The 288,358-nt window shown below is 40.1% G+C and overlaps 3 protein-coding genes, 1 long non-coding RNA gene and 1 pseudogene across 7 annotated transcripts; 2 read left to right on the top strand and 3 right to left on the bottom strand.

The window, feature by feature from the left end:
* Positions 1-8,103: 8,103 nt before the first annotated feature.
* LOC136749051 (uncharacterized) lies at positions 8,104-13,807 on the top strand (annotated as a pseudogene).
* A 5,416-nt stretch (positions 13,808-19,223) lies between these two features.
* LOC136750453 (uncharacterized) lies at positions 19,224-33,502 on the bottom strand. Its single transcript, XR_010816872.1, has 3 exons — positions 31,991-33,502; positions 27,686-27,749; positions 19,224-19,644 (listed from the first exon to the last, which is right to left on the bottom strand). It is a non-coding gene; the product is annotated as an uncharacterized LOC136750453 (long non-coding RNA).
* A 4,069-nt stretch (positions 33,503-37,571) lies between these two features.
* appl2 (adaptor protein, phosphotyrosine interaction, PH domain and leucine zipper containing 2) lies at positions 37,572-89,401 on the top strand. Of its 2 annotated transcripts, none has more exons than XM_066705562.1 (21): positions 37,572-37,632; positions 52,325-52,423; positions 52,688-52,747; positions 53,135-53,206; positions 54,024-54,111; positions 58,666-58,707; positions 59,242-59,300; positions 59,796-59,942; positions 62,203-62,285; positions 63,849-64,007; positions 64,657-64,845; positions 73,654-73,696; positions 74,173-74,229; positions 76,713-76,804; positions 77,800-77,964; positions 78,379-78,431; positions 80,019-80,193; positions 80,498-80,534; positions 85,132-85,278; positions 85,570-85,617; positions 89,087-89,401. In XM_066705562.1, the coding sequence occupies exons 2-21, from the start codon at positions 52,400-52,402 to the stop codon at positions 89,201-89,203; spliced, it is 1,857 nt and encodes a 618-aa protein (XP_066561659.1). In that variant the 5' UTR covers positions 37,572-37,632; positions 52,325-52,399; the 3' UTR covers positions 89,204-89,401. The 2 variants fall into 2 exon arrangements, with proteins under 2 accessions (XP_066561659.1, XP_066561658.1); XM_066705561.1 differs by lacking the exon at positions 37,572-37,632 and adding an exon at positions 37,735-38,100.
* Positions 89,402-117,918: 28,517 nt separating this feature from the next.
* tubgcp6 (tubulin gamma complex component 6) lies at positions 117,919-150,114 on the bottom strand. Of its 3 annotated transcripts, XM_066705559.1 has the most exons (26): positions 149,666-150,114; positions 149,001-149,157; positions 147,564-148,410; positions 147,286-147,449; positions 146,771-146,975; positions 146,461-146,622; positions 144,013-144,134; positions 143,734-143,821; positions 143,037-143,146; positions 142,606-142,697; positions 142,226-142,365; positions 141,660-141,809; positions 138,544-138,625; positions 138,179-138,267; positions 136,837-136,952; positions 131,904-132,042; positions 130,806-130,919; positions 129,082-130,723; positions 127,766-127,927; positions 127,426-127,594; positions 123,944-124,085; positions 123,338-123,532; positions 123,091-123,223; positions 122,143-122,356; positions 120,644-120,837; positions 117,919-118,658 (listed from the first exon to the last, which is right to left on the bottom strand). In XM_066705559.1, exons 3-26 carry the CDS (start codon positions 148,338-148,340, stop codon positions 118,567-118,569), a joined length of 5,493 nt encoding a protein of 1,830 aa, XP_066561656.1. In that variant the 5' UTR covers positions 148,341-148,410; positions 149,001-149,157; positions 149,666-150,114; the 3' UTR covers positions 117,919-118,566. The 3 variants fall into 3 exon arrangements, with proteins under 3 accessions (XP_066561656.1, XP_066561655.1, XP_066561657.1); XM_066705558.1 differs by lacking the exon at positions 149,001-149,157; XM_066705560.1 differs by lacking the exons at positions 149,001-149,157; positions 149,666-150,114 and adding an exon at positions 149,402-149,587.
* A 4,761-nt stretch (positions 150,115-154,875) lies between these two features.
* Positions 154,876-287,434, bottom strand: plxnb2b (plexin b2b). Its single transcript, XM_066705557.1, has 36 exons — positions 287,033-287,434; positions 201,130-202,253; positions 200,735-200,920; positions 200,324-200,443; positions 200,010-200,110; positions 199,489-199,615; positions 199,038-199,197; positions 198,412-198,520; positions 198,063-198,174; positions 197,366-197,467; positions 192,785-192,877; positions 190,691-190,778; positions 190,028-190,188; positions 189,667-189,815; positions 186,650-186,755; positions 186,367-186,503; positions 185,425-185,610; positions 183,127-183,241; positions 182,536-182,760; positions 182,047-182,223; positions 180,648-180,784; positions 180,116-180,216; positions 179,656-179,885; positions 179,358-179,539; positions 179,095-179,161; positions 178,785-178,931; positions 176,897-177,053; positions 176,525-176,625; positions 175,523-175,607; positions 175,085-175,236; positions 164,147-164,307; positions 163,552-163,699; positions 163,062-163,126; positions 162,623-162,698; positions 162,245-162,319; positions 154,876-160,672 (listed from the first exon to the last, which is right to left on the bottom strand). Exons 2-36 carry the CDS (start codon positions 202,249-202,251, stop codon positions 160,568-160,570), a joined length of 5,565 nt encoding a protein of 1,854 aa, XP_066561654.1. The 5' UTR covers positions 202,252-202,253; positions 287,033-287,434; the 3' UTR covers positions 154,876-160,567.
* Between the last annotated feature and the right edge of the window lie 924 nt (positions 287,435-288,358).

The following is a 288,358-nucleotide window of genomic DNA, read 5'->3' as shown; positions in this document are numbered from 1 at the left end:
TAGTAGTAGAGCAGCAATATCCTTCTTGAAGTGTGGTGCCCAGAACTGCACACAGTATTCCAGATGAGGTCTAACTAGCGCATTGTACAGTCTTAACATTACTTCCCTTGTTTTAAATTCTACACTTTTGACAATATACCCTATTCTGTTTGCTTTTTTATTGCTTCCCCACATTGCTTGGATAGAGAAAGTGAGGAGTCCACATAGACTCCTAGGTCTTTCTCATGCGTTACTTCATCTAGATCTGTACCTCCTATAGTGTAATTATAATGGACATTTTTGTTACCTGCATGTATTACCTTGCACTTGTCCACATTGAATTTCATCTGCCAAGTGTCGGCCCACAACTGAATATTATCTAAGTCCCTCTGAATAGCCTGTGCTGTCAAGATTGTATCTGCTGAGCCACCTATTTTAGTATCATCTGCAAATTTGACAAGTTTGCTAACTATCCCAGAGTCCAGATCATGAATATAGATTAGAAAAAGCAAAGGCCCTAGTACTGATCCCTGTGGAACACCACTAACAACCTCACTCCAGTTAGAAGCGACTCCTCTAATCGACACCCTCTGTTTCCTATACATCAACCAGTTCATAATCCATCTACTTACATTACCCTGAATGCCTACAGCTTCCAATTTGAGGATCAGTCTTTGGTGTGGAACCTTATCGAAAGCTTTCTGAAAATCTAAGTATATCATATCATATGCTTTCACGTGATCTACAGCTGCAGTTGCATGTTCAAAACATTCTAATAAATTAGTAAGACATGATCTGCCTCGTCTAAACCTATGCTGACTATCTCCAAGAATATGGTTTTCATTAAGATGCTCCTCTATTTTCTGTCTATTAATTTTTTCCAACACTTTACAAGTGATGCAGGTGAGACTGATTGGTCTGTAATTTCCTGGCTCAGTTTAGTCCCATTTCTTGTGGATTGGTATGATATTTGCTGTCTTCCAGTCAGTGGGCACATCCCCTGTTCTAAGTGTCATTTGGAATAATTGAGTTAGCGGCCTATAAATAATTTCCCTCATTTCTTTAAGTACTGTTGGAAATATCCCATCTGGCCCAGGTGATTTGTTGGTTTTTAATTCTGCTAGTTCCTTTAGTACCTCCTCCTCATTTATCCTGATCTCTCTTAGGGTTTGACTGGACTGATTGTCAACCTGTGGCATGTCATCTGGTTTTTCTTTTGTATAAACCTATGTGAAATACTCATTTAGAACATTTGCCACATCTTGTTCGTTTTCCAAGATACCTCCATTTTTGCCCTTTATCTGTTTCCCTTCCTCCTTTATTGACCGCTTGCTGTTGTAATTTTGATTTTAACTCCAAGAGCTATGTTTCTTTCTATTTCCCTCTTTGCTTTCCTGATCCCTTTCTTAAGATATCTTTGCAGCGCAACATATTCTATGTATTTTGTTTCGTCACCATCCCTTTTGTATGCGCTATACAACATTTTCTTTCTCTTGATATTTTTTTGCATACCTCTATTAAACCATTTTGGCCAGTGTTTTTTGGTCCTCAATTTGCTAAGTTTTGGTACAAATTGCTCCTGAGTCTCAAGTAGTATATTCTTAAAATATACCCATCCATTTTCAACTGACTCTGTATCCAATGTGCTCCAGTCTACCTCTTCTAGGTGCCGTCTCATACCTTCAAGGTTTGCTTTTCTAAAATTGTAGACCATTGTTTTAGACTTGGACCTTGTTTTTTGAAAGAATGCCTCAAAGCTAACCATATTGTGATCACAATTTGCCATTGGTTCTCTAACTACTGTCCCCCTGACTCTATCTTGGTCATTTGAAAAGTCAATACATGCACTCTCTCTGGTTGGTACCCTGACAAATTGAGTTAGAAAGCAGTCATTTAACATCTCAACCATTTCTATTTCTGCTTCTGTAGTCCCCACTGGGCTTTCCCAGTCTAAGTTTGGGAAATTGAAATCCCCCATTATAACAGCCACATCCTTGCTACATGCAGTCCTGATTACACTATACAATGCAGCATCTTTCTGAATATCTGAGTTTGGTGGCCTGTAACACACTCCTACCGCTAATCCTCCAGATCTTTTGTTCAAAAGTTTCACCCACAAAGATTCTGTTCCGTTACTGGGATCTAATACAAGTTCTACTGCCTCAATGTCATTTTTCACATATAATGCTACCCCACCCCCTCTTCGATTTTGCCTGTCTCTCCTAAACTGTGTGTATTCTTCCAACTTGTATTCATCCCCATCATTTTCTGTAAGCCATGTTTCTGTCACTCCTACAACATCGTAGTCACATGCTAGCACTGTGGCTTCCAAGTCTAACATCTTGTTCCTTATACTCCTGGCATTGAGGTACAAACATTTCAGGACTTTCCTACTAGCAGTTTCCCTTGGTTTTCTTTCCTTAGAAGAACATCTCCCATTGTCAGAGCTCCGTGCCCTCCTGGTCCCTAGTTAAAATGATTCTCAATTTCACTGCACATACACTCTCCCAATGCATTAGCCCCCCTTCTGTTTAGATGTAGACCGTCTGGTTTGTACAGGTCCCATCTATCCCAGAAGAAAGACCAATGCTCCATAAACCTAAACCCCTCTTCCCTACTCCAAGCTTTCAACCACGTGTTAAACTTTCTAATCTCTGCCTGTCTCCCTGGCCTGGCACGTGGTACCAGAAGTATTTCAGGGAAAACTACCGTAGAGGTTCTGCTCTTTAGTTTTGTTCCTAACTCTTTAAATTTGTCTTGCAGAACCTCTGTCCTACCTTTTCCTATGTCATTGGTTCCAATGTGGACCATGACCAGTGGATTCCCCCCGGCTTTGGCCAGTAGCCCGTCTACTAGTTTAGGGAGATACCATGCGGCTCTCCTTGTCACTAGAACACACTGTGTGATCTACACCTCTAAGAATTGAGTCTCCTACTATAACTACTTCCTTCTTCTGGGGGGGAGTGGGTACCATGGTGCTCTGGTGCTCAACTGCCCCCCCATCACCCTCTGAGCTGTCACTGTCCAACTCAGTGTCCAGCAGTTGGAACCTGTTTGGCAATTCAAGCTCTTGGGGTGTCTCTAGGGGTTGTGCACGCCCTTTTCTGCGGTTACGACCTACTGTAACCCAGCAGTTCTCTACACTGTCCTGCTCTAAGGTCTCAACTCTCCTAGGTTTTGGCGTGCACACCATCTCTCTCATGGGCTGATTGACCAATTCTTCTATATCCCTAATACAGCGCAGATCGACAAGCTGAGCATGAACCTTGATCTCTAGGATTTCAACCTGCCGACAACATTCACAAATGAAGCCTTCTTGGATGAGTTCATACAGGAAGGCAATCATTCTGCAAGCCTGAAACTGTAGTGGCCACATTCTTGTAAATGTTACTTTTTTTTTTTTTACACGTCTCTTGGTTCCTGCTGCTAGTCAACTGCCTAACTTTTGTCAGCGAGAAACAGCGCAGCTTTCTCAACAGCTGCTTTAAGTAGCTTTTGTCTACCTACCCCTAATTCACACCTAACTGGCCCCACCTGGCTCCTCCTGCAACAGAATTCCTGCTAGTCCTAGACAAAATCTCCCTTCTACAACCTGTTTACTTTTACCAACTCAGCAGCTGAACTGAATTGACTTCAATTTAGGCAAACTACAGACAATGCTAACGTCAATTAAGGCAAACTTAAAACAAAATGAGCAATGCTAAGACTGGTCTGAAACTAGTCAAACAACAAGATGGATACCTCTCACCTGTACTCTCCTGTCTCTCTCTGTGGCAACTTGTAAATACTTCTGTTCTCATGCCTTTGGTATATCATAGAATAAAGCAAAGAAGCTGTGAAAAGATATTCTAAAATGGCCTGGACACCTTTGTTGGTACCCCTTAGAAAAGATAATACATAATTGGATTATAGTGATATTCCAAACTAATTAGTTTCTTTAATTAGTATCACACATGTCTCCAATCTTGCAATCGGTCATTCAGCCTATTTAAATGGAGGACAGTAGTCACTGTGCCGTATGGTATCATTGTGTCCACCACACTGAACATGGACCAGAGAAAGCAAAGGAGAGAGTTGTCTGAGGAGATCAGAAAGAAAATAATAGACAAGCATGGTAAAGGTAAAGGCTACAAGCAGCTTGATGTTCCTGTGACAACAGCTGCAAATATTATTAAGAAGTTCAAGGTCCATGGAACAGTAGCCAACCTCCCTGGGCGTGGCCGCAAGAGGAAAATCGACCCCAGATTGAACAGAAGGATAGTGCGAATGGCAGAAAAAGAACCAAGGATAACTGCCAAAGAGATACAAGCTGAACTCCAAGGTGAATGTATGTCAGTTTCTGTTCATACCATCCATTGCTTTTTGAAGTGGCCTCCATGTAAGAAGACCCAGGAGGACTCCACTTTTGAAAGAAAAACATAAAAAAGCCAGTCTGGAATTTGCTAAAATGCATATTGACAAGCCACAATCCTTCTGGGAGAATGTCCTTTGGACAGATGAGTCAAAACTGGAGCTTTTTGGCAAGTCACATCAGCTCTATGTTCGCAGAAGAAAAAATGAAGTTTTCAAAGAAAAAACACCATATCTACAGTAAAACATGGAGGCTCGGTTTTGGGGCTGCTTTGCTGTGCCTTGCACTGGGTGCCTTGAATCTGTGCAGGGCACAATGAAATCTCAAGACTATCAAGGCATTCTGGAGTGAAATGTACTGCCCAGTGTCAGAAAGCTCTGTCTCAGTAACAGGTCATGGGTCCTCCAACAGGATAATGACCCAAAACACACAGCTAAAAGCACCCAAGAATGGATAAGAACAAAACATTGGAATGTTCAGAAGTGGCCTGCTATGAGTCCTGATCTGAATCCTATCGAACATCTATGGAAAGAGCTGAAACTTGCAGTCACCCACTTGGAGAAGGCACCCATCAAACATGAGACAGCTGGAGCAGTTTACTCAGGAAGTTTGGGCCAAACTATCTGTTAACAGGTTTAGAAGTCTCATTGAGAGCTACAGAAAATATTTGATTGCAGTGATTGCCTCTAAAGGTTGTGCAACAAAATATTTGGTTTAGGGTCCCATCATTTTTGTCCATGCCCTTTTCATTTGTTTTATTATTTACAATATTATGTTGCAAAAGCAAAGTCTGATTTATATTAAATATGGAATAAACAATGGTGGATTCCAATTACTTTAGTCAGTTTCAAGTTATTCCAGAGGAAATTGTGCATTCTTCATCTTTTGTGGCGGGGTACCAACAAATTTGTGCACGTCTGTATATTTATGTATTTATTAATTATGTTATTCAGTGTTTACGGTGTTCAGCAAAACAGCCCTTGGTATTTTGAAGCTTACAGAGGCAAGAATCTGAAAGAAATCCTAAGCCACAATCCTTCTGGGAGTCGAAACTGGACCAGTCAGCCTACATGAGGCTGGGGGTGGAAAGGGGAGAAGAAATATAGAGCTTTGTCTATTCAGTTGTTCTTAATGACCCTGCCAGAGTGTGCCCTGCTGTGTCATCACGGCCTTGATCTGTTAGGCAAATATAGGGAGAGAGGGTAGGGCGAGAGTCAGTGTGAGCAAGTGATAAGAACAGGGGCAGGATTAAATCAAATGTCTGCGAAAGGAAATCGCGCTGCTAAACTATCGTGGTATTAAGGGCCGAATTAAATCAAAACTTTGACCCACCCGCTAATAGCAAACTACAAACCTGTACATAATAGCGGTTACATTTATTATTAGAAGAAAGTGGCATGTAACTGAAAATGAAGCCGCAACTGAGTACAGTTCTGTAGTTTGCTACTGGGTGGGTCAAAGTTTTGATTTAATCCGGCCCTAAATCTAACCCGATTTGCGCAGCAAAACAACCTTCTCGAAGCTCATTTCTTGCGTAACGCGAGAGAATAAAACACAGCTTTCACACAACTGCTACTAGAAAACTGCACAACTGTACTCAGTCGCGCTTTCATGTTTAGTTATATGCTACTCTCTTCTATTTTTTAAAGTACATCCCATGATGTACAGTTGTGTAGTTGCTATTAGCAGCTTATCCCGCCCAACAATACAGTGGGAGTGGTTACATTTTCGCTGCATCAAATCAAGAAAATATCTGCAAGAAAACACCCTGAAAATGCTCTCGCAGCTCCTCTAGTTTTAGACAACTCCGGAGTTGTCTAAAGCCTCTCGCGGTTAAGGCACAGTGGAAAGAACGGCACAGGTTTGCGCAGCCTATTTCAAATTTCAGCCTATTTTATTCACAGCCTCCACGGCTCTGTGTGTTCAGTGGAAATAACTGATTATTGCTACAGTAACTACAATACAGGTTGTACAGTGCTGGTGACAAATTACATGTTGCGCCCAACATTCACACCAACGAAATGTTGCCTATTGTTCGTGCACAGCGAGAAAATATGTTGTTATTGAATGTCATTTTATATTTTGTTCATCATTGTGTCGGTGTTCGTTTCGATTTTTTGTATATTTTTTAATTACTTGTTTAATTCACTCGTTCGTTTATTCTGCTGTTGCTTTGTTTGTTGTGGAAACTATTTGATGTCTTATAAATTGTTTCCTTCTTACATTTTTCGTGGCAGTAGTGCCTACTATCGCGTAAACATTAAACCTCATTCGTACTCACTACACAACGTTATGTATATTCAGCCTAGTATATCATATATAAGGGGGTTATTTCCATGCATGATACATTTGGCATTAGTTTAAAGTTATACACATAACAGAAAGGTGGGCTGCATGTGTTCAATTTTAAAATGAGAAAATGCACTCAGTGACAAACGGCTTATTCCTGACGGGTATATCCAACAGAAGGGTAAAGGTAATGTCGGGCAGTATCCGTTTATATTAGGTTAGCATACATATTGTTCTTAAAATATATCAGCCAGCAGTTGATGAGTTGAACATTCACTGTCACTCACATCCAGATACCGCCTAGAAATCCGTGTACGGATTAGTGATGAGAGGTTCGACTCTTTTTACCGACTGATCTTTTCGAATCGTTCAGTAAAAAAGAACAAATCTTTCGAGTCATTTCGTTCATTTTGAGTCAGCAATGCCAAGAACCGCTCCCACCCGCGGCGAACGACTGCTCATTGTTCAATTGAACGATAAAAATAAACATTGTCTTTTGAATGCTACTGTAATATGTAATATGTAATTGTAATATGTTGTATGCCTTGAACTGCATTGTATTTTTTGCACTTTGTATTGCGTTTATATTTTGTAAGTCGCCCTGGATAAGGGCGTCTGCTAATACATACATACATACATACATACATACATACATACATACATACATACATACATACATACATAAATCTGTCTTGATCTATTTTTCTTTGCAAACGTAAAGCTAACAGCTGTTGGACGGACTATGCTGGAGGACTGCATATTCAGTCATATTGAGTGTAACTCCGCTGCCAGCCTTTCAAATGACCGAAATAATAAAAAGGAATGACCCAGTCGTTCACGAGTCTTTTTTACGCAAATTATACGCACGCTGTATAATTTGATGTGTTTATCGTGACAATCAATACTCAACTTCTATATTCATTATTGTAACGTAACAAATTATCAATTACAAAACATGTTTTTATAATGCTGCCGGCTCGATCTATTTTTTTTTTTTTTTTAACTTTTTGAAAACTAACAGCTGTTGGAGGGAGTACTGAGCTGCAGGACAGCGCATTCAGTCATGTTGGGTTTATACTGGGTATAACTCCGTTGCCGTTCAAATGAACGAAACAATAGTTCAATTGAACGATAAAACTGAACGAGTCAGTCGTTCACGAGTCTTTTTTACTTAATCAAACGCTCGGTGCATGTTTTCATGTGTGTTTATCATGAAATCAATAATCAACTAACTATATTCATTATTGTAGCCTGCATGCAATTATTAGTTATAAACATGTCTTTATAATGTTCCAGGCTTGATCTTTTTTTTTCTCTGCGAATGTACACAGAGGCACAGAGCTGGAGGACCGCGTATGAAGCAAATGATCATGTTGTAGAAATCTGCTGCCAACTGTTCGAATGCCAGATACAATTGAACGAGTCACTAAAAAAAGTACTCATGAGTTCAAAAAGAACGACTGCACATCTCTACTGCAGAGACAATGGCGATCTGCAACGTAAAGCATGTGGATGGATTTAGATGTTCTCGTTAACTTAACAGATTGGCATTTAGTACGTTTATTTTTATGCAAAACAACAATCTCAACCATCTCCGTTTTTATCGTAAAATGTTTGTAACTGGGACTAAAACAAACACAATAAAACCCATGTAAATGACTAGCGCTGATCCCCGATCAGTGATCGCTGACCCCGGCAGCACAGCGAAGCGCCGCTGTAATAGCTGTAAACAGACTGAACTCCGGAAAAAACACTCAAAAATGGAGGGCGCGACTCTTATTTTCACGCTTATAGCAAAAATACCTCCGATGTTTGGCTATAAACAACTGTAAATATGTAATATAGACAAACACACGAGTCTACGACGTAAGTGTCGTCTCGAAGCTGATTGATTTACCTTTTGAGAACATGGTGTAAAGGGAATACTTGTGATTTGTTTATATTTCTATTGCACGCTTCCTCAAGCGTGAAATTCTGCCGAAAAGAACCATGTGCGCTTTGTTTACATCGCGTCTTTCCTGGCTGCTGCATTCCACTGCACAACTGCAGAACATGGGGATGGTATTGACCAATGAAAAGGACGTTACTATGGGCTATCATCGGCCTAGCGATCTGATATTTTTTTTACCCAATCATAGACCGTGACTCTACGAATATCTAGCCAATTCAATGACACTCTTAAAGCCCTGTTATCTCAGTCGTCAGATAACACGCTGCTGCAGAGAGAAGTGTCCAGAGCCTAGAGGAGAAAGCTAAGCAGCCTTTAACATTTAACATTTTGTGTTTAATGTCCATGTTTTCTGTATGTATTGTGAAGATCACATTTTTAGCTTGACCATTTAACTATAGTTTGTGATTTTATTTATTTGAAAAGGAGAGCCTGGCATATTCCATTTAACTGTCTTTGCAGTTAGGCTAACATTAGTGGTGAGAGTGGGGTTAGAACAGCATCTTCATCTGTTAAGTTAAAAAGGAACTGTGCTGTTGACAGTGTTTGGTTGACTACTTATGATTCTTATTATTCCATGTGCAATCAAAATGTTTTCCTGCCAGTTTTGTGCTCATGTATGCAGCACCATAATAGCATATATGAGGCACATGAAAATTCACAGAAATACTCCCAACTCAGTTTTTAAGTGTGGCATGCCTGATAGGGCTGCAGCAAACGATTATTTTGATAATCAACTAATCTAACGATTATTAGAACGATTGGTCGATTTAATCATCTGTTTTTTCACTGATTAATCAGTAGGATTTGAACGATTATTCAGCTTTTGCAATTTGTTAAAACATTGAGTTATACTTATTCTAACTAATAAATAAAAAAGGAAATCACTTCAGCTTTTGAAAATAATCTTTTTATTGCACTTTGAGCCAACTGAACTGGCCAATCTCTTTTTGTCCAATTTTGTCCAACTCTCTAAGCATTGTTTCAATCATTTTGTTGCTTTAAATCTAAATAAGCTTCATTTGTAGACAACAGGGTTCTGTTCAATGAAAAACAGTATTTTGTTCAAATAAGCAAATTAAAATGAAGAAAGGTCAGCATATCAACATGCTCACGTGACAAGCTTGCTCTTTTTTGTGAGCAAATGTTTCCTGCAGCAGAGAAGATCCGTTCTACTGTAGTGGATGTGGCGGGAATGCAAAGAAAAGATCTCGCAAGCTTTGATAGGTTAGGGAAACTCCCCCATTTTCCTTCTACCAACCATGGGGATCTACTTTTTTGGGTATTTGTGATTCTGAGAAGTACATCTGTACTTCTTTTCTCACCACCTGAATCTCTTCATCATGGTGAGAGTTCTCTTCACTGAGGCTGTCTGTCAGACTGAAGGAGGTTTTCTAGCATTGACTGGCAGATCGAGTTCAGCCCGGCGATGAGAGCGGGGCACAATGTATGCGCTTATGCATTAAAGTGTCTTTTGGTTATTCTGTGTCAGTTTACTCTCCTCCATGTCTGTCTGTGTTTCTGATGCATTTTTCTATCGTCATATCGCACAGTCCTAAATACCACGTAATGCTTTTTTCTCAACTGGTGTCACTAACTGGCCATCTTGCTTAGTTCCAGCTGGAGCACACTCCCCTCTCACCATTTCCATCTCCTCTGGTGCCGTGATGTTGCTGCATGCGCATTGTGCTCCCATGGAAAGCAAGTTCCGCCCTGCACACGTTACAGATGACAGCATTACAGTCTAGCGCTACAGCGCCGCACTGGTCAAATCACGTTATTGCAGGCACTTAAAATAGGTCCTATGAGATCAAACGACTTGTCGACAATTTTTATTGTCGACGTTGTCGATAATGTCGATTTAATCGTTTCAGCCCTAATGCCTGATTGTAATAGGACCTTCCAAAAATGTGCAACTTTCAAATCCCACACATACAGGTACCATAAGCAAGGCACTTCGGTTAGGCCTAGAGTGTGCAATGTTGTGGATCTGAAATGTCATGTTGATTTTTACAATGACAGATATGAGGATTTGACCACATTTTTCTCTCATCTTAAAACTCATCTGAAAGAGGGCAAAACAATATCTTGTCTATTCAGACAGTGTGATAAGCAATTTGCCATATTATCTACATTCAATTCACATTTGTCTAGGAAACATAAAAACTGTACAGAGGAAAGTCTTGTTGACTCAATTGTGTCAACCGTTGTAAGTCCTGGCAGCTCCTGTGATATCACTGTAAGGGACCAGCAGTCAGATATGCTATTTAATCTATAATCTGCATTGAAAATGCAGATGATACATTGTTTGTCAGGAATTTAGCCCTGTTTTATCTGAAGCTGCAGGCAAAGTTACTGCTTCCATCCTCTGTTATTCAGACTATTCAGAAATACATGATATTAGCTAGTCACATTTGCTTTATAAACTGAATGACAAACTGACTACACTTGGGGTTCCTGCAGCTGACATTAAGACTGTGATTAATGTCCTGAAGACAGAAGATCTGTTTAGATCTTGCAATATGCATAAATTGAAAATGGACCAGAGAAGAAAAACAGTGTTCAAGGATAGCTTTAATTATGTGGAGCCAGTTCCCATTTACCTTGGATAGAATGAAGCAGGCAAAGAGTGTTTTGCACAGTATGTCCCTGTCAAGCAAACTATAGAGTCTCTCTTCAAATGTGAGTCAGTGATGTGACATGCAATTACATGACCGTGTCCGGTCTGAGGATCTTATTCGAGATGTTTGGGATGGCACAAATATTGCAGAGAATGTGCTGTTCAAATCGGAGGCAACATCAGTAGGTTTGATCCTTTATCAGGATTCTTTTGAAGTGGCAAATCCACTGGGGTCTGGGAAGAAAAAGCACAAAATATTTGCAGTATATGCCACCCTTACAGACCTTTTGCCCCACAATCGATCTAGCATAGATCAAATGCAACTTGTCCTTCTTTGCAAAGAACAAGACTTTTGGGCAAGTATTTTGGGCAAGACTTTGTTATGGGCTCCCTGGTAAAAGCACTGAAAGATATCGAGGAACATGGCATTGCATTGCATGATGGGCAGGTGTATAAAGGAACATTTTTTGCCATTGCTTGAGATAATCTAGGTTCACATAACATTGGTAGCTTTGTTGAGAATTTCAGCAAGAGTATGTATTTCTGTAGATACTGTGACATCAACAGGCAGACATTTGAGTCAGCTCCTCTCTCTAGGGGCACTTACAGGACAGTACAGTCATACAAAGATCATGTACAAAATAATGATGGGCATTTGGTTTCTAGTGGAGGTATCAAATTTGACTCTGTATTTAATGACCTTATATACTTCCATGTCTGTCTGCCTGGGTTACCTCCCTGCCTCCCTAAGTTAACCCAGGAAATGAGAAGCTTGGTGGGCATGCTGTCCATAAATGGTGTTTGCTGAGATTTTTATGAGTCTTAATTGGGGAGAAACTATAAAGTCCAGATGACGATCAGTCCAGTGTGGCAACTTCTTTTACAACTTTGACAGATGGAGCTTATTTGTGCAGCAGCCATCTCCACTGGGCCTATTTAAGAGTTCTGATTGATGAATATTTGTATTTTTGAATGCAGCTCTTTCCTGGTCAACCTCTTAAGCCAAAGCATCATTACCTCTGTCATTATCCAGAGCTCATTGTCCACTTTGGGCCACTCATTTGTCTGTGGACTCTAAGGTTTGAGAGCAAACATACATATTTCAAATGGTGTGCAAGGAAATTGCATAACTTTAAGCATTTCTAAGTGCTGGCAAATTCTTTCCACCAGTTGTGCAACTAGAAAAGGGAATAGAGTTTTTCTCTCAGGACTACAATGATGATATCAAACAGTCAGTTGCACATCATAACTTTGAGCCTTTAAACACACTCATTGCTCATGAAGTGACTGTGAAGGGTACATAATATAGAAAGAACATGTTTGTACCATTAAGTGTAAGTGAAAAGGGACTTATATTTGGGAAAATCCAGCTGATTCTTATTCATAGGGATTCAGAGGTATATTTTGTCACTGAAAAATATCAGTCTATGCGTCTTGGTTATGTAGACCGTGTTCATTGTCTTGGGTCTACACCTATGGAGAAGAAATACAGTTGTGTTAATCAAGAGAACCTGCTTGATTACTACCCATTGCCTGTCTATAACATTTGTGTCATGGCACTAATTGTTCTTCACCACTCTCTTCCTTCACTGTAGAACAATGTCCACCTTGGGTGGATAGATCAGGGAAGTTATCCTTAAAGCTTTGCCAAATCTTACTGCAGAGAGCCAAGAGCAGCTACTGGAGAAGCTACAGTGCTGTGGAGTAGAGACAAAAGAAGACCTTAAGTTTGTGAAGCAGGAAGATGTCGGTGACCTGTTATGGCCCATTCAATGCCGAAAACTACTGGATGCATTCAAATCAGGTTATGTAAGCCCTATGTAAAATTACTTTAGGGTGGTTTGTAACAGGAATAGTACATTTTGATATTTAATTCTAATATATATATATATATATATATTTTCCCCTTCTGTTTCAGCGGTCGAGACTAGCATTGATGATGCCCAAGCCCTATCAAGCTCCTCATCACATTCAAGTCCCTCTTCACTTTCCAGCCGCTCATGACTTTCTAGTCCCTCAGCTACAAGCTGCCGAGGAAGCAGTGGTTCTTCAATACACATAACCTGGCCAGAAACCTTCCAAGTGCCTTGGGACCAGGTTCCAGCAGGAATACGCTTATGGAGGTTCAGCCTACAGCGGCGCCACATTAATGCAACACCTGCCCCACCCATTGAGAACCTGAGAACCAATTGGCCTTTCCTTTTCCTTCAGAACTGCTTATATGGTAATTTTGAGCTGCTCACAGACATAAACATCCTTTGTGTCTTGGAACTTGCATGGAAGAGTGTAGGAGAGCCATCAGAGTACTTCAGGAGCAAACCCACAAACAAAGATGTACAAGCAGTCCTCTCTCAGGGTGAAGACTGTGAAATAGCACTCTGTGTTGTCCAGCTGCTGATGGCACACTTCAGAGAACACGGATGAACTGATTCTTCATGCAGATGTAACTTCATGGCTTACTTATATTCACATAAATTTCTCCCCAACTGAAACAGGTATTCATGTTTCATCATTGTTTGTGCCTTGCAAGGTGACTGCGACAGCAGCTGATGGTGAAAGGAGCCTCTCCCTTCCCAGAACTCCTCGTCTGATACTACTTGGTATGTTTGGATTTAATTAATTGAATTGAATGTTATATTGTAGAATCGCTTTATAAATTATTTGATCATATTTCAGTGGAAAAAAGTGTTATGTCGAGTAAATTATCCTTGTAGGTGAACCGGAAAAGGCTTACAGATGTTTTTCAGGGCACATGGAAAAAGGGTTCTTTAAAGTGGTCTAGCTTGAATTACTTTAATATGATGTATATTTGAGTTTCAGGCGAAATAGAACGATCCACCAATGACCAATGGATGCTGAGCCTTGAAGGGCAGGTGATTTACAGAGGCAACCCAGCAAACCTTCCTGACAGGGCTTCCTGCAGTATTCGCTGTATATTACACCTTCAACCTGCAGTACTAAGCAGAGTCTGCCTTTTTTTTGTCTGATGGGGTAGGGGGGGGGTTACATGGGCCCCAAACCTTGAATATGACCCTACCTACAGAACAGATTGCACAGAACAGATTGAACAAATTGCTTGACACTTTTACTCTTGGGCATACTTATTTAGGCCAGGAAGCCTTTTATCCCCAAGTAATTTTATTTTGGAATATTTCATAACCTTATTAATGTTATGTTGGTCACAGTTCACTGTTATTAAAAACAAATAATTGTTTATATTTAGGATTCTTTAATACTGTTATATATTGCAGACAATTTACATTTAGCCATTTTGGAGCATTGTGTAAAACTGTTGCTTAAAGTGGTCTACAACACTACTTAGGTTGTGGAGTCATTTTCCATATTAGTTACAGTTTTGTGTTCTTTAAAACAACAAATTGCTGATGTTTAGTATGTTTTATAAACCAGAACAACACTGCACTTTAAATTGCATTCTGTGAGATTGAACATTCTGCAGTTGTGCAGCATTGTCTTAAACATACACTTTTTGTTCCCCAAGCTCTTAGCCTAAACTAATCTTTATTTATGTAAATAAATAAATACATAAATATTTGTTCTCAACAAGCTTTTATTTTATTTTAACGGAGTACTGTATTGTGCTCAAATGGTATAAGGAAATTGACAACATGGTGCCAATATGTCAGCTGTTCAGCATCAGCCTAATTTGAAGGAGGCACAAATTAGGGAATTGGAGTGAATGGTTGACATAATTGTGTTGAGATGTTTTATAAGGCATTCTTCCTGACAACTTTTGTTAAGTGCACTGTCTAAATGGTATAGTGCAAAAGAACTGCACCTGTTAAGATGGAAAAGAACTGTAATAAATTATATATCATTTGAAAACATGAATTCTGCTTATTTAGATTACAGTAAACTATACAGTAATTGGCTGTCACCAACAGCTAGAAATCTACTACAGTGAGGGGAAAAAGTATTTGATCCCCTGCTGATTTTGTACGTTTTCCCACTGACAAAGAAATGATCAGTCTATAATTTTAATGGTAGGTGTATTTTAACAGTGAGAGACAGAATAACAACAAAAAAATCCAGAAAAACGCATTTCAAAAAAGTTATACATTGATTTGCATGTTAATGAGGGAAATAAGTATTTGATCCCCTATCAATCAGCAAGATTTCTGGCTCCCAGGTGTCTTTCATACAGGTAACGAGCTGAGATTAGGAGCACTCCCTTTAAGAGAGTGCTCCTAATCTCAGCTCGTTACCTGTATAAAAGACACCTGTCCACAGAAGGAATCAAACAAGCAGATTCCAAACTGTCCACCATGGCCAAGACTAAAGAGCTGTCCAAGGATGTCAGGGACAAGATTGTAGACCTACACAAGGCTGGAATGGGCTACAAGACCATCGCCAAGCAGCTTGGTGAGAAGGTGACAACAGTTGGAGCGATTATTCGCAAATGGAAGAAACACAAAATAACTGTCAGTCTCCCTCGGTCTGGGGCTCCATGCAAGATCTCACCTCATGGAGTTTCAATGATCATGAGAACGGTGAGGAATCAGCCCAGAACTACACGGGAGGATCTTGTTAATGATCTCAAGTCAGCTGGGACCATAGTCACAAAGAAAACAATTGGTAACACACTACACCGTGAAGGACTGAAATCCTGCAGCGCCCGCAAGGGGCCCCTGCTCAAGAAAGCACATGTACAGGCCCGTCTGAAGTTTGCCAACATCTGAATGATTCAGAGGAGAACTAGGTGAAAGTGTTGTGGTCAGATGAGACCAAAATCGAGCTCTTTGGCATTAACTCAACTCACCGTGTTTGGAGGAGGAGGAATGACCCCAAGAACACCATCCCCACTGTCAAACATGGAGGTGGAAACATTATGCTTTGGGGGTATTTTTCAGCTAAGGGGACAGGACAACTGCACCGCATCAAAGGGACGATGGACGGGGCCATGTACCGTCAAATCTTGGGTGAGAACCTCCTTCCCTCAGCCAGGGCATTGAAAATGGGTCGTGGATGGTATTCCAGCATGACAATAACCCAAAACACACAGCCAAGGCAACAAAGGAGTGGCTCAAGGAGAAGCACATTAAGGTCCTGGAGTGGCCTAGCCAGTCTCCAGACCTTAATCCCATAGAAAATCTGTGGAGGGAGCTGAAGGTTCGAGTTGCCAAATGTCAGCCTCGAAACCTTAATGACTTGGAGAGGATCTGCAAAGAGGAGAGGGACCCTCCTGAGATGTGTGCAAACCTGGTGGCCAAATACAAGAAACGTCTGACCTCTGTGATTGCCAACAAGGGTTTTGCCACCAAATACTAAGTCGAAGGGGTCAAATACTTATTTCCCTCATTAACATGCAAATCAATGTATAATTTTTTTGAAATGCATTTTTCTGGATTTTTTTGTTGTTATTCTGTCTCTCACTGTTAAAATACACCTACCACTAAAATTATAGACTGATAATTTCTTTGTCAGTGGGCAAACGTACAAAATCAACAGGGGATCAAATACTTTTTTCCCCCACTGTATATTTACTAAAATGACAAGATACTGTATTTATGGTTACAATAAGATTCTGCTTAGCTTACAGTAAGGATGCAGTAATACAGCAAAACAGTATTATGCTGGCAACCCTGCTGCCAGTTAGTTACTGTAAATTTAAATACAGTAACATTGTATTTTAATATTACAGTAACATCCTGTAAAGTTACCAACAGTACTATTACTGTAACATTTACAGTGTCTTGCTGGCATTTGTGCTGACAGTATTTTACAGTAAATTTAACAATTTTCTTTTTAGGGTGGCTCAGTAGCGTGGCCACAGAGGGTCTGCTTCTGCGGCACTGTCAATGAATGAGGGCGGGTGGCATTACTGATAATAAATCAACTATATATTGTATTGGATAATACAAATTTTAGAAATACTCTGTCAAGCTTCCCGCATTCATACCTCACCAGGGAAAGCATTGATAGTGTGATTGTAGTTCTGCTCTTCTGCATTATATTTCTACAAGATCAAGAACGGGTTCTGAAAACACTGAGGGCTACAAGACAAGGACAGTGAAGGAATGAGTAACAGTGGATACAGAATAAGAGCAAAGGATAGAAAAGGGCCGTTATAGTTTTGAACATCGGGCAAACGTAGGCACTATGACATGGGAGCAAAAAGGTGACGGCCCTGACATTGTCTTCCAATATCAGTCCAACCACTCATGAACGCTGCTGTGCCATCTGGGTGCAGATCTGTATTGTCTTAATATAGTTTGCTAGAGACTTAACACTAGAACATACATGCACATCTCTGCGTATGTGAATTTCTCCTTCATATCCGTTCTTATGTTACTAAATATTTGAATTAAATATGGCATTTTCAGCTCCTCAACATGAATGAGCTATAATACGTTCTTCTCCAACCAGGCTAGCCTACTGAATATAATAAATACAGCTGACAATATCAGCTTTGTAATCAAATTAGTAATTGTGAAAGATTTATAATCATGTTTTCTACACATTATATATTCATTATTGTATTAGATTTTTTTGTATTAGATGTCTGATCGGCTCAGCAAGTTTCTAACTTTACTTTGGAATTTAATCTTGATCATTTTGCAAACCCAGGTCTCTGGATCAATGCTTTGATCAGTCACTGGTTTGATCTTGAATGCTAATTGTTCATTCCATCCATGGATAGCAAAGTACATTTTAACTTTCGTCCAAAATTGCCAAGCAACAAATACGTGGGAATTTTTTGGGATAAAATGTGAATTATGTTCACAAAATGTGAATTCTATTAATTAAATTTGCGGTTCGGGGGACAAAATACTCATTATGTGGACAAATGCGTTTCGTGGATGAGGAGATGCATTTTAAGTACTTTTACATGTCACTATGAGGCACTGTTAGGGACATAATTCACCTCGTGGTACATACACTATACTTAGATGCATATACTGCTTACGAAGATGTGCATACACTACATACTGAGACGTGTACATTATATCCTGAAATGCATACACTATACACTGATCAGCCATAACATTATGACCACCTGCCTAATATTGTGTAGGTCCCCCTTTTGCCAAAACAGCCCTGACCCGTCGAGACATGGACTCCACTAGACCTCTGAAGGTGTGCTGTGGTATCTGACACCAAGACGTTAGCAGCAGATCCTTTAAGTCCTGTAAGTTGCGATGTGGGGCCTCCATGGATCGGACTTGTTTGTCCAGCACATCCCACAGATGCTCGATTGGATTGAGATCTGAGGAATTTGGAGGCCAAGTCAACACCTTGAACTCGTGATTCATCAGACCAGGCCACCTTCTTCCATTGCTCTGTGGTCCAGTTGCTCACTTGCCCAATTTAGGTTCTTTCAGCAGTGGACAGGGGTCAGCATGGGCACCCTGTCTGGTCTGCGGTTAAGCAGCCCCATACGCAACAAACTGCGATGCACTGTGTTCTGACACCTTTCTAATCAGAACCAGCATTAACTTTTTCAGCAATTTGAGCTGCAGTAGCTCATCTGTTGGATCGGACCACACGGGCCAGCCTTCGCTCCCCAGGTGGATCAGTGAGCCTTGGCCCCCGCCTGACCCTGTCGCCTGTTCACTGCTTTTCCTTCCTTGGACCACTTTTGATAGGTACTGACCACTGCAGACCGGGAACACCCCACAAGAGCTGCAATTTTGGAGATGCTCTGACCCAGTCATCTAGCCATCACAATTTGGCCCTTGTCAAAGTTGCTAAGATCCTTACGCTTGCCCATTTTTCCTGCTTCTAATACATCAACTTGGAGGACAAAATGTTCACTTGCTGCCTAATATATCCCACCCACTGACAGGTGCCATGATAACGAGATTATCAGTGTTATTCACTTCACCTGTCAGTGGTCATAATGTTATGGCTGATCGGTGTATACTGAAATGCATATGTGGCACTGGCAGCAAGAGGCAACCACCAGTAACTATGACTACACCACTCCCAGTTTACTTTAAAGTGATGGGGGAGGGACTCACTAAACCCCTCTCTCACCCCACGGCAGACAATCCCAAGACACACAGCACGAACACCAATTCACAGTTATGAAACAGTTTATTGTGCACAGTCCACAGATCCAGAGGGATGGGGCACAAAGTCCACGCCCTCTGCTAATTACAGGTTTTAGATACCCCCTTAAAACTGCCTTTAATAAAATGGGCAATACACAAATGAAAAGAAAAGGGAAAGGAAAAACTATAGGCCCACCCAACCACTAACCTAAAACTAATAAAACCTAATTAAAACCCACTAAAATCTAAAATAATCCTATACCTATGGGTGGCTTATATAAAAACAGGGGTCTAATCTACCCTGTCCAGAAAAAGAACAAAGCTTGTACGGTCCAGTTTTCTGTGCTCAGGCTGACAAGTCCTCGGGTTCTGTTGTCTGTGTACCTCCCGGGCCGGTGGAGTGGGTCCCTGCCGCGATGTAGGTCCACAACGGTGGCACCACGACCTTCAAAGAAAGGGAGAGAGAAGCCAATCAGTGCATTCAGAATAAGTTGAGTATTCAGACTGATTTCTAACTTATATGCTCCCTTCCACTTCAGTCTCTCCGCTGATCCTGCATGTTTGGGCTTTGCTGCAGGATCCTGGTCTCTCATTCACAATGCAGGATGGCTACCTTTAAGCCAAGCTCATAGTCTGGAGCAGGGATGTGATTGGTTGCAGAGTGTTCGGCTGATTGCTCAGGAGGGAATCGTCCAATGAGGAGAGGTGTGCTGGAACACGCGCATGCCACAGAGTTGAATGTTCATAGTGAATGCAAACATGCTCATTGAAGGTAAAATAATGTAAAATACAAGAAATAAAGATACAATCAAGTGAACACAACTAATAAGTGAAAGGAAAGTAAAATAATAATAAACCAAACCTGGGGTGGTGGCAGGGTATGGCTTGGTCAGGCTACAGCCTCACCAAGAATCGTGTTAGCCCCACCTTAGCTCCACCATGGAACAACCAAGAATATCACCGAGAAGAATAAGCGCCAGCCAGTTCCATTTGCATCACTGCGTCATTGCTGCGTGAAATTGCGGGCGTTAGCACGCAGTGTAGTCTGAGCCAAATTAGTTAACGTTAGCTAACGCTAGCTAGCAAAGCAATTTGGGAAATTGTAACATTGCTAACATTATTATGGATCAATCCAACCACAACAACCGGCGGATTATGCTCCTTTGAAAAAGTAAATGGTGAGTTTGAATATATTTTAAATAATAGGGTCGATTTGGAAACTGTGCTGACTTTGAAATCGTATGAATAGCATTGCCTAAACTCAGTAGTAGTGACCGTCCACTTCTGTGCAAACATCTAACCCAGCATCGGTTTTCAAACTGTGGTACAGGTATCCAAAAATGCCAAAATCTGGGCGCCAAGGGGGTCCCTGGGGTCAAAAAGTTTGGGAACCCCTGATCTAACCCATAGCAGCCTAATGCGTGGTATTTCTAGCTCTGGGAAGGGTATTATTCCATTGTGTGTGTACTCACAAATTGATTTGATTTGAGCCCCACCACTGTATGGATTAGCCCCACCGTAGTTTAGCCAAAAAAATACTCTGCTGCCGCCAATGATCCAAACCAATAAATTAAATAACCAATATAAAAGAAGAAAAAAAACACACACACCTAATATTACACACAGCCACACTGCCCCGCACCCCCTGCAACACATACAGTGAGATACTTATGTATACAGTGAGATTTGACTTCCGCATACAGTGAGATTACACATCCGTTTACTCTGAGATTTGAGTTCCGCATACAGTGAGATCGGTCATCAGTCATGTGCCCGCTCAGGTCCACCCATTAGCTCACACAAAAGCAATTTTTAAGATATATCGTGAGGTGTAGCCAGAGGAGGGTTTTATTTCTTTAAAAATCAATTCTTGTCTGGCAATGCGTCCAACTGGAATTAGCTCTGTCTGAATAAAACAGCTGTCTGCCGCAATGAGTATGTTGTGGTAAAATTGCCCCTATGCATTATATATACCCACTGTATAACTGTTAGAAAATATAATAAACTTTCCAGTAAGTTACTAGTTAAAACTTGTTCTTATTAGGATTTCTCTTATCTGTGTGGCAGATAATTTCTGCTGCGGTGTCAAATTCTTCGAGTAGCGAGCTGAAACTATACATAACATGTTTGTCTCCGCAGAGTGCGTACTGCGTCCTTGATATCAATGCTTCCCTTTCTGGACTAATTACAAAGAATACTTTATGAAATATTGTTTCCCGTGCTGTGTACTGTGTCCTTGATATCAATGCCTCCCTTTCTGGACTAATTACAAAGAATACTTTATGAAATATTGTTTCCCGTGTCTCGGAACTGCCCCGGGACATATGCCAATAAATTATCATCCAGTTTCGGGATGATAAACGAAGATAAACGAACAGACTTTTTTTCTTCCCGGGCGCTCATCTCCTGCAGAAAAGTCTCCTCTGTTACTGGAAGCACTCACTGGGGTGCCTGATTCAACTGAAGCTTTGTACCTTAACAATTGGGGGCTCGTCTGGGATACAATCAGGTGAGTGGTCTCTTTATTGCCTTTGTGCTGTACCCTAAGAACTCCTCACTGGTTGTGAATTCGAGGCTGAACATATCAAAGTACGATACTGGATCTTACGCGTAACTGTTGATGTATTGAAATAAGATACTGGATCTTACGCGTAACTGTTGGTGTGTCGAATTACGATACTATATCTTGCGCGTAACAGCTGAGACTTGATGCAGGAGAAACAAAGTGTCTAAAGTTGTGTCCAGTGGAGGATCCACCATCCTGCACTGTCAGTGTTTGTACAACAAATGTTACAATTAGGTGAACAGACTCTAAATGTGTTAGTGCTGTAACCAAGAGCTGCTGAATAATTATATCCAAAACATGATGGACTACAGGGCTGTACTTCGAAAATATTTCGCTGTGCTGATGTGTGGCATCTGAAGCAGGAAAGTCTTTTGAAGAGGACCTCGCTAACGCTGTCTGCGTATCCCGGCTCCAAGTCTTTTGAAGAGGACTTGGGGAGCGGACTGGATCATGGACTGGCACTCTCTACTTGGCATTTTCTAGTCCTAACACTGCCGAACTTTTCCTTTGTCTGTACTCCACGGATCAAAACCCACTTTCTCGTATCTCTATTTAGAAGTTTAATTCTTAATTTTCTTCTCTTTTATTAGGCTTATTTCCCTATTATACTTTACATTAATACTATATCTGTAGTTTGTTTATCCTCTGGTACGTCCTGTCTGTGTGTGGATGTTTCTGCTTTGTGTGTGTGTGTGTTTGTTATAGGGCCTACACATTATAGGCTTGGTCTGCTATCTTCACCCCACTGTTCTCTGGAGTTCGCTGTTCTTGTAATTGTCAATTTTCTGCAGGTGCACTTGTGCTGTCTCTCTCTCACACACACACATCTCCACACACACACTATCATACATCTCTCTCTCTCTCTCTCTCTCTCTCTCTCTCTCTCATTCCCTATTTGTGCTTTAAACTTAGGTTGAGCTCAACCAGGGGAGGGAATTAATAATACATCATACCGTATTTGGAAAGTGACATTGAATGTTTTGTTTTGTGTGTTTTCATGTGATCTTTCTTTCTTTGTCTTTTCTTACTCTCGCTTCCTGTTTCCTAAGATTTCACTATACCTGTGTCCTGGTGATGTTCCACGATTTCTTACTTACACTGTACTATCTGTCTTTTCTGATGTGCTTTTATCACACCTGGCGCCCAACTTAGTGAGACCGTCACAAATGAAAGACTAGAAGCTAAGTGTCTATCTCTCATAGTACACTGTATCCGTTAAAATGAAAATAAATAATCTGTGTATAGGACACAAACGAAAGCTTCAAAACTGTATGTAATATACGGTGGTAAGAAATGAGAAACTAAAGCTAACTAACTTAGATCATTCATTAGAAAAAAGAAAAAGGCAAAATACAAAGCCGAAGCCCCGAAGACAAATTAAAAAATACGTCTTCAGTATTAATGAAAGTCCTCAAGATACTGTGGGAAATTAATAAATAATGATACATAAGTGTAGTTTGAGATACTGCAGGTCAACAAAACATGCCCAACAAAACTAGTATCCAAATTTACTTGGGATATAAATTAGTGTGTTTATTTGTATGTTTGTATTGCATGATACAGAATAAGATTAATAGAGTCATAAATAATGAATAATAGAATAAAAGTGTTACTTTATACAGAATGCTATTTAAAAAAAAGGTCTTACAAATAAATAAAATAATGTATGTATAAAATGGTTATAATACAAATCGATCAATGTAACAGCTGTTAGGATGCAGAGCGATGTTTTAGAGGGTCTGAGTAAGTCGAAGAGGGTCTGAGGACGTTGACAAGGTTTTGAGAGTTTGTTTTGAAAATAAATTATAATGTGCTGCTGTTTTCAGCACACGAGGTTCTGAAGGTAATTGACAGAGAATACAAAGCAAAATAAGGAATTTACTTGGTGTAAATGAATGCGATGTTTTAGAAATAATTCAATGAGAAAGTCATAGTAAGATCAAAGTTACGAAACTGTTTGGCAGTTATCAGGTTAAGAAAGTATCAAGCAGACAGAAGAAATAAGAAACCCCCCGAATAGGAGAGAAAGGGGGGGGGGGTGATATGCACATTGCGAATCATATCCAAATTAAACTAATATTGGACCCCTTATGACTCGGACAGGATAAAAACAATCTGGGATGCACTGTAAAAAGCTCCAGGAAATTGCAACTCGCCACTGCACCTTCCATAAGAGAGCTCAAATATCTTCTAAGGCAAGGTTGCCACATGGGCACTCCTTCCCTGGCTTGCCCGTGTGGTGCATGTTGGCATCCAGGTTCGGGACGGCCCCAGAAACTCCTGTGAAATACCGCTTTTAAATGTATAAATGTCTGCTAATAAATAAATAACAGTAATATATAGTAATACTGAAATGTAATCATGGTCCACTAGAACGCAACATGTGCAGCTCGATCCTTCATAAAACACCTTTGAAACGAAAATTAAAAACAGTTGGATAAAAATAATGTAACACTTTGTGAGTTTTCAATGTATTTTATTTGTAGCATTAGAAAATGTCACTTGTAAACATACAGATTGGTTATGTTAATGTACATTAAGCTATATTAAATGGTTAGGTAAGGTGGCAAGGTCACTATAATGCTGTGCCAGGGTTCTGGGTTCAAGTCTCTGCCCTGGCCAGAGAGCTTTCAAAGTGTGACAATATTGTTTTTATTTACGTGAATGACAAGGCAAAGGGTGGTCACACCAGATATGGATTTGATTTAGATTTTTCTTCTGTTCACTCACTTTGCGTTTATTATTATTCAATTTCTTAGCAGACACCCTTATCCAGGGTGACTTACAAGATATCACATTATTTTTTACATTTACCCATTTATATAGCATTTACTGGAGCAATCTAGGTATAGTACCTTGCCCAACAGCAAGGGTATATTGACAAATATAATCTATTCCAGTTTTTCCCAATTGTTTGCACACTAAAAGTGGAACATGAAACGCAGTCGCCGAAACCTGAAACTCGTGTACAAAATCCTTAAACCAAGTCTGCAGAATTGCAAGCACAATTCCTGCTTTATACTCAGTTTCCAATTCTATATCACACTTTTTGCAAAACACTACACACAGTTTTCTACATTAGGCACAACAAAATTAAAATCTCTGTAGTCCGTTTGGAAAGTAACGGCAATCACAATACCAAGCTCTATACACCAATTGGCTACACCCAGTCATCACAGCTGTAAACACTAGTTGTTGAATTGTTCACTTAGAAATCAGAGCTTTAGCACTATAAAAGGCCACAGATGAGTTCTCCTGTTTTGGAGGAAAATTGAAGTCAATGGTGAAGCAAGAGCTAGAGGTCAAGAAGTGAGAGGACAATGAGGACGAGGAAGGACAGTTGTCTCAGATGAGATCAGGGCCACATTGGTTGACTATGTGTTCAACCATGGATTCAGTATGAGGGAGGCTGGGCAGAGAGTTCAGCCCAACCTGAGCCGCTACACGGTTGCATCTATCATACGTACATTCAGAAATGAGAACCGGTAGGTTAACTACCATCTACACTATGCTCTTTATGAATGTATACTGTAGTATACTGCAGTGTGACATATCATTAGGCCTATGTTACTCAGTGATTGTTGGCCAATGTTACAGTAATGTAATTTAATATTGAAAGAAAAGAGATTTTAGCTTACTGTAACCAATCATATCATATTTGTGGATCTTCTACAGAACTGAGAGACGGCCAGGCCATGGTGGAAGACACTAGCTGTTCACACTAGAACAGGAGACCGCTATTGTGAACATGGTGATGGCAAACAATACCATTAGACTACGAGAAATCCAGAACCACATAATTGCTGACGACACAATATTCAATAACATTCACCAGGTGGGCTTGTCTACATTGGACCGTGTATTACAGCACAACCGTTTCTGGATGACACAGGTCTACAGGGTGCCATTTGAGCGAAACTCAGAGAGGGTTAAAGAACAGTGCTATGAATATGTGCAGGTAAGTACTATACTGTGAATTTATTATCCTATCAGCACTGTATAGACACATTACAGTATTGTAATCCACTGTATTGTGCCTCACAATATTGACTGCTCTAGGTCTATTTCACATATTTTCTTGTTGTCTGTTTCAAAGAGCTGGATGCCACTGCAATTCAGCACGTTTATATTTACATTGATGAGGCTGGCTTCAACCTAGTCAAATGAAGGGGACAGGGACGGACCAGTATTGGCCACCGTGCCATTGTGAATGGCCCTGGACTGTGTGGAGGGAATTTCACCATGTGCACAGGCAACCTCCATCACCATGCCAACCTTGGTCCCTACAACACGCCCTTCTCATTGCATTCCTGGACATGCTCCATGGCATCCTCATTCCAACCGAGCAGAGGGGTGGACCAGAGTAGCCCAGGTATGTTGTCATCCGGGACAACGTGAGTTTCCACCGGGCTGCTCTGGTCCACGGCTGGTTCATCGACCACCTACAATTTATTGTTCTATACCTCCCACAACATTCCCCATTCCTAAACCCAATTGAAGAGTTTTTTCGGCATGGATATATGACCACTATCCCCTCGCACGCATGCCTCTTCTCCAGGCAATGAAGGATGCATGTTGTGAAGTTGATGTGGGGGCTTTCTGCAGCTGGATCCATCACTCCAGAACATTCTTTCCCCACTGTTTAGCCAGGGAGAACATTGTTTGTGATGTAGATGAGGTGCTGTGGCCAGACCAAAATGCAAAATGCAGGATGCAATTTCTTTAATCTTACATTTTGCGTGTGTTTTTCTGTTTACAGTTTTGAAAGAATGAGACACTTTCATTTTTTATTTTTGTACAGAAAGCCCTTTTGGAAAGAGATAAAACAGTTTTGAATGCAGTGTTTGCTTTTGCTAGAGATTTGTAGAGTTTTGCATTTTGTGTTTGTGGTTTTGTGTTTAGAGTTTTGGGAAAATGAGCCAAAGATTCAGCAAACGTGTGTAAACAATTGGGAAAAACTGTAATGTCTATTTTTGAAAGCATGCTTACTTTACAGCATTTTTTCACACCTGCCTAAAACTTTTGCACACTACTGTGTGTGTATATATATATATATACACACACACCATTCTGCAAATAATTAACGATTTCAGTTCTTGTTATATATGAAACGTGCATTGGCTAACACTAACTTTTATGTCATGTATCGGTAATGGTTTATGTATAGTGGAATTTTATTCGTAAAACACACAATACGTTTTTAACAATACAGAAGAAAGTAGATTCGTAAAAAAAATAATGAAAACATGGATGGATTCAGGGCAGTAGCATATTGCGTCACTGCAGAGGTGGAGTTACAGGTGGAGTTAGTGTGTAGGAGCTGCGGTGCATCAGGCCTGGTGTAGAAGACACGGTGCCTCCGTCCTGCAAGTATATCCTTCTCACTGGCAGAGGAGCCGATGCGCACTCCACCGAAATCTCAACAGCACGTTGCACATCTCTGAGGTACCATGCGTGAAACAAGGGCTGATTGGTTGATCCGGGAGATTCTGACAACCACGGCCAATCCCTCAGTGCTGGGGTATGGGGGGCCAAACACGCCATAATACATCGGTTTGTGTGTGTACTATATTGGTTTGTGTTTGTACTTGTGCATACTATATTGGTTTGTGTCTACTAGATGGTTTGCGTGTGTACTATATTGGTTTGTGTGTGTACTAGATCAGTTTGCGTGCATACTATATTGGTTTGTGTGTGTTCTGTATCGGTTTGCATGCACACTATATTGGTTTGTGTACGTACTATATTGGTTTGTGTGTGTAGGAGCTGGGGTGCATCAGGCCTGGTGTAGGAGAAGCAGTGCCCTGCAAGTATTCCCTGTTGGAGCCTCTGAGGACTACGCTTAACCAGAAATCCCTGTCCTGCATCACTACGCAGTGACACATACACATACCTACGCAGAAGTATAAATCAGCCTTACCTTGTTGTTGTTCCAGGAGGGTTGCTGGGTCTTCGACTACAAGATGTGGAGCCTGCGCCGCCACCTGGAGGGAAGAGAGTGAAGATTTACTTTTTGGTCTATTAGATAAAATTGTGTGAATGCTTAGTGAGATTGTATGTTGTATCTTAATTAGAATAATTTCCTCAAGTCTGTGTATTGAAATTGTGCAGTCTTCGTGCCCTGCCCATATTTGTAATTTCTACAGTGTTAATAAATATTATTGTTGCAATTTACCAGTCTGTGTCGTGGTGCCCTGTGGTCCTGAACTGAACCTGTGTAGGGAAGAGTTGGGTGTGCCGAGCCCCTCACTTGTAAAACTCGAGGTGGTGTAGTCGATTTGAAAGAGTGTCTAGCTTTGCACCCATAGTCTGACAGTCTGACTTAAGCTAACGAGCTAATTAAATCCAAGGTAAGTGCTGGAAGAACCGAAAATCCTGGATATCGCGTTAGCTCAATCCAAGATAAGTAAATTTAGCCTGACTTTGTTCAACCACGTACGAAGAACAGACCCCAGGGTGTGTGTTTTATCAGTTTGAAGCTTGTAACGGTATGAGAGTTTTGATCTGACTCTACTTTTCTTGAATTGTTTTGGTAGTCACTCATTAATTATGCCGTCATATCCCATTGAAACATCTGAAGTTACCTGCTACACAACCTGAATTTGTTGGACCTTTATCCGACTGAACGCAATCAAGAAATGTGTTGATCTGTCAGTACCGAAGTCAGTACCCATGTTTACAGTACACCGATGGGCAAGTTGGTGATCTTTTGGGAAGGGGATTAATTTTACTTCCTCCTCATAGTCTTCATAATCACTGACTTTTTGACGGTGTCCACTGTGTTATGTGCAGCCAAAAGACATACAGTGTGGCATGTCTGTAACACAGCCGGTAAGTGCCGCTGCCCCAGCAACTGTCATTGTCAGACAGACATCCAGCCTCACCGCACTGTGGGGCCACACTGACGTCACTGAATTTCAGCTAGAGAGAAAAATGGTGGCTACCTATGCATTCATAAATCACTGTTTACTTAAATATACACTCACCTAAAGGATTATTAGGAACACCTGTTCAATTTCTCATTAATGCAATTATCTAACCAACCAATCACATGGCAGTTGCTTCAATGCATTTAGGGGTGTGGTCCTGGTCAAGACAATCTTCTGAACTCCAAACTGAATGTCTGAATGGGAAAGAAAGGTGATTTAAGCAATTTTGAGCGTGGCATGGTTGTTGGTGCCAGATGGGCCAGTATTTCTGAGTATTTCACAATCTGCTCAGTTACTGGGATTTTCACGCACAACCATTTCTAGGGTTTACAAAGAATGGTGTGAAAAGGGAAAAACATCCAGTATGCGGCAGTCCTGTGGGCGAAAATGCCTTGTTGATGCTAGAGGTCAGAGGAGAATGGGCCGACTGATTCAAGCTGATAGAAGAGCAACTTTGACTGAAATAACCACTTGTTACAACCGAGGTATGCAGCAAAGCATTTGTGAAGCTACAACACGTACAACCTTGAGGCGGATGGGCTACAACAGCAGAAGACCCCACCGGGTACCACTCATCTCCACTACAAATAGGAAAAAGAGGCTACAATTTGCACAAGCTCACCAAAATTGGACCGTTGAAGACTGGAAAAATGTTGCCTGGTCTGATGAGTCTCGATTTCTGTCGAGACATTCAGATGGTAGAGTCAGAATTTGGCGTAAACAGAATGAGAACATGGATCCATCTTGCCTTGTTACCACTGTGCAGGCTGCTGGTGGCGGTGTAATGGTGTGGGGGATGTTTTCTTGGCACACTTTAGGCCCCTTAGTGCCAATTGGGCATCGTTTAAATGCCACGGCCTACCTGAGCATTGTTTCTGACCATGTCCATCCCTTTATGACCACCATGTACCCATCCTCTGATGGCTACTTCCAGCAGGATAATGCACCATGTCACAAAGGTCGAATCATTTCAAATTGGTTTCTTGAACATGACAATGAGTTCACTGTACTAAACTGGCCCCCACAGTCATCAGATCTCAACCCAATAGAGCATCTTTGGGATGTGGTGGAACGGGAGCTTCGTGCCCTGGATGTGCATCCCACAAATCTCCATCAACTGCAAGATGCTATCCAATCAATATGGGCCAACATTTCTAAAGAATGCTTTCAGCACCTTGTTGAATCAATGCCACGTAGAATTAAGGCAGTTCTGAAGGCGAAAGGGGGTCAAACACAGTATTAGTATGGTGTTCCTAATAATCCTTTAGGTGAGTGTATATTACAACGCTGTGGTAGGTGTAGGTTAATATGCTGCTGATCTGACTATTGCACTCTCGGGTTTCTCCAATTGTTATATTTATAATATTGTATTTTATAATATAAACAAAGGGGTTATTGCTTGTTTTTAATTGGTTGTGATTTATTAATATTTTAAGCCGACAAAAGGGTTTGTTTACAGCTGTGGGGTTGGGTGTAGTTCAGGGGGGTCTCGATATATTTTATGGTATATTTATTTGGTGTTTCTTTGTGTATTTGTTTTTGTGATTTATTGGAATTGCTGTGGAGTTTTTTGGTTTACAGTTGTGGTTTTTCCCTTTATGGTTTGTAGGGTATTTTGGAGCTTTTATTTGTTAGTTGGGGTCGGAGACTGACTTTTCCCCCATAACCCTATTTTAACCTGAAGCACTCTGGTTTTTATACATTTTATGAATAAATTGTAATTTGTTATAAATGGTTCCCTGGTGTTTGTAATGGCTGCTAACATTGGCTTCCCTTTTGTAGTTTTAATTGTGCAATACTGGACCTTACCAGGGTTAAAGGTGGTGACTGAATTGGTTAACACCGATGTAGGTCCTAAAACAGGATCAGTTGTCTGTGAGGTTAAATATGCTTCATGTAGGTCTTCCTGATAAAGCTTTAAATGCTCTTGCCTGTCTTTAAATACCCATGGTCTGTGGGGATGGAGGGGAAGTTTGGGGTGTGTCAACCTGGTCAGAATGTGGAAGGGGGCGTGTGGCCTAAAAAGTTTGGGAACCACTGTCCTAGAACAACTTGCAGCTGATCTAGTTTCAAGGCCAGGCCGGAGGATTATGTATACTTTCTCCTCCCTTTGTTTACTCTTGTGGGTGTGGTGAGAGCTGCGTTCATTCAAAGGCCTCGCATGACTGTACTGGCAGTTCAGTCCTAATGGCAGAAACTGACACGAGCTACAGCTGTTATAGGCAGAAGATTCCTGATAAGCATCTTCACAAGAGATTGGGTGTGTGGAGGGTGAAAGGATCAGACCAGACTACATACAGTTCATGCAGGTCAAAGACTACATGGAAACATCTGAAATTTTGTAAATGCATTATATAATGTATAGAGCTCAGGGGTGTGTGGGGCTGTTAGCTGAGAAACAGCACTGAACAGTGCACAGTGTTTAGGAGCTCCACAACAGTTATAGGTGTTTGATTTATTTGAAATATCCATCTGTGATGGGAGGCATAATGCATCTGTGCTGTTAGCATTGTGCTAAACATGGTAACATAATTAGGAGGGCCAACAGCTCTTTGTTAGTCTGTTTCATATACAGCTCTGCGAAAAAAAAAAAAAAAAAGAGACCATTGCAAAATGATCAGTTTTTCTGGTTTGTGTTTGGGTAAAGTTAACATTTGTTTTATTCTATAAACTACTGACAACATTTCTCCCAAATAAAATGGTCATTTAGAGCATTTATTTGCAGAAAATGACAAATGGCCAAAATTACAAAAAAGATCCAGTGTTGTCAGACCTGGAATAATGCAAAAACAAACAAAAAAAAAAAGTTCATTAATTTTTAAACGCAATGTTTTAACTTGGGAAGAGTTCAGTGTAACTGCCCTTGGCTTGGATAAGCAAGACGCAGACGCAGAGAGTTCCAAACGGATGCCTTCGGTTTTAATAGTTTTCATCACGCTGACCAAAAACACCATCTTGAATACCTTGAAAGCTATAGGAAGATATACTAAAAAAAAATAAGAGCATAATATTTGCCTATAGTCTCACAAAGTTACACTAAACAATTACATAACAGCATTTGACAACGAAGTGCATTATACATTCACAAAGCAATTTGCTTCTAATAAACAATGTCAGTAAAACGTATATTAAACATACATTTATTTTACATATACACTGAAATAATTCATTGCTGGTCAAATAAACTAGCTAGCAGTGTTGCCGCTATAAACAAAATAAGAGTATTAAAACTTTCCCTTTACAAATTCACTCGTGACAGTTTCTGTAATAAAAGTAAATAATCAATATGAACATACCTCATTCCGCTTACCAAGGACGTTAACTTTAGGTATTTTAAATATCAATAAAGTGCGTTTCTTTCTCTAGGCGCATAATTCTCGTTCATAACTCAAATCATAATAAACAAACCACACGAACCAGGAAGGGCTAGCTGACCGTAAACAGGGTTTCCTACCGATATTTGCATGGATTGATAATCGCAGTAACAAATTAGTAGAGGGCAGCATCCATTGTAAAATACTATAAACCTACACATAGCCAAATTGTAAAAAAAAATAGATACTCTGTATAGTGTTCCCGATAAAATGAATACAAGAGATTTATAAAGTAAACCGTAAAACATCAAATAATGATTTGGAATCTTTGGGCACTGCAACATGTGTTAACATTTCTTTATGAACAAAAGTTATATGAAAATAATTTGCCAAGATGTATATAAAACAAAAGCATATCAAAGCAAACAAGTGGTCCTTTACATTTAGAAATTAATATTTGGTGGAATAACCCTGATTTTTCAATCGCAGCTTTCATGCATCCTAGCATGTTCTCCACTAGTCCTTCACATTGATGTTGGGTGAATTTATACCACTCCTGGCACAAAAATGGAAGCAGTTTGGCTTTGTTTGATGGCTTGTGACCATCCATCTTCCTTTTGATCACATTTCAGAGGTTTTTAATGGGGTTCAGGGCTGGAGATTGGGCTGGCCATGACTGGGTCTTGATCTGGTGGTCCTCCATCAACACCTTGATCGACCTGGCTGTGTGGTATGGAGCATTGTCCTACTGGAAAAACAATCCTCAGAGTTGGGGAACATTGTCACAGCAGAAGGAAGCAAGTTTTCTTCCAGGACAACCTTGTACGTGGCTTGATTCATGCATCCATCACAAAGCCAAATCTACCTGATTCCAGCCTTGCTGAAGCACCCCAAGATCATCACCAATCCTCCACCAAATTTCACAGTGGGTGCGAGACACTGTGGCTTTTAGGCCTCTCCAGGTCTGCGTCTAACCATTATACAGTCAGGTGTTGGGCAAAGCTGAAAATTGTACTCCAAGAAGATGACCTTACTCCAGTTCTCTATGGTCCAATCCTTATGGTCTTTTGCAAACCTCAGCCTAGCTCTTTGCTTCTCATTGATGAAGGGCTTTTTTCTAGCTTTGCACGACTTCAGTCCAGCCCCAAGGAACCTTTTTCAAATAGTCTTCGCCGTGCACTTCACCCCAGCTGCCATTTGCCATTCTTTTTGTAGTTCACTTGATGTAATCCTACAGTTGTTGAGTTGGTGATCATCCCGGTCAGTGGAGAGTCGTTGTCGCCCTCTGCTGGTCTGTAGCTTTGTTGTCCCCAATGTCTGCTGCTTGACCTTGTTCTTATGAACTGCTGTCTTTTTAAACATGTAAGTTGTGAGGACACGAACGGCGATCTGCCAGGAGCTTCGTTGCTAATTATCTGCATTGAAAAAATGCAGATCTTGTTATTACTCTGGTTTTCTTTTTCTTGACCACTGAAAAGTAAACGCTGAAAAACTGTAGGAGGAGATGCTATCAAAATGACACTCTGTACTCTTTGCACTATATCTGAAAATGGTTGCTATTACTTTTGGTGTAGGTCTGTGGTCTACCTTCGGCCCTACATGCCACATGCCACCTTTGACCTTTCTGGAGCCAGATACTGATCATGTAATCTGATGCAAGGTGCTCTCCGATATTGAACATCTCATTACTGCTTGAAGGAAGCTGTTCCGAGAAATGTTAATACGGAGCATAGCTAGGAAACTGTATATGAGGTTTCCAAAACTGCTAACAGTTTTCCGATCGGAGCTATGGATCATGGTGATATCGCTAAAAACATTCTTGATCTTTCAAGGCTTATAACTCCTTACGGGTGGCAGATACGATGATGGTCACTATAGAACATGTATAGGAAACCATATGGGCTGTATCCATGCATGACCTTGAACTTGACCTCTGACCTCTCCTTCAAGGTCAAATAATATTTTCTTGCATTTCAGGGTTACAGCATGCAAAATCCACCAAAATCACCATGAATCATGTCATAGGGGCCCAAATATGTTATTTTGAAAAAAATAGTTTGAATTTTAACCTTTACTTCAAGGTCAAATTCACAAAATTACAAAATTAAAAAAAAAAAAAAAACTTTTTGAAGAATTTTGTCCTAGACGCAAGGCTGAAAACTCATCTGACTTCAGATTTGTACATAGCCCAAGCACCTTCATTTTGACCTTTGACCTCCCCTTAGTGGTCAATCAATGCCTAAAACTGCTAATATTGCCCTAAAGAATGTATATGGGCTGTAGCGTTAAGGGGGGTGTATTTTGATCCTGAGCTGGAGCTCTGATCTAAAGAAGACTTCTCCCCAGAAGGTGTTACCAGAATTCCTGAGCTCATCGGCCCATGAACTGTTCTATGTCAAAGTGGCAGTCTTGGGAGGATGGCACCGTGAATGGGCCAAATGACTTGGAATCCCTGTTGTGAAATGTCTGGGGAATAGGGCCTGGAGGTAATAAAAACCCTTTGAAGCACGAGAGAGCCGAAATCCTGAAACCGAGCTATGAACCCAGGCCAACCAGCATTTCCAAAAGATATGTCCTCCAATAGGACACTGGGGGCTGAAACCGAAATCCAATCTCACAAACTCAAGAACCAATCGTCTATTGATCTGATAAAAAGTAGCGCACAGCACTTTCTCTCTCTCTCTCTCACCTGAACCAGTAACTCGCTGCCACAGCTCAACCTGTAGCTCTGTCACCAGAAACGGAACCGGAAACCAACTAAGTCTTTGCTGGCAACAGAAGAGTTGGACTTTACTTGATAAAGAACTTTAGAAACTGTGCATGCCCGCCTGTACCCATCTGATCAGTGGAGTTTTACAGCTGGACAATTGACTAAGTCAACTGCAATATGAAAGTGTTCAGTCATTTAAATAGCTATTGAGTCTTAAGGAACTTGACCCTTGGAAACAAACAGGGCCCTGCTTTCCTCAAAGACTTTGTCTTCAAGTAACTATGGTGGAACAACCTGCTTGCAAAGAAGATCCTGTGCACAACCTTGGAGCCTTCAAACCAGTGGAAAATCTGTTTGGAAAAGACTCTACTTTCGCAAAACCCCAACTTCCAGGTGCATCGACTGAGTGGAAGTTATTGGACAAAGCCGAACCGGACTGCCTTTTTTCCAAACCACATGGACCTCATGTCGTGTGTTTTTATTTGAGCCCGAAGGCAGAGAGGCCTCTGCGACGAAGTTCAGATAAGTTAACAGTTTAGAGTTTATTATTCATGACATTTGAGAAATCAATTAGAAATGTTATTCTGTGAGTTATAGACTTTAGAATGTGTAATATAATTTAGTATTTTCTTAAATATAAATGGGTGCTGCATTAAACTGTTTTGTTTGACAATTTTAGAAATAAAATCTGTCAACGCCGAGAAATATCTTCTCATTCCTGTTTAACTGTTTAGTCTGAAATTGACACAAGTTAAATAGACACTAGATTATATGTCGCCCTGCCTATCCTTAATCATTGAACAGTAATCAATTAGGGAGAATTGTGGTAACAAGAAATTATAGGATCTTTCTCGGCACCCAAACGTAAATGAGACCGTTATATATATATATATATATATATATATATATATATATAAATGAAGTTATTTGACATAAATACTCACCTGCATTAGTTATTTAATGTCCGACTAAGTGATTTGTCTTTGATTTGTTGATCTTGAGTGAATTTTAATTAGTTTTTCCCTTTTTGTATAACTAGTGTAGTGCTACATTTTGTCTTTGTTTTAATACATTTGAGAATTTATATCTTTGGAATTGGTGTCTGCGTCCAATTATTGCAGAAATTGAGTTCTACAAGATTCTAGGATTCTTGATAAGCTATTCTTGATAGCTAATAATTGCTATAGAACTCAGATAGGAACTCATATGTGGTCTATTTGAAAATGTCCAAAATGTTGACCTTTGACCTCTCCTTAAGGTCAAACTGAGATTGGGCTCATAACTGCTTACAGATTGCAGTTACGCTCATACTTGTTATGGAACACATAGATTATACATGGTTTCCTATATCTGAAAATGCCCTATATGATGACCTTTGAACTTATTGTTAGGTCAAATAAAATGCCCTATTATAAATCCTTCCACAGAAGAGCTATGAAGCTGGTTTAAAGCTAAAATTCTTTCAAACATATTTAACATGCTGAACTGCTTATATTAATCAGACTCTCCTCTAAACAGTCTTAAAACAGCAGTAGATGAACGTAGATGAAGTTTCCAGAAACTTTACATTTAGTCTACATCAGTTGCGATGAACCACGGGAAGCGCTCGAAAATGTGGCTACACTTTTTCAGTCAGAAGCCGAAAAAGCTAAGTGTAATATTTGTAATAAGCAAATATGTTGCAAGAGATGTGTCACCACCAACATGACAAAGCATCTGCGGTTGGTTCACAGTATAGATTTACAAGAGTGCACCGTGTTTGATGCCTTGCATTGCCCGAGTACCTCATCTGCTCCATCATTTTTTTACATTTTCTTTAGTTGATTGCAGTCAACAAGTGTTGTGTATGAAAAACACTTAAATTTAACAGTTTTGCACACATACAGCTCTTAAACGAGTCCTCAGTTTTTGTGTAGCCTGCTGATTATTGTTCATGGTATTCAGCTGCAACTAAATGTTGTGTAAAATAAGACGCGGAATATGAAGTCAAACGTTTTGATATCATTTGTTTTTACCACATTGGTAATCGATAAGAATCGGAATCTATTTAAAATTAAAACGACACCCAACCCTGCTGGTATCCCTCTGCCAGTAAAGATAGAATTTAACCCTTTTCCTCACTCAAAACTTTCCTTTTCAACTCTTTTGGTATGGTCAATAGTTATGTTTTAATTCCAATTACTTTGGAGGTACTACTAGCACTGATTTTGCCATCCAGCTTGTCCTATTGCAAGAGGAAAGTGATGATCACAGCAGTGGTTTTTATACCTCTCTTCGTTAAATAAGATTTGGTTCAGGTGATCACCTAATCAGTACATCATTCAGTAGAATTAGGTGTGCCTGTGTTGGACAACAGACACTGGAATGGAATGGCTGCCATACATGTAGAGATGCTGATTTAAGAAAAAATTGCAATGGTGTCTATTTTTTTTTTCCAAAGCTGTATATTTATTGATTGTCTCCATGGTGCACGGAGTCCTTTGCTGGAAGTGGCACTGTTAGAATGAAGACAAATTTTTTTAAAGCAACCAGACCATTTCAACTGGGGGTCCTGGCTGGGGACAGTTGTAATACTAGGGTGGCCATCAACTTCTCAGCGTTGCTGGAGTATGGGCGTGTATTGTGCGGTTTTTTTTTTTAAGGCGGGGTGGGGTTGACGGTTTTCTTTGCTATTTTAGCGGGGGTTGCTGGCGGGGTTTTCTACGCGGTGCTGGGGGTGTTGACAGTGTAATGTCCGCAGTGCTAGTTAGGGGGGGCAAGCTTGCTATCACGGGGGCAGTGCCCCCCACCGCCCCCCTCAGTACCGCCACTGAGCCATATCATACATATTACTACCGTGTATTCTGGCATTCTTGTTCTGCTGTGTAGTACAATTTTAGAAGAGAGAAACCGGTTCAACCACAGCAGAGAGAAGGTGATTAATGTAATTAACAGCACTTGAATGTGTTGTGTCAACAAACCCACACAGCCTTACCGTCTATGCAGCAAGTCTGTTGAAACGTTTGAAACGGCACATCGCACAGAAGTGAAAATATCAAAGAACAACGCCTCGAAATAAATGTGTCAACTTAAAAAAAGCCTATCCGATCGTTTCCCATTTTTAACATTTAATTAAATTTGGCTGTTCTCTGTTTTGTCTGTATGCAGTGCCAGGCGTTTAACTTTGTTGTTTGCAGACAGGCAGGTTGGTCCTGTATAGGCGCTTATCACAGCCTGCAGTGACTAACTCCTAACAATACGTGTCACCCACTGCAACACGCAGCTTGCGGGGAAAACCGGATCGGAATCCTAAATAATTCACACCGTATCCTCTCTCTCTCTGAACAAGATGCCGGCCGTCCACAGATTAATCCTAGAAGAGGCTTTGCAGGACAGTCCACAGGTAACTCCGCGGAGTTTTTATTTTCGGGATTGTATTCCTCTCGGATAACACACGTACACAAATCAGAAGCCGTCAAAACAAAAAATAAAACGGATGGTGGAAAAAGTTAGTGACCCGTCTGCAATAAGCTGTGACCATTATGCTGCCAGCTGTCTTGTGTTAGATGTTTTGGTTTCGTATTTTTTCCTAATCGCGTATTAATACTATTTGTTTTAACTCGATTAAGATTTTAATTATGTGCCTTGGATTTGCATAGGGTTTGGAAAACTGTTTTTGCTCCTTGTGTAACCGTGACGTAAGCTTGCAGTACTGAGCGCAGATAGAGCAACAGATCTGGAGTCGGCGGCCGTGGTTGCTTTATTCTATTGTTTCATGTCATGCCTGCTATTTTTGTATTATGTATACGTTTCATATGCATTGCATCGTAGACCATTTGAGTGATACAATATTAAGAACGTGAAAATAAAGCATCATGTATTTCGGTGCAATTCCATTATGAGGGATAAAATGGTTCTGGGAGCAAGGCCTGCCCGAGGAAGTGGGGGGGGGATCAGTGTTGATAATATTGAGGGAAGCTGGGGAAAAGGAGCTACGCCATGGCGGAGCAGCGTCCCAGGATGCCAGTCACGGGGAGAGGGGCTTGTTTACCGGTTATACTGGCCAAACCCCGAGAGATGCGACGATAGCGCTTGTCATTTCTATCCAACCGATTCTTCTTTATATCGCAGAAGGTGTAAAAGTGGCAGACGCACGCCTATACACAGACACCTATGATAGTTATTTCCGTGCACCTTATATTTCTCTCTCTCTCTCTCTCTCTCTCTCTCTCTCTCTCTCTCTCTCTCTCTCACACACACACACAATTAAAATAATATAGATAGATAGATAACTTCTCCACCCTCCGGTATCTAAGTAACGAAAATACCAATTTGGGAACGTATAAATTAATTGTTTCTGGCATCGTTTACACTAAACTTAAACAGTGTAACAAAAAAGTAAACATTTAACAGAGTAAACTTGGATCTCATTCCTTATAGAGAGTTTCAGAACTTCATGTATTTCTTAATAAGTGGAAGGAAAAAAAAAATCAAATGTCAATGTATTATGATTACTATTAAGTATTATGATTCGTCATTCGTATTGGCAATACCTTATGTGGTGAATAGAGGTTTCCTTCTCTTTTCAATAAGCAACTATAGTAGCATCCCTTATTACTTTCATTTTTAATATTTGTCATTACATTTGGCTTCTAGTACAATACAAACCTTTCATAAAACTAATGGAGTTGAAGAAACATTTAAAACAGCAACATAATTTATCTATCAATTTGGAAAGAACCAGAATAAAAATGTTAGTACAATTAATCCATATCAGGTTATCCCAACCTGATAATTTGATTTTATATCAGTGTTTCTAATTAACAATGTAGTTGTTCAAAGTTGGGGAATTGGGACAATGTATTAAGACCACAGTCATTGATATATTTGTAAATTTAAGATTATGAACATACTATTGTAGTAAACTGAATATGTGGGCATAACTCCCTATGTACAGCTCTGGAAAAAATTAGCCACTGCATATTTCTTAAATCAGCATCTCTACATGTATGGCAGCCATTCCATTCCATTCCTTTCATATGTTTATTTGGAATTTGGGAGAAATGTTGTACATAGTTTATAGAATAAAACAAAAATGTTAATTTTACCCAAACACATACCTATAAATAGTAAAACCAGAGAAACTGATAATTTTGCAGTGGTCTCTTAATTATTTTTTTCCAGAGCTGTAGTTTTAAATGATTTTAGCTCTGCCAGGTTAATAAATTGTTACTACAGGCTTATCAAAGTTTTTTTTTTTTTTTTTTTTTTTCCAACCACACTTCCAAAGACAACTGTCACTTATTGTACTGTACCCTTACCCCGGCTGAGACATGCTTAGTCAGGAATCTCAAAATGTACACACACAATGAAACACACAGATTTACAGAAACAATACAAACCCCTTCCCAGAGGTTCATAAGAAACTAGTGAGCAGACGCGCACTATTAGGCACTCTGTCACTGATGACCTGGGACACTCCCACACACACTGACTCACACTGACACATACACACACACACACACACACACATATATGCATGCTGTTACAGAAAAACACTGACACTCTATTCAGACTGACATAGAAATACACCAACGCGCACAGATTGAGCCTAAACCAAGACATTTTCTGAAATATTACTTATGTATGTCTGGAACAAATAATCAAACAGACACAAGCTGCACTATGCTGAACTTGGCAAGTTATTGTGATTCCTCAGGTGTGTTCTTCTCACTGTCTTTGAGATATACTGTATGTTAGCTCATCTTTGTAGTTCCACAGATAATTAATTACGCTCTTAAGTTCTACTGCCTTCCAGGCTTTTTGTGATGTGCAGTGTTATGCCAATTAAGATAGAATGCAATTTTTCCTGGCTTCCAGCTTGTGCACTGTGGAGAGTCTGTGCATCATACAGAATTACTCTATACCATAAGGTTTGTCTGTGGAATTTCCACATGCAAATCCTTGGCTGGTTGCTGTGCTTAAGCTCTCAGTGTGGATATGCAAGCCTCTTGCGAAATAGGAAAACTGAAGCCCCGTTTCCACTGGCGGACGGTGTTTTGTGGACGGTTAAATATCTGGTGCTAGACGTGTCCGTAAGCGTCCGTCCCGCCCACTGAGGAAATGAATCGCTTTCAGGAGCGGAGGTGTGTGCTTGACTTGTAGACAGACAGGGAAGAGATCCTGTGCCCTGTGTGATCACGAAGAAATTGCAGTTTTGTTAGCAGTGTAGCGTAAGGTACACTTATAAATTTCAATTAAAGAAGTGAATTTATAGTATCACCTTATCACGAATCCTGGAATCTTGTAGAACTCAATTTCTGTAATAATTGAACGCAGACACCAATTCCAAAGATATAAATTGTCAAATTTATTCAAAACAAAGACTAAATGTAGCACTACACTAATTATACAAAAAACTAATTAAAATTCAACTCTAGATCAACAAATCAAAGACAAATCACTTCCGTGACCAAATCAAAGACCATGGGATCGCATATGATAACACAAATCGTTAAACAAAAAAGGTTATAAACACATTGACTACAATACCGATTAGTAAGACGAAGGGGAGTCTCTCGTTAGTATTATTAGTCAGACATTAAATAACTACGCAGGTTAGTATTTATGTCAGGTAACTTCTCGTTATATATATATCAGTCTCATTTACGTTTAGGGGCCGAGAAAGATCCTATCATTACTTGTTACCACAATTTCCCTTAACTGATTATTATTCAATGATTAAGGATAGGCAGGGCCACCAATAATCTAATGTCTATTAACTTGTGTCAATTTCAGACTAAACAGTTAAACAGGAATGAGAAGATATTTCTCGGCGTTGACAGATTTTATTTCTAAAATTATCAACAAAACAGTTTAATGCAACACACATTTATATTTAAGAAAACTAAATGATATTACACATTCTAGAGTTATGAATCACAGATTAACATTTCTAATTGATTTCTCAAATGTCATGAATCATGAACTCCAAACTGTTAAACTTATCTGAACTTCGTCGCAGAGAGGCCTCTCTGGCTTCGGGCTCAGATAACAGCACACGGCACGAGGAACAAAGGCAGTCCGGTTCGGCTTTGTCCAAGAACTTCCACTCAGTCGATACACCTGGAAGTTGGGGTTTCGCGAAAGTAGAGTCGTTTCCAAACAGATTTTCCACTGGTTTGAAGGCTCCAAGGTTGTGCACAAAATCTTCTTGGCAAGCAGGGTCTCTCACCGTACTTATTTGAAGACAAAGTCTTTGAGGAAAGCAGGGCCCTGTTCGTTCCAAGGGTCAAGTTTCTTAAGACTCAAATAGCTATTTAAATGACAGACACTTTCGTATACAGTCGACTTAGTCAATTGTCCAGCTGTAAAACTCCACTGATCAGGTGGGCACAGGCGGGCAGCGCAGTCTGTAAAGTTCTTTATTTAATAAAGTCCTTTAAAAGAATTCTTCGTACGGCTCAATCTCCTTCTCCCAGTTTAACTCTTCTGTTGCCGGCAAAGACTTAGTTGGTTTCTGGTTCCGGTTCTGGCAACAGAGCTACAGGTTGAGCTGTGGCAGCGAGTTACTGGTTCAGGTGAGAGAGAGAGAGAGACTGACTGTCCGCTGTTCCTTATAGTCTGTCAGATCAATAGGTGATTGGTTCCTGAGTTCTTGAGATTGGATTTCGGTTTCAGCCCCCAGTGTCCTATTGGAGGGGGGCTTGATTTATGACTGATGTCAATCCATGCCATCTTTTGGAAATGCCGGTTGGCTTGGGTTCGTAGCTCTATGTCGGGATTTCGGCTCTCATCCACTTCAAAGAGTTTTTATCACCTACAGGCCCCTTTCTCCAGACATTTCACAGCAGGACTCTAAACCATTCGGCCCATTCTCGGTGCCATCCTCCCCAAAACTGTCACTTTGATGCAAACCAGTTCCAAGCTGATGAGCTAAGGAAATCTGATAACTTTGGGGGGGAGAGGTTTTCTTTAGATCAGTGCTTCAGCTCCGAGCCCAGATGCTCTTATCCAAATACACCCAACATAACGCTACAGCAGCATGGAGTGAAATCCACGTATAGAGACAATTACTGCTTACAGTTAATATCCGAGTGGATTTCACAGGATACAGGTGCAGTTCCCCGGCTAGTTACAAATAAACTGAAGGATAATAATCGGATCATAGCAGCTGATTTTATTAATAGTTTATGAATAAATGGACGGTGTTTCAGGCTGTCGTTTTGAGAATGGTGTGCAGGACAATCCGTAGAGACAATCAGTATGAAGGCGAACACGATTCAGTTAACGTGTGTCCATTTACAAGTTAAATTGAATGAATAAATAAATACAGCAGATCTGGGTTTCCCTCTAAAACATTAAGGACTGGTTTAATAAATGCGTCCATAAGTACATTGTATATTGTATGTGGATGATTGATCGTGAAACGTGTATTTTGTTTTAAATGTAAAGACAATTTAAGGACCCCGACCAATTCAGGTTTTTTTGGTCTGATACCGATTCTGATAATTGGGGAGCAACATTATTATATATCTGCCAATTATTTACTTATTTTGTTAGCATGCAAAACAGACATTTTCTAGCATGGATTCCTCAAATTTTGCTCTCAAAGAGACAAAGATATGCACTGAAGGTAGGATTTTTACATTTGAACAATAAACAGAACTTTATTAACATTAATTATCATAAATAACCACAATCAAACATTGCAAAAATAAATTGTAATATAAAGGACATTTTGCATGTTTTATAAATTAGAACACAGAACACATTATATGAACAATTTCACACATCAATAGAAAAAATCTCCTCAGTCCTCAATACTGCCAATTCAGCAGAGGCAGGTTATAGTGCAGAAAGCACTGCTTCTTTGCATTTTCTCCTGAAAGAGAGCACCGTCAGTCCTCATAAATGTTCCCATTTTCCCATTTTACTTGGGAAGGTGGGGAGCAGAGGTATCTCCTTCCCAGCAGAGTCCCTTAAAGCAGCCACTGTTTTGGCTCCACCACTCAAGAGGGTTGCCTTTCTCCCTGTCAGTCACAGGTTCTGTAAGGTAACACTCTAGCCCTTCATTTATGCCCTCTGATACCTCTGGATAAGTCCATGAAGTTAGCATGCTGTTGTAGAGAGTATCTAGAAGACTGTTCACCCTCCTCAGTGTTGTTATTACTTGATTTCTTAGCAGATGGTGTTGGTGTTCTGTCTGGTGGTGTTGTAGCTTAATTTACAGTCTTGTTTGACGGGGTGCTTTTGTAGCTTGGGTCGAGTATGCATGCCAGCACAACCTCTTTTGAGTCCTTCATCTTGTAAAACCTTTTCTCCAGGCTCTCCAGTATGGTCTACCTTAAGCTCTGGATTCCTCTACTGGTGGATTCCTATGACTCCAGAAGACGCTTCAGCACTAACGCATAGGGTATGAGGCATGAGACAGAGGAGTCCGCTTTGCTCATTTCCAGCGTTACCTCCTCGATTGGGGTCAGGGTGTCCACCAGGTTTGAGGTTAAATCCCACTCTTCTGCACTTAGACATGTAAAATGTACATGGTCACTGGAGTACATAGTGAGTGCTCTCTTCTGTTCGGCCATCTCCACCAGTCTCATCCCTTTAACTATGTTGGCACCACTGTCTCGTAGCACCAGCAACACACGTTCCTTTTCAATATACCATTTTTCAAGCATGCTCATGAACATCTGCCTGATGTACTCTCCTGTGTGGGACCCAGACATGGCCTTTACATTCAGGATGATTTGAAGTCTCTTCTGTTGTGGTTTTTTGTAAGTCCCAGGATACACCGATGAAGAAGTAACAAGTTTATTACAGAAAACATAAACAGGTTAACCCGGAGCTCTCCTCTCACATGAAGTGAAGAAAATAACTAAGGGTGTGAGTTTGGAGAAGCCTTTTTGTATCTTCAGAGACAATGGGTTACAGTCTTCTCTGTCAGAAATGATTCCATCTCATTAAGTTTACCACATACATAATAATTAACACAGACCTAAGTTTGTTACTGTTGTTGAAGTGTTTGAGTTGATTGGTGCTGCTCAGCATTCGTAGGCAACAGATGTTTATCAAAGACATTGTTGTGAGTCCTTAACCAAATACCTGTGCCCTAAAACACACAATCTCTATACTGTTTGACTGTTTCAGCTGGTTGAATATCCAGAAGACAGTGGCTGAATGAAATCATGAAAAGACAATGCTTGACTGAAGTAACCTCTCGGACAGAGTAAATACAAACTAATGATTGCTTCATAGATAAACTGAAACAATGTATACTATTACAACATTAAACAATTAATAATATATACAGAATATAAAGTAAATGTACATTTTCCCACTATACTTCCAATTCTGGTTAATAAAATTAACAGTCAAGCTCACCAGGGCTTCAGTTGAGCCTGACCAACAATCGGATGTGAATGCAATGCTGCTTCCTGCATTTTCAAAAGAGACAAGTTGCTTTTACCTTTGCAACAACTTAGTTGTAAAGGTGGCCCATCATCTCTGTGCGGATAAACATTTCACTCAAAGTGTATCTGGGCTCTGCTTTTGACATGAGCCTTTTAAATCCAGTACCCTCTACCATGGTGCATTGTTGGATGTCTGTAGTGATCATCTCCATAATTAACTTGTCTATCTCTTTTGTTCTTGGGTTAGTTGAGGACCATTTTGCTGTCCTGTCAAATACTTGAAAAAGAGTTGGCTGCATTGACTTGAATAGGTGTCTGTGCCCCTTTCTATTCTTTTTGAGTCTTATCATATTCTTTGTTTCACGCTCAGGTGTGCCCACAAATTACTCGTATTTTTTAGGCTAGCTTTGTTTGATACCTGGCTGACTTTCAATGTGCAAACCATTGCACCAAAAGGGTCTTTGGTAAACGAGTCCCACACCTTGCTTTTGCTGCTAGCCTTAGCCATTTATATAAATAGAAATGAGACAGGGAGATTAATAAAATATTTTTTAGAGCTATATTGAAGTCAACAGTCATGATTTAGTTAGTAAATTGTAAATTACACACTGATAGATAAATAGACAGCATTAAGTAATCTATATTTGCATAAGAAGCACCACAGTTTTGTCTTTTTTTAAATGGATAATCTGCTTGATCCTACACTATACTTATGGGAAATAAATTACCTTGCACACAGCACCAAAAACAGACAAACAAAAAAATATTCTAACTCTTTCAGGCAGTGAGAATTCTGTTTTAAGTATGGATGCGCATGACAAATATTTTGACTCGATAATTCCACGGCTGTTGTTCATGAATATTCGAATAGTCACCCCCCTCCATCCCATTCAAAATGCGACATGCATTAATTGCAAAAAGTTTGCAATTGCAAAAAGTTCTGAACTTTATTTTAAAATACTTATCTAACACAACTTTGTTAAACTTGAGTCTATGTAAAAATCCCTTCCTATTAGAAAACATAGAAATGCCATAATCACAGAAATAAGCAGACCTGTCAACTCTTGTGTATCTCGTATTATTATTGTTTCCTCGAGTGAGTATGTCAATTTGTCCCTGACAATTCGTCCCCGTCAATTCGCCCTGGCGACAATACATCCCTGCGATTAATTCGTCCCCATGACAGCTGGCAGTGATAGCTGCAGGCTACTTTAAAATAGGTTTCATTTTAAAGTCACACATCATTGCAGTGGTTAGGGAACAGCACTGTGAACCTAGTGATCTCGGTTTGATTCCCAGTTAGTGCTTGTTTTCTTATGTGTACATTTATTATTATTTTTTAAATATAATTTCCTGGAGTTAAACTATCAGAGTAGAACGAACAATTAGAAGGCGATTTAATAAGGATTTTAAATTCTCCTAATTAGAATTGCGCTTCAATAACACGGTTCAGGGAACATGAACTAATAACAAATCAGACCGCAAGGCAAATTCACTCATTAATATCAAGTTAGAGTGGATCATTATTCGAATTCAGCAAAACTTAATGTAAGAAATCAGTAATAATAATAATAATAATAATAAGGCATCCACATATGCACTGAATTTAACACTTAATGAAAAAATAACTAATAAATGACATTTGTCAGAAAGACTGGCGGGAGAGGACCAGTGACTGGATGAGCAGCTGAGTCGAGTAGTTGGTGAAGAAGGGTCTGATTTGGCGTATATTGCTCAGGAAGAATCTGCTGGTGCATGTCAGCGTGGTGATGTGCTCAGTGTAGGAGAGCGCAGGATTGAGGGTGACTACTAGGTTCTTAGCGGAAGAAGGAGGAGAGAGTCAAAGTTTCCAAGGGGATTGAGATGGAGACATCAGCAGAAGGTGAGGAAGGGGGGTGGAAATAAGAGATCCGATTTGGAGAGGTTGAGCTTGAGGTGGTGCGAGTGCATCCAGACGGAGGAAGGAAGGAAGAGATGTGAGAGGGGATGAGAGGGTCAGAAGAGGGAAAAGACTGGAAGATCTGGGCATCCTCTGCATTGAAGTGGTAGGAGAAGCCATGGGATGTGATGAGGGGGCCCAGGGAGCGAGTGTAGAAAGATAACAGGTGGGGGCCAAGGATGGAGCCTTGGGGTACGCCTGTAAGGAGAGGTTGGGGGGTGGATGAGGAACCTCACCATGTCACTTGATAGGTCCGGTCGTTGAGGTAGGAGGAGAACTGGGTGAGAGCAGTTCCTGAGATTCCATGGTCAGCGAGGGAGGAGACGAGGATGGAGTGATTGACAAATGCTGCGGAGAGATCAAGTAGGATGAGGACTGAGGAGAGGGAGGCTGCCCGAACACAGCTGAGGGAGTCATTGACTGCCAGGAGGGCAGTCTCAGTGGAGTGAGCTGTGCGGAAGCTGGATTGCAGAGGATCCAGGAATGAGTGATGGGAAAGAAATGCAGAGAGCTGACAGTGGACCACACGCTCAAGGGTCTTTGAGAGGAAGGGGAGTAAGGAGACATGGTGGTAGTTCTGAGGAGAGGTGGCGTCGAGGGTAGGTTTCTTGAGCAGTGGAATGACAGCAGCTTGTTTAAATGCAGAGGGGAAACAACCAGAGAGGATGGAGGAGATGAAGGGGAGTAGATCAGGAGCAGTCACTTGGAGGAGGTGAGTGGGGAGAGGGACCAGGGCACATGTTGTAGGTTTGTGACCTAGGAGGAGAGAGGAAATTCAGAGTCCGAGAGAGGTGAGAATGAAGACTTGGTTGGTAGGAGACTTGGGTGTGATGGGAGAGGAGGGGGGACTGTTGAAGACCTTGCGGATGTCTGTGATCTTGGAGGAGAAGATGGAGGCAAAATCATCTGCAGGGAGAGGGGGCAAAGAGGAAGGAGAAGGTGGAGTAGAGTTTGCGGGGGTTGTTGACTGAGGATTCAAAGAGTGCATCACATAGTTATTAATGGACACCAAACAAGCATGATGGGTTGAATGGCCTCCTCTCGTTTGTAAACTTTGTTCTTGTGAGTGATTGGAAGTATGACTTCTTGGCTGAGGTGAGTGAGGAGGAGACTGTGCACAGTAGAGAGCGGTAGAGTTTGAGGGCAGCTGGGAGTTTGGACCTCTTCCACTTCTGTTCAGCGGCGCGTAGACTGGATCGGGTTGAGCAGAGAACAGCACAGATCCAAGGCTGGGGGACGGACAGATTGAGACATGAGAGGACCGAGAATTCAAGGGATGAGGTGAGGGAGGAGAACAAAGAGGCAGTAGCGCAGTTGATGGATAGATGGGAAAAACAGTCAATGGAAGGTAAGAGAGTGAGAGCAGTAGAGGCAAGGGTGGAGGGGGAGATGGAGCGGAGATTATGGCGGAAGGTGACGGAGAGGGTGGGGTGGGGAGGGAGGGGAGGGGAGGGAAGTCCATGGGTGTCATGGAGAGTGTTGAAGGGGAGCAGCCTCTAGAGAAGATGAGGTGTAGCTGCCCTGTGAGTAGGGGGAGACGGGGAGAGAGAAGTTGAAGGTGTGAAGGAGAGGAAGAAATCCGGCAGAGTGGGAGGGGTTGGAGAGGTGGATGTTGAAGTCTCCCAGGAGGATAGTAGGTGAGGACAGCAAGGGGAGGGAGGAGAGAAGGAAGTCTAGTTCATCCAGGAAGGAGGTGAGTGGACCGGGAGGACAGTAGAGAACTAGAAGGGGGAGGCAAGTTCCACTGTGTGGAATTCAAAGCTGTTAGTTGTGATAGAGGAGAGAAAGGGTGGGACAGAGAAGAGGAGAGAAGGGGAGAGCAGGAGCCCCGTTACTCCTCCCCACCCAGTAAGACTGGGGAAGTGGGACAGGACAAACAGACGATAGGGCAGCAGGGGTGGTTGAGTTCTCAGGGCAGATCCATCTCTCGCCGAGAGCGAGGAAATCCAGAGAGTGGTGGGAGGTGAAGGCGGAGATGAAGTTGGCCTTGTTGGAAGCTGAGTGGCAGTTCCACAGGCCTCCAGAGAGTGGAATAGAGGGGAGGGAGGAGGAGGGGAGACGCAGAGAGATGATCTTAGAGGGATTAGGGAGGCAATGACGTGCAGGTGCACGGCGAGAGAAAGGAGAGAGTAGGACAGGGATTGGAGAGATCGTCATGGTTGCTTGCTATTGCTGTGCGGTGTCTCCTCGTAGTCTTCTCCTCGGTGGAGTCCCACAGCCAGAGTCCCTAACCTTTTGTAAGCGTGGCCCTTCAGAAGGGGGCACTGAGGCTGCTGGCGTTGACTGCTGGGGCAGAGGTCCAGGGGGCTGTTAAATATTTTACCTGTAGCTAATTAGGACAGTACACACCTGCATTGTGTTGAATGACATAAGGCTGTCGTGATGACACAATCCCTCCCAGGCAGGACTGCTAATAGTACACTTAATGGCCGCTTTCGCTTTGAATCTGAATACAGATGAAGACCATGCCAGACACACAGTTACACTGAACAATAGCTCGCAACAATACTAAATAATAACAGCCTACAATGTAACCCTTCTGATTTACAGAAACTGCGTGTCAATCTAAGGACAGTGCGTTAAATCAGTTGCTACTTTACTAACAAACAGTCGCTGTTGTTACTACAATACAGGTGCAAAATATAGCTAACTCTTTGCTAAACAAGTAACCATGTAAACAATCAATGTATCTCCTAGCTAAACTAGGAGATATGCAAATAAAAATGATACTTAACTGGGCTGATCTAGGTGACTCCTCTGCTGGCTTGCCTGAGTGTTTATTATATAATTTATTATTAGGCTTCCATGCATGAAGTGCTGGAAGGTTATTATTTTTGTTAGGATTTTTAGGGGGCCAAGCAACAAAGTTGCTGGAACCCTATTGTAATTTTTAGGATTATTAGGCTTCCATGCACAAAGTGCTGGAAGCCTATTGTAATTGTTAGGATAATTGTTATTTATAATTATTAGGGGGGCCAAGCCATGAACTTACTGGAACCCTATTATAATTGTTAGGATTTATTATTTATTATTATTATTATTATTATTATTATAATTATTATTATTAGGGGGCCAAGCAACGAAGTTGATGGAACCCTATTGTAATTAAGATTATTCTTATTGGGCTTCCATGCATGAAGTGCTGGAAGCGTATTTTTTTTTTTTTTTTTTTCTTCCACCAGAAATTTCAAATGCCCCTAAAACGCTCATACATTCATGAAAACTCACAAAACGTAAGTGTTGTAGAAACCACTAATACCTGCAAATGCTGTGAAAACTGCACGTGCCAGTCACATGGTACTGCTGCCATAATGCGTATTGTGAAAAAGTTTGAAATCCTACGATCTCCAAAACCAACTGACACATGCACATGCCACTTCATACTCATGCATACCTTATGCCACACTATTACGCTTGTTCATCAGAAGTCACTCGGACGCACACTTTGTCTGCCATGTTGCGTTTCTGATTCAAGCTCTCTTGCCTTCTGCTCCAAACTGCAATTCCCACTGTGCCACTAAATGGTATGCATGACACTGGTACAGAGTCCTACCAAGGTTGTTAAAAGCGAATTGCCCCAGTGAAAAACATGGGTGCTGTAGGCCATTGAAAAAAAAAAGTGCCACTTCAGACAAGTTACACATTTCCAGCACACTGGAATGCACTACACACGTGAAACTCTGCACCTATGTCTATGCCTGTGTGTTGAACATAAAACCAGAGAATTAAGTTTGTGCGGTACACAGTTAACCCGCAATGTTGGATTTAACGTGTCCGCGTGCGAACTGCTACTGCTTCGGAACTCTAAAGTCCAGTGCCCTGAAACTTTGCATATCTTGCATAGATACTGCTATCTATCAGATGTGCAAGAGGCAAGTGACTGTGTGCAAAAACATGGGAGCCACAAGCAAATGATTGTGCACGTATGCAAAATACATGTATTTATAAAAGCATGAAATTTGACCCCAGAAATGGCATAAGCCAAATTAAAAAACTCACCGAACTTGGTACAATAATAAATGGCAATGTTATGCTGGATTGTGGTGAATTTCGTCACCAATGGTGACACAACATGGTGGCAAATTGCTTGACAAGATGTAACTTGGCAGCAAATATCTTCAGAACTATAAAGCCTAATGTACTTTTCAGTAATTCACACCAGTCCAAAGATCTGTCAAAGTTGATGTAACTAAGTTGTTAGGACACAAAACACTGCTGTTGACAGCTTCACATGTCAGCCACATCATGACATTCCTTATTTAGACCTCTACCTCCAAGTTTGGACATTGCATTCTGCATGTTGAATGACACAAGAATGAAAACTAGAATTAAGTGAAAAATAAAATTCAACCTTAAATAATTGAAGCATGCAATTGAGATGTTAAATTAGTGAAATTGTAATGCATACCTCAAATGGCACAAGCCTGAAAACTGTAAATGTATTATATACTCCATTGAAAATTAAATGCACACATTCAACAACACCATTTAAACTACAAATGCCTGCTAAAATCTGAATCTACTAATACAGCTTGGAAGCCTTAAAAGTTGCATGCAACTTCTAGTATTACTTTTGTTGTGGTTGTATAGGTTTGTCATATGATTTGAATTTTGGATACTTGGGTATTACAGTCAGTCTGAAGAAGGTAAAAATAAAATAAAAAATGTTCTGGTCTTTGGGGTAGAGTAGTTCAGTGCTCTGACCTTCCATGACCTTACCAGCCCACTCACCTCTGCTTTGCTCTGGAGGTTAGTCAGCTCAGCTCCAGTTCAGGTCTACATGCCCATAGCGCACACGCATTATAAGACTCTGGCAAGAAGCCAGACGTATGATGGGCATCTTCTCTGGCCTGTCTAATCAGGGGGTTGTAGACAGTGCAATACAGGTTAAGAGAATGTGTGGTATCCCTCATGGGAATTTAATTACCTGGAGTCATGGAGAGCACAGCTCTTTAAGCTCCGTTTAACTATCATTTCATGTCCTTAGTTTTTGAAAAGAGCACAGGCCAGTGTTTTCTCGTGTTTGTTTTTCCCCCCTCCATGTTGTGTTTTCCTCCTCTGCTGTTGAAAGCAAATTGCTAGTCATCTTTTTGATTTCTGCCTGGATAAATACCTGTCTATCTGACTGTGTGTGTGTGTGTGTGTGTGTAATAGGAAGTGTTGGACATTGTGTATAATATACTGTCTCTGACTGTTTGTAAATATGGGGCAATGTTCTTTACTAACTGACTTGTGGGTATGTGATGTACATTTGTGCATACACGTCTCCCCAACAGACACGCTCCCTGCTCAGTGTGTTTGAAGAGGATGCAGGAACTTTGACTGATTACACCAACCAACTGCTACAGTCCATGCAGAGAGTGTTCGGTGCCCAGGTGAGTGGACAGCAGCTTGACATTCCCTGTGGACTGTTTGCACTGAATCTCACTGATCAGCTGCTCTCAGCTTAGATGTTTTTTACTTCAGGTGTGACATCTGAAATTATTGATAAGTATTCATAGCAGTCTGCTCAGTTGTGGGTGCTGTGTCCTGAAACTCCTCCATAGGGGTTCTGGAATCATCTGAAGCTGCTGATGAGCTTTCTGATGCTCTAATGTTCTGCTTCCTGTTGTCCCACCTGTTGTGTGTTTGTGTTGCAGAATGAGATGAGTTTGGCCACACAGCAGCTATCCAAGCAGCTTCTGGAGTATGAGAAGCAGGTGAGCACTGGGCCTTAGGTGGGCTGTTTTGTATAACGGCACTGGCTCTGTATCATCTAACAACATCTGAGTGCAGTATAATCCATTACAGTTCAGTCCTCTCCCATCTAGTCACTGGCTCACTGATGTGCTGTGGGATAGTTCCACTGCATAATAGATTTCTCCATTACAACACATACTATACCGACATTATTTCTGGTTAGATTTGCACCTATAACCCTTGGTCAAATGTCAGGTTTTGTAATGTAAAGTGATGTGTTAAAAGGAACTGGCTGTTGACAGTTTTCAGGTGAGTCAACTTACAGGTTAAGATTTGATTTGTTGTATGCATGAATATAAACATTGTATGCATAAACCTAAATGTCTATATATGCTTTATTTTTCTAGAATTTTGCACTAGGTAAAGATGATGAGGAAGTTATCAGCACCCTGCAGAACTTTGCTAAGGTGGTGGATGAGGTAAAGCTCTGATGTGTCTATGGGGCAGGGAAGCATATGTCAGGTGTAGCCACCCTAGTCCTGTAGAGCAGCAGTGTAGAAGGTCTATGGGTGGACCTAAATTTTAGGTCCACACATTGCCCTGGTTTCCCTGGACCTGACCCAATCCAATTCATTTTAATGCTCACCCCTAGAGCATCAGTTTCACAAGATTGGGAATGCCCATGTTCGTGATCAACTACGCAAGTCAAACCACTGGAATCCTTTCATTTATATTATTTTAGAGACATGAACAGTATAAGTCAGATATTAAAGTCTCATTAGGAAAATTTCTGTCCAGAGAATGCAAGAAAAAGACCAAAGTAACTAATTGACAGAAACGCATACTAGTTAAAGTACATGACACACTACTAGTCTTTGCTGGTGTCACATACAGCGAAACACTGATTGCTCTTTAAAACTTAATGATAGTATTCTGACAAGCTGCTAGACCACTTTATTTTCAGGCATTGTCACCAATGCACACAGTTTGGAATGGTTTTGTGTAGCATACACAGTATATTCCAACTGCAAGTAGGACATTAAAAGGATAAAGATTCAACCTAAGCAATGATCTGTCTTTTACAGTCACATCAGTAATCCCTTTAGATTGTTTTATCTGAGGATTCAGGCTGATCATTTTCTAATTTGCATTCTGAATGTGGCTTCTCTGTACAAGAAAAAGAACTATTGTTCCTGTTTAATGTAAAAAGTGTCCTTTGATAACCTTTGTAATTCGTGATCAAATTGCACATATGTTTCTTGTGGGTGTAATTTGTTTTTGTTTTGTTCCGCCTAGCTCAACAGTCTACACACACATCTGGCCAACCAGCTAGCTGACAGCATGGTGTATCCTATGATTCAGTTTAGAGAGAAGGACCTGACAGGTAATATAAGATATTTAATAATATCCGCCCATACAGCTGTGCTTTTCTAAGTGACTGAAGTAATGATTTTTTAATTAAAGTATTAGTAAGATTAGTTATCTTACATTTCAATACAAGTTTTAAGTAATTCAGAGCTCAGATGCAACAAACTCCAGAACATTGGATCTGCAGGTCCAGGGATAGGAAAGTCTATCCACTTGTGGTTGTGTTCAGTTTCCTTTCTTACTTGTCCGTAACACTCTTGTTTTCGTTCTCTTCCTTCCTTTACTTAATTTCTTATTTTTCTTATTGTCTTATGTGTTATGAGCAATTTCCTCCTTTTCGTAACCCTGTTTTTAGATAATATTTTTATTTTTATTTTTTAATCAAGCTATTGGGTCCTGCTAGCAAATGTTCCGAGAACTACTCTCTCCTATTGAAACTTGTAGTGGGGCTGCAGACAGTGACACTGAACCATGCAGCTGGCATTCATTACTAGAGTTACTCACTGATCCCCATCATCCAAACCCTCAATATTTAATTACCATTTCATTAATTACTGTTTACTATTTATTTATATGCACGCATGTATGTATGTATGTATGTATGTATGTATGTATATAATATAATCCAAAAGGTGAAGCTTATAACCTTTTTTCTTATGTTCTTTGAGCTGGAGTTCAGATTTTTTTATTTTTTTTATTTGATGAAAGTGTTTTTAGTGTTCTCAGTTAATTGTCTTTTCTTCTCTCTCTCTCTCGACATTACATCGAAGCAAAGACCACAATGACATCACCACCCATCCTATTAAAGTGTGGACAATAACAGTGAATGCCATTTACAGTAAAGTGCTATAACCATGTGTAGTATTACAGGATAGGCGAAAAAAGCGAATGCCATATACAGCACAGTGGATGTTATATTGGAATGCACACATTGTTAGCTGGTTTTCATGATTATACTTTAACCATTCTAAATATAAAAGTAAATAAACTAATAACTGCTGAAACAAACCTATCTGAGGATCAGCTTGCATTTGCATTTCACTCTGCTAAGACAATGAACAATATAGGAACTTTTGATGCATTTAATTCAATTTATTCATTTGATTTACAAAACCTACTCAACACTTTGTAGGGTTGCGCCAGACCTAACGCTTTTTTATTTAGGTCAGATAGTTCTATTTCAGTTTCATCAGACCACAGAATATTTTGCAACATCTTTTCAGAGCTTTTTTTCAGAAATGGCTTCCTTCTTGCCACTCTTCCATATAGGCCAGATTTGTGGAGTACCTGAGCTATTGACACAATGGACAGTTTCTCCCATCTCAACCATGGATCACTGTAGGTCTTGTCATTGGTCTCTTGGTGGCTGCTCTGACCAATGCCCTTCTTTAACCGGCTGCTCTGTTTGGGAGGCTGGTGTGCTCTAAGTAGATTGTGGGTGGTCTGGTATACTTTCCACTTATTAATGATCGACTTGACTATCCTCCAAGGGATATTCAATACCTATTAAATCTTTTTATACCCCTCCCCTGATTTGTGCCTTTCCACAAATTTATCCTATTTTGAACGCTCCTTGGTCTTCATGGTAGTATCTTTGCCTTAAATGCATTGCCCAACTGTGGAACGTAAGAGACCGATTTAATCTGAAATTGTGAACCACTTTAATTGCACACAGATGGGCTCCATTCAACTTACTGTGTGAATTCCAATACTTTTTCCACATTTTTGTTGTCTCCGATTCAGCCATGAGCACCATGTCAAATCAAAAGAAATATTATTTCTTTCAAGAATTTACTTAAAATTAAAAATGGGAAAAGTATGAATTCCCTTTGTAATTGCAAACCTAAATTTGATCAGCTGCAATATATTACCTCAATGAGTCACTAAGTGAATGCTAAGCTGTATGTGTGGCACAAATCAAACAGGGCCAGGTAACACCATCCCCACCGTAAGGTATAGCATCATGTTATGGGGATGCTTTTCAGCAGCGGTGACTGGTAAAATTGTCAGGATTGATGGGAAGATGGGAATCTCCTACTCGGACGCATCATGAAGGGCATTGGCCACATCAAACCAGAGGAGCTTTTCCAGATCTGCAGGGATACGGACCTGGGGACACAAATGGAAATTGGGCTTCAAGGCATTCAATACCGAAAACAGGAGCCACTTCTTCACACAGAGTTGCCACAATCCCATTTAAAATTTGTGGAAAGACCTCACAATATCTCTCTATCACTGTTCCCCATTTGCTCGGTGCAAATATTGATCCATCACAGTGTGCATAATTGATAGCTTAATAGAGACTTATTTGAATGGACTACAGGCTGTAATGGGTGCCAGAGGTGGTTCAACCAATTATTGACTTGGGAGATGAATACTTAAATTATGACATTTCATTCTTAAAAATGTAATTTTATTGTTTACTATAATCTTTATTTTTTTTTTGGGGGGGGGCTATAAAAAAATACCCAATCTAATGCATCAATATCCCAGGCTGTGTGACTCTTAAATGTGGGGAAAAATGTAGGGGAGCTGAACACTTTTTCATGTCACTGTATACTTGCTTGCTTATGGTAGTCCATTGTGTCCCATGATGACTTCCACTTCTACGTTTATAGGTGTGTTCATTGGAGACTATGAAGTCCAATTCGTGATCCACAGATTTATTGCATGTGGGGCAAGTGTAACAAGGGTTAGTGGAGGCAGACATGATAGTGTGTCTCCTGGATCGTTTCTGTATTCTCTTCAGTCTAGTCTCCTCTCCTCCTCAGCCAACCGCATGTCTTCATGGCAGAGCTGCCGCCAGGTGGAGTGGTCGGCAGCGATGCTCTCCAAATGTTTTGGGTCCATCCTGCACTTCTTTAGAGATGTTTTTAGTTGATCCTTGTAGCACTTTTTCTGCCCTCCCGCAGAACATCAGCTATGGTGGAGCTGGCCGTAGAGGACATGCGCTGCAGGCATCCTATATGGAACCTCTCTAGCAGCTTGATGTGGCAACTGTAGTTGACCCAGGCATGACCACTGTAGAGAAGTTTAGTAACACAGACCGCCTGATAAATATTAACTTTGGTGTAGAGGTGGAGATCCTTGTTTTGAAAGACCCTGCGTCTGTTTCCCAATGGCAGGTGAGGCTTGCTTGATCCAGTTTTGAATTTTGTTATTGAGGTTGCAGTCTTCAGAGAGGATGCTGCCCAAATATTTGAAGGATTGGACTATTGTTAGTGGTTTATGATCAATGGTGAAGACAGAAATTGTGGGTGGTGGGTTGTTGCTTCATTGGCAGACCACCTCTTTCTTGGTGGTGTTGACAGTCAGACCCATCCTGCTGTAGGCCTTCACAGCCACAGTCAGGATGGCTGAAAGGTTATCAGGAGTGTGGGCCAGGAGAGCACAGTCCTCTGCATACTGTAGCTCAAAGACCCGCTGCATCGAGACCTGCCTGGAGCCTCCTGAAGTTAAAGAGTTTCCCATCTAACCTGAAGTCCACCGCAACTCCGCTACTGTCCTCAAGCTCCTTGTAGAGAAGCTAGGTAACACACATGATGAAGATGTTGAAGAGTACAGGTGCTAGCACACTGCCCTGCCCCCCTCTGTTTTGTACTGTTTTGTGCAGACTCCTGCCCCCCCATGGTTATCCAGCCCATCATTCCATCAGGAAACTGGCAGAGGATGTTGACAGCCAAATTTGAGTAGAACATCCCATAGAAGTTGTGCTGTGATGATCATGTTGACCGTGCTCCTGTTCTTCCTGAAGCCACAGTTATTCTGGCAGCAGTTTCTTTGTTATCCACCAGCCTGTGGAGCATCACCCTGGCCAGGACCTTGCCAGCAACTGCAGGGGATATCCCCATGCTGCAGATGGACTTATCACCTTTGTTTTTGTAAATGGTGACCATATTTGCTTCCCGCAATTGTTGTAGGATAATCTTCCTGTGCCACACCTCTGTGATGTACTGGTTTAGTGTTCTGGAGCAGAAATAAGCTCCCTGCTTGAGGAGTTCTGCCAGGATACTGTCAGGGCCTGGGCATTTATTGTTCTTCATGGAACCAATGGCTGATAGCACTTCTTGAAAAGTTGGCAGACTATTGAGGTCTTGAATGGTTGGATGGACAGACAGTTCCAAGATGGTCTGTGGGTGAGTGCTGGTTGAGTAGGGCTTCAAAGTGCTCAGCCCACCTCAATAGGATCAGGCTTTGGTCCTTCAGAAAAGTTGGACCCTCAGCTGTTTTCAAAGGGGTAGTGGAGCAGCTTCTGGAGCCATAAATAGATTTAACAGTTATGGAAATTGTGCATGTCATTTTTGCACACATATACAACACAAGACCAGACTGTTAAGCCACTCTGTTGTCATTAAATTGCCTAATTGTTACATTAATACAGTAATAAGGAAAACACAATTAAAAAACACATTATTTAGCCATATCAATTTAAAAGATGTGACTCTACAAGCATGACTTTTTGCCAGCATGTGAACACAGCCATTGTTCAGTGTTAGTGTTTGAGGAAAGCATTTTGTAATTGAGCTATTGCAGCTAACATGCAGCCTGTTGGTGTGTATTTGTGTTGCAGAAATCAGCACGCTAAAAGATATATTTGGCATCGCCAGCAATGGTATGTATTGTACGATGTGTTTGGCATACATCAACTTTCTGTAAGTCCTCTTAAATGTTTTCATTTGTCGTATTTTTTTTTTTTCATATTTTATTGTACCTGAGAATTCAAAGGAAAAAAACAACTTTGCTATAGTTTAGCAATAGTTTTTATACAGAGCTTAAACACTTATTACATATTTTAGCATCATTCAAAGACAAAATAGATATTAAAGAAGAATGTTATATGCAGTGAGTAAAGGGGAATGTATATGTATTGGATGTGATCATCTTACTAGGATGCTTTAAATTCAATTTACCATTTGCAAGTTAAATAATTCAGGTCCTGATTGTAATGGCCAGAACACAATTTAAGAGCTCGTAACATTTAATTTACGTAGGAAATTCTTGCACCCTCTGCTGAGATGGGACTGAAAGCAGAACCTGCTGTACAACAGTCAAATGTAAAACTGTATTGTGGCCAGTTAAGTGTCAAGCAGAAATTGAGTTGTAGTGGAAGTGAATGCATCTATAAAAACATTGCTTTCCTCTGCAGAGCATGATGCTTCCATGGCAAAGTACAGCCGATTACCCAAGAGGAGGGAGAATGAGAAGGTAGGACCTACTCAGGAGCTGTTAAGACACCCGTGCATTTAAGCAGCCTGCTCCCATTCTCATTGTGTAAGGGTTAAAATGGATGGATGCATAAAGATCTTATGTGTACAGATCTTCTATTGTGAGCTAGCTTTGGCTTCTCATTTGCAGTAAGGTTTGTTTTGATGTTTATAATGGGGTGGGTGGGCAGGCAGGCATGCAAGGCAAGTTTGGGTGGGGTTGGATGGTAGGTGGTGGCAGGGGATGGGTGGTAGTTGTTGAAGTTAAGCAGGGGGCATCATTAGGATGTTAAAAGGTTGGTGTATCTGACACTATGTCCTGGTTGACATAACTGTGAAACCTCCTCCTAACTCCCTACATCAGTTTAGCACTTGCTCTTCAATGTTTCTTTTGTGGGGTTGGGAGAAGGATAACAAAGTTAACTGTGTCAGCAGTAGTCAACAGTGTCCTGCAGTGAGGTGTTCTTATCGACTCTGCTCTGCTTTGTCTCTACAGTTAAAGGCAGATGTGGTGGCAGAGGTGGCCTATGCCCGGAGGAAGCAGCACCAGGCCTCTATGCAATACTACTGTGCCCTGAATGCCCTCCAGTACAGGAAGAGGGTGGCCATGCTGGAGCCCATGCTGGGGTACACACAGGCCCAGGTCCGGACAGCTACACTTATCGTGGCACAGTGCACATACACACACTCATACCCCTTTTCCACTGGCATATCTGACCAACCCAGAACCAGGCTGGCGTGGTGAAGCACATTACCCACTGGGAATTTTGTCGACCTTGAACCAAGCTGTGAATTTTTGACCCTGCTCCTTACCTACAGGCTTATGGGGAGGAGTTAACTGAACTTGTCATCACATAGTGTCAGTCTACCCTATTAGTAGGTTTAAATACATTACACTTAATACATTAATAAAATGCATTATACATTCTTAAATGATTACTGCTATTTATATACTGGTAAAATAAATAAAAAAGGTAATTTTTTTTTTCTCTCATCTCTCTCGAAAGTTAATCTATAACAGTAAATGCTGATAGCTTTTAATTACAAATTAAACCATGGTAACAAGGATTAATCATTGCTTTTGAAATAGGTAAGCTTGTAACATCATGTACCTCAGCCCTGGTAGTGCTGTGGAAATACCCGATCCGCACCAGGCCAGCTCAGCTAGGTTCCGGCTTGGTTCAGGGTTGGGTTGGATGTGCCAGTAGAAAAGGAGCAACAGACTCCCACTGCCTCCAAGTCAGGTGTGACAAGTTGGGGGACTGGGTTTAAATGTGTTTGCATACCCCTCAAAAATAACTTTTTAAAGGAGTAAATTTGAATAATGTTTAATCTGTGATATTAAAATCTTTGCTTACTTGTCCACATCTCTGAACATCTCAGAATTTCATGCAATCATTTTTCCAGCAATGTGCATTCTGAAGGAAGACTTCTAAAGGGTTTATAAATGTAAACACTGCCACCAGCATTTGCATAATGGGACAAAGGAATGCTGGGAGTGCCCCCCACTGGGAAGCAGACCCTGGTGGACAGTACTGGGGAAGTGGTCAGCCTGTAAATGGTTGTATAGACATTATTATGTGTTGTAAGTTGTCATCCCGTGTGAACCTTAGTCTCACATAGTCAGAAGGAGCCTGTCCTGCCATTCCCTTCAGTCTGAGTTCTCTCTGTATACAGCCGTGTATGCTCTTGTAAGAGCATGTACAGTCACTGAATTAAAGGTTGACATCTCTGTTCTAATGTCAGTGTTCTTTTGCTATGAGCCTACAGCCCAGAGAATACAGCTACAGTATTTAATGTTACAGGTTATAGGTTAAGAATCCTATAAAAATCTCCATTACCTTATATATAGAACACAGACAAACCCTTGCCAGACCCCATTTGTTTTTTCATGTGGTCAATGGCCCACAAGCTCAGCTTTAGCACAGATGTGTGGGCTGACATCCAGGGTTGTAGTGGAGGGTAAACGCATGTAAATGCCATTTGCGCACCTTTTTATTTGTGAAATAGCGTTTACTCACATTTTCATTTAATTATAGTTTACCTACTTATTTCTGCATTCCCAGCATTGCTCAGGCACATGAAGTATGCTTGTTATGTTAGCCTATGCATGCTCGATTTGCCTTGCAAGCGTGCACTGATTAATCTCTCCAATCTCTCACTGACGGTGCAGAACTGCCCAGCCTCGGCTTAGAACCAGCAAGCGCTGGCGGCAACAATCGCTCTCACTCAGACATGACAGACATATGAAACTTTTTAAAATGTCCATTTAACTCCTGCGACTTCCTTGTCTTCACCTCCCCCGAAAAAAACAAAACAAAACAAAAAAACATGTTCTTGGATAAGGAGGTATCAAATGGTAAATAAAATACTGTAGTTTTTGATATTCTGATAAACTGCAAATATTAGTTGTCACTGGTTTCATGTGTAACAGTTATGTATTGTACATGAATACATTGCTTATCACATTGTATCCACACTAGTGCCCTTTAGTGCTTCAAAATACTTACTGTATTTGCAGTGTAGCGCATATCAAATAATTATTAATGTTAATACAAATATTGTAATATCAACATTTGCAAATGTTTGGTGGAATGTGTGTTCAGTCCAGATTTTTTTTTTTAGATAACCCGATTACCTACACTAGGCCTTCCTTTTTAGTAGACTTGCATCAAATGCAATTAATTGATACTGTTTAAAAAATGTAATATGTTTTCGATTTTATATGAATGATTTTGTCGTATCAAAATTAAAAAAAGTTTAACCACTTTTTTTTTTTAACCACTACATCACTGCTGACATCGTATGAGGACTGTGCTTTAGTGCATTGTCTGTGGGGAGGGTTAAACGTGGTTAAGACAAGTATTGCAATAACTCACATTTACAATTCTTTCTCCTGCCAGGTGAACTTTTTCAAGAAGGGGATGGATTTGGTTTCCAAGAAAATGGACAGTTTCCTCGCATCAGTTTCAAACATGACACAAAGGTAAAGCGCTAGAAGCGCCAAGCCAGACAGTTTGACAGATCTGGTTATTCAAATTTGAATTAAAAATCAAATATAATGCATAATCCTGCCTGCCCTTTACAATACAGTCAGTCTCGCACTCAAGTGGTGATCTCTACCTGTCTACAGTCTTTCTGTGCTTCAAAAACACAGGCATTGTGTAGCATTACAGGGGTATGCTTTCAACTGTACTCAGATTGAGTGGATACTGACAGTGATTATGCCTCAAATAAACATGGATCTATTTATGGACATTATCGGTGGAGGAGCACGTATTGCAATGCTATATATTCACCTGCAGAGGGCTGTCAAAATGCAGTGAGTTACATCCATTATTTTCCATTCTATTTTCCAAATATTCCATTTGTGCTATGTAAATGTTGGATTTGATGTTCATGAATAAAACTTTTGAGTTTTATATGATTGTTTGCCTTTCTGTTACATCTGCTCTCCATACTTCCCCTTCACTCCACACTTCCCCAGTTCACCTCCAGAGGTCATCTCCAGAATACTAATCCTGTCTTGTACCTTTCCCAGCTCCAAGAGCAATTATCCAATTAACATTCCTCATCACCATGTGCACAGCCATCATCTACTCTGCTCCCATTTGACAATCACTAAACATCCATGTCCCCTGCTTCTCTGCTTTGTATTTAAACCCCCTGTTACTTACCTTCAATGTTAAGTCTCGTTAGTTTCTATACTGCATCTCTAAGCTATATTCTTGGTTCCTGATTGCCTTATCGTGTTTCGCTTCCTGGATTTCCCTTTTCTGTCTTGTACGCTCTATCGACTGACCTTCTGTTTTGTGACCCTGACCACATCTCTTGCCTTGACTTTATTGCATTGTTTGCCTGTTCCCGACCCCAAGCCTTTTACGACCAAGTCTCTTCCTGCACCCGAGTTCTATACCGTACTGGCTCTGTGGAGTCAAGTCTGACACTTTCATTAAAATACCACAGCTGTTAAAGAGCTATTGGTTAAAATGACCTGTTTTGTCTCTTATAGGTTGTTTGAAATGTCGGCACTTAGTGTTAAATCTATATTTATAACTCCATTCCAAAAATGAAATAGAAATCGAACCTTTGCTAAACAGGTGTTAGACCTGGGGTGCTGTGATCAGTCACCTGTGTAACATGCAGCCCTGAAGATTGCAGGATACTGGCTGTAGAAACCCAAAACTCCCCAAAAATCACAAAAGAGAAGTTCAGCAATTCATTGAGGCAGATGTTACTAATTTATGATTCTGAACAATTACACTTTTCTTACTGATGGCTTTTCTCTCTCCTTCCCCCTCTCACCTTCCTTCTGTCTTCCTCGCCTTCTCCCCTTGTCTCTCCCTCTCCACCATCTTACACTTTCTCTCTCTTCCCAACTGTTCCTTTCTCCTCCACTCCCCCTCTTCCTCTCTCTCTGTGCTCAACTCCACTGTATCTTCTGTTCTGTTCCTTTTCCATCTCTCTATGCCCCATCACCCCTCCCTCTCTCCTACACATTCTCTCCATCTCCCTCCCGGTTTCCCCTCTCTCTGTCTCTCTCTCACAGTATCCAGTCCCAGCTGGATTCAGAGACGGAAGCTATGCGCATGTCTCAGAGAGAACTGCTCTCAGTGGAGGACACCATGTACATGCCTGACCAGCACTCTGCCCACCCACCTGTCAGTCGCACTCTAATACAAAGGGCCGGCTACCTCAACCTGCGCAAGTGAGGGGCTTTCATTTTGACACTGAGCTACTGGGGCCAGCTGTTGTTTTTTTTCTTTCATTTGATCTCAGAAGGCATAGTATGTTGTCCAGTTAATACGGACATTTTAATGCAGTAGACAACCTTGAAGTGTAGGGCAATGAAACTGAGTTTTGAAAGACTTCAAAGACAGTGGTATTGAAATGTCTGTCTGTGCTGTGACTGGATAAACACCATAAAAAGTGCACTTTATTCTAATGACTAATACATTGTTCATGATTCTTCATGGCAAGAATTAAATGCAGGGAGGTGGTTACTACTGGTTAAATAGTAGTATTGATATTGAGGTTTGTTTAATTTTTCTTTTGCAAGATATAAAGTGAAGGCTTCTTTCAAGAACACCAACACTGATTTTGTCCTCAAATTGTGATTTCATTGCTTTGTGAAAAACTTTGTGTAATCAAAGCCACCAACGTAAGCCAGATAGCTTATTAATTAAAATCCACTTTTCTTGGTGTCCAAACCAGAACATAAGAAAGACCTAATAAAATAACATGCGGTAAAGTAATAGCTCCAAAGTTTCACTTTCAGGAATGTTTTGCATCTTGCACAGGATGAGAGAATCTTCCCAAAATTAAATGTCTTTGTTTCCCCCTTCCCCATTATCTAGTAAAACAGGCCTAGTGACCACAGCCTGGGAACGACTTTACTTCTTCACCCAGGGAGGAAACCTAATGTGCCAGCCACGGGGAGCAGTAGCAGGGGGCCTGGTCCTGGACCTCGACAACAGCTCAGTGATGGCAGTGGAGTGTGAGGACCGCAGATACTGCTTCCAGATCACGTCCCCAACCGGTAAAACGTACGGTAAACCACTACTGTCTCTATACATAAAAAGGCACACAAGGTTACTTGGAAAAATGGGCAGTAGGGGAAGGATTTCAGATAGCATTTGTGTTGCAAATTATTTTTTGACTGAAACCAAAGGACATTTGTAAGTTGGAGGTGCATTCCCGTATTGAGCTGTTGGATTTTATTTGTGTGTGTGTATATATATATATATATATATATATATATATCACACATACTGTAATGAGGTGCGGGGTTTGGCTATTGCAGCCAATGGATTTTAGGCGGGGAATAATGTCAAAACACAAGACAAACCAAGGAAGAGGATAATACAGCCCAGGCTGTTGGTTTATTTAAGTTCTATCCTGGATATTGAAACTTGAAAACAAAAACCTAGCTCTTTGTACAGAGCACTTTCTGTAGCAGGAATGGTCTGCTACACAAAAACAAAATCCCTGACTAGCCTGGACAGCTAAGCTGTCTTGAGGGGGTTAGGCAGTCTCGTGGTCAAAAAGGGTTTCAGGGGTCTTCACCAGGATCGTAGTCTTCCAAAACAATCCAAACGCCATTCGAGGTCCTCAGCCAGTCCAAGTTGTCATCTAGTTTCCAATCCAGTTACTTTGTCCTTTCTTTGCTCCTCTAGTCGCCCTCCTTGTCTTACTGTCCACCCCCCACCTCTAAGACAAAGAAGAAACCACAGGGTGAGTTTAAATAGTCTGTACTGATCAGCCATACCTGCTTGCAGTCTGGGTGATTTGTAATCACAGGCAGGTGCGGCTGTTCTGCTGCCTTGCCAGTGTTTTTCCACTGGGCTGTCCATGGTCCTGATCCATGGAGGGTCTGGCTCTGCTGTCCATGGTCCTGTCTACGGCAAAAGAGAGCATTAGGGCAGGCACATAGCTGTGATCGAAGACCCGGCCCCTCAACTCATTACATACCTTTCCCCCCAGCGCCGGCCTCGCGGGCAAAGCGGAAGAATAAAAAGAGTGCAGGCGGGACAGGGCATCAGCGTTCCCATGCTGGGAACTGCAGCGGTGCACCACCTGGAAGTGGAATGCCTGGAGACTCAAGAACCATCGCGTAATTCGGGGGTTAACATCTTTGTTCCGTTTCATCCAAGTCAGAGGAGCATGATCAGTCATCAACACAAACTGGCGTCCCAGCAAATAATACCTCATGGACTCCAATGCCCACTTGATGGCCAAACACTCCTTTTCCACCGTGGAGTATGAGGCCTCACAGGGCACCAATTTCCGACTAAGGAACAATATGGGGTGTTCCTCACCTGCAACGACCTTTGACAACACAGTCCCCAGTCCTGTGTCCGATGCATCGGTCTGGACCAGGAACGGTGCCGAGAAGTCCGCTGAGTGGAGCATGGGAGCCGAGGAGAGAGCCTTCTTCAACCCGGCGAAGGCTGACTCTGCTTCCGGAGACCATCTGACCATGGTGGGCTGGCTGTTGCGTGTCAGGTCACAAAGGGGGCCCGTAATGGTAGCGTAATCCGGAATGAAGTGCCTGTAATAGCCAGTGAGCCCAAGAAACGCACGTACCTGGCCAACGTTGAATAGCTGCTACTTTGTTCTCCTGGGGTTTGATAAGACCTCTGCCTATGGTGTAGCCTAAATATTGTGCTTCACTGACTGCAAGAGTACATTTTTTTGGGGGTTAGCTGTGAGGCCAGGTGAGACAGGTGACCAGGGGGACCTTGCAGGCGCTGCAGGATTTCAGTCCTTCACGGCGTAGTGCGTTACCAATTGTTTTCTTGGTGACTATGGTCCCAGCTGCCTTGAGATGATTAACAAGATCCTCCCGTGTAGTTCTGGGCTGATTCCTCACCGTTCTCATGATCATTGAAACTCCACGAGGTGAGATCTTGCATGGAGCCCCAGACCGAGGGAGACTGACAGTTATTTTGTGTTTTTTCCATTTGCGAATAATCGCACCAACTGTTGTCACCTTCTCACCAAGCTGCTTGGCGATGGTCTTGTAGCCCATTCCAGCCTTGTGTAAGTCTACAATCTTGTCCCTGACATCCTTGGACAGCTCTTTGGTCTTGGCCATGGTGGAGAGTTTGGAATCTGATTGATTGATAGCTTCTGTGGACAGGTGTCTTTTATACAGGTAACGAGCGGAGATTAGGAGCACTCCCTTTGAGAGAGTGCTCCTAATCTCAGCTCGTTACCTGTACAAAAGACACCTGGGAGCCAGAAATCTTGCTGATTGATAGGGGATCAAATACTTATTTCCCTCATTAACATGCAAATCAATTTATAACTTTTTTGAAATGCATTTTTCTGGATTTTTTTGTTGTTATTCTGTATCTCACTGTTAAACTACACCTACCATTAAAATTATAGACTGATCATTTCTTTGTCAGTGGGAAAACGTACAAAATCAGCAGGGGATCAAATACTTTTTTCCCCTCACTGTAAGTACATTAGGCTATAGTTCTGAAGATATTTGCACTTATAAGTGACATATTGTAACACAATTTGGTGAGTTTTTTAATTTTGCTTATAGGTTTTTCTGAGGTCAATTTCATGCTTTAATAAATACGCGTATTTTGCATTCGTCCACAGTAATTGTTTGTGGCTGCCATGTTTTTGCACACAGTCACTTGCCTCTTGCACATTTGATAGATAGCAGTGTCTATGTAAGATATGCAAAGCTTCAGGACACTGGGCTTTAGAGTTCTGGAGTAGTAGCCATTTTCATATTTGCATGCGGATTCATGTTATTTCCAACATTACGGCTTAACCGTGTACCCCAAAAACATCATTTTCTAGTTGTATGTTCAAGGTATATACTTAAACATATGTGCAGAGTTTCATGTGTGTACTACATTCCAGTGTAGAGGTAATGTGTAACTTGTCTGAAGCGGCTTCGTGCATGGAAGCCTAATAAAAATCCTAACAGAAACAATAGGCTTCCAGCACTTCGTGAATGGAAGCCCAATAATAACTAGAAGTTGCAGGCAACTTTTGAGGCTTCCAGGTGCTTGCAGTCGAGAAATGTATTGTTTCAGACTCATAACAATATTAATCAAATGAAGACACATTTTGACAATTTTTTGCTTAAATGTTTTGGTAAGCAGAGTATTCATGGTCAAGTTCCCCCTTCTTGTGGTCAAATATTTTAAGGAACAAGCCAGTTACAATCTCAAGAAACCAACTACACTTATTTGATTTAAATATATCAATTGAATTACATTAGTAATACCATCAATACATCTAATATCATAATATATTAGTAAACACTTGATTCTCTAAGTTTAATTTTGTTTACTTTAAAACACAATCTAACAATTTAAGTAGCTTAAGATTGCTGCTGCTCTTCAATTTGCAGTTACCTTCTTAAGCTTATTTAGTTGCATACCTGGTGTTTCATTTAGTTATCACGTTGATTTCTGACGTGTGCGTTATATATATTTACAGCTGGATAAGCAAAGTATATCTCTAAGGAGCAAATAGCAGCAATTCGTTTTTACTATTGCACCTGACCGAGTAGCTCCTATTTTTACTATTGCGCCTGTAGCTCGCACAGTAAATGTTCACTCTACTTTATAGAGCCAGCGATTCTGCACAGTTGAGTATATAACATGTTACCATAAGTTATGATTTCACTGAGAGAGAAGAGCATGAAGGTATGCCCCCCGTGTTGCATCCTTAACATTAAACAGGAAGTCATGCACGAGAAAGGGCATCAGCAAGGATGTTATCACACCCTTTAATGTGGCGCACAACCAGAGGAAAATTCTATAAGAAGAGACTCCACCGCAGCTGTCTTTGGTTGGTATGGCTTTGCAAAAATGTTAAAGGATTATGATCAGTATAAATCGAGATAGAACTACACCCACTCAAATAGATTTCAAAATGCTTAATAGCAAAAACCAGAGCGAGAGCTTCTTTTTCTATAACCTAGTAATTTCTCTGATGCTTATCAAACATCTTAGAAAAGAAGCAGACAGGATGCTCAACCCCACATGGGTCATCTTGCAGCAAAACCACTCCAGCACCAGCATCACTTGCATCCACTGTCAGTTTAAAAGGCTTGGAAAAATCTGGCGCAGCTAGAACTGGTGCATATATTAAAAGAGCCTTGGCCCCCTCAAAAGCCTGCTAACACCTTTGGGTCCAAACAAACAAAGCACTTTAAAGATCATTAAAAGCGTTACAACATTGGATAAATTGTTACAAAAGGCCCTATAGTACCCTACCATCCCTAAAAACCTCCTTAAATATTTACGACTGGTAGGGATGGGAAAATTGTCAATTGCCTCCACCTTAGCCCTTACTGGCCTCACTTATCTATCTTGGAAAAGTGGTGGGACAAGGACAACAGTAGCTTTCCCAACCTCACATTTTGCCAAATTCACAGTAAGATTTGCATTGATCAAGCGTTCTAAAAGTTCAGTTAGTTGAACAACATGCTCACTTGAAAACACCTTTTTCTCAACCAATGCAGAGACAATTGCAGCTTTAACATCAGCCTTTCGGCTGCCCTTAATAACTTCAGTTTCATAGTAAGTAGCAAGTTCCAAAAGATCCGCCTTGGTGCAGCGATCTAACTGCTCCACCGTCGGTGCTTCAGAAAACTGCCCTACATTAACCTCAATAACGGCAATATATACACAATACACACATTATATATCAAAATATATATACACATACACACACACCAAATAAACAACAACAAGAAAAAAAACGCTAATAAAACAGCACAAACTTACTATAAGAGATTCAACTCTAATCCGAAACAGCGGCTAAAAAAACAATGCGGCAAAAGCATGCGCGACACAAAGAAGCAACACCACTCCCACCAATCAATCGGAGCAAAAAGCTCCTGGATGAGCCCCCATTTTATGTCACAACCACAAAAGCCTCACCAGCAAGAACGCAGCGCCGCACACATCGTAAACATAAACAAACCCCCAAAACAGATGAAAGCAGAGTCGCTTCTACCAATCAAAAAGGGTAGATCACTACACATTTTATTACACAACATACATCAGGATAACAAAAATATAAAGGCTAATACAATACAAGGCATTCCCTCTAACTAACAAGATGGTCTAAGCTATGGCAGGGCGGAAAAAACACAAAAATAACATATAAAGGGTTACATTACTCACCGACCTGCCAGGGAAGCTGGAAAAAAAAGACAAATATATTTCATAAAAACAAGGAAACAAAGAAAAGAAAACTCCAAACAAAACAAAACAAAAACAAACAAACCAAGCGTTTTAGAGGGAGATTCTCTTGAAACTTCATAGGTCCGGTGACATCTCTTCCATCAAACGTAGTGCACCAGAACCTCCACCCACACCAATCATCTTAAAGCAATAATGAGCGGGGCATAACATATGTTACTGTAAATTACGATTTCTCAGAGAGAAGAGCTCAAAGTCGTGCCCACCCTGTTGCGTAGTTATTATAACATTATATAAACAGGAAGTCATGCACTCGTTATGATATCAGTTTGAAATGACGTTCAAATGAAAGCAATAACCCACCACTACAGATCCAGCAACGCCATTGCTCTTGTTCCACTGTCCATTTTCATGTATTTATTTTATAAGATGTGTATTCATGTTCTTGAGAATCACATTTAATCCTATATTTTAGTTTAACTTTCGTTTTCTCTTGCTTTTCTTCACGGATTCTCTACAGCTGAAATAATCCCTCACTAGTTTGTGTACTTGTTATAAAAACAATCAAACGAAAAAGGAAACAAAAACAAGCTTTAAGCAGCTTAAAACTGCTGCAGCTTTTAAAATCGTAGTTACCATCTCAACCTTATTTAGTTGCTTACTTGATGTTTCATTTGGTTGTCACATTAACTACCGATGTGTTGTGTTATTTATAATCCCAGTTTGTAAAAGCTATGTTTTTCATTAAGGCTCCAAATAGCTCCAATTATTAATCTGAAGCCCCTGAGCGAGTATGTCCGTTTTTTCGGGTCTAGCTCACACAGTACACGTATTATGTTCACCCTTTCAACTCTATTGAATAGACCAAGCGATTCTGCACAGTTTGGTATATAACACGTCACCATAAATTACGATTTCACTGAGAGAGAAGAGGACAAAGTCGTGCCCCCGTGTTGCATCGGTAACATTAAACACGAAGTCATGCACTCGCGGTGGCACTCGGTCTCAGTTTGAAATGACTTTGAAATTAAAGCAATAACCCACCGCTACAGATTCAGCAATGTCATTGCTGTTGTACCACTGTTCACAGTCATGTATTTATTTTAATAACTTGTATAATCGTGTTTTGTGAATCACATTTAATTGTATGTTTTAGTTTCACTTTCGGTTTGTCTCGCTTTTCTCCACGGCTTCTCTATTGGTGGAACAATCCCTTACTATAACAAATCTCAGTTTACACTATTTGTATTTGCTTGCAGAAGTGTCTGTGTGTTTAAACAGATACTTTCCATTGTAATACTATTGCAAGTGACTGATAGTTCTTAGTTTTGACGATGTGCATGCCTAAAATGGCGCCTGAATCTTGTTTTCTCAGTGAAAAATACGATATATGCTTCTACAAGTGGTGACAGTGCGTCATTACAGTCAGAAAATTTGACAAAATTGACTTTTTGTCTAAAACATTTGTTCATTGCTCCCATACTTCTTCATGTAGGAACTTTTGTTATAGTATATTTGTAGAGAACAGTCCACAGATGCTGTATACCAAAGCACACATCAGCCAGTCAAATGGTCTATGAGGAGTTGAGGCTGAAGTGTTTTCAGCATAATCGAACATTGTGGGCACACCATGTGACTTATCAATTTTCTGTTATATCCAAACCAAGTATTAACATAAGCGCACTATGTAGAAAAAGTTTCATGACTCAGCTCTTTACCATTCCTGATAAAACGATGTTTGAAAACAGTCCATTTTGTTGGACTACAGTCAAGGTGGCTGCCAAACCATGTGACTTTAGGCCACCATATTGCATTCGAGTGACCATACCATAGACCCCTACACTCATACCAAGTTTGGTGAGTTTTCACCAAGCGGTTCAAAAGTTATAGGCATTTGAAAATATTCTGGCGGAAGAAAAGAAAAATAATAATAAAAATCCTTACAACAACAATAGGCTTCCAGGCATCCTGGACCTGGAAGCCTAATAATAATACAAATCCTTACAACAACAATAGGCTTCCAGCATATTCTCGCCATTTCTTAATAGTGGACTTTACTGTGCTCCGGGGGATATTCAGTGCGTTGGAAATATTCTTATATCCTACCCCTTTGGTTGGTGCTTTTGAAGAACCTTATTCCAGATTTGCATTGAATATTCCTTAGTCTTCATTATGTAGTTTTTGTTAGTAATTGTACTAACCAACTGGGTACTAAGTGACCTCCCAGAGATGTATTTAACCTGAAATCATGTGACACACCTTAATCGCACAGAAGTGGACTCCATTCAACAAATTACGTGACTTCTAAAGACAATTGTTTCACCACAGCTCAATCAAGTGTGTCATAGCCAAGGAGGTGATTACTTATGCATTCAAGTATTTTCTGTTTTGTATTTGTAATTAATTTAGAACAATTTGCAGGTTATATTTTTCACTTTGACATTAAGGTCATTTTCTGTGTTGATCAGTGGCAAAAACTGCTGATTTAAACCCATTCTGATTTCATGTTGTAACACAATGAAATGTTGAAAAGTCCAAGGGGAGTGAATACTTTTGAGACCCACTGTATATAGTTATTTGAGGCATACCACTCTTCCTGGACAGCAAATGTATTTATCCATGCACATTAATGAAGTATTAATGTACAGTAGGTTTTCATCAGCTGTGTTGTTGTCCAGATGAATTTCCTAATATATACAGCCTCAGTTAAGTCAGCAGCTGTGCTCTCATGTTAGTAATTATATTTTACCTGTTGGAGAAATAAATCATACACTTCTTTAGCTCTTTTAATAAAACCTTGCACAAACATGTTCCTGTTCTGCAACAAAATCAAAAGCTGTTGAAGGACTCCAGGAGTTTAGACTAGATACTCTACTCTAATGTCCCCTTTAAGCCATTTAGGGTTTGAAGCTTATGAAGGTACATAAAAAACAGGGAATACACCTGAAGAGAGCTGTATCCTTTTGATCTTTTTGTTTTTAACTACTACTACTAGAAGGTTAGTATTTTGCTAACTGTATACTTTCGGTGTAAAACTAGGTGTCCCTGCAGCTGTCTGCACTGTATTTGACTAGCTTCTGTGACCTTGCAGAGATGCAGATTGATTGTTGTTGGAAGATTGAATGATGTCATGTAAATGCTTTGAATCTCATTCAAGCCTGGGTCACGCCTTCCAACCTCTGTGCTTGTAATCACAATAAGGGGGGACAAAAAGTTACTATCTCATATAGTGCAGTAGCTGAAGTCAAATGAAGGTTAGCTGATATTCAGATTGCTTAGGTAAGATAATTGAATGGTTGGATGTGGAGAGATGGGGACTGCAGGAACACTGTTGCTGCCAGTTGAGTTGTTTTTGGGGATGTTCATTGGTCAGGTCAGAAGAATGCATTATGGAGAAAATGGGTTAGAGTTCAAGTTACAGTTTAAGACAGCATTGTGTTCAATAGCTCAGTGTTAGTTTAGCTGCTCTGTGCAGATTTTATCTCCCATATTTATACTGGTTTGATTTACATTCCTTACAAACCAACCTTAGTGCATCATGAACAAGCTAAACTCTATTTGTGCCTCATATTTAATGAATGTATCTTATTGATATCGCATCTTCATAATTATAGTTAAACATTAATCACATTTTTTTATTTTTTCAATTTCTTTTTTATTTTGTTTTAGGTCTCTAATTCTTCAAGCAGAAAGCAAAAAAGAATATGAAGAGGTATTCTCTTTATCTTGATACTACTGATATGCAACACTATACAGCAGACAATTCAACATTTAATTTATTAAATTATATGCAATGACAATGGAAGGAAAATGTTTACACTAACTTTTTGCATAGGAAATTAAAAGTATTCAATTACTTTATACAGAGTCTAATATGTTACTTTTCAATAATGAATAATAATTACATATTAGTTATTTTTCAATAATTAATAATAATTAACCTCGATGCTCATGTATTGTGAACTGAATAAATTAAAAGGGTTTGATCACAAGCAGGAATGCAAGTACATTCTAGATGGGAACATTCTATAATTGTATACAGTTGTGGACAGTCCCTGGTGTCTGGAAATCAGTTCTGTATGGAGAGCTGGAGAGAGACTGTGGATATTGTCTGTGTGGATTATTGTGACTGTACAGCTCTGCAGAGTGTTTTTTGCTGACTTGTGTTGTGTTCTTGTTTCCCTGCAGTGGATATGCACTCTCAACAACATATCAAGACAGATCTACCTGACAGACAACCCAGAGGTACGTATTCTCTCACTGCCACAGTTAGACATTGTATTGCAGTTTGACACATTTCAGCATTTACCAGCTGCATGGTGAAATGTACCATCTATCCCACTGCTAACTACTCAAGTTCTTTTTCCTCACTTTGAATACATTTGCATAGACACACTTGTGGAGTTAAAATAATCATTTTAACATGTGAGCAGCACATTTTTTTGTGAGATTTTTGTTGATTGATTGAATTTCACGCTTTTCTGAAATTCATGTTTGCAAAGACAGCTTCAGCACCTCCTAGTTCTTAGCACAAATACATCTGCTGTTGATGCACATACATTTAAAGGTAGGGTGTGCAATCTTTTCCAGAAACATTTTTTGTTATACTGTTTGAAAGTCTCTTCACATCCTGATAGCAACCAATAATTTAATTTGGTCTAAATGTAAAAAAATATATATACATCTTCTGTGGAAGGGACAGGACTAAAAAAGATTTGACCAATCATTGCATTCGGTCCGAATGTAATGATAGGTTGTCCTTCCTGTCTGTCAATCTATATTTGCATACCGTTTGCATGTTTGCACAGATAATCACACGTCATCAGCGCGGGAACCTTGACGCTGTGCAGAGCAAGCGCGAGAATGGAAGGCAGCTACTATTTTTAAAAACATAATAACCATAAATAAGTTGTTTATGCTCGTTATTATTGTAATGTCTAACCTGTGAATGAGACATGAGGTAATCTGAAAGCGTTGCGATCGATTCCACACACACGTCTCTCCTCCCGGCGCTGAGACTCTGCTCTGTGTGTGAGACGCCTCTGAAGCGAGGGCGGGCTCTATGCTTTCAAAACAAGTTTGCTAACTGCTGGCTTCATACCCTAGCTTTAAGTACCAATGTACATTTGCTTTTGCTTTGGGTTTGGGATTATGTTAAGAGTTTCTAACTTCAACAAACTGCTCCTTGATCCCGTTAACTTTGTAGCAGTGAATGAAATAGTGGTCTTAGCAGAAGCATCTTTCAAAATTGTTCTTATTGTCAATATAGCCAAGTTTAGAGTGACCTACATCAACCTATCACTTGTCACCAGCTTCCAGATGACTCAAAACTTGCATTGCATTTGTGATACAGCACCAGTACCACTATCTGCAGAATTGCAGTTTATGAGATTGAGATTATGGATCTAAAATATTTAAATTTAAACCATACATATAAAGTGCGGATTTGTGCTACACTAGCGGTCCCACCTCAATTTTTCCAGTTTTTATTGAAATGTATACAGTTTGTCTCAATGTACTCTGAAATTAAAGCGTAGAGCAAATAAACAATTGGAGATAAAGAAATCATGCAGTCGTTGTAACACAATTTAAGCAAGGTGTTTATTGTTAGTGTGTTTATTTGGCTTTAGTATGTATTGTTTAATTTATTTTCATGTGCACATACTTAAAAAAAATACAGTACATTATCCGACTTAAAGTAATTAGCTCATATTGCAATGATTTGCAATGGGTAAAGTTTAAAACCAAAATCTTTCTGTATGAACACATGTAGTGTGTACAGTTAAATAAATAAATAAATGCATATGTGTGCCAACAAGGTGTAAAGAGAAGCCACCCTAATATAATGTCAAGCCTCAGCCCCCCACTGAGAAGAGGCTGGCACAGCCCCTGCGATCAAGGATGCAATCTATTTTGAAATAAATATAATCCATTGATGCTCGTCCTTCTATCTCATGGAGTAAAGACTACAAGTGCGATTTTAGCCAGGTGGATTTCTGATGGATGATTTGGATTCATAGCGCAGATTTTCTAATCAAGTAAAAAAAAATAAAAAAAGAAAAAAAAATGTGAGAGATAGTAACGCCCTTTCAAGTAAACTGCAATATTATTGGGCGAAACAGTTTTACGGGAGCCTGGAGTTTTATTGATTAAAATAGGCGCGTCTGCTCCGATTGGCTAGAAGGACTGAAGTGAGTTTGGCACAGTGCATGATTGACAGTTGGTCTGTTCATCTGGAAGTTCATTGGGTTGTCTGGAAGTTCATTGGGTTGTCTGTAAGTTTGCATGGAAGTTGGTCTGTTAGTCTATTTGTCTATTACTACTGTATGGCCAAATTGATGAATTTCCGAACGAATTCCAAATTGACGGACAAACACTTTTGGCACAAACGGCGCTCCATACCCCGGGCTCTTAATGATGGTGCACGACACGGAAATTGTAAATCGGATGTGTTTGACAATTAAATGCCCTGGTAGCCAAGAGAATAAGCTTTCAAATGTTGTATTGTAGGAATACAGTGTAACCTCTATGCACAGGAGTTGCTCTAAAAATGTTGTTTAGTGTAGATAAAAACTTTGAACAAAACAGGCTACTGTACTGTTGTCTATTCCCTGTAAGTAATTCTTATCCTCTAAGCATTATTTACTACTATTACTAATTACTATTAGTAATAGTTATGTAAATAAATGGCAAGCAAGGATAAGCTTGCTTTAACCCTCATCTTGCAGGCTGTCGCCATCAGGCTGAACCAGACGGCCATTCAGGCGGTTACCCCCATAACCAGCTATGAGAAGAGACATGACAGTGTCCATACCGACAGGTCAGACCCACAACATGTCCCTGTTTCGTAACTGCCCACTGCAGCACAACAGTTTGAATTAAGAACTGCTTTTGGGGCAGTAGTGTGGAGTAGTGGTTAGGGCTCTGGACTCTGGAGCACAGGTTCATGGGCTCAATCCCAGGTGGGAGCACTGCTGCTGTACCCTTGAGCAAGGTACTTTACCTAGATTGCTCCAGTAAATGCCCAGCTATATAAATGGGTAATATGTAAAAAAATAATGTGATATATTATAACATTTTAAGTCATCCTGTATAAGGGTGTCTGCTATGAAATTGAGTAATAATAATTTTAATTGTAGTGTGTATCGACTCTGTCTTGAGTTGCAGTTGCTTTCAGAAAATGGGGGAGCAAATCTTGTAACTTACTAAGTTCACAGGAAATAAAACCAGTTTTATGTCAGAGAAAATGAAAGGATTTCTAGAAATTATCAAATGTGTGAAATATATGTGTGAAGTGATTACATCCTTTTTGTTTTACCTATATAACATCCAGCTTTGCACATTCACCTGCCTTTCCTTTACAGGAAGGATAAAGATTTTTTTTAATTACTGGTTAATTTCCAATTTCTGGACATCTCACTGCATTGATCAGAGAGACTGTTCCTTTTGGGTCACTTTTCTTTAACCTTCATAAGGCAGCACACTTCTCTTCCCTTCACACACTTCACTCATTCCGTGTGCCTCTTAATTTGCAGAAGAGGCAATTAATAGAAACCTGTCACTAAGCAGAGAACAGAACATTTCCCCTCCTGCCTCTTGTAGAAAAACTTGCCACAGATGTTTTATGTTGAAATTCTTGTTACTTGATACTCTGTAAAACCTATAATATATCCAGGATTTTGTCATTCTCCAGGGAACAGAGTTGGCCACTACCATGTAACTCCTCACTTATTATCTGTCTCACCTTACCTGTATCTCCTTTGCGCTCTCTCGCGCTCTCTCGCGCTCTCTCTCCTTCCTTTTCTTTGGGTGCAGTACCAGGGTGAAGTCTGGTATTGTGGAGCAGTCTAACATGGCCCCCCAGAAGCCCCCAGAGGTTCCTGACCCAGAGGACCTCATTGCCCCTGGGACCCCTATCCAATTTGACATCATGCTCCCAGCTTCAGAATTCCTGGACCAGAACAGGACTGGGGCAGGGAGGTATAGTGAACTTCTGCATTACCGAAGCACTCCTATTCTGGAGATCAATGCACTTATGCATTAATGCAAGTAATATATTCATAATAATAATATAGGATAAAAGCATGAGCAAAATGAACAAATCAATGATAATGATATGGCACAAGACAACAGTCAACAAGCAAGCATTCTCCAATAAACATACAATGGTTAGCTACTAAATCCCAAATGCTTTTTTCCCTTTTTAATATTGTAAGGATTTTGGAAAATGAAACCGGCTCAACAATACAATTTTCCAATTTATTGGGTTGGGTTTACCTTGTACTGGATGAAGCAGTTATTGAAAACAAATAGCCAAATGGATTGAAGACATTGTAAATAAAAAGCCACAGGTGGTGGAGCTTTCACACTCATTGTGTCTTCCTGTCCCTGCAGGCGCACTAATCCGTTTGGAGAGACTGAAGAGAACTGCTGCAGTGACTCGGAGGGTGAGCGTGTGAGGGTGCGTGTGATTGTGCGTGTGTGTGTGCGGATTTATTAGAGAATGCTGTGCTTAGGGGTGTCACGGTTTCATGGTAAACCGTGGTACAAACTGCCTCGGTTTTGCAACCGTAACCATTTTTCTACACCGCGATTACTGAGTGTTCACGGTTTAAAGTGGAATGAGCGCATTTTTTTTTTTTTTTTTTTTTTTTTTTTTAAGGTTTGTCCACTGATCATTAGAACTAATAAACACTGTGGAGAAACAGATAATAAAAAAGCGCCCTATGCATTTGTTTCTTTACCACCTAATTGGTGCATGTCGGTTTTTGAACTTAATCTTTTGTCATAAAAAAACAGCACTGCTGACGTTTAAACGGCAAGGTGTTCAGCAGGACAGTTGTGAAACAAGTCAAGAAAAATGTCTAATAGTAAACACAAATGTGAAGTAGACCTCTTTCCGCCTGCCAAACTAATCAAATCAGCCATTTGGGGATATTTTGGATATGTAAAAAATTAACAGGGCTCTGTTGTTGAGGATGGAAAACCAGAGTGCAGGATTTGGGTAGCAGCGAAAAGTGGGAATATATCCAACCTCTTTGCCCACCTACGAGAGCATCACCCATCCCATTATAGAGAAGCCCAGGTATGTACATTCTTAAATGCACATAACCAAGTTTTATATTTAAAATGCACAGTTTGGTATAAACTTGAAATGCTACTTAAAACTAAATTGACAAGGAACACGTTGTGTTGCCATTGGCCAAGAAAAATCAGCTAATTAGATTTAAAAAATAACAATAATAAAATAAAAGATTTAACAGTAGAGGTTACTGTACGTGACAACCAAATACAGATTAACAGTTCAAATTTTTTTAATTGTAAATTAAGTGGTGATCTGAAAACTTGTGGCCAAAAGACTGTTTAACATTATTTAAAGCTGTGTCATGTAATCTTAACTAATGAGTCCGTCTTTATTTCGTTTTCACCACATCTTTATCTTTTAATCGGTAAAACACGTTTTAAGTGGAATCTTTATAATCTTTCTGAAGTAGAACATACAGTATGCATTGTGATTAAATACCTGAACAAGAGGGCATTTTAATAGTGAATTTCATTTTATGCAAATCTAGACAATGCCTGCATTGTCTTTAATAATAACAAAATGTTAAATTAATAATTTAAAATGTAAAATAATTACTCATATCTACAACATGCCCGCCTTGCTGTTCTGTTTAACTGTTAAACAAGTATGCAGTCATGTTGCTGTTAACAGTACATCATTTTACATATAGCAAACCTTATTCTTGTTTAAAAAAAAAAAAAAAAAATCCCCCTCAATCACTTTTGTAGAAAAATGTAATTAAACTTTAACATTAAGATTTGTTTTAAAACTAACTAAAGTGTTTTTTTGTTAAAAACTAATTGGGCACTGTATATTTCTTTAAATAGACATTTAAAAACAGATTACAAAAAAATACATTATATCGTGATTTTTAGACGATTACCATACCGTCAAAATTTGATACCGTGACACCCCTAGCTGTGCTGTACTGGTAGTTCACCATTGTCACAGAGCTGTGTGTATACTGCAGACTTGCTCCTGCAACAGATGTTTTCTGTGAGGTTCCTGGGCTCAATGGCAGTGCTGTCTGGTCGCTCAGAGGAGGTGATCTTTGAGGCCATGCGGCAGGTGCTGGCAGCCCGCGCCATCCACAACATCTTCCGTACTGCAGAGTCACACCTCATGGTCACCAGCAGCAGCCTGCGGTAATTCTGGACAGACCCGCACACACACAAGTACACAGACTTGTGCCTCACAAAAACTGTGCATAAATATATATACACTATGCTTGTACATATCACTTACTCTCGCATGCATACACAACTATATTCATAACCAGCACACAAACACACATACACTCTCAAACATATTCACAGTTCAGATTCTTTTCAGTTTGGAGAGATTTTTTTTTTTTTACAGACCCCAAAGTCTTACATTAAAAATATGAACACTGTGAAATCTGAAATATTGCACCTCTGATATGCAATTTTTTTTTCTACTTTTCAACAGGCTGATTGACCCTCAAACACAAGTTACAAGAATAAGTGTAAGTCAACATCAATGTATTATAGTAATATCCATCAATTAATTCAATACATTTTTATTTTGTATAGCGTCCTTCACAAGTTAATCACAGAGTGCTTTACAGATTGAAAATAAACAAATAAACAAATATACCATTAGGTACGAAGGAGAGAAAAACAAAAACTCCTATAGGATGACAGATTCTTACAGGAAAAAATAAATCTCTCGGGGGCCATGGTATAAGACCTAGGCTTAACCGTTCCCTCCCCTCCAGGAAGTATATTTCTATGATACAGCAACAAGATGATCAGAAAGTGGTGATGCTCCTTGTGGTCTTCCCTCTAGTGGGGAGCCTCTCTGAGGAGGGATGGTACTTCAGCCCTTGGGTTGAGGGTTGCCTCCTCAGCCATCAGGGGTGGGGGGTGTTGTCAGCCCTCAAGGGTGTGTGGGGTATACTTTTTCAGCCCATTTCAGTGGGGTGGTTGGGCTATTGCTAGAAGACAAAAAGAGAGATTGTGATCAGCTACTGATAAACAAATGCACAATGTACAAATTACATTGTGCATAGCTTGTCCATTATTATTTTAATATTTTTGTCATTTAGCTGACACTCTTATCCAGGGCATCTTACATTTGTACCCATTTATACAGCTGGGTATTTTTACTGGAGTAATCTAAGTGAAGTACCTTTTATCAGGGGTACAACAGCACTGCCTCAACTGGGATTTGAACCCACAACTTTCCAGTCATAAGTCCAGAGCCCTAACAACTACTCCACAGTGTTGCCTTGGCAATTGCACACTGGTGGCACTATGGGTTATGATGACTAGGAAAACAGATTTAAAAAACTGTGATTTAAATTCTGGAAGATCATTCCACAATTTCAGGGCACTAATTAAATGTTCTGCCACCTTTTGGTTTTCTTGTGAATTTTTGGGAGTACCAGCTTACCGGGATTGCAATGGCTGACCTGAAGAATATTCAACATTATATTCAAGTATATTCAAGTTCTTTTAAATAGTGGGGTGCCAATCCCTTTAGTGATTTAAGTGCTAATAGGAGGAATTTGAAATCTATCCTGTAGCGCACTGGGAGCCAGTGAAGAGAAGCTAATAGCAGGGTAATATCTTAATTTTAGTTAAGATCCTTGTAGCAGCATTTTGAATTTACCAAAGTGCAGAAATAGCATGTTAGTGCTACCTGACAGAATGGCATTACAGTACTCCACTCTAGATATGAAAATGTGTATCTACAGCTATGGGAAAAATTAGGAGACCACTGCAAAATTATCAGTTTCTCTGGTTTAACTATTCATAGGTATTTGTTTGGGTAAAATGAACATTTTTGTTTTATTCTATAAACTACTAACATTTCTCCCAAATTCCAAATAAAAATATGAATGGAATGGAATGGCTGTCATATATGTAGAGATGCTGATTTAAGAACAATTTGCAGTGGTCTCTTAATTTGTTCCAGAGCTGTATTTCTCAGTGTCATGTAATGAAAAATATTTAATTTAGCAATATTTCTAAGCTGGAGGAAAGAAGATCTGAATGTGTGGCTCAAAGTATAGGTTTGGGCCACAGATGACACCCAAGTTCGCACACCATATCCTTAGTTGTCAAATTTAAATTATTCAATCTAGTCATCACATAGTGAACACTTACATTTTGGTCCCCTAGAATTAAGGCCTCTGTCGTAGGGAGTTTAACATAAGGACATGTCTTGTCATCCTCCAGGTTTCAATCTCAGCGAGACAAAAGTAGTGTTTGTATAGCTATGGCATTGTTTGGGTTTAATGACAAAAAATGTTGTGTGTTATTAGTGTAGCTGTGAAAATTAACATGCCTTTTGGATAATATCACCTAATGGGAAAAATGTATAATGAAAAAACTATAGGGTTGAGAATGGATCCCTGTGATACTCCACACTTAACTTTAGATAGATTTGAGCAGTTTTCATTAATCTGTAGCCTATAGGAATCTGTTTTATTAGAGTTGATTTATACAAGGACCAAGGTTTTCTAAGTGGTATATCAGGATCTGATGGTCAGTTGTGTTAAAAGCTGTGCATAAGTCTAGAAAAATAATAACAGTAACATGCCCTAAAAAAAGAACGCATCAATAGGGCCTACTGTGGTCAGAGCAAAAACCTGTTTGAAAGCTGTGTTTTTGCAGTTAGAAAACTACTTTCTCTAAATCCTTAGTCGGGAAGGGGAGATTTGAAATGGGTCTAAAGGTTTTAAGTACATTTGGATTTGAACTATATTTGTATTAGTAGTGGTTTAATTACAGCAGTCTTAAATGATTCAGGAACAGAGCCAGAGGACAATAATATTATGTATTTGGTGGATAATTAAAAGCAGAGATTCCTTTAGCAGTTTAGCATGTATGGAGTCTAGTGTGCAGGTAGATTTTCATTTTAACAACACGTAAAATAGGACATTTAAAAATATGCTCAAGGCAATTTAGTTTTTTCTCATCTCAATATCTGTCTTGATAGATGTAATTGGTCATGCTGCGTTCCAAATGTGTTAATATGCACTAAAGGCCAGTGTGTGCTTGCTTGTGCAGTTTGAGACCATTTCACCCATGGAAAGAGTTTGTGGGAGAGGAATGGGTGGGTAGAAGGCTAAGAGGATGTAACTATTACATTTCTGCTTTTACATGAACTTCCCCTTTAGAGAATATTACACAGTATTTTGTACTTGATTTGAGTTCACTTTAATTTAGATTTACTTTGTGTACATTTATTTTTGCCCTTATTGTAAAATGTATTATGAAATGTGTGTGCTTTGTAACTGTCATCCCAGATAAAGGCGTAATTATAATACTGTAGTACACTTATGCAAGATAAACTTATCATACAATTTTTGCACTTTTAACATGGTTTGGTTGTACAATATTTTTTCACTGGTTTACTATGGTATTACATGCTTTCACTGTGCTTTACAACACTATACCATGAGTAAACCATGGTCTGCAATAGTAAAACTGTCAGGCCTGCTCTCTGCACTTCCCCTGTTCACCACTTGGAGGTCATTCTCATTACCCGAATACTAGCCAGTCTCCTTCTACAAATTAGCAATCATCCAATTAACATTCCACATCTCCATGTGCACTTACCCAGTAACCCTCTACCTCTCCCTACCAGCTCCTCTGTCTCGACTCTGGCCTGCACTTAAACCCCTGTTTGTCCTTCAGTCATTGCTATGTCTTGCCCTCTTACCAGAGTCACTTCTAAGCATTCCCCATATTGCCTGACCATTAGTGTTCCTACCCTCTAGCTTTCTTCTCATGACCTCCCCTTTGGATCTACTTGTTTTGTCCATCTGCCCAATCGATTTACACCGATCAGCCATAACATTATGACCACCTGCTTAATATTGTGTAGGTCCCAAAACAGCCCTGACACATCGAGGCATGGACTCCACTAGACCTCTGAAGGTGTGCTGTGGTATCTGGCACCAAGACATTAGCAGCAGATCCTTTAAGTCCTGTAAGTTGCGAGGAGGACTTGTTTGTCCAGCACATCCCACAGATGTGCGATTGGATTGAGATCTGGTGAATTTGGAGGCCAAGTCAACACCTTGAACTCGTGATTCATCAGACCAGGCCAACTTCCTGCATTGCTCTGTGGTCCAGTTCTGATGCTCACATGCCCATTGCAGGCGCTTTTGGCAGTGGACGGGTCAGCATGGGCACCCTGACTGGTCTGCGGCTACGCAGCCCCATACGCAACAAACTGTGATGCACTGTGTTCTGACACCTTTCTATCAGAACCAGCATTAACTTTTTCAGCAATTTGAGCTACAGTAGCTCGTCTGTTGGATCAGACCACACGGGCCAGGCTTCGCTCCCCATGTGCATCAATGATCCTTGTCCGCCCATGACCCTGTTGCCGGTTCACTGCTTTTCCTTCCTTGAACCACTTTTGATAGGTACTGACCACTGCAGACCGGGAACACCACACAGGAGCTGCAGTTTTGGAGATGCTCTGACCCAGTGGTCTAGCCATCACAATTTGGCCCTTGTCAAAGTCGCTCAGATCCTTACCCTTGCCCATTTTTCCTGCTTCTAACACATCAACTTTGACGACAAAATGTTCACTTGCTGCCTAATATATCCCACCCACTGACAAGTGCCATGATAATGAGATTATCAGTGTTATTCACTTCACCTGTCAGTGGTCATAATGTTATGGCTGATCGGTGTATCTCTGGACTGTTTTTGACTACGATTTTTGGATCTCCCCTTTGTACTTTTGCCTTTGCCTTCCTTATGGTTGAGTACACACTTGAATCCACCCCTGTTAGTGTCTGACTCATTACAAAAACATTCTGTTCCAGTTTTGTAATAGGCAGGTAAAGGCATATTATACCCATAGGAAGCCATGGTAGAAATATGGTAAAACGACAGTTAAACCATGTTAAAAGTGCAATACTTCTATAAACTCCTAAGGGTAAACATTCAAAACAATATAATTCTGATTAGAGATGTTCTTTCTGCTGCAAATAGTGACTTTGCTTCACAACCTCCCCATGGCAACTCCCCGGCCAGTTGGTATGGTGTGGGTGGTTAGCTGTTGTAATCTGTAGTGTCTGTCTCGTCACGATTCAGTTCCAGCTGCAGGACGTGATGCAGTTTGCGGTTCACCAAGAGAACGGACGGCTGGTAGGCTTTGTGGTAACTGGGCCAGAGGGCGGAGGTGATCCTGAGCCCTCGCTGAGGGTCTTTGTCTTCGAGAGCAATACAGAGGGGGAGAAGGTACTGCCTCAGCACCTGCACACATGCTCACATACCTACACTCATTCTCTCAAACTCACTCTCTCACACACTTTCACATACTCATATACTCTAACACACTCACATGTATGCTCTAGAGCAGGGCTGCACATCACAGTACACTAGTGTCTTAGCTTTCCAGGACTGGGGTGGTGCAGCCTTACATAAGAGATCTTCAGCCAATATATATATTTTTTAACTCAGTCATGGCTAGGGGGCTACAAGTGTAAATGGGCTGAACTTGATATTTTTTTTCTGCTCTCTTTTTCACAGATATGTTACACTATAAGCTTGGGGAAGGAGATAACCGAGGCAAAAAAGGTGAACTTTTACATATATACACTACAAAAATGTTAGAACACCCCTGTTTTTCCAGCTTTAATGAAATTTAAGCAGTCCAGTGAATAACCTGAAATGGTACAAAGGTAAGTGGTAAACTGCCAGAGGTTAAAAAAAGTTTAGGTTACCAAAAACTGAAAAATAATGTACATTTCAGAGTTATATACTGTGCTACTACACCGTCTTAAGCATTATTTGGCTGTGTTACACGCAGCTCCTGTGCATAGAAGTTACACTGTATTCCTACAATGCGCACATTGTTTGAAACCTTATTCTCTTGGTTACCAGTGCGTTTCATTCTCAAACACATCCGATTTACATTTTCTGTGTCGCCCGCCGTCATTCAGAGCCCGGGTGTAAACACCAGGGTTGTAGTGGAGGAAAAACGCTGTTTATGCACATTTTTATTTGTGAAATAGCGTTTCTCACATTTTCATTTAATTAATTATCGTTTACTCATTTATTACCGCATTCCCAGTATCGCTCAGGCACATGAAGTATGCTCGTTATGTGCACCTGCGCATGCTCGATTTGCAAGTGTGCACTGATTAATCTCTCCAACAGAAAACTGCGCTCCTCCGCGTCCCGCAATACACTGACGGTGCAGAACTGCCCAACCTCGGCTTAACCAGTGAGTGCAGGTGGCAACAATCGCTCTCACTCAGACCGAGATGACAGACATACAAAACTTTTTTAAACGTCCATTAACTCCTGCGACTTCCTTGTCTTCACCTCCCCCCCAAAAAAACAGGCTCTTGGATAAGGAGGTATCAAATGGTAAATAAAATACTGTAGTTTCTGATAAGAGTATGTCAGGTCTTGGTTGTTAAAACACAGGGGAGCCTCTGATACATGGTCACACACATGTAAGCCAACACCTCTGGATGTGGACAAAGAGGCACTCTGGGCATTGTTGTCCTCAAGAGGAACTAATAGTTGTTCTTGTCATTGCCATTGGAATCTGTGATTAAAACACACGCACTTGCAGACAAAATTTTGAATGTGGCCAACATACTGACTTCAATTAGTGAAAATTATTAGTTTGGTTTTCCGGCAAGTGTTCAAACAATGACTTCTGCAAGCAAATGTGATAAACTGCAAATACTACTTGTCACCAGTTTCATGTGTAACCATTATGTATTGTACATTAATACATTGTTTATCATCACATATTGTATCCACACTAGTGCTCTTTAGCGCTTCAAAATACTTACTGTATTTGCAGTGTAGCTCATATCAGATAATTATTAATGTGAATAAAAATATTTTAATATCAACATTTGCAAATCATATGTTTGGTGGAATGTGTGTTCAGTCCAGATGTTTTTTAGATTAATAACCTGATTAATTACCTACAGTAGTCCTTCCTCTTTAGTAGACTTGCATCAAATGCAATTAATTGATACTGTTTAAAAATGTAATACATATTCGATTATATTGATGAATGAGTTGTTGTATAAAAATTATCCGGAGAAATTCATAGTTTACCCACTACATCACTGGTAAACACGGTCAGCTCCGGGATCAGGGGGGGTCTCGGATCACTCAGTTTCAATCGTATTTTTTTGCAAATAGGCTTGTTTTGTTCAGAACAACTTAATGATTAATCAAGAAGATTTGATGTTCTATCAAACACAGAGAAGTTCAGATCCAATTATGTAAATAGTTGTCTATTATGCCTTGGTTCCACTGGCTTAAGCGTCGTGTCGTGCCATGCCGTGCCAGACGTGTCCGTCTTCGGACGCGTCCCAGAGCTTTTTTTGCAAAACCAGGCCGCTGTGAAGTCCGTCCCTCTGATGGAGGAGCAGCGACTGTGGGTTTGGTTTGTATTTCGTTTAGTTTCATTTGGTTTGGTTTGTGTTTTGAGATAGAGAACAACACTACGAGCGACACAGCCTGCCTGATTTTATTATTTGTGCTTTACATGATTTTAAACAGCGTAATAAATACACGTTTCTGTTAAGAGATATCAGGAAGAGCTAAACGTGTACAGACATTATATTCAGACAAGCACGTCTCATAAGAATACGTTTCCATATGCAACAATAACACTAAATAGCAAATATGTATTATTATTATTATTATTATTATCGTCATCATTTGTGCTAGTATATATGTATTTTAAACGGCACAGCGTGACTCCCTTAATTTATTACTCTTACTACAGATTTGTAACTGCAAACAATACTATTTGCCATATTATTTATAATTTACTTATCAGACGTCCTTAACCAAGGCAAGTTACAGTTGAAACAAAATACACACGTTTCACGATTAATCATCCAGATACAATATAGCATGTTTAATTTAACTAAAGTGTACGCGTCTCAGTCATGGCGTTTATGGATGCATTTATTAGAGGGAAACCCAGATCTGCTGTATTTATTTATTCATTAATTTATCTTGTAAATGGGCACGTTAACTGAATCGTGTTCGCCTTCATACTGATTGTCTGCGGATTGTCCTGCACACCATTCACAAAACACAGCCTGAAACACCATCCAGCTGTTAATAAAATATTAATAAAACCGGCTGCTACGATCCAATTATTATCCTTCAGTTTATTTTTAACTAGTCATGGCACTGCACCGGTCCTGTGAAATCCAAGTTTTTAATACACTCGGATATTAACTGTAAGCAGTCATTGTTTCTGTATGTGGATTTCACTCCATGCTGCTAATAAAACTGCAATTTCTTCGTGATCGCACACGGCACTTGAGATTATATCTTCCGACACAATGTATCTGATCTCTTCCCTGTGTCTCAAGTCAAGCGCACACCTCCGCTCCTGAAAGCGAATCATGTCCTCAGTGGGCAGGACGGACGCTTACAGACATGTCTAGCACCAGCAAGTTAACTGTCCACAAAACACAGACGCGTCCGGACGTGTCCAGACGCTTAGCCAGTGGAAACACCCGTTTAAGCATCCGGGGCTGGACGCTTGGTCTTGTTTTGATCAGTAGGCTGTCTGGTTCCAGAATGTCATAATTGTCAATATTTTCGGAGTATCCCCCCACCCCCCATTTAAGGGTACGAGACGGGGTTTGTCAGGTTAAGGGGTTAAATAAATTCATTTTTATCTCCAATTGTTTAGTTGTTATATGCTTTAATTTCAAAGTACATTGAGACATTAAGCTGCGTACATTTCAATAAAAACTGGAAAAAAAGTTGACATGGGGATTACGCTGATAAATACCTATTGAAAGATTGTGATCTATGTGACAGAATGACAAAGTAAGAGAGCAAGAAAGAGAGAAAGACAGATCGGAGTAGATACAGTGACCAAGAGGAACACTTGATTGCACCTTCCTATATTGATTGATTGACCTATAGACAGATTGACTGAATGATTGATCATTGGACAGATTGACTAATTGACTGTCTGATTACTTGACTGATCAATTGATTAATTTATTGATCGACTGCCTGACACATTGCTCTCGTTCTGTAGGACCCAGCGGCTCTAGCTCAACTGATGAAGTCCATGCCACTCACAACCGATGGGAAGTTCCTGCTGGTGGACACAGAACCTGGAGGGGCACTGGCAGAGCTTGAGTCTGAAGCCTAGAGGGACAGGGGGGCGTTGGGGGAGGAGGATCCACATCTGGGGTGTACAACTGTTCTCAAAGCTCCCAGTTTTAAGGGGAGCACTGATAGCAGAGATGTGCTCTAGCCAGCAACCCATTTAAAATGTGGACGATTTACTTTCCCAAATTCTCATATAGGCTGGCTTTAAAACAAATGTAAATAAATGAGGATGCATGAGTGTTTGATGTGTGGTATATGAAGCACGGCATACTTTAAAAGAAACTGTCGAATCAAAATTTTCAATTGCTAGTGGTACCTTAGGTCTGGAGTTTGGGGATAACATTTTTTTAGCACTTTCTTCCTATTTGCTGAAGGCATCTCAAGTTCTGGCCCTGAAGAGCCACAGTACAGTAAAGGGTCTTCTGGTTTCCTTTTCAAACCCAACTCTCAATTAACATAATAATTAGTTAGTTAGGACAATCTTTAGTCACTAATTTAAAGCCACTTGGAAAACCTGGTGTTATAGGGCTGACTAGGAGCAGGGATGGAAACTCCTTGTATGTTGATAGCTTGATGAGGAGAAATGCCTTGAGTGATCTTTAACATTATCAATAAATCCCAATTCTATCTTTGCAAATGAAAATGCACTGCAGTATGATCAGTTTTAAACCCTTTTCCAATGATATACTGTATATATACACCGATCAGCCATAACATTATGACCACTGACAGGTGAAGAGAATAACACTGATAATCTCATTATCATGGCACCTGTCAGTGGGTGGGATATATTAGGCAGCAAGTGAACATTTTGTCATCAAAGTTGATGTGTTAGAAGCAGGAAAAATGGGCAAGGGTAAGTATCTGAGCGACTTTGACAAGGGCCAGATTGTGATGGCTAGACGACTGGGTCAGAGCATCTCCAAAACTGCAGCTCTTGTGGGGTGTTCCCAGTCTGCAGTGGTCAGTACCTATCAAAGGTGGTCCAAGGAAGGAAAAGCAGTGAACCGGTGACAAGGTCATGGGCGGTCAAAACTCATTGATGCACGTGGGGAGCGAAGGCTGGTCCATGAGGTCCGATCAGCATCAGCTCAAATTGCTGAAAAAGTTAATGCTGGTTCTGATAGAAAGGTGTCAGAACACAGTGCATCACAGTTTGTTGCGTATGGGGCTGCGTAGCCGCAGACCAGTCAGGGTGTCTATGCTGACCCCTGTCCACTGCTGAAAGCACCTACAATGGACACGTGAGCATCAGAACTGGACCACGGAGCAATGAAAGAAGGTGGCCTGGTCTGATGAATCACCTTTTCTTTTACATCACGTGGATGGCCGGGTGCGTGTGTGTCTCTTACTTGGAGAACACCAGGATGCACTATGGGAAGAAGGCAAGCCGGCGGCATGTGATGCTTTGGGCAATGTTCTGCTGGGAAACCTTGGGTCTTGCCATTCATGTGGATGTTACTTTGACATGTACCACCTACCTAAGCATTGTTGCAGACCATGTACACCCTTTCATGGAAACGGTATTCCCTGATGGCATTGGTCTCTTTCAGCAGGATAATGTGCCCTGCCAGCAAGCAAAAATGGTTCAGGAATGGTTTGAGGAACACAACAACAAGTTCAAGGTGTTGACTTGGCCTCCAGATTCCCCAGATCTCAATCCAATCAAGCATCTGTGGGATGTACTGGACAAACAAGTCCGATCCATGGAGGCCCCACCTCGCAACTTACAAGACTTAAAGGATCTGCTGCTAACGTCTTGGTGCCACATACCACAGCACACCTTCAGAGGTCTAGTGGAGTCAATGCCTCAACAGGTCAGGGCTGTTTTGGTGGCAAAAGGGGGAACTATACAATATTAGGCAGGTGGTCATAATGTTATGACTGATCGGTGTATATTTTCTTGAATGTTACAAAACTTAAAAAGAAAGCAATGACAGCCAATGCAGTGGTTGTCTTTTGACCTTATGGAATACGGACATTATTATTATTATTATTATTATTATTATTATTATTATTATTATTATTAAGTATTTATACTAATTATAGTTCAACTAGGGACAGGAGGCTGCTCTTGTGATGGTACACATTCCTCTCAGCTGCTGTATAGGAGGCAGCAGGAGCCACAGATTATGGTTGTGCAGAGGGAGCAGGGGAAATACTTTGGGGAATTCACAGCATTCTTTAAACACATATTTTTCACCACAGTCAAAGTAATCTAACTTTCTTCAGATTTAGAACACTGCCTGAATTTGTCACCCACCTATGCTTCCTTTATCAATGACAAATTATAATGCTTATTTTTATTTATTTTTGCTTAGATTAGTGAGTCTGGGCATGTACTGCACTGACATGTCTGCCTATTATATAGTCCATTACAGAAAGCTAGAACAGTACCAGCATTGCATTGTTCCTACTGCACTACCAGTACATTTTTGGTACATTAAATATATTCAAAACCACTGAATGCAAAATCTGTCTGCCCAAGCTTTGCCCAAAAATGTTACTGTATAACATTCAACATTAACAAAAGTCAATATACAGCTCTGGAAAAAATTGAGACCACTGTAATTTTTTCTTAAATCAGCATCTCTACATGTATGGCAGCCATTCCATTCCATTCACATTTTTATTTCTAATTTGGGAGAAATGTTGTCAGTACATTATGGTTTCCTCCCACCGTCCAAAGACATGCGGGTTAGGTTAATTGGCCATGCTACATTGGTATGTGTGTGTGTGTGTGTATGCATGCATGCGTGTGTGTGTTGCCCAGTGATGGCTTGGCATCCCGTCCTGGGTGTATTCCTGCCTTGCGCCCTATGCCTGCCGGGGTCGGCTCCAGCTTCCCCATGTCCCTCAACAGCATAAGCAGTTTCGAAAATGTGTGGATGGATGGATGTTGTTAGTAGTTCATAGAATAAAACAAAAATGTTCATTTTACCCAAACACACCTATAAATAGTAAAACCAGAGAAACTGATCATTTTGCAGTGGTCCACTCATTTTTTCCAGAGCTGTACATGGGAATTAGGGGTTGCTTACTGTATAATGATAGGAACTTCTCTACCAGTTTTTTTTTTTTTTTGTCAAATCAATATATCTATATCTATATATATATATATATATAGATATATATATACACACTCACCTAAAGGATTATTAGGAACACCTGTTCAATTTCTCATTAATGCAATTGTCTAACCAACCAATCACATGGCAGTTGCTTCAATGCATTTAGGGGTGTGGTCCTGGTCAAGACAATCTCCTGAACTCCAAACTGAATGTCTAAATGGGAAAGAAAGGTGATTTAAGCAATTTTGAGCGTGGCATGGTTGTTGGTGCCAGACGGGCCGGTCTGAGTATTTCACAATCTGCTCAGTTACTGGGATTTTCACGCACAACCATTTCTAGGGTTTACAAAGAATGGTGTGAAAAGGGAAAAACATCCAGTATGCGGCAGTCCTGTGAGCGAAAATGCCTTGTTGATGCTAGAGGTCAGAGGAGAATGGGCCGACTGATTCAAGCTGATAGAAGAGCAACTTTGACTGAAATAACCACTCGTTACAACCGAGGTATGCAGCAAAGCATTTGTGAAGCCACAACACGTACAACCTTGAGGCGGATGGGCTACAACAGCAGAAGACCCCACCGGGTACCACTCATCTCCACTACAAATAGGAAAAAGAGGCTACAATTTGCACAAGCTCACCAAAATTGGACAGTTGAAGACTGGAAAAATGTTGCCTGGTCTGATGAGTCTCGATTTCTGTTGAGACATTCAGATGGTAGAGTCAGAATTTGGCGTAAACAGAATGAGAACATGGATCCATCATGCCTTGTTATCACTGTGCAGGCTGGTGGTGGTGGTGTAATGGTGTGGGGGATGTTTTCTTGGCACACTTTAGGCCCCTTAGTGCCAATTGGGCATCGTTTAAATGCCACGGCCTACCTGAGCATTGTTTCTGACCATGTCCATCCCTTTATGACCACCATGTACCCATCCTCTGATGACTACTTCCAGCAGGATAATGCACCATGTCACAAAGGTCGAATCATTTCAAATTGGTTTCTTGAACATGACAATGAGTTTACTGTACTAAACTGGCCCCAACAGTCACCAGATCTCAACCCAATAGAGCATCTTTGGGATGTGGTGGAACAGGAGCTTCGTGCCCTGGATGTGCATCCCACAAATCTCCATCAACTGCAAGATGCTATCCTATCAATATGGGCCAACATTTCTAAAGAATGCTTTCAGCACCTTGTTGAATCAATGCCACGTAGAATTAAGGCAGTTCTGAAGGCGACAGTATTAGTATGGTGTTCCTAATAATCCTTTAGGTGAGTGTATATACAGTGAGGGAAAAAAGTATTTGATCCCCTGCTGATTTTGTACGTTTGCCCACTGACAAAGAAATGATCAGTCTATAATTTTAATGGTAGGTGTATTTTAACAATGAGAGACAGAATAACAACAAAAATATCCAGAAAAACGCATTTCAAAAAAGTTATACATTGATTTGCATGTTAATGAGGGAAATAAGTATTTGACCCCTTCGACTTAGTACTTGGTGGCAAAACCCTTGTTGGCAATCACAGAGGTCAGACGTTTCTTGTAGTTGGCCACCAGGTTTGCACACATCTCAGGAGGGATTTTGTCCCACTCCTCTTTGCAGATCCTCTCCAAGTCATTAAGGTTTCGAGGCTGACGTTTGGCAACTCGAACCTTCAGCTCCCTCCACAGATTTTCAATGGGATTAAGGTGTGGAGACTGGCTAGGCCACTCCAGGACCTTAATGTGCTTCTTCTTGAGCCACTCCTTTGTTGCCTTGGCTGTGTGTTTTGGGTCATTGTCATGCTGGAATACCATCCACGACCCATTTTCAATGCCCTGGCTGAGGAAGGAGGTTCTCACCCAAGATTTGACGGTACATGGCCCCGTCCATCGTCCCTTTGATGCGGTGCAGTTGTCCTGTCCCCTTAGCGGAAAGACACCCCCAAAGCATAATGTTTCCACCTCCATGTTTGACGGTGGGGATGGTGTTCTTGGGGTCATAGGCAGCATTCCTCCTCCTCCAAACACGGCGAGTTGAGTTGATGCCAAAGAGCTTGATTTTGGTCTCATCTGACCACAACACTTTCACCCAGTTCTCCTCTGAATCATTCAGATGTTGGCAAACTTCAGACGGGCCTGTACATGTGCTTTCTTGAGCAGGGGGACCTTGCGGGCGCTGCAGGATTTCAGTCCTTCACAGCGTAGTGTGTTACCAATTGTTTTCTTGGTGACTATGGTCCCAGCTGCCTTGAGATCATTAACAAGATCCTCCCGTGTAGTTCTGGGCTGATTCCTCACCGTTCTCATGATCATTGAAACTCCACGAGGTGAGATCTTGCATGGAGCCCCAGACCGAGGGAGACTGACAGTTATTTTGTGTTTCTTCCATTTGCGAATAATCGCACCAACTGTTGTCACCTTCTCACCAAGCTGCTTGGCGATGGTCTTTTAGCCCATTCCAGCCTTGTGTAGGTCTACAACCTTGTCCCTAACATCCTTGGACAGCTCTTTGGTGTTGGCCATGGTGGAGAGTTTGGAATCTGATTGATTGATTGTTTCTGTGGACAGGTGTCTTTTATACAGGTAACGAGCTGAGATTAGGAGCACTCCCTTTAAGAGAATGCTCCTAATCTCAGCTCGTTACCTGTATAAAAGACACCTGGGAGCCAGAAATTTTGCTGATTGATAGGGGATCAAATACTTATTTCCCTCATTAACATGCAAATCAATTTATAACTTTTTTGAAATGCGTTTTTCTGATTTTTTTTTGCTGTTATTCTGTCTCTCACTGTTAAAATACACCTACCATTACATTTATAGACTGATCATTTCTTTGTCAGTGGGCAAATGTACAAAATCAGCAGGGGATCAAATACTTTTTTCCCTCACTGTATATATGTGTGTGTATATATATATATATACACTCACCTAAAGGATTATTAGGAACACCATACTAATACTGTGTTTGACCCCCTTTCACCTTCAGAAATGCCTTAATTCTACGTGGCATTGATTCAACAAGGTGCTGAAAGCATTCTTTAGAAATGTTGGCCCATATTGATAGGATAGCATCTTGCAGTTGTGGGATGCACATCCAGGGCACGAAGCTCCCGTTCCACCACATCCCAAAGATGCTCTATTGGGTTGAGATCTGGTGACTGTGGGGGCCAGTTTAGTACAGTGAACTCATTGTCATGTTCAAGAAACCAATTTGAAATGATTCGACCTTTGTGACATGGTGCATTATCCTGCTGGAAGTAGCCATCAGAGGATGGGTACATGGTGGTCATAAAGGGATGGACATGGTCAGAAACAATGCTCAGGTAGGCCGTGGCATTTAAACGATGCCCAATTAGCACTAAGGGGCCTAAAGTGTGCCAAGAAAACATCCCCCACACCATTACACCACCACCACCAGCCTGCACAGTGGTAACAAGGCATGATGGATCCATGTTCTCATTCTGTTTACGCCAAATTCTGACTCTACCATCTGAATGTCTCAACAGAAATCGAGACTCATCAGACCAGGCAACATTTTTCCAGTCTTCAACTGTCCAATTTTGGTGAGCTTGTGCAAATTGTAGCCCCTTTTTCCTATTTGTAGTGGAGATGAGTGGTACCCGGTGGGGTCTTCTGCTGTTGTAGTCCATCCACCTCAAGGTTGTACGTGTTGTGGCTTCACAAATGCTTTGCTGCATACCTCGGTTGTAACGAGTGGTTATTTCAGTCAAAGTTGCTCTTCTATCAGCTTGAATCAGTCGGCCCATTCTCCTCTGACCTCTAGCATCAACAAGGCATTTTCGCCCACAGGACTGCCGCATACTGGATGTTTTTCCCTTTTCACACCATTCTTTGTAAACCCTAGAAATGGTTGTGCGTGAAAATCCCAGTAATTGAGCAGATTGTGAAATACTCAGACCGGCCCGTCTGGCACCAACAACCATGCCACGCTCAAAATTGTTTAAATCACCTTTCTTTCCCATTCAGACATTCAGTTTGGAGTTCAGGAGATTGTCTTGACCAGGACCACACCCCTAAATGCATTGAAGCAACTGCCATGTGATTGGTTGGTTAGATAATTGCATTAATGAGAAATTGAACAGGTGTTCCTAATAATCCTTTAGGTGAGTGCATATATATATATATATATATATATATATATATATATATATATATATATATATATATATATATATATATATATATATATATATATGTGTGTGTGTGTGTGTGTATATATCATTTAAAATAGAGGTACTAGTTATTTCCTTTTTAGTTTTTCCTTTATCTTTTTGTCTTTAAACTGTTTACATCTCCATATTGCTGGAGAGTTGTCTTATTTTGGTAAATTGAAGCAAATGTCTTATCTTCTGAGGAATAAAAAGGGGCTTACAGGTTAACATGCTTGTCATGCAAGTGCAATTTTGGATAGATTGTAAAAATGTTGGACTCTCCAGCACTCCTTTTTCTTTTTTTGCTCTACATCTTTATATATGTACCAATTTACTTAAACAATTTACTGGGATTACAAACTTTTTACTACTAGTTTGAAGACATGGGGAGAAAAAAAATCTTCTTTGAATAAAAAATCAATGGCATTCCAATATACAGTATATGTAAATTAAAAATGTCCCTATTGAATTTGATGTTCATTCCCTAGTAGGGAGAAATGCAAAAGATCAATTATACTCTTGAATTTGAATAACTGGTGTACAAGCTTAGTACAGTGGGATGGAAAATCTTTATATGATTAAATATTTTAGAATCTTTATTGAGGCTGGAGCTCTTAACTCTATTGACCATATGCAACTGATTATTAAAAATGGTCTTGTGGTATCTGGTGTAATCACTAATTCAGCATTGATAAAGTTTGACTTGATCCTAATACTTTGAGAAGGGATCAAGTCCTATAATGTATTTCCATTGTTGACAAATCAACCTTTGCCAGGTAATTTCTGTGCTCTGGGTGAGATTTGTGCAGGATGATTTTCTTTTAAAAATATAATTATATCTTTGTCATTATCTTTGTTTGTCACCTTTTCTCTGCTTTAAAATTAAGGAGAATTAACTCCTAAGTGGATAACAATACTGTTTGTATATTTGTATACTCTACTTAATGATTTGTTTTTTCTTTTTCTTTTGTATAAATAGCTTGTTTATGGTGGCATTTCATACACCTTGAATTATGTTTCTGTAAAGCTTTGCACACATGACATAGAGTATTTTCTGAAATGGTCAAAACACATGATCTTTAATAAACATAAATAAGTAGTTTTGTACTTACTTTTTAAATCATCTTGTCTTCTCTACCAGTGACACACAGATCACTGCTGTACTGTTCTTCTGGTGTAAGGTTATCCTCCCTGATGGAAGAGTCAAATATTGTTTTGTGTTAAAAAAAAACTGCAACTGCATGGACTTCTTCAATGACAGATATTTCACAGTTAGGAATTTCACAGATCCAATTGATTTGTCTCACTCTTGTTTTTGATTTTGTTGTGTTTCATGAAGCTTATTTTCTGATGTTTTCAGATCCGCTTTTAGGGGAATGTTAATAATAAAACCAATTTAGCTTATATTTATTACATATTTATTATTTATTGTATAGTAATATTTTAAAATAATCCATAACTGACGTTATTGTCTCGGCTCAGATTTTTCTTATTATTGATTCCATTTCCCCAAGACGTCATTTGAATCAGATTTGCCATGTCATTGACCATTTTACATATTGAAACATGTTTTTACTTTTCTGTGCCATCGGTCTTGAATGAGCCATAGGATTTTGCCTTATTCAAAAGGCAAAGATAATCTGGAGGTCAGCTTGTCCAGATCTTATTTGATTCCTCATATGATGATTAAAAAAAAAAAAAAAAAAATCTTCCAAATTAAAAAAATCCATGAAGATGCTACTATCTACTCTGTCAAAACTGAAATGCATAAAGTGATTTCATAAAGCTTTAACAGACCAGTATCTTTCAATTGCATATAACTCCCCAAGGGGCACATTGCATTATACATTGAGAAGTAATGGAAACTCATAACAAAACTGCTGATAGGCCCTGGGTGTGCTGTCACACAGATTAAATCTCCCTCTGAAGCTGCACTTGCTCTTTTGCCTTTCATTCTTTGAGGAAGAAGCTCTAGAGTGCAGTATCTTGGACAGTCATTTGAGACAACATTAAATTACATTACAACAGTATGGGGATTGAAGTTTATAACCCCAGACCTGAGTATCTTTGTGTTTCATTAATTGTGTTCCAAATGGACTATCAGACATGTGGGTTCCCAGGAGCAGGACTGCGAACCACTGGTCTTTTGGCATCTATTAGTCTGTTTCTTGGAACTATTCAAACCTTAAAGAACACATATGTGACATAATTGAAAGAGTTAAAATGGCAATGGTCCAGACACACTGCAAGAGATCACTTTTCTTCCCAATTCAAAGAAGATTGTGTCTTCTTTTTGTACTCCTTTGCATTTCCTCCTGCGAACTAGACCCTATACCCACTTAATTCCTAAAACGATCTCTGCCATTAATTATTCACCTTATACACCAAATATCCTCAGGATGTCTTCCTGAATCCTTTAAAATAGCTGTAATTAAAACACTTCTTAAGAAATCCAGTGCTGACCCTAATTCCCTTAAACATTAATGACCGATTCCCTTACTTTCTAACGTTCTAGAGCAGGGGTGGCCAACCTGCAGGTGTTCCAGGTCTCTCTAAATAACCAATCAATGGATACCTTGAACACAGGGAAATTTTGCCTAATTAAGACCCACAATTGGTTAAATTAAGCACTGACCCTGTGGCTCTCCAGGACTAGGGTTAGGCACCCCTGTTCTAGACAGTAGTTGCAAACCAATTGCAAGTTTTTTTTAACTAATAATCATATTTATGAAAAATGTCAATCAGGCTTCCTTTCCGGCCACAGTACTGAAAAGTATTAAACAACATGTTTCAGTCCTCCGACTTAGGGTATGCCACTGTTATTATTTAACTAGACTTAACTGCAGCTTTTGACACAGTTGACCACAAAATCTTGACACACCACGTTGGTCTATCTTACAATGTTCTATCCTGGTTTAAATCTGTCAAATAGACTCCAATATGTACAGGTTAATGAAAACTACTAAAATTTAGCTGAGGTTCAGTATGGACTACAACTGGGATCAGTCCTCATATTTATACTTTTTTCATTGTACATGCTCCTTTTAGGTGATATTATTTGATGCCATAATGTTAACTTTCACAGCTACGCAGACCACACACAATTATATTTGTCAGTAAATACTAATAATGCCATAGAAACATTAATCTGCTGTCTGTCTGAGATTAAAACTTGGATGACAAGTAATTTTCTTATGCTTAATTCTGATGACAGAAGTCCTAATTTTAGGAGACAAAAATCTAAATGTTCATCATACACAGACTAATCTGAGTAACGATAACTTTAATTTCACCCCTAAGGAGATAGCATGAAACCTGGGTCTCATCTGTGCCCATAATCTATACTTTTAAGCACACATTCAGAATGTGGCAAAATATTCCTTCCTCCTGCTTAGAGAAATTGCTAAACTAATGTAATTCCTTTCATACATGACACTGACAAATTGACACACACATTTGTTACATCTAGATTGGATTACTGTAATGCCATTTTGTCACTTAGCACAAATAGAGCTATTTCTACACTTCAGTTAGTTCAAAATGCTGCTGCAAGAATCTTAAATAAAACAAAGAAACATGAACATATCACTCCAGTATTGGCTCCCCATGCGCTACAAGACTAGATTTAAAAGTTCTCTTATAGCTCTGAAAAAAATTAAGAGACCACTGCAAAATTATCAGTTTCTCTGGTTTTACTATTTGCAGGGGTGGGGAACGTCCGGCCTCCGGGCCGTATATGGCCCCTGAGGCCGTTTGCTCCGGCCCTAGAGTCCATTTGAAAAAAATCATTTCTGTGAAATACACTTAACACTAGAAGCGCCAAGCTTATGTAATAAACATCTCTACTGCGTTTAAACTGCATAAACACAAAAATAAATAAGTTATAAACACATTTACCTAGAATAGCCAAAATCGGGTCATTAAAATACATAATAACTCTAATATAACCCATAATCCTGCCTGTCCTTTACAATAGAGTCAGTCTGGAGCTCAAGTGGCGATCTCTACCTGTCTACAGTCTTTTATGTGCTCGAAAAACACACGCATTGTTCAGCATTACAGGTGTTTTTTTACAACTGTACTCAGATTGAGTGGATACAGTGATCACCCCGCAAATAAACATGGATTGGAAATGAAGATTGAAGAGAGCGCGTTTTGGAAATGCCGTGTATATGAACATGACTGATTCAGGGGCATCAGTGATACTGGGAATGACAGATGATTTGTGGGTTTGTGACAGTGTTCTGGAAACACGAGTGAAACGCCAGGTCCAAATGGCACCGAGTGCTTTTACTCTACTGATCAATACGCGATTGCTACTGCACGTAGTACAGAGTGCAATAGTGCAGGCACATCATGTGTTTGTGTGTGAGCCTTATGAAGAGGGCATGCAAGAGATAACTTTTATTTTCCATAAATTATCAAGGTATTTCATTTTTATGGTTCTACAATTTTATCTTGAAGAAAACCACGTCCAACAAAAATAAATGTTATTTAGGCACATATCTGGAAATTACTTTAATTTGTATTCAATATTAACAAAGGGTAACATTGAGTGATTTATAGAATAGCCTATTTTGAGTTTTCTTAGCAAACTCACTTTTCACACACACACACACACACACACACCAAAGAGTTGTATAATAAAACACAAAACAAAACAAAAAATATAAAATATGTACCCCTGTAGTGATCACATTTGTTATAATGCAATCTATTGCACTGTGGTGCAGGAGACTGGGTTTGAATCTCAAAACCTCCAGAATGTTACTAAATTATATTATTATTTTATTTTTATTTCTTGGCAGACGCCATTATCCAGGGCAACTTTCAACATAAGTGCAAAAATACAGTAAGTACAAGGCATCAATCATTACAAATTCAATTTAACTAAAACATAGCAATTAAAAATAATACATTTTACAAATTCCAATGTACAAATTAGACAAATATATATATATATATATATGACTATAACTTAAAAGCATCCATGCACTGCAGTCTTCACTCCCATGAGGTGTTGGCCCAAATAAGGCAAACATATATAATTAGGCTTCCACGCACAAAGTGCTCGAAGCCTATTGTTTCTGTTAGGATTTTTATTATTAGGCTTCCATGCACAAAGTGCTCGAAGCCTATTGTTTCTGTTAGGATTTGTATTATTATTATTAGGCTTCCATGCACGAAGTGTTAGGATTTATATTATTAGGGGGCCAAGCAACAAAGTTGCTGGAACCCTATTGTAATTGTTAGGATTATTATTATTTTTTTATTTTTTCCGCCGTTTTTTTCAAAAGCCTATAAAACCCAAACCGCTCTACGAAAACTCATGAAACTTCATACAGTGATAGATGGCTATGTAGTGCTATGCTATATGCAATATGGAGGCCATATGTCACATGGTCTGGTGGCCATAGTGGCTTAAGTGAAACATTTTGGAAAATCTACAAAAATCTTCTTCTCCAAAAACGGGACAGATGTAAAACTTGTGTGAAGTTATGTTATGGCCTACACTCACCTAAAGGATTATTAGGAACACCATACTAATACTGTGTTTGACCCCCTTTCGCCTTCAGAACTGCCTTAATTCTACGTGGCATTGATTCAACAAGGTGCTGAAAGCATTCTTTAGAAATGTTGGCCCATATTGATAGGATAGCATCTTGCAGTTGATGGAGATTTGTGGGATGCACATCCAGGGCACGAAGCTCCCGTTCCACCACATCCCAAAGATGCTCTATTGGGTTGAGATCTGGTGACTGTGGGGGCCAGTTTAGTACAGTGAACTCATTGTCATGTTCAAGAAACCAATTTGAAATGATTCGACCTTTGTGACATGGTGCATTATCCTGCTGGAAGTAGCCATCAGAGGATGGGTACATGGTGGTCATAAAGGAATGGACATGGTCAGAAACAATGCTCAGGTAGGCCGTGGCATTTAAACGATGCCCAATTGGCACTAAGGGGCCTAAAGTGTGCCAAGAAAACATCCCCCACACCATTACACCACCACCACCAGCCTGCACAGTGGTAACAAGGCATGATGGATCCATGTTCTCATTCTGTTTACGCCAAATTCTGACTCTACCATCTGAATGTCTCAACAGAAATCGAGACTCATCAGACCAGGCAACATTTTTCCAGTCTTCAACTGTCCAATTTTGGTGAGCTTGTGCAAATTGTAGCCTCTTTTTCCTATTTGTAGTGGAGATGAGTGGTACCCGGTGGGGTCTTCTGCTGTTGTAGCCCATCCGCCTCAAGGTTGTATGTGTTGTGGCTTCACAAATGCTTTGCTGCATACCTCGGTTGTAACGAGTGGTTATTTCAGTCAAAGTTGCTCTTCTATCAGCTTGAATCAGTCGGCCCATTCTCCTCTGACCTCTAGCATCAACAAGGCATTTTTGCCCACAGGACTGCCGCATACTGGATGTTTTTTCCTTTTCACACCATTCTTTGTAAACCCTAGAAATGGTTGTGCGTGAAAATCCCAGTAACTGAGCAGATTGTGAAATACTCAGACCGGCCCGTCTGGCACCAACAACCATGCCACGCTCAAAATTGCTTAAATCACCTTTCTTTCCCATTCAGACATTCAGTTTGGAGTTCAGGAGATTGTCTTGACCAGGACCACACCCCTAAATGCATTGAAGCAACTGCCATGTGATTGGTTGGTTAGATAATTGCATTAATGAGAAATTGAACAGGTGTTCCTAATAATATATATATATATATATATATATATATATATATATATATATATATATATATATATAGAGAGAGAGAGAGAGAGAGAGAGAGAGAGAGAGAGAGAGAGAGAGAGAGAGCTGCTTAGAACTTAGAACTGCTGCAGCTCACAGTTAACTTCCAAACCTCATTTAGTTGCTTACTGTTTTTCATTTTGTTGTCACATTGATTACTGTTGTGCACATTACATATAATTACAGATTTAAAAAGCAATGTTTTTCATTAAGTGGCAAATATCTCCAATTATTAATATGAAACGCCTCAGTGAGTGGGTCCGTTTTTTCGAGTGTAGCTCGCACAGTAAATGTCTTATGTTCACCCATTCAATTCTACTGTGTAGAGACAGAAATTGTGCATAGTTGAGTATATAATATGTCACCATAAGATACGATATCAATGAGAGAGAGAAGAGGGCAAAGTCGTGCCCCCCGTGTTGCATCGTTAACATTAAACAGGAAGTCATTCACTCGTGGTGGCACTCGATCTAAGTTTGAAATGACTTTCAATTGAAAGCAACAACCCAACGCTACAGATTGAGCAGTTTCATTGCCGTTTGACCACTGTTCATCTTAATATATTATTGTAATAACATGTATTCGTGTGTTGTTAATCACGTTATACTTTTAGTTTCACTTTCGATTTCTCTCTCGCTTGTCTTCCCGGTTTCTCTACAGCTTAAACAATCCCTCACTATAAACAAATCTCAGGTGACAGTATTTGTATCTGCATGTAGAAATGTCTGTGTTTAAACTAATACTTTACATTATAATCCTGATGCAAGTGACTGTGACTGAGTCTCTTGTTACGATATACATGCCAAAGACCGAGTAGGTCAGTTTTTTCGGGTGTAGCTCGCACAGTACACGTCTCATATTCACCCTTTCAATCCTACAGCAAAGTCCAAGCGATTCTGCACATATCAGTATATAATATCTCACCATAAGTTACGATTTCACTGAGAGAGAAGAGGACGAAGTCGTGCCCCCCGTGTTGCATCGGTAACATGATATAAACAAGTCACGCACTCGTTGTGATCTCGGTTTGAAATGACTTTAATTTGAAACCAATAACCCACCACTACAGATTCAGCAACGTCATTGCTGTTGTACCACTGTTCATGTTCATGTATTTATTTGAATACCTTGCATTACAGTGTGTTGAGAATCATATTTAAGAATATTGTTTACTTTCACTTTCGGTTTCTCCCTCGTTTTCCTTCACGGTCTCTACAGCTGAAACAACCCTCACTACAAACACATCTCAGTTTACACTATTTGTATTTGCATGCAGAAGTGTCTCTGTGTTTAAAACAATAGTTTCCACTCTAATACTGTTGCAAGTGACTGATACTACTTTGTTGCTACGATGTACATGTCCAAGATGGCCGCTTCGTTTTTTTTTCTCAGTGCTCTTTGTGGTATATGCTGCTACCAGTGGTGACAGTGTGTCATTGCAGGCTTAGAATTGAACAAAATGTACAGTAAGTCAACATCTTTTGTTCATTACTGCCATGTTTTTTATGTAGGAACTTTTCATTAAGAATATGTATAGAACACAGTCCAAAGCTCTATACCAAAGCACACATCAGCCAGGCTGAAGTGTTTTCAGCATAATCCAAAATGGTTGCCATACCGTGTGACTTATACATTTTTTGAAATAGCCAAATCAAGTACTAACATAAGCGCAGTATGTAGTATAAGTCTCATATCTCAACTCTTTACCGTTCCTGAGAAAACGATGTTTTAGAACTGACATTTCTTGTTTGGACTACAATCAAGATGGCTGCCAAACCGTGTTACATGATGCCGCCATTTTGTGGTCGAGTGACCATGCCATAGACTCCTACACCCATGCCAAGTTTGGTGACTTTTTAGACATCGGATCAAAAGTTATAGGCATTTGAACATATTCTGGTGGAAGAGAAGAAAAAATAAGTATAATAATAATAATAATGGCCATTGACCATATTGCTCATGGGATCAATCCTGTCAAGTATTAAACAGTCCAATACATTCTAACATAGTTCCATACTGCACCATATGCATTTCTTTCCAACTTGACCATCTCTGAAATTTGATTGGCTCATGGCGGCCATCTTGTTTCTTCAATCAACTTGCCTTGAACAAGTAGCCAAGGAGCTAGCCAAGGTCACGTGTAGAAAATTTTGTATCAATTGGACCAACCGTTTCGGAGAAGAAGATCTTTGAAGATTCTTGGCCATTCCAATATGGCTGCCAAACCATGTGATTTATCGACTTGTCTTGAACAAATCTGAATATACACTCACCTAAAGGATTATTAGGAACACCTGTTCAATTTCTCATTAATGCAATTATCTAACCAACCAATCACATGGCAGTTGCTTCAATGCATTTAGGGGTGTGGTCCTGGTCAAGACAATCTCCTGAACTCCAAACTGAATGTCTGAATGGGAAAGAAAGGTGATTTAAGCAATTTTGAGCGTGGCATGGTTGTTGGTGCCAGACGGGCCGGTCTGAGTATTTCACAATCTGCTCAGTTACTGGGATTTTCACGCACAACCATTTCTAGGGTTTACAAAGAATGGTGTGAAAAGGAAAAAACATCCAGTATGCGGCAGTCCTGTGGGCAAAAATGCCTTGTTGATGCTAGAGGTCAGAGGAGAATGGGCCGACTGATTCAAGCTGATAGAAGAGCAACTTTGACTGAAATAACCACTCGTTACAACCGAGGTATGCAGCAAAGCATTTGTGAAGCCACAACACATACAACCTTGAGGCGGATGGGCTACAACAGCAGAAGACCCCACCGGGTACCACTCATCTCCACTACAAATAGGAAAAAGAGGCTACAATTTGCACAAGCTCACCAAAATTGGACAGTTGAAGACTGGAAAAATGTTGCCTGGTCTGATGAGTCTCGATTTCTGTTGAGACATTCAGATGGTAGAGTCAGAATTTGGCGTAAACAGAATGAGAACATGGATCCATCATGCCTTGTTACCACTGTGCCGGCTGGTGGTGGTGGTGTAATGGTGTGGGGGATGTTTTCTTGGCACACTTTAGGCCCCTTAGTGCCAATTGGGCATCGTTTAAATGCCACGGCCTACCTGAGCATTGTTTCTGACCATGTCCATCCCTTTATGACCACCATGTACCCATCCTCTGATGGCTACTTCCAGCAGGATAATGCACCATGTCACAAAGGTCGAATCATTTCAAATTGGTTTCTTGAACATGACAATGAGTTCACTGTACTAAACTGGCCCCAGCAGTCACCAGATCTCAACCCAATAGAGCATCTTTGGGATGTGGTGGAACGGGAGCTTCGTGCCCTGGATGTGCATCCCACAAATCTCCATCAACTGCAAGATGCTATCTTATCAATATGGGCCAACATTTCTAAAGAATGCTTTCAGCACCTTGTTGAATCAATGCCACGTAGAATTAAGGCAGTTCTGAAGGCGAAAGGGGGTCAAACACAGTATTAGTATGGTGTTCCTAATAATCCTTTAGGTGAGTATATATATATATATATAGCTCTTGGAGCTAAAACCAATGCAAAGAGATTTTTTCAATATTACAACAGCAAGCAGTCAATAAAGGAGGAAGTGAAACAGATAAAGGGCAAAAATGGAGGTATCTTGGAAAATGAGCAAGATGTGGCAAATGTTCTAAATGAGTATTTCAGAGAGGTTTTTACAAAAGAAAAAACAGATGACATGCCACAAGTTGACAGTCAGTCCAGTCAAACCCTAAGAGAGATCAGGATAAATGAGGAGGAGGTACTAAAGAGACTAGCAGAATTAAAAACAATCACATCACCTGGGCCAGATGGGATATTTCCAACAGTACTTAAAGAAATGAGAGAAAATATTTATAGGCCGCTAACTCAATTATTCCAAATGACACTTAGAACAGGGGATGTGCCAACTGACTCGAAGACAGCAAATGTCAGACCAATCCACAAGAAAGGGGACAAAACTGAGCCAGGAAATTACAGACCAATCAGTCTCACCTACATCACCTGTAAAATGTTGGAAAAAAATATTAGACAGAAAATAGAGGAGCATCTTAATGAAAACCATATTCTTGGTGATAGTCAACATGGCTTTAGACGAGGCAGATCATGTCTTACTAATGTATTTGAATTTTTTGAACATGCAACTGCAGCTGTTGATCATGTGAAAGCATATGATATGATATACTTAGATTTCCAAAAAGCTTTTGATAAGGTTCCACACCAAAGACTGATCCTCAAATTGGAAGCTGTAGGCATTCAGGGTAATGTAAGTAGATGGATTATGAACTGGTTGATGTATAGGAAACATAGGGTGACAATTGGAGTGAGGTTGTTAGTGGAGTTCCACAGGGATCAGTACTAGGGCCTTTGCTTTTTCTAATCTATATTAATGATCTGGACTCTGGTATAGTTAGCAAACTTGTCAAATTTGCAGATGATACTAAAATAGGTGGCTTAGCAGATACAATCTTGGCAGCACAGGCTATTCAGAGGGATAATATTCAGTTGTGGGCTGACACCTGACAGATGAAATTCAATGTGGGCAAGTGCAAGGTATTACATGCAGTTAACAATGTCCACTATAATTACACTATGGGAGGAATAGAACTAGATGAAGTAACGCATGAGAAAGACCTAGGAGTCTATGTGGACTCCTCACTTTCTCCTTCCAAGCAATGTGGGGAAGCAATAAAAAAGGCAAACAGAATGCTAGGGTATATTGTCAAAAGTGTAGAATTTAAAACAAGGGAAGTAATGTTAAGACTGTACAATGTGCTAGTTAGAACTTATCTGGAATACTGTGTACAGTTCTGGGCTCCACACTTCAAGAAGGATATTGCTGCTTTAGAGGCAGTTCAGAGGAGAGCAACCAGACTTATTCCAGGTCTGAAGGGAAAGTCCTACTCGGAGAGACTGAGGGAACTGAACCTTTTCACCCTGGAACAGAGGAGACTACGTGGGGACTTGATCCAAGTCTTCAAAATCATGAAAGGCATCGACCACATCAAACCAGAGGAGCTTTTCCGGATCAGCAGGGGCACACGCACCCGGGGACACAAATGGAAATTGGGCTTCAAGGCATTCAAAACAGAAAACAGGAGACACTTCTTTACACAGAGAGTAGTCACATCTGGAATAAACTACCCAGCGATGTGGTAGAAGCTGAAAGTTTAGGAACATTTAAAAGTAGACTGGATAGGATCCTTGGATCACTTAGATATTAATGAACACCAAACGAGCATGATGGGTCGAATGGCCTTCTCTCGTTTGTAAACTTTCTTATGTTCTTATACAAGTTTTACATTGATGTACACAAACGAGACTTGTAGATTAAAGTGTTTACCCATTTATTATGATAACAGAGCTATTAATATTATAACTAATTTAATTAAAAATGATACATTTAAATCAGATCAGGATAGTTGATTTTTTGAGATTAATACTGGCTTGTACTTTAACATATTTGACCACAAGCTTGACCATGAAAACTCTGCCGATCTTGTCAAAATTTGCCTTCATCTGATTTATATTATTAGGAGCCTGTTGCCATACATTTCTTGACTGGAATCACCTGGAAACCTCAGTACTTGCCTGCAACGAGTAGATTTTATTAGTATTACTATGTAAATTTTTCTGCCGTTATTTTCAAAAGCTTATACAAACAATACTCTTCATACAGTGATTCACAGCTGTATAGAGTGATGCCATATGTAATATAGAAGCCATATGACAGATGGGCTGGTGGCCAGTTTAGTTTAAGTGACACATTTGGGACAATTTTCAATCGTCTTCTTTTCTGAAACCACAGGTATGATTGATGTGGAATTGTATACACATGCCCTTGGCTAGATCCTCCATCAGATTTGTTAAAGGAAATATGATTGATGAAACGAGATGGTTGCCATGAGCCACTCAAATTTCAGCAATGTTTAAATTGCATAAGGTGTCATAAAAAGCAGTTTTAAAGTACATTATAATGTGTTAGAATGAATGGTACTGTGTAGATGTCTACTTGGCCCCCTGCATTGCTGCTTGCAGCTATATTTATTATTATTATTATTATTAAAAAAAATGTCCTTCCGCCAAAACTTCTAATGCCCCTAATACGCTCATACATGCATGAAAACTCACGAAACTCACAAGTGTTGTAGACACATCTTATACCTACAAATGCAGTGAAAACTACACGTGACGGTCACATGGTGCCGCCACCATGTTGCGATTAGTGGCGAAATTGTGAAATGCTACAAAAATCTTCTTCTCCAAAACCAACGGACACATGCATATGCCACTTCATACACATGCATACCTTATGCCCTACTGTTACGCTTGTTCATCAGAAGTTGCTTGGTCTCACGCTTTGTCCGCCAGGCTGCGTTTTCTGATTCTAGCTTTGGTGCCTTCTACTCCATGACACTTATACCCACTGTGCCACAAATTGGTATGCATGACTCTACTACAGAGTACTACCAAGGTTTTTAAAGGCGAGTTGCCCCAGTAAAAAACATGGGTGCTGTGGGCCAATGAAAAAAAACTTACGTGCCACTTCAGACATGTTACACATTTCCTGGACACTGGAATGCAATACGCACATGAAACTCTGCACATGTGTGTATGCCTCTGCCATGAAAAGAAAACCAGAGAATGAAGTTTGTGAGGTACACGGTTAAGCCACAATGTTGGATTTAACATGTGTCCGCATGCAAAAATGAAAACAGCTACTACTCCAAAACTCTAAAGCCCAGTGCCCTGAAACTTTGCATGTCCTACATAGACACTGCTATCTATCATGTCTGTAAGAGGCAAGTGATTGTGTGCAACAACATGGCAGCCACAAGAAAATGACTGTGCACGAATGCAAAATACAAATATTGTTAAAAGCATGAAATTGACCCCAGAAAAACCTATCAGCAAAATTCAAAAACTCACCAAATTGTGTTACATTATGTCACTTATGACAGTAAATATCTTCAGAACTATAGCCAAATGTACTTAAATTGTTAGTGATTAGACTAGTACAAAGATCTGTCAAAATTGATAGGACACAAAACCTGACTGCTGTACACCAACCAAAATGACAGCCTCACATGTCAGCCACATCATGACATTCCTTATGTAGACCTCTACCTCCATCATGAGGCCAAACTTGGGAATTGCAGTCTGCATCTTGAATGACACAATGAAAACTTCACATATATGCTAGAATTAAGTGAAAAATACAGTTGTACCTTACATCATTGAAGCAAGCAATGAGGAAACTGAAATTAAAGTCCACTGACTTAGAATACATACTTCAAGTGACAAACGATTGAAAATCTCAAATGTATACAATATTGGATTAGAATTGAATATTACACATTTAATAACACATGCATTTAAACTACAAATGCCTGCTCAAATCTGAAACCTACTGATACAACATGGAAGCCTTAAAAGTTGCATGCAACTTCTAGTTATTATTATTATTATTATTATTATTATTATTAGGCTTCCATGCATGAAGTGCTGGAAGCCTATTGTTTTTGTTAGGATTTTTAGGGGGCCAAGCAACGAAGTTGCTGGAACCCTATTGCACATACTGGTGTCATGGTGTTGCTAAATATTGTGATAGGAGTCTGAATTGTGAAATGCAACAGAAATCTTCTTCTCCAAAACCTAATGACACATGCATATGCCACTTCACACACATGCATACCTTATGCCCCACTATTACGCTTGTTCATCAGAAGTTCCCCGGGCGCACGCTTTGTCCGCCATGTAGCATTCTCTGATTCAAGCTTTGGTGCCTTCTAATCCATGCCACTTATACCCACTGTGCCACAAATTGGCATGCATGACACTAGTACAGAGTCCTACCAATGGAGTTAACGGCTAGTTGCCCCAGTGAAAAACATGGGTGCTGTGGCCAATGAAAAACAACGTATGCGTCGCTGCAGACAAGTATCACATTACCTCTATACTGGAATGCACTAGAGACATGAAATTCAGAACCTATGTTGATGTCTGTGCATTGAGCATAAAACCTGATAATTAAGTTTGTGAGGTACACAGTTGAGCCGCAATGTTGGATTTAACATGTGTCTGCGTGCGAAAATGAAAACAGCTACTACTCTGGAACTCTAAACCCCAGTGCCCTGAAACTTTGCATGTATTACATAGACATTGCTATCTATCACGTTTGCAAGAGGCAAGTGACTGTGTACAACAAAATGGCAGCCACAAGCAAATGACTGTGCACATATGGAAAATACGCGTATTTATAAATGCATGACCTTTGACCCCAGAAAAAAACCATGAGCCATATTAAAAAACTCACCAAATTGTGTTACAATATGTCACTTATGACAGCAAATATATTCAGAACTGTAGCCTAATGAACTTAATTTGTCAGTGATTAAACTAGAAGAAAGATCTGTCAAAGTTCATGAAGTCAAGTTAATAGGACACAAAATCTTGCTGCTGTATACCAACCAAAATGACAGCTTCACATGTCAGCCACATCATGACATTTCTTATGTAGACCTCTACCTCCATCATGAGGCCAAACTTGGGAATTGCAGTCTGCATCTTGAATGACACAATGAAAACTTCACATATATGCTAGAATTAAGTGAAAAATACAATGGTACCTTTCAAAATTGATGCACGCAATCATTAAATTAATATTATACTTCACTGACATTAAAATACACACTTCAAGTGACAAAATATTGAAAATCTAAAATCTATACTACATTGGATTAGAATTGAAAATTACACATTTAATAACACATGCATTTAAACTACAAAATGCTAGCTCAAATCTGAAACCTACTGATACAACATGGAAGCCTTAAAAGTTGCATGCAACTTCTAGTTAAAAATTGAGTTTGTAGCCACACTCTCACTTATAGCTCACATTATTTTGCTGCTGCTGCTACTGTATTGCTTTTTTTCTTAAACATATACTAATATTCTGTATTAATATTTCTAGCTCCAATGGGGACAAGTAGAAGGTTCGAGACCTTTTTCTCCTGTTGCCATGATGAATCATGTTATCTGCAATCCATTGATGAGGGCTTTTGATCTCCTCATGTATGTGCTTTACTCAGGGTTAACTTAACTCAGAGTTAATTGAACTAATTGTTATCACCTGTTCTGAAACCGAGTTTGACAGCTCAGAGTGAGTGAATCCAGAGTTCAGGTTTGAACTCAGAGTTTGTTAAACCTGCTTTCTGAAACAGCAGGGCCCTGGTTATACTTAAGTAATTTCTGTGTTAAGTAAGCTAAGCAGAATATATTTCTTTATAGATGACAGGCTAATGTATAGAACAGTCACATAGTTAGATATCATCTTCCAGAGGCACTTAATAAATTCAAACAGAGGTCAAGTTACCTCCTGGCCTGACCCTAATCTTTACCTATCCTCTTTAAGTATACAAGCAGTAAAACCTTTTAAGAGTGAAATTTGAACTTTCCTTCCACACAACACGGGGGGAATTTGATATGCTTGGTTTTTCAGTAAATCTAAATAAATAGTTGAACTGAAAACTGGTCAATTGGTTTCTCTTTTAAGATTCTTTTTAGAGGGCAGATGTGGTCAAGTCACAGATGTGCAATAATCATTTATTTGTGACAAAAATAGACAACTAATATGATTCAATTGTATTATTCTCTTCTCCTCACAGGGCAGCTTAGGTCAGTCTGGTCAGGCAGTGGGTGTGTCTCTCTCTCTCTTCTTCCTTCTCTTCTCTTGTCATTATCTCCTTCTTCTTCTTGAACTCCTTGAACTCACTTCTCTTTGTTTGTCCCTAGTTTTATAAGGTTTCCTTTCTACCAATCACATTTTGGCAGTATGACACCATGAGAAGGGTGCGTGATACAGATGTAACTTAGAGGTGGGGGTCTTTGGAGATTGGCAAGGAGCCAATCAGAGGACAGGTATCTGGACTGATGCCCTTTAAGTGTAGACTTTCATCTTTAATTTGAGGGTAGTTATATCCATATTGGGTGAACGGTGTAGGAATTACACCCATTTTTAAGTTTCCCCCCAAATTAAGAGGCTCAAAAGTAGCCAAACTAACAAACAAATTGGACAAACTAACATAATCATGAATTATATTATGATTTTCAATACTTGGTTACAAATCCTTTGCAGTCAATGACTCTGCGATGCTCTGCCAAGCCTGTACTGTAGCTGTCTTTAGTTCCTGCTTGTTCTTGGGGCATTTTGCCTTCAGTTTTGCCTTTTGCCTTTGAAATGCATGCTCAATTGGATTCAGGTCAGGTGATTGACTTGGACATGCAGAACATACCAGTTCTTCGCCTTAAAATAAGTCTTGGGGAGCTTTCGCAGTATGCTTCGGGTCATTGTCCATCTGCACTGTGAAGTGCCGTCTGATGAGTTTTAAAGCATTTGGCTGAATCTGAGCAGATAATATAGCCCTAAACACCTCAGAATTTATCCTGCTGCTTTTGTCAGCAGTCACATCATCAATAAATACAAGGGAAACAGTTCCCTTGGCAGCATACATGCCCATCCCTTGATGGATCTGGCCAACTCTTCTGAAGGAGGTTTTCTTCACCAGGGAAAGAAGTTTTCTGTCATCCACCACGGTTGTTTTCTGTGGTCTTCCGGGCCTTTTGGTGTTCTTTCTTGTTAAGAATGTACCAAATAGTTGATTTGGCCAAAGGTAATGTTTTTGCTATCTCTCTGATTGGTTTGATTTGATTTCTCAGCCTAATGATGGCTTGCTTCACTCGCACTGGCAGCTCTTTGGACTTCATATTGAGGGTTAACAGCAACAGATTCCAAATGCAAATGCCACACTTGAAATCAAATTTAGACCTTTTATCTGCTTACCTGTAAACTGAACTAATGAGGGAATAACACACACCTGGCCATGGAACAGCTGAGACAGCTGAGCAGCCAATTGTCCAATTACTTTTGAAACCCTAAAATCGGGGGGGGGGGCACATATAAAAATCCCCAATTTCACCCAATTTGAATGTAACTACCCTCAAATTAAAGATGAATGTCTACACTTAAAGTATTCCTTCCTTTCCATTGTGGTCGAATACAGAACCAAAATGATGACAAATGTGTCACTGTCCAAATATGTATGGACCAAACTGTAAGAATATAAGAAAGTTTACAAATAAGAGGAGGCCCTTCGACCCATCATGCTCGTTTGGTGTCCATTAATAACTAAGTGATCCAAGGATCCTATCTATTTTTGAATGTTCCCAGGTTTTCAGCTTCAACCACATTGTGGGGAGTTTGTTCCAGATTGTAACAACTCTATGTCTGAAGAAGTGGCTCCTGTTTTCGGTATTGAATGCCTTGAAACCCAATTTCCATTTGTGTCCCCAGGTCCGTGTCCTTGCAGATCAGGAAAAGCTCCTCTGGTTTGATGTGGCCAATGCCCTTCATGATGTCTCCAAGTAAGACATTCCCAACTTCCAATCAATCCTGACAATTTTACCAGTCACTGCTGCTGAAAAGCATCCCCATAACATGATGCTATACCTTACGGTGGGGATGGTGTTACCTGGCTGTGTTTGATTTGTGCCACACATACAGCTTAGCCTTCACTCAGTGACTCGTTGAGGTTATATATTGCAGCTGATCAAATTTAGGTTTGCAATTACAAGGGGAAATCATACTTTTTCCATTTTAAATTAAGTCTATCTAATCAAATCTATTTTTGAATGTTCCCAAATTGTCAGCTTCAACCACATCACTGGGGAGTTTGTTCCAGATTGTGATGACTCCCGGCGTGAAGAAGTATCTTCCTGTTTTCTGTCTTGAATGCCTTGAAGCCCAATTTACAGTTATGTCCCCTGGTCCATGTGTCCCTGCTGATCTGTAAAAGCTCTACTGGGTTGATGTGATCAATGCCTTTCATGATTTTGAAGACTTGAATCAAGTCCCTACAGTCTCCTTTGTTCCAGGGTGAAAAGGTTCAGTTCTCTCAGTCTCTCCAAGTAGGACATTCCCTTCAAACCTGAAATACAGTGAGGGAAAAAAGTATTTGATCCCCTGCTGATTTTGTACGTTTGACAACTGACAAAGAAATGATCAGTGTATAATTTTAATGGTAGGTGTATTTTAACAGTGAGAGACAGAATAACAACAAAAAAATCCAGAAAAATGCATTTCAAAAAAGTTATACATTGATTTGCATGTTAATGAGTGAAATAAGTATTTGATCCCCTATCAATCAGCAAGATTTCTGGCTCCCAGGTGTCTTTTATACAGGTAACGAGCTGAGATTAGGAGCACTCTCTTAAAGGGCCCGTCTGAAGTTTGCCAATGAACATCTGAATGATTCAGAGGAGAACTAGGTTGAAAGTGCTGTGGTCAGATGATACCAAAATCGAGGAATGACCCCAAGAACACCATCCCCACCGTCAAACATGGAGGTGGAAACATTATACTTTGGGGGTGTTTTTCTGCTAAGGGGACAGGACAACTGCACCGCATCAAAGGGACGATGGACGGGGCCATGTACTGTCAAATCTTGGGTGAGAACCTCCTTCCCTCAGCCAGGGCATTGAAAATGGGTCGTGGATGGGTAGTCCAGTATGACAATGACCCAAAACACACAGCCAAGGCAACAAAGGAGTGGCTCAAGAAGAAGCACATTAAGGTCCTGGAGTGGCCTTGCCCCATAGAAAATCTGTGGAGGGAGCTGAAGGTTCGAGTTCCCAAATGTCAGCCTCGAAACCTTAATGACTTGGAGAGGATCTGCAAAGAGGAGTGGGACAAAATCCCTCCTGAGATGTGTGCAAACCTGGTGGCCAACTACAAGAAACGTCTGACCTCTGTGATTGCCAACAAGGGTTTTGCCACCAAGTACTAAGTCGAAGGGGTCAAATACTTATTTCCCTCATTAACATGCAAATCAATGTATAACTTTTTTGAAATGCGTTTTTCTGGATTTGTTTGTTGTTATTCTGTCTCTCACTGTTACAATACACCTACCATTAAAATTATAGACTGATCATTTCTTTTTCAGTGGTCAAATGTACAAAATCAGCAGGGGATCAAATAGTTTTTTCCCTCACTGTAAGTCTGGTTGCTCTCCTCTGAACTGCCTCTAGAGCAGCGATATCTTTCTTGAAGTGTGGTGCCCAGAACTGTATACAGTAACAGTCTTAACTTGTATTAAATTCTACACTTTTGACAATATACCCTAGCATTTTGTTTGCATTTTTATTGCTTCCCCACATTTTTTGAATGAGGAAGTGAAGAGTCTACGTAGACTCCTAAGTCTTTCTCATGCATTACTTCATCCAGTTCTAGTCCCCCCATAGTGTAATTATTGTGGACGTTTGTGTTACCTGCATGTACTACCTTGCACTTGTCCACATTGAATTTCATCTGCCAGGTGTCGGCCCACAACTGAATGTTATCTAAGTCCCTTTGAATAGCCTGTGCTGCCGAGATTGTATCTGCTGAGCCACCTATTTTAGTATCATCTGCAAATTTGACAAGTTTGCTGACTATCCCAGAGTCCAGATCATTAATATAGATTAGAAACAGCAAAGGCCCTAGTACTGATCCCTGTGAACTCCACGAACAACCTCACTCCAGGTCAAAGCGACTCCTCTAATTGTCACCCTATGTTTCCTAAACATCAACCAGTTCATAATCCATCTACTTACATTACCCTGAATGCCTACAGCTTCCAATTTGAGGATCAGTCTTTGGTGTGGAACCTTATCAAAAGCTTTCTGAAAATCTAAGTATATCATATCATATGCTTTCACATGATCAACAGCTGCAGTTGCATGTTCAAAAAATTATAATAAATTAGTAAGACAATCTGCCTTGTCTGAACCCATGTTGACTATCTCCAAGAATATGGTTTCCATTAAGATGCTCCTCTATTTTCTGTCTAATAATTTTTTCCAACATTTTACAGGTGATGCAGGTGAGACTGATTGGTCTGTAATTTCCTGGCTCAGTTTTGTACCCTTTCTTGTGGATTGGTCTGACATTTGCTGTCTTCCAGTCAGTTGGCACATCCCCTGCTCTAAGTGTCATTTGGAATATTTGACTTAGCGGCCTATAAATAATTTCCCTCATTTCTTTAAGTACTGTTGGAAATATACCATCTGGCCCAGGTGATTTGTTTGTTTTTAATTCTGCTAGTCCCTTTAGTACCTCCTCGTCATTTATTCTGATCTCTCTTAGGATTTGCTTGGACTGATTGTTAACCTGTGGCATGTTATGTCTTTTCTTTTGTAAAAACCTCTGTGAAATACTCATTTAGAACATTTGCTACATCTTGTTCGTTTTCCAAGATACTTCCATTTTTGCCCTTTATCTGTTTCACTTCCTCCTTTATTGACCTCTTGCTGTTACAGTATTGACAAAAGCTTTTTGCATTAGTTTTAGCTCCAAGAGCTATGTTTTTTTCTATTTCCTTTTGCTTTCATAATCCCTCTCTTAGCATCTCTTTGTAGTTATATATATTATTTGCATTTTGTTTAGTCTCCATCCCTTTTGTATGTGCTATACAAATTTTCTTTCTCTGAATATATTTTTTCATACTTCTATTAAACCATTTTGGCCAATGTTTTTTGGTCCTCAATTTGCTACGTTTTGGTAGAAATTTCTCCTGGGCCTCTAGTAGTATTTTCTTTAAGCCATCCATTTTTGACTGAATCTGTATCCAGTGTGCCCCAGTTTAACTTATATATCCTTATTAAAATAGTTCAAAGCCAGATACACTACATAGGGTTGCAGAAACTGATGCACTTCTTCACATGACACCCAGGCAGTCAAACCCAATCATACAAGAAATAAAATCTTTATTGGAATTTTGTCAATTTAAAACTGTGCTTTCATCAAAGATAAGAGACCCCACCTTCAGCTTCCTCTAGCCTCTACCACATTGCCTATTGATCCACAGGCGAAAATCAGAATTCAATCTTTGTGAAATACAGAACTATCCTCACACACTGGACTCTTGGCAGTAGTTTGGGAAGCAGAAGCCAAAAAACAAATATCTGCAACAATTTGTTAGAAATAATGTACACCACTGGGAGCACAGGCAGCTCCCATTCACACCACAGCTCTGTAATAGGAAATAACAGGGTGAAGGGGTATTGCAGGGGTGCTGAGAAGAGGAGAGGAGAGGAAGCAGGAGTAAACAAACCATTTACTGATCTGTTAGGTCACTTCACAATAAGGACTTTAGAACATATACATATATTCAAAACATATTCTTTAAACTGTGATACAGGATGCAGTCCTTTGCGTTTTGTAGTTTATGTACATTGTAGTCAAATATGGAGTTACACTTGTTGGGGTGCAGTAGCTCCATTACATTGTCTTGCCTCTCTCTTCCACTCAATCTCAAATTGGTCTTCTCTCATCTCTCTAGCGGAGTCTCAGATGATTGTGTACATTACAGGTGCATTTCCTGATGCGGGCTCGGTCTCAGGAGTCCTTGTAGTAGCTGTTGAAGTTGATTCTTAGCAGGAAGTCTTCCAGGTGAGGTTGGTACCCCCTGTTCACCAGCTTGGTCACCACTGCAAACAAACACAGACACACAGAGCTCAGCACTGCACACAAATAGTTACCACTATACACAAACAGGTCAACTGAGCAACATGATTATGATAATCTAACATAAAGAGTGTTGTGGAAGAGGCATTATTTTGAAACCCACTCAATGGGCAAGCAATGCCCCCACACACACCCACACCAGACTCTAAGCACCGACATTGGTCAGCGGTGTCTGTTCGCTGTTCTCAGCTCTGTGGTCTTTGTCCACGAGAGAAGTGCTCAATTTAAAGTATTCATGCAGAACCGGAACTCAGGCAGCTTCAAAAACAAACTTAATACATATGATGACACTATTGACTGTGAAGGTCACTAGGTCCTGTAGGCTAATCTCATATCCTGAACAAGACCTACTTGTTAATATAGAATGCAAAAATGCCAGCCCTTGTGATAAATCACTTTTGACATCAGAAATAAACACTGTGCAAACAGAGAGCTTATATTGAAATTTAAACACTGCAAAAATAAATTAATTAGAATAATGGAAAAATATGAAAATACGCATGTTCTTTAGAACAAATAATAAGATAGTATTAAGTGCTGGTCTAGCTTATATTAGTATTTTACAATCAGGTTCACAAGTCCTCCTAAATACTGCTGTTCCACAGTTTATTTGCATTTTCTCCTAAAAGGGAGCTCCTTTATTTTGTATGTATGTATTTTAAAATTCCCTCAAAAGTGTAACTTATTTACAGTTTCTGTTTAAAGTATTGCAGTACAAAATCATAGCCAAAACACGATGTAGGATTTGAAGTTTTATAAATCCTGTGTATGGTTTGTTTTATTCATTATCGTAGAGGATTTCCAATCTCATTTTCTGTCAAATTTTTTAATGTGATCTGAGCTTGCTTGTCAATTTTACATCCTGATATCCAGCCAACATCTTCATCTTCTTACTGTTTCTTTATTTTAATTGCAACTGTGAATTCTGAAAAGTGATTGAATTAACTTTTCAGTAAAAATGTGCCTCTATGCCATAATATATGGTAATCTTCAATTTCACCATGGTGCTTAGTAGTATGTGAGTGGCACCACTGTGCTGAGATTCGCTGTGGAGTCAGATGCTAAAACACCATAACTATGTTAAAAATGATGGTAAATGAATATAATAACAAATGTAAAACCAGATAAACATGTATTTATTTTTTTGTCAGAAGTCTGATGAAGGATTATATGGCAATTTGAAAAAAATATTCAGCCAATCATTTTTAAAAATGTATCGGTGCATTATCGGTGGAATACGTGCCGATACAGATATTTCTGTAAAAGGCCGATATCTGCCAATAATATCGGTCCTTCGATACATCTGTCGTGCCCTAGTCAAAAGTGATTTGGCACAAGGGCTGACATTTTTGCATTCTATATTACATTAAGTCAAAACAGCAGAGTCCTTGACCTCCTTCTGGCGCTTACTCAAAACACATCTTTTCAGACAGTACTTGTAATTTAGTCCTTTAATTTATATTTACTCCTGTAAGATTGCACTTATATTTTGTAAGTCACACTGGATAAAGGTGTCTGCCAAGAAATAAATAATAATAATAATAATAATAATAAGTAGGGATATGAATTTAGCCTACAGTACCTACACTTGTCGCTCTATACAGTGCACCTCCACTTCTAATTTTACTTTTCTTTAAAGTGTCATATAGTCAATAGTCAATATAGTCAATAAAGTCAATAGCGTCATCATATGTATACAGTTAAAAAAATTAAATAAATGCAGAGAGACTAACATTGAAAATAATCGTAATTCCACAAGCTGTCGGATTTCCGGGTCTTCATCAATACTTATACTTGAAATTGTGGACAGAGACCCCAGACCCCAGAGAACAGTGAACAGAGACCGCTGACCAATGAGTCCTGTGTGGGTGTGTGTGGGGCATTGCTTGCCCATAACATCAGTAGGTTTCAAAATAACGTGTGGGGGAGGGGGGTTTGCTCTTGATACCTTTGAACAGGAAGTGGGAGTAGTACTTAAAGGTGCGGTAGGACTGCTGCATGGCTACAAAGTTGGGGTGCTCCGGCTCCCCGTGCTGGGCACTCCAGGGCTGTGCGATGAGTTGAGCGCGGAACTTCAATATCAGGCTGAAGATACTATGGATGATGTTCATCACTGGGGCGGCCTTCTCTGTCAACAGACCCCTGAGAGAGCGGGAGAGAAGGGGGAGAGGGGTAATGAGAAACGTATCTAGATGACCACAGACTCTTGGGCCACACTTGCTGGCACAAACTGAACAGGGCTGTATCACTCTTAAATTAAATAGCATACACTGCATGAAGGAAAACCATCACAGCTTCAAGAATGATGGCTTATATGCCTTTATGTATTGGAAAGAATGTAGAAGTAAAGTTTGTGATTTTTTTCTGTCCAATTCTATCATATTAATAACTTAAACATTTAACCTTCTCCAAAACAAGGCTGGTGTTTACACCACAAAGTCTCCTATTATAGTTTCTGGATGTGACATTTCATCAACACTACAGCTATATGAGCATAAGATTTGTCATTCCCGTGGCTACTTAAGTAATAATTACGTTGTGTGGTGCTCTAGTGTTAAATTCTTCAGAACCTTAATGTATTTGTTTTGTTATTATAAAATCACTAATTAATCATATTTTTCTAAGAGCACTGCCACAGTCTGATGTGAAGGTAATGAGAAAATTCACCACCCTCTTGGCTTTAATGATGCATTTATATATTAGCAAGTGCGGCTTGTTCTTCCTCTAAATTGTGTTGGATGAAGCAGTTATCAAATATGGATTGATGGATGGAATTTAGAGTAAACATTTATATCAGTCTGGAAGACTGCAGGAATGCAATATCAGCTTCAGGTATTCTCCAGCATATGTTAGGGGCACCAACCATTCTATATTTGAGGGTGCTCTGCTGACAGCTTATAAGTGAAATCACTGAAAACTTCATAGTACAAATGGTAGCTTAGTGGCAATTAATTTCTTGGCTTTGCTTCATGGACGGCCAATTTAGAGTTCTCACCCAGACGGAAATGTGTATTTTCATCCACGATTTACAACCCATAGATAAGGCCATTGATCCACCCTGGTGCCGATACAATAGTTTCCACCATTTATGTAATTGCTGCATGAAAACTCCTCTTTATTTCAATTTCCCAAATGTGAAAATGTTTTAAATTCTCTAAACGCGTTCTTTCAAGTCCATCTTGTTCACCAAATAAATACAAAACTTGCCTGGTCGGCTTTCTGGTGCTTCTTTATGACTTAATGGTTGCATCTGCTTTACAGTTACGTTAATCATTTGACCATGTTAATAACAGTTTTACATCACATTCTACAGATCTGTAAGGCTTTCACTTAATGATAACAAATGCACCTATAAGTCAACTTGGTAAGTTTTGTATGTTGGAAACTATAGTATAACTACACTAGCCCTAATGGTGTGCAAAGTTTGGTGCAGTTTGGGCCTCCCACCTGAAGATGGCCCTGTTGAGGTAGTCGGCATGCGTGCGGTGGATGGAGTCCAGGTCTGTGGCCCCAGCCAGCCGCTGGGTAAACTCACTCCAGGACACCTGCAAGATCTGGCTGGCAATGTAGCCCTGGATCACCTTCACAAAGTGCTGCATCTCATGTCGGTACAGCTGTAGCTGCCGGAACTGCACAGAGTTGCCTGCGCCCTTGACCAGAGCTGGAGGGGAGAGAGAAAGAAGGAGAAAAAGGGAGAGGTCAGAGAGACACTTGGAACTTGTCTGAACTGCCTTCACCCTTCATTAGACCTGGAAGGAGGAGAGACAGAGAGAGGGAGAAAGAAAAATAGGGTAGGAAAGAGATCACTTGGGAGTATCTGGGAGGAGAAACTGGAGGCTGGAGCTGTAAAAACTGCATAGATTTTCCAACTTTCTACATAGCTGGGGAACAAAGGTTTTAAACCTTTAAAACTTTGCATGAGAAAAATGCATTCACTTTCTCTCAAAAGGAAATTGACACAACAAATAATTATGTCAATGCATTTAACACAGTAACAATATAACAAAGTGAACAGATTAAAACATCTTTATCTGCATGTTGGGGTAAAATTGCCCCAAATTGTACATACACTTTCCAGTAAGTTACTAGTTAAAACTTGCTCTTATAAGGGTTTCTTTGTTCTTATTAGGATTTCTCTGCTCAAACTTATCTGTGTGGCAGATAGAGATATAAAGAATACCTCATGAATTATTGTTTTGCGTGTCTCGGAACTGCCCTGGGCCATATGTCAAGAAAATATAATCCGGGTTCGGGGCGGCCCCGAACCTCCTTTGAAATATTGCTTGTAGATGTATAAAAGGCTGTGTGAAACTTTCAATAAACTGAAGATAAACAGTACATCAGTATGAATGAATGATGCAGTACATCAGTATGAATCAGTTACTATAGGCTGACCTGTTCTCTTCAGGTGGAACCAGACATCCCGCAGTGTCCACACCATGTGCTTCAGCTGCAGCAGGAAGGAGAAAAGCTGGTTGTACTTGTTCATGCAGCTGTCAGTGATGATGATGTTCAGGGGCCAGTCCACCTGAGAGGGAGAGAGGAAGGGAAATGGATGTTCTTAGTGGAGAAAAGAAAAAAAAAACATCTGTGCTGTGGAGTGTCTGGTACCATAACAGTATCTTTCTGTCTGCCCCCTGACCTTGTATCGCAGTTCCAGGCAGCCTAGTGCATTGGGGGCATGGGGGTGGAAGGTCTCTGGCAGAAAATGCAGGGCGAAAGTGAAGCTAGCAGCGAGTGGACTGTCGCCATGAAGACTGTATTGCAGCGCGCGGGTCAAGATGGAGTTCAGCACCAGAGGGGTCAGCAGTTCCCCCGGGGTCTGACCACTGCCCAGCTGATAAAAGGGAAAGAGTGAGAACAGAGAGGTTAGACATAATATTGTGCTCACCGACCACTCAGCTTGCCCACTCACTCCCATGATGCCCATCCTTAAATTATCAAGTGGTTTATTACCAACACTATAACATATGTACAGATTGAAGCCAAACAATAAAACCACCATCAACTAAAAGAAAGCAAAGGGGGGACTGTAGTTACTACTTTAACTCAGGTCCATTCTGATGACCCTTTCTCCATCTCTTCCCCTCTCCATTTACCCTTCCCTCCTTTCCATCTCCCTCTATATTCTCTCCATCTTCCCCTCTCTCTGTCTGTCTCTCTTCACTACATCGCTCACTCTCTTCTCTCCATCTGTGCCTCCATTTCTGCCCTCTCCTTCTCACTCCATGCACTCTCACTCTCTCACCTTCTCAAACAGCAGATCACTGAGGGACTGTGCGAACTCCCCGTCTTCCATCAGTAGGAAATGCCTCAGAGCCTCAAAGTGGCGCTCCAGCCCCAGCTCCACAAAGAAATAGTCCACAATGGCCTTGTTCACAAGAGACACTCTGATACAAAGAGAGAGACTACAAGTGTGACAACTTACAGAAACAAAAGGACAATAATATTGGTTGTCTTCACCACAGTCACAATGATAGAGAAAGAGAGAGCGAGAGCGAGAGAGAGGGACAGAGGAACAGGCAAAGAGAGAAACACAATAGCATAGAATAATGCTAGCCTAGTCCAGAGGTTCCCAAAAACTGTGGGGCGCAAGACCCTTTATGGGGGGCGCTGGGAAAGAGCTGAATGTGTAAAAAGTCAAGACGAGACAAGAAATCCCAGAGGGAACCTGACAACTGTTGATTGCATTGGATAAACTGATCTCTTTTGCATCGACCGATCTCTGTGAAATGACTTTTTCTACACTTACACACATTAAAAACAAACTGTATTGTCGCCACTCGTAACAGGGTTATTGGATTCTTCCATATCCAGTCCTGGCCAATCAGAATAGAGGATTGTCAGGCAGCAGTGTCTGTGAAAGCTAGTAGTTTCAGATCAAAATACACAGCAATTTATATGAGGTGATAATTACGGTAAAATAAATACATGGGAATAACTTGTAGCTCCAAAATGTCATCGAGTGGTGGGAAACGAGCTCGCCCGAACTCTCTGCTACAATATTTTAGAAACGCATTAACAAAAAATACATTAAATGCAAAACAATGCAATGTGACAATTTTTGCAATTGCAAGAAGTTCTGAACTTTATTTAAAATACTCATCTAACACAACAACTTTATTAAATAAACTCGGAAACATACCTGTACATTCAAGTTCCAGTGAAAACAAAATATATAGAAATAGCTGGTTGTGTGTGTTTTAATAATATTAATTTGTTTGTTGCTCCTCTTTCCTTTTCTCTCATTGCTAGTTTTGCAGAAGGGTGTTTGGGTTTTAGGTGGGTTAACATACCAGCTGTAGATTTGTGGTAGTTTAATTGCACTGCACATATTATACACTTAACAGTGTTTTAATTTACTTTGTCAAAGTATTTCCACACAGAAATTCTCTGAGAGGAAGCCGCAGATTTTCACAGATCTGCGCAGATCTGCAGAATTCCCCTGATCCCATTGGCGGAGTCTCGCAGATCTGTCATTGTCAGCCAATCACAGACAAGAAATAACAAATCCGACCATCCCGTCAATCTTCATTACAGCTACATAGAGAGCCAATCAACCATACAGGCTTTAAAATAAAATCAATATTATTATTATTTTAACTATCAAATGTTAGATTCACTTGCAGATAGTGGCCATATTTAACGAATAGTTGAATTTTTGACTATTCGGTCTCATCCTTAATATATATATATATATATATATATTTACACACCGATCAGCCATAACATTATGACCACCTGCCTAATATTGTGTAGGTCCTACTTTTGCCGCCAAAACAGCTCTGACCCATCGAGGCATGGACTCCACTAGACCTCTGAAGGTGTGCTGTGGTATCTGGCACCAAGACGTTAGCAGCAGACCCTTTAAGTCCTGTAAGTTGCGAGGTGGGGCCTCGATGGATCGGACTTGTTTGTTCAGCACATCCCACAGATGCTCGATTGGATTGAGATTTGGGGAATTTGGAGGCCAAGTCAACACCTTGAACTCGTGATTCATCAGACCAGGCCACCTTCTTCCATTGCTCTGTGGTCCAGTTCTGATGCTCACGTGCCCAATGTAGGCGCTTTTGGCAGTGGACAGGGGTCAGCATGGGCACCGTGACTGGTCTGCAGCTACGCAGCCCCATACGCAACAAACTGCGATGCACTGTGTGTTCTGACACCTTTCTATCAGAACCAGCATTAAATTAAATTAAGTTATTTTGTGTTTCTTCCATTTGCGAATAATCGCACCAACTGTTGTCACCTTCTCACCAAGCTGCTTGGCGATGGTCTTGTAGCCCATTCCAGCCTTGTGTAGGTCTACAATCTTGTCCCTGACATCATTGGACAGCTCTTTGGTGTTGGCCATGGTGGAGAGTTTGGAATCTGATTGATTGATTGCTTCTGTGGACAGGTGTCTTTTATACAGGTAACGAGCTCCCTTTAAGAGAGTGCTCTCTCAGCTCGTTACCTGTATAAAAGACACCTGGGAGCCAGAAATCTTGCTGATTGATAGGGGATCAAATACTTATTTCCCTCATTAACATGCAAATCAATGTATAACTTTTTTGAAATGCATTTTTCTGGATTTTTTTGTTGTTATTCTGTCTCTCACTGTTAAAATACACCTACCATTAAAATTATAGACTGATCATTTCTTTGTCAGTGGGAAAATGTACAAAATCAGCAGGGGATCAAATACTTTTTTCCCCTCACTGTATAGAGAGATTCCAATGTAAATGGCCAAATAAAATTGTGAAAAGTGAAATGCAAACAAGTTTTAAAGTATATTCATCCTTGCAAAAATTTAGGGCTTTAAATAAAAATTATGGTAATATAAATATGATTGTGTGGGACATAGTCGGGTGGGAGGGGGTGTGAGCTGTAACCCAAATATTTTTGGGGTGCGCCACCCAGAAAGTTTGGAAACCACTGGCCTAGCCCTTATAATGGAGAAATGGCCCTCTTGCACATATTTTGTAGTACATATTTTCTAAAACAAAATCTGCATAGCCTACATTCTTTCAAATGTACATTATTTCTTCATTTCTTATGCTATTTTTACCCAACAACTTCTAAAAGTTTCAATTTGAGTGGAATTATATAAATCTATGGTACTATGTAGTTCCACTGGTCACACTATAATAACAGTGCAACAGTCAAAGAAAAGACTGATACTATCCATTCTATATGAACTATAATTACCTAAATATCAAAGCATTAATATGGTCATTAAATTATATAACGGAAATTTTCTACTGTAATAATTGTGATAACAATATACTGCTGCAACCCTAAGATCTGATTTGTTATAGTTAATTTTAGTATTTTTTGTGCACAATCAGAATTACCAACCTTTTAAAATTAACATACCTGTTGGTTACCGATTTTGTCAAAGAGTGGCACAAGTGTCCATTCCCATCTAAAACACTTTTATGTTGTTCTTCTGATCTAAAATATCTGCCATGTTGTGAGTGGGACGTTTGATACAAGGTGAGCATCAATTTGTCCAATGACCAGTGTTTTATGCATACATATCAATGCCTATACTGCATTCAAAGCACAGTGGTCAAAAGCTAATCACGGAAATGGTCAAAGCCATGTTTGCACAACGTAATTTTGAGCCAAGTGGTGACAGAGCGCTTTATGAGCACACACAGGAACACCAGCTCACTAAGATAGATAGACAGAAGGACAGGCAGTAGGACAGATGAGGGCAAGAGGGACCAAGACAGACAGACTCACTGTGTGATGAGTGGAGTGGTGACAGAGTGCTTCATGAGCACAGGCAGGGACACGAGCTCACTGAGCTGCACGGCTGTGGCGTCTGTGGCACGGCGCAGGGATGGGTCCACTGGGAAGCCATACGGGCCACAGGTCACCTGCTGGAGTAACTGCAGCCCAGGGGGTGCAGCTGGAGATAGAGGGTGAGAGTGGTTAATAAAGCAAGAGATGGCAAAAAAGAAGGAGGGGACAGAAAGAGTGAGAAAGAAGGTGAAGAAGAAAGAATGGAGGAGTAGTGAGAAATTGAAGTACTATATTACTATTCTGGTTAACACACTGGAGTACTGCTAGTTTGACTCACTCAGGAGACTGTAGTTGTCCTGGTACTGCTCCACCTCATATTGCGCTGCCAGGGACAGAAGATAGCTCTGCTCAGTGCTCCAGCCTGGGGACCCCACATCACCCTCTGCCCAGGAGAGGCCATCCTTACTGTGGGTCTCAGCTTCTACCTTCCCCACGGGTCCTGTAGAGACACAGACAGCTCACTGGTTACTGCAACAAACCACTGCTTTAATGTTAGCGTATTACAATAATAATACTATAAATAATAATAAGTGTGTGAAATAGTGGTTTCTCTCAAAGTTTTGCTTCAAAATACTCTAGTAAAATGGTCCCCAGAATGAATCAATTTAACTTTAAAAAGCTTTCTTCTGTAGTAATATTTTTTACATAATCCATAACACATGATTGTTGTAGCTCGAATATATATTTAATGATTTATACAGTTCCCCTGTAATTTGCATCTGATATATTATTGCTTTTTGAGCAGCGCATTAAAAAAAATAATGTGTTTTACTTCTCCCTGTATCATGATCCCAAATAACATTGACAATAAGTACATTTTCCTGCATGTTTTCCTTTAATATTTCTCTGTGGGAGAATTCAACTGTTTTGCATTATTAAAAGTCCATGTTTCTGTATCTTAAATCTGTCCTGTGTAGCCATGTGTGTGCTGTTAGCATGTCAGTATGAAATACACAGTCATAGCCAATATGTAGCTAACTGGGAAAAAACAAACAAAAAAAAAACACCATTTGTCCCGTCACTGCACTTGTCCTGTCCTGTTACAAAAGAAGAGTGTGCATGCATCAGAGTTGTGTGTTCACAGGCAGCATGAAGTCTCTGTGAACACAGAACTCTGATGCATGCGCACTCTTCCTTTGTTTATGTTGTCATTCAGGAAACCTTCTATAATAGCATTACCAATATAACTAAAGGTTTAGCAATATATTTAAAATGTTTGCTTCTTCATGAGATCAATCACATAAAATACTTTATTTTACTAGTGTTTTCCTCTTTAATTTAAATTTTCATTTTTAGTTTGATTTTATATTTTGAAGATTTTTTTGTTGTTGTTCACTATCGGGTAACTGATGAAACTTCACATCCTGAAACATCATTCCTTTTGAGGGGAGGATTGATAATTTGACAGAACTGATAATTTGAAGTCACAGATACTTTACTTACACACTCCTGTCACCACATAAGGATGTAACAAAACATTTTTGTAAACCACAATGTTTGTCCTTTAAACTATGTTAAGGAGCTGCTGACTCTAAGCTGTAGGGTGAGTCTGTGATGACACACAGTGGCCTGTGTACGACTGAGTGCTCATACCCTGGGGTTCGTCCTCAGTCTCGCCACTCTCCTCTGTCAACTGGCCCAGAAGCTGGGGGTGCTGCAGGGTGGACACCAGCTTCCCGTGTCGGAAGTGGGACTGTGAGGCGTGGCCGTGGATGCTCCAGCGAGGGAGGGGAGTAGAGGGGGCATGCTGCAAGCTCAGCCCTTCCCCGAAGCTGGAGTCAGACACATGACTGTGGGGCTGGGCGTGTGGCAGCAGGAGCTGTTCGGAGTCCAAGACCATGCACCCCACGCCCAGGCTGGTATCCGAGGCATGGCCATGCATGCTCCAGCGGGGTTGGAGGGGGGGCACATCCGACACGAATCCCCCTACTCTGATGCTGGAGTCCGAGGAGTGGCCGTGCATGCTGGCGGTGGGTCTTGTGGGCTCCGGCCCAGAGACAAATCCCCCCACTTTAATACTGGCATCTGAGGAGTGACCATGCTTGCTCCAGCGTGGGCGAGACTGCTCCACCTTTGACATGAACCCCCCCACTTTAATACTGGAATCCGAGCAGTGCCCATGGATACTGGCAGTGTGTAGGTGGTCATCAACCTCTGAGACATTCCCTCCCACTCTAATGTGGGCGTCAGATATGTGCCTGTGGACAATGGCCACAGGTCTCTCAGGATCCTGCTCTGACACAAACCCTCCCACCTTGATATGCGCATTGGAAGCATGCCCATGGGGGGAAAGCTTAAGGGGAGAGCCATGCCCCTCAGAGACACAGCCCCCCAGCATTACACTGCTGTCTGAGGGGTGCTGTGGCAGCTGTGCAAAAGCCCCCCTTGATCCTGCATTCCCAGTAGGCCTCTGACCAGGTGAAGGCATAAGGCATTGCAACTCTGAAGGGTGTTCCTCCTCCCCCTTATCCTCCTCTTTCCCATATAGCCCCAGCTGTCCTTGTGAAGTGCCTCTGCCCACTTCAACCCCACCTCCAGGGTCACTGCTCACTGCTGTTGTTCTTGTTTTCTTGCTGCTTTTGTCAGCTGTCTCTCCTGCTCTCTCTGCAGCAGGATCCAGGGTGGGGATTTTGTCCACAAGTTCCAATTGTCCCCTGCTGTCTGTCTTGGTTGATCCCCCCTGCCCAACCTCATCCTCCCCACCCAGTTGCAGGGAGGCCTGGGAGGGGTGCCCATGGGCACTGGGGCATGGCAGCAGTGGCCTCACCACTACTTGGATGATGGCCTGCGAGGAGTGTCCATGAACATTAGCTCTTGGTTGAGCCAGGGCTGGCTGTTTGAGGGTCTCCCCTTGATCTAGAGGGAGGGCAGTCCTGTCTGGGGAAGCCCCAGAAGGCCTGGCTCTGGACTCTTTGGTCACAGATTTTAGGGGGCTGTAGGGGGTGCTGAAATCATAATCGTGGTTCTGGTTCTGAGCTGGGGAGTCCTCCAGAAGGTCAGATCCAATTTCCAGCAGCGCTGTGTCCAGCATGGACTGAACCTGGCTTGGACAGTTGACTGGGTCAGGGGTGCGCTTGGGTAGGAAGTCGTTGATGTCCAGGTCCTCAGAGATAAGGGGTCCCTCATCTTGAGGGGACAGGGAGGATGAGGGGTCATCCAATTGGTCACATCCTGGAAGTCTCTCCTCACTCTCTGGAGGGCACTCTTGTCCACACTGTCCTGGCCATGCAGGCTCCTGCAGTGAAATGAAAGGGTTACATAAGGAGAAGGAGCAGAGGATCTTTCGGAGTGATGATTCTTCTCAGGGCTGCACAGACCTGGGCTGACTGCTCTGTGCACTGTGCTCTGGCCAGCGTCAGGGGCTCGACTCTTGGGAGGAGCAGGTCTGGGGGCGGCCGCTTCTGACCGAGCGGGAACTGCTTCAAGAAGGCCTGGGGGAGGGAGAAAGAGAGAGAAAGGGCTCAGCAATTATAAATGTACACACATGTACACAAGCCAGTATAGTTAATCTGGTAAACTGTGTCTCAATTGAGTGCAATGCGTGTGTGTGTAACTCTCCCCCCATGTGAGATTTGAATTAAATACATATAAGGCGTTTCAGTTGTAAATTCCTCAAAGTTAATAATAATCCATCCGTCGGACCCACAGTTTCTATGGTAGGCTATACTGAATATAATATAGCAGACAATCTGGGCTTTGAAATAACATTACTCATTGTGAAAGAGTTATAATCGTGTAGATTCCTGAAACACATGATTTTCTACAAACCATTATTATTTATTTTATTAGCAGATTTGCACCTGATATAGATTATTATTATTCCCCCTCTTCCCCATCTCTCTCGCGACAAGTTATTATTATTATTAATAATATTATTTATGTATACATATTTTTTATTATTAGCAGACGCCCTTATCCTGGGTGACTTACATAATAAGATTAACTAAGAAGTTAAAATAAATGCAAAAAAACTTACATTGAGTGTCCACAAACAACAAATATTCGCCTGGTGTAGTGCACATTTACATGCTGTAAGTATTCCTCCCAAAATGTATTACTGGAATATTAGATCATGTAAACAGCTTCCTTCACACTTACTGTAGAAAGTTGGCGTGAATTAAAGAGTTTAAAAAAAACTGCACTAACTAGGATTTGATAAAAGTCTGTTTTGAAATCGTAGGTCATTAAAGAATAAATAAAATCTAAATCAAAAGAGTGCATGTGTAGAGTGCGCATGTGTAATTTGGAACTGAATATGCAAATTGGTAATGAACTGACGCTGGTGATGAAATGTACCCGTGATGAAATGTGAGTGATGTTAAAACGTAAACCCAGCCAAAGTCACAACCCGTTACTGGCACAACCCACACTGTGCCACAGTATGTACGTCTCTCTCTCTCTCTCTCCAGGCTGACCTGTATGTGTTGATGGTCCTGCTCTAGGAAAAGAGCCCTAGCTGGATCAAGCTGCAGCCTCTGTCCTCTCCATAGTGCTCGCCGCTCCCGCAGAGCTGCCTCCTCCGACAGGCGGCTGTATTGCTCCAGCAGGTCCTTCCTGCACACATGGGCACACATACACAGCGAAAGAAACAGACAGATATGCAGTAAAGAATTTCAAATAATTTGCTATTTGGAAACTTGGGGTCAAACTTTTTGTGTATTTCGATTACCCTGCTCTTTTGCTCGCAAAAATAAAAGGCATACAGGCCTTGGTTTCGATTGTAATGTTTTTGAATGCATGTTTAGTACTCTTGATGTTTCTTTTAATGCATCAATTTATACTTCACACCATTCCTTTTTAGTTTTCTAGTAAGAAGTGCAATTTGTTGATTTCTTAATTTTGAATTCGATTACTATAATTAGGGAGGCTGCAGTGACATCTAGGGTATATCAGTTGAATTACACACACACACAAAAAAAGTTGCAGAAAACGCAAAGCCCTATTGATAAGACATTCACCCTCAACCCCAGAGAGAACAGCACTGCTATTCCCATGCTGACATCCTAGCCCACTCCCCAGTCAGCCACGATTATTATTACACAACATTTAACTTAATTTTTTGTATAAAACCAAACACAGCTTTTCCTGCCCAATCTGTTGCACTAAGGGACTAATCCTGTCAGTTCTCACGGGTTTGTGCGTCTTTAGCAGTTACAGTATATACAGATGCACCGATCCGATAATCCGTATCGGTATCGGTCCGATACAGGCCAAAAACACTGGATCGGATATCGGGAATAATAGATGTTGTAATCCGATATGATCCACCGACAAATCTGGCCTGAAACTTTGCCTTAAAGGGGAACTCCACCGAAAATCCATATTTTCTCAGGTTATTTTATAAGTAGAAACATATTCTGTGCAGTGAGTTTTTCATGTCCAGCTCATTCTATTCAACAGAAATCAGAGATTGAGAAATATACCATGACGTCACCGGGATCCTAACTATGGAGGTGCTTTCCTGAGAGTCAATGGGGGAAATCAGAAAAGTCACGAAAATCATTAAAAAATTACATTTTATGCACGTTCGATTGGACCCATCATCCTATTTTCCCGAAAGAACCATCGGTTTGTATTCATAAAAAAATTATTTCACCACCCAGAACTGTCGCTATTATTTAACATGATTATTTTATTCCAGGCACCGCCATGTGGCTAAAGTGCAGTGCGAACTGCACACGCGTGTTCTCCACAGAGCCTACACTGCGCTGGAGCCACACGTTGGTGCTGGAATAAAATAATCATGTTCAATAATAGCGACACTATTTTTTTGTTTTGCCCTGAAGAAACCTCAGTCACATAGAGGGCATAGAGGGCATAACAGTCACATTAGAGCAAGGGTCCTGCAGGTTAAGGATGTGGAAAAATAATTACTTTTAATGACTTTTCATAGTCTTAATTACGGACTTTTTAATGACCTGGATCAAAGTGTTCTAGGATTATAATAGTTGCTTCGACAAATTCCATACAAGCACAATCGGTGGAATTCTGCAGATCTGCGCATGTCTGTGGAAATCTCCGCTACAAGAACGCGACCAATGTCTTCCTCACAGAGACGAAAACACTGTTAAGTGTGTAATATGTGCAGTGCAATTAACTACCACACATCTACAGCTGGTGTGTTAACCCACCTAAAAGCCAAACACCCTTGTGTGAAACTAGTAATAACAAAAAGGAAAGAGGAGCAACAAACACATTCATATTATTAAACTACACACACAGCAGCTATTGCCATTTATTTGAGCGCACAGGTGTGTTTCTGAGCGCAGAGCGGTGTCTGTGTGTTGAGTGTGGTTTGGAAACGTGGACAAGTAAATCATTTAGTTAAGTAGACTGTATAAATTAGTTACATACATAGTCTAATACATTTTGTATTTCGCCAGACCAGAAAAACCAGACCAGAAAACATTGCCACAAGGACGCTAATGTTAAGGCATTTTCGGTACAGCTCACATTGCTAAACTATAGGCTATTGAATGAAAAATAAATTAAAACAAATTGAAGATCTTTACGTGAAAGCTTAAATGTATGACTTAGGACTAACACTGTAGATGCTATTTACTTTAATGTTAAGTTGAGTTACATTCTACATTGAAAATTATATATTTTTACTGGAAATGCTTTATATATATATATATATATATACACTCACCTAAAGGATTATTAGGAACACCATACTAATACTGTGTTTGACCCCCTTTCGCCTTCAGAACTGCCTTAATTCTACGTGGCATTGATTCAACAAGGTGCTGAAAGCATTCTTTAGAAATGTTGGCCCATATTGATAGGATAGTATCTTGCAGTTGATGGAGATTTGTGGGATGCACATCCAGGGCAAGAAGCTCCCGTTCCACCACATCCCAAAGATGCTCTATTGGGTTGAGATCTGGTGACTGTGGGGGCCAGTTTAGTACAGTGAACTCATTGTCATGTTCAAGAAACCAATTTGAAATGATTCGACCTTTGTGACATGGTGCATTATCCTGCTGGAAGTAGCCATCAGAGGATGGGTACATGGTGGTCATAAAGGGATGGACATGGTCAGAAACAATGCTCAGGTAGGCCGTGGCATTTAAACGATGCCCAATTGGCACTTAGGGGCCTAAAGTGTGCCAAGAAAACATCCCCCACACCATTACACCACCACCACCAGCCTGCACAGTGGTAACAAGGCATGATGGATCCATGTTCTCATTCTGTTTACGCCAAATTCTGAATCTGAATGTCTCAACAGAAATCGAGACTCATCAGACCAGGCAACATTTTTCCAGTCTTCCACTGTCCAATTTTGGTGAGCTTGTGCAAATTGTAGCCTCTTTTTCCTATTTGTAGTGGAGATGAGTGGTACCAGGTGGGGTCTTCTGCTGTTGTAGCCCATCCGCCTCAAGGTTGTACGTGTTGTGGCTTCACAAATGCTTTGCTGCATACCTCGGATGTAACGAGTGGTTATTTCAGTCAAAGTTGCTCTTCTATCAGCTTGAATCAGTCGGCCCATTCTCCTCTGACCTCTAGCATCAACAAGGCATTTTCACCCACAGGACTGCCGCATACTGGATGTTTTTCCCTTTTCACACCATTCTTTGTAAACCCTAGAAAAGGTTGTGCGTGAAAATCCCAGTAACTGAGCAGATTGTGAAATACTCAGACCGGCCCGTCTGGCACCAACAACCATGCCACGCTCAAAATTGCTTAAATCACCTTTCTTTCCCATTCAGACATTCAGTTTGGAGTTCAGGAGATTGTCTTGACCAGGACCACACCCCTAAATGCATTGAAGCAACTGCCATGTGATTGGTTGGTTAGATAATTGCATTAATGAGAAATTGAACAGGTGTTCCTAATAATCCTTTAGGTGAGTGTATATATATATATATAAGCATTTTCATATATATTTGTTTATTTATATTGTCATATTTTAATCCAGTGTATGACACTATAATTATATATAATTATATATATTGCGTTAACTAAATATTGTGATTTGTCTTTTGCACAGTTGTACTTTCAGTGATATTTCAGTATTCATTTTGAATGCTTACATATATATATTTTCATTTAAAAGAGTTTCACTAAATGAAAGGAAGCAGCATTATTGCATAAGTCATGTTGTTAAGGGCTTTGTATTTTGTCCTTTAAGGAAACAGAGAATTTGTTTCACATTATCCATACATATGAAAGGAAACATTCAAAGTTTGAGAAGCAGAGTTTAAAAACATGAATAGCTGTAAAATAGGTTTTAATTCTGCACACATACAGGATCACTGTAATAGTGTTGTTAATTTGCCAAACATCAAGATCACCTTCTCTACAGCTTCATTCTGTATAAATGGGTGTACATTCAAGATAATGAGTTTAGTTCCTAGATCTACTCACCAAATTTACTTTAAACAAAAACACAATTTCGCTGTTCATATCAAAGGCGGACAGAATATTGCCATCAGTGGCCATCAGACAGCAACAGAGGAGCAATCGTTCAGTGTGCAAAACTACTCAAAACATATTTGCGCTCCACTATGACAGGAGAAAGACTAGTGCACCTGCATAAGGACTTCCAACTAATTTATGGAGATATTATTGATGAATTTGTGCGTCACAACAGGAGACTTTAATTCACCTAGAAACTCCTACATCAGCGGCGGAAACAACTTATTTCCAATGAAGATGCATATTTCTAGCAGGCTCACGAATCGGAAAGTGTGCATCCTCACCCATTTCAATTAATGAGCTCCACCAAAAGAAATATTTGATTAATATTAGTTTTCCTGCATAATGTTGGTGGATGTGTGATTTTCCACTGGATGTATCTCATAGTGTGGTTGTGAAGCAAAGATATGTTTGAGTCAAAATCTGCCTGATTTCATGGAGATTTTGAGCAAAGTTTTCAAGTCTTTTTTGAACATTTTCTGGTGGAGGACCCCCAGACCTCCAGCCATGAATTCATCATTCCTCTTCGCCCTCATTTTGGCCCCCCTACACGAATTCCTGGCTACGCCACTGATTGCCATAGCTGACCTGTTTACCCACCACCAACAGCACATCCTCCACTGGCCCTGTTGGCCAGCATATACCTGAGGCTGTGGCACAACCTGTCTCTGCATCAGACTTGGATGCTATCCTGCACCCCTCCTATCCCCATGTATGTTTAAAAAATCCCCCCAATCAAATTTTAATACACCCCCCAAACAGTGAAAAAAATTGCAAAAAGGAGAGGAATGAAATGGATTGGAAAACAAAAAGAACACCTCAACCTCACCAACATGAAAGCCACTCCCACCAGAGAGAGAGAAAGAAAAAGAAAGACATGCCAGAGCCTATGTCCACTGAAAAAGTATCCCTGGTGGTGCTGACCTGGCCTTGCGCTCTAGCTGCTCCTCTAAGGCACGCAGTCGCTGCTCGCGGTCTCGCAGCTCCCGGGCAAATCCAAAATCATCCTCCTGCTCGCGCTGACGAGATGCACTGCGCCACTGAGGCACATACAGGGAAGGGGAGATAGGCAGGGAAGAGGACAGGAGGGAGAGGGAAGGGGGGAGGATGGAGAGGCGATAGGGAAAGAAAGAAAAATACAGGGAGAGGGACAGGCAACTTGACAAAGAACAACTAAAAGATGTTGATTTTAGTGCTTCACAGTTTTGAAACATGGCAGGTCCCTGCATGCATTCATACTGAACTGCATGCGACTGGCTCTGCTTACTTCTGGATCTATTACTCACTTTCTTCCTGCCCTTATAACTCTACTTCTTTCCTTATACACTGCATATACATACACTACCGGTCAAAAGTTTTAGAACACCAATTTTTTTCTAATTTTTATTGTAATTTACGCAGTTTTAATGTCTCTAATGTATTCTTTCTACAATGGAAATCAAATATTGTTCGGAAAGGTCTTCCCAACAATGTTGCATAAGTTCCCACAAATGTGTTGCACTTGTAGGTTGCTTTTTCTTTCACCCTTCTGTCCAGTTGATCCCATGTTTTGGTCATTATCTTGCTGTAGAATGAACCCCTGACCAACTAGGCATATAGCAGAGGGTATTGCAGGTGCTGCAAAATGCTGTGGTAGCCGTTTTGGTTCAGGGTGACACTCACTCGCCGACTCTAAATCCAGCAAAAGAGCCCCAAAACCATCACCTCCTCCATGTTTGACAGTTGGTGTCACACACTGAGAGGAAAAACCCTGCATGATGAACCGAAGATTTCTAATTTTGAGTCATCGGTCCATAAGACCTTCTTCCAGTCTTCAGTAGTCCACTGGCGGTGCTTCATGGCTCAGGCAAGCCTCTTTCTTATTTTGCCATCTTAGCAATGGCTTTCTTACTGTGACTCGACCTGTCAAACCTACACAAAGTCTTCTCTTCACAATTGAAACTGAGACTTGCTTACTTTGACCAGTGTTAAGTTGTGTTTGAAGCTGTTGTCCTGTTAGCTGCCTATCACGTAAGCTGTTGACTCTCAGAAACCTTTCTTCCGATTCTGTTGTGGCTTTGGGTCTGCCAGACCTCTTCCTGGCAGAGTTTCCTCCAGTTTCCTAGTGCCTTTTGATGTTGTAGGAAATTGTACTTAAAAACTGTGCTTAAATTTCAATAAAATGGGAGTGTTCTAAAACTTTTGATGGGTAGTGTGTATATATCTTCTCTCCACCCCTCCCTCTCACCCCATCACCTCCTCCTCCCCCTCCCTTCCATCCACTCACCTCCTGCTCCTTTGCCATCTGCTGTTTCAGCTCCTCAAATCGCTCTCTCTTCTTGGCCTCCTTGGCCAAGCGTTGGGACACCTGGTGCCCTGCAAACAGAAGAAGAGGAGAAAAGAAAAAGAAAAAACAGGAGAAGAGAAAGTTTACAGACTGCTCAGAGATATGCTGCATAATGCCAAGGAAGATGGAGACAGACAGGGAGAGGAAGAGTGAGTGTTTCTTTTCCCTCAGTTCAGTCTAAAGTAGGTGATAACATATAGTGGGCAGTGTCTATTCTGCAGTGAGTGTACATTGTGTTCAGACTACATTGTTCAGAGTGCACATTGTGAGCCTTCAGTTTGCTTTGAATGTGCAGTATCTCTCACCACGGATGTTCTCCAGAGTCCTGGCCGCACTCTCTCTGATCTGGTTAATCAGCTCTTGACGAGCCTGCTCTGTGCGCAGCAGCTGGTACAGAGGGATAGGAAGAGACAGACAGAGAGAAGGTGGCAGTGGTTAACTATACACTGATAATTGTGAGCACACAAAAACACAATATATTTACCTTTCCAACAGTGTCTCTGTGCATCTGTGTTTCCGTTTCCCAGCATGTATGTGCATGTGTATATCAGTGTGTCCATTTGTCAGCGTCTGTGTCTTTCTGTATCTGTGTGTGTGCATGTCTCAGTTTTAGTATTAAAAGACAACTAAGAAAGTGAATTAAAAAAATGCTTTGAATTATCCAAAAGCCTGGTAAAATCATAAATTCGACTTATGTACATCATGGGTGTATTGGGGATATTTACAATTATTAAAAATATTAATTTTGAAAGGTGTGAACAGGAGCAATACATAGGGGGCATCTATGTTGAGTATACAATAATTAAAATAAAACACAAACATACAAATATGACCCACAAACTGGAAATACAATCTTTGTGTTGCACAGAAACCGAGTGCAATATATAAAATGTGAATCAAACCATAAAGACAATAATTTCATGGTCAAGGTCCAGACTCCAAAAGGGGGGGGGGGGGATCACACCTCCAAATGCCCCTTTCTAACACATACACACAATTCTGTGAATTAGTAATATACCCTGTTGCTTATATTTAGTGCATTCATTTGACAAAGTACAAAAATAAAACATTTAAATGGATGTAAATATAAGTATTAAAGCGCTTTCCGACCACTTGTAATTGTTTTAATTTGTAAATATAATTGTAGGCATATAGATAAACATAATATAAAGGATTTTGTGTCTTATTAGATTCAAGTCTTTACCACTTCCCTTTATCACTGTACATTGTTAAAATTTTATATTGCAAAATGAAGGCAATGAGGATTGAGGACTTTGGGGGGGGGGGGTCCTCCCCGAGAACATTTTGAAAATTGGACACCTGAAATGCACGATTCTGAGTCTGAGTTGAAAAGCTTAGCTCAAAATCTCCATGATATCCATGAAATCAGGCAGATTTGGACATATCTTTGCTTCAACTGATATTACGCAGGCAAACTAGACGTGGGTTTCTGGTGCTTGTCAATCACAGATCTATTTTGGTGGAGCTCGGTAATTGTAACGGGTGAGGATGCACAATTTTCAATTTTTGCACCTGTTAGAAATATGCGTGTTCAATGGAAATATGCTGTTTCCACCCCTGATGTAGGAGTTTCTAGGTGAATACAAGCTATGGCACAGTGAGCCCCCCAAGCCCCCCTCCCTGGTCGTGTGTATGCACTTTTATATTTTGGAGGCGAGGTTGAAATATGTCCACACGTCAAACGATCCGCAGTTTAGCTGTTTATTTATAGAAATCCTGAAAAAAATATCTGTGTTTTTGACGAGTACAAAGTGACGCTATTGCCCCAGTCCAGAACATGTATAGAGACACCGAACCAGCAATCTGCGACCAATCAACTAACTAACAGGAACATGGGCTCTATATAGGACATCCTATATTAATACATAACATCCTATTGGCTGATAACCAGGAAGGGCTGCTACTGGGTTCCAAACGATAACAAGCACTGAGTGCAACAAACCTCTATAACAATACATACAAAAATTAAAAAACAATCACGATAATAAATTAATTAAAATTATTTTTGCGGTCCATTAAAAAATGTCTGGTGGTCTGCATTCGGCCCGCGGTCCGACTACTGACTACTCCTGGTTTAGGCGTTTTTTATAGAAATCAGGAAACGCAATGTATAGCTGTGCTTTTTAAGAATATAAAAAGTGACGCTCTTTCCCCAGTCTAGAACGTGTATAGAGACGTCCGAAACACTAACCTGCGAGCAATAAACTAATCAAGTAACAGGGGAACACTACCTCTATATATAGGACATCCCATATTATGACAAATACATAACATCTTATTGGTTAATAGCCAAAAAGTTCTTCTACTAGGTTCCACACAATAACAAGCACCAACAAAGCCCCATAACAATACATTTAAAAATAAAAATAAAAATTACAATCATGGTAATATTTATTATTTTATTATAATGTCAGTTGATGTGTGAATTTTCACTGGATGCATCGCATAATGATGTGTGGTTGTGAAGCAAAGAATAGTTTGAGTCAAAATCTGCCTGATTTTATGGAGATTTTGAGCAAAGTTTTTCAACTTTTTCGAAAATAATAAATTATTTTTGCAGTCCACTGAAAAGCGCCTAGTGGTCCGGATTTGGCCCGCAGTCCACCTATTGACTACCCCTGTACTATAGTTACTACTATACAAGCAAATGTGTTAGCTAAAATAAAGATGCTATCATTCCTGAAGCTTTGAGGATTGTGTTGATCCATTAGGACATGGAGTCCGACTCTGAAACTGAAAACAAATACAGTACAGAATGTGTGTAAAAATTCTGCTTCCCTAAGCAAAGGTGTGTACAGGCTATGCACAATGATGTTTGTATAAGTAAATCGACAAACAGAATCAAATCTGGCGTAAGTTGTGTGTCAGCAGGCCTGATCATCTTCAAAAGCCACATACTGTGTGTGTTGCTGTAACTACAGATGAGTCTTACTCTTCTTCCATTTATTTAATTTGAATATTATAATAATGTTCATGTATTCATACACTGTCCACCATCCAGGGTATTTCTTGCCATTTAATATGAATGAAAACTCAAAAAAGGTACAAGTACATGTACCTAGCTCCTCAGGGAAACCACATTATTGAATGCTGTGAGACTACAAGGGTCACATTAATGTGCATTGATGACAGACATTTTCTACGTGTTTATCGCAGGCATGTAAGTTGCAACCACTTCCAAATGCATGTTTGTTGTAAAACCGTATATTATAAACAACATATAGACAATCTGATTATGTACCTGTTGGTTTTGTTCAGTATAATTTAACTTTCCCATTGTACCTGTCCTTTAATGTCAGTGTGTCAGTCTTTTAATCTGTGTGTCTCAGTTAGTTTGTTTCATCGTCTCTGTCCAAGTGTGTAAGTGTCAGTGTCTTTGGGTCTACGTGTGGTGCAGTACCTTCTCCTCTCTGCTTATGGCGCAATGGTGTGCGATCCTCTCCATGCGGCCATGGTACACAGAGCAGTCCCTCTCGATCTCCTCCAGTTCCTGCTGGGAGAACGTCACGGCCACGCGAGGCACAGGCAGCTCTGACCAACAGATATAGTGCTGCAGAGGGAGACGGTAGAGAGATGGAGGGAGAGATAGGGATAGGGGTTTGTCAAAAGGAGGTCAGAGAGAGAAAGTGGTAGAGGGGAGAAAGAGAGAGAAGGATGGGGATGGTAGAGAGAGGGGGAGGGGAGGCAGCAGTAGAAGGAGAGAGAGAGGCATTACAAGAGATTGGAGCTGGGGCTCAGAGCAGGTGGGTAGAAGACAGGGTGTACTGAAGTCTACAGGAGCTTGTTTACAGGGATCTGTAATAATACTGATTTTATCTGCCACTGATTAAATCTAAAACATAATGTCTACAGTAAAAACACTAGAGGCTGGTGGCTATAGTTTTAGTGAATCATGGTGCTGGGTGCTATTGTTGCTGGGCAGGATATCAGTAGTCTTGGTGAAGTGGCTAGGGACAGGGGGCTCACCCGGGGGCAGCAGATCTTCAGCAGGTTGATGGTCTTGCCACAGACATACACATCATTGGCAATGTGCCGCAGGAAAACAGGGACACACTCCTCCACATTCCGTGAAATAAGGGTGTAGCCCTGTGTCCAAAACTGCTTATCTGGAGAGGGAGATGGAGAGAGCATGAGAGAGAGAGAGGGATATCAATGTTAATTGTGAGAAGAATGACTCCAGTTTTTTTTTTTAACCACTTTGTGTTATCATTTGCTCCCGTTTACACCACTGTATAAACTTATCAAAGCAGTAGATTAAACTCAGATTCTACCATGCAAAGGGAAACAGTTAACTACACACACACAAACACAAATGCAGTCACAGACACACACACACACACACACACCTCGACAGCTGAGGTATTCCTCATTGACTTGAATCATGAACTCTCCATAGACATCTCTGAACACACCGCTGTACACCCAGTCATAGATGAACCTGCAGTGACACACAGTGAGGACAGGCTGCTGTTAACAGGCCACACAGCTCTTTTTTTTTTTTTTTTTTTTACACTGTAACTGGCCAAAAACAGAAGTGGTATTTAAAAAAAATTAAACACAATTCAGCAGCTGTGTATGCGATTGCCAGATGGACAAACCAACAGCGAAAGATTATTTAGAACAAACATGCTGGCAGACTGTAAATAGGCCAGTGGGGGGGGGGAGACAGAGACAGAGAGAGAGAGAGAGAGAGAGAGAGAGAGAGAGATCTTGGGTAGTGCTGACAGACAGAGAGAAAGATTGACTTTGTGTAGAACAGACAGACAGACAGACTGACCGTGTGTAGGGCTCGCAGCTGCTCTTCAGCAGGGACAGCAGGACAGGGTAGTTCTCATTGCTGCAGTTACTCTGGGCTTCATTGTACAGGTAGGACAGCAGCTTCACACCCTGGAGCACATAGACCGCAAGGGGGGAGAGAGGCTGGAAAATGACCCTCACACACAGATAAAGCCTGGGAGAATCACACTCGCATACGGAGACAGTGAGGAGAGACAAGTGCTGGAGAATTACACTCCCACAGTTCAAATCTCTTTTGCGGTTGAAAAGTGAAAAACAATAAAGCTGTTTTCACAATTTTTCCCATAGCCATGGACACAGTAACACCATATAGAAACTATAATTAGTAGGAGTAAGACCATGAAATGCTAACACTGGTTTCACTTGATAATAGTTGCCATGGGGAAGACTCTGGTAATTCTGCAATTTGTCCGCTATGCAGGATGTTATGATAACACACTGAGATGAACCGAGAACGCATACTTGCTTATATGATAGCATGGATCTGGAAGAGTGGTATGTGTCTAACTTGTACACTATAACAAACACATAAAGATGCATAAAACCAATGATCACCAATGATGACCAATGATTTTTTTTTTTTTTGTATTTTTAAATATAAATAATTCTGCACTTACATGTGTTTGGGATCTTTGTAGCCTTGGTAAGCACACGCCACCTACAATGTACACACTTACCACAGGGAAGGAAGTTACACAGCCACGGCCAGCCCCAGTCTGACTACCACCTGCCTCCACATCCACACAACACAGCTCTGAGAGGTACCTGCCCACAGAGAGGGAGAGGAAGAGAGAGTGTATGTCAAAAATGGGGAGGCAGATATAGAAGGAAGGATAATTAGAGATCAAGGGAGTAAAAAAAAAATAAAAAAATTAGAGAGTCATAGAAGAGAAGAACAAGACTTCTTCCTTCTCCCTCCTTCACTTCATCTCCCTTTTTCACTCCCTCTCTCTCACCTTAGCTGTCGGCCCACCTTCCGGAAGAGGAAGCTGATAGTGAGCAGGCTGAGGGTGGGTGGAGTGCACAGCACACATGCACGGTAATAATGCAGGTACCGCCTCAAACCGCCTGTGAAGGCCTGGGACAGAGGAAGAGGGAGAAAAAGAGAAAAGGGGAGAGGTTATTAAATAAGTAAATAAACACTATGCAATCACTCTGAATCACAGAAAAGGGGGCAGGCAAAGTGGGAGTGATTAAATTAGTTACAGGGGTGCAAGAAAGGACCAAGGCACTGAAGGAGTGAGAGAGGAACTGATTAGGGCTGTACCCGACTCAGAATTTTGTCAGTCAAATCGGATTTGGTTGTTCATTACAGAGATTAGACTATTGGTTCCTTTTTTCTTTTTTGTTCATAATAGACTAGCTGGCAATCAGAAAATCCTCTGGCATGAGTTTCAGTGATGATTTCGACCACATTAACATAAGCAAATGCAACAGAGTCATGGGACCATATTTTTTTGCATTTAAAAATCAACAGAAGACAGCTGCATAAGATGCAAGATTTGAATTGCGGTCTATTTCAATTTCCGACAACGTTGGGCTACAATATGGATTTGTCGGAATAATGTGACAGGCAGCACACATGTATTTCTTTTTAAATCAAGCTTACCAACATTTTTTAATTTCACTGTAAACGTTATGAACAACGTGTAAATGAGTAAACAAATGACTGTTTAAAATAAATTCACGACATTGCCCGACTGACATCTCTTCTTACAACAGGATAGGTCTACTTCTTTATTTATCTTTAAACAACTAATAAATACATAAAAATGCTGCCATACTTTAGACTTCTTTAGACTTCTTTAGACATAGCCTTTCCCAGCAGGCACTCGACGTAATTTCAAAGTTGTTTCGCGACTGAAATCTAGTTGCAACGTGGATCAACAAGAATACTATTCAACGTGGTTATGGCAACGATTAATCAACGTCGAAAATAGTAACTACAATTAAAATATTTTATCAGTGACCGTTGACGATATTTGAAATTTAAAAATGTCGATGTGCATCGTTTTTTGATGTTGTTGTTTTTTTACTTCAACTTTAATTCAACTGGAGACCTGTATAAAACATATTGGAAAAACTGTGGGTATGTATAAAAGTGCTCTCTAATCATAACTTGCATGGAACTAGTTTTAAAAAGATAGCATTTTTTAAATCTGTTTTTCAGGTGGTTTAATATACAATCCTAGAAGTAATGTGTAGAAATTCTACTGTCTTTCTTCTAACACATGAAAATAAAGTAATTTATTCAACCTTGATAATTCAATGTCAATTCCATCTGCAAATACATCACATTTTTTATGAAATTTCAACCTTGCCTATCCAATGTTGTATCAACGTAGGTTATTCCAAGTTGATCCAACGTTGATTCACCGTTGAAAATTCAACGTCGATTCCATTTGCAAATCCAATCACTTTTCAATGTATATTCAACGTTGAAAGAACGTTGTTTCTAATGTATTTTGCCTGCTGGGTTTACCAACAATTCCACCATCTAAGGTTTCAGCTTCTCTCATCAATCAGGCCATGTGTCCAACAAAGCGTTTTTTCCTGAGGCCAGCATATTTTCTCAATTGTTTGCAATGGGGGCGCCGCGTATTTAAAAACGTGCTGTGCATCTATTCCGCACTGAGTGCTCAGCGTTTCTTTTCTGGTCGCCTAGAGTTGAAAAATGTTCAACTTTGGGTAAAACGCAGCGCTCGTCACTGTCACTTTTTACCCAGCCGTCCAATCACAGTGGAGGAGGGGCGGGACAAATACCACACCGACAGTCCGTCCTCTCTCTCTACGTGCTTCAGCCTTCCCTTCATCCAGAGAAAGGGCCAGAGCAATTACTCTACCTTGTGCCGACATTTTTACATTCTGTATTTCTTAGCAACACAAACTATCTGCGACATTAGGTACTTCAACACATTCCTTCCACGGATATTCCGATTCATAGCAACCAAAGCGTCTCAGCTGAAACAGCGCTGCGCCTCCAAAGCAATCTGGCGCTCCCAGCTGGGCGCTTTCAGAAGAGCGCTGGGCATTGTCAGCTATGGAAAATGCTAACCACCAGGCAGCACATGTTGTCATGCAGATTCTCTTTGGTGCAAGTGCGCCAGCTTGCCCTGCTAGAATATAAAATATAGGCCTACATCTACAATTATTGTAATAGTCCAATAACTTTTGATTTGACTGAAAAAAAAAAAACGACTGCTCGACTTGAATCTCAGTCGACTGAGGGGTCTCCGACTGATGATTCCAATCGTCGACTTTCAGGGGGCAGCCCTAGAACTGATACAGTGATTGAGTAAAATAGGGAGTGATGGAGAGATGCAGTGATGGGGGAGTGATGCAGGAATGGAGTGATGGAGGAAGTTAAAAGGGGACCGAAAGAGGCGTTACGTTACAGGCGTTACCTGCAGAACAAGGCCCCTGCCCTGTGGGCTGTGCAGGGCGAAGCGGCTGAGACGCAGGTAGTGTGTCCCGTACTCCGCCAGCTCCCCCAGCAGCCGTGCCACACTCTCCGGAGACACTCCTGACACACACACCCCCCCGCGCACGCCGAACTGCAGCCCTGTCTGCAACACACAAACATGATCAGAAACAATACGACACAAATGCACAAAAATAATACACACATTTTCAGAAAAAACACACACACTCACAAACTATGAAAATTATACACACAGAATGCCAGGTTGAGACATAGAGAGTGTCAGTCAATACCTGGTTGAGTGGAAAGGTTGAGGAGGCAACTCCAATCAGCACGTTGAGCAAGTCAGTGACTAGCTGTGTCTGACTATGGGGGGGCAGCGGGGGGATGGGTGCAGTGGTCAGCAGCCTCAGGTCCCCCTCCCACAGCCGGTACAACTGGTCAAACACCTCCCGCCCCCCCTCTGACAGGTATGGGGGCTCCTTCCTCCCAGGGGGGCTGAGAGAGAATACGAAAGTGAGAAGGTGCGGGAAATGGAAAGAGAGATAAGTACAGAGAAAGCAGGGGAAAAGAGAGAGTTTGGTGTGGGGTAGAAAAAGCAAGGGAAAAGGGACAAGGGAGGAAAAAAAGAGTAAGAGAAGTAGTGGAAGGAGATAAGAGAGGAGAAAGGAAGGATGAGACAGAAACAATGGGATACTGGGAGACGGCAATAAACCGAGACCATCTCACTCAAAGATACCCCTGTGTAGTGTATGTGTAATATACCCCTCAGGACTATAGACCCCTGCCACTGCCCCCACACCCTCACCAGCCGACCCTCTCCCAGCAGCGTCGGTGTCCAGGTTCGAACCCCCGCAGAGCTTCCCACACATCCAGTTCTGGGCTTGGGCTCGGCTCTGACTGGGAGTCTGGCGTCAGGTTCGAGGATGACTGGAACCCCTCATCCTCAGACTGGTCCAGACTGGTGGGGACCTAGACAGAGAGAGACAGAGAGAACACAAAGAGAGAGAGAGAGATAGAGAATCAGTCTGTCTAACTGGGTGTGTCAGTCTCTCAGTGTGTGTCAGTCTCTCTCAGTGTCCTCACCCGGATGGCTAGTCCAGTGATGTCAATGTTGCTAGGCACCGGTGGCAGTTCCAGTCTGATGTCCATGTCTGCGGTGCGTGTGTGCTGCAGGGCCCCAAACAGAGACAGCCGGGTCTCCCTCTCGTAGCGCTCCTCTGCTTCACCCCCCCCATGGCCCAATGCCAGTAGCCCTGTACCAGGGGAGGCCTCCATCAGGCCTAAGGTACCTCCCAGGCTGGCCAGTGCCCCCCACTCCTCTCCGCACACAAGTGTCCAGGCCTGGGCCTCCAACCGTCTCAGCTCCCCACCCTCATACCCTTGGATGGGAGGTCGGCGCTGCACCTCACGCTTCCGTCGCAGGAAATCATAGGAAGGGGGTGGGGGGGGCACAGATCCTGCCAGCTGGACCAGGAGCTCCAACATCGAGTCCACAGCCCCTCCATCCTCCGGCAGCTGCCACAGCAGCTGCTCCAGCCGTTCAGCTTCCATCTGGCAGCCCGACACACGCAGCTCAAAGGACAACATCAGAACCTTGTTGCGGGAAGGCGTGAGGGTAGCAGGCTGGGACTGTGCGGGGCCATGGTGGGAGGGATCCTGAAATAGCCGGGAAAGAAGGGCACCAAAGGCACATCGTCTAAGCGCCCGCCGAGTGCCCTCCTGTGTGCGTCCCCCACGTGTGCACTGCTTCCATGAAACGCCACACAAGTGTGCATCACACAGGGCACCCAGCAGCCCAGTAATGCTGCTGTCGCTGCTGCTGAGAGAGGCACCTGAGCTCCCATACATTACGGCCTCCATCAGTCTCCCAGTTTCTCAGCTGCTGCAGTACCACCCTCACACTGCAGGGGGCAGGATCAGTACCACAGTCCTGCAAAGACAGAGACAATGTGTAAATTGGGAGTGTACGGTATGTAACTGTGTGTATGCCTCTGTGCCTAACCATACACACTCCATCTTACAGGATAATAGTTCAATTTAAAAACCTAGAGAGGGGATCAATCTATACCTCATTTAAGTAAATACCACTGAGAAAAAGGATTACATTTTGAATAGGAATTAATTAAACAAATTCAGGCTGGGATAACTTGTGTAAAGTCCATCTGTAAAGTCACACCCTTCTATAACTGGTTGAGAAAGGGTATGTTCATAAATGGCTCTTTAATACAGGATACTGCAGTGTGTAGTAAATGGGAGTCCCTACTGAATGTTTCACTATAAGAACACATCATGCTTCTGGCACATCGTCTCTGCAGGATTGCTAGACGACTCCACTGCTCTCGATTCAAACTCAATTAATATTTAGCAGGCCGCTATGTACAAGGCGACTTACAACGGTTAAGAATCAAGATAAATGAATGACCTACGCACACACAATAGTGTAAGCAGCATCACAATTAATGTTAGACATTAAGTGAATACAATAAAGGTATAAGGGAGAAAAAGCAAAAATGAACATACCTTTAATGAATGTACCTTTAATTAAAACCGTTGCACTCCACTCCTAACTCGTATCATAAAAATATTAATAATATTGTAATGTTTGATGCCTTGTATTTAACTGTATTCTTGCACTTTGTATTGCACTTATGTTGTAAGTCGCCCTGGATAAGGTCGTCTGCCAAGAAATAAAAATAATAATAATAAAATAATAATAATGTGTTTACAGAACCATCTTTATGTTTGAAAATATATAGTTTCAGGAAAATCAATACACTGAATAATGACTACAGTAGTAAATGATATCGGTACAATACATTATCAATAATAACCCCACTGCAACTAATTATAGCAATCCATAAAGTTATTCATATTGTTATTCATTTGATTTGGTTTAATTTGTTACAACAGAAAGTACCCACTATACTGACGTGAAGTTCTCCCACCGGTAACTCGCCGTCAACAGGTATATCAAGAATGGGATTAGGCGACTGTTCCTGAATGCTGAGTTTATCATTATACTCAGATGTTAAATTAATAACACAACAAATGTTTTATACCGACTGGATTGCAACAAACCAACAGCCATTTCCCTGACTACCGCTTGCCCTCCTCTTGGTCCGCCCACTCTGAGACATCATTGGTTTAAAGCAGCAAAACTCCCATTGTGATTGGATACAACTTACTTCCTGGATTGTTTTTGTTACTATTTCCGTTTCATTTCCTCTGATCTCATTGGAGTAATCGATCGAAATGCCAAAAGCGGGTTGAACGGAGGCGCTGACAGTCTTCTCCCTTTTCCGCAATCCTAATTGGTGTATATTCATGATTACGGCATGTTAATAGCAAACTCGCCAGCCGATCTGCTTTTGTGGGGTTGACAGTTACCCGCCGTTACAGCTCTGGGTGAAGTCTTGTCAGTGGCCGCGTTCACGACACGCATACTTTGCCGAGTCTGCGCAGACTTTTCACATACTTTGCGACGAAACTGTCCAAATTCGGCGTCTGCATGAACTCAGCCGGAAACCCCCTGAAAGTGCGACGCATCCACAGGCTGCAAAGTCTGTACAGTCGCGCAGCTTCTCAAGAGGTACTGCGCTGGTGCAGCCGCGGCTCAAAACAATAAACGAGCGCTGTGTGACAAAGACGTGTGTTTCAGCCAGAGACAGACTCACTACATGGGCCAGCGCCACCTAGTCAGGGGGTGTGAATCGCCCTTCAGTCATGTCATGAAGGATCTTATTAATTTCATGCTAGATAAGTACAAGAGAAATATAATATTTTAAAGATTGACAGTTCAACAATAAAATAATATGCATGTTTAGTGGTGTACGTATACATTATAACCTAATTTCCACGTATTGTGAATTTGCACACCTGGCAAGGAAATCCATAATATATACAAAATATTGTACATGTTTATTTCTCTAAATGCACAGGTTTAATGTAGATATAATATTGTACACACACAAACAAAATCTGTTGTAATTAATTTGATCAGTATGTGAGCATTTAACCCTTAAGTGTCCCAACAATGAGTAGGAATAAATATTTATACTAATTAAAGATTATTAACGGAAAGTTACTTAATCTGATATGAACTGATGAAATGGACCATTTTCTGATTACACTGTAAAGTATGAAGCTGGTGCAGCACGAAGGGAACTTCGATTGCATTAACGTATGTGAATAGGACTGATTTCTCTCAACAGCGACTCCATGTTTGTTCTGCTGGAGTCTGCAGCTCCAAAGCCCACGCTCCATCTGCACAGACTGTGACGTCACACGCAGACTCCGGTCTGCAGTCTAGCCGGCAGAGAAGTGTTGTGAACGCAGCCTATGTAACATTTTTTGTTCCTGGGTAGTAGTGTTATTTCCTAATTGCTTATGCCTCAAAAATATAGAAAATGGCTATTATTCCCCACAAACGTTGCTTTTGTGACCAGGACAGCGATATTTTGAAATGTAACTATTTCCAATGAGAAAACGGCCGTTTCGTTCACATAAATTAACATGTATTTATACTACAGTAATACAAAAATCACTACAAAAGATTTAGAAGTGAGTAGTTTTTCGAGATTTGTGATAATCGTAAATCTCGAAAAACTACTAACTTCTAAATCTTTTGTAGTGAACGAAAAGACACAAATTCGCCCGTTTTCTCATTGGAAATAGTTACATTTCAAATATCACAATAATAGCCATTTTCTATACTTTTGAGGCATAAGCAATTAGGAAATAACACTTACTACCCAGGAACAACAACAAAAAAAAATGTTACCCGGTGTTATTATTTTTATTATTATTATTATTATTATTATTAGTAGTAGTAGTAGTAGTAGTAGTTGTTTACATATTAAAGTACACGGATATATGAATGATTGTATCTGGCATGAATGTTTAATCATGAACAATAGATGGCCGCAACAAGCCTTCAGGACTGTGGTGCTTCCAGGTGGTCCTTCCAGATTAAAAAAACCTGTAGGTGCCTGTACCTGTGACAGTAGGTGACAGTATGGAAAATGCTAATAAAAACAAAGAGGAGTCATTTGTAAATGTACTTTGACTTGTATTTAAACAAAAAACATATAAAGACAAGGTATTTGATGTTTTACCTAATCAACTGCATAGTTTTTTGAAGGTAAACATTTATGTTGAAATTGATGAATGGAACACATTCCAAAAAAGTTGGGACAGGGGCAATTTAGGACTAATAGCAATGTGACAAGTTGAAATAAGAAGGTGATGTGAAACAGGTGAGGCAGTTGTTTAATCATAGTATACAAGGAGCCTCCAAAAAAGGCCTAGACCTTCAAGAGCAAGGATGGGTCGAGGCTCGCCAATCTGCCAACAGATGCGTCAGCGAATAATCCAACACTTTGAGATCAACATTCCCCAAAGACAAATCTGTAGGATTTTGGGCATTTTACCTTCTAAAGTGCACAATATAATTAAAAGATTCAAGGAATCCGGTCAAATCTCGGTGCGTAAAGGGCAAGGCCGAAAACCACTTCTGAATGCACATGATCTCCGATCCCTCAGACATCACTGTATTAAAAACCGTCATGAGTCTGTAATGGATATCCTGACATGGGCTCGGGAATACTTTGGTAAACCTTTGTCAGTCAACACCATTCGCTGCTGCATCCACAGATGCAAGTTAAGGCGCTACTATGCAAAGCAGAAGCCATACATCAACACTGTCCAGAAGCACCGCCGACTTCTCTGGGCTCGGTCTCATTTGAGATGGACAGTAGCACAGTGGAATCGTGTTTTGTGGTCCGACAAGTCAACATTTCAAATAATAATGAGTTCCAATTTAATTTAAACAGCTGAAATGTTTTAAGTTTCTGTAGAAACAGAATATAGCTACAGTTGGATCACTTGAGAGAAAGTGCTCAGGGGAGCACCTGTGCTGGAACAAAGCATCAGGATCAACATAGCCTCCAGTTCAGTCTGTTCATTCAGTTGGAGGTAATGCTCACAAGTAGCAACTGATAAACATTATGAACACTCGGTATGATAATATTATTCACCCAAGCAATTATTCAGAAATGCCATCAGCCAAAGAAAACACTTGATGAAATTGGAAAAGGTAAAACAATCAGTTGTTATTCAAGTTGCAATCTATAGCATTATTATTAACATCTATAGCAGTACTTATTGAGTAGTGTGTGGTACACCTATGTAGATTTATGTTGTTAAACAATATTTCTCATCAGATAGTTGCCTTCTGTATCCAGGACAAGAAAGAATCCCAACTGTAAGCATTTTAGGGACTGGGCAACTGTAGGGATACCTTAATTCCTCATAACACAATCTGTCAGATAATTAATTATGTAATTATTTCTTCAAGCTTAATGATACAGCTTACATCACACCTGCTTTTCTCCTTGGTTTATCCTGGCAGTCTTAATAAGGTTGTGGTGGTGGTGTGTGTGTGTGTGTGTGGGGGGGGGGGGCTGATACAGATATTCTTTTCATCCAAGATTGGAAATCAAACATTCCTCCTCTTTTTGCTCCTTCTTTCTGATCAGCAGCACCTTAGACTGCCAGTGAGGAAAGAGTACCTGTGATGTTATGTTTTTCCTTTTCACAGCACTCAAAACATTATATTTTATACTTTTATAATAATGTTCACATGCAGTGTATATGTAATGATTACAAGGAAAATCTACACATTATGAATACAATCTCCCCCCAAAAGTTTAATTGTTATTAAATAAAGACAATAGCTGTGAATAAAGCACCATGAATCCTAGAGGAATGGGACTGGTGGAGAAGCTGCACACCAGTGAAGCAAGTTCAGCAAATCCAAATGGCAAACAACAGGGAGTGATGCATCTAGCTTGGATATTATATTTATGACTTCATTTGGTTTGGTGATACAATAATAAAACATGCACAGTGCTATAAATGTCACATTCTGATTAATTAAAAATAATGTAAACCAATTTATTTTTTTAATTCAAAACTCTTAATGATCAAACCTAATCTGTTATATATTAAGGAGGTTGAATATCACCAAAACTATTGATATTTACCATTACATAAATATTTAGTTAGTACTTAGTGGAAGCACCTTTGGTAGCATTTACTCTTGTGAATAAGGAAAGGTTTAAACCAGTTTTGCACAGTAGAATGGTGTAACATTTGACCATTCACACTTGCAAAATTACTTTAGTTCCAACAAGTTCATTGGGGATTATTGATGGACTGCCATCTTCAAGTCACACCATACATTTTCTATTGGATTCAAGTTTGGAATATGACTGAGCCACTCAAGGGCATTCACTTTCTTAATTTGATTGTTTTAAATTGATTGAGTATTGATTCTGGGCTGACTCAAACAGCTGTACTTTGAACTATCAATTTTCCTGTCAATACTGACAAGCTTCCCAGTTCTTGCCGATAAGAAGCATCCCCCATAACATGATGTGGTCACCACCATGCTTGGAAGTTGGGATTGTGTTGACTGAGTGATGTTTGGGCTTGTGCCAAATGTAATGCTTGGAATTGACAAACTCTTCTGCCATTTGCCTGTATCATCATCTGCATGCTTCATCGCAAACCCCATACAAGATTTAAGATAAGTCTTTCTCAGTAATACCTGCTTTCTTGTAACTCATCCATATAGGTCAGCTTTGTGTAGGGACTGGGCTATTGGTCATGTATGAACACTGACTCCCAACTCAGAAACAGAACTCTGCAAATCTTTCAGTCACCAGTATCCTGCTTGCTTTACACTCCGTTTGGAAGGACAGCCTGATGTGGGAAATGATTGAGCACATTCCATGAAGGACATTCCACTTTTTAAGTGACTTTCAGTGACTGACATTGTTTTGTGAACTTTTGATCCGAGTTTCCCTACCACTTTTTAGCAGTCATGTTTAGATAAGTCCTTGGTTTTCATGGTTGGTTGTCATATCACTATGCGAGTTGTGGCTTGATATTTTTGTAACCTTTCAAATTAATATTTTGCACCTGTACTGATTTAGGGTTGCTATAGCCAATTCTTTACATAATATCCACATTTCTAGTTAGTGTAGATTCTAAATATGAAGTCATATTTAGAAGTTTCATGATTGCAAACTTAGCAACAAAATGTGCAAAGTTTGCAGGGGGCTGAATACTTATGCTAGGGACTATATATGCAAATATTTTATATATGCAGTGAGTTTACATCAGTAGTGGCTGGTCTACTAAACCATCTCAATGTTCCCTGTGGGCTCAGAAACTGGTCAATTAGTATGGAAGTGGCATGCTGAACTGTGTTTCAAGTGTTTTAGTTAATATGCAGGTCATCTTAATCACACTGCACAGTCAGCTGTGTATCGTTGAGGTATCTGGAAGTCTCACATGTTCAGTGGTTTACAAAGAGAGACCAGGCAGCACACTCATTCTTTAATTTATTTATTTCATTTATTTTTAGAAGCGGTTAGTGGTTTAAGGAGAATCATTTTGCAGAGGTTTCTGGCCATTGCTGAAGATCTTAAAAAAAAAAAAAAAAAAAAAAAAAAAAAAAATACATGCTAAAGAAAAGTAACATGAATTATATATATATTTTTACCTTTTTCTCCCAAATGAAATAAAAGCAGTGTTTATTATAATACAGCATGTTGTTTAACATGCCTCAGCAATGGCACAGGACCTTTTAGGAAACTGCTGGCTGTTATACTTCCAGATCATCACACATGGTAGGACTGCTCACAGACACAACAGGGGCACACACACACGTACAGGCACACACACACACACACCACTGACCTATGTCCTCCAAGTCACACACATGGCAACAAGAACAACACTCATACTTTCAGGAAAGCAATCACAGATGTGTGAAATAATAAAAGAAACTTAAACATGCACATCTGCCAAAAGCCACCCCTCGGAGGGCTGCAGAGTGATGGCAAGAGCAGGAGCTCTATAGGCATCCCACTGGAAACAGGCAACAGCATAAAGATCAACTCTATCATACCTAATTTCTCTTTTGTCCCAAATTCCAGGTCATGCTTTTTAAGACCAGAATTTAACTTAAATTAACAAACACTGGGGCATGTTTCTTAAGGCTTCGGAGTATTTTCAGAAGTGTTCATCTTTCTGTACAGGAATTTGGCATACTTAAGGTGGCCTTTTTACCAGATTTTTTTAAATAACCATTACAGCAACAAACTTTCTGACAAGCATGTTCTCCATGCCCTCTCTTTGTTAACACACTTCAAAATCTTTTCATACTATGTCAAAGTTTCTTTTATTGATTCACATGTACAAATAGAGGAAAAAAAAAAAAAAAAAAGAACAGCACAGTCTCGGGAACTCAATGCATAGGACAAGAGTGCATTAGGGTACATTAGATCAATGTCGTACAATCGCTATATGTCATTTCAAAAGGAAAATAATAACTGCACAGCAGTAAGGAAGTTCTTTATCGGCAAGTACAGATGATACACAGTTTTCATACACAGTGGGGATTAACAATAATATTTCTCAATAGTTCATTATCGAGAAAGCACGTTTGTATAGCGAAAAAACACCACAGGGACAATTTGAATTGTACTGTTTAGTCACTACTTTGATTTGAACTTGGAATTAAAGACAGAAGAGCAGCACATATTTCAATATACATTTGCTGTAGATTTTCCCACTGCTTATGTATGAGCTGTCACTGAAAGCTTTGGACTCCTAACAAAGTTAATATTGAAGAAGTCTACATGCCATCCATGTTTACACTATGCACGCTGAGCAGATATTGGCACAAGATCGCAGCTGCAGAAAATATTCTTGTGTCTGACAGCTGCTGGACATAGATCTCTGATTATATGAGCATCACAGAATCACTGGACTCTGCTGCATACTTGTTATTTCTAAGGCACACATTGGCTAAAAGAAGGTAAGACAGTCTTGCATGGAGTTGTCAGTACTTGAAAAAAATAATTTACAAAAATGTATGCAAGTCGGATCAAAAAGTCCACAATGCTATTTATTTTGTTGTTGTTTTTAATTTAAAAAAAAATCACATTCAGATGCAGAGACCTGGGCAAGTGAACTGCCAACATGTCTCACTATCTTTCACAGGACAGACAGCCCCCTCTGAACTTGCAGTACATCAAGGGAGTCAGAGCTGACATTATGAATCTCTGGTTTGTGGCTCAGTGCTCCAGGCAGCAGTGAGTAGTACTAGGAGGAACATTTTGAGGCACAACTCTGTAAATCACATTAAAAAAAAAAAAACGAAAAAGCAGCCTGTCGGTTACAACAGAATGGCAAAAGTCACAAGATGCTCCTAACTAACTGCAATGAAGATAATGTGCTCACGATGTAACAATGCAAAGCTCTTAATTCCACTATCAGTAACTAAACAGAAATACACCAACAAAAAAAACACCAAGTGTCACAGGGGAAGACCTGATGAAACAGCTGTATCAACACTAACAGAACAGCTTGGATGAAGTTTCGCCCGTCAGCAAAACTTGGCCATTCAAAAAAAAAAAAAAAAAACTCATTATGACTGTAAAATACTAACCACCGGCAATAAATAAAAAACAAACAAAAAAAACTCTCAATCCTGTAATAGTGTTGTTTGCTGGATTATTGTGTGGACTCGTTTAGAAAATGTGCACATGAGCAAGTTTTTGTACCTTGTCGAAAGCCACCTTTGAACTGGATTCTGTACAGCTGTGATACTGAGAAAGAGGATCTGACTGGGAATCAGCTAAATCCTTTAGTTCACTTCAGGCCCTGGACTACAATAGTGGCAACGCTAGTTAGAGACAGAGACAGTCTGAAGAAGTACAGATTTTAGTGATGTAAAAACACATCCATGTAAACAGGTATACCAGATACTCCAGGAGCTTTGGATTTAAAACCAAAAAATATAAATTACTGTCCTGTGCATTACTCCAAACTAGTTTTAAAAGATTTCAAAGGAATAGTGAGTGTGCTGTAAAAACTGAAGAATACTTGAACTGAAAAATGTGTGGTCCCATTACTTACCTTCCCCATTAACAGTTAGTGTCTACAATTATATATGCTGAACATTGTTTGTTTGTGCAATATAACATTTTACTCAACATGAGGAACTGCAGATCTCCATTTCAAACCAGCACCAGTACTGACAGCTCATGAAATTAGAACCCTTACATTAATTGTAATAAAATCTTCTGTTCCTTTCCATTCTTTATGTAGTACATTACAGATCAGCAGTGTAGTTTTTATCTGTGATTGCATGTAAATATATTTTCAACTTCCAAAGCACAGTTCTGGATACTATAGGCAACAATCAAAACCTTTAACATTATCATAAGAAAATGTGGCACAGTCAGTCATCACATCACAAGGAAACAGACCTCATATAAAACATATATATATAAAAACAAAAAAAACATTAAAAACCGTACCGATTTCCTTTCATAAAGTCTCCTTTAATTACTGTATTTGTGTTGTCTAATAATTTCACTTTGGGGCTCAGCTTATCTTATTCTTTACAGCAGTACTCAGACAATGCTGTGCGTGTGTGTGTGCATGCGCATGTGTGTACATGTGTGTACATGTGTGTACATGTGTGTACATGTGTGTACATGTGTGTACATGTGTGTACATGTGTTTGCACGCGCGTTTTGTCAGTCAAATTAAAGAGAATCTTTGGCCTCTCAACAATACTCAATAGTCAGGCTGACAAAATAAAATGGGGAAATGCACTGCTGAAAAAATAGCTATTCAGAATCTCAGATTTGGGAAACTTTTATGCATTGTGACATCTAACTGTAATTACCCATGTGGACACAGACAAACACTTTTCATTTGACATTCATGCGTGATTGAGTGCAATATATGTTGAATTCAATAATCAATGCTGGGTGCTCTTCATTGTGTCTGCAGAGTTGAAAGAGTATTTCTGTCCCAAATTGAGCAAACATGTTGACAGTTACAGGCATCTGCACTATGTCTGTGCACAGCTGTGCTTTAGCAGTTGAGATAAAACAAGGTCCATCTTGCCATTTTCCTTAAACTCCTAAACCAACACAGCATGATTCAATTGATGAACAACTGAAGCTTTAGTGTAGCCGTGGTTAAAAAATAAACTTATGGTGAAAGCAATTTGATTAAGTTATCTATTAAAATAAGAATGTTGTAATTTGTTGATTATTCATTGCCTACTTGAGCTAAGCCTGATCCTTTTGTTTTACACAGTCATTGAGTCTGTTCTGTGTCTGAAGAAGGGGATCCACATTAAGGCTCTGCTTTCGGATAGAAGAGTCATACAAGTGAGATTAAGCAGCTGTAGTCAGTTTAATCTAAAGGAGGAAAATATTTAAACTTGGTAATGTAAAGATTGATCCAAAACTGTTTCACAGAACATTGTTATTGTCACTTTACTATGGTGGGCACCAATTCGTAATGAATTAATGTATGAATCCCAAAGGAATAAAATCAATGCATTTCCACCAAGTTCCTGTTGTTGATCACATGTATAAACCCTAACCCTAAACTCAAACCCTGATTTAGTTGTGTGTGAGTCCCTTCGATATTCATGTTGTATTCATACATCAAGTCATAAAGAATTGGTGGCCGTTATTGTAAAGTGCAAATGGATATGCATTTCAATTCTCTCTAAATAAAGAAGATTCAATCAAGAATAAGAAAGCAACAAATCTATTTATCTGTAAACTGAAGGCTGTATTAGCTGTGGAGGACTATAGCTATGATTGGATTATCACATAAAAAAGGAAAAGACATTCATTTCAAAAAATAAAATTAAAATAAATTTAAAAAAACATCATCTTTGATTTGTTTTGTATTCTTATGTATAAATCTCACATGATCAGTTTGTCTTTTGTTCCTGTATACACACAAGATAATGAGTTAAACTGTGGGCAAGGTGTGGGCACTGACCACAATTTGGCCACAATGGAAAGATGGGATGATAAGCTGGTGGCAGTGAAGACTGAGTGGGCTGGCAGAGTGGTGATACATGAATGCCCATTCCACATCACTTCACTGCCTCCATACCAAGCTCATAAGCATCGCCAAAACAAGTGGCCATCGTTAAAAAAGTTAATATTAAAAAAAGCTTCCTGAATGCAGACTGCACAATAAAAATATATAATACTATTTTTTTTCTACACAAGAAGAAATTGAACATCTGATAACTGGAAATTCAGTGGTTAATGCAGGGCTTATTTCCTCCCTCATGGGCACTGCAGCAGCTTGCACTCGGTATGGCATACACACACTGGCAGCTGTACAGGTTTTATATGCTGATATTGAACAGATTCTCTTTTCAAATTGCAGAGCAGTGGCAACCTCTCCTACCGCGTCAGGTCTAGCAGTATACACACAACTCTATACTGCATTGTCTGTGCTCTCTGAATTCTTCTAGCATTGACCTAATGTGCAAAACCCCTTTATGTAACTACAGCTGGTCTACTTGTGGAAGGCGCTATTCTTAGTCACAGCGACAGGGCTGCTGCAACTTTGACTAATCCTGTCAGTTTCTCAGGAGGATCCCTTGGGGACATTTTTCCCTGTCTGTTCAATCAGGCACAAGCTGATCACCTGTCATCTGCCAAACGTGTCGAAAACATTCACAGTAAAACCACTCTGAAAATAAACATGTGGCCAAGTAATTTAAAATAAATATTTATGTTTGACTACTTTCCATCTTTAAAATCTAGAACATTTCAAATTCATATCCAAAATGTGATTTTTGTTTTTGTTTTTTTTCTTGGTCTTATTATTATTTTTATTTTTTTTGGGTCTCTCAATGTGGACAATAACTGCCAACAGAGGTTCCAATTGTTTCAATATGATTTCCATCCCAGAAGAAAGAACCATGGCTGGTCTTAATACACTCCCGCCAGGTTGCAGTACTGGTACACCACGAGCCCAGAGTAAGCAATAAAAGTCAGTATTTAGAATCCAGTATTCAGAACTCTGTTCCTCCAGGGCAGTATAGAGACTGGACTGTACTCTACCCAGCTCTCCTCCTCTTCCCCGCTCACAGGGATCCAGTGAAATAAGCCCCCATTAACACTGAAACCCCAGTATGCCCCCTTCCCCTTTCTTGGCCCCACTCCCACCCATGCGGGTTAGAGATCTGTGACTTTGTTTTCCAAAGCAGCAGCTATCTGCTGGAGCCTTAAAGTGAGCTGCTTATTTTGAGCAGCTGGGTCCTCATCCAGGGAATTGATAATCTATGATGGCGAAAGAGAGAAAAAACAATTTGTAAAAATTAAAACAATAGTCATAATTACCAAATATCACCTAAAATACAGAAATTAGCTTCTCAGTTGAAAGAAAGCAAAAGCATTTTAGTTTGAATTAAATCTCTTGAACACATCTCGCCAGGTATTTCCAACTCTGCTGGCTACTCAAAAAGGGCTTGCATGACTTGGGCTCCTTATTAAATCACAAATTTCTGTAATTTACATTCTACTGAAGCCAGTCTATTAACCATTCTTAATTGCAGACTCTGCACTCAGGGCAACAGTGTTTTATATGCCTAGACTTTGAAATTCCTTGCCTAATAAGCTTATTAGAGTTTCTTCCTCTACAGGGACTTAGAATAGTGTGTTTAAAATTCGTTCTATTTAAAGAAATCCAATCTATTGACCTAATGATAGATGCAGTTTACTAGTCCTTACCTATTTGGTTTGTTTTTCCTTCTTTGCTCTTAATCACCAGAAAGAGCTTTGAGATATTTGGTTATTTATTATTAATGAAAGGCACTATACAGAATAGAGGTTTTTGATTTTGGGCTGCATTTACCTACTATTGTAATCTGTGTTCTAACAGGTGATTCTGTACTCCACTAGTCACAGAATAATTGTGTTTGTTGCAAACCATGAAAATGTAATGTAAATAAATACTTCATGACAGGCTAAACAGAACATACATTTCATGCATTATTATTTATTTTAAATGTGAAGTGGGGGATTTAAGAAGCTGTTGGAATAATCTTAGTTGTATTTATAAGAAGGTGTATTCTATCATTTTAAAACCTCTTTAAATGTTGCCTACTATAATATCAATAGCCTACTATAATAATAATAGGATAATTAAAAGTCACTATTTATTTTATTGTGATTAGCTTATTATCAGTATCATTATTGGTTATATTATCATATTATTATTAGCCTATGCAGTAACAATACACACCACATAATCTCTTATCTCCTGCCAAGGTAATTTGTTAGGTTATGTCTTTCTTGAATGTTTCTCTATGCATACAGAAATAATATGTTAATTCAGATTTGTCTTCCGATGACAAGTTGTATCATTTTGGGGCTGGCGGACGACTGTGTGCAACGTGTCTGAAAACGGAAACATCAAAATTATAACATCTTGCCCAATCTTAATACATTCTACATTTTGTGGGCCTTGGGCTAGGTGGCCAGCTGGCCAGCCATCAGGAGCAGCTACAGGTTGAAGTGTGCCGACAATATTTCTATGTACAAATAAACTTTTAGGCGAAATCAATGATGGAAACACTAAACATTTCCGATATTTTATTGGACAATACAGAATGCTTTTGCAGGAAATGATGTCAACATTTAAATATTTGTACTTATTTTGTTCGCTACAAGTCAGTTTGGATGGAAACGCACCATAGCTTGTAAAATGCAAACTTAAGAATTGTTGCACAAAACATGTTCGATAAGTGGAAGGTGACCTCTACTGTGGACTGGTGTTAATCCAGCTGCTGAACTAAACCCTGATTTTTTCACCGCTATCTAATATACTGACAAGAAAACTGATTAACTTACCCCATCATAGTATTTGCTTGCATACTGGTAAAGTTGGTGCAGGGCTACTTGCGTGTTGAGTTTGTCAGTGTGAGCCTGGAAGATAAAAAACAGAGGTTGAAGAGTGCAAGAGTAGGTTTCTGTCAGGCAACTGCTTGCAGTGTCTCACTTACGGGAGAAAAAAAGCATTTTAGAATGCAGGCCAAACTGGGGAATACTGTACATAACACATTTTTGAAATTACTTAAAAACCTGTCAAATGAAGCGATAAATTAGAGCAGGTGTCAAATTATCACTGTCTCCAATACAGACCTGCAATACACCTCAGAACAGACTAGCCTTAACCCCAGCACTGAGCCCAAATATATGCACTGCAAAAAAACTATCAGTCAGGTTTACCCGGGAAACCTCAGCCAGGTGGGTGTTCATATCCTGGTCGCTTACTGGTACCATCTGTCTGATGTTCCTGTAATACCTGTGGGACATAGAGAAACAGTCAAGCAAGTGGTTAATAATAATCACAGTATCCTGGGTGGGGCAGTGCTATTGTACCCTTGAGAAAGGTGCTCCAGTAAAATACCCAGCTGTATAAATGGGTACAAATGTAAGTCACCCTGGATAAGAGCGTCAGCTAAATGACAAACATAATAATAATAATAATAATAATATTATTATTATTATTATTATTATTATTATTAATAATAATAATAATAATAATAACCTTGGTAGAGTATGAGTGAGTAAGTTATTCATAAAATCTTAGGCTCTTAAAAGGAAGGTTAAGATGGATTTGGGGAATTATTCATAAAACAAAAACTGTTAATTGGAAAACACTTACTCATCCACCATTTTCTTGTATGAGGAGATTTCCTTTGCATAGAGTAACTTGTTACTGGGGGAATCCTGGCAGGAAGAGAAATAATGTAGTGTGAATATACTGGTCCACTGGTCATCTTGGCAGTTCCTAATTCTTAAGTTAACTGCTCAGAAAGACGATGCTGGTTGGCCCACACAAAGGACCACACAGATCTAGGAAATCATAGATTTAAAATACACTTAAAAAATTTTACCTTACATTTGGGCATCTCTGAATGTATGGATAATGGATTTGGTACAGTGCAGAAAGATTCCTTTTACTCCTGTATCAGGGATCAATCCAGCTTAACCAGAGCATTGTCCTCACCTTCGCACCACTTGACAATTGTGCAGCCTGGCTCAAGTGTATGTGCTGCTCCCCTACTCCCCTCAGTTCAACTCCGATCCCTCTCCCCAGTTGCCCGAATGTGGGCAGTGCCTCGTAGGCTATCCGCCCCACTCTGGTGCCTCACCCTGCTCAGCTTGTGTTCGCTCTTGGTGCAGGCATCCATGAAGGTCTGAGCAATGACGGATAGCGAGGCGTCCACCATCTCGTGCACATGGACGTCAAATATGAAGTGGGGATTCTTCAGGATGTTCACCCAGAACCTCAGTGGCAGGCTGTCAACACACCACAGGCACCGTAAGCAAACGCACTGATACCAGGACACCACTATGCCTGTCACACAGTCCTATCATTTTTTGTATTAATATTTTTGTACTTTACAGATCTTGTGAGCGAGAGTTTGAAGATTTTAATGACCTTGATGACATTTATTTTATTCTTCTGATTTTATATCTGAGTGCTTGAAGCTGATGATTAATAATCTCCAGAATCAATCATCCTCAGTTACTTCCTTGCTTGCTTCAACACATTTCCCTTCAAACCTAAAGATCTTACATTATAAAATAAAATCACAAAGCAAGCAAGTTCAAGTTCTTTACTTGTTAAAAAAAGACAGATTGCCTAGGAAATGAGATAACTAATCCATGAATGCACTTTGAATTGCACAAACATTCTTCAAGCTGTACTTTTCAGTGCTACAGTGCATCTCCTCTCAAACAAACCTGTTTGTTTTCCAGATGTGGATGGTCTCGTCATCTACATTTTCATGTTTTTCTGCCTGCTCGTCCAGGAAGTCAAAGAAGTACTTGACAGCTGGGGGCACCACTGTGTTGGAGCACAGTACGCTGCGGAAGAAGTCATCCACAAACTGCTGGAGCGTACCCTGCAAACACACAGCACAGGATCTCAACACTGCTCCCTCTCTTTAGATGATGGGGGTGTTAATACTTCAATAAATATGCATTACATTTTTTATTATTTTCAAACAGTTTAAATCATTGAGTTAGTGACAAACAAAGGGGAACTAGCACGGTTCCCAAAACTATGGTTTAATGCATCTTTACATGTTGCTATATTGTATAAGATATAGGGTGAATGAATGGACCAAACATAGAAAAGTCCTTGAGGAAAACTTGCTGCCCTCTGCAAGAAACTGGGATGAAAGTTTACCTTTCAGCATAACAACTACCTGAAGAACACAGCCAAAACAACACTTGAGTTACTATGGAACAAGAAGGTAAATGTCCTTGAGTGAACCAGTCAGAGCCCTGACTGTTGAAAGGTTTAGAATACCCCAATTTGTCCAGTTTTTAATTAAATTTAAGCAGTTCAAGTCCAGTGAATAACCTGAAATGGTACAAAAGATAAGCAGTAAACTGCCAGAGGTTAAAAAAAAAAAAGTTTAGGTTACCAAAAACTGAAAAATAATCTACATTTCAGAGTTATCTACTATGTTACTACACCCTCTTAAGCAGTATTTGTCAGTGTTAAATGCAGCTCCTGTGCATAGAAGTTACACTGTATTCCTACAATGCACACATAATTTGAAAGATTACTCTCTTGGCTACCAGCATGTTTCATTCTCAAACGCATCCAATTTACAGTTTCCATGTCGCCCGCTGTCACTCAGAGCATGGGTGGTAAACACGCAGTCTGCTCCGGTGGGGGGTCTCACTCAGAGGGTCACAGATCACTCAATTTCGATTCGTTTTGTTCAGAACAACCTAATGATTAATCCAGTATATATTTGATGTTCTATCAAACACAGAGAAGTTCAGATCCCATTATGTAAAAGCTTTGTGTAGTACACAGTAGTAAACAGAGTTTTCCATCTTGACATTTTGAGCTTTCTACAGGTGTGTGTTGCGTCTACTAAAGCATGGATGGTCTTGTTTTGATCAGTAGACTGGTGCCAGAATATGTCATAATTGTCAATATTTTCTGAGATTTTGTATTCCTACTCAGACCAAGTATCCCCCATTTCAGAATGCATGGGGGTGAGGGGTGGGCATAAATGCGAGGGCCAAATTTTCATCAGAGAATGCCTCAAATTGTTAGAAAGCTGAGATTCTCAGCTTCCATGGGATATAAAACACTTGGCAAACACAACAGTGAAGAGTACACATGGGATTAAAGAGAAGCACGCAGAGTTGGTGTACCAGATGGTTTTTTCAGCTTAAGGGGTTACATTTTGTTAAACAAAATGATTCCATGATTATTATTTTTTTATCTCCAATTGTTTATTTGTTCTATGCTTTAATTTCAGAGTACATTGAGACGTTAAACTGCGTAACTCTCCATAAAAAATGGAAAAAATGAGTGTAAATCCAGTAGAAAGTTTGAGCCATGATAAAGATTGCTGTGCATCAGTGCTCCCCAAGCAACTTGACATAGTGTGAACAGTTTTGAATGACTGAATATTGTCAAATCTAGGTGTGCAAAGTTGACCCCATCCCAACAGACTCACAGCTCTAATCATTGTTGCACAATAAAAACTGTTTTCCCCTTAACAGTGTGGAGTATGGTGTGTAGATTAGTGGAGGAAAACTATTTCAATGCATGAAACAAAATGTGAAAGTTCAAAGGGTTGTAGACTTTCTAAAGGCACTGTACATACTGTGATGCAGTGCCGTGCGACACAGTAAAAGACCAACCCATGACTGTGTATGGTTGCGGGTTTATCTTGTTCATGTTTAATTAGTTATATGTGTAGAGATCTGTTTTCGTGTTTTTAGTTTAGGCTCGAGAGGAGCTAGGGTTTGATTTATATTTTCTGTCCTCTTGTTTTCTTTAGCATGATGCATTGTATAATAAAACCCCAGTTTGCACCATAACCCAGCCTCTTTTTTTTTAGTTGGTGCAGTCCCCTCAGGCTGGAGCAGTTAAACTATCCCTTTTATACAAAAGATAAATCACTGTGAAGAATGTAATGCAATAAGAAAGTTATTACTATTTAAGTTATTACAATTTGCTGTAAATTCAGTTTTTTCCACTTGGTTTACTTGCACAAATCTCCACTCTTCTTGTTGAAAAGGAGAAAATGAATCTGTTTTCACAGTTTTTTCCTTGTAGCCGCACTTCATGTTGGTTTGGAAACTCTCACCACCAGCATTGGTGGCCACTCTTACCTCCACTGATTCAGTTAATATTATTAAACTACATGCTGATTGCAATCAAGCAGAGACGGCAGAATGGGAAGAAAAAGAGGCCATCCACCATCCAGATGGCATCTGGCGTGGACCCAATGGCTGTTCTATCCTTGCACCACAGTGCATTCGCCTTACTCTACTCGATATGCATCACAGTGTTGCACACACGGGTCGGAAGGCCATGTTTTCTCAGCTACAAGTGTCTTGGTGGTGGCCAGGCATGGGCAGAGATGTAACACACTTTTGCCAACAGTGCCTCACATGTGCAAAATGTAACCCTGGCAAACCAATTAAAATTTCCAAATCACATCAACCACGTCCTCAGGGACCTTGGGAACACCTTCAGATTGATTTTACTAGGCCTCTTCTGAAATGCCATGGCAAAGCATACTGTCTTGTAATCATAGATCACTTCACTCGCTGGGTGGAGGCCTTTGCCACCCGAGACCGCTCTGCCACAACAGCAACTCGTATCCTAGCCGAAGAAGTTATACCCCGCTGGGGTGTTCCACGACAACTTGATTCTGATCAAGGTCAGGCCTGCCTGTTCATGGGGGTTAAACAGCGGTTTCATATCCCATACCACCCTCAGAACTCAGGTCTTGTGTAACGCACTAACTGCACTCTGAAGGAAAGCTTAGCAAAGGCTCTTCACACCTTGGGCAAGGGATGGACAATAGCTCTCCCTGCTGTTCTATACAATCTCCGTGCGTCACCTAATCGCACAACTAATTTCTCTCCATACGACTTAATGACTGGCAGAGCTATGGCACTGCCACATGGCATCTTTGGCCCTGTCGATTCCAGCCCCAACAGGAGGGTGGCAACATCATAATGCCTAAAATACTTTGTAAATCCAAAGTGAATGTACAAACGTGAGTATGAGTGTTTCTCTTGTTACAGGTTCTGGGCCCACAACGAGGGAGCAGAAGACTACCGCATCTAACTATTGAAACTGAATAATGGGGATAAGCCATATATGGACCCCACTTGTCTGTTTTGTATTATATGTTGTTTGTCTTGTTTGTCATGGGACCAACCTACAGTTAACAGTACTAATACTATTTCCCTGAAGATTTGCTACAAGGCTTCATGATTGATAAAAAGGCTTGGGAGATTACACCAGCCATTGCACCCTCACTAACAAAAGGAAATAGATACACTATCCACAAATAGTTACCATCAGGGTCAGGCTGGACTGATATCCACCCCATTCTGCAGACTGGGATCGAGGATCAGTACTGCCAAGTACACTGACAACACACAGAATCACATTTAGGATGCACTGACATTCGTTGTTTTAATGCGTCTGCTTTGAGGCCTCGGCCTCATGCGTAACACTGCACAAAGCACTCACTAGTGGAATCCTTAACATAGGATCCAATAATAATAATAATTAAAAAAAATTATATGTGTGTGTATATATATATATATATATATATATATATATATACACACTCACCTAAAGGATTATTAGGAACACCATACTAATACTGTGTTTGACCCCCTTTCGCCTTCAGAACTGCTTAATTCTACGTGGAATCGATTCAACAAGGTGCTGAAAGCATTCTTTAGAAATTTTGGCCCATATTGATAGGATAGCATCTTGCAGTTGATGGAGATTTGTGGGATGCACATCCAGGGCACAAAGCTCCCGTTCCACCACATCCCAAAGATGCTCTATTGGGTTGAGATCTGGTTTAGTACAGTGAACTCATTGTCATGTTCAAGAAACCAATTTGAAATGATTCGACCTTTGTGACATGGTGCATTATCCTGCTGGAAGTAGCCATCAGAGGATGGGTACATGGTGGTCATAAAGGGATGGACATGGTCAGAAACAATGCTCAGGTAGGCCGTGGCATTTAAACGATGCCCAATTGGCACTAAGGGGCCTAAAGTGTGCCAAGAAAACATCCCCCACACCATTACACCACCACCACCAGCCTGCACAGTGGTAACAAGGCATGATGGATCCATGTTCTCATTCTGTTTACACCAAATTCTGACTCTACCATCTGAATGTCTCAACAGAAATCGAGACTCATCAGACCAGGCAACATTTTTCCAGTCTTCAACGGTCCAATTTTGGTGAGCTTGTGCAAATTGTAGCCTCTTTTTCCTATTTGTAGTGGAGATGAGTGGCACCCGGTGGGGTCTTCTGCTGTTGTAGCCCATCCGCCTCAAGGTTGTACGTGTTGTGGCTTCACAAATGCTTTGCTGCATACCTCGGTTGTAACGAGTGGTTATTTCAGTCAAAGTTGCTCTTCTATCAGCTTGAATCAGTCGGCCCATTCTCCTCTGACCTCTAGCATCAACAAGGCATTTTTGCCCACAGGACTGCCGCATACTGGATGTTTTTCCCTTTTCACACCATTCTTTGTAAACCCTAGAAATGGTTGTGCGTGAAAATCCCAGTAACTGAGCAGATTGTGAAATACTCAGACCGGCCCGTCTGGCACCAACAACCATGCCACGCTCAAAATTGCTTAAATCACCTTTCTTTCCCATTCAGACATTCAGTTTGGAGTTCAGGAGATTGTCTTGACCAGGACCACACCCCTAAATGCATTGAAGCAACTGCCATGTGATTGGTTGGTTAGATAATTGCATTAATGAGAAATTGAACAGGTGTTCCTAATAATCCTTTAGGTGAGTGTGTATATATATATATATATATATATATATATATATATACATACATACATACATACATACATACATACAGTGAGGGGAAAAAGTATTTGATCCCCTGCTGATTTTGTACGTTTGCCCACTGACAAAGAAATGATCAGTCTATAATTTTAATGGTAGGTGTATTTTAACAGTGAGAGACAGAATAACAACAAAAAAATCCAGAAAAACGCATTTCAAAAAAGTTATACATTGATTTGCATGTTAATGAGGGAAATAAATATTTTATCCCCTATCAATCAGCAAGATTTCTGGCTCCCAGGTGTCTTTTATACAGGTAATGAGCTGAGATTGGGAGCACTCTTAAAGGGAGTGCTCCTAATCTCAGCTCGTTACCTGTATAAAAGACACCTGTCCACAGAAGCAATCAATCAATCAGATTCCAAACTCTCCAACATGGCCAAGACCAAAGAGCTGTCCAAGGTTTTCAGGGACAAGATTGTAGACCTACACAAGGCTGGAATGGGCTACAAGACCATCGCCAAGCAGCTTGGTGAGAAGGTGACAACAGTTGGTGCGATTATTCGCAAATGGAAGAAACACAAAATAACTGCCAGTCTCCCTCGGTCTGGGGCTCCATGCAAGATCTCACCTCGTGGAGTTTCAATGATCATGAGAACGGTGAGGAATCAGCCCAGAACTACACGGGAGGATCTTGTTAATGATCTCAAGGCAGCTGGGACCATAGTCACCAAGAAAACAATTGATAACACACTACGCCATGAAGGACTGAAATCCTGCAGCGCCCGCAAGGTCCCCCTGCTCAAGAAAGCACATGTACAGGCCCGTCTGAAGTTTGCCAATGAACATCTGAATGATTCAGAGGAGAACTGGGTGAAAGTCTTGTGGTCAGATGAGACCAAAATCAAGCTCTTTGGCATCATCTCAACTCACTGTGTTTGGAGGAGGAGGAATGACCCCAACAACACCATCCCCACCGTCAAACATGGAGGTGGAAACATTAGGCTTTTGGGGTGTTTTTCTGCTAAGGGGACAGGACAACTGCACCGCATCAAAGGGACGATGGACGGGGCCATGTACCGTCAAATCTTGGGTGAGAACCTCCTTCCCTCAGCCAGGGCATTGAAAATGGGTCGTGGATGGGTATTCCAGCATGACAATGACCCAAAACACACAGCCAAGGCAACAAAGGAGTGGCTCAAGAAGAAGCACATTAAGGTCCTGGAGTGGCCTAGCCAGTCTCCAGACCTTAATCCCATAGAAAATCTGTGGACGGAGCTGAAGGTTCGAGTTGCCAAATATCAGCCTCGAAACCTTAATGACTTGGAGAGGATCTGCAAAGAGGAGTGGGACAAAATCCCTCCTGAGATGTGTGCAAACCTGGTGGCCAACTACAAGAAATGTCTGACCTCTTTGATTGCCAGCAAGGGTTTTGCCACCAAGTACTAAGTCGAAGGGGTCAAATACTTATTTCCCTCATTAACATGCAAATCAACGTATAACTTTTTTGAAATGCGTTTTTCTGGATTTTTTTGTTGTTATTCTGTCTCTCACTGTTAAAATACACCTACCATTAAAATTATAGACTGATCATTTCTTTGTCAGTGGGCAAACGTACAAAATCAGCAGGGGATCAAATACTTTTTTCCCCCACTGTATATATAATATGACCCTATCATGATTACACTGAGGTAGAATATGCCCTGACCGCTGTAACTGCAATACTCTCTATTGTATGTGCTGCTCAACCCACAGCATTAAACTGGTAAAAACAACAGATAAAAGTAAAGTAAAAGCATACATTCTCACACCAGACCTCCGACCAAAAGAAGCCTGGTGGGTGATATTGGTGGTCTTTTTGGTAGTGCCAATTCCTACATCAACTCCATTAATGCAGCAGTGGACAGGGGATAATGAACAATGGGTAAAATCACAGAGAACTCAAGGCCTAAGTCACTCTCTGAAAGTCCTTAATCATGCACTCACCGCTACTCAAATGACAGGTGATGCATTCCAAAATTACTTCTTAGATCAATTTCCCAATATAATTGACAATATTCCACAATCCACATCTGATGGATGGCATGTGAGATGCTTGCTAGAGATTTGTTGAATGGGTACAACTCCTTTCTTTACTACTGCTGACTCTTACATTTCTAACTAATGTATGTTATCAGCTCATGGTCTCTGTTCCTTTGCCCTCAAGTGAAGAATATTTAATGCTTTTTACTGGTCAACCCTGCTTCTACACCTTTCCAGATTTTCCCTAACACTTTTCGATTCAAGCATATAGGAACATTTCACAACAGTCCTGTCTTCCGACTGGACACAGCAGTATACCTGTCCCCTTTTCCACTATTGCAATGAAACGGTCTGGCCTTTCAGCCGTCATCACAGTCACGCCTTTGAGGGATGCAATGGAGGCTGTCTAGATTTCCAGCACACAGCGATTTTTCCTAACTCCTTAAGCCCTTTTTAGGTACGGACCTTTAACCTGCCTTACCAAGCCCACTATGTGTCTACAGGTATCTGACACTATGGTCCTGGAGGACCTAAACATACCAGGCAGAATTCTCACTGGCATGGTGCCACACCATGGTGGCAGGGACAGTTGCTCACTGACAACACCACTGTCACTCCTAGCACACAAGCTGCTAGAAAACGCGATGAAGGATCTTCACAAAACTTTGCAGGACACAAAGGCTGAAATAAAAGCAGGACAATATGAGGTGGAAATGGGAACAAAGAAAGTAACTGCCTTGGAAAATAGTGACTGAGAATGGGACAGAGAATCAACTTTCGTCAGTTGGTGGACTGTCAGCGCTTTTCCACCAACAAGGAGCCGGTGCTGGAGCCGGAGCTGGTGCTCGGCCTGGGAACCAGCTGATCTTTTTGCGAACCTGCCCCCTTTTCCACCGGTTTTGGAACCGACCGCTGACGTAACTGGTGTGGGCGTTCCCAAGCACGGAGTAGAAGTGAGAAACACACGGCAAAAATAATCAGCACCGAGGCGACTGCATCTCTGAAACCCTATTTAACCATCACAATCAAACTCATTGTAAAAAGCAAAATAAAAAACGCGAGATCACATGTAGACAAGCACAAACGAAAATACAACTATACGAATATGCAAAGATAACTCATCCTTTTATTTGTATTTATTTGTATTGATGCGTTAAGGGATTTACACCGATTCGCTATTTCAGACACTTTTACTGTATTGAATAAAACACAAGATGGATTTAACATGCATTCGTCACCGCGCACACAGTTCATTATGAATATACTTTGTATGAGTGGATACATTTTACATTCATTTTGTGGCGTATTTTTACTTTTATTCTTATTTAAAAAACAATGACTATAGGCTAGCCCAGGGGTTTTCAAACCGGTCCTGGAGTACCCCCTGCCCTGTTGGTTTTTGTTCCAACCTAAGTCTTAATTACTTAATTGAATGGTATATTGTTTTGTTAGGGCAATTAAGGATTCAATTAAGCAATTAAATCCTGAGTTGGAACAAAAAACAGCAGGGCAGGGGGTACTCCAGGACCGGTTTGAAAACCACTGGGCTAGCCTATTGATTATGGATGCGGCTGTTTTGGGGGTATTTGCGGCGCAGTCGTGGGCAGATCAATAAATTGTCGGACGATCTCAGGTGATGTTAATGGTTTGATGGGAAATTGTACTTAATGATGAAGTCTGTGATGATGGTCCCAAATCACTGTTGCATTGTCCCTGTTGCCAGACACACAGTGTCTACACGTTCTTATGTTTTGAATGTCGCCCTGGATAAGAGCGTCTGCTAACAAATACGTAATAATAATAATAATAATAATAATAAAATAATAATAATACATTGTCAGCACTGTTGGCGTGTGATCGCTCGCAAAGCGCATCACTGTAACAGATCTTACTGTGTATTTGATCTTCTCTTACTGTACAATACGTAGGTTTTCGCCCTGTGCTAAAAAAATGAATATATTCATAAATTATTAATCATGCGCAAAACAACCCGGGACACATGACACGTAGGGACACTGGATTCGGCGTAACAACGGACCAGTTAATGACCATTTCATTAACAAACAACATTTCTGTTCAATCTATATCGTCGCATTAACTCTCATCATCATAATATCGCTGTAACACGTCTTTCCTTTCACGGAAGCTGCGCTCGGTCGTCTCTCATTGCTGCCATTTGACAACTCCTAACTAGTTATTGACCTGGTGAGCCCATATTGTTACTGTAGTGTCTCTCTCTGACAGACCGCTGTTCGCTGCTGATTTAGCACATTTTTAATCAAATCTCTCCTGACTGCTCGCGTCTGTGCTGGCATTTTAAACATGTCGGCTGAACTCCAGCAAATAACTTTTTGTGGAGACTTTACCCTGCCCCCCGGCCGCTGACGTCACTGGTTCTTAGGTTCCAGACCAGCAAGTTTTTGGTGCCAGAAACCAGTTCTTTTGCGGTGGAAAAGCGAAAAATGGTTAGAAATTAGGCACCGGCTACAAACTAGCACCGGCGGTGGAAAAGCACTATGTTAGTCAAATTATTGCAGCAGAACTCTCCGTGTGTGTTTTGTTCACCTCTATTCATGTGTTTCTGTTTCCTCTGTCTGTTGTCTCATATGAATCTTATCCAACATGCCCCCTATATAGACCCACACTCACACCCGCCGACACAACCGCCGTACACACTCATTATAAGCACTTGCACATATATACTGATATACACCTTAAAGAGAAAGTAGGAGTGGAGGAGCAGAACACGCACCGTCACTCCAATGGACTCTGAGGAGGATAGAAGAGGGAAGAAGCACATATCAAGGGCTGGGAGTTTATTTTTATTTTTTTTATTATTGTAATCCGGCCACCAGGCATTCATGTTATTTCAGCACAGGGGCCAACAGGAGGAACTGAATATCTAAATGTAATATTTCTAGATACATTTCACATTCCTAGAGTTTTAAAGCTGACTGTTTCTCTGTTACACTTTGGACCTGGTTAAAGCTGAAACAGCCTCCCTCAAACAGTATAGATTCTCTCTCTCATTTCAAATATAGCTATCTTATCTCTAAGGCTCTGTATTCTGTTGTTTCACTACATCTTGTTGTTTAACAAAACTTGCTGAGTTGGCATCCTTGACCAAGAGATTATTAATTCATAAAGTCTATGTAGTAAGTAATTTAAATGTCTCGTCAATTATTTACAATTTTGCTTAGTAAGCTTGTTTGCACCTATCAAGAAGGAAATAATTATCTTCTTTGCCTTAAACACAAACCATAAAATATCAAATGTAACTTAGAATTGTTGAGACTGTCTGAGGAAACTTCTCAGGTCAGGCTCCCCTCCAGCTGCCGGAATAAAGAATCAACCTTCTACTACACACCGAGTCTCTTGCTATTTTCTGTAACTCTTCAGGAACTATAATTACTATCAAGGAGTAAGTCCATGAAACACTAACAATCAGATGGCAATCACACGGGAACAACAGATTGGGTGCTTCTGTTGTTTTTCTGCTGTCTTTCCCGTATCCGTGATGTTGTGACATGATATTTCCTGCAGCCCTGAAATGCCTTTTGACATCCACCATTATTTAGTGATTTTAAAATGTTCAAAGTTGCTTATATGATAGAATCAAAGTGCTAATATCTTAGTAAAGCAACATAAGTAATGATGAATAAAACCATAATTTTAGGGACCGCACTAGTTCCCCTTTATGAGACTCATTTGAATAACAAAATCCAGAAGGATTTATCATCACTCCAAGACCAGGGGTGCCACAACACTCTGGAATCTTTCGTGTTTTGCTTAATTATTAAACATATATAAAGGGACGAAACGGGGAAAACCAACTTTGACAGAGAGCAGCCTGGTAAGGTAGATTTCAGTGATGGCTTTAGTCATTCCCTTGTCCTTCATGCTGCCCCTCTTCGACTTGCCCTCATCCAGCTCATCCACAGAACGCACCAAGTGGAACACCCTGTCGTCCTCCAGCAGAGCATTACCTGAAGGAGAGAGAGCCACTGTCAACAGGGCCCAGGAACAAAGCAGTGCTGCACTCCTCAGGGAACAGGGTAAAGGCCAACTCTGACAGCATTGCTGCAAGAACCCTTCATAAAGCACCAGGAAGTGACATTTCAAATCCTTTAAATTTCCTAAAGTTGGTGCAAACTTATTTTCCCTCTTACCAAACAAGAAAACGTATATAAAAGGTAAAGTTATTCTTCCGCTCGGGCTCCACAAACAGTGAAACTCACCCCCTCTGCCTAGGCCTGAGCCCCTCATACTTACGCTCCTCGTGGTTGTCCTGGTGTTGCTCGTCTGGCTGCTGAGGATGCAGAACTCTGGACAAAACCAGAGTGGCATTGTCTCGGACCTGTGAGACAAGCAAAAAATAAATAAAATCAGTGAGTCCCTTAAATTTGAGGATGATGATGATGATAATAATAATAATAATAATAATAATAATATTATTATTATTATTATTATTATTATTATTATTATTATTAATAGACATTTTTTTTTTTCTTTTTACTGGGCTTTGTAACCTGTACTTTAGTCCTTCAGCACCAAGAGACAAATATAGGCTGCTCTTAAAAGTTTTCCAATTGTGGTAACTTAATGTAAATAATTGTATTACTATAAATGACATGCACCCACACAGAGGTTAACAGTGTGATGTACAAGGCTACTGACACTTATCTACAGCAGTTTTCTTTTGCATAAATCCCTGGAATCTAATATACTGGTAGGCCTGTCAGATCCAAACTGCACACTTGTTGCAAGTTGGATATCCTTAATTTAAAGCTGTGAACTGGCTGAATAAAGCTTTTCTTTTCACTTTGATCTGGGTTGTAGTACATATATTTTTACTTTTTTTTTTTTACCCTAGATTATTATAAATGCGTTTATATTTATGACATAAGAATAGCAAGCATTTATATACTTTTAAAGCCTTTTTGGTTTATAAATATTCTTTTCGCTAGTGGGAAAATTTAAGAATGTATATAAAGCACCTAATAAGCTATTCTTGCATTAGTCACTATATAAGTTTCCAGTATCAAAACACAACTACTCACCATCATTATTTGTTATATTGATTTTTTAATTCGAGTTTAATGTGTTCATTTCTTTATAACCAATTGTTTGGCTATAGACTGTATTGCCTACAGAGACACCTATATAATAAATCAATGACTGTTCACAAAGCAAGTCAAGAAATGCTAGGATGTCCTAATAAAATACTCCTCATTTGTCAGAAAGGGATGAAGACAGCAGTGCAGCAGGACTCACATTGTAGTGCGCCAGAGTGTTCATACGCTTCCACCGGCCTTCCTTCTGGGAGGTCAGGTCCAGGTCAGACAGGATTTGTCCCGTGGAACCAGGGCGCCACTCTATGGACAGGGTCGGTACAACATGTCAAATACTTCTCACTTACAGCGAGAACCAAGAAACTAACTTCAAGACACTAAGAGCACTACCAATCAGAGAGATACGACAGGACCAATTTAATTATTACCTACAATCCAATAGTAACAAAATCATAAAATAACCTAGTTTGCAAGTTCAAAACACAAGGAAAAATGTCAGTGTAGTTGCAGATCTTAAAGCAGCTCCGAGGAAGTCAATTAAAGGCTGTGCACTCCGGTGAATGGTTTCTCTCACCTAAAGCCACACTATCAGCCTTGGGCCTCTGTGAGTAAGGCAGGTTCTTGTAGACCTGGTCAATGATCTTCTCCTTCACTTGAGAGATGGTGTCGCAGTTGAGTACCTTCACCTGAGTGACATCAGGGCCCTCTCCATGCACGAGCACCTGCAGAGTCTAAGAGGAACAGCCCTGGGGGAGTCACACACACAGGCCTGCACAGGGTTATGCTGCCTATAACCCTGTTACAACTGATAATGACAAATTATTACGTTATTGTAGAGTTATCGGTATTTTATTACGTTCTCAGTTCTCAAAAATACGGATACTTCGATAATACCGCAATACCAAATTTCAGAAACTGTTATGGGCGACACAGCGGTTAGCGCTCCTACCTCACAGCTCCAGGGGTCTCGAGTTCGATTCCTGGCTCAGGGTGCCTGTCCAGGATAAGCGGATTTGAAAATGGAAGGATGGTTGTTTCTGAGCTATGCATTCGGTAATATCGAAGTACTGGAGCACTTTACGTATAACGAAAATTGTGTGATTGCGTCTTTCACTTAGCAAAAAAAGGCTTTTTGTCCACGCAGTGACACCGTACACCTCAGCTGGAAATAAAAGCTGCGTCCAAAATCGCACACTTGCTCCCTTCGTCAAGTGTACACTTTGCGTGATGTTGTGCTGACGTCACAGAGTGTGCACGCGAGGGTGTAGGGTGAAGCTAAAAGCGCTCAATGGGACACACTTCAGTGTCAGCATTCAGCGCTTTTGCCTTTGATTGAAAAAGTACCTACGCAGTCTTTTCTTGACAACTGTCTCTGTATTAAAATAATAATAATTTTGAAATACACTGTTCGTTAATATCACCTCCTAGTTGTATAGGATATTACTTCAGTAATTAATTGATAGATGCCAAAACGTTTTTTGGCTGAACTTTTTAATCATATTTAAATCATGATTATATAATAACTGTATATTATCTATGTAGTATAATTTCCTTGATACATAATTTAACAATTTCTACAACTGTCCAGCTAGCATTACATTACATTTATATAAACCGCTGCTTTGATAATAATTGACGTGTTTTCGCCTTTAATGCAAAGAATTCTTGGTTACTGAATTCGGGGAAAAGTTTTCTTAATACTATGATACTTGTGTTTACTGCTCCGGCCCATTTGATCTTGAGTGAAGATTGTGTATCTTTATGAAAGGAATGCTAATGTATGTTGTGTGTACAGATTTTCTTTTGTGCGTGTTTGGTATCGATTTGGTATCGAGGATCGTGAAATTGAACTGGTATCAAGTTCAAAATTCTAGTGTCCTGACGACCCTAGTTGTAACATAACCCTGATTACTGCAAGCTTGCTAACTGTGGCATTGCAGCAAAGGAATAATACATTTTTTTAAATTCTATAATTAATGAATCTCTGCACAGAACAGCGCTTCTTTGTTTTGGAATGAATGCTGCCTCGAAAATAAATTCCATGCGTATTGCGTGTTGGCAAACAAACAGACGTGACGAATGCCCAATGAATGAAGACAAGATGGAGGAGAGTAGTGTGGGTGAAACTTCACAGCAAAGTGACCCTAGTGAATCTGTCCCAAAAAAAGGTGCGTCATTGATAGTGTGGAAATGATTTGGTTTCAAGACAAATGAAACAGAACAGGGAAACTTAATTCAATGTCAGTTGTGTCCTATTACTTTTGCTTTACGAACAGTATAAAATGGCCATAAAAAATACCGTCATACCGTCAAAAATGTGAAAAATACTGCAATACTGTATTTTGGCTATATCGCCTAAACACTGTAGGTGTTTAAAATTCCTTGTTTTACTCCTACGGTAAGTTTGCAATTGTGTGTATGCGATGTTGAAATGTGATGTATGCATTAAGAGCTAAGCTTACCAGAGTGGAGTACTCAACATCATCTCCCAGCAGCCCCGTATCATTCAGGGTGTACTTGGCTTTCTTCATCACAGCATCCACAGGCCCCTTCTCCACCTGGTGCTTGATAGCCTTGAATAGCTTGTACAGTGGTTCACCTGCAGAGTCCTACACAGATGCACACAGGCTCAGGTTTGTGTCAAACTATGACATTTTTAGAAAATGTTAAGTTTTAAATCTAACAAAAAAACAACCACTATGCATGTGCCTGTAAATGTCAAGTGTAAAAACATGCAATCCCTGCAATTCAAAATCTGTCTAATGTGGTTACCTTGAGATACTGGTAGAGGCAGATGGACATCCAGTTGCAAAGCATTCTTTCCACCACTGTCTCTGACCTTGAATTAGATAGAATACAAAGGCTTCAGTAACCATAAGGGTGGGTTTTGTGTTTTTTTTTGTTTTTTTGTTTTGTTTTTTTAACGTTCTGGAAATCTTTTAATCAGGTACCACCTGCAGGAGTATCGCTGGTCTGATGTGAGGGGGGACATGTTGTGGGAGGAGTGAGTTATACCTGTCCCCATGTGTTCTCACCTGCGCAGCATTAGCTTAGGGTTCTTGCTGTGCACGTACTGCTCCATCAGCTCCAGCAGCAGCGTCCTCATGATGTCAGTGTAATACTCCAGCTTGCCATGCAGAGCCACAGTCAGCAGGGAAGCGAAGTAGCCCCTGGCTCTGGCATTGAAATCAGGACGGCCCTCCAGAGTGCGAATAAACTAACCAAATGCAGAAAAGCGATTTTGAGAAAAAGCAATTGCAAGCGGCATCTAGAAATCACGAAGAGCAGACATTCAGAGGTGGCAGTGGAGTAACAGTCAAGTGCTCTACATACATTTATTAGGAAGGGTTTGCTGTTGAGCAGATTGGAGAACTGGTTGAGTGCCTGCTCCACTGTGGCCCGTCTTGGCTCTGGGATGTCGATCTTGCCCGTGATCATCACGTCGTTTGCCCCGTCCTTGGAGGGCAAGAAGAAGACGCGGTCGGTGTAGGTCTTATAGTCCAAGAAAGGAATCCGTGCCTCACTCAGGTCACTGGTGTGGTCCTCCATCTCAATCATCAAGTCTGTCAGGGGCAGAGGCCACATTTATGTTCACAGAATTAAAAAGGTGGTATAACAATATTAAATCCAATCAGCCATTGAGATACTGTCTCCTATAATTTAGTTTTAAACTTGTTGTGAGTAAAATGAGGAATATAAACTACATGATTTGAGAGAGTAACATTAGCTGACAACCTATGATCTATGAGGAAGACTCAATGAGACACAGGCTAAATGGCAGCATCCCCCTGACCTGTGAACTCTTTCTTGCAACGGTCTCGCACACTCTCCTCCAGGTTCTCCAGCTGGTGCTTCACCTTTTCGTACTCTCGCTCTGCCTGCTGACTCTTCCGCCTGAAAACCACAGCAGCACAGTCAGAGACAGAGACAGGAGAGAGATGGGGGAGGGAAATGAAAGGGACAGGGAAGAGACTGGCCTCACAGTCACTGCATGTCCTGGTTTGGGAATTAAGTGAAAGTGAAGTGAGAATAACGTGTGGAAGCAGGGCGTATTGGGGAGAATGGACTGTATAAGTGTACATTATCAAGGTTATACAATGTGAATGGAGGGATAAAAACTCCTTAAACTCAAAGCTGTTCTCATCTTTGCATTACCAGCAATGGAGAACTGAGAATGGACACATACATATTAAGAGACACACAGACAGTTTTGGAGTAAAATTGGAAAGATGAGCATTAAAGAAAGGTGCTAGGGAATATTCAGGTTTGCAACTGGGTCCTGTAGCAGGACTGGACTGATAGCCAAGGGAGGCCAATCTCTTTACCTGTAGCAGCAAATGGAGATCGCAATGATGGCCAGCATTGGGATGAGCACCACTGGGATGATAATGTGCAGGGGAACCTGGTCTTTAGTTTCATAGCTCACTGTTCCCACTTTCCATTCTCCCTTCCCAAACTTTATCTGTAACAGTAGAGTAAAGGGGCACATCAAAATGAACATAAACAACAAATCAAAAAAATATCCAAGAAATATAGACCATAATTTCAAGAGGAGGCCACTTTTCAGCTCAAGTTGAGTATAGACTTCAGTGTGTACACACATACCATTGCACCAGTCTGTCCATTATGACAAGTCCTCAGAGAGTCCTGCTGCACCAGTGCATTGGATTGTTAATTTACACCTTAACTTATCCTTTCCCCCGCTGTAATCTAATTGTTTTTATTGGACAAAATACACAGTGTTCAAAACCAAAAACTATTACAATTTAAAATATGTACATATATTGTTTTCTCAAATAAATAAACTGAGATATAAAATGAGAACATTACAAACCAAAACTACAATTAGGCTAACTATACTGCAAAATAAAAGTTGTCAATGGAGTAGATATATTTACCTATATCTCCATGTCTTATTTCTTTTTTGGTTCCCAAACCTGTCCTGGGGGACCCTCTACCCTGCTGGTTTTGTTCCAACCGAGACCTCAATTACTTAATTGAACCCTTAATTGAACTAAGTTTCCTAAATCAGAGCCTTAAACAGTATAGAATTTTATAAAGAACCAACTCTTTTCTTACACATTTTAAAACATTAAATCTAAGCAGATTGTTACTTCAATTAAGGTTCAATTAAGTAATTAATTGGTCTAGTTTGTTCAATCTGGGTTGGTACAGTAGTTGCATAACGGGTTGGCTGTTGTATTGTGCGTCTAAAATTTTTTTCTTTGTTCAGCCATAACCAAAATAATAAAAATAAAAACAACTTCAGGACTTTCCAGGTAAGGCTGGTTTCCATGGAACTGCTGCAAAATCTTGACTGAACTGTTATGCAAGCAAATTGCAAGCTCTCAAAATGTACCAGTCCCTGGACTGGCTTTTTACCAAGTCACAGTTGGAGTGGGAGCAAATCAAATGATAGCGATAGCTTGTTAAGTGCACTCTTATGACGCTAACCTCAATGATTGGTTAATGGATCTCAACATTCAGAATGCAGCCTTGAACGCTATGAAAAGCTATTTGATTATAGAATAATGTGTGATTTTCAGTGAAATTGCAAAACACACTCTCTCAGACCCAGCAGTTCGACTTGGAATATACTTGCCAAAGGATTAAACTCAAGGAATACTTAACCTGACAACTAAGGGAGAAAATTAAGTGAAATTGTTTTATACAACTGGTTACTGTCAGTCTGAGTTCTGAACCCCTTTCCTGAACCGCACTGACCAGCACATCCAGGTCAGAGCTGGTGTCTCTCTTAGTGTGCCGAGACCGGGCCTTGGGCAGCTGTTTCGGGGGGTCCAGGTAAAGCTTGTCGTCCTGCAGTGTGGTCACTTTGCAGGGTTGGTCCCCAACAAACGCCTCCGCCTCACTAGCAGTCATGGCCTTGGAAAAGCCTTGGCCCTGCGGAGAGAAGCACAGGTTTTACTGATTGGACGAGGGGCAGGATGTTGAAATGGCAGCATCACCACCAAAAGAAAAAAGCTTCCTCTTTCCTTGAAAATTAAACTTGCATAATTTGTAGTAGTTTACAATAGTGTTTTATTATATTTCCACAGATGTAATCAATGGGTATACAATAGTTCTCATTACACCATTAGAGGTATAAATACCTGTCTCTAAAAGGAAAGACATTTGGGTCGATCCCCAAGATGAAAGACTGAAATCAGAGTGGGGGTCATTATCAAGGCTTTGGGATGAAGAGTTCATATTTACCGTGACAGAGATGATGCTGTTCTGGGGGATGGTTAACCTGGTGATATTGAAGGTAGGATTGGGATAGTATTCAAATTGCATGTCTTTTTTGGTCTCCTTCAGGTCTACCTTGACGTTATCGAGTATGATGAAGATACTCAGTGTGTAATTTTCATATTCCTTTGGCACTTCCGGGGAGAGGAAGCGCAGCATGCCATCCGTTTTCTCCTCAGCTTTCTCATCGAACTACAACAAGAGAAGAGTCACTTTGCTAACAGCATTTCAACACTGAGGTATGCAACACCTATTTTCCCACACCTGTAATTTAATTACACTGAAGAGGACAGATAAGAACAAAGAGTGAGAGTTATAATACAAAGGATAAGGTGAGGAGGTGAGAAAGGAAGAATGAAAAGCTGTAACAGAACAAAAACAACGAGATAAATATCTGTCCTTTTCCTATAGAGAAAAATGACCTCTGGAACAATTTCAACTAACAGTAGCAAGTTATTCTTGTATATTCATAATTTCTTATAGTCGATTGCTTGTCTAGGAGCGCAGGTAGATGAATCATGACTCACCGTGTGAAACCTTATATACATGCATGCATACCTGCTTAGATTCCATGTCTGAGCCGAGTTTCTTTTTGGGTGAGGCCACCACTCTCATTAGTGCACTCTGTGTAAGGTTGAACCCCGTGCCGGTCACTGTAATGTTCCTCCCTCCACTGCACAAATTTGGCATTTTAGCAGAGCCAACAGAGAACAGTTCACATTTAGGATAAAAAAAAATATTGATCACGTGATAATTCTGCTATAGAATATTTACAGAAGTAATTCCACATAGGATAAGAGAGGATGGATGGAGGACATATGTTCATGGCTACTAATCACTTATGTAACCATTGTTTCTTAGCCCTTTCATCTCTGAATGGAAAGCCTAATTTATCAAAAAAAAGGCCAATCCTATCAATATTTCACGATTTATAAATATTATAAATGAAAGAAAAGTAAAGATCAAACTGTGGAACAGCTCCTTGGGTAGCCGATTCTCCTTTTAGGCACAATCTGCATTCCTTGATGTTTTCAAGGTTATTGCTTTTATTGCCAAGACGGCTATCCTCAATAAATCGCTCAAAGCCTCATTGATCATACTATATAAGTCCTGTTGATTTACAATTTTCCTACATCAAAATATTTTAACTTACTACAGTGCTTCCGGAAAGTATTCACAGCGCTTCACTTTTTGTTATGTTACAGCCTTATTCCAAAATGGATTAAATTCATTATTTTCCTCAAAATTCTACAAACAATACCCCATAATGACAACGTGAAAGAAGTTAGTTTGAAATCGTTGCAAATTTATTAAAAATAAAAAACAAAAAAAGCACATGTACATAAGTATTCACAGCCTTTGCCATGACACTTAAAATTGAGCATCCTGTTTCCACTGATCATCCTTGAGATGTTTCTACAACTTGATTGGAGTCCACCTGTGGTAAATTCAGTTGATTGGACATGATTTGGAAAGGCACACACCTGTCTGTATAAGGTCCCACAGTTAACAGTGCATGTCAGAGCCCAAACCAAGCCATGAAGTCCAAGGAATTGTCTGTAGACCTCCGAGACAGGATTGTATCGAGGCACAGATCTGGGGAAGGGTACAGAAAAATGTCTGCAGCATTGAAGGTTCCAATAAGCACAGTGGCCTCCGTCATCCGTAAATGGAAGAAGTTTGGAACCACCAGGACTCTTCCTAGAGCTGGCCACCCAGCCAAACTGAGCGATCGGGGGAGAAGGGCCTTAGTCAGGGAGGTGACCAAGAACCTGATGGTCACTCTGACAGAGCTCCAGCGTGTCTCTGTGGAGAGAGGAGAACCTTCCAGAAGAACAACCATCTCTGCAGCACTCCACCAATCAGGCCTGTATGGTAGAGTGGCCAGACGGAAGCCACTCCTCCGTAAAAGGCACATGACAGCCCGCCTGGAGTTTGCCAAAAGGCACCTGAAGGACTCTCAGACCATGAGAAACAAAATTCTCTGTCTGATGAAACAAAGATTGACCTCTTTGGCCTGCATGGCAAGCGTCATGTCTGGAGGAAACCAGGCACCACTCATCACCTGGCCAATACCATCCCTACAGTGAAGCATGGTGGTGGCAGCATCATGCTGTGGGGATGTTTTTCAGCGGCAGGAACTGGGAGACTAGTCAGGATCAAGGGAAAGATGAATGCAGCAAAGTATAGAGACATCCTTGATGAAAACCTGCTCCAGAGCGCTCTGGACTTCAGACTGGGGCAAAGGTTCATCTTCCAACAGGACAACAACCCTAAGCACACAGCCAAGATAACAATGGAGTGGCTACAGGACAACTCTGTGAATGTCCTTGAGTGGCTCAGCCAGAGAAAAGACTTGAACCCGATTGAACATCTCTGGAGAGATATGAAAATGGCTGTGCACTGATGCTCCCCATCCAACCTGAAGGAGCTTGAGAGGTCCTGCAAAGAAGAATGCCCAAAACTGCCCAAAAATAGGTGTGCCAAGCTTGTAGCATCATACTCAAAAAGACTTGAGGCTGTAATTGGTGCCAAAAGTGCTTCAACAAAGTATAGAGCAAAGGCTGTGAATACTTATGTACATTGTGCAAATGTTTTTTATTTTTAATAAATTTGCAAAGATTTCAAACAAACTTCTTTCATGTTATCATTATGGGGTATTGTTTGTAGAATTATGAGGAAAATAATTAATTTAATCCATTTTGGAATAAGGCTGTAACATAACAAAATGTGAAAAAAGTGAAGCGCTGTGAATACTTTCTGGATGCACTGTATATAGACAGCGGTGTCTTAGAAATAATGTAGTTTTGGGAGACAGAGTAAAGGCTTAATATAAAGTTAAAACCATATGCTCACCAAAAGAAGCTGGACCCAGGGTCATAATCCTCCACTTTGGGGTTTTCAGAGAAACAGAAAGCATTCTCAATTCTCTTGGTAGTGTTCCTGCCATACTTCACTGTAACTGCCTGCTTTTTGGATAGTATGGGGCTTGAGGTTTGAAATTCACCTGTCACACACTGAATCTCACTATCAAACTGCACCCTGTAGATGAGGAAAACAATATGAATTCTACCGAATTAGTAACATCACTCTACCACAACGTTATAAAGCAAATTTCTTTTAACACACATAGGTCCAGTGATCCACATGCGACCCACTCTCTTGGCAGTGAGAGAAACTAAAATGACATTGATTTCAAGTGGTTTCTTGGTGGGTTTTTATCATCTAGCTACTTCTGTTGTGCTTGTGCCACTGCAGGTGACTGGAAACACAGGATTTGCCACAGGTGGGGCACATAAAGACTGGATCTTGGAAATGGAATAATTTTGTGTAGGTGTCTACTCTGTCATTTGGCTCTCCTTTGGTGGGTACGTTGGTTTTCAAGGACATCAACTCCCATCGTACTAACTGGGTGCCATAATGGACGATTTGCACTAGTAATCCCAAGGTTGCAGGGCTTGATGTTACACCTCAATAGATTTTTCTTGAGCTGGTCTTTATAGCACAGTTTTTACCCTTCTACTGGCAGGCAGTAATTGTCCATATAACACTTGCAGCGGTGGACGGATTTCAGACAGATTCAGATCATTCTCATCAATGGACAGTAAACATATCCCAGTTAATGAAAATTCAATATAATACACAGAGCAAAATGACATCATACAGAGAAAACGAAGGAAAGTTTTGAGAAGCTTGCTGGTCAGTTCACTTTTGTCACATAATTCAAGAGGAATTTAAGAAACTATGCTCTTCCCCTGATCCTGTCCACAGTAGAGGCAGAGGTGATTGTGTACTTACACAGTGCATACAACATTCCCCACAGTTATGTTCAGATCCTCTTTAGTGGCGGTATGTAAATTTTTGCCTTTTATAGTGATCACTGTTCCTCCTGCCTTCGGGCCCATTTCTGGAAAGACGCTATTAGGCTCGGGTTCCTAGGGAGGTACAGCAGAAAACACACCCATAGCATGAAGTATCAGATGGCACAATAGCATTATGATGAAACCAATAACTTGGCTTTGGTTAGATTATTATTATTATTTTTTTTTTTTTAAAGGAAAGCAAGGCAGGCCTCTCTTACCCTGTAGCTGAAGTTCTCACGAGATGTTCCTTTTTTCCCTCCCTGGAGCTCCACCTCCACCGTTCCCGATATGGGTTCAGGAACGGAGCCAATCTCACAGACGATGCTAGAGAGAGCAGGCCATCAATTAAGCAACACTCAGCACACAGTGCCAGCTGTGTTTTGTACCAGGAAAATCATTTTAACATACCTAGCTGCTCTGAGCAATGGATTGTGGATTATTTACAAGATGACTGGACAGTGGAGTTTAATAGCCATAACAATGTAAGCAACCAGTGCTCAACATGTGTGATTGAACAGATAAAGCCACTAGTATCAAGTAACTTGAACTTCCTGGTAGGAAAGTGTATCGAACAAATTCCCCAGCTATACTTATGACAAGGTTCATACAGCTTTCAAAAGTAAAAATCAAGCACTTTTCAACCACTTTCAAAGTGCAATGTCAAAGTTTATACAGCACTTCACAGCTTCACACACACACACACACACTTGTAAGCACATACAATTATAATTTCACCACACTATCAGATGTTATTGTGCTGTAACATACAAAATGTTTCATAAGAGCCTTCATGTAGACTTGGCATTGTGTTATGTTACCAGGCCAAAACAAATAATTCATACAATTATTGAACACCAGTAAACAGTAACTTGAGTTTCAACAACATCTTTACTGACTGGTTTTAAACATGTACATTCAATGTGCTCACTAATTACCGTCAAATCATCATAATGCTTATTCTCTCAAAACAACCAAGTATAAGTTCACATTACTTTAGCCTAGTATAAGGTCTTGAAGTTATGGAATCTCCCTCAGCTATAAATACTTTGCATTAGTATCTGCTGGTCTCTGCAATTTTATTTTTTAAAAGAACTACACAATATAATAATTGAATAAGAATACATAACCATCAACATGTCCACATACCGCCATTTTTTCACTCCTTTCACCCCCCACCTAATCCAAATTATATTTTGTAAATACTTTGTACTGGACAAATTATTTTGTTTTGCTGGGGTTAAACGAAGACCTAATTTTAGAAACTTTGTTTTTGTTTTGTGCTTTTGTTTTGCCTTGTACCAGTGCTGAATGACACTAAAATTGCCTCCTATGTATTGTATATACCCACTGTATAACTGTTAGAAAATATAGGAAACTTTCCAGTAAGTTACTAGTTAGGAACTGTGTTATTATCTATGTCTTATGCATACTGCTGAAATAGCTTGCAGAACTGCTTGTAATCCCTGCAACTATGGCAGACACAAAACATGTTGTTCGTACAGTATGTGCTACACTTTCCCCTTCCCGAAACACAAATATATTATGGGTTACACACATCCTCGGACAATAACATTCCCACGAGGCATGACATGTGCACCTGCTTGTGGGAACACTGCAAACCTTTTTCTTTCCCAAACGCCTTAGCCAATGAATCAGTACTATTATGTTGTGTAACTACGTATCGGGACTGCCCCGTAACTGTCACTGAAGATGTTTGTTAGACTGTATAAATGCTGTGTGAAACTTTCAATAAACGGAAGATAAACGAACGGACTACTTCTGTGTCTGTGCATTTTTCTTCCCGAGCGCTCGTCTCCTGCTGAACAGTCTCCCCTGTAGCTGAAACACTGACTGGCCTGACTGCCTGATTCACTGGGATCCGAAGGGTTGCTTCAACTGAAGCGTTGTACCCTAACACCACTCTTCCCCTGCGAAGGTATCGGAGTCTCTCTCTCTTTGTTGCGGTTGTTCTACTGGTATGATTGCAGAAGCGTAATTTTAACATAAGAGACGCACATTTTGTTCAGATTCACTTGTACGAGCAATATGCTATTTTTAGGTTTCTTTGCCTCCTCTGCAATTATAGTATCGTGAGATTACCCATACCCTAGAAATACAAATGGTCTTTGGACTACAATACAATACAGAAAAAAATATTTTTATTTCTCAAAAGACTAAATATATTTACATAATCAATTAGCTATATTAATAGAGTAACTACAAAATTGTATAGCATGAACATTTCACAAACACTATCTGTAATTGCCTCACAACGTTAAATGCAGTGCTCACAGGTGGGGCTACAAATGTTTAACAAAAGTGTGACATTCCACTCTTCCCATTGTTTTTTTTATTCCACTGGTAGGCTATACCTACACTTTAAAAAATGTAATTATTAGGCTATACAGGCCTACAGGTGAAACATACATGGCTGTCCAATTATGTGTGTAGAGCACACACACACACACACTACACTGATATGCAGATAAATTAATGTGCACAGAGAGAGGGGTCATAGAGGGAATAATTGTCTGCATACCATCAAATATAGGCCTAGAGTGGTCGTTCAGGTCTAGAAATTATGGAAAATTCCTTACAGTTTACATTTGGCATGACTCGACTCTCCCATAGAGAAAACTTGAATCTCTTTCTTGCAGACCTTGCAATATACTTTCTGTGGATTTGGACCTTGTTTTCCAATAGTTTATATTTCTCATTTTTGAACCACGCATCGTTATGGCACCGTCCCAGCATATTTCCTACATTAGGCGACAATGCCCACTCTCTCTCTCATTCCCATCATTCAGCAGCTCACACTCGCAGCCACATCAAAACACACCAACAGATCAAACAGTCGTATTGACCGCGGCATAAAGCAATCAACTCTCCAACTACTTATACCCCAAAGTTAATTAATTTAATCAGATTGCAGACTTATTGTGAGAGTAATTAGCAAACTTACCTAAATTACAATAACAAAATTCAAGCACTTTATTCACAATTTAAACACTTTCACAATCTTGAAAATACCACATTAAAATTCAAGCATTTTCGAGGATTTCAAGCACCAGTACGAACCCTGTAATGAACACTGATTTAATAGGATTTTCATTAAAAAGTTAGAGATCAATAAGCTACAAACATAAGGACAGGAAATAGACTGCTCTAGTTCATCACTTATTTTTTCCTCATTTCCAGTTGACCAAAAACCTTAACTTCCTCTCACTCAACTTACCTGGTAGACACAGAGTATCTTTCCGTCTTTTGGGTGCAGTTAATACCAGCCACTGTGATGCTTTTAATGTCCTCCGTCTTGATGCCCAGATTGGACCCTTGTATTGTCACATAAATCCCCCCTTGCAGAGGTCCATACAATGGTATAATCTAAACAAGGACATTCAGGGAAGTACACACTCATGTTTATTCTGCAGTTTAAGCAAAAATGTATAGAGGGGTAACAAAATATCCAGGACAGTAATTGTGTGAAATAACTGAAGTAGGGCTGATTGCCTGAAGAGGTACAGACATGTTAAGACCGATTAATGGTAGTAAAATCCATTAGGGTTTTCTAATAGAGAGAGGGAGAGAGAACTCACATTTTTAATTGTGGGTGCTGGGCACTCCTGCAGCTCATTGGTACACAGCTTACTGTACAAGCAGGATTTGGTTGTGTCGCACCACACACAGTTGTACTGAGGGTCTGCATTCTTACACAGGCTACAGTCCTCACGGCCAAATGAGCAGTTGTACAGAGTTACTGCAGAGGGTGGGAAAATATAAAATAAAACAAACGTCAGTGCTACCAAGCTGATGGTGAACAAATCAACATGCCTTATACAATACTAGTACAATGGGGAGGTTATTCATCTATATGCATCTACAGTGGCGTAGGTTTGGTTTCATAGTTAGGGGAGAACGCGTCCCCTACACCTATGTAGCCAGGCATACATTATTGGGGGCACAATGTAACATTCTCTCAAAATTCGGGGGGACGTGTAGGCTATATGCAAGTGCCTTGCAAAATTCACCCCAATGCAAAGTTTCCACATTTTTGTTGCCACCTGAGTTTACAGAAACAAGAAACTTTCAAATAGGAATTTCTGTACTCCAAACTGATAAAACAAATATATATTACACATATATACACACACATGCACACACACACAATGTACATGTACAACGCTTGATAGAGCATGCAAATAAATAATAAATTCCCCTATGGAGACCTCTATAAAACTACTGTATCACGTCAGACTCACCATTCAGCATGCTGTCAATCTTATTCCCGCTCTCCCCTTCTTTCACATACAACAACATGTTATATGTCTGCCCTTTGTCATAGGAGAACTACACAAGGGAACAAGAGAAAAGGTAGGGTTAGAGCATTTTGTTGAAATCTGTCAGAAGCTTAATGGTAAATGATACATTAAAATACAATCAGCAACACATAAATCGACAATTAAACATGGAGATGGAGCATCAGCAACAAACTCTTACATCCAGGTTTAAGAACATGCTCGGCTGACTGTGCTTGTAACTTCTGACTGTTTGATCAGCTATGAGACACTGTCATATGCAATAATAAATTGCCAAAGGTTGTTTTGCATGCTGACTGGCACGGTGTCATCCTCGGTTCCTACAATGGTATCTGTCATCACTCCTGACTGCATGACAGCTAGGGAGACACTATGCTGTATTTCTGGGGTCCAGACTCCACTGTCACACGTCATCCCTGGAGGTCAGCAAGGTCGGGGCAGCAGTAACATTGGCTGACTGCTTAGATGCCCACTGCTCTACCCCTTTAAATGCCAAGAGGCCTAAATAGGAACATTCAACAGTTTGATCACGAACCCGTCAATGCAAGATTCCATCCGCAACCAGCGGTCATCTCCCTGACTCATCAGGAATCAGACTGAATCCTAAGGGAACGATCATCTGCAGGGAATTCCTGCTTTAAAGTACAGACTAACTCTTAACAGTACAACTAACGCAACTGTCCACTAGTCCCAGATGGCATATAAACACTGCTTTAGCCAACATTTTCCCTGCCCCCAGAAACCTACATTAACTTGCTTCAGCCTGACTTCTCTCAGCACTCAGACACCGCACACAGCAAGCTTTAGCCCACCTGCTCCACACCTCCAGGAGCCGCTATTCACTTGCTTTAGAATAAACTAGTGCTCCCCCATGGTTAGATTACCCCTTTATCGATGTATCGTTACATTTCTATATATCTATACAACTATGAATACATCCATTTCACCTTATCCAATTTTATTATGTATTAAATTTGATTTAGGCTAGCATCTCTTGCTTTTTGACTATAAACAGGGTGTAACGTCATATATCTCTGACAGATATGGCCCAATTAAAAATGCAAAGCTGTTCTGCAGCTCCAACCCAAAAACCTGGCCATTGTCATCGCACACATGGACGACACAGCAACTGGTTGTTGTCATGGAAACCATGCCTGATGCGTCTTTCACAAGAATATAAATAAGACTATAATTATGCAAGTCAAATATTCGTCACTGATTGACACAATAGGGCATCAATGGTAGAATCTGGATGGAAAACAGTGACGTGCAGAGGGGAGGGGCTTTAATAGCCACTGCTATTTCATTCCCCCTCACCCGACAATTCATCCATAGCCCCGCACTATAGTCTGCCACCTACCCTCCCCCCCAATACATAAAGCTACATAAAGGCACCTTCAAAACACAACCCGTTTAAAATGTAGCCTATCCATTTTTCCCCTCGACACTGCAGAAATTGAGGGCTGCAACACACAAAACTGAGACCACTAAGGCTAAAGCAATATGGGTTTCTGACGGTGCATAGCCGGAGGGTGAATCATGCTGTGTGCGGCACCTAGGTGCTGAGACAAGTCAGGCTGAAGCAAGTTGATGCTGGCTACTGGGAGGCTGGGAAAACGTAGGCTAAAGCAGCATTTGTATGCCATCTGGGACTAACGAAGAGCTGAAGAGTAGTTGGTCCATACACTACAATGGGGGGCTAATATTGTAAAGGCTCAATGCATATGCCTACAGGGGCAGCCCCCATTGTATAACATTTTATTCTACTAGCTGCTTCGATGCATGTAGAACCGCACGGATTGGGTGCAATATGCACCTGCCTTGCTTGTGTTCCTCAGGAGAGGGGGGCTCTCTGTGAGCTTACAATTCACTTCCAATGCAAAGAAACACAATGCTACTTCTGCCAGCAGTCTCGAGAGCTGGTTGACAGTGAGAAGCAGTAAGCTCAAAATTACTGCAATATTCAGCACCTAACCCTGAAAAGGTGTTCTTCCTACAGGAGAGACAGAAAGGGAAGAAGAAAACAAATGCACTGACCTGATAGCCATTAAATGTGAAGTTGGAACCTGTAGATGTGACAACTTTTTCATCCTGCCCCATCAGCTGTGTGCCAACCTTAAACATTTTATCCTACAAAGTGATGAAAGTAATTACAAAAATATTGATTGTGGAACCTGATTGTGAATAATATTTTGCATGTACAGCAAGAGCTCCACACCTTGCACCTTGTAGTACCATCTGTAAATAGAATCTGTCAGCAGTAGGAATGTTAACAGAAAGGTTACCACCACTCTGAAAATGGAAGAATATACTACATAACTACAAAAGACTTTACATGTCAAGAACAATATGCAAGCACTAAAGCGAACTATAACAGGTGCGTCAATGTCTAGAACAGCTGTCATTGGGGTGTCAGTCATCTGAAATTCCTTTGTTCCCATTTACTGATCTGGGCTGGTTTATGCATTGGGCATGGATCTAGTTAGGTCCACTAAATGTAAGTATAGGTAACTAAATATGCCATCAGAAGGTCATTAATCTGAAATTGCCTGAAATGTCTTCACAAATAAGGATAAGCAATCTGTATGGTTTAAGTTGGGGAGTAATACACTGAAGAGACAGCCTTCTGAAACAATTCTACAAAGCTGTGATATAAACAAATTATGAAATTCCTTAACTTTCATGATGAGGGAGCAAAACAGTGCACAAAAAAGTACAATCCTCAGGTAACACAGGAAAGCAGGATTAATAAATAACTTCAAACCATCAATGTAATTAATTAATTAACCCTTATTTTCTGGCTCCCCATAACTGCATTAGCTTGCAGATGCAGATTGAGTGCCTAAAGTCTCATTCACACTAGAGGTTTGTTTCATATTCAGTATGATTCGGTTCGTTTGGGGAAGAGTGTGAACAACAGATTTCGATTGTCAAACAAACCGAACCGAAATGTTTGGCAAAACAAGTTCAGTTTTCCTGAAAAACTTGAATGTGAACACTGGAAGGTCTTGTACCCCATTTCCACTAGCCACGTTCAGGTGCACCTCCGCATGGCCATGCTGTGACTGTACATCTAAACTTTGCTGGCAGCGTTTTTCCACTACATTGTCGGGAAGGCATGTTTTGCAAGTTTCCTGTGCTGCCCTAGGAAGTGAATGTGAGACACAAAAGGTCAAAACGCATCCTGGGAGGTGGCAAACTGGAGGCTGAAATACCTCTAACATTAAAGCCCAATGAACTTTGGGCTGAAACGTTTTTACGATATCTAACACAGTCTTATAGTATACCATATAGTTATATAGTTATATAGTTATACCAGATATCCAAAAGTAGAAACCGGGACACATTGAAACAATATATAAAACAAATTACATCACTTAAATTTTAAATCTAGTTTATGTTGTTTACCAGCGCATCATAAATAACCGTGTTACTTCTCCTTGTATCATGATCCGATTAACATTGACAATACAGCTTAATTTAAGTATCCTAGATATTCTCCCTTATTATTTATCTGGGAGAATGAACTGCGTTGCATTAAATTCTCTGTGATCCATAACTTACTCTAACAGTTTTTCCACAAATTCAGTGTTAGCATGTTCTCTGTATACCTACAGCTTTATCAATGTCACAAAATAAAAGAATCACACATCCATAACATCATGGGTGGCATCAACTTTTATTTTGAATGGGATTCCTTTAAAAAATATCTTTGACACCATAATTAATGGATCAGTTGTATTAATCGCTAAGTTTTGTAACATTGTAAGGTTTCTGCAGTCGGTACAGCATCTATACTTGGATTACCATTAACATATACACTGCTCAAAAAAATTGAGAACACTTAAATCACATCGGATCTCGATGAACGAAATATATTTAAGATCAAAATCTTTACTATACATTGTGTAATTCGTTGAGAACAAAATTACGTAACAATGTTCAATGGAAACCAAAATCACCAACCGATTGAGGGCTGGATTCAAACGCACCGAAAATCAAAAGTAAACAATTGAAATCACAGGCTGTTCCAACTTTCATCACTTGAATGTGAATTTCATCACGGCAACTCATAATGTGACTCAGCAGTGTGTATGGTCCCCACATGCCATCATCCAGGAACTGCCTACACACTCTCACCACATGAGGCCGGGCATTGTCCTGCACCAGGAGGAACCCAGTGCCCACTGCACCAGCATAAGGTCTGATGATGGGTCTGAGGATTTCATCCCGGTACCTAACAGCAGTTGGGGTACTGTTGGCTAGCATGTGGAGGTCTGTGTGACCCTCCAAGGAACTGCCTCCCCAGACCATCACTGACCCACCCCCAAACATGTTATGCTGGATGATGTTGCAGGCAGCATAACATTCACCATGGTATCTCCAGACTCTCATGTCTGTCACATGTGCTCAATGCGAACCAAGAGAATGGGTTGCCAATGGCGGACCTGCCAATTCTGATGTTCTCTGGGGAATGCCAATCGAGCTGCATGGTGCTGGGCTGTGAGCACAGATCCCACTAGAGGACATCGGGCCCTCATGCCACCCTCATGGAGTACGTTTCTGACAGTTTGGTCAGCAACATGCACACCAGAAGCCCGCTGGAGGTAATTTTGTAGGGCTCTGGCAGTGCTCCTCCTGTTCCTCCTCACACAAAGGAGCAGATACCAGTCCTGCTGCTGGATTGATGCAATTCTACGGCACTGTCCAGCTCTCCGTGTAACGGCCCGTCTCTTGGTATCTCCTCCATGCTCTTGAGACTGTACTGGGAGACACAGCAAACCTTCTTGTGACGGCACATATGGATGTGCCATCCTGGAGGAGCTGGACTACCTGTGCAACCTGAATGGGCTGCAGGTACCGCCTCATGCTACCAGTAGTGACAAGGACACTAGCAAAATGCAAAACTAGAGAAGAATCAGTCAGGAAGAATAAGGAGAGAGCAATTGTCTGTGACCACCACCTGCAAAACCATTCCCTTTTTGGGGGTTGCCTTGCTGTTACCTCTCCAGTGCACCTGTTGTCACTTTCATTTGCACCAAAACAGGTGACATTGATTCACAATCGCTTAGGCTTCCTAACTGGACAGATTGATATGCCTGAAGTTTTTTTGAGCAGTGTAGATAACTATAATGAGGGATTACAAATCATTAAAATATACGAAAATTTCATATTTGCGTGTATTTATAACAAAACAAAAAAAAGGAATGCATCTCGTCATGGCACATTGCATTGCAGTCCTTTCTCCAGCAGGATTTTCACAATCTTTCCAAACACTCTTAAATGTCTATCTGCTCCAAGTATTTAATCCTGTGTGGCACTTTTCCAAGGTACATTAATAACTGCTCCAGATTAATTGTGTTCCAAGGTAAACACACATTCCTTCTTTGGAAAAGTTTCAACCACATCGAGAGCATTCGCCATTATTGTAGTTACAATTTCCAAATGCAGTGGCATTGCGTCAGGGACGTCACAGTACATGCCCCAAACCAGTTTCGGACTCAGCTGATACGATGTACGAAACTGTGCTGCCTGAAAGTAGTTTGGGCACAGGTGGAGGTACAGCTGAGCCCTAGTGGAAACCCCCTGGACCGTGACGGCCACGCTGAGGTGCAGCTAAACGTGGCTAGTGGAAACGGGGTATTGGTTCTTTTGAAATCAGGAAACGAACTCCATATTTCACCCATACAGAAATAACATGTAGTTTTGACTGTACAGTACCAGCAAGTTAAGATAACATGCACATTTATATGTAGGATATTTGTTCATTTACTTATTGTTAATGGTAACATCAGTAATCTTAAAACAATTGGATATTGATACTTTTGTTTGTGTGAGAAATAACGAATTGCTATAAAAAAAAAACTTGAATACACCCCATTATGTTCAATGTGTTATGTAAAGTTGCACTATATTTTTTAAAAGGTATGCCAGTAGCAGTAAAAATACTCTTAGATGGATTTAGGGGATGTCACACTTCTGTTGTATATTTTTAGGCAAACCAATCATGATGCAGCATCACAACACTGATTATAATATTTACAAGAATAGCAGCCTATTGTTGTATTCAATAACTGCGTACAGTATGTTTAAATAGACAGTTGGATGTTCACTTCAGACTGTTGTCATAGATTCTGAAACTGAATTGCTTTGCTGGTAAGATCTGTGCAGAATGATGGCATTCTGCACAACATAACACACCCATAAAGGTCTATTATTTGGTTGGTGAATGATTTGTGGACTACTGTATGTAGTTACTGTATTACCTTCATATATATATATATATATATATATATATATATAAGCAAACGAACTGAATTGAGTTAGTTTGACACAAACCCAGTGTGAGTAGGGGGTTAGAGGAGAATCTGCAGATTTTATAACATGGATTCTATTGGAAAGATATCATTTTCATATACAAATACGCAAAAGACGTTTGGGGAAGCTCTGTTATCAACATTGTCAGCTAAACAAGTAGAAGAGTTGTTATTTTAAGAACTAGGATTGAATGACAGCAAGAGAAAAAAAAAAATAGCCATTGAGGCAAATTTTTTACTAAAACCATTTGGAAATATATGTGCAGTAAGGAGAATGTTAGTAGGAGGCTTCAGTTCTTACCTTATAGACCTCTAGATTATTTCCCATGAAAGTGATAGCGGTTTCTAAACCAACTGAAATCTGCTGTGGATATGGGTTCTCAAACCGTGGACACTTTATTTCCTTGGTAAAACAGAAAAAAGAAAAAACAAGCTGGCTCAACAGGCTGGCAAGTAGCCTTTTATACTACCATTTTATCTTCACATTTACTCTTTCAATCTGCAGCAGGAGAGAATGTTGTTGTGCCTGTCAGTAGCCAGTATCGACATATTTACTGATTGTGTACCAATGTATCATTTGAACCCTCTTATAAATCACATTAATCTGGGTTACAACATAAAACTAGTACTAAGTTCAGGTCCACAGTCCCTTATCCGAAACCCTTGGAGGCGGATGTGTTTTGGTATTCTGAGTATTTGGAATTTCAGAAAGGTAGTACAGTATATGTACTGTATATTACGGTAACACCCCAGCACAGTCTGTGGCAGAACCCCGCATGCAAACACATTAATATGTTTTGCAGCGAAAAAATGTTAAGTTATTAGGATTAATAAACAAATTGACACTTGCAGTCTGCAACACATAGCACAATCAATATTAATATTACTTTTATTTTGTAATACAACAGAACTAAAAAAATAGACCACAAAGTCTGATGGACACACACACTGCTCTCTTACTGTGGCATGTCAGAAAAGAGAACCCTCTTGGTTCTTACCTCCTGGTGATTGATAATGTGAGTGCGCTCTTCATTCATCTCACTCTCGCTACAGGTGTATGTCAGGGTGTCCCATTGGCAGCCCCAACGGCTGGTCACGCATGACCAGCACCTGAACATGACAAGCAAATGGATATGTTCAATGGTAGCAGGAAATGGGCTCCAGCAAGGTGCATTAATTACTTCACTGCATGGCAGGAATACCTTTATTAGGGTTTATAGTCCTTGCTTTGAAGTTGTGGTTCCCCCCCTTTACAACAATATATCAATCATAAAATAAATAATGAGTTTAATACCATTGAAAGGGCACAGTTTCATATTTAATCAGATAAAGCTAGGGAACACTCACGGCGTGTTCTGGGCTTTCTTCATGGCGGCGCTGCAGTCATAGAACATGTACTTTCCATCAGCCAGAGTCACACTTTCAATGCTCAGCCTTACGTCGACAGCAACATAGTCTGAAAAGATACTGGCCAGTAAGCAAAAGGCTAACAGGGTAACAAACTATGAAAGGCAGGACACAACTAGTTTAATTTTCAAGCACCAAATCTTTACAATTTCCAGATTTTAAAAAGCAGTCTGCATGGTATGGGACTATATGACCAATACCTATTTCTTCACACATTACCAAAGCTTTCTACAAACTCTGCTTTGTGGAACAGAGGACATTTTTATAGATGACAACTAATGTAGAAAAAAACATTTTTACATACAGAAATACAGTGCAGGGGCTACACACTATATACTTCAGACCCTCCCAGAGCAAAACCTTTTTTCCCCAGTGGTAAATCCAAACTAATTCAGGCAAAATTGTCCAAAATAAAAAAGTTCAATTTCAGACATAAGAAATTAGGTAATGTTGGTCTTATATAATGCCATCTCTTGCTCAATTTGCACCTTTTCACAGTTATAGCTACTGCGAGAAACTCCCTGCCTTTGTGGAATATCTGCAGACTCTAGAGCTGGAAAACTCACCTTGGTTTTCAGGTGTTACTGGGATACTAGCTGGGTCAGGAAGTGAACAGGCAATTTGTTGACCTGAGCGGTATTTGGCAGAACTCTGAAAACCTGCAATATAACACAGCAGCTTCTCACTGTCCTCCATCTGGGGAAAAGGACTCACGGTGAGGTTTACCTGGAAACAAATAGAAAGCTTTGTTAACACTTACATATCTAGAATACTGGTAAACCCCTGAAAAGGATGATAAAGCAAATGTTACCAATGAATTACCCATAACAATAATACTAAATACTATCCTGAGCTTGGTGCGATAAATTCTCAGATCTCTCCAAAGATTTAATTATAATTTTCATTTTCAAAGTATGTTTTAGATCAACTTTAGAATTGGTTTCATGATGTATTAAAAGTTAATTGTTTAACATGCAAAACAAATACAAATAAGATGCTTTTAGAAGGATGACAAACCTCGCCATTCGTTTTGCGGGTGAGGTTTGCTGGGGAGAAGGCTGTGATTTGGACACACTGCTGTCTGGGGCTCCAGAGCCAGTGGTTGGATTCTTCAGCTCTGCTGCAATCCACCTTTGTGGTGCATCTGGAGGGAGAACCTACCGGTCAGCTGGGGCTACACTGCACTGGGCACTACCCACAGCCTGAGTACCACCCTGTCTGGAGTCCCTAAAGCTGGTCTTGTGTTGCATTCTCTCTTGGCTTCCTTTTTCTGAAAAATCTGTACTCTGAAACTGTGGTGTGATGTTTACACAGGTTCAAGTGCATAACCTTTTAACCTTATAACCTTTACAACAAATTAAAAAAATATATGTTATGTTTTAAATTTGACATGGAATTGGATATTGCTGGGTATGAACAGAATACTTACCCAACATTTTGTGTCCCTACAAAACTTGAGGCTTTTGTGCATCCATTTTTGTGTTGGTGTGTATGCATGCAAAATAACCCCCTGGACCCCAGTGTAGGGCTGTACTCACCTTCCCTCCAGCACACACCAGCCACAGTATGGGTCCTTCACGGCCATACAGGACTGGCAGTCCGTTCTCTGCTGGCACTCCTGCACTGGCACTTGTGTGATCTGTAACAAAGCAGATACAGCAGAGCCCAGTGATCCAGTGGGAGAGAAATCCAAAACCACCTGAGCAAGAAAGTCACTGCACTGCACTACACAGGACAGGACAGGACAGGACAGTGAAATGGAGGACTAGTTCAATTAGTAGGTCATTCTCAATTCGTTAATTAGTTAACCATTTCACTTTTAACATCCCCATGTAACATCTCCAGATGTTACCTTTTTCTCTGTTGTGATGTAAATATGGCTCCTGCTCTTATCAAAGAAAAGATTTTTGTTCACTCTGGTGTTTCCAACGCTTTTCTCGTCATACTGGTCAGAATTGTTAGTGAGGTGCACCTGGAAAATTCAAAAGGAGTTAATTAAAGGCCCTGAAAATAACTGTACACAGATGAAAAGGTTGGTTACACAAATCAATTTCAGAAGAAACCTGAAAAACAGCCACATCACAGTATGTTACACTTTAAAAGCTGTAAAATAAATGCAACAAATTCCCAGGATTGAGCATAATATGAAAGAAAGAGGTGATGGAGAATACTTCTTCTCTTAAACAGTCTTTAGTTTATGCAGAAAATCTTCCTGTACACAGCCTGTACCATGAATGTCTGTGCTGACCCTCAGGCCCCTCACCTTGTACACCTCCCCTCCGCTGCTGCCTAGGAATGCGATGGTGTGGTGGTTCTCCACAGACACGGCCACTGCTGTCAGCTGGTCCCCGCTGGTGAAAACAGCTTCGGAGGAAACTGCAAAGGCAGGCATGCTGGCCATTGGAGACGGCAGGAAGTCTGCACCACATGGGTAGCGACTCGAGAGTTTCTGATGGGGGGGTGAAAAGCATGGTTAATTATAAAAACATAAGAATGAGCATTGAAAGACCATTAATTATCGTTATTAGTTTCCAAATAGCACCAATATAATCTCAAAAATAATATCTTACTACATGAATGTCTTTTGGCAATTAATGGGAAGAGTAAAATTATTTCCAGTGGATCTCAGGCTTATAAATATCATAGTAAGTGACTTACATTAGAATTACAATGGCTTTGCAAGTCATCAGAAGAATAAGGGGTATAGACTGCCTGTTGGCCTTCAATATACCCATTGTTATTGTAGCAAGCTTCGATGATCTGTTCCACCTTCTTGTTGATGGTCTCCAAGGAGTACATGCACAAGGCAGAGATGTTTCCTTTAGAAGTGTCAGTATCGTTGCTGAAGACCACAAATAGTACCTTGTCCTGGGCGGTCACTGTGCCATGCTTGCCTGACTGTGTCATGCTGTTGGCCAGCTGCTTCCCAGGGTAGGTGATGTAGGCAGCCTGCACCTTCCTGTATTCTCGGGAGGTGACATCACTGCAGCTCAACTGGAGCTCTGTGTAGGAGTAATAATGTGTGTCGTTCTCACACAGACGAGAGATGAACGTGTAGTTCTTGTTATCGTTCTTTCCATTTGTGCGAGAGAACAGGAAGTAGACAAATCCATCGCTCGTGAAAGAGTAGCGAAAGTCATGTCTGTATTTTGGGACAAAAGAGATGGCTTGCACACTAGAGGCCTCTACGATGTTTTCAAATACCACCCATTCAGAAAAATCCTGAAGGATACGAGTGCTAACTAACTTAGAATTATCATGGCTGCCATAGCCCTTCCCAACTAGAAAGACCGTTAGGTTCTCAGACTCTCTAATTGTAGTGGACATCACTCCCACCACTGACACAGTCTCCTCAGTGCTCACAACATAGGTCTTCTCTCCTTTGTTGTCACTGTAGTAAACCTGCTGCTCAATATCAGTCAGGTTCAGCAAGGCGCAGATCCCTCTGAAGAGACTCCCACACATGATAAGGGAACCATTGGTCTCATGTACCAACAAAAGCTTGTTGAAATTGTTTGTGAGTTTGGCATCGCAGAGAGATGTGATGGGGGGAGTGCACATGTGGTTGTCTTTCTCAGGGCCTGTCCTTCTGTACTTCTCCTGGCTCAGCTGGCCATTCAGCTGATAGAGTTCGTTCACTGCACCCACATACACTCGGCCCGTCTGGGGGTCCTGCACCACATTGTTGATGATCCCCTTGGTGGAGAAGTGGACATAGTTGTGCGATTTGGCCACACACACAAACAGCAGTAGGGAGAGAACCCCAGTCCAACACGCCATTTCTACAATAAAAAGAGAAATGTATGATTGAGAAAGTGGGTAAGGAAGTCTTGTTGGAGTGATTCACCATCTCAAATAGTGTTGTATATGAGCTGAAACATCACATTGGGCTAGAATTCAGAACAAACTCTGTGTATACTAATATTTAAGAGTCATTTAGAATATTGATATGTTTTAATTTGACAAGCTGGAGTCTTGTCATGTTTGTCTGGCAAGGCTCAGCACTTTTCATTCTGTGTAAAAAATTTAGATTACATTTTCCCCCAGAGGTGCTTTATAGTCCTAATGATTCCTCATTCTGAGGGATGACAAGAGAATGACTGATAAAATATTTCCCCTTTGGGCCTGGTTAATTTCAGTTTCATTTTGTACTACATAGCACGTTTGAAGTCCGCATACTGCTCATACTAAACACCAACATTTCAGTACTGTTGAAATGTTGGAATGTAGTACGTGTAGTATGTGGTTTTGAATATAGCTCATATCTGAACACTGGGCATTTTTACTAACAATGTGTTTAACAAGAAAAATCCACCTTACTCTCTGAAGTCAAGTTAAACCACTTTGATTTGCACAGACTGACAAAAAATAATTTTGTAACCTTTCAATTATTTCACACCTGAACTGATTTAGGGTTGCTGTAGCAAAGAGGTTGAATGTTTATGCACTTGAAAATCTATTTTCTTTGGAAAATCAGCATTTATCAGACTGGGCTAAATTGTGTAGATTGTACATTTTATTTATTAATACACACACACAGAACGGGAAGAGGGGGAGACTATCACTGCAGCGCCACATTCCAGCAACATCGAGCACTGGGGAGAACAAATCAAACTGCATAACAAGCTGGAGTGCTACAGGGCCCTGGGCAGAGGATAAACCCTGGCAGACTACCCAACATTGGTTAAAGATCCCAAGCTGAGAGACTCTGCAATCACAGCCTGGAAGTAGAGACTAGATGACACAGGCAGACATGGACCCCCCAGAGGAAGACTGTGTGGACAATGTGGGTCTGGGATGGTAGTGACAGGAACACTTCCTGCACCAAATACACACAAGTCAGAGACTTTTTATTTTGTTATTGTATTTATTCTGATCCTTTTACTGTATGTGTAAATTCTTTGGCAGTACTTGTGTAAAACCCTCAGGGAGAGGGTGAGGGATAGCCTACATCTACATCCAATATAGAACACAGCATCAAGGGGCAGTGGAAAATTTTGGAACAATGCTCCAACTTCACTCCCTGTACAGGCTCCCCTCTGCTTCACTCCAGAGGCCTAACTTTACACCTGACAGATCGTGCCCTACATTCCCTCTCCTGAGGCACAAGGAGCAGGATTTGTTTATGCCAACAGGCATTCTCAATTTTCAAAGTGTTTCTCTGTGATTTTTGAAAGCTTAGCCTCCCACTCAGAGCCAGAGCACTCTCCCAGACTGGCTGCTTAAATCTAGAGGTGGTTCAGCAACAGTTTTATGATGTAAGGGTGTTCGCGATCTGGTAGAAGTGTGGCCGATCTGGGTTTTGCATATAAAAATAATATATTTCTTCAAGTGGGTTTTAGTGACTGCTGATGCAATTGTGCAAGGATAGTGTAATCTTTTTTTTTTTTTTCAATTAATTGGCAATGCTTGATTATTTACTTCTGAGTTTGTAAACAGAGTTTAATTTCTAATGCTCTGGCCCTTGGGTCTCTAAATCTGTAGCTATATCACAGAGAGGATTTGTAGAGTTAACAGGTTTATGAACAAACCAACAATTTTCTCTGCACTGCTGCATTCACTTGAGAAGCTGCGAGACAATTTGTTTACATTGGTTCAAACACTATCATCTCACTATTTATGCAAATCTAATATTTTCCACCCAAGAAACAAAACAAAAACAATCAAAACACACATGCTCACAAAAATAAACATACAAACAGTGTGCACAACCAGAGATTTCATGTAGATCAGAGGTTTATGGTGGAGTTGTAGTAAGATAATTTTCCAACTAGTCCACCCAAAGTGCATACAATAACATTTATAAAAGTCTGAAGTAAAGAACTGAACAGTAACATTGCACTATAATCTGACATGGACATGATCAGATATGACATTGTGGCACCACAGAGTTGCCACCCACACACAATTATCTGCAGGTCAGAGCAATTATTTAGTGGGATTTCAGGGGCATTCCAGGGAGGGTGAAAACAGGAAGCTTAAGCAGAAGGGCTACGCATGGTTTCTGAATAAATAAAACCTAAATTTAGCTTCCCTTATGGACTATACAAGAAATATATAATTAAATAGGTCTGTCCTAATGAAGCTCACATCTCTCTAAAAGCACATTAAAAAGTGAGTTTATGAAGTCAAATATAAAATGTAAAAAAAAAAAGTGAGCAAGCAAGTAAGTTAGTAAGCGACAAAGTAGAAGCAAGCTTACCTTAAGAATTAAAGCTGTCGTTATATCTTCTCTCTTTCATTGCAGGCATTTATTACCCAGAAATCAGTATTTTACCTTTTGGGTGGAATCTGAATATAAATCTTGTAAATTCCACCTTAAGAGGCTTATGTGAAGAGCTGTATTTGAAAACACACAACACCACCTGTGTATAGGTTTCATTTCAGGACACACCTGCACATGCATGCAATTTGCACATATTGGAAAGATCCAATGACAGAAGCTCACGTCTCTCCACCCCCTCCCAACAACCTGATGGAGGCTTGGGCACGCCTGTGCAGGAGCAGCGAAACGCTTTGTAATCCGCCCAGAGCAGGTTTGCACAAAACAATACCAAGACAAAGGAAAGAAGCAGCCATGGCAGTTACATGAATACTGGTGTATTATTCTATTCGTAGCAAGTTTTATAAAGTTGTTAAGACAAATTTACGGTCAGTAATACAGTCGTGTCAGCAAGACCACAGAGATGGGCCAAGATGTTCAACCATGGTTAAACTGAGCTTTGTTAAATCTGGTCTCTTCTAACATATTACTTTAAAGATTGGTATTATTAAAGGGCTGCAAACATATCAGGACTGTTCTATTTCAGATTGATTAATGCAGAGGGCATTAAAATATAGGGTTAACTGGTAAACCAATTTAGAATATAAAAATTGATTGAAAATGAATACAACTTCGGATTTATATAAATCACACTGTTCTACTGTCGTTTAGTGCCAAGTGTGTTTAGAGTCAATAGCTTTACTATGAGTTTATATTGTAATACATAAATAATCCTTCTTACAGCTAGGTTTTCAACAATATTAAAAACAAACATTTACTCAATTTTTTACTTTTGTTTTGGTGCGTTTCATCTCATAAAAATATAACAAAGCAGGTCATAATTACAGACAATAACAGTTACAGTTATGTCAAGACAACAAAAGTTACGTCAAGTATTTATCATGGATTTCTGCATTAAAAATATATATTTTAATGAAATCAGCGGTACAAAAAGAAAACCACTGCAAAGCCAAATCATATCAACCTTACAGAGGGCATTATCACACAGTACAACCATTCAAAATGCTTTTATAATTGCTTAGGAAGCTCATGTAACAATGGAAATCCAAATTTCCATATGAACAATTACCCATAATGTCTCATCAGGACAGACTTACCAAGGCAACAATGATTTCAATTGTGTTTGACACTGAACACACAACGCATACCAATAAAAAATATAAATACATTCAATTACAAAAGCAGTGACGACTCCTGGATTTCCCAGAAAAGGTCCCACTTAAATTGTGATGACAGAATCAGAGTATAAGAGCTCAATAAAAAGTGAAAACAGAGGAGAAATGTTTGACACAGTGATTAGTTTTCAAGCACATCTCATCTGGCAGGATCAACTTGGCAAACACAAGGTTCTTAAAAACTTTTGTTTACTTTCGCTTATCCCCAGCCCTGACAGCCAGCTGGTCAGAACAGCCATGGAGACTGGGATAATCGGTGTCTTTATGCATGCCTGACTCAGCTACATACTAGTCTGTGCATTCGGTAAAGATGGGCACACAGCTGAAGTCAGTTATATTTATTAGAATTATAATATAAAGTGTCGATGCTATACATGCACCTTAACACTTGAGCTCTATATTAGGTATTAATATCCTAATGTACCAGGTCTTAATTATTACACAGTTGTATCACTGCTGTGTTACCAGAAAGACCCCCAGAACAAGCAATTGTAAAATTATGCAATAATGTAAGTAGCTATGTTAACTTAATGAACATATATTTTATAATGATGACAGCACTTTTTAAAAACAGATATGATGCAGTGGTTTGCTGATCATATTTATATTTCTGCTATTTGAATATGAAATTCCTTTGCAAAGGCCCCAAGAATATCAGGGGTAACATAGATATTATAGATTATATTATATATTGCTTGGGTACGAAGAACCTTGTGTAAGCTTTTGGACTATCAACAGTTAGGATAACATGCAGGTTTATCAGATCAGCTGAACAACTCTCAATTGGATTGAATCCTGTCCGGAAACCTTTAAATGGAAAGACTATTGAGTCAAGCATCCAGGGGAGTGCATACAATGGCAGTCACTTTAAAATAGAACCTGCTGGAAAGTTCATATTGTGCACTATATGAGTGTTCAGCTCTGTCACTGCAGTACAAGTGTACAATTTCCAGCTATGGATTCAAAGTGCTATCCTGGGCACAATCCCTATAGCTAGGTATCAGAATGCCCAAATGATGAGGGGATTAAAACTATGTGAATGCATTGTGTGTACTCTCTAACAATCAAAATATGATAAAACCACAAAATATGAAAACTGCAAGTCAAAATGCAGTTTAAAAACCATTTCAATTCACTGAAGTTAAAACAATACATTTCATTCCTTCAATATTTTAAAATGAAATCCACAGGTTTTACATCATACTATATTCTTATGCCATCAATAATGGGTGGTCTGAAAGGGCTTTGAAATGCTTATAAACTATATAATGGAGTCTGGTTTGCAGAAGCTTAACAAGCAATTCCCCCTCCTCTCCAACACCTTCAACCACACAAGACTCTCTCACACAATTAAAGCTCCCTGAAGATCCAAAATAAACCATCCTCATATAATAGCTAAACAAACACCATTATCTGGCACTAATGTGTACTTTCAGAGCACAATCCTGGTGCAGCTTTAATCACAGTTTTCTTTCTGCCATCACTACCTCTTTTCTTCAATACACACGTTGTGACTGCTGTGGCTCTGAAACAGGATTTGGGCTTCTGAATGTTGAGCCTTACCCTCTTAATGTGAAAAATATATTTAAAAACAGAAAAGAAAAAGAAACAGAAACATGACTGATTCAGCCTTGTTTGCTTTTAGGTACATCATAGCTAGTCTGCTAATGAAATGTAGGGGTTGATAAGCATGTCCATTTATTTTTTTCTGGTGCTGTTGGTATTGGAAGTGGTTGGGCTTTGAGATTCTGTGATACAAGTGATTTTAAGAAGAGCAATATATTGTTTACTGTCAATAATACCCATTAAAGTGAATTCATGTATGCATATCAAAATGTATTTCATGTGTCCAGCTTTGAAGTCATTGAGCATTTAATATACTGACATCTTTGAGGAAAGGCCAACATTAGTTCTGCCGATTCTGCTGTCAGTTCCCAGTTTACATTTTTTCATTTTCCTATCGGTAGTTTTAAATTGAAAACATATTATTTAATTAGATTACAAAAGATAAAACCTATCTAGCCAAGTTATGTTAACTGACATTCATAAAAATAGGATTTAAATGAGCATTATTTATAGTCCGACAAAATCAAGATATTTGCTTGAGTAAAGCAAACCATTTACACTTCAGGTGTGCCATGTTTATTCGAAAGCAAGAATTGGCACATAAATATATACTATTGATGCACATATGGTAGGGTACCCACCTGTTCTGCTCTTCTCAGGATTATTCTTTTTTTTTTTATTTTATTTTTTTTAATATTAGATTTTCCAGGACACCAAATTACACGTTTTTTTTTTTTGGCTCCTACGGCAAGACTTCATAACTGTAACTTAGAAGCAACAATTGCTTATATAATCATAAAATGCATACCATTGTACTTCCAATGGAAGTTATTGATATGAAAAATACAATTGCTTATATAGACATGCTCAAATTTGTTGGTACCCCTCCACAAAAAACAAAGTGCACAATTTCCTCTGAAATTGAAACTGACAAAAGTAATTGGCATCCACCATTGTTTATTCCATATTTATTAGAAAACAGACTTTGTTTTTGATTTTGTTTTTCAACATAATGTAAATAAATCAAATGATAAGGGCATGGACAAAAATGATGGGACCCTCAGCCTAATGATTTGATGCACAACCTTTATAGGCAATCACTGCAATCAAACATTTTCTGTAGCTCTCAATGAGACTTCTGCACCTGTTAACAGGTAGTTTGGCCCACTCTTCCTGAGCAAACTGCTCCAGCTGTCTCAGGTTTGATGGGTGCCTTCTCCAGACTGCTAGTTTCAGCTCTTTCCACAGATATTCGATAAGATTCAGATTAGGACTCATAGAAGGCCACTTCAGAACAGTCCAATGTTCTGTTCTTATCCATTCTTGGGTGCTTTTAGCTGTGTGTTTTGGGTCATAATCCTGTTGGAGGACCCATGACCTGTGACTGAGACAGAGCTTTCTGACATTGGCAGTACATTTCGCTCCAGAAAGAAATCAAGACAATCAAGGCATTCTGCTCTGCACAGATTCAAGACACCCTGTGCCAGGAGCAGCAAAGCAGCCCCAAAACATAACCGAGCCTCCTCCATGTTTCACTGTAACTATGGTGTTCTTTCATTGATAGCCACATTTTTTTTTGTCTGTAAACATAGAGCTGATGTGACTTGCCAAAAAGCTCCAGTTTTGACTCATCTGTCCATAGGACATTCTCCCAGAAGGATTGTGGCTTGTCAATATGCATTTTAGCAAACTCCAGTCTGGCTTTTTTATGTTTTTCTTTCAAAAGTGGAGTCCTCCCGGCTCTTCTTCCATGGAGGCCAATTTCACTCAAAGCTACAGATCAGATCAGTGCGATCAGAAACTGATGTACCTTCACCTTGGAGTTCAGCTTGCATCTCTTTGGCAGTTATTCTTGGTTCTTTTTCTGCCATTTGCACTATCCTTCCGTTCAATCTGGGGTCGATTTTCCTCTTGCCCAAGGAGGTTGGCTACAGTTCCATGGACCTTTAACTTCTTAATAATATTTGCAACTGTTGTCACAGGAACATCAAGCTGCTTGGCTTATTTTCTTTCAGATCTCCTCAGACAACTCTCTCCTTTACTTTCTATGGTCCACATTCAGTGTGGTGCACACAATGATACCAAACGGCACAGTGACTACTTTCCTCCATTTAAATAGGCTGAATGACTGATTAAAAGATTGGAGACGTGATAATTAAATAAACTAGTTTGGAATAGCACTATAATCCAATTATTTATTACCTTTTCAAAAGGGTACCAACACACTTCTACGGGCCATTTTAGAATCTTTGTAGAATGAGCAATAATTCATAAATTTTCACAGCTTCTTTGCTTTATTCTATGACATACCAAAGGCATGCAAGTATACATGATGTAATAGCTTTTAATTGTATCACTTTTCAGGAGGAATGAAGCATTATTTCAATGAGCTGTAAGGGTACCAACAAATTTGAGCACGTCTGTATCAACAATTGAACTGGTGAGATCTTAATATGTTAAATATATGTAAAACAAATAAATTAAGTTTAAAATAGTTGATTGTACTACTGAGGTATTGAGGCCAGTGAAGAATTATATACATAAAGGTTTTATTAAAGCGCAATATTTCTCTAAACAGCCATAACAGAGTATGGATACTTTGTCGATTCTCTGACCTGCATCAGTTGGTAACTGCAGGGAGTGACATACAAAACACCAAAGCAGATCTGTCTGAGACAAGTCCTCAGTGTAACTGGAAATGCACATTGCAGTGGCCATTCAGTTTAGACTGACCTCAAGGTGGCTATAGTGGAAACAACATACATTTGAAGCACAAAATCTTGATTAAAAAACTGAATGCCTATCTTAATGCAGTATTATGGTGGTACAGCCCATTGGAGAAGGTAGATCCTCTGCTATTACAGGTTACCTTGCATTTTCCCCATATACCCAAGCCGCAACCACTGAACTCGCAGGCTTAATCAAAGCATGTGCATTAACCCCCCCCTTCAAAAAAAAAAAAAAAAAAAAAAAATTAACTTAAATCAGCATGATAATCTTCAGCCTCGTATTCAATTCTGGGTTTTCAAATGGATTTACTGTACAGCACTGGGGAAACAAGCCATTATGAATGTTTAAAGCCTTTTCACATTGCTGTGAGGGTAGTAATTTTAAATGTCCATATTAAGGTCACATTTACTAATTTCACAGTGTAATTCAAGAACTGTATGTTAATTTTTAAATCCAGTAATTTATACTTTTTTAAATACATGAAGGACATACACCGATCAGCCATAACATTATGACCACTGACAGGTGAAGTGAATAACACTGATAATCTTGTTATCATGGCACCTGTCAGTGGGTGGGATATATTAGGCAGCAAGTGAACATTTTGTCCTTGAAGTTGATGTATTAGAAGCAGGAAAAATGGGCAAGCGTAAGGATCTGAGCAACTTTGACAAGGGCCAAATTGTGATGGCTATACGACTGGGTCAGAGCATCTCCAAAACTGCAGCTCTTGTGGGGCGTTCCCAGTCTGCAGTGGTCAGTACCTATCAAAAGTGGTCCAAGGAAGGAAAAGCGGTGAACCGGCAACAAGGTCATGAGTGGCCAATGCTCACTGACGCATGTAGGGAGTGAAGGCTGGCCCGTGTGGTCCGATCCAACAGACGAGCTACTGTAGCTCAAATTGCTGAAAAAGTGAATGCTGGTTCTGATAGAAAGGTGTCAGGACACACAGTGCATCGCAGGTTGTCGTGTATGGGACTGCGTAGCCGCAGACCAGTCAGGGTGCCCATGCTGACCCCTGTCCACTGCCGAAAGCACCTACAATGGGCACGTGAGCATCAGAACTGGACCACGGAGCAATGGAAGAAGGTGGCCTGGTCTGATGAATCATGAGTTCAAGGTGTTGACTTGGCCTCCAAATTCCCCAGATCTCAATCCAATCAAGCATCTGTGGGATGTGCTGGACAAACAAGTCCGATCCATGGAGTCCCCACCTCGCAACTTACAGGACTTAAAGGATCTGCTGCTAACGCCTTGGTGCCAGATACCACAGCACACCTTCAGAGGTCTAGTGGAGTCCATGCCACGACGGGTCAGGGCTGTTTTGGTGGCAAAAGGGGGACCTACACAATATTAGGCAGGTGGTCATAATATTATAGCTGATCAGTGTACATATATTATGTATTAAATACATATTGTATAATCCTGGTGACATTTGATTCAAGTTAATAATGTAAAAGATTTAAAATATCAAAATAAGGTTAACATTGTACACACAAACTTCAAATTCTAATCCAGATTACAAATTACAAGACAGCAGATTTCAATCCTAAATTGATTACTCTCAAAGAAGGATATTCTAAAGTCAAGGCTTGTGTACTTAAGTCACTGCTGATTTATAACCCAGCAATGTGTGAAACACAGCTGCTCCTTATCTTGAAAGGAAAACAGAGGTTAAACATAATTATGCTTTTTCAAAACAATCTGGATTAATCTGGCTCAAACAAACGGAGAGCAAATGGTTCAGTAGAAACAGATTAACAGTCTACTAGATACCATCTCTTCTAAGTGAGATATGTATGTCTCATTTGTAATCTAACAGGGCTCTACAGTGTGAGCGTTGTACTCGCATTTGCGAGTAAAAATAACGTGCGAATGTGAAATACAATTTGGGCGCACAGCGGGAACACAATTTTTGAACTCTATAAGTAAAGACTACATTGATTATGATAACGATATTTTATACAAATCGTTATTACGGTAGCAGATGTGGGAAATGTAGTTCGGTTGTGGATTGTCCCAATTAACCGAAGTCAAGGAAAACTAAAAGCCCCGTGAATTACGTTTATGACACAGTGTTGCAGCAGTTCATTAGGCTCAATATCCAAATACCTATTAGCTGGCGTTAGCCGTCTCGTCATTAAAACAAATGCACAGATGCAATAGTACTCGGGGACAATAGGGCTGCAACAACTAATCGACAACATAGATTAAAATCTACTAAAATCTTAAAATGCAATTCATCGTCTGTTATTTGTGTCTACGTGGGGCGCAGATGGTGGAGGTTGCAGCTACACCCGTGGAAAGTACAGGAGCACTTTACATTGAATTTACATTGAAGACAGTTTGCTGCAACATTTGCAAGGCTGAACTCGCATGGTGCGAGCACGACAATGATGCGTGAGCACCCTAGAGAGAATACACTGGAGCCATAATGACAGGGGCTGAAGACGCCCAGCACGGCAGAGGCGGTTGCCTCTGGATTAGTGATGGGCAGTTCGATTCTTTTTAGAGACTCAATTAATTTGATTCAGTTCAGTTTGGTGAATCGATTCATTTCGTTCATGTCGTTCACTGATTCAGTGACTCGCACCAATGCAGCCCGAATCAGGACGGGTTAGATAGACTTGAACCAGAAAGAACGAGTCGTTCACTGCACACCACAAAAGCTAGGAAAAGTCTATATTTGACTGGGTTAAATTAAATACAGTTGTGACAAATATATATTTAAAATCCCGGAGATAACAACAGTTTGAAGCATTAACACTATATATTCAACACGATTAATCTAATTAAATTTAATATATTGTTTGGACAAGGGCGTCTGCTAAGAAAGAATAATAATATCGTTACATAAATGTCTTACGCATAGGTGTATCTCAGTTATTTTTTAACATTAATCATTTTTATTATACATCGTTTTGTTGATTTTACCTCAAGATGACTTGCAAGTATTAATAATAATTTGTGCAAAATGTTTTATGTGTATAAAACATTACAAAAACAGACCTCATAGCGATTTATTATATGTTTGTTTTGTTTGGCAGACGTACTCAATGAATACGGACTGTAATACACACACACACATTATGTACAGTATATAATTTTGCATAAACGTCTAATCTCATTTTCTGACAGTAGTCTATACTCGGTCTGGATTATGTAACTGACGCCATTTTGGCTCATACATATTTATTTTTTGTGCACTAAACAAGAGGGAATTTGGAACCAGCATGGCACATACGGTCTTCAGTTTCATAGCACTCAAGGACTCGTCAGGACGAACGAATCCGCCAGACTGAGAGTCAGTGAGTCATTGAACGAGAGTAGATAGGCGGGTCTCCGGCTCCAGAGAGACGCTGCTGTTCTCATTGAATCAAAAGAGCCGATTCAATGCGTCATTGATCCGATTCCCATCGGTCACCAAAATGATTCGTTTGAAAAGAACGATTCGTTCGCGAACTGCAAATCACTACTCTGGGTACAACACGTCATTTGTAGTCCGTCATCCGAAAAGTTGTCCGTGAAGGACGGCACATTGGATCCGTTAAAACCGCACAAAGAATTCAGCTTTTCAGTTTCTTGAACTGGTCTGCGTCTCGCAAGCTACGCTTGTTTCTTTACCTCCTCAACTACAGTATTATTATACAGTTTATATACACTCACCTAAAGGATTATTAGGAACACCATACCAATACTGTGTTTGACCCCCCTTTCGCCTTCAGAACTGCCTTAATTCTACGTGGCATTGATTCAACAAGGTGCTGAAAGCATTCTTTAGAAATGTTGGCCCATATTGATAGGATAGCATCTTGCAGTTGATGGAGATTTGTGGGATGCACATCCAGGGCAAGAAGCTCCCGTTCCACCACATCCCAAAGATGCTCTATTGGGTTGAGATCTGGTGACTGTGGGGGCCAGTTTAGTACAGTGAACTCATCGTCATGTTCAAGAAACCAATTTGAAATGATTCGACCTTTGTGACATGGTGCATTATCCTGCTGGAAGTAGCCATCAGAGGATGGGTACATGGTGGTCATAAAGGGATGGACATGGTCAGAAACCATGCTCAGGTAGGCCGTGGCATTTAAACGATGCCCAATTGGCACTAAGGGGCCTAAAGTGTGCCAAGAAAACATCCCCCACACCATTACACCACCACCACCAGCCTGCACAGTGGTAACAAGGCATGATGGATCCATGTTCTCATTCTGTTTACGCCAAATTCTGACTCTACCATCTGAATGTCTCAACAGAAATCGAGACTCATCAGACCAGGCAACATTTTTCCAGTCTTCAACTGTCCAATTTTGGTGAGCTTGTGCAAATTGTAGCCTCTTTTTCCTATTTGTAGTGGAGATGAGTGGTACCCGGTGGGGTCTTCTGCTGTTGTAGCCCATCTGCCTCAAGGTTGTACGTGTTGTGGCTTCACAAATGCTTTGCTGCATAACTCGGTTGTAACGAGTGGTTATTTCAGTCAAAGTTGCTCTTCTATCAGCTTGAATCAGTCGGCCCATTCTCCTCTGACCTCTAGCATCAACAAGGCATTTTTGCCCACAGGACTGCCGCATACTGGATGTTTTTCCCTTTTCACACCATTCTTTGTAAACCCTAGAAATGGTTGTGCGTGAAAATCCCAGTAACTGAGCAGATTGTGAAATACTCAGACCGGCCCGTCTGGCACCAACAACCATGCCACGCTCAAAATTTGCTTAAATCACCTTTCTTTCCCATTCAGACATTCAGTTTGGAGTTCAGGAGATTGTCTTGACCAGGACCACACCCCTAAATGCATTGAAGCAACTGCCATGTGATTGGTTGGTTAGATAATTGCATTAATGAGAAACTGAACAGGTGTTCCTAATAATCCTTTAGGTGAGTGTATAACGCGCTCTTATTATACCCACACGCTACTCAAGCAAGAGTCAAAACGGACACAGTAAAGACAGGCGATATAGCAGTACAGTACATGCAGACAAAAAGTAAGCTAGAAAACAAGCAGCTAGGTTAGCCAATAAAGAGCAGCAAACAATAAAAAGGCTGAAAATATTATTTAAAAACTTGTAACTAACAGAGATCCTTAACTTTTTTCAAAAAGGTGATTAAGAAATTTCTTTAAACTATCCTGTGTATAGGCACTTCTCAGAGCCTCTGGAAGGGCGTAGCACAGCCGTGGTGCATTATTACAGAAGGCTCGGACTATATGATCAAACTAGTGACAAATATTAAATTCAAAATATAAACTTATAACCGGAAAACGTTTGAGTTTCGTTTTGAGTTCGCAACGGTGTGCGCATATATTTACACAGGGGCGTGCGGGGCGGGGGTGGCATGAGCCACTGCCCCTGTTCTGACAAACTGCGCTTCCCTATCAGGATGAGCTGCCCGGTATCTGGAAACAATGGGCTACCGGTTGAAATGAGCTGCCCCGACTGAAAATATTAAGCAGCTCATCCCGTCAGACATAAAGGACCTGTCTGAATGGGCTACGCTCTGTTTTTCAACACTATTACTGTATTAGAAGCTTTCAAACCCTATGTAGCTCATCCTGTCATCTATGCGTAAATAGCAAATTGGTCACTATGAAATAACACGGTCAAAATCATTTTAAATGTACATAATTATTACCAACAGATGTATGGGCGTGTTCACTACGCACGCGTACTTTCCCAAGGCAGCTCATTCTGACAAAGTAGCTTTCCACTTTTTTCCTTTTCTATCACCCCTATCAGGATGAGCTGCCCTGTAGTCTGAAAAAAATGGGCTACCGCTTGGAATGAGCTGCCCCGATTGAAAATATTAGGAAGCTCATCCTGTCAGATAGAAAGGACCTGTCAGAACGGGCTACCAGCTGTTTTTCAACAATCTTACTGTATTTTAACCCTTCAAAACTGATGTAGCTTATCCTGTCGGGCAGAAGGGACCCATCAGAATAGGCTACCCTCTTTTTCAACACTCATACTGTATTAGAAGCCTTCAAAACCTAGGTAGCTCATCCTGTCATCTATGCATAAATAGTAAATTATTCACTATGTGAAATAACACGGGCAAAATCATTTAAAAAATGTACATAATTATTACCAGCAGATTTATGGGCATGTTCAGTGCGCATGCGTACTATCGCTAGGTAGTTCATTCTGACAAGCTCAGTTTGTCAGAACACCTGATAAGGATAAGGGCGTCTGCCAAGAAATAAATAACACCGGCACTTACCCACCCACCACCCCCCCGGACCGCACTTCGCTACCTGCCCCCCCTGGAACGAATTGCCCCTTTTTGGTTTGAGCCACTGCCACCCCACGAGGCTGTATTTACATTACAATTGTTGCATTTGAGCAGTAAATATGAACCAGTTATCATTTGCCACTTTTTTTTTAGTGCCCCTTAATTAAAAAATGTAGTGGCACAGTGCTCCTCAGGAAAAAGTTAGGATAGAGCCCTGACTAAGGTACTTTGATGGCGGGTTAAGGAAAACTACATCAAACCTGGTATTTGGTTTATTGGCATTTTTAATTGTCAGTTTTTTTTTTTGTTTTTTTTTTAGACTCCTGCCCCCAGCCACTGCTCCCAGTCCCTCAGATTTCAAAATGTATTCTGATCTTTCTGTATATAATACTGCACTCAATCCCCAGCCTCAAGACCACAGTTATAATCAGAAAGCTGGGAATACACTAGACTACTTTCATAATCCTAACATCGCTGAGCCTCTCACATTAAACTACGGTATTCTCTGTAGTTTCTTCTCTTGCCAACGTAGCGGTTCCTACACTAGACGATGCGTCACAGAGGCGGGGATAAACACTTGGTCGTCAGCATTCTCGAATCAGGGAGCTGCTGCGAATAACCTCAGAGGAATTTGATTTCCTGCGGGGTGGGAGGGACATCAGAAAAGCCATGTTATTGTATTTTTTCCCCCCTTCTCCTTCTTTCTGCTACGCCAGCTTCCGCCTGGTTTCCCCAAGAGCTCTTATTGGCTATTGCTGATCATGTTTCTGAAATCTTGTCATTGCACTCTTACACTACAAGAGCATTGCAGATTTTGTGCAGATAAAAATCAAACACGTTTGAAAATATTGGGATGCCTGCAACAGCTCAAAGATTGGATGCTTTTGACCAACTCACATTAAATTAGTGTTGGTGACCATGGAGCATCTTCAGAAGTCAAAACAATGCGATTTTTTTCTCAGATCTCAAAAACTTATTGGCAACAGTTAAATTAGGGCAACATTTTTCTAGTGTATGCTCGGCAAAACCTGCAGTATGTGGTCTACTCGCCAGTGTGGCAGTCCCAGCTCTATCAGAAATCCCTGTTTGTCAAAATATGTATTGAGACTTGCAGACTTTTCAGATTGATGCTTTGGTAACATTATCTGCTAACAAATCTGAGCCTTTTATGTTAAATACTTATATTGCTCATCCATTGCATGTAGCCCAGAAAGTGATACTCCAATATTATTTCTGAAACAGGAAGTTGGCAGAAAATGTGTAATTTTAAGGGAAAAAAAGATTGAGACAACCTTTTTAAATCCATATTTTCTAACTATATCCATTTTTAATCATTATCCTGCTTGCAAGGATTTGAGAATTAAGATGGCCTATTACTTCATTCTTCATCATCTTTGTCATATATCCAGTAAACCCTTGTGCTAAAATTAACATTTATTTGTAATTGTAGTCTGCCATGGTGTGTTGCTTGATGCAGTTTAGTGGAGCAATACACCAATCGCACTGCATCAGAACACTTTCTCAAGGCTCCAAAACCGGTATAACACCGTAAACCTTCCACAGCAAATGGACTATAGCGACCAGGAGGATGCCAGTTCAAAGTCAATGTGGAGTTATAGCTGTGGCTCATAAAGAGTGGTTATTGTTTGTTCCAAACTGGGTAGGGCAAAAGCTAAAAAAAAAAAAAAAAAAAAAAAAAAATTTAAGATGCATTGAAAACAAACAAATAAAAAAACATTAAATGTAGGCCCTACTCATGTATAATGTATCAGAGACTAATAGGGGTGGATTCAGGTGCGAACTCAACCAGAAGGCTGGCAAAGGTACAAAGGGGAGATCCAATAATCGTAATCAAAGACAGTCCAGAGGTAAATCGATTGGCCAGACAGGCAAAAACAGGGAGATCCAAAGGTGGAGGTAGTAAGGAGCTAGCAAGAGTTCAGGAACACTAAGAGACAGGCAATGTGGGAATGCTTAGAATTGAATGATTGGTAATTTGGAGAGGGAGACTGGCTAGTATTTGGTTGATGAAGATGACCTCAAGTGGTGAACAGGGGAAGTGCAGCGAGCAGGCCTGACATCATGAGGGTTTGGGAAGAGGGGTGACCATTTTGTCAAACAAATTTGGATTTTTCCTTTTAATAAATTCCAGGAGGCAAATAAACTTTGAATGAAAATGAACTGAGGGTAATTCATGGACTCCAATTAATAATAATTAGGTGGGGAGAGAAAAAAAAAAAAAGGTTTTTATACCCAATAAATAAATTTTAAAACTAAATCTTCCTCTACACCAAAAGGTCTGGCTGGAAACCAATACAAACCCCTCCACCTAAAACCAATGCAAGCTGCAGGAAGTCCTAACCTCAGGTATACTCTTCAGTCAACAACTCCTTTGTGTTACTCACTTCATCCTCACACTAATGACTATTCTCTCAAACAGGGTAAAAGACTCCCATTCCATAAGAGATTAAAGGATTTATGCCTAGTAATCTTATTAGAGAATTAATACACATCAATAGATTTGAGCCTGCATAAACACACTATATTGATGTAGGTATTTTAGAAATTAATTATCTTCTTAATTGGCAAGCATACCATTAATGTAAATTGGACAGGGTCAATGATGACAAACATGTTGCAGCTTGACCATTTGAAAGCTTGTATTAAACTAACATTTTTTGAGGTAATATACCAATTGCTTCACACATCTTAATCATCCACACTTCGTTAATTATGAATACATGAGCCTAATTAGACATCCTTGATACCAGAGGCTTAGGTGCAGCTAATTAAACTTTTATCAAAGAGTCTATGCTAAAGGGTCCGATGTGCTTCTTTCCCAAGAGCAGATGAAAGAAAGACAACCCATTTTCAAAGGAATCAAGTTTATTATAGAAGCACACATAAGAGAGATGGAATGCAGCAGCTCTAATATTTAATATTTTCACTCTGAAATCCCTAGGTGTGGGTCTAAAAGCCTTAATTCCTGGGGACTGGCTGAGTAAAGACAGCACATGCTTAGTGGGGGTTGTATTATGTTACCGGCTGGGCAATACAAAGGTTATTAGGTGCATTTGCACTGCCATTTCTGATCTGGATCAAATGCATCGGTAGCATTAGATCAAGATCAGAAATGGCACTGTAAACGCTCAGCGATCAGACCAAATGTTCCTCTCAGGGAGATGGTACAGATCTACATTAGTAGCATTTGATCCTGGCAGTTCTGATGCGCTCATGCGTAGCATTTTAAAGGCAGTGGGCAGACATGCATCAGTGGGACAGATAAGAAACCCTTCCCTACTTCACTTATGACAAATAAAATATTTTAAATTAACACTAAAATGGTGTTTACAAAAAATATGCATTTAAAATGCTTCGGTTGCGAAAAATATGCAAGTGCGTTGGTTTAACTTGTTAGATTAATTCACAACAAGATAAAACAGTTTTTGAGACGTGTTATAAAGGACTAATTTAATATATGTATAAAATGAAGTTTGAACTTGCGTGCTAGTGCGCATGCGAGGACCCGTGGCTGCTGAAAGTTGATCCTGATCAAATGCACCATTGATCGTGATGAAATGTTCCAACGCATTTGACCCGGGTCAGAAATAGCAATGTAAATGTGCCTATTGTGTTCAGGTTTGACCTATGCAAGCAGCCCGAGGTAGCATTCTCTGTCATGTTGTTTTGAGTGTTGACCTCTCAGTCTTGCTTTGCAACTTTCCATAACAGGTCTGGACTCATAGCCTTAGATGCCTTCACCAAAAATAGAGAGTAGGTTTGGCACAAGGTTGAAATGCATGACTCCAGAAAGTTATAATTTCTTTTGGCAGGAGACACAGTTTGGGATTTCCAATCTGTGCAGTTGGCTTGGTCAGTGCACTCCAAAGGAAGTAGGATGTCTAGGCTGAAGTAGAGATGCCTGCCTCGCTCCAGACAAAGACTAGATTAAAATAAATAAATAAATAAAAATATATATTTTTTTCTGCTTTAATTTTTCTTAACCTAAAAGTAAAAAAAAAAAAAAAAAAACTGGCTAAGTTTTTCACAGCAATGCTGAAGAGGCCCCAAAGTGATAGTGAGGATATCATAAGATAGGGAGTTGTCTCCCCCTTATTGGTTCAAACTCACCCTGTCTAGGATATCGCAGTATGTATATAACTTCATGTAAGCTCTATGATTTTAGAGAAGTAAGGACAGAGACCTGCGTGTCTGTGTGTATTACTTTTTTCCAAGTGGCTTGAATAAAGACTGTTTGATTCAATCTACTCTACAGTCTGGTTTCTGAAAGCAATTAAAAAGGGGATTCTTCAAATGCTCATTGTGAAAGGACTGATATCATTACATTGAAACACACCGCTCAGGGTACTTCACTGTGGCATTAGCATCTCAGTGCCCAATATTTAGCTCCTACACAAATAACTGAAATCACACATGGATGCAAAATAAATGTAATTCTTTGGTGCTATGTAAGGAACCCACATTATTATTATAATTATTTCTTCTCAGCAGACACCTTTACCTTTAGCATAGGCCTCCACCAGGGCCTGGATGCAGCAGGGACCCCCTCCTGTCCAAGCAGATTGCTCTGCCAATTGGGTCACCGTTAGCCAAGTACTCAGCCCCAGCTGAGACACTCAGCATGACCCGCATACTAGGAGGGATTTCACAGGGGGGGGGGAATTGAGCAAAGCACAGCTTTACCCAGATTTACAGAAAAGGGTTCTTCTGTCTATTTATTAGCATGCAACTGGCCCACATTTATTTGAATCGTAATTAATATCAATAACTGCAATAAAAGAAATAGGCTATAGATTGTGTGATGCTGTGCAGGGAGTAGTTAAGGACGAGAGATTCAATATTCAAGAGAAGCGACTACCCCCTTCTCAGTTTTTTTTTAATGAAAACATGGAAAAATACCTGCGGCTCAGAGCAAGTGCATAAAAGGACACCACACTAGATAACAAATTGCAGAGTACTGAGGGGGGAAAACCAGGAGGGTGATTTCGGGCTGTACATGTGAGTGAGCAAAGGAGACGCAAGGAATTATTTACTGACTACCTTGCTACCAACTTGAAAACACATAATTGGAAAACCAACATGGACCACATTATGATAATGAGACTGCCTACACCCTGACTTTCTTCCAGGTTGTTATTGCCAAGGAGCAGAGTAGTGGTCCGAGCCGAGCTATGGATCCTCCAATGGTATTAGCTAGAGCCCAGACCCAAGCTAGGCTTCATTTTTGTAGCATAGCCTTTTTCACTGTCCGCTTGTGAGGAACAATATCTGCCATTCCCAGCCATAATCCCCAGACACAGATGGCCCTTACCTCACACCATGTCAAGATACTTATATATTTTACATATAGAGAGATTGATATTATATATAGCAGATTATTATATACACTCACCTAAAGGATTATTAGGAACACCTGTTCAATTTCTCATTAATGCAATTATCTAACCAACCAATCACATGGCAGTTGCTTCAATGCATTTAGGGGTGTGGTCCTTGTCAAGACAATCTCCTGAACTCCAAACTGAATGTCTGAATGGGAAAGAAAGGTGATTTAAGCAATTTTGAGCGCGGCATGGTTGTTGGTGCCAGACGGGCCGGTCTGAGTATTTCACAATCTGCTCAGTTACTGGGATTTTCACGCACAACCATTTCTAGGGTTTACAAAGAATGGTGTGAAAAGGGAAAAACATCCAGTATGCGGCAGTCCTGTGGGCGAAAATGCCTTGTTGATGCTAGAGGTCAGAGGAGAATGGGCTAACTGATTCAAGCTGATAGAAGAGCAACTTTGACTGAAATAACCACTCGTTACAACCGAGGTATGCAGCAAAGCATTTGTGAAGCCACAACACGTACAACCTTGAGGCGGATGGGCTACAACAGCAGAAGACCCCACCGGGTACCACTCATCTCCACTACAAATAGGAAAAAGAGGCTACAATTTGCACAAGCTCACCAAAATTGGACCGTTGAAGACTGGAAAAATGTTGCCTGGTCTGATGAGTCTCGATTTCTGTTGAGACATTCAGATGGTAGAGTCAGAATTTGGCGTAAACAGAATGAGAACATGGATCCATCATGCCTTGTTACCACTGTGCAGGCTGGTGGTGGTGGTGTAATGGTGTGGGGGATGTTTTCTTGGCACACTTTAGGCCCCTTAGTGCCAATTGGGCATCGTTTAAATGCCACGGCCTACCTGAGCATGGTTTCTGACCATGTCCATCCCTTTATGACCACCATGTACCCATCCTCTGATGGATGCTTCCAGCAGGATAATGCACCATGTCACAAAGGTCGAATCATTTCAAATTGGTTTCTTGAACATGACAATGAGTTCACTGTACTAAACTGGCCCCCACAGTCACCAGATCTCAACCCAATAGAGCATCTTTGGGACGTGGTGGAACGGGAGCTTCGTGCCCTGGATGTGCATCCCACAAATCTCCATCAACTGCAAGATGCTATCCTATCAATATGGGCCAACATTTCTAAAGAATACTTTCAGCACCTTGTTGAATCAATGCCACGTAGAATTAAGGCAGTTCTGAAGGTGAAAGGGGGTCAAACACAGTATTAGTATGGTGTTCCTAATAATCCTTTAGGTGAGTGTATAATAAATATAGATCAATACAGAGACAAAATCAGGTAATGAGTATTTCTACCAATATTTTACAGTACTCTGTGCTAAATTCTTGGAAATGTGCGATTTGTTTTGGTTTAGATTTTACAGTGGGTTAAATCAAGTCAAAGAGAGATGAGAATGACATCTTAGAAATTCACCCCAGCATCACTGATGGATGCTATTTTATCAGTAGGAGGGACTGATTTTCATGCAGACTGATGATTCAGCTGCCTATATTACTGGAGATCTTTTGTGGATAACCACCAGAAATTGAAGATTTGTAAATCTGTTTCAGTACAAGAAATGTGGGGCATTAATATGGCATGATCAATGTAAATGGACCAAGAATCACAATAAGGAATCTGCAGGGGTTAATTGTATACAGCACATACCTCAACTTCCAAAAGTATTAACACCCTTGATAAAATGAAACAAATACATATTTTTCTGCACCAAAATCAAACCAAAACATCCTCCACAAGATGACTGAACATTTTAATTACATTTGCACACAGGGGCCTCCGTGACTCAGTAGAACCAGTGTTCAGATATGCTTAAGTCTTTATGTCAATATGTGTTCTCTCATACACAACCTGCAGGCTTCAGATGTGTATCTCTGGTAACATTGTATAAATGAAAAATAAAAATAAAATAAAAGCCAGCTTATCCGATTACACATAACTTCTGCTTACAGAGAGACAAAAACAAAAATGAGTCATACTGCTGGAATTTGTAAGCAGTGAGTGCTTTCTGCAGGAATTCACTGAAGCCCTTTCCTGGTCAGACATGTTGAACTGCTAGCTGGCTTTGAGATTACAAGGATCATTTCAAAATTTCAAGCCCTGGCGTTTAAGAGCTCTGAGTAGACCCTTCAGCAGGCCAATTGCTGAAACTGATTAACAACAGAACTAACATTCTGCTTTAGAGCAATCCATCAGAATATTTATGAGGAGTTTGAGTCTTTATTTTTTATTTTTTGTTATACATACTGAAAATCTCATAGTAGATTTAACAACACAGACATTGATGCCGTGATCTTGTTCACAATCCTGAGATGACATCAGAACAGAGAGGGGACAATTGATAACATAGGGGAAAACATCCCAGACATTCACACCAGTCCCCGCAAAACCCCCTGTAATTTATTTGATTTCCCAACACGTACTGAAATCCATGTCATGAAAGGCTCTTCTATTTCCTTATATGCTACAATTAAAACCAAGAAAAAGTGTTTCATTATCACTACACTCTATTCACTACTTTGAACAGACCTGTTGGGAATGATTAAGGGGATGGGAGCTCTTCCCGGGACTCTGCAATTTGACGAAAAAATAGAAAATGACGAATCTTGGAGTTTCCCTTCAAGGGGGCTTAGTGAAGCTAATCTCTCCCACAACATAATGTGCAGATTAAATCCAGGGGATCGTGAGTTGTGCTGGAATTAAGGTCTGGATAAAAAGATGCTTTTTGAAATGGAAGTAGATCTGAAAGGAAGGATTGGGGTGAGGGGAGGGGAGGGGCGAGGGCAGTGTCAGCATGCAAACCCAGAAACTATTACAGTTGAGCAATACGTTTCTGGGAAAATTAAACTGACAGAATTCAAATACAATACAATAGGGGGGTTGGTAAAAGATAATGTGTGCAGTTAATACTTCATTGGTTAGCCAAAACAGTCAAAACCCTTTTGTTTTCTGTGGAAAATATCAATTAATACCAAACTGAGATTGAACAGAATACTTTGCACTTTGCAAGCTACAAACAATGACAACAGTGTGGTTTTGGAATATTTAGAGGAGCAAATCATGTCATTTAAGATAAACTGCTCATAGCCATATATTTATAACATTTAATGGAAAGTGAAAATTAATGCGGGGGAGTGGGGGGATATAAATACATACATAGATTATTAAAAAAATAAAATAAACATGAGCATTCCTCATGGTAACTCCATTGTACGTAGTTCTGTGGCCCGTTTTTTACTTCCAATATTTTTTCCAGCTTAACCATTTAATTATTTTAAGAGTACTGCACGACTCCATAGCCGTTTTCAGTTCTTCCATTGAATTATATATCTTTTAAATGAATACACAACCCTTGTCCAGAATCTACTAACCACAGAATTTAATTTAAAACAACCAATACCTTAGCAGTCATTAGAAATGTAAAAAGTTATTCACAGTGAACCTTAATGATTTTGTCATCGATATGCTGTGTGATCAGTGTTAATATTTTAACACTTCAGAAAATGTACTCAGTGCGCACAATTCTAGGACCCCCATTTAGACTACTATTAATCACAAATTTTCTACTATTATCACAAACATTATTGAATTGTCGACATCCTAAAAGGAAAAAATCCCACTATGAATTCATGTTGAAGTAATCACAATTCAATCTTGCTCATGAAACTGAAAGAAAGAAAAATCAAAAAACTTGACTGAAGAAAGACTAAATAGTGTCCAAGAGTCAGAATGACCAGAGTGTCATTATTTATTATTATTATTATTATTATTATTATTATTTTGAATCATAAATTGTGCAGCTATCTGGAATATTGAAGAGGCTTTGTGTAATATGCTGTGATGTCTGCATTACTTATTTAAATGGTATAAAAAAGGTTGAGGGGGAAACCTGATTTAACTAATTACTATCTATATATTTGAAGGGGTACATTTAAAAAAAAAAAAAAAAGGCCAAAAAGCTGTAAAAACAATAATTGAATCTAAAGTGCAAAGTGTCTAAATGAAAGTCATCAAGACACTTTAACATGCCAATTGTTTTTTCAGTAGTCATATGAATAATACTATTGGTCACAATTTGTTGCTGTGGTGATGGCTAAGCAAAGTCTCTATGACCCCGTTCACAGTTATTAGGCCGGCCCTGGGCCGCCAAACATTTAGTCCGGATTTTTTCAGACACCCCGTTCACTTGCGGGTTTAGAAGCCTAAGTGCGTTCATATATGCGGGCGAAAAGCCGGCCTAAACGAAATGCATGCCGGGAATAAATAAATCTGCTCAAACAAACCAGTGACACAGGACATTAGGTCTGCTTACAGGTGTATGCGATGTATTTATAATCACAACTTATTAATATTGATTGGCTATTGTTCGGTTCTATATTTTATTTGAAATTAATCTTAACCCTTTGCAGCCGAAGGTTCAATGAGGAATCTAATTCATATATTTCCCTTTTCAAATGTCTATCTTCGGTTCTGCAAGTCTAAAAGTGCTGTTATACAATTCACCCGAAAGCGAAGCACATTTATTAGGACATCCACATTAAATCACAAGAAATCGTGTGCATTAGTATGCAATCGTCTGCATCGAAAGCAGCCTCTGTGATGCGTCTAGTGATATCAGGCAGCAGCGCTGCGCACTTCCTGCGGTTTGTTTTTTAACTTTATCTTCCATCCACATTGTAAACAGCGCTTTAATTTCTGCATCGTCCCAGTTGTCACCTCTAACGCTGGCATTTGTGATTGTACTGCTCAGCTCAATATAATCGCATTGCGGATTTCATAGTAAACAGCTGGTCTCGTATTAAAATGCACTGATTTGAATGTGAACCTGCTTCGGTTAAATTTATATCGTTTTAATGCAAAATTCGGATAGTTAATAAAGTTATGGTCCCGTTCACAATTTCACAATGCAATTTTCAGGTGTAAAATGCATACTGTTAAATTTCAGACTTCAATCATACTTAGTACAAGAACAAACAATAGCAAGTTTACCAGCTACACACACTTATTTTAATCGACCGAGTAGTTTGAACTGTTTACATTATAACTCATTACTTAGCCTAGACTTTTATAATATATATAAAGATGTGAGCTAGCGAAATGTATCAGTACATTTAAGGCTATAGATCGATATGACATTCAAACAATACAGAGACAATACTGTGTCCTACAGCGGTGCAGCTGTTTCGGTGGCCGTGTTTACTCTGTTTATTCCGGTCTCTCAAACACGCAGTCTCTGGGGGCGGGGCTTGAGTTGCGTCACACGCTGACGCATTTCACCCGGCCCAGGGCCCGGCGCGTTCACAGTTAGATTTAGGCCGGGTCGAAAAGCGGGACCAGTTTTGACCCGACCCATGGCTGTCCTAAATCTATGACCCCGTTCACATATGAGTTAGGCCGCAAGTGTGAACGGGGTCTAAGATTGGAGGGAGAGAAGGGCAGACAGCTTCCTCCCTTCACAGAATAGCACCATAAGGTCAGAGTCATATGTATGTATTTTGTAGATATCTAACATTAGAAACATTAATTTCCTCCTAAAGAAGTGAGATCTTTTATAAACCTGTTCACATCAGCAATTAGAGGACAGGATGCATCTCGCATCTCCCCCGAGTACTCCTCACAATTAAAAGCTGCTGCCCTCTCCCCACTCACTGACTTTCAACTTAAGTTGCCATCAATTCCTTCCCAGACTCTGACGCTCAGAGAAACTGTTAGGCTTCTTTCTCCCCCCTTGTGCTCATGCTCCAAAAATCAACAAGATGTTGGCTACCAATATAAGACCAGAACTCGGATAGAATAAATTCTTCCTTTGGTAGGTGCCCTTTGCTCATGTGTGATATATTCTGACAATTCTGAGAAGCCATTTTGGAGGAAAAACAGACAGCCACTGAGTTGTGCATTAGTGACACTTGTAAAAGTGCTCCCATTTGGGCAAACTGTTTTGATGTTGCATCATGGCCATATCTGGTTTCACCTTTTGAACCACCTCCTTCTTTGGAGTGGCAGCCTGACAAAATACCAGACAGCTCCTCTCAAAGCGGGAGAGGAGTGCACTGTGCTTCAGAGGGCTGGCAAGGATGTCCTAGAAGAGCTGCAAATGTATTTTCTATCATTACCGTCAATGCAATAGCTCTGTCAAACAGACAGCAAATAATGTACAATGTACATGCAAAACTGTGAGCCTTCTCAGGAGGCCAACTGAAGACCTTGCAAATGAGATCTGGGTCTAAAAATGCAAAATCCATTCTGATGAAGGGATATTTAATTCCTTGGCAAGTCCTCAGCTGCTGCAGTCCCATTAAAAACATTTGATATAAATACAATTGTACATGTATATAGAAGTAAAGAGGGGTCTTCAGGTCCTCCAACTCTTGTATGAACTAATTACACTGGTCTACAGCCAAAATGCTTCAGAAAAAAGTAAGACACCATATACATATATAGATACAGTGAGGGAAAAAAGTATTTGATCCCCTGCTGATTTTGTACGTTTACCCACTGACAAAGAAATGATCAGTCTATAATTTTAATGGTAGGTGTATTTTAACAGTGAGAGACAGAACAACAACAAAAAAATCCAGAAAAACATTTCCAAAAAGTTATAAATTGATTTGCATATTAATGAGGGAAATAAGTATTTGACCCCTTCGACTTAGTACTTGGTGGCAAACCCTTTGTTGGCAATCACAGAGGTCAGACGTTTCTTGTAGTTGGCCACCAGGTTTGCACACATCTCAGGAGGGATTTTGCCCCACTCCTCTTTGAAGATCCTCTCCAAGTCATTAAGGTTTCGAGGCTGACGTTTGGCAACTTGAACCTTCAGCTCCCTCCACACATTTTCTATGGGATTAAGGTGTGGAGACTGGCTAGGCCAATCCAGGACCTTAATGTGCTTCTTCGTGAGCCACTCCTTTGCACAGCAACAACACACAAGGTAGTTATACTGCATCAGCAAGGTCTCTCCCAGGCAGAAATTTCAAGGCAGACAGGGGTTTCCAGATATTCTGTCCAAGCTCTTTTGAAGAAGCACAAAGAAATGGGCAATGTTGAGGACCGTAGACACAGTGGTCGGCCAACGAATCTTACTGCAGCAGTGCCATCAGCTCAGAATTGGCAGAAAACAGAGGGACCTTGGTACACCCATCTACTGTCCGGAAAAGTCTGGTCAGAAGTGGCCTTCATGGAAGTGGAAGTGTTAAGTTGGGGTGTATGTTGATAATAGCATTCAGAGCCTTAGCTGAATGCTTCCCCAAAGTTATCAGATTTCCTGAGCTCATCGGCACATTAACTGTTCTATATCAAAGTGGCAGTCTCGGGAGGATGGCACTGAGAATGGACCAAATGGCTTGGAATCCCTGCTGTGAAAATGTCTGGGGAATATGGCATGGAGGTCGTAAAACTCTTTGAAGTGGACGAGAGCCGAAATCCCAAAACAGAGCTATGAACCCAGGCCAACCGGCATTTCCAAAAGATGGCATGGATTGACATCAGTCATAAATTGAGCCTCCTCCAATAGGACACTGGGGGCTGAAACCGAAATCCAATCTCACAAACTCAAGAACCAATCATCTATTGATCTGACAGGTAAAAAGGGTAGTGCACGGCATATATCTCTCTCTCTCTCTCTCTCTCTCTCTCTCTCTTACCTGAACCGGTAACTCGCTGCCAACTCAACCTGTATCTCTTTTGCCAGAATCGGAACCAGAAACTAACTAAGTCTTTGCTGGCAACAGAAGAGTTTAACTGAGAGAAGGTGATTGAGCCATACAAAGAATTGTATTCAATTAAAGGACTTTAGAAACTGCGCATGCCCGCCTGTACCCATCTGATCAGTGGAGTTTTACAGCTGGACAATTGACTAAGTCAACTGCAACACGAAAGTGTTCAGAATGAATGGTCTCCTCAATGCTGAGAAGTACAGGCAGATACTTATCCATCATGCAATATCATCAGGGAGGCATCTGATTGGCCCCACAGTTATTCTGCAGCATGACAACAACCCTAAACATACAGAGAAAGTCATTAAGAACTATCTTCAGCGTAAAGAAGAACAAGGAGTCCTGGAAGTGATGGTATGGCCCCCACAGAGCCCTGATCTCAACATCGAGTCTGGGATTACATTGAAAGAGATGCAACTGAGGCTGCCTAAATCCACAGAACTGTGGTTAGTTCTCCAAAATGTCTGGGCCAACCTACCTGCTGAGTGTGTGCAAGAAGAATTGATGCTGTTTTGGCAAAGGGTGGTCACACCAAATATTGATTTTGGACAGTGTTTTCCTCAAAAAGCAAGTAATGAATCTGAACCTGGTTTTGCATCATGTTATTCCTAGAAGTCTGTTATGACTGCATCATCCATAAGCTTACATCACTCTGCTGAACAAAAAATGTATGATTAAAACTATTATCTAAACCAGTGGTTCCTACACTTTTTATTACATGAACCCCCTTCGACATTCTGACCAGGTTGACGCACCGCTGAACAGTATTTACCGAGAGTTTTTCAAACCATGGCAATCAAACACTATTTAAATGATAATTAAAATTTGAAACAATAATACTAACCGTCGGGAATTTCACTGTGGTTTATAGAAAAAAAGAAAGAAATCTCACTTTCAACTGCTTATATTTTCAGCAAACGTAACGTAAATATTTCTATGAACACAAGAAGATTCAACTAGACAAACTGAACAAGTTTCACAGATATGTCACTAACAGAAATTTAATTCTGTAAGCTGTTCCTTTCCACATGTGCATGTTCATTAATTGTTTATGGTTCATTGAACAAGCATGGAAAACATTGTTTAAACCCTTTACAATAAAGATCTGTAAAAGTTATTTGTATTTTAAAGATAATTTTGTAAAACTCCAGTGTCCTGAAAAAGGGACATTCATTTTTTAGCTAAGTATACATTTAAAGATAATCCGCCATTACATTTTATTTCTCACACCCCCCTGGGGGTGCATGCACCACAGTTTGGAACCACTAATCTACACAATATACATAGAATCAAAATGTAAAAACAAATAAAAACTTAAATATCTTGGAAACAGTAGCCAATCAGTTATTTTAATTGTCATATTTTAATTCAGCACATCAAAATCCATAATAAATAGAACATTTCATCTCTGAAGCAGACAACTTTTAAAAAATTGTAGACCAGTGTTATCTATCTGACTAGTGTAAATTAATTCTCAGCCATTGATTTACAAAACAATCTGTGAGCCAGAATACACGATCAACATATCCAATAAGCAAAAGATTGTTCATCTGACCCACTTTCCCTGCCATTACTCAATGCATATTAAAATTTGACAATTAATTTCCTGTTTGTTTGAAATTGTTGTGTTAGTCATGATCAATAACATCTGCAGACTGCATACAACTTTACTGTAAAAGCAGACCTTATTCTGCAACTGTAATCCTAAATTCAATACTAATACTACTACTACTACTAACAATAATAATAGGCATTACAGGTCTACAGAGCCTCCAGATACATACTTTCTGGCATTAAATGTCTCCAATGGCTTGGTAATTTAATTCTGATCCAGGAAAGCTATCTCAGTGAAAGCCGCATCCAAAGCTGAAAGGCTCGCCATAAGAAGGATCGGAGTATGGGAATAAAACTATTATTCTTGCTAAAAGAGGTTCAATATTTAAAGGTTATAAAGGGGAACAGTTTAGGTTTTGACATTACAAAAATGCAATATTTAACAACCATTTAGCATGCACACAACAGGGATTATATCCCACTCACATGCCTGTGGACAGTTCCTCCGTTTAGAACACAAGGTATAGCTATACAGGGGTTAACATCAAAAACAAGCAGGTTTAAAATAAGTGTTATTTTCTATATTTTCTATATAATATTCTGCATCTGGTAAGAAATCGTCAATTGCCATAATCAAAAATAAAAGCTGTTTGATCAGACTATGGATTAAAATTATTCTAAATTCCCATTAATCCCCTTAACATGTATAAACCCAACAGTAGATAGAAGAACTACATTTATAAATCAGTGTTAGCAAGAACTACAACACCACTGAGGTTCAGTAAGCTGTTTTGCCAAAAGAAAGAAGATATTGTTTTTGTTTTGTTAAATCAATTTCTTCCTTAACCAAAGCTTAGGCCTAGGTGTTTCAGTTTACTTCAATTGAACAATAATTATACAACTTTCCTAGTTACAGAAATAGTCTTTATTATTTAAACCATTTTAGATGCAACGGGAAAAAAATATATAATAATTTTCCAGTTCATCCGATTCTCCCCTCCTATGTTCGTCACAACGCCCTTTGCATCCTTAAAAGGTATGGTGAACAGAAAAGGGAAGCATGGAAACAGGCTGGTGTAACATTGACAGGTCAGATTTCACTCCAACTTCACGCCTGAACACACAACAGCACAAGCATGGATTACCAGCAGTCCCTAAGGCTGCGAGATAAGAATTTAACACTTTTTAACGGCCTCAATGCACCCAGCATCTTGGCACTTCGAGGATATAGATATTTGATCATGCCTGCACGTAAATTGGTATTTAGCAATGCACTGAACAAGCTGTGAACTGCTGGTGCTAGTCAAAAAGATTGCGGTTTCAATTTGGGAGATGTCATTAGCTGTCTCGACAGGCAGATTAATGCATTTATTAAAATTACAATTTTTTTTGGTTTTTTTCTTCCATGCACCAGAACTCCCACTGAAGACAGAAATAAACATGGTGCTGACACTTGGCTTGCTCTTGGAAAACTGTAATGTGATCGTTTCATACTGTATGGTACCTGCTTTCTTACGCTAAGAAATTAATTAAAGGACATTAAAAGTAAAATGTGCAACAACATGATTTCCATGGGCTTAAAATAGGAGGTCTGTAACATCTCCAGCTAAAGGCTTAACCTTCTGTCCTCCAAAAAAGTGTCAGACCAATTGGTGTTTCTTTTGTATGTCGTTTAATAAAAAAAAAAAAAAAAAAAAAAATTCTTAAATATACTTGGCAAAATGCTAGTGTAGAGACAGCCGCACATTCATCTCTGTAATCCCGTCAGTGCACTCCCATCTGCAGGAAGCAAAAGCCAGCCTTGAAACGTTTTCCAAATTAATAAGATAAACCTACGAGCATTCACAGTTAAGACTTCTGCTGGAGATATTCTCATGTGTATCCACACGTACTCATGTTTCCAAACACCAAAGCAGTCCAGTTTGAGAATCGACACTGAAGTAAATCCACTGATTATTGTGGTTTGCCCATGACACCTATCAAAGCACAATGGAACAGTTTCTAAGAGAAAATTTGTTTTGTGTGTACACACTATTGTTAATTTTATTTCCACAAACTAATGCTTGTTTATAGGAATGTAAATTCTTAAACTGCATTTGGCTTTCATGCCATTAACCAGCAGTTGTTATATTTGTTGTTTTTTCCAAGCTCAACATCAATACAGATCAGTACCACAGAGCAGCAACACTGGCTAAACCCACTTGTGCCTTACTTGTAATTTTAACAGTATTTATTGGTGGCCTTTGCTTACAAGGATGTAGGCCTAAATAGAAAAAAAAAAATGTCCCTTGTATTTCATGTTTTTTTTTTTTTTTGTGTGAAAATGCATATCTAGTAACTGAAGGCTACTGCTTTGGTGACCTGAACAAAACGTAAACATATATTAGGACCCAAAGATGAGTGAGTAGTGATGTAGGTTTAGATTTTTTTGTAGATATTCATTTTAAAATTCAATCTTCACATGTCATTTTATATTCAAACAGATTCCTCAGGTCCCCAATTTACCCACTGTCCTGACTTGCAAATAGCCTACTCCTTGAATCTCGATTCTCATATCTGTACTACACTGTACTATACTGGCCCTTACACAGAATACTAAAATAGAATACTAGAATACTCTAATGTTTCTAAAGTGACTAAATTCAAAATAAATGGGACTCCTTTCTTATACCATTCCCTTCCCTCACTTTCCATAAAACATCTGAATATTAGTTTATGAAAAGCAATGTGGCACTGAGAAGGATCAACTGACTGCAGTTCAAATTTAATTTCTGCGGAGACCTCTGCGTCTTGGATTTCACTCGTGAAGGACTTCAGGCATCCTTTCATCCAAGGACAGAGGAACAAGAAAGGGAGGAGAGAGAGAGGAAAAGAGGTGGGGGGAAAAAGCAATAGGGGAAAAAAGGAGAAGGGATGGATCTGTTTTACAGGAAGCTAAATTTTTCAAACACGAATCTCAGATCATAGGAGTATTCCAACTCACCCCTCTACATTTATAGATTTATTATTGTACTTAACCCAACACCAACAAACATGTAAAGGCTTGTTTATACTTCTGCGTCTCTGCGTACATGCACGGGCATCATACGCAGATGTTCGCATGGATGTCTGCCAACATACTTGCACATAAGAGTGACGCGTCCATAGGGGGCAGTGTCGCATTAAAACATCGCAATCTACAAAAAACAACACACGATTTCTATGGTGCACCTACGATTGTATGGATGTAAATTAACATGTACTGGTAGAAACTACACGCACACACACATAAAAATTGCATCCTGTATGTGCAGATCTATATTGTCTTGCTGTAGTTGGCTAGATAATTTAACACTAGAACATACATACACACATCTCTGCGTATGTTAATTTCTCATGCATATCCTCTTATATGTTACTGTATATTTCAATTACATGCATATATGGCATATGGCCTGTTAAATTCCTGAAAATTAATGAGCTATAAATAAGTTCTTCTCCAACCGCCAGAACCGCAGTTCATTTTATAGGCTATAGCCCACTGAATAATATAATACATATAGCAACAATATGGGCTTTGTAATCAAATTAGTATTTGTGAAAGATTTATAATCATGTTAATTGGTGAAACACGCTATTTGCTACACATCATATATTAATTATTATAATTATTAATTATATTAGATTTGCACTTGATATAGCGCTCATCTGATCGGTTCAGCAAGTTTCTAACTTTACTTTGGAATTCAATCCTGATCATGTTGTAAACCCGGGTCTCTGGATCAATGCCTTGATCAGTCACCTGTTCGATCATGAATGCTAATTGTTCATTTTAAGTACATTTTACCTTTCGTCCAAAATTGCCAAGCACGAAATAGGTGGAAATTTCGTGGGATAAAATGTGAATTATGTTAATGAAATGTGCAGTTTGAGGGACAAAATACTCATTATGTGGACAAATACGTTTTGTGGATGCATTTTAAATACTTTCGTATGTAACCACATCGTTTCTCTGCGACGGCACCTACACACAGACACCCATTGCACACCAGTCGCCCCAGCACTACGCGATTGGCCATGGCTCTCAGAATATCGCTGCTCAGCCAATCAGCGGTGGCCCGTCACGCAGGATGCAGAGACCCAGAACCGCGCCGTTGAATTTTGTCGGAATGCGCGTCAGCGGGCCTCAGGGGGCTACACTTACCCAGAAACTCCTGCTCTGCGTCGCTACGCAGAGACGCATACGTGTATCTACGCAGAAGTATAAAATCGGCCTTCACACAGCATTTCACGATTTGCTTCCATATCCACTAAGGCTCGGCCCTTCTAGATGCAAGTCAACAGACCTTTCTTTTAATAAAGTTAATTGTTTTAGTTTGGTTAAAAATCACAAGATCTTAAAAATTTTAAGTGATTTTAAGGATTGGTATTTTAACGATTTTAATCATAAGTATTAAATATTGAATTGTTTTTATTTCATGCAATGTAAAATACTTAACCCAATAAACAGTATTTTACTTTCTTTTAATAAAAGTCAAACATTCAAACAAAGAAAAGTAAAAAAAAAAAAAGAGCCCACATAAGTATGAAAGTTTAATCTTCGACTGGACAACAGGGATTTGAAGGCTCAGTTTTGTCCATGAGGCTACTGAAGAAAAAAAAAAATGCACCATAGCAATAAGGTCTAAAGATAACCGATTCCGATGCTGGCATGGTACACGGTCTGTTCTTGTGTAAAAGTGCCCAGTGGGTCAGATTCTGCAGTTTGCAAGGTGTGGACAGTGTGGTCAGCAGGGGGAGCTCTTTTCACTCTGGTCTCTGGGGTTTGCAGGAAATTCCAGCTTGAAGTGTTTTAAATGCAATTGCCAAGTACCTATTCAGATGTGTGAAAATAGATTTATACAGGTTTAAAGCATCCATGTCAGCTCTGTTTTTCATGTTTCCTCACAAAGCACACTAGCTGGATTGTCAGACTTCCCTGAGCTGTGCCAGAAGAAATTGGATTAATTAATATTATTAGATTTGTCCTTCATTACTCAAATTCTTAGCAGACACCCTTATCCAGGGTGACTTACAATTGTTACTGCCAAAATTGTAACATCTGTAAAGGTGCTGCCATGTTTAAACTGTACTGTATTTGTTAGCATATTGTTGGTACAACAAACTGTATCCTTCCACTAAAAATGTGCATTACAAATCAAATTATTAGATGTAAAATAGTAGTATGTGTACTAACTTTATGAAGTTCACATTTTAATGGGTTATAGATTATGAATTGGATTCAATTTCTATTTAGTTTTAAATCTGGAAAAATATTAAAATCAAGCAGAGTTGTAATTTACTCAATCTGAGAAAGGAGCATCAAAAAGGTTGTATTTTTTTTTTATAATGCTTAATGAGAAATGAACAAACCGATCTGTCAAAGAAACCCCAAACATTTTAACCACGGCCGCAAACCAACATTTCATGCCATTGACACCAAGATCCCACTCCACCCCAAAAGATGATCCCTGATCTATTCAAAACTGCATTCTCTCAAAGATTACAATGCATGTAAAGAAAATGCAAACAGAACAAGGAATGGCCTTGAATGGTTTAACAAGTGGATTATGTGAAACTGCAGAGACTCTGGAGCAGTTCTCCTCTCCCTCTGTGTTGGAAGACAGAGGACATTCCGACACTCAGCCCTTTTTCTCGATAAAAAACAGATGTGTTCAGGCATGTTGTGGAATCCAGTTCCCCAAAGCCTGTACACAGAAAGGAAGTGCCCTTGTAAAGCGTATCAGCAGAGGCACAGCTCTCCTCCTGCTACTCAAGCTCAGAGGAATTTAACATGCTCATTAGATACTCTATCTTCAGCACAAGCATCTTAAACCTGAGCATTTATCAAGGGGGAAAATGTATGGAGAGAAACATTTGACATGTATTGACATAGGATTGCAATGAATGGGAGGCAGCAAAAATAAATGTTCATATGATTCACTGTGCAAACAAATATTCCGGGTTTTTAATGTTGTTCTGCAATCTTCACAGACAAGGCAACATGAGAAAAGGCTACAAAAAAAAAAAAAAAGACTTGGGTGCTTTATTTCCTTCCTCATTAGTGGTCCAGTTTGAGCTGACACACACACACAAAAAAAGGTATTGGTTATTTAAACCATAAAGAATTGGCTGAAGCACACTACAGCCCCATCTTTAACCCTCTACTGTGCAACAGTGTTATCAAAAGCTTTTGCTTGAATCCACCTACAATTTGTTTTGATTATTAAAGACACACAGATGTCCTGTGACTGTGACTGCAGATTAATAAATACTGCAGGGGACTGGACACATGCTGAGCCTATTTGGGTCTGTGAAAAAACAAATCCCTAAGCTTTGAGACACTATTCACCATGAAAAGTGCTATGTTAAATAAAGACTGAAGAATGGAAAAGCTGGATCCTAACTCAATTGGAGATGCATGGTCAGCCATAATTAGTCAAAATGGGTATGTTCAATATCTCACTGCATTACAGAAAGTGGGTTAAATTACCAGCCCGATAATAAGCCCAACAAGGCCGGCACACCTAAACTGCCAGTCTCTGGGGCTAGAGGAAAGTGGGGTTGACAGCAATGCGAAGGGTGTGGGTTGTTCCGGTTATCTGGTACTGTGACTCAGATCAATATATGGGTTGTGTGATGCCTACTGAGGCCTCTACAAAAACAGTCAGGAATATATTCAGGAGCATGTGTAAGAAGGGCTGGGCTCCTGCTGAGGAGGTCTAGCATTTAGAGACTTTGCCGTCAGGCCTGGATCACCATGAAGGGTGTACTAGTAATAGGGCGGAATTACATTAGATCACTATCTAATGACCACAGGTTGGAGGAGGCCAGAACTCATGGGGGACTCTCAGAACAGGCTGAGCTAAGCTGGGCCTGTGAAAATAAGTATTCTCAGGAAATTAAACTGGAATTCACCTTCCCTGAAGATTGAGTTTGCCAACACAACTCAACTCTCAATTAATACCAGAAGTGTAATCACTATGAATGGTTACTAGATCACAAGCTGTAGATTCAAATGCAAGGGAAGGAGATAGGATTCAGTCAACAGTAGGGTATGGTAATCATGGTAGAGAAGACCACACAGTCAAACAGTGAGTAATAATTATTAGAATGAATTACAAGTTATTTCCAGAAAGTCATTTAGCTTGGAAAATACTCAATGGGTGAAAAATGAAGCACTGCCCAAGGGGGAGGGGTTTCTGTGAACTTCCCTAGGCTACCCGATCAAAAACGTCACTATCAAAGCTGCCATTGGCCCCTGTGCACGTCACTCAAAATGGGTCCCTTCCCACTTCCTGTTGCATAAAATGTGACGTCTGGGCAGGTTCATCCTCCTTTGCCGGGAGCTAGGACTCCTATGTGACCTATCAACCCTAGGGCAGTGCTTCTCTTTTTCAGCACTGACCAAGGGAGAGGGGTCATTGTATAACAAAACCGTCACAAGGGAGAAGGCAGCGAGCTGATAAGGGAGCCTGCCCCGAGGTGATCGCTAGGGGGCCTCAGCAATACAACCCAAGACAGTAATCCCAGGGGCCCTGTAGGGCCACACCTGGGCCACCCAGGAACAACTCGAGCCACCAGGTGTTCAGGCACCGGGGTCCCGGTGAGCTCGTAGGCCATGGCAATAGTGTTGACAATCCAACGCGAGACGCTGCTTTGAAAGTGCCTGGCCCTGTGACAAACAGTTCGTCAGAGCGCCTAATGTCCTCAATATGTTCCAAGTAGCAACTGATGGCCCACACAGGCAGAGCGGGTGAAGCCCACTCTCTCACACCGAAGCGAAGGGAGGAGGATGAAAAGCCATCAACTCAATAGGCCTGTTGACATGAAATAGAGACCGCACTTTTGGATGGAATGCAGGGTTAGGCCGTAGGGTGACCCTGGAGCCATCTCAGGCAAAATGAACACACAATGGGTGTACGGACAGAGTGTGTAACTTGCTCACGCGTTTGAAGAGGTGTGTTTGCCAGCAAAAACGCAGTCTTAAGTGAGACTAGCTTCAGCTCAGCTGAGTTCAGTGGCTCAAATGGGGCTTGGGAAAGTGTGTCCAGCACTACATCAAGGCGCCATGCAGGCAGTGAAGGGGCGTGAGGATGCCATAGCCGTCAAGCTCCCTTTAGAAACTGCACAGCCAAGAAACGAGGACATGACATGCAGAGATGGCCGACAGATATACTTTGAGCGTGGATGGGGACTTGCCCTCATCCAACAGCTCTTGTAAAAATTATAATATGACACCAATCGGGCAATTAACTGGGTCTAGACCACCATCTTAGCACCATGTGCTAAACATCCGCCAGCGGTAGGAATACTGCGACCTCTTGGAGGAGCTCTCACTGACTGAATAGTGGCAATTACCGTGTCTGACAGACTCCAGGCAATCAAATGCTACTGCTCAGGGGCCAGGCCCAAAGCTGGAGGAGGCCCATATTGGGGTGAAACATTTTACCCTACACCTAGGACAACAAGTCCACTCTCACTGGGAGTTGCCAAGACTCCAAGACTGTCACTTGTTCTCTCCTGACTTCTCCAGGTCCACCAGGAGAAGGGGGAATGGTGGGAACGTGTAAAGGAGACAGCACAGCCATGCGTGGGCCATCGCACCAATCCCTAGGGTTCCTGAGCAGTCTTGGATGGAGAACCATAGTGGGCAGTGGTTGGACTCTGCCAAGGCAAAGAGATCCTCTTCCGCTCTGCCAAACCGGCTCAATTGCAAGTGGATGGAGGCACCATTCCGAAACTGGGGGGCTTCCCTGAGAGAGGAGGTCCACCGCCATGTTAGATAGGTCGGGGAGGTGAACTGCTCTGATAGAGGTGATCATGCGTGTTAGGTGTCCATTAATAACTAAGTGATCCAAGGATCCTATCCAGTCTATTTTTGAATGCTCCCAAGTCTTCAGCTTGAACCACATTGACAGAAGCAGACGGCATGCTAAACAGCACAGTCTGCGCGACTGGAGACCTCCTTGTCTGTTGATATAGGCAACCACCGGTGTGTTGTCCATCCAAACCAGCACGTCTGTCCTGTAGGACTGGCAGGAAATGAGAAATGAGTACCGTTTGTAACTCCAGGACCGTATGTAACCCCTGCGGGCTCCGTCCACCTGCCTCGGACACCACGTCCATCGCAGACTGCTCCCCAACCTTGTTTGGCGGCGTCTGTCTGCACCATGGCAGACTGGGCCCAGGGGCACACTGTGGGTCAAATTGTGAGGGCTCCGCCACCAACCAACCAGAGTGACTGTGACTCGCCATGCTCAATCGTGGCGAGGGTGCATCTTGAGACCTGAACCACCACTGCAGCGGCCTCAATTGAAATAGGCCGAGGGGGAGGGTCTGTGATGCAGCCGCTAGGAGTACCAGCAGCCTCAGACGCGAGCTCTCAGTCAGAAGAGGGAGAGACACGTGTGTATGGAGGCAACTCTGCGTCGCCAGCGTGGCAAGCAAGGCAACGGAATCAGTCCAAGGAAATGTGCCTGCTGAGTTGGCATCAGGTGGCTCTTCTCCCAATTGACCCAGAGGACGAATTTGGAGAGACGGCCAGGAATTAGGTTCGTGTGGCTCTGAAACTGCTCCCTGGAGTGAGAACAGACCAGCCAGTCATCTAGATAATTGAGGATGAAGACCCCCTGGCAATGTGTTCAAGGCAAGGGGGCTAACACGACATCCATGCACTTGGAGAAAGTGGCGGGGGCTAACAATAGGCCGAATGGGAGAACAGCAAACTCAAATGCTCGGCCCTCGAAGGAAAAGCGGAGAAACTTCCTGTGCACCTGAAAGTAGGCATCTTTCAGATCAACCATGGTGAACCTGTCGCCTGGCTTGATGGCCTGGGATATGGTGTGCAGATTGAACACCTTGAGGTGGCGGATCAGGCTCCTCGGATCCAAAATGGGGCAGAAATCTTTCTTGGACAGTAGGAAGTACTGGGAATAGATTCCCTCATGCTGCCCTGGAGGGGGCCCATCGTGGATTTCTCACTTCTCCAGGAGAGTGGCGATTTCGACGCGAAGCAAGTTTGCACGTGCAAGTTTGCTTTCAATATTATTTCAGATCTATTGATTGGAAAATCTGTAGATAAGCAACTATAATAAGCTACTGTAAAACTCTTAGGTAGAAGAATGTTTATATATGGTTTAGTGCATATGATGGTTTAGAGATCCATTTCATTGACAAATTCCTTTTACACTTTACCATTTGTACAGTGTCAAAACTGTTGTCCCATGCCCAATTACCATATTGTTGGATATTACTGGATGTAGATGCTGCAACCTGAAGCCTGAAAAGATGGTACTCAATAGTGTTATGTTGTATGGGGGGGTGGAGAAATAAATTCTAATAACTTTTTGGCACAATACCTCTGTACAGCTAAAGCCCTTTCCGATCTGCTGTCATAATAAGCACAATACTAAAATATACAGCCATTAACTACATAAACAAAGACAGACTATTTCAAACACACAGATTTTCCGATGTTGACATCTAAATCTACGAGGCTTCCTTAATACAGTCAGAAAGTGTCATTAGAAAGTCAGCAGAGAAGGCCAGCACCTGAGGACCATCAAAACCTACAGCCAGATATTTGTAAACAGAACAGGACCAGTTCCCAAGTGGACATCTGTTTTCACAATGCTAAAAGTGATTAAAAACCATGAAGATTGTTTGTGGCCAGTGCGGTTATACTGGGACTGTGATTGTCCCAGGCATTAAAATATTAAGCACTTTTATTGTCTGTCAGGGCTAAGTACGAGTTTTATGAAGGATACATTTAATCTTAAAAATTAAACCACACCTTCATTAAAAAAAAAAGTTTTCTTTTAGGAAAAACAAATTACTTAGCAACAATAAGTCAGAAACGAAGCAGTTCAAAGCTGATTATGGGTTTGCTTCAGTAAGAGGGAGTGAAAAACTAATTCCAATTAAAAGAGAAGGGGGAAAAACAAATCATGCGGGAACGTTTTTCCCCCCACACTATCAAAACACTCCTGTACAATATTGCCAAAAAAGCTTCCAAACGGACTGCCTTTCCCAAAGCCTTACCCCACATACAGGAAATAAGTGGGCAGCAGTTTTGGCAGCAGAACTGTAGCTGGTACCCGAGTATAAAGTAAGCTGTGCTCCCATGGCAACAGTGCAGATTGCTTTCCTTACTGTGCTAACAGTCCATTCCATACTTTAATATGAAGCGACAACATGCGGAAATTCTTTATTTTTCTCTGCACCTAAATTAAAGTGTTTAAAATTTACTTAAAAATGAAAATATTCTCAAAAGGAATGTTCTTTCCAAATAAAAGCACCAGTGAGGTTTCTGAAACTTTCAAAAGTCATTTCCAGAAGTCCATGCAAGACGCACAACTGAAAAGTGACAAGAAAACCAATTTACAACAAGAAAAGCAATTTCAAGCTACAGTAAAGGCAGATTTCACGCATAAAAATATGATAAATGAGGCAAACTCCAGTGTTTAGGATTTATGTTCATTATCAGAAACAAGTTACTAAAAGTTGGTGAATTGAGTTAGTTTGTGGAAATTCAAAACCATTCATATTTTTTTTTATTTTTATGAAGCCAGGCATTTCCTAAAATACATTTTCATATCAACTAATTTAACAAAGGAAAGATGCAAATCAGTGAAGAATAACATGACCCCACTATGCTGAGGTACACAAGTATGACTTCTGTGTAATATCCAACACACTTCCTAGGAAAGAAAGAACAAAAGAACCGAAGAAAAACTTCCCATTCATATAAAGTTTAATGACGTGTAAATTAGTTAAGCTTTTACCGTCTCATTTCTGTAATGAAAACCTGAGACTTTCTTGTGCGCTCACACGTTAAATTAAAACACTTTCCCCCCCCACATAAGACAGTGTGCCTTCGAGAGCCGAGCATTTGAGATTGCTGTTCTCCCCTTCGGCCTATCGCTAGCCCCTGTCACTTTCTCCAATGCCCCGTTTCCACTGGCGGACGCGTCTAATATCTCTGAACATAAACATGAATTTATTATGCTGTTTACAATCATGTAAAGCAGAAAGAATAAAATAGACATGCAAGTCCTTTCCATGTCAGGCTGTATCACTCAGTGTTATTCTCTGTCTCTGTTTTTAAAACTAAACAAACCAAACCCACAGTCGCTGCTCCTCCCATCAGAGGGACGGACTTCACAGCGGCCTGGTTTTGCAGAAAAAGCTCTGGGATGCGTCAGAGGTTCAGAGCAACACAAACCTGATTCTTGGCCATCTCTCCAAATTGGGCATGGATTCCGTTGCCATGCTCGCCACGCTGGCACCAGAAAGAGTTGCCGCCATACACACATCTCTCCCTCGCCTGATAGCTTGCGCCAGGGTGTCCCTTTGCCCGAGCTGGATGGGACTTCTACCAGCTGTATCACAGACCCACCCACTCAGCCTTCTCCAATTTACTCCCTCGGAAATGTTACAATCTCCTTCCTGAACAGAGAGCCTCGGCAGCTCCCAGTGCGAGCAGACCTGTTGTCCCAGGTGCAGGGCAGAGAGGGATCGCATGATAGTCTGAGGTCTGTCAGACGGTGAGAGCACCCTCTACGAGACCGCACTACTCCTAACGCTGGCAGATGTTTCTCCATGCCAAGACGGAGGTCATGACCCAGTTAATTACCCCATCAGGGTCATATTACATTTTTTACAAGAGCCATTAGACCAGGGCAAGTCCCTGTCCGGATTGACAGCGAACCCCCATGGTCTCATTTCCTAGATGCAGTTTTTGTAGGAAGCTCGTATCCTATGGCCTCCACCTGCCCCTTCACTGCCCGCATGGCGCCCTGATGTACTGCTGGACGCACTTTCCCAAGCCCCATTTGAGCCACTGAAGCCAGTTGTTCTGAAGCTGGTGTTATTTAGCCATTTGAGCAGTACATTCTAAAATTCTGAAGTGACTCAGGGAGTGACTGTTTTTGAATGCACTTAAAATTTGATTCCTGCAGTGACAGCATCTCTGTTCATCCCAGAGAGAAATGGGGAAAATATGTATATAACTTAAAATATTCAAATAAAGTCGGTTAGTTATTTTACATTTGTTAGACAGCAACATCATGTATTTAATAAGAAATAAGACTGAACACTGGGGAAAATCACACAAACTAAATGATTACAGTTAAATAACTTCTCTAACCATTACCAGTTTTAGTGTTTCACCAACACAGACAAGAAAGTTAAAGAGTGAGAGAATAAATAAGTTTAGCTTTCAAATCAATTATAAATCTTTATATATGAAATAACACTGACTGCTAAGCAAAAATTATAAATCAGACCAGGGTGTGCATTTTATGATCACGAAGCTTGTAACAGTATGCAGGTTCTTATTCAATTCGACTTTTACTGTTTTACAGTAACGCATGATTGTCAAATTATTCAAAAAATATAGTTGTAGCTAGTTTTATATCCGCTGTATTACCTTTCTATTGTAGAACGTATCGGTACATCAGTACTCCCTGAGGCACAGCTTACTGATAATGTACCGGTACGTTCTTACTGCTCAAAGGGTTAAGACTGTTTTTACTGGCAATCACCTCTGCAAAATGCGTGAGCGAGTTACATGCCCTCTCCGTACACCCATCGTGTCCATTTTGTGGGTCACACTACGGCCTAACCCTGTGTTCCTTCTGAAAGTGCCATCTCCATTTCATGTCAACAGGCCTATGGAGTTGATGGCTTTTCATCCTCCGTCGGCTTAACCTGCTCTGCCCTGTGTGGGCCCTCAGGTGCTATTTGGAACGCACTAAGGACATTCGGCGCTCAACTGCTTTCAAAGCAGCGCCTCTCGCATTGGATTGTGGACACTTACCATAGGCCTAGGAGTCTACTGGGACCCTGGTGCCTGGACACCTGGTGGCCCACTCAACTCAAGGCATTGCCACATCATTGGCCCTTTTCCAGGGCGCCCCCTTGTGCGGCTGCATCTTAGGCTTGTCCAGTTCTACAAGATGGACGCGACATGACTGGTCCATTGTGACCCAGTGTTAGTTTCAGCCGAGCTCCAGTAGCCTACAGGATCTGGCTCCTGATCTCTATCCCCAGTCTGCCCCAGTTAGCACATCCTGCATGGAGCTATTTAACCGTGTTTGCCTTCCTAAGTGAGGCCGCCCTGTATATAGTTAGTTATTGCATTGTGTTGCGGTGGTGCATGCGTCTTGCCTGTACCCCACTGTATATATATATATATATACACTGTGCATAAGATAGCAGGACTGTGGTCTATCCTAGTAGACTGGAGCCACTGCCACTGCTGCCGTTTCCAGATTATGGCACTCAAGCTGTTCTCACTGCCTCGCTGTGTACATAGTTCCTTGGTCAGCAGGTCTGTGGTCCACTCTGGCGGTGCGCCGTGTAGCAGGAGGGGGGAACTGCTGCTGTCCTCAGCAGAGGGCGATCAAGCTGGGTCTTGTGCCCTACTGTGTACATAGTTCATTTGTTTTATATGGTAGAGCTGCCGTTGCCCTGCGTTAGGTATGGTAATTTCAGCTGGCTCTTGCCCCCCGTGTGTTAGTTAGTCACGACATGGTCGAGCTGGTTTTGCCTTGCTCCTAGCTGTGCTAGTAGAGCAAGTGGCCACAGCTCCTGTGACTGCGCAGTGTGCATGATCTTCTTCCTGCACCACGCAATGTATATAGTTTTTATTGACAGCACAGTGGAGCTGGCCGCTCTGTACTATACAGTTTAGCAAGATTGCTCCTGTGCTGCGCAAAGGCACAATGTTTCCTGCTGCCAACATTGTATATACAGTTGTGTTCAGCTTGGCTACGCCAGTATCTGACTAGCCAGCTGTGTATTATGTTGATTTTCAGTGTGTCTGTAATTGCTCTATTGTGCTGCCTTGTATATTGTCCACATAGATTTGCAGAGGGTTGGCCTCTGTAACCCTGCTTTGCAAATTCTGGTTGTAGACAGTTACCAGTAAAAGCATGACTGTGGTCCTGGCTCCTGTGTTGCCAAGGCCCCCTAGCGCTTCCGACTTGAAAGATAACGATAGGTTGTGAATGCAACCCCAATTATCTGAAAAAGGAGTAACTGCCCAAGAGTTGCAAGGCTGCACGGTGAGTCCTAGCTCCCGGCAAAAGAGGAAGATCCTGTTCAGATGTCACCTTTTAAATAAACGGGAAGTGTGAAGGGACCCGTCTGACGGGCACAGGGGCCAATGGCAGCTTTTACCCAGTTTCCACTAGCCATGTTCAGGTGCACCTTCACGTGGCCGTGCTGCAACTGTAAACCTAAACTTTGCTGGCAGCGTTTCCACTACATTGTCATGAGGTACAGCTGACATAGGAAGTGACTGTGAGCTACGAACAGTCTAAATGCATCCTGGGACACTCGGCATTCTGGGATTTAGTGTTTTATACTGGAGGCTGAAATACCTCTTAACATTAAAGTGCTATAAACTTTGCATTAGATATCGTAAAAACATTTCAGCCCAGTCTTATAGAATAAGTTATACCAGATATTCAAAAGTAGGAACCGGGACACATTAAAACAATATATAAAACAAATTACATCACTTAAAATTTCATCTAGTTTATGTTGTTTACCAGCGCATCGTAAATAACCGTGTTACTTTTCCCTGTATCATGATCCGGTTAACACTGACAATATAGCTTAAATTTAAGTATCCTAGATATTCTCCCTTATTACTTATCTGTGGGGGAATTAACTGCGTTTCATTATTAAATACAGTGCGCCTGGGTTTAGATCTGTCCCGTGTAGCCACTACAGATCTTTATTTGGGCTGCACGATTTGGGGAAAATGTCATCGTGATTATTGAAGTCAATATTGCGATATGCGATTGCGATATAATAAACAAATGGTATCATGAGTCAGCTTGCTTGGTTATCAAGGAAAATGCACACACAGATTACTGATAATGCTGAAATGTGCATTTCTAAACTCAAAACATACAGACTAGCAACAACTAGAAATGCAGTTTTCAAATTAAAATATTTTTACAAAATTAAATAATAACATCTTTGCATTACTGCAAACTTATTTTCTCAATAGAACAATAAATAAAAACATAATAATATTCATGAAAATAAGATTGTCCAAACAAACCGGGACATTTAAGCAGGATGCAACATATACTTTGTATAAACTCTTTTGAAAAGGAAACTGGATATAAAAGTGTGGTTCACTCAAACCACTTAAACTGTTGTTGTTTTTTAAATGACCAACTGGTACTTCCAAATCCTCTTTCTAAAAAGTTCTACTTATCACTTGAAATCCCACTTTGCTAATGGTGCATATGGGCATCATGTCTCTTGCCAAGCAGTGCGTTATGGAGTCGGTGATTTCTTTATATCTCTGTGAAGACTTAACATATGGTGTGACACTCGCAAACATCTGTAATCGTGCTTTGTTTTGTTCGGTTTACAGGTTGTTCTTTGTTTTGTTCAGCTGTCTCTTTACTAATCTGGGCTTTCACCGTCATGCATTCATCATACTTTTCTCTGTGCCGTTTCAGGTGCTGATATAAATTTGTTGTGTTGCCACGTGATGTAGCAACTTCAATTTTACAAATTTTGCACAGTCCCTCTGTCTGCTCAGTGTTGGTTATCTTAAAGCTAAAATATTGCCATATAGCAGAGGTAGCATTTTTTCTGGCCACCAGTTCAGTGTCGGTCTGCTCGGCATCCATCTTCACCTGGTCTCCGCGCTGTACACCGGAAAGTCACATGACATGACCATACACGCCACACATGCCACTGCCTAAACTGAGACTGACTGGTCATCTTTTTATTAGCGGCGTAGAAAATTAGCAAACAATGAGAATGAGAATGGGTTGTCACATCCACACATGCACTTATTTATTTAATAAAATCCCAGCATTTTGCTGCACAGGCTGACATTGTGATTGCGATATGATAAATTGTGCAGCACTAATCTGTATCATGAAATAGACATTATGACAGTCAAAGACAGTTTCTTAAGCAAAACGAATACGGCTACAACACTCTGGGATCCATAACTTACTCAAACAGTTTTTCCACAAATTCAGTGTTAGCATTTTCTCTCTGTATACCTACAGCTTTATCAATGTCGCAAAATGAAAGAATCACACATCAATAACATCGTGCGTGGCATCAACATTTATTGTGAATGAGATTCCTTTAAAAAAATACCTTTGACACCGTAATGAATGGATCAGTATTAAATCGCACAATTTTGTAACGTTGTAAGGTTTGTATTTCTGCAGTTGGTAAAGCATCTATACTTGGATTACCATTAACATATAGTTATAGCGATTATGAGGGATTACAAATAATGAAAATATATACGATTCTTCATGCGATTGATCACATAAAAATTACCCTCTGTTTTAAACATTTTAATAGTTTTAAGAGTGTAAACAGGGGAAGCTAAAAACCATGCCATTTAAATAATTGAGAGAATTTACAAGACATCGGGACATTTAAATTTAAATCTAGAACGAATATTTCATACGCGTGTGTAAAAAAAAAAAAAAAAAAATAGAATGTATTTCGTCATGGCACATTGTATTGCAGTACGGTGCAGTCCTTTCTCCAGCAGGATTTTCGTGATCTTTTCAAATAGTCTTTCTGTTCCAAGCAATTAATCCTGTGTGGCATTTTCCCACCATACATTAATAACTGCTCCAGTTTTCCCAAGGTAAACACACACATTCCTTCTCTGAAAAAGTTTCTACCACATCTCTCGCATCAAGAGCAGCCACCATTACTGTAGTTACAATCTCCAAATGCAGTGGCGCTGCATCAGGGACGTCACAGTACGTGCCCTGGACCAGTTTGGGACTCGGCCAATACAATGTATGAAACTGTGCCACCTGAAACTAGTTTGAGGTGCAGCTGAGCCCTAGTGGAAACCCCCCAGACCGGCAAAGCCACGCTGAGGTGCAGCTAAACGTGGCTAGTGGAAACAGGGTATTTGATAGTGACGTTTTGATCGGGTTCCTATGGAATTGTGCAGAAACCCCTCGCCTTTGGGCAGTGCTTTTGTTTTTTCATTCATAACCCGTCGTTTAAACTGATGCAATTAATCATGGGAACGCACATTTCATCACCATATCATCAGCAATATGCATATTCAGTTACACATTACACACGGCCTGTCTCTTTTGATTTAGATTGAACATTCCTTAAATGTCCTACAATTCCAAAACAGACGTTTAGACCGGCAGTTGTAGTCTGTTTTTCAAAGTACATATTCAATTCAGTAAACAAATACGGAGGGTAATTTGTGCAATCATAAATACATAAATAACAAAACGCACAGGCCTACATGAATGAATAAATAAATGCATAGATAATATATACATTTCAATTTATTTCATTTTTTTTTCATCTATTACGTTGTACATATGGGAATATGTGGCTAAATGCAATTCAAACAGCCCTGTTGAAAAGCACATTTTCTGCATTGATGTATGCAGCTGTAATAGATAGACTTAGCCATTTCAAAGCGCTTCACATTGTATAAAGTAAAATATTTATTTCAATTAAATGTTTAATGTGTATACACTTTTTAACGTTGTAAAATATGAAGTGCCAGTCTCTCCGTCTCTTGCAACAAGATAATAGTATTAATATTATTATCCGCCGCCCTCCTCCCCATCTCTCTCGCATGACTAATTTAATACAACAAAAAGTTACATTGAGTGACCACAAACTACAAATATTCACCTGGTGTACTGCACATTATGTTTACATGCTGGTTCATATGAAAGTATTCCTCCCAATATGTATTACTGGAATATTAGATCATACGAGCTGCAAACTGAGTGATGCATAGAAAAAAATGGAAGACATTAAAAGTGTTGAAAAACATTAGAACAAAGGTGTGGGTGAAATTAAAGATGAAAAACAGACCAAAACTGCCATCAATGCGGAGCTCAAGGGTCTCGATGTGGCTTCTTTGGTGATTGAGCACATCCAGGATTACCTTAGCGCCTCATGTATGGTTTCTGGCCTCAAGGAAAATCAAGTTCTGTTCTGCGTTCTTGTGCCGCGTTTCCATTATACAAAAAATGAATTATCTGCTAGTGTCATTTGAGTTGTTTGCTCATTTTTCAATCAAGTGTGTGCTGCTGTGCAATGGTGGTAGGTTCAAGGAATCAGGTTTAGATTTATGGATGACTTATAAGGAACAATTAAAATTAAGAGCACAAAAATGTGCTCAAAATCAAAAATCATGAATGCATTGAATAAATAAGCAAATCCAAGTGATGCATCAAAAATATAATCTAGCCTAAGGTTGTTGACGTGCTGGTAGAATGTTTATCAAACCACTATAGACTTCAGCCTTCCATAACAGGTTTATCCTTTTTTCTGGAAGCAGCCTACATTCCACCATTTTTCCATGCATTTGACATTGTTCCAGTTTGCAGAAGAGTAAAAAAATATCCTATATTATATAATAAAGGGAATAAGTGCATAAGTTTGTTTTCTTCCTACTCCAGGTTTTAGAAAATGTGACACTCCATCCAAGTCTCCAGTAAGTCCGCATGAGCTCAGCATTATGTGCCATTCTAAAAATCCCCGAGATGCATTTCTTTGAAAGAGATGCTGCAGTAAACAAGTGTCTTTGCAACCTTGCACACAGTGTTGTTTTAGGTTTTTTATTTGTCATTTTTTAAAATGGCAAAAACATTAAATGAATGTTCCCCTTTATCAGCACTTTCGGTTTTTGCTTTATCTTGTGAAACCTGAACTCAGTGTGGACATGAAAGCATTCCTCACTGTTTTCAGAATGCAAGTAATGCATTTTAGGATAATTGAGTAGGACTAGATGGAGTATGATATAAGCCTACCCCTTTTCCACTGGCATATTTCTGACTCGACCCAGAAACAAGCTGGTACGATGCAGTTCTGGCAATTCTGTCAAGCCAACGCTGAACCAGGTCGTGAACTTTTGGCCAGGGGGAGGAATTAAGAGAACTCCTCATCATGTAGCATCAGTCTACCCTATTACTAGTTTTAAATACATTACAAATAATTAATACATTAATAAAATACAAAAATATTGATACTGTAGGATGTATGGATGTAGGATTGATCTACACAAGTTTAAATAGAATAAATTTGTTACAGGTCTTTCAAGCGATAGCCACCAACGTCAGATACTCTCTCGCCTCTCATGATCGATACATTTCTTTATAGCAGTAAAATCTGATGGATTTTTAACTACAAATTAAACCATGGAAACAAGGATTAATCCAAACATTCACATGTTGCAACACAGATTATGAAACGGGTAAGCTCAGCTCAGCTCAGCTAGTGCAGTGGCAAAACACCTGACCCACACACCAGGCCAGCTCATCTAAGTTCCAGCTTGCTTCAGGGTCGGGTTGGATGTGCCAGTGGAAAAGGGGGCAATAGTGTCCAGAAAACAGGAAACACACATGCATGATGAACTTTAAGTTCACAATCACACTCACACTCCAGACAAACCCGAGATGAGAGGTGAAGTGATGGCTAACCAGTACAGAATAACCATAAACACTATCAGCATAATTCCTACTAAGACTAGTCTAGGTCAACATACTTTAATATTTAAATACATAGTATGGACAAGCCTTAATTTAACCATAAAAAGTCATGAAAATCTAAATGAAAGCCAGTGCTTTTTCTGCCATGAAACATGAAGACAATTCCACTCTTAAACTCTTAATGGTTCAGTGATGAGAAGATAAACCAACTGTGCACAATACAAACAGTGACAGTGGAACCTGCTTTCATGACTGACTTGATAAGCTGTCCAGATTACATAAATTTAACAGATTCATACTAGAAATTCTCACTCAAGAGGATTTGAATGGCAACTCTCACCAGTGCAAGGTACTGAACAGTGAAATAAGCAGGAGATTTAGTTTAATCCAAATGTACCTTTTTCATTAATTTAGTTACATTTGAGTGTCTTTTATTACACTTATCAGTAAGCAAGAGAATCCTTTCGAAAATAGACCACAACTTTTAACATACTTTCCCTAATTTTAAGCCCTTTAGCAAAGGTTCTGAGATATAGTTGGATAAGGGCATCTGCCAAGAAGTATTAATCCAGACAAAAATAATGTGCACAGATTGCAGACCTGTGCTATCACCCTGACCTTGGTCTCCCCCAAGAGGAGTCCGGACACTGGCATCCGTCTGTACAGGGAGGGCGCAGTGTGACAGTCTGCTGGTGCAAGTGGCACCACACAAACCTGCCAACATCTCAGCTGCTGGCAGCTTGCCACAACCAGACAGCTGGCACCGAAACTCTCCATAACAGCAACAAACAGAGCGGCTTGTGATGCCTCTCCAGAGATAAAGTGAGAGAGGAGAGCAATCACATGGCTCCATCTCCACTACCTGGCTAATTAGCACACTTTGTTTCTTCACAGGGATACTTGACTCGCCCAACTCTCTTCTGCTGCTCATTAAAACAGCTGTGTAAAGAAAGGAGAGAGAGGGGAGAATTGCAATGCTCATTATTAATGAGAGTGCAAAGCTGGAGAGGGAAGGTAAGCTTATCTGATTAAGTTGGAAGAGTTGGGGCTGTAGTATACCTTATTGAAAAGATGACTGAATGGAGATCAGACAGCAGTGCTTCATCTGTTTGGGAAAGTTATGAAGATTAATTTCCACAGGGCTCTGACCCTGAGCTTCTGCAGAGTGAGAGACCAGGTACTGCCCAATAAGCCAACAGAACACCATCACACTCAGAGCCAGAGCTTCACAGCTGAACAACCCTTGTTCTACATGATCAGCTACTTGTCAATAAAAACTTGACATCACAGAATCTATCCCATGCTAAGTCTCAGAGCTCCCATTGTGGGGAAAAATAATGGGAATATACTTTTCTTTGTTCTTCATAAAGCTGAATATTAAATATAGATAGTCAGTATTAAATAATTAAGCAATTTTTAAAAAGCATGTAGAAGACCAGTAGATTATTTTTTTAACAAAGTGAAATGACGTGTGGTTTCATCACGGAAACAGATGCAAATATCTGCCCCTCTATGGTTAATGGTTAGTGAGGAACAGCCTTTTATCTTTTTTGGAAGATTGCTTGTGGCCTGGTGAGTGGCTTATCATTCCATGTCATAAGACACAGGATCAGCTATACATAGCAAACCATTAAAGTTAATACAGACTTTAAGCTTTATATTTTTATAAGCCTCTGACCTCATTCGGTTTACGTACATTTTTTTTTTGTATACTAATTTAGTGCAGATGTATAGTAGTGCATTCTCTTCATGTTATAGAATTTCACAAAAAGAAAGGAACCTTTACTTATTTTCCAAAAAAAAAAACACTGAAGATCAGTGTTATGGTTAAATAAACTGTAGCAAGCAGTAGTAGAAGGGCTTAGAGACTGTGACCCAATTATTTTTTCTACTGCCTTATGTTTAAAAAAATGTTTACTGGGATGAGGATTGTAAATTTAGTTTATTATAAAAAAAGGTTTCAATTACATAGACACTTCACCATGATATATATTTTTCCTGAATTGCAATCTCACTATGGAATGAGTTCAAGGGCAGCCTTTTTCACTCTGTTGAGGCTCTGAGGGAAAGGGAGGTGAAGTGCTTCATCCTTTTTAGAGGGTGAATAGCTGAACTCTGGAGGGATTTTAAACCAGCATCTCACCATTTCCTGCCTTAATTACATGCTTGTTTAATTCAGCAGCTATGCCCCCATAGAAACTCAACTTCACACACATACATACACACTGATAAAAGTAGAAGATGCAAATATTTTATTAAAAGCACACAATTTCTTAAACAAATTCTGCAATCATATCATCCAGACCGTCAACTTCTTTCAGGTCCCAAGAACATGTAAAATTCTGCTTAGCACATTTGAAACCAGACTGAAAGGCTAAAGGAAACGTATTGCTTTTACACTTAAGCAGCTTATTTTAGAAAAGCAGAATTCAAAGAGGATGCAATAAAAACCCAAACACATGCACCAAGAAACAATAATCAAAGTACTAGTGTGTAGAACTCCAATTGAGTGACCAAAAAAAAAAAAAAAACACTAAATAACAGCCAGTCTGCATTCTTGTGGTATGAGAATGCAAGAGACACACACCCTGGCAGTCTTAATGCAACAAAAATGGAACTGACTTCTTAAGTTTCCACCAGCATTTTGCTGACATCAAAGCCCTGCGATGACCTAAAAAAGGGATGAAAAATGGTTTTGATAAACGAATGGGTGCAGGAGGGTTTTTTCCTTTTCTTTTTTCCTTTTGCCATTTCCACAATCTCTCAGATAATCTCTTCTCCCTTTTTGGTATGAGCCCTGGCATCCCACACTGATTCTGAATAGCAGACAGGGAGCACGGTGGGCAGAGGTTAAACATCTGGTTCCATTCAACATGTTTCAGATTCCTGGCCAGCCTGTTTTGTATTACACTAAAGGCTCTGGCTGCCCAGGAAAATAAAGAAGGAAAAATAAAGGGCCTGCAAATGATTTCACAATGAATGCCAGAATTAGTCCAAACTCCAGTGGGAACTGCTGGATAAACATTCCCAGAGAAATTCCTGAACAGCTTGGTATATCTTACCATCAGCCTCACAAGAGCACATCTATCTGAAGCTAAAAAGGCCCAGGAGACTCATCGGATACCAGTGTGTAACAGTTTCACTTAAACATGACAAGACATGTTAATGCATGTTCACTACAATACATTAAGCTCTGCAATGCCCTACCATAATACCTAGTTCCATCTCCTCAAATAAATACAAGAACCAGAATGGCTTCTCATGCCACAGACTGAAATGGGATAAACTATTTAAAAACAGCCAAGAGCACTATGGAAACATCAATGAAGATCTATTGTTTCCTCAACATGACACAGCATGAAGTTAATCTACATTATGAGAGGTGCTACTTTGAGCCCTAGATGGCTTCAGGCCATAACAAAAGGACTTTATAAAAATCTAACCTGTGCACAACTTAACAGAGGGCAGACATTATTCCCTGGAAGCCCAGGTGATGTAACTAACTGCTCAGACAGTGAGACACCACTATGACTACCCTGATGGGACCAATGACAATAACCTCCTGCAAAACACAACTCCCTTACACAAAATGTAAAAGTTGAACTGGACAAAAAATAAAAAACAGTTCAGGAGTCCTGGTCTGACTCACATCGAGCCATCTTCTACAGCATGTTTGATAAACAGAACAAAACCATGGGGGCAACTTCCTGTTTATTTCAGCAATACTTCAGCTTGAGGGTTTCTGAAATCAGTTACCTCACTGTGCTTGTGATGTTTAAGTAGGCCAGGATAGTTTAAAGAAATTCAAGCATGGCAACACTTGAAAATGACCTAGTGTATCACCAGGTTTCTACAAAATCAATAAGATTGTTAAAAATCAAGTTAAAAAATGTTTAAAATGAGAAAAACGGTCAATTTTAATAGTGTTTAATAACTACGCCTATACAAGGGGAAAATGACACAACCCATTTATTTCTCTGATCCATCAGTATCCCATTCAGTCATAACATTTAACTGAAATAAAAATAAAAAAAAGGACTAAACAAAATAGTTTCAAGAAACAGATCTTAAAATAAGGAAATAGGTGAAATTAATGTATTGCTCTAGAGCAACATGCTTGAGTTAACGCCATGCTTGCAGCAGTAAGACAGGTTACAGATTCAATTGAAACAAGTATATTAAAGGTCTTATTAATTCCAAAATTACAATGGGTTACACCATTTACCAAAACCTAGAACATAACCTGCAGCTAGTAATTAAAGTCAATGCTTTAACTTTTTAACGTACAAACATACAAACTAGGCCTAAACATCTCTAAAACAAACTGACATTTTTTGAAACAAATTAAAAGCTCTCATCTTCTAAAGTTCAGCGTTTTGTTTAAGCAGACTCCGACACACGTTAATTACATGATCTTTCCGGCTGGGGTGTTTAGGGAGTCTGTGGGAGGAGGGCTGTCTAACTGTGAAAAATTTCAAATTAGCTAGCTGTATATTCTAAATTAAATGTTGTCAATCCTACAATTACAATGGTTTCACCTCAGTTTACTCAGTCAAATCAAGAGGGAGATGCGTCTTTTTGATATGGTCCATTATATTAGAACTAAAAGGGAGTATTATTAAAGTTGACCCCTGCATTTTTAATATACCTTTTAAATTTGAAGAAGTCACACTGGGGTCATTCTTTTTCAGCAGGCAAAAAAAAAAAAAAAAGTCAGTTTGTTACATATTCAGATGTTTAAGCAGTTACACATTTAAAATTAGCACTTGGAGAAATGTGTGCCTGTGCAAGAAAAGTCAGGGAGCAAGACTCGAGTGAGTACAGAACAGGAAGGAAAAGAAAAAATCCCTGTCTTGTATAATGTACCCCTTGAAACAGGACTGCTACCAATTGCTGTGGGAGGGATCAGCTACAGAGAAGAACAAGAAGCTAGCATAAATGTGGTCCCACAATCCCACTGGTATTGACACAGTCATAGGATTAATACGATTGTAGAAATCCACAGAGGCAGCCAATAAAGGCATGTCATAGGATCAACAAACAGTCAAAACTAAAGCTGCAGACTCCATCACTGACTGAGGAAGGTTTGACATGGATGGTTTAGAGGAAACCAGAACAAAACTCAATTATACTGGTTCAATCTGTACAGAAAAATCCTCAAGGAAAGGAATTTAATTGGCACTTTCATCCAAACTAATCCCTTCTCTACTTCGCTGTTATTCCAAAAAAAAAGCTCACTGAAGAAGCACCCCTAATATTAACGCTGGCCTGAGAGAAAATGACCATCACAGGATTCCGAATTACAGTATTTAGATCAATCAGCATGTTTGTTTACTGCCAACAGGTGATTTAAAAATTGTATATATTTTTTTTTATAAATTTAAATACACAAAATTCTGCAGCACTTCATAGTGTTCTTACATGCAGCTTCACAGCTGTACCCAAAAACCTTTTGGAGGAAGTTAAAGTCTGGCAACTTTTTTGAACAGAATGTGTGTTCCAAATTGTTTTTGAGAATACTTTTGAGACAGGAGAACAATAAAGATGTTAAACAGTGGTCCCAGAATGACTAATGAAAGTAGGGCGTCCGTCCAATTCCCAACCCATATTCAAACACCTCTTTATACTTTCATGTCTATTATAGCGGTCGTCAAAAAGACTAAGGAATCTTCTGCATGAGCTCTGACTTCCTGCTACAGTTTAATGACTTCCTGTAGCAGCTTTCTTGGGTTAAAAGATTTTCTCCCGCTTTCATCTTTCAAGAAACACCGCTGTTTAGTGCTTATTAGTGTTCTATATGGTTTGTTTTGTCAGGAAATAATGGTCTGCCGTGTTTTCCATATTTTTTGAGGAAAAAAAAAAAAAAAAAAAGTTTGAAATCTTGAAAGGAAACCCCATAAACTAATTCCATTCTCATTGATACAAAAGAGAAAGAACCCACTGCTTATGTTTTGCAGATGTTTTCAATCTTACCATCCTGTCAAGCATCCCTACGTATCCAATATGGAGGGGGGGGGGGGTTCTGCAAATACACTTTACTGTATCTGCAAAAACTCACATATCTCGTTTTTGTTTATTTGACAAATAACTGCTGGATGTTTCTACAAACATGAGCAGGGTTATTAAAACAAAACATAAATGAACATAATGTACTGTATCCGAGGTTGATCTTTATTTCAGTATCAGCCGAGAACTACGTAGATTTATAAGAAATTACAAAGCTTGAGGTAATAAAGCCCTATCACTCCCTTAATGCACAAAGACAATTCAATAAATCATTCTAATTTTATGTTATACAGATTTTATGAAAAGCCCTCAAGAAGCACTTCACAATGGTCATGTTATAACTGGGGCAACAGCAGGGGTACAGTACAAGTAGTCCACATTATAGGACTAAGTGCAAAGCAACAGTAACAAATGTAAAGAAAGTTGTATAATATATATTAGAAAACCAAAAGTCTCTGAAACAATCAAGCAGTTATTCAGCACACTGAAATAACCTTGTAGTTAACTGAACCAGAGGGAAAAAAAAAAATCCTATGCATAGATCTTAGAAATTAATGTTGGCACCGTTTGATCTATTAGCAATACTTTTATATACCCATTACATATCCATCATTTTGCTCAAGAAGGGAATGTTTTGCAATCCACTTGATTGTGCCATTCCAACAGGCTGCAAACGTTTCGGTGGCAGAAGGCTGGAACATGGTCAACACTTCCAGCTTGAACACACACAGGAGGCAAAAAATACACTGGAAGGTGTCACACAGTCATCTGCTTTTGTTAATAAAGAGGAAACAAAAGGAAACTCTTACTTTGTTAGTTTAATAAAAGCTGTAAATATATAGGTGTAATTATATATTGAAATACATAGCCATATGTAGCTATAAAAGAACATAAGGAATTATCAGAAATATAAAAAGAGGCCATTCTTCAAATCCGTCTCATTTGGTATCTCCCGACTTAATAATCATAGAACCTCATGCAGACATTTTTGAAAGAATCCCAGAATCTGCTGGAGCTACATAGCCAAGTAGCTTTTCTACACCTCAGAATTTGGTGTTAGACGTGCCTCTGTAGTTCCTTTTTTTTTTGTAAGATTAAGAAAAGGACTGTACTGCTTTTCTGCAACTCCTATTTGTGTTGTTTTAGAATAAATGCTCTTTTCAAATTGTAATTGAAGGGCAGAAAGATGAGGGGCGAAATGCTACACACACAAAAAAAAAAAAAAATCTACTCTTAACAAAATATTTATAAGCAGGTCATTCTTTCATCGGAATGGCCAGCAGGCCCCTGTATGTTGTTTAATGTGTGATCTAAAAAACCTGGCAGTAGAAATGACAGAAGAGATGAAAAACTTAATTTTAACAGATATAAATGGTATTGAAAACTAAAAGCTGTGACGACAGAAATAAAAGGTTGGTTTAAATGCAACTAAATTTACCACGTATTCCTCCATAAAGTTATTTTTAATGAAGTAAGCAGACACTAGTAATAACCATTTAATTATTTTAATTTTAAAAATGGTCAGGAATTCACCTTTCTTCACCATACACACACACACACACACATATATAATATATATATAAAAAATGGGGGACAAACCTTGTTAATTTGCTCAGTGTCAGACACGTTAATAAATCTGGACCAAAATCAATTAAGTGCAGAGAGAAACCGAAATATACCCTTGGCCATGATTAAGTTTCCTAAGAATCTGATTTACTCTTGCCTGGTTAAAATTTGACTACAGACAGACAGGAAATCTTAAAGCAACTCTAAGAAGTTGTTGCATTATTTTCTCTCAAATCTAGTGCCTTGAACATTAATTTAAGTAATACAAATAAAGAAGCTGTGATGACCACTTCACTCTGGGGATCATTTAAAAACAAAAATCATCAATTGGCATGATCACACTCAGCACACCGATAAATGGTTTAAAATGTATAAACATGTCTTGAGGTTGATACAGTTTGAAAGGCAACAGTATAATTGCATAATTAGTCAGAAATCTGGAGAGAATGTTTGTTTTGTTCAGTTTTGTTTATTCAACAGGAGAGTTTTTACAAGAATACAATTAACATACTCCATTCCTTAGTAGGTGATGATGATGATTGTCAGGCCAACATAGTGGAAAAGTAACGCAGAAGACTTGATAGTAAAACAAAGCAGACTGAAATTTTAAAACGAAAATCCAAAGCAGTGAAAATAAGAAACAGCGGTCTACTGCCGATTTGAAAATGCATTATTCCCATAGGAAAATGCTCCACGCCCCTATGACGCAAGAGCCTTTCCCAGCTGGCCTACAGCTCCAAGCTGGCCTCTTAGGCTGACTTGTAAAGATTCTGGCAGTGCAATTTGACACCGGTCTACATTTTCTCTGTTAGAAGAAAGCTATGAAATATTGCATGAAAATAACCGTTTAATGAGTTTAGAGAAAGATGTATTGCAACTGAAGATGGCTGCTCTTTCACACATTCAGGTTCTGGCAAAGACTTGACAGGAGGAAGGAAGTGGGGTTGCTTTCTAATATGGGCTTTAAATTAGAATAGGCACTAAATGCAGCAAGTGAGACAGACCTGGTATAAGGATTTAACTCAGTGGTTCCCAAACTTTTTAGGCCACGCAGCCCTTTCCACATTCTGACCAGGTTGACATGCTTTTTCTTCATGTAAAAGCACGTATTTCAGCAGACACTGCAGCTCCACAGCTGTGCAACGCTTTGAGAAGCACCCATATAATCCATAGTTTTAAGACCTTTCTTTAAACTCATCTTTTTAAAAAGTTGCAAGTTTTGCAAGTTGTCCGTTTTGACTGACTTGTAGCACTATTGGGTATGAGAAAAGCATGTTATAAATAACATTGATTATTGGCTAATTATTATTATGTTATTTTTGTAGTTGAGGAGTTCAAGAAATGCACACCAGAGCAAGAAAGGTTGTGTACTTTGTGAGGTTTTAACGGATCCAATGTGCCCTGTCCTCAGACAACTTCCGGATGACGGAAAATATAATATATATATATATATATATATATATATATATATATATATTACATATACACACTCACCTAAAGGATTATTAGGAACACCTGTTCAATTTCTCATTAATGCAATTATCTAACCAACCAATCACATGGCAGTTGCTTCAACGCATTTAGGGGTGTGGTCCTGGTCAAGACAATCTCTTGAACTCCAAACTGAATGTCTGAATGGGAAAGAAAGGTGATTTAAGCAATTTTGAGCGTGGCATGGTTATTGGTGCCAGACGGGCCGGTCTGAGTATTTCACAATCTGCTCAGTTACTGGGATTTTCACGCACAACCATTTCTAGGGTTTACAAAGAATGGTGTGAAAAGGGAAAAACATCCAGTATGCGGCAGTCCTGTGGGCGAAAATGCCTTGTTGATGCTAGAGGTCAGAGGAGAATGGGCCGACTGATTCAAGCTGATAGAAGAGCAACTTTGACTGAAATAACCACTTGTTACAACCGAGGTATGCAGCAAAGCATTTGTGAAGCCACAACACATACAACCTTGAGGCGGATGGGCTACAACAGCAGAAGACCCCACCGGGTACCACTCATCTCCACTACAAATAGGAAAAAGAGGCTACAATTTGCACAAGCTCACCAAAATTGGACAGTTGAAGACTGGAAAAATGTTGCCTGGTCTGATGAGTCTCGATTTCTGTTGAGACATTCAGATGGTAGAGTCAGAATTTGGCGTAAACAGAATGAGAACATGGATCCATCATGCCTTGTTACCACTGTGCAGGCTGGTGGTGGTGGTGTAATGGTGTGGGGGATGTTTTCTTGGCACACTTTAGGCCCCTTAGTGCCAATTGGGCATCGTTTAATTGCCACGGCCTACCTGAGCATTGTTTCTGACCATGTCCATCCCTTTATGACCACCATGTACCCATCCTCTGATGGCTACTTCCAGCAGGATAATGCACCATGTCACAAAGGTCGAATCATTTCAAATTGGTTTCTTGAACATGACAATGAGTTCACTGTACTAAACTGGCCCCCACAGTCACCAGATCTCAACCCAATAGAGCATCTTTGGGATGTGGTGGAATGGGAGCTTCGTGCCCTGGATGTGCATCCCACAAATCTCCATCAACTGCAAGATGCTATCCTATCAATATGGGCCAACATTTCTAAAGAATGCTTTCAGCACCTTGTTGAATCAATGCCACGTAGAATTAAGGCAGTTCTGAAGGCGAAAGGGGGTCAAACACAGTATTAGTATGGTGTTCCTAATAATCCTTTAGGTGAGTGTGTGTGTATGTATGTATGTATGTATGTATATATATATATATATATATATATGTGATATGTGTGTAATATATATACATACAGACAATTATTTATAATTATAATTATATATATATATTTTTATGATCATCAGTCCCATAATGTAGAGGAAAAGTAATGCATCACTGACCACTCAAAGACAGTACAGGTCTAACAAATGCCTTTGATGGTCCTTACATTATTATTAAGGGTGTTCGGCAGTCCCGACAAGAAAGCTCATATAAATCTAATTGTCTGAAGCCATAACCTCACCAATAACTAGGTAAATATAAATTTGATGAATAAAAAAAAAAAGGTAATGCACCCGTTTTGTAAGCACACTGTACAAGTCATGGTTATCACTTCATGTTAACATAATATCCCCTTAACTCTAAACCCCTCACAGGCAATTTCCTTGGTCCTACTGCCCAGTGTCGTCAAAATTCTGAATGCTCAGCCAATCACCGTGAACTTGTATCTAAAGCATTTTATGCAGGGGACAACCCATCCTAGCTGTGAAACTGCCAAAATCTCCATTTGTATCCTGGAGTTACAGGTTGTAGCGTGCTGCCTGCCCTGCTGGGATTTACAGAATAATGAGCTAGGCAGACACAGAGAAGGGGCCTAACAGGGCAATTATCAGAGCTCAAGCAAAGGTGTCAATCCAACTTGTGCACACAAGACTCCCTCAGGACACTTTGACACAGCCCATAATATCCTGATTAAAACAATTTTATACCAGGGCGAGGAAAAACTAATTCAGATAAATTATCTATTATTCAAACACAACTGCAATCTTGAATGGAGTTTAATTGGGAACTGGATAAACCGATAGACCAGACATTTCAGGTCAATAAAATTCTGTGCTGACTAAGGTATTGTAGTGCAATACATAACTTTTGAAATTATTCACAATAAATTCCAGAAAATTGCAGTGAATTTCATTCTCAAGTGCAGTATTATTGGTGTAACTAGAAGCTTCGCAGTTAATTAGATTTTCAGCAAAGCATTTTCAAGCTAAAGCAAAAAAGAGAAGACCCACTCAGATAATGAAAACTGCATTATAAAGCTTATAATACATTCACTGCATTAACATGGGCCAGTTAATTGCATATTATTAGTACATTAAATGAGTCTGATGTACAATTATGGTTTCGCTTTCTAAAGCTACTAGTTCAAAAACTTGTAAACAAATTGAATAAATACATAAAACAAAAATCAGGAGCAGTACATATTAAAATCCCATATTACAGCCGTTAGTGACTTCAGTTTCTGAAAACAGATGTTTAAGAAAAATAAACCAAGATCCCAGTGTTTCTCTGTTTGCTCTATCTTAATTGGTAACAGGAAGGAATGACCCCAAAGAGACCCACATTCCAGTCTGCTGTAATGAGGAGACATTTGAAATAAGGTCAGAAAAAGCAGAAAAGCAGTTGTCTCTGAACAAAAATAAATACCTTACAACATTCAGTGAATTTAACGGAGAATAAGTATACATTTGCTTTCTCCCCTAATGTGTTTTCTTCTTATGATCTGCATGATTAGGCCTTATTATTTTTTACTACAGTAGTTATTTTATATGCTAATTTAATAGCAGAATTCCCACAGCTGAATGATGATGCACAGCAAAAGGGAAGTATATGGTAAACCCTATTGTTCATATTTCTTAAAATCAACCTGTACTATAAACAATCTACTTTCCCCATAGACTTCCATCTGATGAGCGGTTAGGATACAAATGATGACTCGAAGCCAAGACAGAAGCAGATAATCTGACACACAAACACGAAGAACATGAAGATTACAATGATGTAAACTTTTCAATTTAAAATCTGTAAAATGTGCCGAGACTGAAGTTCAGGAGCAGAGGTGCTGCCTAGTCAAATGCTTTCTCCCCAGACACCACGAGAGCTCCTTCTCCCAGCCTTTTTAAAACCTCAGCCCCAAGACAAGCACACCCTGTCCTTCAGGCTGGGACCTCACTGTCAAGCCATGCGGAATTGGAGATTTGCGATGCGGTCAGAGGTCCACTTGGGGCCAAACCCTAAAGTTGGCTGACTTGTGACCAGAACCTTTGTGCTTGAATCATAATGAACTTTGAAAGGGACGGAGTATCTGCTGCACGGTTGGGGTGCCAGCCTTACTATTGGCACTTTTAAAAATAAACTTAACTGGTACAAGTAGTAAAATGCAGGCCTTCCTTTGTGTATGACGGATGAAATAAGACTACCAGTTGAAACAATCCATCACCTGTTGAATAGCTCTTGCTAGAAATGACCCTCAGGAAGAGGTTTCCCAGTGTACAACTTTAGTGTTTGAAATTTGTCTGTGATATTCAAGAAAGTTAGCAATGAAAAGTTTCTGGGAGATTGTGGACAGGTGGGGCTAAATTCCCCTCTGGTTAATTAAGAGTGGTGCAGTCTGAGCTCAGTCTTTGGGGAAAATTGCCGTTTCCACCTCCTGCATGCTGGTTTGTTACTGGAAACTAGGGAAGATTATTAGATGTGATCATTATGAATTCAGACCTTATCTGGAAACTACCTGGAAAAACACCTCCTTAGAATAGTTCCCTTCCCTTCCCTCAGTCACAGAAATCTCTTTTCTTGATGTTACCACCTTTCACACTATCTTCTGGAGGCCATTAAAACGCAGATTAAATCACAGACACACAGTAAAGGCTGTTACAATCTGCTACTGTTACTATTAAAATACTGGCATGTCCTACTGGAGAGGAATTTACATTCAGAACTGAAACATCTCTTGCACAACAGAAATAATGAGGTGACAATTGACTTCGGTTTTCCTTTATACTTACCAATAGCAACTGACAACCACAGGTTTTATAATGCACAATTTTACACACTCTGGCATCACAAGCACTGAAGAAAGGATTAGTGCATTTTTTTTGTTGCCCAAAATTTCCTTAAGATTTCTTGATCTGCCCCTCCCCCCAAAACACTATCTACAGCCAATTAAAGCAAAAATAAACTGCATTTCCAATATAGTATACATTAAAAGACCTTCAGCTTACAGATCAATTAAATACTTATTTTACTTAATCATTACTAGCATATGCACTGAAAATGAGAGCATATTCCAGAGAGAGTTAATGAGTGAGAGAAAGAGAGCGTATCAGGAAGTGTATGCTCTCTGCTGCACACCATCTGGATGAGACAGGGGAGATAAACAATGACAGCAACTACATCCCAAAGAAACATTTGGTCAACACTCTGTAACAGCAGTTCTTAACACTATGGATTGTCAGGGATTCAGGCTTATCAACAAGCAACCAGATCTAAATAGAAAAACACCTCCCTTACATTACAAAAAGTAAAAAAATAAACAAATGAAGAACCTCTTAAGGGCTGTGACTACAGATGTTCAGGCAGGCACTCTAATGTGCACAGCGTTTTTACAATGAATCCTTCACTAAATATAAGGTGAAAAATATACTTTGCTATAATAATACCCACAGACACCTCCAGGATTAACAGCTTGCAAACTATCTAAGTGGATACTGCACCACACACAAAAAAAATGGAAGATTAAACCTGGTTAGCACTGAAACTTCAGGTTACGGACTTAAGCCTTGGGTACCTTGTTCATTTTCTATGAATTTCAGGAAATTATACTGTATCACTGGTCACCCTCAGGATCTTATAAAAAGCTCTGGTATTAAATGGGAGAGACATCTACATGCGTTTGTAAATTTGAATGGAAAAGCTTTCAGGTGACTATCTTCCATGAGGTGCCTCTTAACAGAAAATAATCCGAGCAAAAAGAAAATAACAAGTTTGTTCTTCACTATGAAAACACAACCTGATTTTCTGACAATAAGCACAAAGCACAGGTTTACAGAGCTACATAGTCTTTGAGGAGCAGGCAGGTTAGACCACATTGAACAATGTAGAGCTGGCTGGAAGCCACAAGGCTAATTTCAAGAAATCGATGAAAGAGAAATTGTAGAGAAACACCGGTCAGGTCACAAGAGCAGATTGCAGAGAAGAGGAGGTATGGTTTTCATCTTGCATCAGAACACTGCTGTTATCAGACACATGTAAACGGATTAGACTTAGTTTCTGTAAATAAGAGAATAGATACATTAATGCATAGATAAATAAATGCCATTGGAGTCGAGAATTCAGAGAAACAGAGGAGATTAAAATGTACAGGAATGCCCTGTATTTTGTAATGTGACTGGGGAGAGAAAAGTAAGAAGCATGTAATTTTGAAAGAGTGCAGAAAAACCTGTGATGTAATGGGCTCAGATCAGACAGGCTGGCCAATTTCTATGGGGTCAGAAGCAAAAGCTGCCTTAAATGACAGGAGATCAAAATGGAAAGAAATCATATTTCTCTATAATTCAGGGCTGAAAAATATTATTCTTGTACCCAAAGAGGAATAAATTAAATCAAGTCAGTCTAATTAGGAGAATAACTAAATTAATTTGCATTCAAGATCTCAGATGCCACTGTCCATGTCTTTTTAAACAGTTTGGATTCCTCTACTGTCCCCATGTTGGCCAAAACTAATTAAGCAGAGCAGATGGGTTTCAAAAACCGACTACAGGAGACACCAACCACTTGGCTGTCTAAGTCTTGGCTGTCAACGTAAACCAGGCAGCTCAGATTATAAGACCAAGAGGTAGAATTAATGCTCTTCAGGATCTAACGTCAGATCACATGGAAAGAGAAAACCACCTGAAGGGAATTGCAAGCAACAATCCAATCCATGACTGGAAAGAACGCAGTTCAAGTACCTGAGCCCAATGCCCCCCCGACTGGTTAACAGGCCTGCTGAATAATGCACAAGAAAGCTTGGGCTGCTATCGTGTGGGCTTCAGACATTGATATGAATTTGCAGCAGGCAGTCTGAGTAATACATTTTATAAAGGCACAGCCTCTCAACGCACGTTTGTTTCTGTACTCTGCGTTTGGAACAGCACCTAACTGGTTCACTCTGAAGTGAGGTTATCAGCATATAGGAGAAAATTGCTACTATTTTACTGAGTTAGGGAAGCAGTGCTTTATATTCTATAACCAATGTTCTACTCTTGCTTAGCAATGCTTGCTTGCTTATTGGAGATCTTGTAACTCATCAATTTAGGTAATGCAATGATAGTGAATTTATGAATAAAAAACAGGCTCCAAATTTACCAAATACAGATCAAATGTAATAAATGGTATTCTTAGATGACAAAACAATAGAGTAAAATGCAGAAACAAGTAAGGATGACTAAACATCAAGTGACTCATTAACAGCAAGGCAAATGAGTGTTGAAGTGACTCATGTGACTCAGAGGTGGGGGAGGAGAGGGAAAATTTGGCAGCGAGGTGAAATTTGCCATGACAGCAGCATCGTGGTTTACAATGATTTGTTTTACACTGCCAGACAAGACTGTACTAGTACAGAAACAGCTGGTTCAACAAAATTAGTTTCCTGCTGGACAAACATGTTCCACATAACCTAGACACACACACATACCAAGTGTTAAATGAGAAATAACTTGGGAAAGAAATTCTATTCTTAGTCATGGCAGCTTAATTCAGAACATGCTGCTTCAAAATGAACTGGTGGCAGAAAGTGTTTAACCAGCCCCTGAGATGGCTGACAGAGGGCAAGAAGAAAACTCCATGCAATTTTCACATTCAGCTTTTCCTTGTACATGCCAGAGAGCAAAAAACACTCTGCTCAGCAGCAGTGTGAAAATTCCCCTAATTGCAAAAAGAAAACAGATTCTGAATGGTGGGTAGTACTACAAATAACTCATTATCAAGACATCTGAATTACTAATCAAATTTTGTTTTAGATGTTGATTTGGTTATGTTTTTTTTGTTTTTGTTTTTAAATTTTTAGAAAAGGCTTAACAAAATGTTCTCATAGAAAGAAGAACTGAAAAAGGAATTAGTGGTTATCTGCAGTATAATTTATGTAACTGGAAAAGAATCCTGTCTGTGAACAGGAGTCTGTTCCTGGTAGAGTGGTGACAGCTGAGCTTTCCTGCCTGGCATGATGAGATCAATATTGATCAGTAGGGTGATAACTGCCCAGTCTTAGATACAGACAGCTGCTGTTCAACCATGCTGGGAGGTCCAGAGAAGGCACTCCTTTACATACACATTGTTTGAGGCCACATAAGAAAGTTTACAAATGAGATGAGGCCATTCGACCCATCGTGCTCGTTCGGTGTCCACTAATAACTAAGTGACCCAAGGATCCTATCCAGTCTATTTTGAAATGTTCCCAAATTTACAGTTTCAACCACATTGCTGGGGAGTTTGTTCCAGATTGTGACAATTATGTGTGAAGAAGTGTCTTGAATGCCTTGAAGCCCATTTTCCATTTGTGTCCCCGGGTGCGTGTGTCCCTGCTGATCTGGAAAAGCTCCTCTGGTTTGATTTGGTCGATGCCCTTCATGATTTTGAAGACTTGAGTCAAGTCCCCACGTAGTATCCTCTGTTCCAGGGTGAAAAGGTTCAGTTGCCTCAGTCTCTCCGATTAGGACATTCCCTTCAGACCTCGAATAAGTCTGGTTGCTCTCCTCTGAACTGCCTCTAGAGCAGCGATATCTTTCTTGAAGTGTGGTGCCCAGAACTGTACACAGTATCCAGATGAGGTCTAACTAGTGCATTGTACAGTCTTAACATTACTTCCCTTGTTCTAAATTCTACACTTTTGACAACATACCCTAACATTCCGTTTGCCTTTTCTCATGCGTCTATCATCTAGTTCTATTCCTCCCATAGTGTAATTATAGTGGACATTGTTACCTGCATGTAATACCTTGCACTTGCCCACACTGAATTTCATCTGCCAGGTATCAGCCCACAACTGAATATTATCCAAGTCCCTTTGAATAGCCTGTGCTGCTGAGCCACCTATTTCAGTTTCATCTGCAAATTTGACAAGTTTGAAACTATCCCAGAGTCCAGATCATTAATATAGATTAGAAAAAGCAAAGGCCCTAGTACTGATCCCTGTGGAACTCCATGAACAACCTCACTCCAGTTAGAAGCAACTCCTCTAATCGACACCCTCCATTTCCTATACATCAACCAGTTCATAATCCATCTACTTACATTACCCTGAACGCCTACAGCTTCCAATTTGAGGATCAGTCTTTGGTGTGGAACCTTATCAAAAGCTTTTTGAAAATCTAAGTATATATCATATCATATGGTTTCACATGATCTACAGCTGCATGTTCAAAACACTACAATAAATTAGCAAGACATGATCTTCCTGGTCTAAACCCATGCTCCTCTATTTTCTGTCTAATCATTTTCTCCAACATTTCACAGGTGATGCAGATGAGACTGATTGGTCTAATTTCCTGGCTTAGTTTTGTCCCCTTTCTTGTGGATTGGTATGACATTTGCCATCTTCCTGTCAGTTAGTGTCATTTGGAATATTTGAGTTAGCGGCCAATAAATAATTTCCCTAATTTCTTTAAGTACTGTTGGAAATATACCATCTGGCCTGGTGATTTGTTTGTTTTTAATTCTGCTAGTCCCTTTAGTACCTCCTCCTCATTTATCCTGATCTCTCCTAAGGTTTGACTGGACTGGTTGTTAACCTGTGGCATGTTATCGGTTTTTCCTTGTGTAAAAACCTCTGTGAAATACTCCTTTAGAACATTTGCCAGATCTTTTTAATTTTCCAAGATGCTTCAAATTTTTGGCCTTTATCGGTTTCACATCCTTGTTTATTGATCTCTTACTGTTGTAGTATTGAAAAAAATCTTTGTATTAGTTTTAGCTCCAAGAGCTGTTTCTTTCTATTTCCCTCTTTGCTTTCCTGATTCCTTTCTTAAGATCTTATTCTTTGTATTTTGGTTCTTCTCTACCCCTGTTGTATGCGCTATACAACATTTTCTTGGATACCTCCATTGGTTCTCTATCTAGTGTCCCTCTAACTAGGGCTGGGCGGTATACCGTAAAAAACGATATACCAGTATTCATTTAAGGACCGGTTTTGAATTTTACTATACCTTCATAATGATATTTTAAAGTTTTGAATAATGTACTATTTACCGTGTCATTGAGTCATAGCATTCAGCTACCAATATACTGGATCGTGTTCGCGTATCGCACAGCCTTGCTGCGCCGGCTGCTTGAGACTGCGCTGTCTGACATGAGACGCATCTGATCAAGAAACACCAATAGCGTGCACAGCTCGCACAGCTCCACCAATGGGATAGGTTGGATCCTGCAGATCTACACAGAACTGCGCAAATCTGCGCTCCAAGAACACGACCACCTTTCTTCACAAACCCTGCAGAAATCGATCTAATTGGATGATTTATTATTATTATTTTAGTTAAAAATAATTGATGTAATTATTTAATAAAGCATTGACAAGTGTCAATCTAGAATTCCATAGCTATGTTTTTGACAATGCTGTTCACAGCTTCTTTGTATAAGGAAAGTTGACATTCGTCTCCGCTAACAAGGGGGCTGTAGTAGTTTTCATTCAGCTGAACACGTCCCTCTTGATTTCTGCATAATCCTTTGTCTGACCGCCACAGCTCGCCTCCCTCAGCAGCTTCTCAGTCTTAGTGGCGTCACGCAGAAACACTGCAGAAACACGCATCTGTGAATCTCTCATTCATTGACCCTTGTTCTGGAATGAATGCTGCCTCAGCCAAATATCAAAAATAAACTCCATGTGCATTGCGTGTTGACAAACAAATGTGATAAATGCACAATGAATGAAGACGAGATGGAGGAGAGCAGTGTGGCCGAAACTTCACAGCAAAGTGACCCCAGTGAATCTGTCCCGAATAAAGGTGCGTCGTCGAGTGTGTACATTATTTGGGTTCAAGACAACTGACACAGAACAGGAAACGTAATTCAATGTAATTTGTTTCCAATTATTTTTGATTTATGAACAGTATAAAATGGCCATTAAAAAATACCGTCATACCATCAAGAATGTGAAAAATACCACGATATTGTATTTTAGCCATATAGCCCAGCCCTACCTCTAACTATCTTGCTCATTTGAAAAGTCAATGCATACACTCTCCCTGGTTGGTTCCCTGACAAATTGAGTTAGAAAGCAGTCATTTACCATCTCAAACTTTTTTTATTTCTGCTTCTGTAGTCCCAACTGGGCTTTCCCAGTCTATGTTTGGGAAATTGAAATCCCCCATTACAACAGCCACATCGTTGCTACATGCAGTGCTGATTACATGGTACAATGCAACATTTCTGAATATCTGAGTTGGGTGGTCTGTAACACACTCCTATCACTAATCCTCAGGATCTTTTGTTCAAAAGTTTAACCCACAAAGATTTGGTTTCGTTTCTAGGATCTAATTTGAGTTCTTCCACCTCAATGTCATTTCTGACGTACGATGCTACCCTACCACCTTCGATTTTGCCCGTCTCTCCTAAACTGTGTGAATCCTTTCAACTTGTATTCATCCCCATCATTTTCTGTAAGCCATGTTTCCGTCACTCCTACAATATCATAGTCACATGCCAACACTGTGGCTTCCAAGTCCAACATCTTGTTCCTTATACTCCTGGCATTGAGGTACAAACATTTCAGGACTTTCCTACTAGCAGTTTCCCTTTGTTTTCTTTCCTTAGTGGAACATCTCCCATTGTCAGAGCTCCCTGCCCCCCTGGTCCCTAGTTTAAAAGATCCTCAATTACTCTGCACATACGCTCTGCCAATGCATTAGCCCCCTTCCGTTTAGATGTAGACCATCCGGTTTGTACAGGTCCCTTCTATCCCAGAAGAAAGGCCAATGCTCCATAAATCTAAAACCCTGTTCCCTACACCAATATTTCAAATACATGTTAAACTTTCTAATCTCTGCCTGTCTCCCTGGCCACGCACGTGGTACCAGAAGTATTTCAGCGAAAACTACCGTGGAGGTTCTGCTCTTTAGTTTCTTTCCTAACTCTTTAAATTTGTCTTGCAGAACCTCTGTCCTACCTTTTCCCATGTCATTGGTTCCAATGTGGACCATGACCAGTGGATTACCCCCGGCTTTGGCCAGTAGCCCATCTACTAGTTTAGGGAGATCTGCAACCTGAGCACCAGGCAGGCAAGATACCATGCGGGTCTCCTTGTCACTAGAACACACTGTGTGATCTACACCTCTAAGAATTGAGTATCCTATTATAACTACCTCCCTCTTCTGGGTGGGAGTGGGCACCATGGTGCTCTGGTGCTCAACTGCCCTCCCATCACCTTCTGAGCTGTCACTGTCCAATTCAGTTTCCAGCAGTTGGAACCTGTTGGGATGTCTCTAGGGGATGTGCGCGCCCCCTTTCTGTGGTTACAACCTACTGTAACCCAGCAGTTCTCTATGCTGTCCTGCACTAAGGTTTCAACTCTCCTAGGTTTAGGTGTGCACACCATCTCTCTCATGGGTTGATTGACTAATTGTTCCATATCACCAATACAGCGCAGATCAACAAGTTGAGCCTCAAGATCATGGACCTTGATCTTTAGGATTTCAACATGTCAACAACGTTCACAAATTAAATCTTCTTGGATGAGTTATAGTTTTTCAGTCTCTTGGTTCCTGTTCCCTAGTCAACTGCTTAACTTTTTGTCATCGAGAAAGAGACCTGTACTGTTTCTCAACCGCTGCTTTAAGCTACTTCAATTAAGGGAAACTACAGATAATATTAAACTTCAATTAAGGCAAAGTTAAACAACATGACATGAGCCTGAAACAAGACCTCATTTAATTGTGTGGGTGTGACCATGTCAAAAATTATTAAGAATGCAAATTAAACTGAGATCTCAGAGGGCAATGTGGTGAATTTAAAAAAAAAAAATCCAATCCATTATTTTGTTGCACTGAAATTATACAACACTAACTTGTTTTGTTTTAATTAACTATCTTTGAGAGTCCAGCTTGGTGTATCGACTTAAACAGTAGTCGTATTTGTGGAATGTCATCAATATTATGGCTCAGGCAACAAAACCTATTTTTAATGCAATATTCCTCCTACAGATTACACCTTATTGACAGATATAGACTACATGAGTGAGCAGAGATGGCAGCGTTTCCTTTGCAATGTATAGTGGTCACTGAAGCATCTCTGACCACTAGTCAGCCATCACCATGGCCTCAGTAAATGCCAAAAGCCACCTTTAGTATTCCTCCCACAAACAATCCTGTATCACAAGTTACACTGCATATTGAGAACTGCAGATAGATTTATTTTGAAAAAAAAAATACAAATCAAATGCAGTGTATACAATTAACATACTGTGACAGTTATTGTACTGTACTGGAATTTGACATCCCAAAGAGGAAAGAAATGAACAGCTGGGAAAAATTACAGGTTGGCATGAGGAATATTCTGTTGACTCAGGAATCTTGGGGTGATTAAAATCAGACAAGATTATAAAGGGTTTCTTCAAAGAATCACAAGCTCATAACTAGTGGATTAAACTGAGCCAGGAAGAGAGTTATGCATTTCATACAGCCAGTTTAATGCCAGTTGAAATTCTGGTTGCTATGTTATGTCTGGGGCCAGAGAAAATGTGTTGGACAAACACTTTTTGACACTTCATCAAATCCAAATAAATTTTTTAATAAAACAAAACAATTGTGAATTAGCAAAAATTAAATAGGAAAAAAAATACTTGGCTGTTACTACCCTGAATGTTTTTATTCAAAGTTTGTTTTACCGAGATATATAATTGCACAACCATATTATTTTCTGCTGTGGTTTTTATGTGAAGTTAGATTTACATTCTTGCAGTTTATTATACTTGAGTCACTAGGTTAAAAAATAAATAAAACCGCACTAAGTCTCCTCAGATTAGACTAAAATTGCTTATTTAATCTTACAGCTAGAGAATGCCATGTTTAAATAAATCATTGCAAATATTTGATGCATAAATACTATAGACACATACAAAACTAGTCACCGAGAACCTGCTGTGCAGCCTTATGCTTATTTCTTTCTAAAATACACCAAATATTATCTTCTTCCATTTTTGTTGAAATATGATTGCGTAGACAAAGGTATAATGGCCAGATATGTGCTTACAGACTACAGCATTTCAGGCATTGCACATGTGTGTGTTAACTCAATAATGGCCATAACAGATTTAATTAAACTGATGTATAAATTATGTAATGTTAATTTTGGAAAGTACTTGAGATATGGGGGAAGTCAAAATAGGCCTACAAGTCTAAAACTAAAAAAAAATACCTTCACAAGAATCATTGTAAGTAATGGGGAGTAAAGAACATTGCAATTAACTGAATAGTAGTGGACACTTTTGTGGAAAAAAAATCAGCAAGAACAATGGATAGAAAAATACTGGTAATATTAATACTTAAGGAATAAAGATTCAGTTCAGTGTGAATCATTTTCATGCTTGTAAGTGAATTTTGCTATGGTGCACTTTGTAAGGGTTGCATTGTTCATTTGCTTTGTTTTAGGGATCTAAAATACTATTCAAATACCTATCACTATACAAGTTAAAACAAAAAGATGAAAACTAAATAAATTACTTAAAAATTGCTGGTTTAGAGCATCACTATCTACAACTACCTGTAAATTCAAACTAATTTACAAAATGGAGGAAATTGCCATTGTTTTTCATCTGTGATAAGACTGTCAGTGAACAGCAATATCCGATATTGAAACAGAAGAGCACTAATTAAACACAGCACTGATTGGTAGGGCCATGGCCAGTAAGGCATTTCAGTGCTCCAGAAGTGATTGTTCAGTTTTTAAATTTAAATTTTTTTTATGAGCTTAACTTTTTTTTTTTTTTTTTTTTTTTTTAAAACAGAAGCATCTGTAACAGTATTTGAAAATAAAAATGGTAATACAACCATAGTAAACAATAAAACATCACATAGGATACCTAATAGTAAAGAATAACTAGAGCTGCAAAATTAAGGCAGTCTGATATATTCATGCAGTATTCTGGAAGTGCAGACATTTATAATTCCCTGCATTTTTAGGTAAAGATTAACTTGTTACCAGGCAATTTATAAAACGTACATCCAGATTGAAATTCTAACATCCACAGACAGAAAAACTATACCGAAAGCGTCAGCTCCTGTGACAGTAACAATGCTTCTCTCCTGTGTGCTGCAGAATCTGAGGTTGAATAGCAAGAACAGGGCTTAATGCAACGGACATTCAAAACAGACACAAGCAACTTCCACTGGCATCATTCGTACGTTTGCTTGAAAACCGGCTTAGACGTAGCCTACTGGAGAAAATATTCTATACCAACCACTGAGCAATGAATGCAAACCAGGAGTTTGACTGCTTGATAGGGCACAAGAGTATGTTATTTATTAACTTTTCTAGTCGCATTCATATGCAGTATGACTGGCTTAAGGTCCTTGAATTTATCATTATCATCTTATTTTTAGGTGGTGCACATTCTCTCAATGTTCTTCAATACTATAGCTTTCAAAAGAAAGTATTAAACCCATTAAACTCTCCTGATGGAGAAGAGAATCATCTCTATTTAAATTTAGTAGGTAACCACCTACTAAACTACAGCAAATATATACCCAGTCTTTTACATGCCAATAACCAGAGTTATCATTGTATAACTAAATATTAACAATTAAGTGCTGGGCTGTTTGTGAGCTTAGGTCCTTTACTGGATTCAGCTGGTACTCCTGTTCCTGGGAATGTGTGTGCATACTCCTAATAAAATGGCAAGTTTCATTTTGACTACTGGAGGTAAATTAAACATGCATCCCTCTGCTCAAGGACAAATCCCCCACCTTGTTAAGATAAGCACAAGATAAACCACCAAAGGAAGCAGGTGAGACAGCATCTATAGCAGTTTGCAAAAAATAATTAAATTATTGATTATCCAAGAGATTGTGTTATGAGGAATTAACAGATCCCTACAGTTGCCCAGTCCACAAGACAGGAACAGAATCTGCATTGTGATAGTTGGGATTATTCATTGGTGTCCTGGATATAGGAGGCTACAGTTTAATATCATAAATCCACAGAAAGTTTTGCCAGAGATTTCCATGTATGATTATTTTGTATTAAATGGGTCCAGTATGTTTCAGTTTCTCTTTCATTTAGAATTAAAACTTTGTGGAACACCAATATCTGACAAAGTTTAGGCCTAGTTTTGCGAAACAGGAATTGTCATCTCCTTGTAATTTAGTATTATAAAACAACCACATTTCCCAAGTACCTATCCTGAAAATATCAGGCTCATTGAATAAAAAATTAAATATAAACAGATAGTGACAGGGAGGCAGCAATGCCATAATCTGGATCAGTCCTGAATGTTTTAGAACTACATACATGCAATAAGAATACTTGCCCTTTTATTACTACAAATATCTCTGCTCTATCTCAAGTCAGATCTGTAGTGAAATAAGAAGAGGAACTTTTCAAAATTAATAAAATCTTAATAGAATCAAATTGTGAGCTGCAAGTTTTTGTGAGCTGATTTCAGAAACAGAGAATATTATTACCCAGAACACCATCTACTCCAGGAATCCTAATTATTTTTGTATTAAAGAAAATAGCATTTTAATTTAAAAAGGATAAAATGCATTATTTGATAATATTACAGTATGCAAATTGTATAATAGCAGATTGCTTCAAGTGTTTCAATATTCATTTGGTGGATGACATTCCAGAATAAATTACCTGTGTGAACTCTATTGTCAAAAAGAATGCCAATAATTTTATCAGTTGGAGGTGCAAACATGACGTTTCATGTCCACACAATGGTGCGGGGCTTACCATCTCTCACATGCTAACAAATGCATGCATATTCACTAAAGCAACATCAAACATTTAATCTGTTAAAAATAATTTGAAACTTCCACTACATACAACATATTTCAAGAATTACAGAGTGGAGAGGTCTGTAGCTACCCAATCCTGGAGATATATATTGATATTCTGAGTAGTAGTTAGTTATTCTGATTCTGAATAATAAAACCAGCATTTTACTATGCTGTAAAAACAGGATATTTATAAACATAGTAAATAACATGACTGATGTAATCTGGATTTTTTTTTTTTTATCTAAATAGATTCTGCATTTCTCTTTGACCTTATGCATACTGACTTAAATGAATTGGGGGTCTCTCTATAGAGTATGATCTTATTCCCAGTAATATCATATTGTGTGTGTGTGTGTGTATGTATGTATCCCACATATGCAGCCTTTTTCATGGCATTTTGTTGCCGGTAAGGTCTTCGTGAAAGGGTCTATACCGGTATATCAATACCTGGAATTTTCCACCTTGGGCCATAGTCTAAATGCTAGCAATTTTGTTGCAATGGGTCTGTCTGAATGGAGCAGGAATAAGAATGCCAGCGTAACCACTCAGAATAGGGATGAGTTATGGCATTTTGACCCAAGCAGGTTAACAGGTTAAGTCACCTTTGATGAAGAACTTGCAAAAATGACCATAACACAAAAGTGGACTGTGTAAAAATGGCGGAGGTTGAAAATAATGTAGTAACAATTCTCTGTGTTATAGGTTGGAGATATACATAATCCTAACTATACGTCAGAAAGATACCAATAAATCGTGCAAAATATAATCTCTATACATAGCCAAACGTACACTGTAATGTAGTCCAAAACACTTACACTGTAGTGTACTACAGTAGTTTGTTTCGAGTTATTTTAAGGCAGAAATGTCAAACATAAAAAAAAAGTTGGTTTTGAGCAATCAAATCGATTGCAGATATGCACACCTGGAGTTTTGGTATAGCTATAAACACAATATAATGTCTTTTTTCTCATTTATCTTAGCTGACTTAACTTTGATGCAGTATATGTAAAGACCACACACAATGCCTTTCATTACATGACCATGAATGTGAACCAAGTCTCAAACTCTGTTCAATGGTTCAGTGACCACACCACAAAAAGACACAACCATAAAATCTGATGACCTGGTCATACCAAGAAAATGCACCCTAGATTGATGCTCGAGTTTGAGTTTCCCTCCTATTTGTTCTTGGTAGCGAGTACAAAACCGAACCGGTGCCCTGCTTAGAACCAATAACCCAGTACACACAATTGAAGGAAACTGGCAAAACTTTTACAAATACATAAAGAATATCGGTCTGTGTTTCCTCTCCAGAATCCACAGGCTACCATTGCACATCGATCCTTGTGCCATAGTGCTTTATTTATTTATTTTAAAAATGCATCTTAATACTTAGGAATGGTTTTATGTTATGTTCGTAGGATAAATGTGTGCAACATGTCCGATTTGATGGATGTTGTAATAGACAATAACCATAAGGCTACAATTCCAACACCTAATCATACAAAAGAAATAGAGTTTCAATGGCTTCTTCTACGGGCTAAATCACACATAACCAATTACTGGGGTAGTGTTAACCATAGTGCTTTGTAGGCCTTTAGAACTTCACATTCATCCTTTAAAGAGCACCAAAAACCAGTCAATCAGACCTGTTAAAGCATGAAATTCCAACACCTACCTATCTGGAATATAATCTGCCAAAAGGTATGTGCATCTATTAAGAAAATAAGAATATGGAAGGAGACGCCACTCATCAAAAAGTTTTCTAATAAAAAAAGAAAAAAAAATGTAACGGATAAGGGTACTTGCAGTCTGTGACCAATAACAGCTTTTTTAAAAGGCTTATACAATTTGTATAGTAATATCTGGAAATACTACGCAGAGTCTGTTTAGAAATATATATATATCCACCGATCAGCCATAACATTATGACCACTGACGGGTGAAGTGAATAACACTGATAATCGTTATCATGGCACCTGTCAGTGGGTGGGATATATTAGGCAGCAAGTGAACATTTTGTCCTCAAAGTTGATGTGTTAGAAGCAGGAAAAATGGACAAGAGTAAGGATCTGAGCGACTTTGACAAGGGCCAAATTGTGGTGGCTAGACGACTGGGTCAGAGCATCTCCAAAACTGCAGCTCTTGTGGGGTGTTCCCGGTCTGAAGTGGTCAGTACCTATCAAAAGTGGTCTAAGAAAGGAAAAGTGGTGAACCGGCAACAGTGTCATGGGCAGCCAAGGCTCATTGATGCACGTGGGGAGCGAAGGCTGGCCCGTGTGGTCCGATCCAACAGACGAGCTACTGTAGCTCAAATTGCTGAAAAAGTGAATGCTGGTTCTGATAGAAAGGTGTCAGAACACACAGTACATTGCAGTTTGTTGCGTATGGGGCTGCGTAGCCGCAGACCAGTCAGGGTGCCCATGCTGACCCCAGTCCACTGCCGAAAGCGCCTACAATGGGCACGTGAGCATCAGAACTGGACCACGGAGCAATGGAAGAAGGTGGCCTGGTCTGATGAATCACGAGTTTAAGGTGTTGACTTGGCCTCCAAATTCCCCAAATCTCAATTCAATCGAGCATCTGTGGGATGTGCTGGACAAACAAGTCCGATCCATGGAGGCCCCACCTCGTAACTTACAGGACTTAAAGGATCTGCTGCTAACGTCTTGGTGCCAGATACCACAGCACACCTTCAGAGGTCTAGTGGAGTCCATGCCTCGACGGGTCAGGGCTGTTTTGGTGGCAAAAGTAGGACCTATACAATATTAGGCAGGTGGTCATAATGTTATGGCTGATCGGTGTATATACACACACACTTAAATCCTGTATATAGCACATGTTTCAGACATAATATTTTAATCTAAAGTATTAACCCACAGCAGAGTAATGTGTCTATTTTAAACTCTTGAACCACAATAAAATAACCAACCAACCAACCAACGGAATTCCCATGGAGACTGTAGTTAAATAAAACCAATTATGCCTACTTGTTTGTTATTAGCCTTAAACCAGAATTAAAAAAAAAAAACAATACGGTTACAGGATTCAGACAAGAAGTGAAAAGTTTAACTGAAGGAAGAATAATCATGGTAAGGCAAAAAAAAGGCTAAGCTAGAATATGCAGAGAATGTGGACTTGAAAAGAAGGGGGGGGTTATTATATTTGTATCTCAAATAAACCTTTGAGATATCCTCTAACAATTTCAAATGATTTCACCAAAAACAAGCAATTTAGCAGTGAAAAATAAATTAAAGATATGGCATTGAAAATCTCTGCACAAAAAATAAAATAAAATTTGACTACACAGTTAAATGCATGAGCATTTTTGTAGCATACATAAGGCCTCTCATATCCTGAGTAAAGCAAAACCCTATCCCAACAGCACAGCAATTTATGTAATTATAGGACTGGGAAGTGGGAACACTTTTGGGAGATGAATGTTGCCGTTTTAACCACACAATATGTAAATAAAAAGCAAACTGCAAAGCAGGAAGGGCTACACAGCTCGGCATACGATGAATGCACTCATTGTTCGGTATGTGGTTCAAACTGTGATGTCATTCATTTTAAGAGCCATGTACCATTTGGTTTAATGTATAAGAAAATGAAAGAATGTTTTGCAATATTTGGTTTAATTAAATTAAAAAAGTTAATTTCCCCAAATTTCAGTTCGAATATAAACAGCTCTCTCTCCTGAATATGCTATAGAGAGAGAGAAATTAGTGAGATTTTTCAGAATACCATTTGAATGGATCAACTTCATAATAAAACATACATTCATACAAAATATACACACATTATAATTTGACCTTTAAATCAAATGAACTAAGAGCTTCTTATTAACTACATATCAATTGCACTGGTGTGTGGTGATTTCAAGGCTGCAGCACCAAGCAAGCTGGACACTCTGCTTTCAGGCAATGCACCTTGCTCTGCCATGCATCTTTTAACAGAATTTAGGAGCTTGACTACATGTGGAAGTGTTATGCAGAAGGAAACCTACTTAAATCCATAGGGGAATTGTGCACACTCCATACCTTGCACTTAACTAGCAGTCCAGACAGATGCAGCTGGAGCATGCCTACTTCGTTAATGGGAATTGCTGGGATTCTTGAAGCTTTGCAGTTTCTCCGTTTAGGAATGCACTGCTGAAAATCACACAAGGGTCTAATCTCACTGACAGCTACTTCACAGAACTTACCGCAACACACCAAGACCCTTATGCATGTTAATATACAAGCAGGGACCTTTTTTTGGTTTGTACTTTATGTTCTCTTAGGATTAAGTTTAATTATTTCTGTTCCAAAAACATTTCCAAACTATAACATTACAAAGAAGATGCCTGTTCTTTTTCTGTAAATAAGAATGGGGGACAGATGACAAGGAGACTTGCCTGCTGTCAAAAGTACTTAGGCTGCAGTGTGAAAATGCCTCATCTTAAAGAAAACAATAACTTTAAGCAATGTGTCCTCTATTAACTCAGACACATGAGACGAAAGAAAAAGACAAGGACAGTCATGGCTATAAGCACTGCTCTTTAAAATGGGACTGGCCTTCCCCAGTGCAGTGCACTGTGCTGATCACATTACATACCCTGAACTGTACCTGCTCTCCACATTGAGAAACAAGTCCAGCTCTTTGCAATTCAAGTAATTTCCCTAAGCAATTACTGTACCTAAGCAAAATAGTTAAACACTGCAGTGCAAAACAATAAAGCTTCATACATTTCAAAGCCAGAGGCAAAAATTACTATTCCGATATAAATAATATTTAAAAATCCCAGCATGATGAAATGTTGCTGTTGAGGGATTAATTAAAATCTTCCTCCCATTCTTTAGAACAGATGATATTACGGACAAAGAGGGATTCTGGGTGGTGGCAAACAAATATTCTAAATTTGGGTCTTATTTTAAAAACAATTAACAAGGCACAGAAAAAAACCTGCACACATCAATCCAAAAGTTACATATAATACAAGACAATGTGTTTTTTACACTGCAATTTCTGATTTGGATCAAATGCATGAGTACATTTGATCAAGATCAGTGGTGTCATAGCTACACTGGCATTTTCAGGATCAATTGTCAGCAGCACCAGGTGTCTTCACATGTAACCTAGCACATGCACAAACTTAAATGATCAATTTAGAACACAGAGCTATATAAAGAACTGATGTTTTTCCTTGCTTTGAATTATTCAAACAGTTTTTTGGGCCAACAAAATAAGCCATTTAGTGTTAATTTTAACATTATTTTTAATTTATAATACTTTCCTACTTCCCTTATTCTCTTATCTGATCCACCAATGTGAAGCGAGTCTTTCTGCCACCTGCCTTTAAAACAAACGCTGCCGCAGCGCATGCTAGAACTTGAGCTGGTCGAGCATCCACATTGCTATGATCAAATGCTACCGATGCATTTGAAACTGATCTGTACCAGAAATAGTGTAAACGCCTATCAATTAAATGAGCTGTGGAAAGCCACACAAGTTACATTTTCAAACATATCTATGTGCTTTATAAATTAATTCTCATAAAGCAGTTTGAGTCTGCTTTTAAGAAGCGAAACAGAAACAGACCATTCAGTCACTGACATTCTGAGGACCCAAGTCAGTAACAACAGGGTAAAACGAACCAAGCATCTTCCTTGCAATGAGAAATGTTGTTGCCATGTGCCAAATTGCTTTGATCATTTAAATGACAAACAGTTGCTTAAGATCCTCATGGCCCCAACTGGGCAATAACAACTCTTGTGCTTATGCGTAGTAACATTTTCTTTACAGTAAGTTAATGCATAAATACAATTCAAATAGGAATTTCCATCACATTGATAATAACTGGAGTTTACAACATTGCCAAAAGTAGATTTAACTGCACACTTCAAAACAGCAAGTATTTTACGAAGGAAAAATGTACATTTTATTGAATGTGCACTTAACTATCAGTTTTATATAATGTAGTCTCAGGGGGATTTGTGTTTTTTCAATTTTATTTAAACATAATTGTTAATATAAAATGTAAATATTTTTTTTGTGGCTTTCCTGAAAAAATGTTTGTAAGGTAATGGGGATTTCATAACAGCATGGGCATGAAAATTCATAGGCATGATCTGGCCTCCTATAATGTGGCATCAATAGCTGTTCACTAGTATGTGTATGAATTAATGTGAGATCACCTCACAGACCTTTCATTACTGTAGGCACTTCATTAAAAGCTGTAACTGAACTGATGGGGCACAGCTGGAGAGAACTGGTCCACTCATCAGGTAGCAATCTTCCCATACAGCCATAAACTCACACAAGGCACACAATCCTGAAGGCACAAAGTCACTGACTCATAAGAGGATTACCCATTCGCTTGAAAATCTAGAAAAAAAAAAAAAATAATAATAATAATAATTATATATATATATTTATTATCTAATATAAATACATGTATGCATATAATGTACATATTACATATATATGTTCAGTCCCAGGAGCAGTAACCAGACAGATGACCCAGCACTGGCTCAGGTACAGAAATCAGGTCAGCTAGTTCAGTCTATTTGTTCCTCCACCAATATGAATCTGTATATTATGTGAAAATGCTAAGTTACACAACACTGTTTTCACCAAAAAAACATGCATTACAAATCATATAACACCATGCAAAAACACTAAGTTGCCACAGAATAAGCCAGGCTGGCTCCTGATAAGTGTGACTTATGTTGAGACAGGCAGTGAAGCACCTGGTAAAAGCTGAAGTAGATTAAATGGCAGCCATCCAGTAATCACTGGAACAGGCCCCAGAAAAACAGTATTATGGCAACTGGACCCCCTTGAACAGGAGGTGAGGATTTATCCTGGCCTTTAAAACTCTTCCAAGACTGCACTTACCTTACTGAATTATTTGGTGTCCCAAAAACTAGAGTTCCAGTGAGAAAGATCTGAAATGTCAGTCTATAGTGCACTTGCCAAAACATTGAAATTCTTGTATTATTGTTCAGTGTTAACGTGACCTGTTAAAATTCAGTTCCACTTCATCGGTTTAATTTGGCTGCAAACCACATTATTAACAGCCTCACCTACTAACCACAGTGCTCCGACAGGACTCTTGCTGAAATAATCCAAGTCTAAAGATTTAAAAAATGTTTAAAAATAAATACATGCATAAATAAACAGCTGATTTCACTGAGCATGATTAGGACTAGTCTTTGAATACTCTACCTAAAATAACTGTGTAGTTCAAGACTAGTGGTAACCTGGGTCCGTGAAACCAGCCCACAAAGGAGAAAACTCAACATTTATCCTACTTCATGAAAACAGAATAAATTGAATGGGGTTCTTTCACTCCAAAGTAAGCAGTGAACACAAATTGGAATTTCCATTGTCGGACTTGCAACCCAGTGAGTAAAACAATCAGTGCAGTTAACAGTTTCCAAAATAAACAAGTTCAGTTGTCTCAGTCAGTTTAGTCCTAAACAAAATAAAGTTCAATGTTGTAATTTACATTTCTTAACATTACCTGACATCAGTGCAGAATAATCTAATAACACATTGCCAACTCAAAGCATGGAAATAAAGTGCATCAATATGGCCATGATGTACAACAAGAAGGAAGATGTCTAGAAATGCTTTATTTTTTTAAGGAAAGAGTTCAACTATTGTAAATATGAGTGAAGAAATACTATCAATTTTGTTATTATTTACAATGCAGAGGTGAAATAAAACTAATTCCATCCAAAACATTGGATGGAGTACATTTGAAATACAAATGTAATGTAATTGAAGGGATATTTATCAATTTTCCTGAACAGAAAAGTATTTGATCAATGTATAATCATCTATGCCACAGAACAAAGTATGGCAATATGTAGGCCTATGCTTGGAATAACAAACAGAGACAGAAAAAAAATGGATGAGAACAAAGCAAATGTATTTAAAGAGGGAATGTTAAAATGAGGACATTGCAAGAAGGTTGCAAAGATCGACAAAAAAAGCTATAGAATAGATCCCACAAGATAAAAAAAAAGACTGCATAAAAAAATGGAATCAGAAGGTTTGATGGCATGACCTGGGAAAGAAAGACAATGTAGATTTAAAAATAATTAAATACAATTTTGGGGAGGCCTTTATCCTACAGTGAATCAATTAAGGCTGATAATAATGAGATATATATATATATATATATATATATACACACATATATACACACACACATACACACACACTTCTATTTATACAATATAAAAACTACAACAACAAAAACACATTAGAAGTTCAAAAAGGATAGCCTTTGTTTTTGCTCTCTCTATCCACTGAACAGATGGCTGTTTTTGGAAACTACGTCTAGCTTAGGGTTTGGGACACAGACCCACCAAGAACCTCCTGCAGTACAGCTCTACCCTAATCCTATACACTGGCATTAAGACCAGAATGTTTGCTTAATATTAGTTAATGAAGCAAATCCCCTGAGATGCAGTATCTTGTTTACAGTGTGCCTGTGCACAGCCAGTCATGAACCTGCTCAAATGCTGAAACAATGCAGAGCAGTGAGAGTCTCAACTGATACAGAGACAGACTCAGAGGGGTACCAATTGAGAGTGATGATAAAGCAATTCAATGCACAGATGAATGGGGTCTCTGTAACACTGTTGTATGAGGAAATTAACTCACTAGAGCATAGTTGTTATACTATCAATCTAAATTAAAAATAAATAAAAATGCAACCATTATCAATGACTGAACTTTACCCAACCAATTCTGGTGGTGTATATGAAGACACCAGGACATCTGTTGGCTTTGGTTGTGAAGTTCAGATTTTCCATTGCAGTTTCGTTTGCAATTCCTTTTTCAATTCAATTCTAATTCTAGAAGGGGGGCGGGGGTGCAAATCGATGCAACATTTGCGATATAAACTGAACCTGTGGAGTTAATACATTGCCTCAGGGTGACATGAAAATCAGATTTTCATTGTACCAAACTTATGTTTCTACGAGGGGAAATGATTGTTAAATCTCTTAATCAGCACATTCCCAGGGAATAAATTACAAACCCTGGATGTCAAAATATGCAAGAGCTCAAACCATGGGAATATCATTCCTTCATGCTGAAGTTGTTAAAAACATTGAAACCTGGAGCCTGGAGGATCACCCTGCCCCTTTGTGCTTCAGTTTAAACAGAATACACCGACTCAGAAACCTTGTTGAACGATACGAAAAACGTATGGTAATATTAAACAGTTGTGCTCAAACGACACGCATGAATTGTGCATTGACGAGACGCACCAAACGTAACTATATTAAACAAAGGAAAAACTCAAAAGCAGCGAGTTGACGAACCGAAATGTTACAGTCACACACATTATGCACCGAAGGAAGTAAAACTCGCAGCGTATTTCCACCATTACATTTAATACGTAATAGTGTCTAGTACAAATGTCACAGTTACCATTTCTTCATTCCAATTTGCCAATCGCACAAAGCCAAATATGATGAAAAGTAGATGGGTGACAATATTGAAACACATATGCTGAAGTTAACTCGCCGTGGTTAATAACGTTCTTTTAGTTTGTTATTTTATGGAAGTAACCCAGGAAAGCAATAAACCTCCCGTTGTCCAGCAGTCTCTGCTTATTTACATACAAGACAACAGCGAGTGCTGGACACTTCCTGCTTTGTAATCTGTTCCGAGGGAATTCGCATACTTAGGTAAACGAAGTGTACTACCCTCTTCGTGGCATCTATACAATAGTCTATAAATAATAAATTAATCCTAAACAACATTTCCAAGTAACAAAAATAATTACTACACCATGGGATGCAGTCGGTTCTATTACACAAACGTACCCAACTTCTGTTAGTTGAACACAGTGGGACAGCAACATACAGTAAACCCATTTGGTTACTATTTTTTAATACACACAGCCATTAGAAAGCCACAAAGTAATCAATCTTACACTCTATGAACACGGCAACAAACCTCGGCGGCACTTTATTGTGTTTGGCCAGTAGGTCTCGTTAGCGTTCATGTCTAAGTTGCAAATTCCAGGCACAAACTTCCCATTAGTAGTAGTACAGTCGGGTATATAATACATCTGAGGTTTTATTCCCACAGTCCTAAGGATCACACCATATACCCGATCAATACGCCTCTATTCCGTGTACATCTGCAAAAGGAAAGCGACCGAGGCTGTGGCTACAATGCAAAACAATATATAAAAAAAAAGCTCGATAGTCTATAACGATGTTCTTTTACTTTAGAATAGTATTTATAATAGTCAAAATTGGGTCTGAAAGAAGGGCGCTCACCTCCTGCATTTCACCCAATCGAAAGCAAAACGTAGACGCAACGCTGCGAACTCACCTTGGAATCACAGAAGTTAAACGAGCTCCAGAGTTGTGTGGATTGTATACAAAAAATATTATTCCACCTCAAAAACAAAAAATGGAAACCCCAAAGGTAGAAAAATAAAAAGTTCACATCTTATTCTTCGGATGGATGAGAAGAAAAGGGGGACAAATATTCCTTGAAAACGACGGAATCGAATAAACAATCCACACACGAAACCCAACCGGGCTGAAAACTGTAGTGAAGAGAAAAGAAAAATCCAGACGGAAAAAAAAGATAGCAGACTTTCTCCACGCCCAGGTATCAGATCACATGATGAATCCAGGTGTGTTTCGGTTTAAACTGTGGGCTCAGCCTGAGACACACCTGTGAGAGCAGTCCAACATCCGCTTGGATTAACATTAGTAACAGGAAACTGAAAAAAAAGGAGTAGAGGGGCAAAAGGGAGAGAGAGGGAGATACCGACGAGAAACAAGGGCGAATTACTCTCCTCCCCTTTTTTTTTTCCACAGTACAAAAGGCTGTGTCGGGAGGAGATCGGTTTACACGAAAGGCATATGGAAAAAGGAAAGAAAACGAAACGCAGCAGCAGCCACATAACACAGGGGATTAATTTATATATTTTTTCTACCAGTAACCCAATGGAGAAAACGAGAAGGCTTTGTTTCGAGTCCTGCTGTACGGTAGCTAGAGATCTTCTACAGCACGAAATCAGCGCTGCTTATTCCATTTAAATCTTAAGTGATTTGTTTTAATCAATTGCAGACTAATGATAGGATACGGGTGGATCAGCTAATTATTCACAAAGTCTGTTTTTCTATTTTCGGTGAACAGATTTGCTTTCAACTTTTTTTAGGATATAGGGTTTAGTGAATGGATTCGTGCAACTATACTTTTCAGGTAGATCGGGGAACCAAGTTGCCATTGTGCAGTATATGCCGAATCCTTGTGACTCCATGTGGTGGTGGGATGAGCTGGCTACAGGACAGATACACACGAACTCCAAAGCCTATAGCAAAGAGGGTGGACAGTTTCCAATAGTATTACACAAACGGAATCAACCTTTCTCCCCCCACCTCGTCCATGTTTTGATGTGGATTAAGTAAAAAGAAGAATAAAAGCTAGTTTAGAACTTATGTTCCGGTTTCCTAACACCAAAGCAACGAACTTCAGACAGTCACACTAAGTCATTATGAAGTCTAACGCAATAATCTATACTATACATCTATACTGCATTGTTTATTAACGAATGGCCACAGACCTCAACAAATCATTAAAATGTTGCTGCTACTATGACTTACTCCCTATTTAAAAATATAGACACTATGATGTATAACCCCC

This window comes from Amia ocellicauda, chromosome 5 (assembly GCF_036373705.1).
Source record: "Amia ocellicauda isolate fAmiCal2 chromosome 5, fAmiCal2.hap1, whole genome shotgun sequence".
Lineage (NCBI taxonomy): Eukaryota > Metazoa > Chordata > Actinopteri > Amiiformes > Amiidae > Amia > Amia ocellicauda.
The sequence above is the reverse complement of the archived record's forward strand: the minus strand, read 5'-3'. Positions and strand labels throughout refer to the sequence as shown.

Coding starts and splice junctions, on each gene's coding strand:
- appl2 (XM_066705561.1), top strand. CDS start 38,047: ATGCCGGCCGTCCACAGATTAATCCTAGAAGAGGCTTTGCAGGACAGT. Junction 54,112..58,665: donor TAGAGAGAAGGACCTGACAG/GTAATATAAGAT, acceptor TTTGTGTTGCAG/AAATCAGCACGCTAAAAGAT. Junction 78,432..80,018: donor CTGCTGCAGTGACTCGGAGG/GTGAGCGTGTGA, acceptor TGTATACTGCAG/ACTTGCTCCTGCAACAGATG.
- tubgcp6 (XM_066705559.1), bottom strand. CDS start 148,340: ATGGAGGCCGTAATGTATGGGAGCTCAGGTGCCTCTCTCAGCAGCAGC. Junction 143,147..143,733: donor GTGTAACTTCCTTCCCTGTG/GTAAGTGTGTAC, acceptor TATGTGCTCCAG/GGTGTGAAGCTGCTGTCCTA. Junction 123,533..123,943: donor GTGATCTGCTGTTTGAGAAG/GTGAGAGAGTGA, acceptor CCCTTTTATCAG/CTGGGCAGTGGTCAGACCCC.
- plxnb2b (XM_066705557.1), bottom strand. CDS start 202,251: ATGGCGTGTTGGACTGGGGTTCTCTCCCTACTGCTGTTTGTGTGTGTG. Junction 198,175..198,411: donor AAGAAAGCCCAGAACACGCC/GTGAGTGTTCCC, acceptor TGTCATGTTCAG/GTGCTGGTCATGCGTGACCA. Junction 180,785..182,046: donor GCTCTGACCTGGATGTGCTG/GTCAGTGCGGTT, acceptor CTACTGTTACAG/ATAAAGTTTGGGAAGGGAGA.